Source organism: Homo sapiens, chromosome 3 (genome assembly GCF_000001405.40).
Source record: "Homo sapiens chromosome 3, GRCh38.p14 Primary Assembly".
Taxonomy (NCBI): Eukaryota; Metazoa; Chordata; class Mammalia; order Primates; family Hominidae; genus Homo; species Homo sapiens.
In genome coordinates this window covers 148,898,851-149,114,500 of record NC_000003.12, presented here as the reverse complement: position 1 = coordinate 149,114,500, position 215,650 = coordinate 148,898,851, and the positions used below count along the sequence as shown (strand labels likewise).

The following is a 215,650-nucleotide window of genomic DNA, read 5'->3' as shown; positions in this document are numbered from 1 at the left end:
TGAAGAAGCCCAATTGTGTAAGAGAGTGAAGCACCTTGTTTCAGTTTGGACCCTCTAGGGGGCTTTTTTGTAATTGTTGTGTGTGCATCCAGACTTGTTTGTAATTGTTGTGTATGTCACAATTGTTGTGTGAGTGTCTTTTGTGGATGTGAGACAGAGGGACTGGCTCCTCTTAATTTGAGAAATTCCAAAGGAATTTTTATTTGTAGGTTGACCAAACCCATCCTATTGAGAGAGGACACTGTTGGAGCTAGTTTGTGGCTGCAGCGGTTGGATTGTGTTTTGTTGATTCTTTTGTGTGTGTGTCAATATAGTCATGGGAAATTTGAATTTGATAAACTAATATACTTTTATAATATTGTTTGGCCCCAATATTGTTTGGAATCTGGAGTTTGCTGTTGAATGGGCAAGTGAAATGGAGTTCCATATATTCAGGTTTTTGTGCTGCTGTTCTAAGCCGGGTCTGGCCTGGTTAGTATGTGGTGTTGTCCTGTGGTGCTGCTGTTTGGCCTCAGTGTTCCTTGGAGTCTGGGAGGTTTGGCCTTTAAAAATCAAGCTGCCATGGAAACTGCTTTACCCAAAATTTTGGTTCACAGCGTTCACTGGATGACATGGCTTGGCTGTGTCCCCACCCAAATCTCATCTTGAATTTTACTCCCATAATTCCCACATGTTGTGTGAGGGACCCAGTGGGAGATAGTTTGAATCATGGGGGCAGTTTCCCCCATACTGTGCTCATGATAGTGAATAAGTCTCATGAGATCTGATGGTTTTATCGGGGCTTTCCGTTTCTGCATCTGCCTCATTTTCTCTTGCCACTGCCATGTAAGAAGTGCTTTTCGCCTCCTGCCGTGATTGTGAGGCCTCCCCAACCATATGAAACTGTAAGTCCAATTAAACCTGTTTTTCTTCCTATCCGAGACTTGGATGGGAAGAAAAAGAGGTTTAATTGGACTTACAGTTAAACCTTATCAGCAGCATGAAAACGGACTAATACACTGGATTACCTTTTGAGAGAAACAAAGCATAGCCATGTAAACTGGTGAGTTTGTATTGCTATTTCATGGCTAGAGTTCTGAGGTAAAAGCTATTGGATCTTTGCTTATGTGTGTGTATTCATGTCTAGATGTGTTTATGTATGTACATTTATTGTATGTTGTGTCTACTAAATTGGCTTATAAATAAAAGAGCACTTAATAAATTAAGCCCAAAGTATTTTTCAAGTTCATGTGACTTACGTAAACCTTTAATAAACAAGCTGGCTTTAAAATTATTGATAATATAAAAATAGAAATCCTTCAGAATTGTCAGCATACATTTATGTCTGGATTTTGTCTTTGTCTCTGCTAGATATTTTGAGGTATCAGGCTTTGGCATAGACGGTTATAAAACTATAAACCCAGGCAAAACAAAATGATCTTGGTTTGTATGCTTTGACAAATGAGACTAATGTTGTTAGCTGAATCTTCTGAGTTACTGGCAAAAATACCTATGTATTTAAAGTTCTTATGTGATTACCTGATGTTCACGGCTGTAAAAAGATAAAATAAAATAAAACAGGCCGTGTGCGGTGGCTCAAGCCTGTAATCCCTGCACTTTGGGAGGCTGAGGAGGATGGATTATCTGAGGTCAGGAGTTCGACACCAGCCTGGCCAACATGGTGAAACCCTGTCGCTACTAAAAATATAAAAATTAGCTGGGCATGGTGGTGCACACCTGTAATCCCAGCTACTCGGGAGGCTGAGGCAGGAGAATCACTTGAACCCAGGAGGCGGAGGTTGCAATGAGCTGCAATCATGCCACTGTACTCCAGCCTGGGTGACACAGCAAGACTCTGTCTCAAAATAAATAAATAAATAAAATAAAATAAAATAAAACAAAACAAAGGCTGACAAGGAAATACCTTTAAATGATGATTAGCTGCGACTAATATCTCAGTTTTCAGAAGTCATCTAAACTGTTAAAAATGGAAGAATTGAGTACTTGTAAATGGGATAAATGTTGTAGGTGAATTTTTTGTGTAATTTAAAATCTTAAAATGGTTTTTAATGCTCATTAGATATCATTTCCAATTAAAAGGTTATGATATGGAGAAACATATTTGTAAAAATTGTGGAATGGTTTTCATCTATAAAATGATCATATCTGATAGGCAGCTCAGGATTTTTTGCTTCCTAGGTTTTCGCTAAAATTTAAGGTCTAGGGATAAGAATTATGGTTAATATATTATTCTGTATATAAAATGTACCAAAAAGAGGTGTTCTTAGTGAGAAAAATAATAATTTTTATTTAATTCAGAAGTTATCTAAAGTTTAATTCAAAATATGGACTTGAAAAGGTTATTCGTGAAACAAAGTAGTAAGGAATCAGTAGGTAGGGGAGAGTGATGTGAAGAAAGTTACAGATATGGGCCGGGCGCGGTGGCTCACGCCTGTAATCCCAGCACTTTGGGAGGCCGAGGGGGGCAGATCACGAGGACAGGAGATCAAGACCATCCTGGCTAACACGGTGAAACCCCGTCTGTACTAAAAATACAAAAAATTAGCCAGGCATGGTGGCGGGTGCCTGGAGTCTCAGCTACTTGGGAGGCTGAGGCAGGAGAACAGCGTGAACCCGGGAGGCGGAGCTTGCAGTGAGCCGAGATCACGCCACTGCACTCCAGCCTGGGCTACAGAGTGAGACTCCCTCTCAAAAAAAAAAGAAAAAAAAGAAAGTTACAGATATGAAGATGTGTTTTTGGTAAGGAAGGGTATAAAGAAAAGAGAATACTTTCATATGAGAAAGGATGGTAAATTGTAAGGTAAATTTTTGTCCTAAAGTAAAATGACTGGTTATTTAAAAAAAAAAAGTTGAAAAAGCTTAGATAGTAAAATATTCTTTAAAAGCTGATAGAAAATTGGAGAAATTCAGTGAATTAACACTGTTCATAAAGTTCTTAATCTCGAAGAAAGTAAAATAAGAAAATATTGTAAAGAAATACATTGGCAGTTTGGCCATTCTTTTTTAATAAAGTTAAGCATGAAGCCAGATTTAGTTAGCATGGAGCCAAATTTCACATATATGCTTGCATTGCTTCACACTATTTTTGCTATTCTGCATAGACAGTTTCAGCACTAAAGTACTTACTGGTCATGTACCTAAAGTGAATTTCTCAATTGCAAAAAATACATAATGGTATTGGTGGACTTAAAGACATTAAATTGTGTACCAGGAACAAAATATTCATCATTTGTTTTTGTAGGCTCTGGGCAATACTATAGCCTCCTGGGTAAACCAAGTAAGAGAAAAATTGGGGAGTGGTTTCCTCTTTGTTTTTTTTTCTTCTAATTTTCATTTATTTGCTGTTTTTTCTCCTTTGCATTTTGCTTATATAAACACATAAAACACCATTGATTTTTTTTAGTTTCTAACGGAAGGCTTTTATTTGGTTCTATGAATAGTCATTTTGTTTCCTATGGATTTCCAAGAATTCACTATCTGCTCTATTTATCCAAAAATTCCTAAGCTACCATTATCAAGCCTCTAAAAATTGATAGAGGATACCAGGTATTTGAAATTTGATTGGTTTTGCTACTTCTGATGCTCCCAAGAGCTATGAGAGCTTTAGGGTTCCTGGTGAAAAAAATTACATAAAAGACTTTTATAAGTTCTAAGCAGAAATAGTACATTATATATCTTATTTGGAAAAGTAGATGAGAATAAGATTTTCTAAATGGTGTTTGTTTCCAAAGAAATTCAATTCACTTAATAATTTGAATTGATTTCAGATCTTTTCCTTTAGGTCATGAGGACAAACTGTGATATGGGTGCAAAGTTTTAATGTTCAGGAAAGATTAGCCTTGTTCTTTTTTTTTGGAGACGGAGTCTCACTCTGTCACCCAGGCTAGAGTGCAATGTCGTGATCTTGTGTCCGGAATTGGTGGGTTCTTGGTCTCACTGACTTCAAGAATGAAGCTGCAGACCCTCACAGTGAGCGTTACAGTTCTTAAAGGCGGCGTGTCTGGAGTTTGTTCTTTCTGATGGTCGGATGTGTTCGGAGTTTCTTCCTTCTGGTGGGTTCATGGTCTCGTCTCGCTGGCTGCAGGAGTGAACCTGCAGACCTTCACGGTGAGTGTTACAGCTCTTAAAGCGGCACATCTGGAGTTCTTCGTTCCTCCCAGTGGGTTCGTGGTCTCGCTGGCTTCAAAAGTGAAGCTGCAGACCTTGGCGGTGAGTGTTACAGCTCATAAAGGCAGTGTGGACCCAAAGAGCGAGCAGTAGCAAGATTTATTGAAAAGAGCGAAAGAACAAAGCTTCCATGGTGTGGAAGGGGTCCCAAGTGGGTTGCCGCTGCTAGCTCAAGCAGCCTGCTTTTATTCTCTTATCTGGCCCCACCCACATCCTGCTGATTGGTCCATTTTACAGCAAGCCGATTGGTCTGTTTTACAGAGAGCTGATTGGTCTGTTTTGAGAGGGTGCTGATTGGTGTGTTTACAATCCCTGAGCTAGGCACAAAAGTTCTCCACGTCCCCGCTAGATTAGCCAGATGCAGAGTGTCGATTGGTGCATTCACAAACCCTGAGCTAGACACAGGGTGCTGATTGGTGTGCTTACAAACCTTGAGCTAGATACAGAGTGCCGATTGGTGTATTTACAATCCCTTAGCTAGACATAAAAATTCTCCAAGTCCCCACCAGACTCAGGAGCCCAGCTGGCTTCACCCAGTGGATCCTGCACCCGGGCTGCAGGTGGAGCTGCCTGCCAGTCCCCTGCTGTGCACCTGCACTCCTCAGCCCTTGGGTGGTCGATGGGACCGGTGGCTGTGGAGCAGGGGACGGTGCTCGTTGGGGAGGCTCGGGCTGTGCAGGAGCCCACAGCAGGGGGTGAAGGGGGGAAGGCTCAGGCATGGTGGGCTGCAGGTCCTGAGCCCTGCCCCACGGGAAGGCAGCTGAGGCCCGGCGAGAAATTGAGTGCAGCAGCAGCTGCTGGCCCAGGTGCTAAGCCCCTCACTGCCCGGGGCTGGTGGGGCCGGCAGGCCACTCCGAGTGTGGGGCCCGCCGAGCCCACGCCCACCCAGAACTCGCACTGGCCTGCAAGCCCCGCTTGCGCAGCCCTGGTTCCCGCCCATGCCTCTCCTTCCACACCTCCCCGCAAGCTGAGGGAGCCAGCTCTGGCCTTGGCCAGCCCAGAAAGGGGCTCCCCACAGTGCAGCGGTGGGCTGAAGGGCTCCTCAAGCATGGCCAGAATGGGCGCCGAGGCTGAGGAGGCGCCAAGAGTGAGCAAGGGCTGCCAGCACGCTATCACCTCTCAATCTCGGCTCACTGCAACCTCCATCTCCCGGGTTCAAGTGATTCTCCTGCCTCAGCCTCCCAAGTAGCTGGGATTACAGGCATGCACCACCATGCCTGGCTAATTTTGTATTCTTAGTAGAGACAGGGTGTCACCATGTTGGTCAGGCTAGTCTTGAACTCCACATCTCAGGTGATCTGCCCGCCTCTGCCTCCCAAAGTGTTGGAATTACAGGCATGAGCCACTGTGCCCAGCCAGCCTTGTTCTTAAAGAATTCCATTGACCAGGATTTCTCTGTAATTGCTTTAGTTGCATTAACCATTATTAAAATTAAGTGACAGTCACTTCAATTAAGTAGTAATTTTTTTTTTAAGGGGAGACTTTCTAGTGATCTTTGATCCTAAGCTTTTTATCACTGTTAGGGCTTCATGTGTGTACTTGAAAATAAAATATGTACAAATGTTAAATTGGTTTGAAGATTTTAGTGGTGAAAGTTACCTAATCAGTTGTTAGTACTATATCTACAAACCAATCTTGGAAATGCATGATGATGCTCGTTGAAATAGCTGAAAATAAATTATTGTGTGCTTGTTCTTACTTTGTGCCTGTTTTGTAGTACAGAATTTAAGGGAAGGGAGATAATTTATCTTCATACTGAGTTTCCAGAACTGATATTTGCATTTGCTTTTTATTTTTATTTTTTATTTTTAATGATGGAGAGAAAGGTTAGCTGTTTTACTTTGGTGAGTTGGCATAGGACCTATCACTTTTTGATGCTTTTGGTCATAGATCTATCACAGAATGCTAGCAATTAGACACATGCCATGAGTAATCTAACTACTTTAATACGGTGGTTGGAAGTGGTGCAGGCAGTAACTCCTATACACCAAATTATAGTGTTTTAATTTGTAACATGTTAGAGAGAGTGATAGGAATTTCTGCAGTATAAATATCCTGTTAACTAATGCTTGTGCTGTTAAGGGCTTTGACTCCTGGATCTGAAGAAGGCACTTACCCCTTTAAATTTTGAGCATTGACACCAATTGAACTATCGTCTTCAGATGCAAGAGAAGGCAACAATCAAAATTAACTGCTTTCATGAGACACAGGGCTGGAAATTAAAACTAAGCAATCCCTCTAGGCCCAGGGACTATAGTGGAAGAGGTGGGCGCGTGAGATTGTAAGTGCTGATTTTGAATAATAAGATTAGAGTGTTTCTGTAAATTAAACATTAATATCAAAAGCATACTGATGCAAGCCAGCATCTGGGACTGTGTGTCAGAATAACAGGGTTTTCTTGGAGCATTAATCAGTTATTTAATAAAAAATTGTAAAAGGTTATAAAAAGTTTATGGAGGCCAGGCGCGGTGGCTCACGCCTGTAATCCCAGCACTTTGGAAGGCCAAGGCGGGCGGATCACGAGGTCAGGAGATCGAGACCCTGGTGAAACCCTGTCTCTACTAAAAATACAAAAAATTACCCAGGTGCTGTGGCGGGCGCCTGTAGTCCCAGCTACTTGGGAGGCTGAGGCAGGAGAATGGCATCAACCCGGGAGGCAGAGCTTGCAGTGAGCCGAGATTGCACCATTGCACTCCAGCCTGGGTGACAGAGCAAGACTCTGTCTCAAAAAAAAAAAAAAAGTTTATGGAAATCTTACTTTATGGTCAAACTGATTAAAATTAGATAGATTTGTTTATAAGGTTTTATTTAAATCAGCTTTAGTATTAATAATATACCATACAAATGTAAAATTTGGTTTTCTCTTTTAAACAACATTTTCACGTAAGAGATCTTAAGAGATTTGTGTTTACCTTTTAAGTAAACTGCAGGAAAAAAAATGGACGGGGGGAGACACATTTAGTTGGCTTCGTGTTGAGTTTATTAGGTGTTATTGTTTGGGAAACTGAGTCTGTCTATCAAAGAGTAAATATTTTTGTTTTATCATTTCAGCTAGATGAATGACTATTTCATAATGACCTATGATCCTATTTTGTGATATGAAGTGTCTTAAACCTTTGACAGACTCCAAGAGTGGAATTTCAGGTTTTAAATTCAATCTTTTTGACCTTAAACAAACTTTTTTGGATATTAGGTTCCCTGAAGTCACCTGTCTCTCTCCAAGAGAGATATATTAGGCTTATTTGTTCTGTTAGAATTATTCAGGAAGCATTGTCAAATCTGAGGTGATAGTTAGCTTCCTTTGGGTCATATTTCTAGATGTGTTGCCAATGTATTCCAGGATTGTATGAGACTCCTAAAATTCTGGTATGTCTTAATATATGTTGTCAGTAATAATTATGATTATTAAATTGTTGTACGCCATGGAAATAACCAAATTATCTTGTCAACTGTGTCTTTATGGCCATGCTAAGTTTTGCCATCTACAATTGTTGTTTTGCTTTGATCCTTCTCAAAAAGTGACTTATAATTAGCTACAGTCCAGGGCTTGCTTCTTTGGGGGAGTTCATGAAAGGACTCTGAGTGCAGGTTTCTGATAACTTTGGAGATTGTGCCATTACATTAGAAAGAAAACTTCCAGGGCACTAATTGAAAGGCTGGTATGTTCATAAAGATTGCTAACCCATTATGAAGCAGAGCAAGAGTTAACTGTATGGACTGAACTAATGGAGGACTGAAATAATTTTTATGGCTTTTTTTGTTTGAAATATTGCTGATTCTTTTTGTTTTTTTCAGAGTCTGGAGAAATTTTTTTGTTTTGAGCTATTTGTAGCCTAAATATACTGAGTAGAATATACTTTTGTAAACAGACTTTGAGGCATATTTCTCTTTCTGCCTAATTTCTCCAGAATTTGTAAACTGTTTGTGAATATTCTTAATTCATGGCAATGTGGTTGTTTGCATGTGGTTAATAAGAACCTGTTTTCTTTTCTAATGACACACAGGTGGAGGAACTTGTTATTTTCCCAGAATTTTGACTGAAATGGCCTTGTGAGAGGTTCCAGCAAAGCCAGTTTAGGAGGCCCTATATGGACAATGATTCTTGCTGTATTTGTGGGGGTAACCAGGCCAAGTATAGTAACAGAAGCTTATTTTGCAAGTAGGTTGGTATTGCTGTGACTTGTTTTTGGTGGAAGTGGGGAACTGGAGAGAGAAAGATTGTGTTTCAGAAAAAAACTATAGTATTAGATTAACCTTGGATTCCTAGCTGGCCATGTGGTCACCCAAGATATGGAGCCACAGTTCCCCTCCTCAGCAGCCAGAAAGATCAATGACCAGATTCCCCATAATAAAGGAACTGATAAATAGAATGCAGGGATTGAGACCAATCCAATAGCCCAATAGATTTTTTTTTTTGGATAAATGTAGAAACTGGTCCTTCTGGTCTTAAAGCTTGAAACATGTATTTGTTTTTCTCTGAGTTCCTTCCTCAGGAAGAAAGACCCCCAGATCTCTCAAAAAGTATCGAAGAACTGAAACCAGATCCCCACATGCAGACAGTGAGAAGCCAGACCCTTCATTTTGTATCTTTACCCCTTTCTAGTTTCTGTTTTCTAACACACTGTTACATTTATTTCCTGCTATATAAACTCCTAATTGTATTGGTAAGGGAGATGGATTTGAGACTGATCTCCCATCTCTTCCACTGCAGCACTGGATGAAAACTTTCTTCCTTGGCAATAATTGTTGTCTCAGTGATTGGCTTTCTGTGTGGTGAACAGCAGGACCTAGACTGAACCCATGGTGTTTTGGTAACAATATGATTCATTTTGTATGTATTCCAGTGAAGGAGACCTCCTCTAGGTTTGTAATTTTTATCAAGACAGTCAGATTTGTATGACTTTATTCTACTTAAAAGTAAACATGTTAGATGTATTCTGTGTAATTTACAGCAAAAGTTCTCACTGGAAACAGCAGTGATTTGGATAAAATGTCTAAAATATCTAAAATAAAATGTTGGATAAGAAATTGCTTTCTGAGAAGTTTTGGGGGATTATCAATTGTCTTTTTTCAATTACAGATTGAGCATCCCTAATCAGAAAATCCCTAATCAAAAAATCTGAATTCCAAAATGCTCCAAAATCCAAATCTTTTTGAGCTCCAACATGACAATGAAGATGACGTTGTTATACTGCAGAAAAACTGCCTATAGATAACATGGTGAAAATGTGTGATGGACTTATCAAAAGACTAGAGCAAGGCTGGGCATGGTGGCTTACGTCTGTAGTCCTAGCACTTTGGGAGGCAGAGGTGGGTGAATCATTTGAGGTCAGGAGTTCAAGACCAGCCTGGCCAACATGGTGAAACTCCGTCTCCACTAAAAATACAAAAATTATCTGGGCATGATGGCACACGCCTGTAATTCCAGTACTTGGGAGGCTAAGGCAGGAGAATCACTTAAACTTGGGAGACAGTGGTTGCAGTGAGCCAAACTCGCACCACTGCACTCCAGCCTGGGCAAGAGAGCAAGACTGTGTCTCAAAACAAACAACAACAAAACAAATAAACAAACAAAAAAGGACTAGAGTAGCATGCATTCATCACAGAACAATAATCATATCAGTTTATAAAATCAGAGACTTTTAAGACAAAAACTATTGTTAATGAGTCAGATGACTCCGGAGGAAGTATTTTAAAAAGTCATCCAGCAGAATGCCTTCTTATCCCTTGAGAACTCATTTCCTGGTCCCTCAGCAGTTTCTGATGTTTCTTCCCATCTAAAAATATAAAATACAGTGTACAGCAACCTTTTAATCAAAATAGAGTTGACTCTTGAGCAACGCAGGGGTTGGGGCACTGACCTCCTACACAATTAAAAAAAAAATCCACATATAACTGACTCCCCCAGAATTTATATACTAATAGCCTACCGTTGACTGGAACCACTGCCAATAACAAAAACAGTCGATTAACATATATTTTACATGTCATATGTATTATATGCTGTGTTCTTACAATAGAGTAAGCTAGAGCAAAGAAAATTTTATAAAGAAAATCATAAGGAAGAGAAAATATATTTACTACTTATTAAGTGAAAGTGGATCATCATTAAGGTCTTCATCCTTGTCATCTTCATATTAAGTGGGCAAAGAATGAGGAAGAGGAAGAGGAAAGATTGTTCTTGCTATCTCAGGGGTGGCATATATGGAAGAAAATCTGCATATAAGTGGACCCGCACAGTTTAAATCTGTGTTTTTTTTTCAAGGCTCACCTGTACAGCATTGTAAGTGGAGACTGAAAGCCTGCCATTGTTTGTTGATGTTGTTGTTTAATGGATGATATAGGCATTCTGGTGATGCTACTGTGCTGCTTACTTACCTCCAACACATTGTTTTTTTCAGTGTCTTTTTTTTTTTTTTGAGACGGAGTCTCACTCTCTCTCCCAGTCTGGAGTGCAATGGCGCGATCTCGGCTCACTGCAAGCTCCGCCTCCAGGATTCACACCATTCTCCTGCTTCAGCCTCCAGAAGCCTCCCGAGTAGCTGGGACTACAGGCACCTGCCACCACAGCCGGCTAATTTTTTTGTATTTTTTTTTTAGTAGAGATGGGGTTTCACTGTGTTAGCCAGGATGGTTTCGATCTCCTGACCTTGTGATCTGCCCACCTCGGCCTCCCAAAGTGCTGGAATTACAGGCGTGAGCCACCATACCCGGCCTTTTTCAGTATCTTAATGATATGTCCCTTTTTTTTTTTTTTTTTTTTTTTTACTGTTAAGTACTTACATGCAAATAAGTGTAAGAAAATGGTTGCTTATCAGTAGCATATAAATTCAGAATCAGGAATGACAGTGATGCCAATCAAAAACAGATTGTCCACATGGGTGACTGATAGAATGATATCTTTGCTTTCTGATAGTTTAGTGTACACAGATTTTGTTTCATGCACAAAATACTTTTAAATATTGTATGAAGTTACCTTCAAGCTATGTGTATCAAGTATATAAGAAACATAAATGTATTTCACATATAGACTTGGAGCCCATCCTCAAAATATATCATTATGTATATGCAAATATTCCTTTAAAAAAATAGAGACAGGGTCTCTTTCTGTCACCCAGGCTGGAGTACAGTAGAGTTGATCATAGTTCACTGCTGCCTCGAACTCCTAGGCTCAAGTGATCCTTCCACCTCAGCCTCCTGAGTAGCTGGAATTACAGGGTCTCACCATCTTGCCCAGGCTGGTATCAAACTCCTGGGCTCAAGCGATCCTCTCTCCTTGGCCTCCCCAAGTGGTGGGATTACAGGCGTGAACCACTGCACCTGGCCACAGATACACCAAAAAAAAAAAAAAAAAAAAAAATCCCAAACCTGAAACACTTCTTGTCCTAAGATTTTGGGTAAGGAATACTCAACTTCTATAATAACAGAAGAATCTACAGGAGAAAGCATGTTTCATGGTAGGATAGAATTTGATTTTTTAAGTTATTACTTTCCTAAATTATGCTTAGATGCAAGGAAAAGTGATTTACTTTATTTAATCAACAAATATTTAATATTTACTAGATCCTCTTCTAGGTGCTATAGGATCAGCTGTGAACAATATAAGTTCTTGCTTTGGTGGAGTTTATCTAGGAGAAGGAAACAGGTGGCTGGCAAGGTTGTAGAGAAAAAGGAATGCTTATACACTGCTGGTCGGAGTATAAATTAGTTCAATCATTGTGGAAGACTGTGGTGATTCCTCAAAGACCTAAAGACAGAAATACCATTTGATGCAGCAATCCCATTACTGGATATATAACCAAAGGAATATAAATCATTCTATCATAAAGACACATGCACGCATATGTTCATTGCAGCACTATTCACAATAGCAAAGACATGGAATCAACCTAATAGACTGGATAAAAAAAAATGTGGTACATATAAACCATAGAATACTATGCAACCATAAAAAAGAATGAGATCATGTCCTTTGCAGGGAAACAGATGGAGCTGGAGGCTGTTATCCTTAGCAAACTAACACAGGAACAAAAAACCAAATACGGCATGTCCTCCTAAGTGAGAGTTAAATGATGAGAATACATGGACACATAGAGGGGAACAGCATACACTGGGGCCTATTGGAGAGTGGAAGGTGGGAAGAGGCAGAGGATCAGGAACAACAGAACTAATGGATACTAGGCTTAATACCTGGGTGATGAAATAATCTGTACAATGAAACCCCATGACACATGTTTACCTATATAACAAATCTGCAAATCCTGCACATGTACCCCGAACTTAAAAGTTTAAAAAAAAAAGAAAAAAGAAAAAAGAAAAAAAAAAGTCAGGGTTGGAGAGATATATATTTGGGAGTGATCAGCATATAGATGGTATTTACAATCGAGTTAGGTTTGGAAGGTGGTGTTATTTTAAATAAAAAAGGAAGTCATGTGTGAGTGAGATCATGTAAGGCAGTGTTTCTTAATGGAGAGTGATTTTTCTCCCCTCTTACCGGGTCATCTGACAATGTCCAAAAACATTTTTGACTGTCAAGTGGTCAGGAGGAGTGCTACTAGTATCTAGCGTATAGAGGCCAGGGATACTGCTAAACCTTCAACAATGCACAGGACAGATATTTCCCCTTCACAACAAAGAATGATCCAGTCTAAAATTTCAATAGTGGCAGAGTGTTGTGGCTTATGCCTGTCCCAGCACTTTGGGAGGTCAAGGCAGGAGGATCGCTTGAGCTCAGGAGTTCGAGACCAGCCTGGGCAATGTGATGACGTTGTCTCTACATAATATTTTTAAAAATTAGCTGGGCATGGTGGTGTGCACCTATAGTCCCAGCTACTTGGGGGGCTGAGGTGGGAAGATCCCTCGAGCCTAGGAGTTTAAGGCTGCAGGAGTTGAGATGCGTGATTGCCCCACTGCACTCCTGCCTGGGTAACAAAGCAAGACCCTATCTCTAAAAAATAATAAATAAATAAATAAATAAATAAATAAATAAATAAATAAATAAAATTTCAACAGTGTCCAGTTTGGGAAATCCTGATGAAGGGTATGGATGTTTTATGTTAGAGAAACATGGACATGTACTGCTGAAGTTTCAGTGGGTTATATATTCCCTCCTCCATTTTCCCTAAAGATCATTGAACGGATGAGCTGATATACTGCAGTAAAACTTGCGAATTTTGACTGGATCTGGTGCTGGAAAAAATTGTACAAAGTTGTATCTTCTATATCTGTGCCATCCAATGTGGTAGTCACTAGCTACATGTGTTTAATTATATTTAAACTTAAATTTAAAAATCGGTTTCAGCTGGGTGTGGTGGCTCACGCCTGTAATCCCAGCGCTTGGCGGGGACCAAAATGGTCAGATTGCTTGAGGTCAGGAGTTTGAGACCAGCCTGGGCAACATGGTGAAGCCCCATCTCTACCAAAAGTACAACAAATTAGCTGGGTGTAGTGGTGTGCACCTGTGGTCCCAGCTACTTGGGAGGCTGAAGTGAGAGGATCACATGAGCCTGGGAGGCAGTGGTTGCAGTGAGCTGAAATCACACCACTGCACTCCAGCCTGAGCAACAGAGCTGGACTCTCAAAAAAAATTCATTCTATAGCTGCACTAACCACATTGCAAGAACTCAGCCACCACACATAGTTTGTGACTACCCTATTGAAAGCATAGATACAGAATATGTCTATAATTGTAGAAAGTTCTTTTGGACAATGCTGTTCTAGATATTTGGATAACAGTTGATGTGGAATTACATTTCTTTTGGTTTCTTGTATTTGTGTAGAAATTTAATTTGTTTTATATAACAGCATTAAGACTTTCAAATATGTTTGTATGAAGTTTTTCTGCATAATATCTCTTCTACATGGTAAATACTATCTAGCTTCTACTAATACACTTTTGCTTTTAAAAATGGTAGTTAAAATCTACAGAAGAAAATATAGAGACAAACCCATATTTGTCAGGTTTGGCTGTATAACAAAATACACTGGGTGGCTGAAACAACATAAATGTACTTTCTCACTATTCTGGAGGCTGGAAGTCTGAGATCAGGGTACCATGGTTGGGTTCTGTGAGGGTTCTCCTCCTGGTGTGCAGCTAGCTACCTTGCTGTGTGCTCACATAGACTTTCTGCTGTATGTGCAGAAGAGGAGAGAGAGAGAGAGAGAGAAAGTCTCTACTCCTGATTCTAATTTTGCATCTTTTCTGTTACTTTGATTCAGTAACATAGGCATTTTACCATAAAAAAACTTTTGCATTTCATCTTGTATACTCGTCAAAAGTTATGTTATTGAACATTAGGATTTGTAGAAGATCACTAGTTGTACCCCTAAATCTGTTCTCTCTTCCATGATAATAAACTTCTAGCTAGGCACATCACTACCTAGCCTCCCATGCTGCAGGAGTGGCTACTCCACTGACTAAACTTTTTTCAATGGAATATGAAACATCAGTGAGGTGTGCAACTTCCCTGTCATTTGCTTAAGATGATATCACTTGTCTTGGACTAATTTTTTATGACTGTTAATGGCACTAATTAGGGAGAAATTCAAACTGGTGTTGAGAAGTGTATCCAGAAGTTTCTGGGTATTGCAAGACAGAACTTATTTTCCTACCAAAAAATATTGCAGTTATCTTTCAGAAAACCAGAGCAAGGCATCCAAAAGGATATGTTGGCAATAAGGAATAAATTATAATGGAAAGATGCTCTGGTCAAGAAACATTTGATAAAACAAAGGCAGGTGCTGGACAACATCAACAGGGAGCACAAAAGCCTTCAGAAATTCCTCAAAAGAACTTGATGTACCTGGAAAAGGCTTCTGCTAATATCCCTGCACCTGTGAAGCAAGCATGAAGAAAAATACAAAGTGAATTGGCTTGAAAATTATGTTGTGTGTGATTCAGCCTAAGAAGAGAGTTTCATAAGACATTAATTTTTGCAGACAAAACATTTTGCAGGAAGACTCTACCAGTAAAGTGTGAGACAGTTTTAGTTTTCAGCACATTTTTACCCTATTTTTCGTTTGTTTGTTTTTTGAGACGGAGTCTCTATTGCCCAGGCTGGAGTGCAGTGGCACAATCTCAGCTCACTGCAACCTCTGGCTCCTGGGTTCAAGCGATTCTTCTGCCTCAGCCTCCTGAATAGCTGGGGTTACAGGCGCCCATCACCATGCCCATCTAATTTTTGTATTTTTAGTAGAGACAGGTTTTCACCATGTTGGCCAGGCTGGTCTCGAACTCCTAACCTCAGGTGATCCGCCCGCTTTGGACTCCCAAAGTGCTGGGATTACAGGTGTGACCCACCGCGCCCGGCCTTACCCTATTTTTATAAACTTAATTTATCAAGTACTTTCTAAAATACTATAGCTTTAGTTTTAAAAAAGCTAAGTGGCTGGGCGCGGTGGCTCACGCTTGTAATCCCAGCACTTTGGGAGGCCAAGGCGGGCAGATTATGAGATCAGGAGATTGAGACCATCCTGGCTAACACAGTGAAACCCTGTCTCTACTAAAAATACAAAAAAAATTAGCTGAGCCTGGTGGTGGGCACCTGTAGTCCTAGCTACTTGGGAGGCTGAGGCAGGAGAATAGCATGAATGTGGGAGGCGGAGCTTGCAGTGAGCCGAGATCCTGCTACTGCACTCCAGCCTGGGTGACAGAGCGAGACTCCGTCTCAAAAAAAAAAAAAGGTAAGTTTTGGATCTTTTATTAGTCTGTTAATATGGTGCCACTTACAGATTTTTTTGTGGAATTTTTTTTTTGCTTTTCATTTAACTTGTGATTTTTGTGTGACTTTTAATTTCTGTGTATATATTCAGTTGATAGATTAAATTGCATGATTGGAGGAAAAGCATTCTACTGGCCTCGGTGTGAGGAAATGAGGACTTTGGTGGTAGGCCTTTGGGGATAATTACTCTTCAGTGGTGGTGAGAGATGACAGCATGCTGGCAGTCCTCAAAGCCCTTGCTCGCTCTCGGCGCCTCCTCTGCCTGGGCTCCCACTTTGGCAGCACTTGAGGAGCCCTTCAGCCCGCCGCTGCACTGTGGGAGCCCCTTTCTGGGCTGGCCAAGGCCAGAGCCAGCTGCCTCAGCTTGTGAGGAGGGTGGAAGGAGAGGTGCAGGCGGGAACCGGGGCTGTGCGTGGTGCTTGCCGGCCGGCGGGAGTTCCGGGTGGGCGTGGGCTTGGCAGACCCCGCACTTGGAGCCGCTGGTTGGCCCCACCGACCCTGGGCAGTGAGGGGCTTAGCACCTGGGCCAGCAGCTGCTGTGCTCAATTTCTCGCCGGCCTTAGCTGCCTTCCCGTGGGGCAGGGCTCAGGACCTGCAGCCAGGCATGCATGAGCACCCCCCTACCCCCTCCCCTCCCCCTCCTCCCCCTCCCTCCCCCCACCTATCCCCTCCCCCTCCCCCTCCCCACCTCTCCCCCTCCCCTCCTCCCTCCCCCACCTCTCCCCTCCCCCACCTCTCCCCCTTCCCCAGCTCTCCCCCTCCCCCACCTCTCCCCCTCCCCCCATCTCTCCCCCCCACCCCCCCCCATCCTGTGCTGCCAGAGCCTCCCCAACGAGTGCTGCCCCCTGCTCCAGGGCACCCAGTCCCATCGACCACCCAAGGGCTGAGGAGTGCAGGTGCACGGCAGGGGACTGGCAGGCAGCTCCACCTGCAGCCCAGGTGCAGGATCCACTGGGTGAAGCCAGCTGGGCTCCTGAGTCTGGTGGGGACTTGGAGAACCTTTATGTCTAGCTCAGGGATTGTAAATACACCAATCGGCACTCTGTATCTAGCTCAAGGTTTGTAAACACACCAATCAGCACCCTGTGTCTAGCTCAGGGTTTGTGAATGCACCAATCGACACTCTGTATCTAGCTACTCTGGTGAGGACTTGGAGAACCTTTGTGTCCGCGCTCTGTATCTAGCTAATCTGGTGGGGATGTGGAGAACCTTTGTCTCTAGCTCAGGGATTGTAAACGCACCAATCAGCGCCCTGTCAAAACAGACCACTGGGCTCTACCAATCAGCAGGATGTGGGTGGGGCCAGATAAGAGAATAAAAGCAGGCTGCCGGAGCCAGCAGTGGCAACCTGCTCAGGTACCCTTCCATACTGTGGAAGCTTTGTTCTTTTGCTCTTTGCAATAAATCTCGCTGCTGCTCACTCTTTGGGTCCACACTGCCTTTATGAGCTGTAACACTCACCAGCGAAGGTCTGCAGCTTCACTCCTGAAGCCAGCGAGACCACGAACCCACCGGGAGGAACAAACAACTCCAGACGCGCCACCTTAAGAGCTGTAACACTCACCGTGAAGGTCCGCAGCTTCACTCCTGAGCCAGTGAGACCATGAACCCCACGAGAAGGAAGAAACTCTGAACACATCTGAACATCAGAAGGAACAAACTGTGGACAGGCCGCCTTTAAGAACTGTAACACTCACCGCAAGGGTCCGCGGCTTCATTCTTGAAGTCAGCGAGACCAAGAACCCACCAATTCCGGACACAGTGGTATAGAAAAATATGTTATTTTGCTGTGTTTATTTCGGGACTTTGAACTATCTCAAATATAGAAATCTAAAGCAGCAACTTTTATTTATTTATTTATTTTTGAGACAGAGTCTGGCTCTGTCTCCAGGCTGGAGTGCAGTGGCGTGATCTTGGCTCACTGCAACCTCCACCTCCCGGGTTCAGGCAATTCTCCTGTCTCAGCCTCCTGAGTAGCTGGGACTACAGGCGCGTGCCACCATGCCCAGCTAATTTTTGTATTTTTAGTAGAGGCAGGGTTTCACCATGTTGGCCAGGATGGTCTCAATCTCTTGAAGTCGTGATTCGCTCATCTCAGCTTGGGATTACAGGCATGAGCCACCACACCCGGCCCTAAAGCAGCAGTATTTGTAATGATTCCCTAGCTCTCCAAATGAGGATATTTTGTAAATAGGTAGAAGGAGGATAACAAGATCCTAATTATGTAGTAGTATTACAGTAGGATCCTTAGATTTATGTGGACCTTTATTTTATTCTTTTGGTGATGTTTAATGATTTGGGGGATGGTAAGAGAGGAAATATGTTGGGGACATAGGCCAATTATAAGGAGTTAAAGTTTGCTTTAACTCCTTATAGTCTCTCCATTTGTTTTGTTTTTGTTTAATTTTGTTTCTGAAATAAATTTTCATTAAGGAAGATTTTTGCTAATAGGCAATATTGATTCGAAGGGGCTGCTGGGGTGGGTGGTGGCCATCAGGACGGCCACTCAGCAAATTAACCACACGAAAAAGCATGTTAAGCCTTACTGCTTAGGAAAATATTTACCCTTTTTATTTTCATTAGCCACCTCAGATCCTATTCTGAATTGATATTGAGGAATACAAAACTGCACTGTTTCTGGGTTTAGTTGGATGGAGTTTTCATTTCACTGTTTTATATAGTTTCTCATTAGACGTCCTTCAACTCAAAACAAACACTCCATCCACCCATCATTTTTTCTGTGGGCTCTGTGACTTGGCTCTGAAGACCCATTTGCAACACAAGATTGAAATCCACTCATCATTCCTGGTTCCCCTTGGCTGTCACCTAGTCCTTGAAGCTCAGAATACCCAAGGCAAAGCCTTGTTCCCAGAGCACAATATTTTTTATCTTTATTACTGTACTTTGTTAATCTCCCTTGTAGTTTAGTAATTTTTGTCTCTTTCTGTTCCCCTTTCTGTTTTGTAAGCTCATGAAAGACAAGCATTACTTCCCTTTCTGTATTTAGGGACAATTCATTACTTACCATTTATTTATTTATTTATTTATCCAGCCTGTCGCCCAAGCTGGAGTGCAGTGGCACGAGTTTGGCTCACTGTAACCACCGTCTCCCAGGTTCAAGCGATTCTCCTGCCTCAGTCTCCCAAGTAACTGGAATTATAGGCGTGTGCCACCATGCCTGGCTAATTTTTGTATTTTTAGTAGAGATGGGATTTCACCATGTTGGCCAGGCTGGTCTGGATCTCCTGACCTCAAGGGATCCACTCAGCCTCCCAAATTGCTGGGATTACAGGCATGAGCCACCATGCTAGGCCTCATTACTTACCTTTTATACTTAATGGCCATGTATTTTTGTTTGTGTGTATATATAGCATCATCTGTAATTCCCAGCCTAAGGCCAGGAACCCCTGGCAAAATATTCATTACCTATTTTTGATGTTAAATATGATTAACTATACCTCATTAATTAGAATGTATAGGTTAAACAAAGCCTTTAAAATTGTTTTTACTCAAATTATTTCAAGTTTGTTAGTGCTAATTAGAAGCTTTGATTGGCTTTTAAAATTTCTTGATTAAAAACCGAACAAACTGATCAAATGATCTTTCTACAATAAAGGGGTACTTGGTGAAAAGATTGGGAACAATTATATTTGGTATCTAGTTAAAAAAATATATGTACCAGGGTTTGTTTTTTAGACAGGATCTTGCTCTGTTGCCCAGGCTGTAGTAAAATCGCATGATCACAGGTCACTGCAGCCTTGACCTGCCAGGCTCAAGCGATCTTCCCACCTCAGCCTCATGAGTTGCTGGGACTACACTATAGGTGCATGCCGCCACACCCAGCTAAATATTCTATTTTTTTATAGATACAGGGTTTGGCCATGTTGCCAAGGCGGTCTCAAGCTCCTGGGCTCAAGTGATCCTCCTGCCTCACCTCCCAAAGTGCTAGGATTTCAGGCATGAGCCATCACACCTGGCCTGTATCCCAATTTTGCCGTTTCTTTTCTAAATCCAAATTTTTGTTCAAATAAATAGCAAATTTTAAACAAGTGCATAGTCATTTCTTTTCTACCAGAAACATCTTGAAGAAGTCTTCTTAAAATATCAGGCTAGCTGTGTTTCTAATTCTTTTAAAAAATCGAAAGTTGGCTGGTCCGAAGTTAGTGAGTTATCTCAATTGATTGTTTACAGTCAGTTACAGATCGAACTCCTTGTTCTACTCTTTCCCTCCTTCTCACTGCAGCAATTAAAAAAATCTGAACTAATTTTATGAGTAAAAATATGTCTTGTCCTTTTTTGATTATCCTTCTTTTTCATAGATTGCTAATTTAGCCAACTATTGATGTTTCCTGATAAGCTGAATTTTCCGAATATTTACGGCCAGCTGTACAGACTTCAATACATTAACCTAGGTCATTGGTGCTTTAATGTTTCTCTTGGGGGGCATCCCACCTTATTCCACTTTAACCCAATGCCTTAGCTAAAAATGTTTGAGAAATGGAAATTTTATTTATTTATTTATTGGCAATAGAGCCTCTCCATTGCCCTGGCTGGAGTGCAGTGGTCATAGCTCCCTGCAGCCTTGAACTCCTGGCCTCAAGTGATTCTCCCACCTTAGCTTCCCAAAGTGCTAGGATTACAGGTATGAGCCACCACACCCGGCTAGAAATTTTACTTGTAAATGTTACAAAGTTAGCAATTCAATATTAATTGAGATAATTAACATGTATTTGCTAATTTAATATATATATTAATTATAGCATAGTATATCAATATAGTCTAACCCTAAAACTTCATTAGTTCATTAATTTGAGTCTCTTAGAATTTCTAATTCTATTGGATCAGATTAAGTTCCTCTAAAAATCTATTGGAATGCTTTATTTTTTTTATTTTTTGAGACAGGGCCTCACTCTGTTATCCAGGCTGAGTGCAGTGGCATAAACACAGTTCACTGCAGCCTCTACCTCCTGAGCTCAGGCCATCCTTTCTCCCTAGCCTCCCAAGTGGCTGGGATTTCAGGTGTGTGCCACCACGCCTGGCTAATTTTTGTGTTTTTTTTTTTTATAGAGATGGGGTCTTGCAGTGTTACACAGGCTGGTCTCAAACTCCTGGGCTCAAATGATCCTCCCACCTTGGCCTCCCAAAATGCTTGGATTACAAGTTTGAGCCACAGCACCCTACTTTTCTTCTTCAAATTTGAGAAATGTGTTTTTTTGTGAGGTTTTTTTCTTAACTTTCTAAAAGGCTATTTGAAATAGCAAGTTAGCAAGTTAAACCTTAATTTTAGGGTTAGCATAAGTATTGCCATACGATGCAATAGTTTGGTGAATTGTGATAATAATTTTAAAAAGTCATTTACAGCCAGGTGAGATGGCCCATGCCTGTAGTCCCAGCTCCTTGGGAGGCTGAGTTGGTAGGGCAGCCTGAGTTGAGTCTAGTTTGGGCAACATAGTGAAACCTATTTTCTAAGAAAAAAGAAAACCAGTGAATTACTACTACGATGTAATTGCTCACTTTCTAGGCTGGGTGCAGTGGCTCATGCCCGTAACCCCAGCACTTTGGGAAGCTGAGGCAGGCAGACTGTTTGAGCGCACGAGTTTGAGAACAGCCTGGGCAACATGGCAAAACCCCATCTCTACAAAAAACACAAAAGTTAGCCAGGCGTAGTGGCGTGCACCTGTAGTCCCAGCTACTCGGGAGGCTGAGGCACGAGAATTGCTTGAACCCAGGAGGCGGAGGTTGTAGTGAGCTAAACGCACCACTGCACTCCAGTCTGGGCAACAGAGCAAGACTCTTGTCAAAAAAAAAAAAAGGTAGTATTTCTTATATCAAAAGGGCATTTAGAGTTGAAGTTTTAATGTTCTAGCCATAAAGGAGGCAGAAAGCCTGGGCGTGTGGCTCATGCCTGTAATCCCAGCACTTTGGGAGGCCGAGGTAGGAGCGTAGGAGGATCACTTGAGCCCAGGAGTTCAAGACCAGCCTGGGCAACCTGTCTCTCCAAAAAAAAAACGAACAAACAAAATTAGCTGGGCATGGTGGTGTATGCCTGTAGGCCCAGCTACTTGGGAGACAGGTAGGAGGATCAATTGAGCCCAGAAGTTTGAGGCTGCAGTGAGCTTGTTTGTGCCACTGCACTCCAGCCTGGGCATCAGAGCAAGACCCTGTCTTAAAAGAGGAAAAAAAAAAAGGAGGCAGAAAAAATGTTTATTAATCCTTGCAGTTTTCATTAAAATAAAAAGATTACTTTGGTATGGCCATGACAGAAACCCTAAATCATTCCAGGGCCTAGAGTGGTACTTCCCTGAAGCTGGGGAAAGGACCCTGGGCAGAAAGCAAAGGAGGGGGCAGATCCCTGGCTGGCCTGATGCCTTGCAACCCTGGGCTTGAGCCACATAAGAGCATTTAGTGAGTCAAGGCCTAAAGGAGGAGGGAACAATTATCTCCTGGGAAAGGGCTATATAATCTGGAACACCACAGATTTCTCAGACGCGGAGTTGAGATTAGAGTGTCTCCTACCGCTTGATGAAACAATTCAGTCTACTTCAAGGACGTGCACCTGGAAAAATGACTGGCTTCTGGAAACAGTGTTATTCTGCTATTTAGGAACAACCCTGCTGATTGAGCCTCAATAAGGAAAATAGGCCTCAATCAACCATATTTCTTAAGTGCTAGAGGACTCGTTAGACAATAACTCTATTACAACAATAAGAGCACTTACTGAGTGCTTACTCCAGGGCAGCACTTCATATTCATTATATTATTTAATTAAGAAGATTTTTACTTGGCATTAATTTAATATCACTTTGGCCCTGTCAGCTGTGGTTTTACTCAGGATTTTGTCCAAAATCTAGAGAAACCTGATTATAAGAAAATTTAATAAGTCACAAAATATTATATTTTCTTTTCCACTGCATTGTCTTGGTTATTTAAAAAAATGGTTCAGAAATAGTATTGTACCAATGTTCATATCCTCATTTTGGTCATTGTACTATAGTTATGTACGGTATTAAAATAAGTGGCATAAAGGATATGAGGCAACAATTTGTACTAAATTTGTAATTTTCTGTAAGTCTACAATTAGATAAAAATAAAGCTGAATAATAGTTCATCATTTCTTTAATAAATTACTCATTTTATTTTATTATGGCAAAAAGAAATACATGTTTAATGTAGCAAATATTTTATATACATATAAGTAAAAAGAAGAAAATGAAAATTCCCTAATTTAACCAGCTAGAGGTATTTACTATAAATATCTAGGTATATCTTCATCAAGATGTGTGCATATGGACATATAGCATGTATGAATTTCAATCACTGACTATATTTGCAAATGTAAAACTTTATATTTCTTTATTGAACTTAATTTTTCTTAAACCTTCATTCTGCCTAATGGCAGGTAACCTAATTTAGTCACTTCTGAATAGTTCAGTCATTTTAAGATTTAAAGTCATTTAAATTCAGCTTTCAGATTTAGTTCCCTTCGTCTTACCCACCAGGGAGGTTATATTTGGACTCCATTCATCTAATGCAGTCACCCATTGCAGATGTAACTCATCTCACCTCACCGTTGGGGACCAGCATCCTGCTTTTGTTTGCTAGAACCATAATCCTGATGATGCCCTCCAGCCTTCACAGGGCTAGAGGCTCACAAGGCTACCCCGGGTCCCCTTAACAGAGCCACCTCAGTCACCTTTACTCCTTTATTGCCTTGGCACATTTCTAGTCTCTGAGGTTCTCTCTGAGATCTGCAGAATACTGAGGCCACTCTCTGGGAAATGTGGCATAGCTTCCTTTTCTTGTGTAATCTACAGAAACTTTGCTAGACTTTCTAGCATTCTCCCTTTGTGCAGATTGGCCCAGTGTGATGGTATTCTAGGTCTTCTCTCTAAGACCCACTTAAGGGATTTACTCTGCAAACCCTCCTGCCTGACATTCTTGAAAATTCTCCTCAATTGAACTTTTATCTCCTTTGGAGTGAAAGAAGCGAACAAACAAGCAAGCTCTTACATCATCCTACTTTCTTCAGTCTATGAGTTATGATATAAGCTTAAAAGTTTCTGTATTGAAGCCAGATTTCTAGATATTCAGATTCTTCTCTTAAAGCCCCTCCCTGCTGCCTGGTCCCTGCCCCCACACCAATGGCTTTAAAATTCTATTTTGCAAAGTGTAAAAAACATTTTTTTTTGAGAGGGAGTCTCGCTGTGTCACCCAGGCTGGAGTGCAGTGGAACGATCTCGGCTCGCTGCCATCTCCGCCTCTTGGGTTCAAGTGCTTCTCCTGCCTCAGCCTCCCAAGTAGCTGGGACTACAGGTATGGCACCATCACCCCCTGCTAATTTCTGTATTTGTAGTAGAGACAGGGTTTCACAATGTTGGCCAGGCTGGTCTTGAACTCCTGGCCTCAAGTGATCTGCCCACCTCGGCCTCCCAAAATACCAGGGTTACAGGCGTAAGCCACCACACCCAGCCTAGAAAAGGCCTAGAAAAAGTGGCTCACGCCTGTAATCCCAGCACTTTGGGAGGCCAAGGCGGGCAGATTGCTTGAGCTCAGGAGTTCGAGACCAGCCTGGCCAATGTGGCAAAACCCCCTGTCTACAAGAAATACAAAAATTAGCCTGGGGGTGGTGGTGCCATGCCTGTAATCGCAGCTACTTGGGGGCTGAGGCTGGAGAATCGCTTGAGCCCAGGAGGTCGAATCACGCCACTGCACTCCAGCCTGGGCTACTGGAGTGAGACCCTGTCTCAAGAAAAAAAAAAATTTTTTTTTTGAGACAATTGTGAACATTTGATTATGAACTAGTTATTAGAAGATACTAAGAAGTGATTTGTTATTAATTTTGCCAGGTCCATGGTTTTTAGAGAAATTAGTGAAGGCCATTATAGGCAGGGTGGGTTGGGAAGTGACCCGAGAAATGAAGCTACTGTGGGAGGAAGAGCCACATATGCCATTCTTGGATTTCAGGCTCACTGAATCAAACGGGAGTGACATGACATGATTAATTTGCATAAAGGTTCTGTGTGTGTGTGTGTGTGTGTGTGTGCACGGGCATGTGTGTGTGTGGCTAGGGGTGCAGATGAGAAGTGTGTTTGTGACTGGGAAGTGGCTGGCTGGAGAAATTTTGGATTCCTTTCCTTTCCATACCATTCCTACCTAAATTTATCAGTGAACATTTTGGTTCTCTTGGCTTCATCACCTTCCCTTTCCAAGCCACCACCATCTCTTATCTGAACACAATAATTTTCTATCAGTTGCTTCTATCCTTGTTTCCTGTAATTCTCCACAGAGCTGCCAGCATTTTTAAAAGCCTAAATCAAGTCGTTATCCTCCTGCTCGAAACATTCAATGGCTTTCCATTGCAGTTAAAACACAAATTTTACTGGAGACTCTTAAGTTCCTATGTAACCTGGCCCTTATCTTCCCCACCGTCCTTTTAGTGCCACTTTCCTTCTTACTCACCAGCCAAACCCCACAAGCCACCCTACAGTTCATTTTCCAGTTACAAGTGTTCATTTTTCATATCTACTTGTGATGCTGTTATCAGAATAAATCAAGAAAAAACCAAAAAAGTTAATTTTTCAGAAAACATTATTTAGTATAATAGTTTTGAAATTGTAATTGCTGTAACATTTTAATCAAACTAGTACAAATTGTACTTGATCTTTAAATATAAAACAAAGAATGATTAAGGGAAAGAATGTTTTACTCCTGGTTCTGGGATGTGAAATATTGATAACATAGAGAAAACATACTGTGGGAGGAAGAGCCACATATGCCATTCTTGGATTTCAGGCTCACTGAATCAAACAGGGGAGTGACATGACATGATTAATTTGCATAAAGGTTCTGTGTGTGTGTGTGTGTGTGTGTGTGTGTGCGCGCGCGCGGGCATGTGTGTGTGTGTGGCTGGGGGTGCAGATGAGAAGTGTGTTTGTGACTGGGAAGTGGCTGGATGGAGAAATTTTGGATTCCTTTCCTTTCCATACCATTCCTTTAAATAGCAAATTTTAGTTCATTCAAAGCACATTCTTTAACCATGGGACAGTCATTATTCATAGATCTTAAGTCTTTTTATTTTTTTGAGATGGAGTCTCGCTCTGTTGCTCAGGCTGGAGTGCAGTGGCTTGATCTCGGCTCACTGCAACCCATGTCTCCCTGGTTCAAGCGATTCTCCTGCCTCAGCCTCCCAAGTAGCTAGGACTACAGGTGCGTGCCACCACGTCTGCTTAATTTTTGTATTTTCTTAGTAGAGTCAGGCTTTCACCATGTTGGCCAGGCTGGTCTCGAACTCCTGACCTCAGGTGATCCACCCAACTCGGCCTCCCAAAGTGCTGGGATTATAGGTGTGAGCCATTGCGCCTGGCCAGTCTTAAGTCTGAAAGAGCTATGTTCTCATATTTGGAATTTTTTCTTTGTCTAGTGAGCATGACTTTCTTACTCTTACAAAACATCAATTTGAGCAATTTCTGGCATATTTTCCAAGAATTTATTTAAAATCTGGCATACTAAAAGCTGAACTGTATTGCCATTTGCCTCAACACACTTCAAGAAGAACATACAACAATTAAAATAATTTGAAATGCCATTGTCTTTATCTTCCTCATCAACTTTGGTCAAATGAAATAATACATTGTTTCAAATTCTATTGCTCATCCATGGTTCATGATTAGAGATCACTACAGTTTATTTACGATAATGAACAAATGTGTCTTGAAAAGCTGACTACCGGCCTGGCACGGTGGCTCATGCCTGTAATCCCAGCACTCTGGGAGGCCGAGGCGGGCGGATCACCTGAGGTCAGGAGTTCAAGACCAGCCTGGCCAATATGGTGAAACCCCGTCTCTACTAAAAATACAAAAATTAGCTGGGCGTGGTGGCGGGCTCCTGCAATCCCGGCTACTCCGGAGGCTGAGGCAGGAGAATCGCTTGAATCCGGGAGGCGGAGGTTGCAGTGAGCCAAGATCACCCCCATTGCACTCCAGCCTGGGGGACAGAGCAAGACTCCATCTCAATAAAAAAGAAAAAAAAACAAAAAAAAGAAAAAAGAAAAGCTGACCACCTAATATTATTGTGCTGACAGGCGTGTAACATGGACCTCTCTGTGACGCGCAAGTATTATCTGGCAGTTACATGGTGCCGCCTGTGCAGCTGGGCGCCACCACCAGCTTCCTGCCCTGTGCGATTAAAAGGCCAGCTTCGGGGACAGCAGCCTCCTCAACGCAAAGCGACCAGCCCTGCCAGGCGTCGGCTGCAGCTGGTCCAAGGTTGACGGTCCCAGGGCCGCATTCTCCTTCCGGTCACCTCAGACTCTGGAAAGAGAGCCATGGAGGGCCTCAGAGCGCCCCTCTGCAGTTCCTTGAGGAAAACAAGGGCCTCCCCCTCTTGGCTGGAGCAGCCAAGTGCCCACGGGGAAAATGGTCCCGTCCACCATTTCAGGCAAACGCCCCCATAGCTGTAATAAACATGTGATGGGTTTCCTGCACCAAGAAAGGAAAATTTTCCTTAAAAATAACAAAAAGAGGTGGGGAGGGGACTCTAAGTTCCATTTAAGATTTTCCAAACTCGTTGTGTCTCATGCATACGCTGAGGCTTAACATGAAAATTTGGAGCGAAAGTCCCCACGGTTCACCACAGGGAATGAAGTAAAGTATCTCGCCGGTAGCTCTAGGTCTCGTAAACCGTGGAGCTCCTTTAGTATAAGGCCCTATTATGTGCCACATTAGATGAGAAGAAAATAAGAGGAAGGATACGGTAGAGCCTTTAGAATGGGGTTCAGTCTTAGGACTCGTAGGATAAAGGAAGGTCGTTTCCCTCCGTTTGAGGCAGGGAATCAAACAAAACACCGGCACCGCAGGCACCGCAGTCGCACTCCTGGGGCCTCGTGGCTTTCCCGCGCGCCCGCCTTGGGGGCGGGGAAGAACCCGGATGGAACCACCCTTGCAGCCCGGACCCCCCGCCGTCTTTGAATGGCAGCGGGGCGGAGTTGCCCTCCCTTCTGTGCTCTGACTGGTTTGGCTCCGCACTCTCCTCTTCGTGATTGGGCTTTCCTAGTGCCAGTCACAGAGCGACGCTGGTCTCCCAGATTGTTGCAGAAGGAGACGGCGTCGACGTCTGACTGGACTCGCGGCGACTTACCTTTCAGTCGTGCGCTCCTGATCCGGCGCTCGGAATTTGTCCCCGGCTTCAGGGCTGCGGGGCCTGGAAGGAGGCGTATCGAGGCGGCTCGAAAACGATCCAGGGGAGCCGAGGCGCTCCTCTTGTCATCCCACTCAGCGCCATGTCCTGGATGTTCAAGAGGTGAAGGGGGCGGAGGGGGTGGGGCGCTCGGTCTAACGGCCTGGAGGCGTCCCCAAATGAACCTGACCTTCCCCGCGTTCCTCTGCGTTCCCTGGGCGATTTGTGCAGCTGTATTCGTTCTGTTGGTCGCATATGTGGCCGCCGGAGAAATAAATGCATTGTCTTCGCTGGCGAGTAGGGGCTCCTAGGGCGAGTCCCGTGTTAGGGACTTGGGAAATCTCTGTCACCGACTGTGGGGGGCCTGGGGCTTAAAGCATCTCGGCCAGTGCTTTATTTAACAAAACATCCATTAGATACCCACTGTGCGCCAGGCATTGTGCTCGGTGGAGGGCCGAGTAAGACAGTCCTTGTCCCCAAGTGGCTCACAGCTTATCTGTATGCACAGACGTGCAGATAAGTATTTGCAGAGGCGCTAGTAGAGATATGCGCCACTTGCAAGGAAAACGCATCGCAAATAAGCGACTGTTCTTAGGAGAATGGAAACTTTTTGCAATGCTCCAGTAGACTCCCCTTCACTTTTCATTGTCCAAATTGGTATTTATGGTCATTCCCGAAACAGTTACACCTAATGGGTTTGGGGTTATGCTTAAACCGGCGACGGAAGGCGGGTACGGGTGGCTTGGGGCCAATTTCCCACGGTGGCGTGGTTTGGATACCAGAATAGGTGTTCTGCTCGCAGGGAGTTACAGTGATGGATGCTGGATGTATTTTCTGGAAAATTATAAACAACTTCTGGTACATTAATAGTTGTATTTTTATAAGTCTTTTATATAGCTCAATCCCTATTGAAATTTTGGCATATGATTTCATTTTTTAAATTATTTTTTTGACATGGAGTCTCGCTCTGTCGTCCAGGCTGGAGTGCAGTGGCACAATCTCGGCTCGCTGCAACCTACGCCTCCCGGGTTCAAGTGATTCTCCTGCCTCAGCCTCCCGAGTAGCTGGGATTACATATGGGCGCCACCACGCCTGGCTAATTTTTGTATTTGTAGTAGACAGGGTTTCACAATGTTGGCCAGGTTGGTCTCAAATTCCTGACCTCAGGTGATCCACCTGCCTCTGCCTCCCAAAGTGCTGGGATTCCAGGCGTGAGCCACCGCATCCGGCCCATAATTGTAGTTACAGACATCATATACATATCAATTTAGATGATTTTCACTGGGAAAGAGGTTAGTGAACTCTGACTAGGCTTTTCATTTTGAATACCTAGGGGGCAGGTAGAAGAGCCAATATTGAAAACAGGTAGAGTTCCTAGAAGCCTTCTCCACTCACTGCAATTCCTGCTTTAACGAGAGTAACTATTAATCTTTACCGTGATTCCCATGTAAGATTTCATTTGCTGAAGTAAAGCATGAGAAAACTACTCATATGGTCTTTGGAAATACTTAAATATTATATTGTTTTTCTTTGCCTTTAAAAAAAAATAGGGATCCAGTTTGGAAGTACTTGCAGACTGTCCAGTATGGAGTTCATGGAAATTTTCCACGCCTCTCATATCCAACTTTCTTTCCACGTTTTGAATTCCAAGATGTTATCCCTCCAGATGACTTTCTAACTAGTGATGAAGAAGTAGATTCCGTTTTATTTGGAAGTTTGAGAGGTCATGTGGTTGGACTACGCTATTACACGGGAGTAGTGAGTATAATAGTAGATAATTAAATTTTGATTATATTTCTGGCGTTAACCTAGAAAATAAGAGAATTCGCAGGTGATGTGTGCGGTTAATCTTTATTTTACTTTAAGTTAGTTAAATATTTGTACGCAAAAAATAACAAATACCTTAAGTGACCCTCCCACCTCAGCCTCCCAGAGTGTTGGGATTACAGGAATGAGCCAATATGCTTGGCCTCAGTGCGTTATGTTTGGTTATTATGGGTAGCACCCCACCCCCACACCCCAGCGCCTTGTTCATGTCATCGATTTGTTGCAAAAAGGAGATCGTTTTGTGGAATCTTCTGGATTTTATTCTTTCATTTCTCCGTATGTTTCTTATGTTTAAGCTTCTCAATAGGGTGTCTGAAGCATGTTCGACAGGAGATTCCTTAGGAGTTTCATGTTCTGGATTTGTTTTTCTCCTGTATTTCCTTTACATTGGAACGTTTCAAATTGTTTTTTGATTGTCTGAAATGTGTTGTCTAGGAGATTCCTTAGGAAGAGACAATATTTCCTAAGTTTTTATATTTTCATACTTGTGGCATTTTATGAATGACAGTTTCATAAAATGAAAGTTATGAAGGACTTAATGACAGTTGGGCTGAATTTAAAATCTTTGTAATATATCTTTGTAATAAAATCTTTGTAATAAAATCTCCATATCCTAATGTTGCATAGAATTCTCAGGCCAGTGTGATTTTCTTTCACTTAAGTGAATTGGATTTTTTTTTTTTTCTTTTTTTTTGAGACCAAGTTTCGTTTTGTTGCCCAGGCTGGAGTGCAGTGGCCTGATCTGGCCTCACTGCAATCTCTGCCTCCCAGACTCAAGCAATTCTCCCAATTCAGCCTCCTGAGTAGCTGGGACTGCTGGCGTTCACCACCATACCCAGCTAATTTTTGTATTTTTTTTTTTTGTATTTTTTTTTAGGTTTTGGCATGTTGTCCAGGCTGATCTGGAACTCCTGGGCTCAAGTGATCCGTCCGCCTTGGCCTCTCCAAGTGCTGGGATGCTGCACCCGGCCTCTAATTTTTTCTAATAGATTCTTGAACTCTATCAGTTCTTATTTCACATCTATATATTCTCTGGCTCTCATATGCATTTCTGAGCTTTTCTGTTTCAGATTTGTGCTAATTTTTCAAAACTTACATTGCTTTCGATAATTATTTTATACCACCATGAAATACTAGATTATGGTAGTTATTGATCTTAGAACAATCAGTATTTTTGATCTGAGAATAATCTCTATGACTTCGGTAAACTCTAGTGTGTGTTGATAAAAAGTAATCATCAGTTTTCTTATTTTGCCAAATATATATACTTTAAATTTTATTTTTTTCCAGGAACACTATGTTGAGATATCATTTATTTTATAATTAATGCATGTTCTTTTATTTGTTTTTGTTTTTTTTTTGAAACGGAGTCTTGCTTGCATTGCCCAGGCTGGAGTGCAATGGTGCAATCTTGGCTCACTGCAACCTCCGCCTCCCAGGTTCAAGCGGTTCTCCTGCAACAGCCTCCTAAGTAGCTGGGATTACAGGCATGCGCCATCATGCCCAGCTAATTTTTTGTATTTAGGAGAGATGAGGTTTTGCCATGTTGGTCAGGCTGGTCTTGAACCCCTGACCTCAGGTGATCCACTCACCTCGGCCTTCCAAAGTGCTGGGATTACAGGCATGAGCCACCGCGCCCAGCCACGTTCATTATTTTTAAATGGCTAAAAAGGCATTAAATCTTCTGAAGTCTATCATCCAGAACCATAACTTATCTTCTACACTTGTTTCTGTGAGCATGTGCATGTAAATTGGAATCATATTATGTATTAATAAAAATGAGATCATATTATGCCTAATGTGATTAGGAATATCATCTATATTGGACTTATAATTTCCTTGTTGATGGACATTTTTGAGTTAATCACTATTATAAAAATAATAAAAATTGAGATACTATCTTTGCATACTTGTTATTTTAATTTTTTTTCTACTTTATTGAGATGTGGTTTACGTATGATAAAATGTACATATTTTAAATGTATGATCCTAGTGTTTTGACAAAGATGTATACCTGATAACTACTACCCCAATCAAGATACAGATTGTATCCGTCTCCCTCAAAGTATCTTGTATCCTATTGCATTCATTTTTCCCTGTTCCTGCCCTAGGCAGCCACGAGTCTCATTTCTTTTCTTTTTTTTTGTTTTTTTTGAGACGGAGTCTCGCTCTGTTTCTCAGGCTGGAGCGCAGTGGCGGGATCTCGGCTCATTGCAAGCTCCGCCTCCCAAGTTCATGCCATTCTCCTGCCTCAGCCTCCCAAGTAGCTGGGACTACAGGCGCCTGCCACCATGCCCGGCTAATTTTTTTGTATTTTTGGTAGAGACGGGGTTTCACCGTGTTAGCCAGGATGGTCTGTATCTCCTGACCTCGTGATCCGCCCGCCTCGGCCTCCCAAAGTGCTGGGATTACAGGTGTGAGCCACTGCGCCCGGCCACACAAGTCTTCTATCACTATAAATAAGTTTTGCCTATTCTAGAACTTCATATACATTGAATTCTACAGTATGTACTATTTTAAGTCTGGCGTTTTTCACTCAGCATAATTTAGGTACTTCTTTGGTCTATTTTGGTTAGTTACATTTTTGAAGAAAAGCATCCATTTTATTTAGATATTCAAACTTATTCCCATAGAATTGTGCATAGTAATCATTTATCCTTATAAAATTGTAACTGTAATTTTCTGGAATTGGGGTTTGGTGGTATGATGTGTTGCTCACAAGTGGCCAGAACTCCTATTCCTGAAGGATTTTGAATTGGAGGAACACATACTTAAACTCCCTTTTATGCCTTGGTTCTAGTTACTCTTTCCAAGTTGAATAACCATTTTTTTGGTTGTTTTAAGTTGGTGCTCTGAACCTTAAATTTCAGTACCCTTTACTCTGAATTGTCAAATTTTGATAAAATGTGCCATTTTTTTAATGTCTGCCAGAACATAATTTTATATGCCTTATTGGCTCCATTAAACTTTTTAAAAACTTTTTTAAAAAGGTGATTATATTCCTGTTTTTATTCTTTGTGTTACACATTCGTGTCTTTTTTATTGATTAGCTATGACATTATTTCTTTTCAAGGCAGGCTCTCTTGAATTTTTCTTAATGATTGTGTTTCTTGGCTTAATAATTACTCTTACATTCGGTTTTTCTACTTAGATTTATTTTCTTTTCATTTCTGTTGGACTTGCGATTTGAGCACTTAATTTGAGTCATTTAATCTTTTAATCTTTAAACGTGTTAAGTATTGCGTTGCCTTTAGCCACCACGTTTTGTTATGTAGTAGCATTCTTTATTTTTAACTCTGGTGTTTTCTTATTCTTATTTCATTTTTATTTTTTGTTTTTTTTTTTTTAGTGTGTTTTCAATAAGCATATGGTTAAGTTTATTTTTTGACCCATCAAAGGCTTTATTTTATAATGTGGTTTATTTCTTTTTCTATTTTAAAATACAGTTATGTGTTGCTTAACAATGAAGATACTTTCTGAGAAAAGTGTTAGGTGATTTCTTTGTGGAAACAGAGTGAACAAGATGTTACTTTACTGAATACTGTGGGCAATTGTAACACATTTGTGTATTTAAGCATATATAACATGAAAAAAGTACAGTAAAAATATTGTATAAAATATGAAAAATGGTACACTTCTATAGGGCAGCCCCATTATAATCTTGTGGAACAACTGTTGCATAATGCATGTGGTCTGTCATTGCTGAAATGTTGTTATGCGGGGTATGACTATACTGTTATGATTAATTCTCATTCCTTTTGTTATTCTTGTCTTTGTCTTTTTGTTTTTTTATATGTCCTGTTTTTTCTTGCTGCTGGGACCATGTTTTTGTTTTTATAGTCTCCAATATTTTGGCTCATATATATTTTATTTAAAATTCTAGTAATTACTTATTTGTAACGACAGTTAACTAATTGTAATTAATGATAGCTTATTATGATAAATTACAATTATGTAATACCTTGAGATGAAATGCTCAAAAATTGTTAGTTTTGTGCCCTGCTTTTTTATTTTGGTTATGTATTTTCTAGGATTTGCATAATCCGGTTTAAAAAAGATCATCCTGTAGGCAGTGGCAGAGGGGTGGCGACTGGGAGAGAACATAGCTCTGCCTCATAGATAATATCTCTAAAAGTCTAGAGATGAATATCTGTCTAATACTCTGTTTAGTTCTGGCTGTAATCTCTTGAGTCAGTAGACATGCTGGGAGAGGTTTGAAGCAGCTTTCTTGTATATTTTCAAGGAATTTTTTAAAATTGAGATACATTTATTATAAAATTTACCATTTTAAAGTGTACAGTTGAGTAGTTTTTAGAATACTCACAAGGTTGTGCAACCATCCCTACAATCTAGTTCCAAAACATTTTCATTACTCCAAAAAGAAACCTCATTCCCATTTGTAGTCACTCCCATTATCTCTACCCCTCAGTCCCTGGCAACCATGAATCAGTCTTCTTCCTGTGTATATGGATTTACCTCCTCTTGACATTTCACGTAAATGAAATGATACAATATGTGGCATTTGGGTCTGGCCTCCAATACTCATTTTTATGTTAAATAGATTTTTTTTTTTAGTGTACTATTTTAATTCCCTTGTTTCTTTTACTATATATTTTGAGTTACTTATGATTGCTTTAGGGATTACAATTAACAACTTAATTTATAAGAACCTAGTTTGGATTAGTGCCAACTTAACAGTATATAAAAAACTTTGTGGCTGGGCATGGGGCATGGTGGCTCACGCCTGTAATCCCAGCGCTTTGGGAGGCCAAGGTGAGTGGATCACGAGGTTAGGAGATTGAGACCATCCTGGCCAACATGGTGAAACCCCATCTCTACTAAAAATACAAAAATTAGCTGGGCATGGTGGCACCTGCCTGTAGTCCCAGCTACTTGGGAGGCTGAGGCAGGAGAATCGCATGAACTAGGGAGTCAGAGGTTGCAGTGAGCCGAGATTGTGCGACTGTACTCCAGCCTGGTGACAGCAAGACTCTGTCTCAAAAAAACAACAACAAAGAAAACCCCAAAAAAACCTTTGCTCACAGCTCCATCCTATTGCCTTCCTTTGTGCTGTTATCCAAGTTATATCTTTATATATGTAGTATACCTATCAACAAAGATTTATAATTATATACTTTTTAATGAGATAGGACAAAAATTACAAAAAATTATACTTAAAAATTTTTATTTTTTTAAATAATTTTTTTTTTTTTTTTTTTTTTTTTTTTTTTTTTTTTTTAGAAACTGTCGTTACCCTTTTGCCCAGGCTGGTCTCAAACTTCTTTTGACAGTTTGATTATGATGTGACCAGGTGTGGATCTCTTTGAGTTTATTTTAGTTGGAGTTGTTGAGCTTCTTATATGTGTAGAGTAGTGGTTTCCATCGAATTGGGAAGGTTTTGGCTGTTATTTCTTTAAATATTTTTTCTGCCCCTTTCTCTTTTCTCCTTATGGTACTCTTATGTATGTGTGTTGGTATGCTTGATATTACAAGTTTCTGAGGCTCTGTTGTGTGTCATTTTTTTGTTCCTTAGATTGTATAATCTCAATTGACCTATCTTCAGCTTCGCTGATTTTTCTTATGCCTGCTCAAATTTGCTGTTGAGTCTCTCTGGTGAATTTTTTCTTCAGTTATTGTACCTTTTGACTCTAGAATTGCTGTTTGGTGAGACATCGTCTCCATGCTTTTAGACATGCGTTTTCATGTCGAAAGAAATGATTTGCTTTAGGTCTTTGAACTTATTTTTTTTTTTTTTTGAGACGGAGTCTTGCTTTGTCGCCCAGGCTGGAGTGCAGTGGCACGATCTCGGCTCACTGCAAGCTCTGCCTCCCAGGTTCACATCATTCTCCTGTGTCAGCTTCCCGAGTAACTGGGACTACAGGCACCCGCCACCTCGCCCGGCTAATTTTTTGTATTTTTAGTAGAGACGGGGTTTCACTGTGTTAGCCAGGATGGTCTCGATCTCCTGACCTCGTGATCCGCCCACCTCGGCCTCCCAAAGTGCTGGGATTACAGGCGTGAGCCACTGTGCCCGGCCAGGTCTTTGAACTTTTTAATTTTTTAGAGATAGGTTCTTGCTCTATTACCCAGGCTGGAGTGCAGTGGCGTGATCATAGCTCACTGTAACCTTGAACTCCTGCATTCAAGCAGTCCTCCCACCTCAGACTCCTGAATAGCTGGGACTACAGGCATGTACCACCATACCTGGCTAATTTTTCTATTTTTATTTTGTAGAAATGGGGTCTTGCTATGTTTCCCAGGCTGGTCTCAAATTCCTGGCCTCAAGAGATCCTCACACTTCAGCCTCCTAAAGTGCTGGGATTACAAGTGTGAGCCACCATGCCCAGCCCCTTTGAACATATTTAAAATAACTGACTTAAATTCTTTTTCTACTATGTCAAACATCTATACTTTCTTGGGGACAGTTGACATTGATTGCTTTTTTTCCCTGTGTATAGACCATACTTTCTTATTTTTTTTGCATGTCTTGTACTTTTTTTCTTGAAAAATTGACATTTTAAATAATGTGGCAGCTCTGGAAATCAGGGTGGTTTGTTGTTGCTGAGTTTTGTAATTAGTGTGTGTTTGTTAGGCTTCTAGGGTGGTTTGTTGCTGAGTTTTGTAATTAGTGTGTGTTTGTTAGTGACTTTCCTGAATTAATTCTGTGATGTCTATCCTTTATCGTGTGTGGTCACTGAAGTCTGTACTTGGTTAGCTTAGCGGTCAGCTGATGATTGTGCTGGAACTAATAAATCGTACATTCTTTGCTGAGAACTTCTGTATGTTAGGGCATTCCTTCAACACTCTAAGGCCCCTGACAACTCTGCTTTAGCTTTCACTTCTGGCTTGTTTAAATGCTCAAGTTCAGGCAAAGGTGAGCGTTTAGGGCCTTCTCAGGTCTTTCTTGAGAATGTGCACAGCCCTGGTCATGCATACCAGCCCTGTGCTTGCTTACGGCCTTCTAGATATCCAGAAATACACTGGAGCTTTTCAAAGCCCTCACAGACATCTCATTCCCTAGCTCTTCTTTATAAGCCTTTTTGTTTTTTTGCTTCAGCTGTTATCCACTGCCTCAGGTAGCCATGAAGTTAAAACACTTTCCTGTAAAATTGTTTTGACAAACATCCGCCCAAGGGAGGTTTTTTTGTACTTGGTGAGCTCAGAGGTTAAATACAGTCAGCCTTGCAAGTGGGGTCTTCCGGGGAACTTCAGGAGAATAACAGTTCTTTGGGAATGAATCTCTGAAAGAACTGTAACTCCATTCTCTTTTTTTCTGGTGACTGCCAGGCTTTACCTAGGATCCCAACAAGCTATTATTTTTATTTATTTATTTATTTATTTATTTATTTATTTATTTATTTATTTTGAGATGAAGTCTCGCTCTGTCACCAGGCTGGAGTGCAGGGGCACTATCTTGGCTCACTGCAACCTCTGCCTGCCGGGTTCAAGTGGTTCTCCTGCCTCAGCCTCCCGAGTAGCTAGGACTACAGGCGCGTGCCACCACACCCAGCTAATTTTTGTATTTTTAGTAGAGACGGGGGTCTCACCATGTTGGCTAGGATGGTCTTGATCTCTTGACCTCGTGATCTTCCCACCTCGGCCTCCCAAAGTGCTGGGGGCGTGAGCTACTGTGCCTGGCCGTGAGCTATTTTTAAAGGCTACAGGATTGCTGGGGATGGGACTGAAGTACTGATATTCAGCTGTTTATTCTTTTTATTCTTGAATAAATGTTACCCAGATTTCTGCAAGCCTTTGATTTAGTTCTCAGTGTTCTGAAACATTTGATTCTGACAAATAATTTATCTAGTTTTTTTGTTGCCTTTATTGAGGAATTTTTGAAAGTCCTCATTCTACCATTCTTTATTGTGTTACCCTCCTTCAGTTTTTAAAAATATACATCATAATATTTAAGTTAAATCATACAGTTTTTAATAAAGTAGAATCAGAATGGCATGAGTTGAAGGCTGGATATATTTTTCTTACCTAGTTCCATCCTGACTTATAAATGCCTTATTCCCTGACTTTTATATTCTGGAGAATTGAGGCTCAGGAACCACCCTGTGTGGGTTCAGATCCTAGCTCTGCTACCTTTTAGCTTTGTGACCTTGGGCAAGTTACTTTTCTGTGCTTCAGTTTCTTCATTTGTAAAATGGGAATAATGATAGTACCTCCCAATAGAGCTGTGAGGATTTAAAAAGTCAGTCTGTGCAATGTACTTAGACCAATGCTTGGCACATAGTAAGCGCTCAATAAGGGTTGGCTATTTTTCAGAAGTTATGATGTTGAAAATTTTAGATAATTTGAATTTGCTAGTTTACATTTGACTATTTTTTAAGACATTAAGGATTTGTTAACTTCCTAATGAATATAGATTAGAAAAATAATATTAAGGAGTCATAATAATATATATTAATATTTCTGTAGTTTGTGTCTAGAAAATATATTTTTCTTATGTGCAGTGTTTAGCAGTAGCATTAAAAAATGAATGGAAATCCCAGATAAAGTATAACAAAGTTATTGTCTATTATTTATAATGTAATATTATCTGTTTATCATTTTTATTAGGTTAATAATAATGAAATGGTTGCATTACAACGAGATCCTAATAACCCTTATGATAAGAATGCAATTAAAGTAAACAATGTGAATGGAAATCAAGTTGGCCATTTAAAGAAAGAGCTTGCAGGTGCTTTGGCCTATATCATGGACAACAAATTGGCACAAATTGAAGGGTAATGTACTTTCAGAATTTAGTTTTAATAATTGTGAATTATAGTCATCTTTGAACTTGTTAGGGCTTCTTGTTAGAGCCTATAAAGGTATGCTAACAATTTCTATCACTGTACTTTTGGTACGTGTTAAATAAATGTTTTATTTCTCCTTTTACATACTTCTACTACCCCAGCCATCAAACAATTGTCCTCTCATTTTCCTATGGAATTATTACCATGGAGAAAATAGACCTTGGTTCAAATATTAGGAAGTACATTCCATTTCTCCAAACCTTTTGGTACCTAGGTTTAGGAATTTGGAAGTGTTTATTTGTTTATTTATTTATTTATTTATTTTGAGACGAAGTCTCACTCTGTTGCCCAGGCTGCAGTGCAGTTGTGTGATCTCGGCTGACTGCAACCTCCGCCTCCAGGGTTCAAGCAACTCTCCCTGCCTTAGCCTCCTGAGTAGCTACAGGTGCCTGCCACCATGCCCAATTAATTTTTGTATTTTTTAGTAGAGACAGAGATTTGCCATGTTGGCCAGGCTGTCTCGAACTCCTGACCTCAGGTGATCTGCCCGCCTCGGCCTCCCAAAATGCTGGGATTACAGGCGTGAGCCACCGTGCCCAGCCTGGAAGTGTTTGTTTATATCAGAGGTTATAAACTGGTATTCTGTGATATGATGTAGGTGAATTTCATTTTGCCCTGCAGTGTTTTAGACATTTTTTCGTTCAGTACTAATTATTGAAATAGCTAAGTCCGCATTTTATACATATTAATTTATTTTCTTAAATACAAAAAACTTATTTTTCTCTTGACAAGTGGGAAATCTGGCAATGCAGGATGAGTTGTCACTTCCATATGACAATAGTTGACTGGAACTCTCCCTTTAGCTAGGGCATATGCTCTCCCAGTTTTATCACCTGTTTCTTTTTTCTTTTTCTAAACTCTTTCAATCTTTCAGTTACCTTTTCTCTTTTAGGCATTTGTACTTGTGATCTCAATTTAAGTATCTGGAATATTTAGGATCTTGATATTCTAATTCTAATTTTTAGGATATTCATATAATCCTAGGTGAGTTTGAAGAGAAAATAAATGCTCATAATGTCTCACTTTGTTTTCTCCTTTTTCAGTTTATCAGGTTTTTCAGTTATTGAGAATAACTTAGTGAATCACAAGTTCTTGCATTTCCCATTTTCCAAGCAGAATGAGTTACTACCCTCAGTGGTTCCGTTAGCCAAACTCTACCCTTTGATTTAACTTATTTTACTTATATTACAATCTTGTTTACAGGCCATCCTTGCATTTTTAAAACTGCTTTATTCCATTTTCTCAATTTTTTCTGGCACTCTGTTTCTAAAAATCACCCTTCTGATTGTTTATGGTTCTATTTCTTTTCCTTTTTTTCTTTCAAGTCTGCCCAACTAGTTCCTTATTACTTTACTTCAATGTAAAATGTAAATGATACACTTAAAATATTGAACTAATTCTTAGTGGGGATAAAAAGTAATGCTTCTGATTTCCCTTTCTTTTTCTCCCAAATATAATAGGGTAGTTCCTTTTGGTGCAAACAATGCTTTTACCATGCCTCTGCATATGACTTTTTGGGGAAAAGAAGAAAATAGAAAAGCGGTTTCAGATCAGTTGAAGAAACATGGATTTAAATTGGGTCCTGCACCAAAAAGTAAGTTTAGGGTTTCACTTAATATTATTCTGATATTGTAAGATGCAGGGATTATGAAACATTTATTCTCTCTTGGAGTTTGTTGGCTAATTTGTGCTCAAGGCTCCAAGGTACAACTTTTTTTCAGGAGTCTTTTTGAGGAAATCTCTGATTTTTCCTTTTGCCTCTATTGAAATAGATTCACACATAAAAATATACACAGTAAGAGTGAGGGGATATTAAAAAAATTAAAGAAAAAGTATATATGCAATGAAGTCTCATATATACCCTCCCCTAATTTTCCCTAATGGTAACATCTGGAAACCCCTGACTTTAAACATTCTTTTTGATAAATTTTAGGCAAAAATAATCTTCTGATAGCGAATGAAAAGGATTGCTTGGCAAGAGTTTGTTCAAATAATGTGGAATTACTTGTTTTTTTAGTGATTTAGTATTTAGCTTTTAAAATACCTCTAAAATACAAGGCTTTTAATGCAGTTTGTTATGCACGTTTTATTTATTTATTTGTGTATATATTTTGAGACAGAGTCTTGCTCTGTCACCCAGGCTAGAGTACAGTGGCCACGATCAGTGGCTGAGTGCAACCTTGACCTCCTGGGCTCCAGCAGTCCTTCCACCTGAGCCTCCTGAGTAGCTGGGACTACAGGCGCACACCATCACGCTCTGCTAATTTTTGTATTTTTTGTAGAGACAGAATCTCACCATGTTGCCCAGGCTAGTCTCAAACTACTGGACTCAGGCAAACCACCTGCCTTGGCCTCCCAAAGTGCTTGGGTTACAGGCATGAGCCACAGCACCCAGCCCTGTTAATGCATATTTTAAAAGCTACTTAATAAAAGATAAAAACCTACTTTATTTGATGGCTTTATTCTTTTTATTTTGTAAATTATAGCTTTAGGATTCAATTTGGAAAGTGGTTGGGGCTCTGGAAGAGCTGGACCAAGCTATAGTATGCCAGTGCATGCTGCAGTACAGATGACAACTGAACAGGTGTGCTTCTCTTTTATTTTGTAATCTAAAAGTGAATTTTAAATGTTGCAGGTTTGTATTTAAAAGAACAGGATGAATATGTACGTGTGGGTATTTGTGGTCTTCAAATATATTAAGTTATAATGAAACATGTTATAGAATAAATAGAATATATATATGTTAACATTTTATATAAAAAGTACTGATAAGGAATAAATCCATACGTGAACATTTGTACCCAACATACAAAACACACACGTTCCTGTTTATGCACGGCATATTTTTGTATCTGAAATGTTTTAAATGTTCAAGTAGTAATTTTAAGAAAAAAATTGAAGCTGAGACTTAACTCCTTTCAGTAATTTTGCAAATGCAGTGCTAAAGATTTAACTCCAAATTCTTCACATTGTCTAATTTGTAATTTAGGATGAGTTATGCTGAATTTCTTTGAAAAAAAAGTATATAAAGTAATTAATGCAGATCAATTTAAAAATAACATTAAAACTTTTTTGATGTTTGTATCTACCAGTGTTAGTCCTTTTATCTACTAATTGTAGTTACCATATTTACCCTGCTTATTGTTAGAAGGACTTGAGCTTGTTTCTGGTAGATAAGCCCCCGGTTACTTCTGATTTTTTAGACCTGGCCTGATTTCTTCTGAGCTGCTGCTGTGTTCATGTGTTAATTTTCAAAAATATCTGTATCACATATATGTTGATATAAAATTGGACTAACCTAGTTTAAATAGTCAATTAAGTTAGCATAATAATAAAAGTATCCTATAGTGCATGGCAAGTTCCTTATTGCAGTAATAATAAATGGAATGTCATTGACCTGGTAGGACTGAGAAAATATTTTGAATACAACTGATAGCATCACAGAATTTTAATGGCAGAAGGAACCTTAGAGACAATCTAAATTTAGTTCATCCCTTTCATTTTATAGGAATAAGACATGGGGCCATAAAGGTCAAGTCTTGCTGAAACTTACATATAAGCTTATTTGTGATAAAACTGTGACTGAAACTCGGGACTTAAAATTCTTTTATATTCTTTTACCTCCTAACAACTAAAGCACCTGTTCATTCGCTCTTCAGTGAGTAGTGTAATTCTAGAGTTGATTTATGTGCCTTTTTGGCGTTTGACTAGTTTGTGGTTTTTAAATTTAATTTAATTTCAATTTCTTAATTTTTTGGGACAGGGTCTCACTTTCTTGCCCAGGCTGGAGTGCAGTGGCATAATCATGGTTCACTCTATCCTCTACCTACTAGGCTGAAGTGATCCTCCCATCTCAGCATCCCTAGGAGCCAGAACTACAGGCATGCACCCCCATGCCTGGCTAATTTTTTAAAAATTTTTTTGTAGAGATGGGATCTCTCACTATGTTATCCAGGCTGGTCTCAAACTCCTGAGCTCAAGTGATCCTCCCACCTTGGTCTCCCAAAGTGCTGAGATTATTGGCATGAGCCACCACTCCTGGCCCGTTTGACATTAACGCCAGTTAATTAAATGATTTCAAATCTGACTTAAATGCAAGTATTATTTTAATTAGTTTGTTTTACATTGTTTCTTGTTGCTGTTTATTGTAGCTTAAAACAGAATTTGACAAATTGTTTGAAGATTTAAAAGAAGATGATAAAACCCATGAAATGGAACCAGCTGAGGTATTGAACCAATATTTTTTATTTAAGACTACTCAGAATGTTTAAATATACTTAGAATCTACTTTTTGTTTAATCACAGGATCTGCATGTGAAAAAGGAATGGCTTAATGTATTTCGCTTTATGACTTTTTATTTATAGGCTATTGAAACACCACTGCTTCCACATCAAAAACAAGCTCTAGCTTGGATGGTGTCACGGGAAAATAGCAAAGAACTTCCACCATTCTGGGAACAGCGAAATGACTTATACTATAACACAATAACAAATTTTTCTGAGAAGGACCGACCAGAAAATGTCCATGGAGGAATTTTAGCTGATGATATGGGTTTGGTAATTATTTTTTTCTTTAGTTAATAAAATCTAATTTTGTGATTATGATTTTCTAGAAAGTAATTTTGAAGTAAAAAGAGATAGGAATATGTTGGTACCAGTTTGGGACTAGATCTTACTATCTTTGTAGAACACAGTTTTTCCTGTAGTTTTTAGTTAAAATAGTGGTATAAAGATGTGTTCCTCAGTTTTCTTTTTTTTTTTTTTGAGATGGAGTCTTGCTCTGTCACCCAGGCTGGAGTGCAGTGACGCGATCTTGGCTCACTGCAGCCTCCGCCTCCCAGGTTCAAGCAGTTCTCCTGTCTCAGACTTCCAAATAGCTGGGATTACAGGCATGTGCCACCATGCCCAGCTAATTTTTGTATTTTTAGTAGAGACAGGGTTTTACCACGTTGGCCAGGCTGGTTTTGAACTCCTGACTTCAAGTGATCCGCCCGCCTTGGCCTCCCAAAGTGCTGGGGTTACAGATGTGAGCCACCCTGCCTGGCCATGTTTCTCAATTTTCTTTGCTCTTTGAAATTCAGGGTGACCTGTCTTTCATAGGTTTTCTTTTAAAAAGTAAAGACAAAACAATGTTATGTGAAATTGTATTCCATCACAAATATTGTGTTATGCAGAGTATTAAATAGATACTTATGTGTCCTTACACTAGCAGTTTTTATATTTTTCAGTCTCAGTAACCCTTTCTACTCATAAAAATTACTGATTTCAAAGAGCTTTTGCTTTTGTGTGCTGTTATCAGTAGTTATAGTATTAGGCAGTGGTAGCTAAAGATAGCAGTACAAACTCATTGCTTGTTAACATAAATAGCATATTTTTAAAAGAAAAATAACTATGCCAAAACATTAACATTTTTGTTGCAACAACTGGCATTGTCACATTTTTGCACATCTCTGTGTTTGGCCGAATAGATGGCAGCTGAATTCTCACCTGCTTCTTCATTCAGTCTGTTCTGTTAGGTTGTTTTGGTTGAAGTATATGAAGAAAATTTGTCCTTACGACGGTATGTTGCTGTAAAGAGAGGAGTATTGTAATAGCTTTTTAGATAATTGCAGATTTCTTTGATATACTGCATCAAAATTCAATAAATATTAGTTTATTAAAGGTTAATTGTTGTAATATGGAACGCTAAATCATATCAGTGAGCTTTTTATACCCTGTTTTGTTAAAATCTATTTGTGTATCTTGCTCATTGAATGAATATTTTACCCATGTATGATTTTATAACACCAGGCATTGCTCATTTAGAAAATGTTGGTTCATTGAGTTGGGCAGACCTACTAAATGTTGATGTATTTCATATGCAATATCCAAAACTTACATTCATTAATATTACCACTGATGTTATTAGAAAATCATTTACATTTTGGGAAGGCACTATGTTCATAGTGTCACACACAACTTTTCCAACATTCTAATTTTCTATTGAAAACTCACATTTTATCATTGACAAGCTCAGTTGTTTCCTTTGTAGATGACAGCCTCACTTTGTTCATTTTCTAGAAAGTATCTTTCAGACACTCAGTCGTGATTGATAGTTGTCATTCAAGTAAAAATGGTGTCGCATGAAAAAAGTGACTAGTTGAGCTTATAACTCCCATCTTGAGTGATTTTTCTCTAGCTAACCCTCATAGTTTGATATGCAACAGAAGTAGTTAATATGTAGTTTCCATTTCACTACACAGAATATTAAAAAGATTTGTACTGAAGTAATGAGACTTAATAAAATTAATGTGTACTGCTTCGTCAAGAACATTCTTCTTCTTTTTTTTTTTTTTTCTTGAGATGGAGTTTCACTCTTGTTGCCCAGGCTGGAGTAATGGTTCAGTCTTGGCTCACTGCACCCTCCGCCTCCCAGGTTCAAGTGATTCTCCTTCCTTAGCCTCCCAAGTAGCTGGGATTACAGGCATGCACCACCACACCTAGCTAATTTTTTGTATTTAGTAGAGACGGGGTTTCACCGTGTTGGTCCAGGCTGGTCTTGAACTCCTACCTCAGGTGATCCACCTGCTTCGGCCTCCCAAAGTGCTGGGATTACAGGCCTGAGCCACTGTGCCCAGCCAAGAACATTCTTAAGGAAAACTTTTTTTTTTAACTGTATGTGGCAGTTAAGAATATGATGACTAGTACTAATATACCTTAGTGCCAACTGCTTTGTTTTATGCTGAGGCACTTTTTTGACCATTGCTATTTGGGCTTTTTGTAGGATTAGTGCAGATGTTAACAGAGTAAGGTCTGTCTTAGTAGTATTATAAAAACAGTTTTGACTTTGCATTTTCGTGAAGGGCTCCTGGGAAACCCTCCCCATCCCCAGTGGCCTGTGGACCACACTTTGAAAACTGCTGTTATTTACACTGCTTTAAAATTGCCAGAGATTTACTAATGTATTGCCAACTATGAATTAAGCTGCAGTAAATATTGAAAAATTACATACTTCCACTTAAGAAAAATGCATAAGAAATATATCTTTTATGCTTTATGGAGAAGTTATGACTTTTAAGCTTGGTATTATCTTTAAGTCAAATTTTAATAAAATGATTATATGCATACTGGAATTACTAATCACTTTAGCTCCGAACTTCATGGCAAATGAGTAGTTATAAATAGTTGCATGATAAAAATCAAGAGTTCAGGATTAAATGTAGAATTGTAGAATAGCAGTCATTCAATAAAATGACACTTCTCAGAGATACTTGTAGTATTTTATAGTGTAAATCATTTAATAATTCCCTAATAATGCAGTGGGGGAAAGCATTTTCTAACTAAATGAAATACTCATTTTTCATTAATATACAGTACACTTTTGTGACCTTGAATGATATTTGATATTCGATTACTTGATTTTAAAATGGGAACGTTTTTCTGGTGAACTGGGTTTCACAATCTGACCATTTATCTTTTTAAAACATTTTTAAGGGTAAAACTCTTACGGCCATTGCAGTAATCCTTACCAACTTCCATGATGGCAGACCTCTTCCTATTGAAAGAGTTAAAAAGAATCTACTGAAGAAGGTAAAGTAGTAGTAAGTGCGCTTTATGTGAAACCTCCAGTTTATTGTGAAATCTTTAAATTTCATCATTAAAAAAAACTACCAAGAAATTGTGTTTTCAGAAATGCGATGAATGGTCTCTCTGTCTTTTATGTGTTGCTGATAAGAATGAAAGTTCGTGTCACATTCTTTTTACGTTTTCAGACAAGGTGTGGCTCTGTTGCCCAGGCTGGAGTGCAGTGGCGCAATCTCAGCTCACTGTAACCTCTGCTTCCCAGGCTCAAGTCGTGGGATTTCGCCATGTTGTCCAGGCTGGTCTCGAACTCATGAGCTCAAGCCATCTACCTGCCTCAGCCTCCCAAAGTGCTGGGGCTATAGGTGTGAGCCACCAGCAGGTATCACATTCTTGAGAACAATTGATAATTTGTATCAGGAGTCTTAAAATTGTTTATAATCTTTGAACAATTTTGCCAGTCAATAATGCCATTTCTAAGAAACTATCTGAAAGGAGTTACCAGAAATTCATTTTTTCCAAAGAAAATACAGGTTTTTTTTTATTATTATTATTTTTTTTTCCCTCAACATTGTTTTAAAGGCTGGGCATAGTGACTGGCACCTGTAGTTCCACCTACTTGGGAGGCTGAAGCAGGAGGATTGCTGGAGCCCAGGAGTTTGAGCCTATGGTCAGCTATGATTGCACTATTGCACTCCACCTTCAGTGACACTGTGAGACCCTGTCTCTAAAACAAATAAAAATAAAATAAAGGTGGACAATTTGAAACATCTTTTGACAAGGGAACAGTTAAACGATATAGCCATAAAACTTACTATTATGTAACCATTAAGTATTATTTTTGATGAATAATCACTTTCATGATTCTTTTTAGTTAAAAAATGACAGGTACAAATCTTTGTGTGGAGTTTGGTTCCTCACTTTGTAAATAATATATTCATGTGTGTTTTAAGTCCATTCACTACACTATCTGTACCAAAATGTTAATAATAACTTATGTCCTAGTGATGAGAATAAGGGTGACTTTTCTTGAAAATTTGTGTGTGTGTGTGTATATATATACATATATATATGTATATAATATAAACATACATTTATATTTGGTTTCTAAGAATTAAAAATTAGTTTAGTGAGAAAAATAAATGTTACTAGAGAGGAACAGTTACTTCTTTTCTTACCTGAAAATTCAAGTAACTTAAATAGAAGGAAATAGCAAAAAGATGTATGCAATATACTTCTTTTCTGAACTCTTCTGAATTACCATTCTTCCTAGTTTTTAGTTTTCAGAGAAGGCAGTACATCAGTTTCCTGTCAGTGCTATTGAGATTTTATTTTATTAATGTCTGCACTTAGTTTTACTTCCTACTTTCTACTTTTATTGAGAGTTAAACCTGTTGAAGTCTCAGGTTCAATTCCTCACCCTGAGCAACCTAATGTTTTATGTCTTGTTCTTCCTACATTTGGTTATTGAAACTGAAGTTTTAGGTTACCAGATTTGATAGAAGCACATAAGACTACTTACTGCTTTAGTCTCAATTATTAATTGAGAAATTATCAATTAACAATAAGGATTTCTCTTATTTTTCCCCAAGATAAGTTATATATTTAAAGTGTGTTTTATAGTAGAAAGGTTTTAGAATATTTGGGTTGCTACATTAATTGAAATGGCAGCTGAAGATGTGATTTCCAGCCAGGGATTTATTAAAAAAAAAAAAAAAATTGTCACTCTTTCAAGTATGTTTAGATATTCCAAACATAAGTAGACTGAAATATTGATTTAAATTCCCCTAGATTCTAACATACTATTATTTCATCCAGCTTGGACTTGATAAAAAGTTTATCTTTGAACTTTATAGAGAAAAAGTTTGCTGAGCAAAATATTTTAATATAAAGAATAATGCAAAGCTGGGCATAGTGACTCATTCCTGTAATCCCAGCACTTTGGGAGGCTGAGGCGGGCAGATCACCTGAGGTTAGGAGTTCAAGACCAGTCTGACCAACATGATGAAGCCCTGTCTCTACTGAAAATACAAAATTAGCTGGGTGTGGTGGCGCATACCTGTAATCTCAGTTACTTGGGAGGCTGAGGCAGGAGAATCACTTGAACTCAGGAGGTAGAGGTTTCAATGAGCCGAGATTGTGCCGTTGCACTCCAGCCTGGGCAACAAGAGTGAAACTCTGTCTCAGAAAAAAAAAAAAGAAGATGAATGCAAAGGACATCCTTTATGTTTGAATAAACATTTAGTTTTTTTGCATACTGTTTAATATAAATGGTTATAGTAATTATTGTAGACTTGATAGGATGTTTGATGAAAAGCATTTTTACCATCTCTTTCTTGGAGCTAATGCTTAGACATTAACTGTCTAAAGTAACTCTTCTAGTTACGTATCTCTAAAAATATTGTATTTGGGATTTTAAATTAATTTAATTTTATTTTTTGAGACAGAGGGAGTGCAGTGGCGCAACCTTGGCTCACTACAACCTCCACCTCCTCAGTTCAAGCAATTCTCCTGCCTCAGCCTCCCAAGTAGCTGGGATTACAGGTGCCCGCCACCATGCCTGGCTAATCTGTGTCTATTTAGTAGAGACAGGGTTTTGCTGTGTTGGCCAGGCTAGTCTCGAGCTCCTGATCTTAGGTGATCCGCCCGCCTCGGTCTCCCAAAGTGCTGGCATGAGCCACTGCGCCCGGCAGATTTTTAGTTTTTTTTGATTGGTACCTTTAAAGAGGATGAACCTTTTCAACCACATTTTTAGTAAGACTTAACTCTAAGGGGGGATTTTTTAAGTGCTTACAATTCAAATTTTATAAAATTGTTTTCAATTCATGTACATTGGTGCCTTTGGAAACAAAGGTACATTGGAAAAGAAAAGAAAATGGGCTAGCAGGAAAATACCCCATGGAGTAAGAAGAGAGGACACTCTGGGACCTGTACTATTATATATTAGAGTTATTTGCCCTGCAAATTCTAGAGAAAGAGAGGATGACAATGGCAGCCTCATTAAAGATCTGAACATGGAACATTGGTTTGAAAAGTTTGAAGTCTGAGAATTCTTAATTATAAAGTAAATCCCAGTTCTTGAATTTTTCTCACAATAATGTGTCATTTATAATTGAGATTTGCTTTCGGTATTCCTTTCGAAAAGGTGAAGGCCAAGTAGTTTTATTTATTTTTTTTTTTTTGAGATAACCCGTGAAAAAATTTTAAATCAGTTTGTATATTTTCCTCTTCACTTATTCACCCTCCCCTTCAGTTGCTCCAGAATTGGGTAGCAATTTAAGTCGTTTTTATTATGCAAAGTAAAGCAATATAAAACAGGATGCATTTAAAGTTATTTAAAACTGATAGCAGTACTGTTTAAGAAATATGCCTATTTACCCAGGAATATAATGTTAACGATGACTCTATGAAACTTGGAGGAAACAATACCAGTGAAAAGGCAGATGGACTAAGCAAAGGTAAATGCTAATTTTGAAATGATCCAATATTTGATCTGGTAAACTTTAATTTGAATATGACCCAATATTTGATTTGCGTTTTTTCAGCCTAATATTGTAATTCTAGTTTTGGCTTTGTACTGTACAAAAATTTAGGATCTCTTTTTTAAAAGGTCTTCCCTGAGTACTGATAGGAAAGGTTTCATGAAGGAGATGATTGAATTGGGTAGTATAACATTTAGAGAACTGGGGAAGAGCATTTTGGGTTGTGAAAAAAAATCTCATGAAAGGGTACTTTAAAAAGAGCATGTTTTATTCTGGGACCTCAGTGAATTTTGTTGTATTTAAAATGTAATATGCATGGATAACAGCAGATAATGCTAGAAAGCTAGCTTTAGAGCCAAATTCTGAAGTCATAGGAGAAATGGAAAGAGATCTGTGGATTTTACTTAAATGACCCTCATAAAGCTTATTTCTAAAGATAGATTAGAGCAGACTGAAAATATTTTAAGAGTAGTAGGTGAAAAATTGTAAATAACAATTGGTGCTATTACTTAAGTTTGGAACAGGAAAGAAATAGAAAGGTGGCGAGTTAGGGTAAGATGAGGTTTTTTTTGTTTTTGATTTTGTTCTGTGGTCTAACTCATCTACCTAGATGAGTTAGGTAGATGAGTTAGCAGTAGAAGGAAAGAAGTAAGGTTGAAGGAAAGTATAGATAAATGAGTGGATTAAAAGATAGGAAAATTGAGATTTTTATGGAAGATACCTTCTCATTTTCTTTGTAAAGTGAAATAGGTCATCTTGGAATAAAAGGAGTTATAATCTAGGCAAAGGGGTCAATGTAGTATGGATCATTCTGGTATGGATCATTCTGATAAATGGGTAGGGGAGCCGAACAGTGTTTAGTAAAAAGAGTTACCAAGTGACACAAGGTGACATCTGAGATTTGAACATGTAAATTTATAACAGCACCTATTTGTGGTTCTGTTGATTTTTTTTTCCAATAGCTCTTAGCTGCCTTGGTACAGCAAGACATTCAGCTAGTGTGGGGATGGGCTGGATGAGTACAAAGAAAAGACTGGGTCATAAAAATTTGAAGGTACTTTCTAATTAGAAATGAGGAAATACTAGATTAGGAAAAAAGTAGAGAAAATAGAGTAATGAAAGGAATGAAGATCTTAAGAAAACTGAAAATCAGTAATTAGAAAACCAAGGTTTTAAGAGGGATAATACTAGTTTCTAAGACACCTTACTAATACTTTATATTTGCATTTTTCTTTGAAATAGACGCATCTAGATGTAGTGAACAACCCAGTATTTCAGATATCAAGGAGAAGAGTAAGTTTCGCATGTCAGAATTGTCTAGCTCCCGCCCCAAAAGGTAAACTATTATGGTTTGATTATGTCATATGTTTATTTAGACTCTGTTTTCTTATGTGTAAAAGAGATAGAGGCTGGGCACGGTGGCTCACACCTGTAATCCCAGCACTTTGGGAGGCCGAGGCGGGCGGATCATGAGGTCAGGAGATTGAGACCATCCTGGCTAACACAGTGAAACCCCGTCTCTACTAAAAATAGACAAAAATTAGCCAGGCGTGGTCGTGGGCGCCTGTAGTCCCAGTTACCCAGGAGGCTGAGGCAGGAGAATGGCGTGAACCCGGGAGGCAGAGCTTGCAGTGAGTTAAGATCGCACCACTGCACTGCAGCCTGGGTGACAGAGTGAGACTCCGTCTCAAAAAAAAAAGAAAAAGAGAGAGATAGAGATGACCATGACCCTTATATTTGTTAAGTAGTTCTTTCAAATACATTCTTTTATTTGAAACTACCAAGATCACTATGACTTAGGCAGATAGAGTATTCTCATTTTACAGATGAAGAAGAATGATACTGACCTATAAAAGAAATGAATTGGTAAATTTTAATAATCACTCATCTTTCTACTACTTTTTTTCTATTTTGTCAAGGAACTAAGATCTAGATCTTGGGATTTTTGCTTTTTTTTGAGATTTTAGAAGTTTTCTTTATGGATTTAAGGGGATGAAAACTGAAGAATATTTTATTAGATAACTTGACAAAAGCATTCTTGATCGTTTCAGTTCTTCACATGTAGTGGAAATAAGACATGATAAAGTTATTTGTGGACAGTATTATATTAACATAGACTAGAGGGAGAATTTGAATAAAAGATGTAATTCCCCTCTGATCTTGTCTTGAATCTGTTAACTTTACAAACTTCATTTATCTTCTGAAGTAGGTCTAAAAATTGGGCTTTTGTTGTATTGTCTACCATCAGTATCTACACAAGTCATCGCAAATTTGTCTCTGCTAGCTATTTCATCAACAAAGGTTTTGAAACTGGCTATGTTAATTGTTCTGTCATTAATAGCTGTCTGAACTAAGCACAAAGCCAGCACTCATCAGTGTTATCTAAATCTAATTGCTTCAGATTTAGATAAATGACAAATGTTACAACTTTGAACTTATCATAAACCTGGGTAACACAACACTGTTAATTGGACAAGATCAGATTAAAGGACATAGAAATAATAATGGTGAGGACATGAGAAAAACTTAACAACAGCTGACACACATGTTATAGCTAATAGTTATGTTATTGTGTAACAGGCACTCTTTTAGGGGCTTTTGCATGTAGTAACATTTTATTCTATGAGGATTATATTTTTATTTCTATTTTTCTTATGAGGAAACAGGCATTGAAGAATATTAGGTAATTTACTTAAAATCACATAACAAATTACTGGTGGAATGAGGATTTAAAGCTAGGCAGTCTGACTTCAGAATTTATTGCTCTTAGGCACTTAATCACTGTTAAACTTTCTACACAAAATTTATGAAATTTCCTATTGTGAAAGAATTACATTTTTGCCTTTTGGCTGCTTATTTCATTGTGTTAGAAGTATTTTCTTTGATAAGAGCCAATTCTTTTTTCTTTTCTTTTCTTTTTTTTTTTTTTTGAGACAGAGTTTTGCTCCTGTCGCCCAGGCTGGAGTGCAATGGCATGATCTCGGCTCACTGCAACCTCTGCCTCCCGGGTTCAAGCAATTCTCCTGCCTCAGCCTCCTGAGCAGCTAGAACTACAGGCACGCACCACCACACCTGGCTAGTTTTTGTATTTTTAGTAGAAACGGGGTTTCACCATGTTAGCCAGTCTGGTCTCAAACTCCTGACCTCAGGTGATCTGCCCACCTCCGCCTCCCAAAGTGCTGGGATTGCAGACATGAGCCACCGTGCCTGGCCACGAGCCAATTCTTTTTTGTTCCAGTTTTATATGCTTTAATTGAACTACCAAATATTAAACCTGGTATTGAAATTTTTAATTTTTTAGAATGACTTAGTTTTTCAAATTTATTTTATTTTATTTTATTTTATTTTATTTTTTTGAGATGGAGTGTCGCTCTGTCAGGCGGGCTGGTGTGCAGTGGCGCAATCTCCGCTCACTGGAAACTCCGTCTCCTGGCTTCACGTCATTCTCCTGCCTCAGCCTCCCGAGTAGCTGGGACTACAGGCACCCACCACCACGCCCGGCTATCAAATTTATTTTAATAATAGTGAAATTCGCTGGGTGTAGTGGCACGCACCTGTAGTCCTAGGTACTCCCGAGGCTAAGGCGGGATGATCACTTGAGCCCAGGAGTATGAGGTTGCAGTGACTTCTGATTGTGTCACTGTACTCCATCCTGGGCAAAAGAGTGAGACCCTGTCTCAAAAAACAATAACGGTGGTACTCCATTTTGTATAGTTAATGCATCTATCTGGTTATGAAAGCAGAATGCTTTTAGCAGATCTGACTTTCATTTGTCAAAATCTTTAAAAAATTTTTCAAAAAATAAATGAGTAGGACAAAAGTTTTTTATTGCATTTATTAAACATGTTTGTATATCTTATTTTGCTTTGGGTTGGTCCAAAAATTTCTTTGTGTATACTTAATTTTAGAAGAAAAACTGCTGTCCAGTACATAGAAAGCAGTGATTCAGAGGAAATTGAAACAAGTGAATTGCCGCAGAAAATGAAAGGTAACATGTAATAGATTTGATTTGATAATGTGTCCTATATTCTAATGTCCTGTTTTGCCCATTTTTATGTTTATTTTTGTTTTATTTTTAGGCAAACTGAAAAATGTACAGTCTGAAACTAAAGGCAGGGCGAAAGGTATGTGTATACTATATACCCATAATCTAGACTTCAAGATTATTAAAGTACAGCTCCATTGATTTGTATCTCGCTAGGTTGGAATGTTTTAGTAATAGCTCTTAAACTTGGCTGATGTTTACATTTGAACTCTTCATGGAGCTAACCATGGGTTTTAAATTAATTTTGTAAAGGAGGAAAAGTGAATAAATAGTTGCAAATTAAAATCTAAGGGATAATAATATTTAAACTATACTTAAAACAATTTTCTACTACCTATAAAATGACTTCAATAAAACCTATGTGTGTAGTATGAATAGTAATTACAAAATTAGGTTGAGAATGTCTTCCTGGCAATACTATTATTGTTTACATTATTATACAGATGTGAAAATAATCAAATTTTTTCTTTTTCTTTAAAATATGTTTTATTTTCCTGTAATTCACATCATACTATATTTCTCATTCGTTGAGAAATTGTATTGCATTTGGAAAATAACTGATCATCTTGACTGATCTGAAAATTTGGCAGCCTTATCATTAGGAATCAAACTGTTTGTTTCCTTGAAAAATTCTCCTTCCACCTGAGAGCCGAATTACTTTGCATATGACTGCTCCTACTTTCATTTCTTCTCCTCAAGTCTTACCATGAATGACTACATCGTTTCTCTGAGTTGAAAAGATATCCTTAGTGTCAGAGGTAGTAATTTTGGTTACCAAATATTTTAACTTAATAATATAAGCTCTTACAATAGAGGGTGAAAATGATATTCTATTTCTTACCCTTAGAAAGTACCTGTACTCTAGCACAGGAGATAATTTGAAAAAAATTTAAGATTCTTTGTTGTTTTATCAGCAGGATCTTCTAAGGTTATAGAAGATGTGGCATTTGCATGTGCATTAACTTCATCTGTTCCTACAACAAAAAAGAAAATGTTGAAAAAGGGTCAGTAAATATCCTTGTTTTCTAGTTTTTGGTTTTTTTTCTGTTTTTGAATGAAAAAATTTAAAATTTTAAGTTATAAAACCATATTACAAGAAGTTTAGAAAATAGAGACTATTTTTTAAAGTATATAACCCATTAAAAGAACAAAGCTACCTCATAATTTGTTTTCCTTTTGGTGCATTTTCCTACTGTATTTGTTTTAGTTAGGGCCAAAATGTGATGGGGGCCCTTACTCCTCTGAATAGCAGAGATATTTCTTCTAGTGATGGCACAAAGCAATTTGTGGCTGCTTTAAAGCTTAATTTAATTTTGGTTAATTTAAGTTAAAGGTTTAATTTTTTGGTATTAGAATTTGCTTTTCATTTTAAAATGTTAGTGATCTTTGTTATGATTTTATATTTTGTAATTCATAGGAAAACAACACTGCTTAAGAGACTAAATATTTGAGATGGGAAGAGATTGAACTAAGGTTGAGAAGATCTGAGACAAATTATATCTCTGCCCCTTGGTCTCCATTATTTTACATGTTGGGGATATAGCAGGCTATCTGTTTTCATATAGCATATGATGTAATGATGAGAGAAATATACAATAAGCAAGTCAATATAATTTTAAATAATGAGAAGTAATGTGAAGAAAAAGGAGGATAATGAAGTAAAGATTGACCTGAAGGGGCTTGTTTATGAAGCTAACATAGACTCATGAGAAAGAGCCGACTTTTGGTCCAAGAATCAGATAATTAGGAATAGAAAATATAGGCATGTTGGGTGGATTATTCTTTACCCTAATTTTAGAAATTTAAAGAAATGTGGAAATTTCGGTTGAGATAGAATTAAATTACACATTAGAAACCACTTTCAGTTGCAGATGCATAGCTGTGATACAAGAGAGAACATTTTCAAAGTCACAGCTGTGTGTCATTTTGGTTTTAACCAAACTAAGTATATCTTTGAAAGAGAAGCAGAATAGAAACAAAACTCTGTGAATGGAGACAGAAGCCATAATCCTGATTGTCCTTGTGGTAGATAGTGATCTCTTTAGTAAGACACAAAAGGTCATAAGGAAAAGATTGATTAAATGCCACTACATTTTAAATTTCCATGCATCAAAAGGTGCCATAAACAAAGTAAAAAATGATAAAACTGAAGAAGATAATGTGTATTAAGTGTAACTGACAAAAGGTTCAATTCTAGACTATGTAAGAACTTTCCAAACAATTGGAAAAAGACCACCCAATAGGAGAATAGTCAAAGGATGTACATATGGAGTCCATAGAAAGAAAACCCAAATAACCAGTTAACACTGGAAAAAATATGCTGATTCAGAATTATTGGGGAGATGCAAATTAAAGGAATAGTGGCAGCAGGCATGGTGGCACATGCCTGAAATTGCAGCACTTTGGGAGGCCGAGGCCCATGAGTTCAAGATCAGGGGTGGGCAACATGGCAAAATCCTGTTTCTACAAAAAAATACACAAAATTAGCCAGGCATGGTAGCACATGCCTGTAGTCCCAGCTACTTGAGCCTGGGAGGTCAAGGCTGCAGTGAGCCATAATAGCGCCACTGCATTCCAGCCTGGGTGACAGAGCGAGACCATGTCTCAAAAACATAAAATAAAGGAATAGGGGGATGCTCTTACCCTTCATATTTTCAGACATTAAAAAATCTCACAATGCCAAGTATTGACAAAGTTGTGCAGCAATAGGAATTCGTGCATTGTTGATGGGAGCGCCAATTACCAAGGAGAGCAACTGGACAAAAATATAATGAAGCTGAATATAGACCATCTGTAACTCTGTAAATATAAATAAGGAGACATGAAAAAATGGTTTTCATTGCAGCATTATTTTAATGGAATATTAGAAATAATGTACATGTTGTCCAGTAGGGGAATGGTAAATAAATTGTAATCTACTTTGCAGTATGATGCTATGAATTGGTTAAAATGAATACACTAGAGCTACAAATACTAATAAGTGTAAATCCCAAACACAGTTGTTCTTTATCTGCAGTTTCACGTTCTACAGTTTCAGTTCTAAAATATTATATACAATAAGGTATTTTGAGAGACAGAGAATGACCACATTCACATAAGTTTTATTACAGTACAGTCATCCCTCAGTATTTGTCAGGGATTTGGTTCCAGGGCCCCCTGTGTATACCAAAATGTGCGCATACTCAAGTCCCACAGTCTGCCCTGCAGGACGAGTATATATGAAAAGTTGGCCTTCCATATACATGAGTTTTGCAATCAGCAGATACTGTTTTTTTGTTTGTTTGTTTGTTTGTTTTGAGACGGAGTCTCACTCTGTCGCCCAGGCTAGAGTGCAGTGGTGCGATCACGGCGCACTGCAACCTCCACCTCATGGGTTCAAGCAATTCTCCTGTCTCAGCCTCCCAAGTAGCTGAGACTACAGGCGCCTGCCACCATGCCCGGCTAATTTTTTGTATTTTTAATAGAGACGGGTTTCACCATGTTAGCCAAGATGGTCTTGATCTCCTGACCTCATGATCCACCCGCCTCAGTCTTCCAAAGTGCTGGGATTACAGGCATGAGCCACCATGCCTGGCCCATTCTGTATTTTTTTTTTTTTTTTTTTTTTTTTTTTTGAGACGGAGTCTCGCTGTCGCCCAGGCTGGAGTGCAGTGGCGCAATCTCGGCTCACTGCAGGCTCCGCCCCCTGGGGTTCACGCCATTCTCCTGCCTCAGCCTCCCGAGTAGCTGGGACTACAGGCGCCCGCCACCTCCCCCGGCTAATTTTTTGTATTTTTAGTAGAGACGGGGTTTCACCGTGTTAGCCAGGATGGTCTCGAGCTCCTGACCTCGTGATCCGCCCGCCTCGGCCTCCCAAAGTGCTGGGATTACAGGCGTGAGCCACCGCGCCCGGCCCATTCTGTATTTTTAATCCACGTTTGGTTAACAAAAATTTGCATGTAAGTGCATCACATAGTTCAAACATATTGTTTAAGGGTCAACTGTATATTGTTATAATTGTTCTGTTTTATTCTTTGTTGTTACGAATCTCTTACTGCACCTACTTTATAAATTAAACTTTATTGTAGGTATATATAGGGAAAAAACATTATATATAGGGTTTGGTACTATTTATGGTTTTAAGTATCTATTGAGGGTCTTGGAACATACCCCCAGTGGATAAGGAGGGACTACTGTAGATAGCACTGAGAGAAAAAAGCAAGTTGTGAATGATACGTAGATACAGTATGATACTTTGCTCACCTTCCAGTTTAATTTTGAAATTAGTGTGAAAATACAATTTTTTAAAAACTCAGAAATTTGCATTTTAAGTTTACTGGAAGATACTCCATTGGTAAGGGATACCATCTCTAGAATTTATTTCAAGAATTTGTAAAAACACTTTATTATCACTATTTTTAAACATGCTCCACAGAAAAGTATTAAGAATTTTTGTTGTAATATATTAGTTACCTATTACTGTGTAACAAATTATCCTAAAACTTAGCCATTTAAAATCAGACATTTATTATCTCACACACTTTGACAGGGCTGGAAGTCGGAGTGGCTTAGCTGGATGGTTTAATGGCTTATGGTCTCTTACGAGGTTGCAGTCAAACTCTTCTTCAGGGGCCGCCGTCATCTGAACATTGGACTTAGGGAGGATCCATTTCCAAGTTCACTCACATAGTTGTCAGCAGACCTCATTACTTGCTGGCTAACTGTAGTCTTCAGATCCTCACTATGTGCATCCTTCCATAAGTTGCCTGAGTGGCCTCACATCGTGGCAGCTGGCTCCACCAGAGTGAAAGATTGGAGAGAGAGAATGAGTATGAGAGTGAGCTTGCACACCCAATACGGAAACTTCTTTTGTAATCTATCTCAGAAGTGACATACTATCTTCTCTGCTATATTCTGTTGGTCACACAGACCAGTCCTGGTGGAGTATGGGAGGAGATTACACAAGATTGTGAATATCAGGAAGTAGAGATCATTGAGGGCCATCTTGGCTGGCTACCAAATTAAATATAACACAAATTCAGAAAACTGCATAAAACAAATGTTCGTCTTAATGAATGACTATGACTATCAGAAAATATTAGAGACTTCCTCCTTGTGACCTACTCTCTGTCATAGTCCTTTGGTTCTTCTCATAATCACTATGTGGATTTTTAGTTTTTTTAAGTGATGAGGTAAAATTTATTCCCTGTTAAAAGTCCATCTGCTTCATTTTAATTGTTCCTAATTTATCTTTTCATGGAGGCACATTATTGCCATCTCCTTATTGACATATATATTTCAGAAAAACAGCTAAAGGTTCTATCAGTGGTTCATTTTTTTAGGAGCTTGTGCAGTGGAGGGGTCAAAGAAAACTGATGTTGAGGAGAGACCAAGAACAACACTGATCATCTGTCCGCTTTCTGTGTTAAGCAACTGGATTGTAAGTCTTTAAGCCCTTTAAAAATGTAACATAATTTATATTTTATCTACAAGGTAGAAAGTATTCTGTTAAAGAGTCATTCATTGGGGTAAATATACTTGGTCATCAGTTCGTATCTAAGTTCAAATAATCATCAGGTGAATTGGATTATGTTTGCTGAATTGAAGAAATTTTTCTTTGAAGATGTGTAGTAGAGAAGAAGGTAAAGGAACATAATCAATTGCTAACATAAGATTTGGTTTGTATTTCTGCCTTTGCTATTTTTGTCCCCCAAAGTGGGAAAGATGTATAGTTTGACTCCTCTACATTTACAGATTGACTGTTGGAACTGTCTTTTCTAAGAGCTATACCAACAATAACTTATTTTTATAACAATAACAACAGTTAGTGAACTCCTGTTTATTTGGTTTGTCCTTAACCTCTTTTAAGGATTTTTCTCATTTAATTCTCATAACTGTTACCCTGATTTTCCAGGTGCCCACATTGAAACACAGAGAGGTTAAGTTGCCTAAGGTCATCCAGCTAATAAATGATGGATCTTGTATATAGTCTCCAACATTTTGAATCTAGAGCCTGTCCTTTTAACACTACCCATCAGAAATTTTTTTTTTCCAGATTGCTTTTCTGTTCTGAAACATTGACATTGGAATGGAACCTCTTGATTAATTGTTTATTTGCAGCCTGGATATGTTTTCTTCCTAGTTTGAGCTTCAAACTTCTTGTTATGATGAAATAATGACTCTCTTGGAATCCCTGTGAATATAAGGACCACTCACCGTTCTTGCCACTTCCAAGTTATCTGTTTATCTCTCATCGCCATTCTTCTTATGTCAGAGGAGGAAGAGATCCTACTCTTTTTAAGACCAGTATTTAGTCTCTACATTGGATTCTCTCTTTTCCCACATTGCTCATCTGTTCTTTTTTCCCTTGTTTATTTAGTCTCTTCCCACTGGCTCTTCCTGATACATACTCAGGTTTTTTCATTTTAAAATACATTCTCTTGATATGCATCTTTAAAAGTTGCTACTCTTCTGCTTTCCTTCACTGTCATACTCTTGGAGGTTAATTTCTACTTTGTGCTTTTACTTACTAATTCCTTAATTCATTGTAATCTGGCTTGTACCATTAGTTCTCTAAATTGCATTGGAAAAGACTACTTGTGATAGTTTAATTGTCAAATTTAGTGGCCTCTTCTTGGCTTTATAGTCTTTTTTTCCGTGACATGAATTATCTTTTTTTATATAAGTTTTTGGTTTATTTATTTATTTTTTAAATTACACCTTGTCCTGATAAGTGTATCATTTTTCCTCTTAGGACCAGAAGAATGAATGTTAATGGTCTGTTGCTATTTTTTTATTCCAACGAAACTGTTCTTTCTTTAATTTGTTGTTTGTTATGGGAAGGATAGTACATGGGTACTTGAATGGCAGTTTTGGGATGAGGTTTAGAGTATTAATGGAGGTATAAACTATCTAACTGATTATTTGAGGGCTTGGGGTATAGAGATGTATTTTTAAAATGGGTAATCAGTATTTAATTATAATTTTATATTTAGGAAAGTTCAAGTAATGTAAAGTTCAGAAAGGAAAGTGTGGCAAAATCTTGCCAAGTGAGATCATGCACACTCTGTGAATTTAAAGGAATGAGAGGTGGTTTGGCATTTAGGGATTCATGGTTGTGTTAGTCCATTCTTGCATTGCTATAAAGAAATAACTGAGGCTGGATAATTTAAGAGTTTTAATTGGCTCATGATACTGCAGGCTTTACAGGAAGTATCGTGCTGGCATCTGCTTCTGGTGAGGCCACAGGAAGCTTACACAGCCTCAGGAAGCTTACACTCTTGGCAGAAGGTGATGGGGACCCAGCATCACATTGCCAGAGTGGGAGTAAGAGAGAGAGTGGAGAGGTGCTACAAACTTAGAAACAACCAGATCTCGTGTGGACTTAGAGTGAGAACTCACTCATCACCAAGGGGATAGCACTAAGCCACTCAGGAGGGATCCACCGCTATGAGCCATACACCTTCCACCTCCAGGCCCCTCATCCAACTCTGGAGATTACATTTCAACATGAGATTTGGAGGAGATGAACATCCAAACGATTTCAATGATCAAGAATTAAAATTTCACAATCTGAACAAGATACCGTCTTCCTGGCTCTCAAGTAAAGGATCTAGCATTCTACAGAGCAGGCTAGAACTGACTTATATTCCCTTTTTTGTCTTCAAATAATCCAGGTAAAGGAATAGAACCTGGGTACCAATCCTACTTCTACCACATATTTGTTCTGGATATTTAGACAAGTAATCTCATGAAATAACACCTATTTCGTTTTCTATTGAGAGGATGATACATACATACATATACAGTAGAGCCTAACACTGTCTAGAGATGGAGTAACTATAGTTCTCTCCCTTTATTCTCCAGAAAAGCTGATTTTCTTCTGTTCCAAGTGTAATCCCTTTACAAATAATGCACTGTCCCATTTCAAGGCCACCCATTGATTCAGTTTTCTCATATTGGATTCTTTGTCATGCTGGATTCTAATTTCCTTTTCTTCTTTACCAAATTTCTATAAGAAATTCTTTGCATTTTCAGCTTTACTTTTTCATGTTTTATCCTCTCTGCATTTTTGCCTTTATTTCATGTTTAATACTTTCTTCAGTCCTTGGTAGTCTGGTTTTTGCTTCCACTCACTACAGAAACTCCCTTTGCAGAGATCTTCAGACTTCAATATTGCCATGTACAATGAGCTCCCCTTTTCCTCTGCCTTGAATATGTTATTCATTTATTATTTGTTATGTCTTATTTTGTAAGCTATCTCTAAACCTTCTTGTAAAGAACTGGAATGAAGATAGATGACAAATTAAAAGTCCACCTTGGTTTTTTTTCTTGAAACTTTTATATTCTTTGGATCCCAGGCCTTTACCCTTTATATTTGTTGTCCTAACTTTTTCTCTGTCTTTGTTCTGGTTCCTATTAAATCTGTCTTTTCTGTATTTCCATACAACATATAATTTTTTAAAAAGAGTATTTTAAAAAATTTTAATGAGATCTCCATCTACTCATCAAGATTCAAAAATTACCAAAAGTCTGACACATGTGCTTTCCTTTTTTTCTTTGCTGGATTGATTTTTTTTTTTTTTTTTTTTTTTACAGTCTTGCTCTGTCGCCCAGGCTGGAGTGCAATGGCGCGATCTCAGCTCACTGCAACCTCCACCTCCCAGGTTCAAGTGATCCTGCTGCCTCAGCCTCTTGAGTAGGTGGAATTACAGGCACATGCCACCATGCCCGGCTAATTTTTGTTTTTTTAGTAGAGATGGGGTTTCACCATGTTGATCAGGCTGGTCTCGAACTCCTGACCTCGTTCCGCCCACCTCGGCCTCCCAGTGTTGGAATTAACAGGTGTGAGCCACTGCACCCGGCCTTTTTTAAAGAAAGAATCTCATTCCATCACCCAGGCTGGAGTGCAGTGGCACAGTCTCAGCTCACTGCAACCTCTGTCTCCTGGGTTCAAGTGATTCTCATGCCTTAGCCTCCCGAGTAGCTGGAATTATAGGTGCGCATCACCATCACCACCATGCCCAGCTAATTTTTGTATTTTTAGTAGAGGCAGGGTTTCGCCATGTTGGCTAGGCTGGTCTCGAACTCCTGACCTCAAGTGATCCACCCGCCTTGGCCTCCCAAAGTGCCGGGATTACAGGCATGAGCTACTGCACCTGGCCTGGAATATTTTTAATTATACCCCAGGCATCATGTGTTTTCTCCCAATAAAAACAAGTCTTCTCCTTACATACCGGTATTCTGTAGACTCTGTCCCTAACGTTTGCTCACTGTACATGCTCTCTTTAGGAAATTTCATTCATTCTTACAGCTGTAAATACTGTCTGTTGTTAACTTTAAAATTCATATCTACACCTCTCACTTCTATCTATAGGTAATTATTTACATTTTCCTAGTATACGTCTTCAGTTAGGTATTCTATAGTGACCAAAAATGATAAAGGTCTAAAATATTCATCTCTTTCTTACTTGGATGCCCACTTTTCCCTTCTTTTTTTTTTTTTTTAAACTTCCTTATATTTTTATCACACAATTCTAGGTAGTCATTCAAGTATCAGAGCATCTTAGTCTTATTATTATTATTCATATTTCATATTTCATTAGTCCCCAAGTCCTATCAGTCTTGTCTTAGTTTCTGTTTTTCACACCTGTCCTTTCCACCCTGTTCCTACTTCTACCTTGCTGGTTTAGGACTTCATCATCTCTCTCCTCATAGCTTCCCAGCTGTGTCTCCCTGGTATCTTCTCTTTTCAGTTTAATCAGACTATTTTTTTCTGCTGAAAATCTTCTAGGTCTGGTTTTTTTCATGATTAAAAAAATAATAATAAGTTTTTAAAACTGATCATGTCCTCAAGAAAGTCAGGGATGATTATTTGTTCTTCATTTTTAGTTACATCACTATTGTGGTTGATACCTGGCAAATAGTAGGCCAATAATAAATGAGTGAAAGAAAGTGGCTACAGTGCTTGAATCTCTGCCCACATCCTTGGAAATATTGGTTGTTGTTCTTTTACTGTTTAATTTTTATATTATTAAGTCTGCTAACTAATGCAGCATTAAAGGGCCTTCTAATTAAAATATTTTTATAAAACTCATTATTGTTTTCAATAACTTTGGTTTTTCCTCCTAAAAATGAAGCAGTTGCTGATTGGTAGGGCCAAGTAAATTTTAAATAATTTATTATTACTGTGTATGTGTCATTTTTCTTATTGTTATTATTTTGGTCTAGACTGAAGGAAACTTGATTTCATACAATTTTAGTAGTTGGATTTGTCACACTACTGCCAGGGCAGTTACTTTTTTATACATCTATTAAGTCTGACACAAATCTGCTCATTGTTAAAAATATTCCTAATTTTTCTTTAGGACCAGTTTGGACAACATATAAAATCAGATGTACACTTGAATTTTTATGTTTATTATGGTCCTGATCGTATTAGAGAACCGGCCTTACTTTCAAAACAGGATATTGTTTTGACTACGTATAATATTTTAACTCATGACTATGGAGTAAGTATTGTTGATACTTAACAGATCTTTTAAAGATTGAATGTAAGAAATATGCCACAGGTTTCTAGAGTGTTCCAAAATTCAGGCTTTATACTTTTTTTTTCTCTTTAGATACTTAACGATATATAGAAAAATAAATGGTTTTTTTTTTTGACTTTTTGCGTGAAAGGGTTGCATTTTATTTAGATGCTAATTTAGGAGTATTTTTCTTTTCTCCACTCCTCCCCTCCCCCTCCCTCTCGATGGAGTTTTGCTCTTGTTGCCCAGGCTGGAATATAATGGTGTGATCTCAGCTCACTGCAACCTCTGCCTCCTGGTTTCAGATGATTCTCCTGCCTCAGCCTCCCAAGTAGCTGGGATTACAGGCATGCATCACCACACTCAGCTAATTTTTGTTATTCAGCAGAGATGAGGTTTCACCATCTTGGTCAGGCTGGTCTTGAACTCCTGACCTCAGGTGATCCACCCACCTTGGCCTCCCAAAGTGCTGGGATTACAGGCGTGTGCCACCACACCCAGACAGGAATATTTTTCATTTAGAACATTTTAAGTTAAGATTTTAAATTTGGATTGTAAGTATATGAAGCAATTTGTAAATGAATTTTATTTTCTTTTTTAATATTCTGGAAAATTGTTTTCTATCACAATGATTTGATTAATATCTCAGTTTGAAGGTATGCTTTTTTTGTAGTTACAGTTCATAAGTTTTCCAGTTAGTCTAATTGTTTTTTACCTTTATAATTCCAATTGTTCAAAAGTTAAAACTTTTTGAAAAATACCTTGCTATCAAAATTTCAGTCTTCTAGTAAAAATATTACCTTTTATATAAAAGAAAGTAATGTTGAATTCAAGTAATTCTTACAACTGCCATTTTCTATATCATTGCTATGTTTTAATCCGAGGTAGAACAGTTCAGTGTATTGACCAGTGACTCAACAGAGAGCTAGACTGCTGCTTGGGTTTGAATGCTAGTTCTGCCACCTGTGGTGCTTTGGGTAACATACTTACTTAGCAGTTTGTGCTTCAGTTTTCTTATCTGTAAAATTAGGTGTGCTAATAAGTACTTATTTTATAAACTTGTGAGTATTCAATAATTAATGTAGTGCTTAAAGCAGTACCTAGCACATAGTAAATTTGATATTAAATAATGATAACAACTAGTTAGCAAATCATATTAAGTACTATTTTACTTTCCTGTGTTTTTTAATTCATATAAAACATTTATTTCAGACTAAAGGAGATAGTCCATTACATAGCATAAGGTGGCTAAGAGTGATCCTGGATGAAGGACATGCCATACGAAATCCAAATGCTCAGCAGACAAAAGCTGTACTTGACTTAGAATCAGAAAGAAGATGGGTTTTGACAGGTAATCATAGCATTAAACTTACTAAAACCTTAAATCTCTAAAATATATCATTATGTAAGTTAGTAAAGTAACTTTGTAAACTTAAAGTGGGTGTAAATTCTGCCCCAAAATTAATCATATAAATAATTTAATCAAATGTTTTGAGTTGTTCTTCATAATTGCCCGTGATATAACAACATTTGACTTATTGATAATTTATGGAACAGTCACTAGACTTATTCTTGAACCTTGGAAATGGAGTAGACACTCTAGTGGAAATGGAGTAGACACTCTAGTCATCCAGTCATAATCTTGATTTCTGTTTCCCATCCTCAAACCTGTTTGCCATTCACAGTACCTTTACTAGAAGGTAAGGAAAAGAATGTAAACTTAAACTAGTTGCTTTTTCCTTCTGCTAGTGCTGCTGCTTTAAAAACTAAATAAGCAGATGTACTTGATAAGGAGAAAGTTGAATTTTCCAGTCTTTTTCTTGGCTAGTGTGTCATGTGAGAGCTAAAAATTAGAGCAAAACTGTATCTTGAGATGTGTATATTTTTAATAAATGATTATAGTCAACACTTGATAGTTTAATTTAATTGATAATGATGAGCCTGGTACAGAGTGCCCATTTTCAATTGTTGTCTTCTCTGATTGGGCCAAATAGATACTCTTACTGGATACTCTGGTTAAAGAGTTATAACAGTTTCCTGTTATTTCTAGGTACTCCAATCCAGAATTCTTTAAAGGACTTGTGGTCTCTTCTTTCCTTTTTAAAACTTAAACCATTTATTGATAGAGAATGGTGGCATAGAACAATACAGCGTCCTGTCACAATGGGAGATGAAGGAGGACTTAGGTAAGTACTTTCAGACAGTGATTAATATTAGTTACAAATAACTGTTAGTAGCTTGAACCAGTTGGCACTTTCTTTACTATTTTAACTTGACTCTTAACTTTTCCTTCTAAAAAGTGTTTATGGCTCAGTACCTTTGTCTTTCAGAACCTAGTGATGCTTGTTTGGAAAGACAAAGATTTCTAATTGTCGATAACTACCCTTCCCCTGTTGTGGCTAAACTGAAAGGAAAGACATAACTGTTTTTTGTGTGTTGCTAAGCCCCAAAGCCCCAAAACCAGCATTAACAGATTTAGCAGGAAACATCGTATATCCTTTGAGGATCTAATATGCATTAAGTTTTCATATCTTATATAGCTTTATTTATTTATTTATGTATTTATTTATTTGAGATGGAGTCTTGCTCTGTCGTCCATGCTGGAGGGCAGTGGCGCGATCTTGGCTCACTGCAACCTCCGCCTCCTGGGTTCAAGCGATTCTCCTGTCTCAGCCTCCCAAGTAGCTGAGATTACAGGTCTGCGCCAGCATGCCCCGCTAATTTTTGTATTTTTAGTAGAGATGGGGTTTCGCCATGTTGGCCAGGCTAGTCTCAAACTTCTGACCTCAGGTTATCCTCTTGCCTCGACCTCCCAAAGTGCTGGGATTACAGGCATGAGCTACCACACCTGGCCTTACATAGCTTTATATAGTGAATGATGTGAGGTACCATGACCTTAGCAAAAGTTGTATAGGAAAGTTTTATGTGGTTGTTTCTGGTGGAGATAGATAAAAGTTGAGAACATAAATTAAAACTCAGTGATAGCCATTTTGCAAGATGTAATGTGGTTCAACTTTTTGGCTAAAGCACCGGTTTATAGACTGAAGATTTGAGAGCTATTAGTGGGATATAAAATCATTATAAAGGTGGTAGCCAGCATTTAAAAAGACAATGAAATAGAGAAGAGATTAGTAAATATCGGAGTGCATGATACATAGTAAGTATTATTTTGTGAAATATTTGTTTCTTTTGTATGTGTTTGTATATTTTTGCTGGATAGAATGTGTTTCTTACTGTGAGTTATAGTGAGAAAGCTTCAAGAGCCACTAACCTAGTTGGCAGTACTATCCACTTGATTCCTCAAAACCAACTATTTAAACTCCAGGAAATTGTATTTATATTTCAATGTTGGGAAAAAACAAGAATTGATACATCTCTTTTTTTCCAGTACTGAGAAAGAAATGTAAAGATTGTGGAACCTGTAAAGCATTTTTCTGTGTTCTGAATTACCATATTATCTTTTTATTTTGGGGGCACTCATTACTTTATACAATTACTTATTTATATACTTTTGATTTTAATATTACAGAATGTAGTATCTTACCCATATTTGTATTCTTACAACATTTAATTCAGTGCCTGGCACTTAATAGATACTTAGAATTTGAGTGTTGACTATTCGGTGATGGAGTTGACAGGACAGTTGAGAAGTAAAAGAGTTAGTGATTGGAACAAAAATGGGGAACAGAACTTACGAAAATAAGGACAGGATATAAAAAGATTAAACTATGTTAGGTATTGAGGGGAAATTTCCATACATTTGTTTTAATAATTTTATTTTTGTAGAATACTTCTGTGATTATCAGATTGGTTAAAATCCCAAATAAGGGATTTTAAAAACACTTTTACAGAAGCTATAAAACAGTAACAAATTAAAATGTTCTGTTTCGTTCTTCTTGGATCAATTTATGTAGAAATTAAAAGTTACATAATTATTTGTTTTATTCTGATTAGGCGTTTACAGTCCCTAATTAAAAATATTACACTTAGAAGAACAAAGACAAGCAAAATTAAAGGAAAACCTGTTTTGGAGTTACCAGAACGTAAAGTATTTATTCAGCACATTACACTTTCAGATGAAGAGAGAAAGATTTATCAGTCTGTGAAAAATGAAGGCAGAGCCACTATTGGAAGGTATGGAGAAAGAAAACCATGTTAAAAATTAGTTTTTGTTTACTTTGTTTCCCATTCACTGAATGACATTATTTAGATGTGTTAGCAATAGTTTGAAGTATACTGAAAGATAATTTGCTTCTATGAATTACAGTGTTTTTTACAAATCAATAAAGTGAATGAAATAATAGTATAATTCACCAGGTAAGTAATTTTTTAAGTTAGGAAATAATTTAAAGCTTACTTTAAATGACAAGTTCTCAATTGCTAGCCAGAAGATTTTGCTTGCTTCTATTTCCAAAATCGTATGGAAATCTGGAAATAGGAACTGATGAAATAGGTTTAACAAGAAGATTAAGGATTGGTAGAAGGTATGAAATTCTGGTCCAAGCAAGATCAGGTTTAATGTGAGCCCACAGGGAACAGAATGAATAAGAGACAAGTGAAAGCAGAATAGGACTGTGAAAGGGGAATCTTCAAAACATAAAAACTTCAGTGAGGTAGGTACAAAGCAGGTTTGATAGGAATTAGAGAGAGTGGGAAAGATTGTTCTAAGCAGCAGATTTCTGAGTTCAAAATCTTCTTTCTTTTCATATTCTTTCAACAAAAATTTATTAAGTGCCCACTGTGTGCCAGGCACTTATACCCATTGGGATACAGCAGAATAAAACAGACAAAAATGCCTGCACTCGAGGAATTTATATTTTAATGGGAAGAAACAGATAATTTAAAAACATGATTAAGTTTTAAGGAATAAAGCAACGAAAGGGGATGGGGAATGCCAAAGCTGTTTTAGTAGGGTATTAAGGAAGACCTCACTGAGAAGATGATATATAGGTAAAGATCTAAAGGAGATTGGGATTAAGGGGTGTTTCAGCCAGAAGGAAGAGCAAGTGTAGATGCTCCCAGTTGGGAACATGCCTGGTGAGCTTGAAGAATAACAGAGAAGCAAGTGTGGCTGGATAGTATGAACGAGAGAAAATAGTCATGATATCAGAGATTTATTGGAATGGGGGTATGTAACGCATATGTCAAGGACTTTGGCTTTTACTTTTTATGACAGGAAACCTTAAAGGGTTTTGAGCCAGGAGAGGGACGTAATCTGATTTATATTTTTAAAAGATCACTCTGGCTGCTGTGCTCAGATTTAGGTTATTTGAATAGGAATAAGGTCAGAAGTAGGGAGACCAGTGGCAGTCAAAGCAAGAGATGATGGTGGTTTTTACCATAGTAGTGATAAAGGGAGTGAGAAATGATTAGATTCTGTTAAATTGTGAACGTAGAACCAACAGAACTTGCTGGTTGATATGTTATGGCATGTGAAAGAGGAATCAAAGATAACTTCAAGCCTTTTTACCTGCATAAGTGGAAGGCTGGAATTGCTGTTTACCAAGACAGGTCTATGGGAAGAGCAGAGATTTTTTTAAGCTAAGATCAGAAGCTCAGTTTTGGACACATTGATCATAGGATGCCCGTGAATTTTCCAAGTAGAGATATCAAATAATTAGTTGGATAGGAGAGTCGAGTTCAAAGTCAGCTATGTGTGGATGGTAATTAAAGCCATGAGATCACCAAGGGAGTGAGTAAAGTGAAAGAGATCTAACTGTGAAGATAGCAATGGCTGGTGAAATAGGAGGAAGGAAGCTTCTAATATTTAGCACATGGTAGGCACTCAAAAGAGATCTCTTAAATTGAAATGCTGAGTATCAGTAAGATATGACCATGCCAGGGAATAATTAGTGTTAGTAAAGGTTATTCTATTTGAAAAAGTTGAAAAAGATTAACTTTATTGAAACTGTTCTCAGAAAATAAGTTATTTTTAAAGTATTCTTTTTAATAGGCTATATATTTACTAACATTTATTTAGCACTCACTAGGTGTTATACATTGATCTTAGTGCTTTAAATGTATTCACAGCAATCCTATTAGGTCAGTATAATTATCCACATCTTATAAGTGAGGAAACTGAGGCACAGAGCAGTTTAGGTGACTTACACTGTTGTCACACAGCTAGTGAGTGACAGGACAGATTAACTCTGGCACTTTGGTTTAGAGCTTGTAAGTTTAATCTTTGTATTATTTTGCCTATTCCTTGCATTCTTGAATATTCAGAAATGTTTGTTGCCATAATACTACCAGTACTAATACTAGCAACAGATTCATGTATAGCACTTAATATAGTCCAGGCACTATTTTAAATACTTTACATGTATTAAATTAAATAACAGTAGTTGTATGAGGTAGGTACTTTTACAATGCCACTGTTAGAACTGAGGAAGCTCAAGACATAGGTTAAGCAACCTGTCCAAGGTTACATAATTAAATTGGCACAGCCAGGTTTTGAATTCATGACCAGCTAGCTCTAAAAATTTGTACTCTTAGCCGTTAGGCTATATTTCTTCTGTTGCCTTAAAATACTTAAATATCAGATGGCCTGGTTATATAATTTTTGGATCACCCATTTCCTTAAGAATCTATGTTGTCATTGTACCACTGTATTTTGTATAGAATGTTTCTGTGGGGAAGCCTGGTTTTTTTTTTTTTTTTTTTTTTCCCTCTGAAGTTCAGCAACTTCTTTGTTGACTTTCCCCTGGGACATGTGATATTATTTAAATCTTTAGATTCCAGGCTTTTCCCCCCTTCTCTTTCCTGGAAAGCTTTCTTTAAATATTGTTTTCTGTTCCATTATTTTATTTCTCTCTGTGTATGTTAGATGTCTTTTATCTGTGTTCCATAGGTATCATTTTATTTCTGATCTTTTACATTTTTTTGTTTAATTTTGATTTTCTCAGTCCTGTTTCCTACATCCTTTTCTATGTTTTTATCAGTGACTAGTCTTTTTTTATATTGGCTTATATTGGTTTCAGTGTGACTTTCATTTCTCTGATGATTCACTGTTTTCTTTCACTTTCTTGAGCCATACCAGCTCATCTTTCATCTCTTCCTGTTCTCTTGCCATATTTTTTCAAAGCTCTTTGTCTTTGCTTTAAGATTTTTTTTTTTTGGAGGAATTGTTTTATTGAGTGGTGTTAAATTGTGACAGTATCCTTGGTCATAATTTTTATTTGCTCTGTGGCAACATTTTTCTGCTGAGTTTTCTTTCACTGCCATGTGTCCCCTACCTTTGCTCTCTGCTGATTATTACTTATATTTGAATATCTTGAGTTCTTCTTGGACTAGCTATTTGCTAGTCCAGATATACAAAAGGGAAAGGTCACAATCATGTCCCCGACCAGCAGGAAATAACCCAATTTACTTAAGACTCAGGGTTACATGTTGAGTTACTTTAGGTTTTATTAGTACACATAAACAGAGATCAGAAACTTTAGGGGTGCTTGGAGTGTAGAGTGCTGTGCCCATAGTCTTTTTTTGAAAATACAGTGCACCTGTATGTTTCTGTATTCAGTTTACCTTCCCTCTTTTTTTGATATAAATTTCTCCATGGAAGCTCAAGTCACCAAGCATGCACCCTGTTCCTGTTTCTGCACATGAGAGGTATTGATTTTCCCCTCAGGGCATGCCATCCATTTTAAAGAATTGTGTTTTGGCAGCTCTGTTTGAGATCTGCAGTCATCCCTCTCAGCATCTTCCTATCTGACTTAGACTGCAATTGGCAGCCATTTCTCATATATTGTGCCTTATTGTTATAGATCTCTCTTGGTTTTATTAGAGTTGCTTTTCTGCTTTTCATTCTTGTTTTGGAGTAATTTCTAGAGAAGAAAAGAAAAATGCCATTTTACTCTGCTGTTTTAGAATAGGAAGTTATTATTGTTTAGCGGACTTAATAATATTTGACATTTTAATCTCTAGGTATTTTAATGAAGGGACTGTCCTGGCACATTATGCAGATGTCCTGGGTCTTTTGCTTAGACTGCGGCAAATTTGTTGCCATACTTACCTTCTTACAAATGCAGTGTCTTCCAATGGCCCCTCAGGTAGGTAAATTTGATTGCTTCATATCATTGTATTTGTCAGAGATACTTAAATAAGAGTGATAAATTTTTTTTATGTGGCATACATTTAGTTTATTTTGTTCTGTCAAATGGAGATTGCTTTTAGTGTGAGACTCAGCTAGGAATACATCCAATAATTTTTTTACCAATGAAATGGAATTATAATGAGGTCTTTCCAGGAATTCCGGTGATAGATACCCTTTGATGAAAGATTCATATTGGATCTGCCTTTTATTGTGTGGTGGTATGTTATTGTCATGTTATAATGATGCTTCTCTATGAGGTATATTATGTGAGTTGGCTACTATTTTGGCTTCTGAATGTTTCTTAAATTTCAAATTTAAATTATGCTTTTTGCCTATGGCAGAAAATGATGAGAGACTTTCCCTACTGGCAAGCGAAACTTTTCCTTATAAGATAGATTAACTTGTCATATTACAAACCTTGCTCTGAAATTAATTTTTCAGCCTTTTCTCTAGGAAATGATACACCTGAAGAACTGAGAAAGAAGTTAATAAGGAAGATGAAGTTAATTCTGAGCTCAGGTTCAGATGAGGAATGTGCAATTTGCCTGGATTCTTTAACAGTTCCTGTGATAACACATTGTGCACATGTATTTTGTAAACCCTGTATTTGCCAAGTCATTCAGAATGAGCAGGTTAGTTTTTTGCTCAGTACAGGTTCAGTGTTTGATAGAGTAGTGTACCTGTCTTTAATATAATAAAAGATAGTATATGGAGTTTTGCACTTGGATTTAATAATATACCTTTGATAGTTAATTATTCCAGTATTTTAATAGGTGATATATTTCTTCTAATGCAACATTTGCAACATAAAAAGATGTTCACAGTCAATATCTTAATTCCGCTGTTTATATCATTGCTGTTCAATAAATGGATTGATAATGTGAGACACAAAGATAATTTTCAGTTTTCTAGTAGTCATACTCTTAAGTAAAAAGAAACATTAAGCTAATTTTAATACATTTGTATTTAACCCAATATATCTAAAATATAAAAAGTATTAATGTGCTTTTTACAAAAAACTAAATCTTCAGAATTTGGTGGTGGTGTATACTTACAGCACACCTCAATTTGGCTTAGCCACATTTCAAGGACGTAATTGCCCCATGTGATTATTGGCTATTGTGTTGGATAAGGTAGGTCTAGATTCTTTTGTGTGGTAGAATTTTTTTGAAGTTGACTAGTCTGTTAAGCAGTCATTCAGCTGGGGTAGAATTTTTTTAAACATTTTAAATTGATATATAACATATGTAGAAAAAATGTATAAATTCATAATTAAATAGCTCAGTCAATTATGAGGTAAACATATTCCTGTATCTGCTGCCTAGGTCCCCTTGTGGCCCCTCCCAACCATTTACCCTCTCCCTCTTCCCCAAAAGTAACCCCACTGTATTGACTTTTAAATAATTTTAGCTTCAGAATTATTTAATTGTAATGGTGTTTTATATATAGTTATTTAAGATATAATCTTATTTTATTAACAGGTTCAAACGGGTACAACAGATGTTGCTTTGGAATGAACTTGATAGGATTTAACAGATCCTAGTAGCTTTATAAGCTATTATAAGCTTTATAAGCTTAATAGCTTTATAAGCCATTAAGATGGATTTTTTTTTAAAGAATAGTACTAAATAGTGTAGCTGTATTGTATTTAGGTTCAATAAATTGTTATTCATAGATTTTTTTTTTAAACTTGCTTACAATGTTATAATTTTTGGTTTCTTGCTCTTGCTTCTAGCTAGTCCAGATCACATACTTTTGCTCCCTCCTTTATCCGTTCTACTTACCACATTATGTCTGGAGTTCAGCATGTTCAGATGTCTCTTAAATGGATGAAATCCATTAAAAGGTTTAATAAAATGTTAGCTATGAGAGATACAGATTTTAGCATACATTTAAAAATTTTTAGGCATATTTATATTTGTTCTTCTGTTAAGTGTTGCTCATACTTCGTTCTTTCTTATATAGCCACATGCTAAATGCCCTTTATGCAGAAATGATATACATGAAGATAATTTATTAGAATGTCCTCCAGAAGAATTAGCACGTGACAGTGAGAAAAAGTCTGATATGGAATGGACATCCAGTTCAAAGGTAAAGTACTCATGTGCAAATATTTGAGTATTTGTTTTACCTTTATATAAGGAAATATACACAGTATATCAAAATCGTAATTCTGCTTTCATTCCTGTCATTTTAGTGTTCTGTTGTTGACCACTGGCTTTTTATTTTTAGTGGTGAATTTGAGGGGAAATGGAATGGGTTCAGATTATTAGAGTGTTCTTTCAGTCTTAATTTTTTGTTTTAAATGAGTAGTCTTTTGCATTTTAGGGAAATAACATTTCAGGACCTTTTCTTTATGATAAAAACTTTTAGACTAATTTTACTGATTTAAAATGGAATCTAATGGACATCTTAATATTTTTTGCAGATTAATGCGCTAATGCACGCATTGACTGACTTAAGAAAGAAGAATCCCAACATAAAAAGTTTGGTTGTTTCTCAGTTTACAACATTCCTGTCTTTAATAGAAATACCACTTAAGTAAGTTCCACAGTGTTTTTCACTTTCAGTAAAAGGATTTTATATAATCATATTGATTTGGATAGCAAAAAAAAAAACTTAATTTGTTTTGCCAGTTTTAGTCATTTTATCTGAAAGATATTCAGAGTCACAATAGAGAATACTTCCTGGCAGCACAAGAATTTAAAGATTAAGTCCTGAATTTATCAGAAAATGACTGACTCAGTGCCTAGCATATTAATAAGTGTTCAATAAACATTTGTTAAAATAAATGAGTGAAAGAATTTATTGAAGAGATTTGTAGTTACTTAACTTTGTTTTATTTTTATAATAATAGTGTTTGTTACTTGTCTCTTTTCTTCCCCCCTTTAGAGCCTCTGGATTTGTGTTTACTCGTTTGGATGGTTCCATGGCCCAAAAGAAAAGAGTTGAATCAATTCAGTGTTTTCAAAACACTGAAGCAGGATCTCCAACTATAATGCTTCTGTCCTTAAAAGCAGGTGGAGTTGGTTTGAATCTGTCTGCAGCTTCTCGAGTGTTTTTAATGGATCCAGTAAGTAGTTCTGTAAATTTTTTCAGAATCTTAGTACTTCTTTCAAAAAAATAAGACAAAAAACTATTTGGTAAATACCTTCATAGTTATAATTAACTGTGAAAATTCTTAGGCAAACTTTAGAAATAAATAACAAAAACTTAGTAAATGTGGATTAAGAGCTTTCTCTTAAGCACTTTACTGAAATCCTCACAACATCCTTATGAGGTAGATACCATTATTAAATGCTCTGTTTTGGCCAGGTGCTGTGGCACATGCCTGTAATCCCAGCACTTTGGGAGGCCAAGGTGAATGGATTGCCTGAGCTCAGGAGTTTGAGAGCAGCCTAGGCAACATGGCAAAACCCCATCTCTACAAAAAAAAGTACCAGAAAAGTTACTCTGGTGTAGTGGTTTGTGCTTGTAGTCCCAGCTACTTGCAGGGCTAAGTCGGAAAGATTGATTGCTTGGGCCCAGGAGGTTGAAGTTTCAGTGAGCCATGCTCCTGTCACTGCACTCCAGCCTGGGTGACAGAGCAAGAACCCGTCTCTGAAAGAAAAAAAAGAAAAAAAATGCTCTGTTTTACTGAAGAGGCAACTGAAGCACAGAAAAGTAAATAATGTGCCCAGTATCATACAGTTAGTAATAGGCAAAACCAGAATCATAGTCCATGTAAATATTTAAGTACTATTATGCTATGCTATTCTACTTTTCTTCTATAATAAATATTAACTGTAATGCTTTTTAGGGTAGTGGTTCATTCAGCCAGCAAATAATGAGATCCTGCTTTGCGTCAGTTTTTATAGGCACTGGGAATCTAACTATAAACAAGATAGACAAAATGATTACCATCACGGTTCTAGTAGTCTTAAGCTTTAATGTGCATAAGAATTAGGTAAAATGCAATTTCCTTTGCATTCAACGTAGAGACTTAGGAGTTCTAGGATTAGACCCAGGAAGCTGCATTTTTAGCATATATCATAGGTGATTGAGGTACAGGTGGTCTAGGATCACAATTTGAGAAACAAATTATCATTAATGGAATGTTCTGAGTACGTTTTAATGCCTAATATAGTGCAGTCAGTTGTGGTTGTGTAGTACAGGCATGAAGGTAGAACAGAGGCTAAAATTCACTTTGAACTTTACTCACCAAGCTGTGTGACCTGGACGTGCATTCACATAGGAGCGTGTTTTTCTACGTGTACAAAGGGGCTGTTTGGCCTGAGAGGACCTTGGACTAATTCAGTTTCTAATTTGCACTGGGTACTATGTGGGCTAAAGGCAACCCTCTGCTGTTTCTGTGCATTCAGACTTAAGATTTGTGGTTGTAACTTGTTACCTGAAACTCAGAAGATTTTTAACATGTAGGAATTCTACTGAGATACATGTAGGAATACTACTGAGATATAAATTTTAGTTACTTGGGTGAGGCTACCTTGTTGATGCATATATGTTTACTCAGGCTTCCTTTTTCCTCCCTCAACTGACGGTATCCTTCTCAGTAAGATTATAACTAGGGTCATCATACTTAGGCCTTCATGGGTGAATATCATGGATATGGTATGGTCTGTTGTATTTTCTTTTTTCTTTTTTTTTTTTTTTTGAGACAGAGTCTTGCTCTGTCGCCCATGCTGGAGTGTGGTGGCACAATCTTGGCTCACTGCAACCTCCACCTCCTGGGTTCAAGCGGTTCACTGCCTCAGCCTCCTGAGTAGCTGGGATTACAGGCACCTGCCACCACGCGTGGCTAATTTTTGCATTTTTAGTAGAGACGGGGTTTTACCATGTTGGCCAGGCTGGTCTTGAACTCCTGACCTCATGATCCACCTGCCTCAGCCTCCCAAAGTGCTGGGATTACAGGCATGAGCCACCGCGCCCAGCCGGTCTGTTGTATTTTCTTGCCTTTGTACTGTGGATGAAGTTTGAAATCTTTGTTTGCAGTATTTTATGGCTACTATAAAAAATATTTGTAACTATAGATTGTTGAATATTAATTAATCCAGTGATAATTCTAGAAGCTGATTTTTAGAACAAATCCCAAATTTTATTTTTCTTGCTTATAATCTTAGTACCAAAGAGGTTAATACCAAAATAATTAGTATGAAAAAGTTGATCAGAGACTAAACGTGTTAACAGTTTTTAAAAATTTACAGAACGTTTTAGCAGTTTTATAGTAAGTTGAGTGTTCTTCATTGAACATATCAAGCTTTCCAATGTTGTTTCTAACTTAAAAGTCAGGTCCGAGAAACATAATGATTCAATAAAAAAATAAAAATTTGCTCATGAAAGTCTTTTACCATTAAATTTTTTTTTCTTTTTTTAAGAGACAGGGTCTTCCTCTTTTGCCCAGGCTGGTCTCAAACTCCTGAGCTCAAGCAATCCTCCCTCAGCCTCTTGAGTAGCTGGGATTACAGGCATATGGCACTGTGCCCAGCTTTCTTTTACCTTTTCATTGAACATTGTATAAGTATTGGGGTAATATGGCCTGGCGCGGAGGCTCATGCCTGTAATCCCAGCACTTTGTGGGAGGCCGAGGTGGGCGGATCATGAGGTCAAGAGATTGAGACCATCTTGGCCAACATGGTGAAACCCCGTCTCTACTAAAAATACAAAAATTAGCGGGGCATGGTGGCAAGCGCCTGTAATCCCAGCTACTTGGGAGGCTGAGGCAGGAGAATCGCTTGAACCCAGGAGGTGGAGGTTGCACTGAGCTGAGATCGTGCCACTGCACTCCAGCCTGGTGACAGAGCGAGACTCCATCTCAAAAAAAAAACCTCATAGTTTTAATTTAAAATTTAATGATCCTTATCCAAACAATTCATGATACTATTTAAAAACCACTTACCAGGGGTCTATATCTTTTTGGTTATTCTTCCCTTTTCATTGTTGCACCATTTTATTGCTGTTGTTGTGTTTTTTGTTTTTTGTTTTTTTTTGAGATGTAGTCTCGCTCTGTCGCCCAGGCTGGAGTGCAGTGGCGCGATCTCGGCTCACTGCCAGCTCCGCCTCCTGGGTTCACGCCATTCTCCTGCCTCAGCCTCCCGAGTAGCTGGGACTACAGGCGCCTGCCACCACGCCCGGCTAATTTTTTGTATTTTTAGTAGAGATGGGGTTTCACCGTGTTAGCCAGGATGGTCTCGATCTCCTGAACTCGTGATCTGCCTGCCTCGGCCTCCCAAAGTGCTGGGATTACAGGCGTGAGCCACTGTGCCGGACCCATCATTTTATTTTTTAGCTTAAAACAGTTCTCATGATCATGTCTGTGTTAATTAGCTAATGGTACTTTTTTTAGCTCAGCTTTAAAGTCAAACTAACGTCAAATACTGATACAGAAAATAGCATCAACAAAAAAATAATTTTTAGGACTTACTGACTCTTAAAACCCCCTTTTTTTTTTTTTTTTTTTTTTTTTTTGAGACGGAGTCTCGCTGTCGCCCAGTCTGGAGTGCAGTGGCGCGATCTCGGCTCACTGCAGGCTCCGCCTCCCGGGGTTCAGGCCATTCTCCTGCCTCAGCCTCCTGAGTAGCTGGGACTACAGGCGCCCGCCACCTCTCCCGGCTAATTTTTTCTATTTTTAGTAGAGACGGGGTTTCACTGTGTTAGCCAGGAGAAACCCTTTTTTTATACTTTTATTTCATGAACAGAGGAAAGTGAAAGAAAACCAGAAAAGGGGGAGAAAACTAAATAGGCCCAAGAATTGTGTCTTTTCTCATATAAATTAAGTCATTTAAGAGGATGTATAACCTTTTTCTGCTGTTAAGCACACATAGATTCTTTTAAAAATGAAAAAAAAAACCAAATTGATTAATCAACAAATACTTATTTTGGGTGCTGATACATATGTCGGGGCCTGTATTAGGTATTAGAAGTAGTAGTAGGGGGAGGATGCCTATCATCATAGTGATTGGGAGGGTGGATTTTTCCCCAGAGTATTTGTGATGTTAGTATCTGACTTCAGGCAGAAAACTTTCAGTCAGAAAAAGATGAATGAATACTAGTGAAATGAAAGGACAAATGCAAAACACTGAAAGATCAGGGCAGTAGTAAAGTAACTCATCCATGTTCTTGTTAGGCCTGGAATCCTGCTGCTGAAGATCAGTGCTTTGACAGATGCCATAGACTTGGTCAGAAGCAAGAAGTTATCATCACAAAAGTGAGTTTTTAAACAAACTATTTTAAGACTAGGTTGATACGATTTTTACAATTAAGCAAGTAATGCATGAATATATTATTATGATTGAGTGTAATTATGCAGAGCAAAATATAAGTCACCTTTTTCCTCCTTCATCAATAATTTAATATATGCTGTTTAAGGGGCCTTTCTCTGCACCTACATTTATAGTTATGTGTACATCTCCTTAAAAACATTCTTTTAAAGATAAATGGAATTATACTTTATTCTACAACATATTTGTTTCCCTTAAAACTATACATTGGAGACTACCTCATAAGTACATTTAGATGAACACTTTTTTTAAATAGTGGTAAAATACAAAATTTACCATTTTGAAGTATACAGTTTAGATGCATTAAGTACATTCATGTTGTTGTGCAACAGCCATCACAATCATCCATCTCCAGAACTTTTTCATCATCTTAAACTGAAACTGTGTATCCATTAAATAATAACTTCCCATTCCTCTCCCCCCAGCCCCTGGCAACTACCATTCTACTTTCTTTCTCTGAATTTGACTACTCTACAAAACCATATAGATATATCGTAATATATTTAACCCATTAAGTTTTTTGCTAATAAAAACAGTGCCATAATGAGCATTATTATATATAAATCTTTTCACATAGATGCAAGTAATTCTTTGGGATAAGTTAAGAAAACTAGAATTCTGGATTTAGAATTTTTATCAACTATCGAGTTGGTTTCAAAATAGGATTTATATGAAAATTGTTAATTTATGCTTCTGTGGCCAAAAAAGTGCTGTTCTAATTTGCATTTACCTAAAACCTTGAGTATATTTCACATATCTTGTTTATTAACATTTTTTCTGTGAATTATTTATATCTTCTGTCCAGTTCTCATAGTTATGGTACAAATAGTTTTATAGTATAAAGGACTCCCTGATACAGTCTGACTTGAAATCTTTTGTTTATGTATGTTGAAAATGGTTTATCCCATACTCTTCCTTGTCTTTAAACTGCATTTTTTTGGTCATGAAAAAGCTTTAAAATTTTTATGATTTAAAACGTCAGCCTTTTTTATACGTTCTAGGTTTTAAGGTCTTACCTAGGACAGAAGGCTTTATTTTCACATTTTTTCAACTATTCTGTATTTACTTCTGGTTCTTTTGGAAGATTTTATTTTTTGTTTTATGATTTGTGACATGAGTCTAAGCTTATTATTTTATCAGATGAAGAACGATTTGTTCTGTCACATCATTTTTTTTCTTTGAAAATTCCAACTTTTTCCCTACTAGTATGAAATGTCACTTTCATCATAAACTAATTTATATATATTACTTGGGTCTTTTTCTAGACTATTCTGTTCCATTGATCTCTTTTCCTTTTCTTAGGGCAGTATTACTCTTATAACAACTATGGTTTCCTAAAGTAAGTTTTGATACCTGATAGGGTAAAATGTTCTGATGACCCTTTTTGAAAATTGTATTGGTGGTTATTATTATTGCTCTTGAATTGAACTTTAGATTTTAGTTATAAAATCCCATTTAAGATATCTTGAGATTTATTGAATTTATTATTACTTTCGAGAACTATCTTTCTTTATAAGTAACGAATGTTTCCATACAGGAACATAGTATCCTTTCTCCATTTATGTAGATCTTATATGTATTTCAGTAAAATTTTATTATATAGCTTTAGTTATTGCAGTAATTGGGTCTTCTTAAACAATGTTAAATAGTAGCAGATAGTGACCATTCTTGACTTGTTTCTGTTTTGTTGTAGAATACTTTTATTGTTTCACATTAAATATGTAAGGTTGAGACATTCATTCCTAGTTGGGGTATTTTAAAATCAAGTTTTTATCAGGAATGAGATGATCACGTTTTATTTTTCTCTTTGTTAGTGTTGTGAATTATACTAAAGATTCATTCTTGAATTTCTGGGAATAGTTTTTTGTTTTTTTTTTTTTTTTTTTTGAGACGTCGCTCTGTCACCCAGGCTGGAGTGCAGTGGCGCAATGTCGGCTTACTGCAAGCTCCGCCTCCCGGGTTCACACCATTCTCCTGCCTCAGCCTCCCGAGTAGCTGGGACTACAGGCGCCCACCACCATGCCCGGCTAACTTTTTCTATTTTTTAGTAGAGATGGCATTTCACCGTGTTAGCCAGGATGGTCTCGATCTCCTGACCTCATGATCTGCCCGCCTCGGCCTCCCAAAGTGCTGGGATTACAGGTGTGAGCCACCGTGCCCGGCCAGAATGGCCTTTTTAATACAATGCTGAAGTCATTTTGCCAGAGTTGCCTATATAGTTTGCTTTTTTTTTCTTTATTGCTTTGCTTATCTTGTGATCTGTAACTTCTATTCGTACAGCCATATTCTTTATATAAGAAAACCATATTGGGTAAGGAAAGCAAAGTTCAGTTCTATTAAATAGTTATTATAGTTTGGTGCAAAAGTAATTGCGGTTTTTGCCATTAGGCAAATCTTTCATTTAGTTTTTTTAATAAAGATTTTAAATACTATGCCTTAAAAACTACTTAACTTTTTTTTTTCTTTTTAAAGTTCATTGTAAAGGACTCTGTTGAAGAAAATATGCTGAAAATACAAAACAAAAAGAGAGAACTTGCAGCAGGAGCCTTTGGAACTAAAAAACCAAATGCTGACGAAATGAAACAAGCCAAAATTAATGAAATCAGAACATTAATTGACTTATAATTTGTGGGATTTTAGTAAGGTCAGTTTGATTGGATACTTAAGTTTTAGAAATGAGAAAAATACAGAGTTTTAGAAATGAGATCTAGAGAACACGTCTTCTAAAAGGGGCATATTTTATATTAGTGAAGAGGTATTACTGACACAATTTCTTCTATATATGAACCTATTTTTAATGAAACTTCAAATAGCAATAAGTTCCGTTATATACTGTGGCCTGAAATAATTTGAGAAAAAAGGTTACTTTGTTATTCAGCTTTTCATAATATCTATGCTGAGTATTTTCACGTATCTTCCAAGTACTCAGCTTTTTCGTATTTCAAATAAGGTCAGACCTTTTATACTTTTGACCAAATAGTTATTTTCTATGTTGGACACTTAGTTATTTACCAAAGCCTCCGATTTGTGATGCAGTGTTTGTAGTCCTTGTAAACAATATATACAGACTATACAAGAATTAATTTTATTGGGCTTTCAAAAACCATATTTGCATTCCAGAACCAAATCTTAAATGAGACCAAAGTCCAGGTTAGCACAGGTTTTTATTTTTCCTACAGCTACATTGAGATATAGTTCACATAAATGACTTGGAGTTTTATGTTCATGAAAAAATTAGGGATTATGTTAAGAGTACTATTTTTTCCATTTTAGTTAAGTAGTACTACACTCATTGTTTAAATGTAACTTGCTGTGTCTGAGGTATAAATATAGTCTGTGGGAGTGAGAGGCAAACCAGTCCTACCCAATTTGATTTGAATATTTTAAATTATGGAACTGCTAAATAGATATTTCTATAAATAGATAATTTTTATTTATGTAGCTTTTTTTGGAAGTAACTTTATAAATTTTTATAATTCAGAAGACTACTATATGTGAGAGGCGTGATATCTGGATGGAAGTTGGGCTGGATGATCTCCAAAGTCGTTTCAACTCTTAAAGACATCTTAATCCTGAATGTAAACAATTGTTATGTGTTTAGAATCAGAATTTGATTTTGAACTTGAGTAATTCATCCTTACAGCTATCTGTAGAATTAGTCATCTTTTTTCTTTTCTTTTTTTTTTACTTTTTTGTTAATAAGCAAACTTATTTGCTGCAGAATTTGGGTTGACTCCTGAGCATATTTAAAACAAAGAAGCTAGAAATTTAGCAGTCAGATTAGGTAGGTGGTTTTATTTCAAAGGGAAACTTTAATCCAAAGAAAGATTAATTACTCTAACAAACAAGAGAAGCTTCATGTTTGATGATACAGATTTAAGAATACCTGAGACTTAAGAGTGTTGGAAGTCATTTGATAGAAAGATGAGATCGGAGACAATGTTGTGTTATAGGGCACACATTGAAGGTATATGCCAAATCTCTCACCAGATAAGTCCTTTTCTCCCTGTGCCGTTTTCTTGCTCAAAGGGAACAGTGAATTAGCCAGCTAGAATCTTCCTGGTCCCTTTTTGAGGCAGTAGCAGGTAAGGAAAGGGCTGATTTTCATCAAAACCAAGACCTTTCTGCAGGGATGATAGTGGAATAATAATGTGGGATTAGCCCGCTAGCATTAGGAGCAGTTGGGAAGTTACCTGGTAGATCAAGCATTACACACAAAAAATCAAGTTGATCAGAGTATGGGTTCTCCATATAGCAATACTTCAGTGAGATTAAGTATAAACAGTTTTTGGCAAAAAACAACACAGTCTACTCTTTCTGCTTACAAAGACAAAGCCTTACAAACTCACTATGAAGGTAAAGGGAGGACAGCTTGCTTCTTTGCCCAGACATTTACAAAGTTGTTTTTAAAACACACTCATAAGTAAGTTTGGCAAGTTGTTTAAAAAATGTCTCTTTGTTTTGTACAGTTCTGTTAGATGTTGTTATATTTTAAAAGTTTAATTTAAAAAATTTAATTTGTCCTTCCTAAGAAGGATAAATATATAAAAAAGCCACTGGAATGAAAACTTCCTATATGCTATGCTGTTGTCTTATTATTATATAGAAAAATAACTTTAGAAAAATATTGAAGACATTGTATTACCACTTGTGATTCAAACAATTTTGTGGTTAAAACTGGATTTTAAATTTAAAAATCAATAAAAATTTCAAATGTTTATTACCTTCCTCGGTGCCATAATTTTGACTTTATCTTCAAATAAAATCCTTCATTAATTGTGACATTTCTATGCAAGTGTTACATTTTTTTGAGAGTACATGAAGATTACTGTAACAGAATAATGTCCTCATATCCTAACTAACTTTATTTTGCTCAATTTAGCTGGTTGAAATTCTTGTTCAGAAATCAAGAGTGCTTATTTAAAATGCCTTGATCTAAAAACATTGGTCCCAATTAATTTCTTCATCTGGAAGAAAAAAAGGAGTTGTGATAATACCTATATATACACAGATAGCACTCTTAATCAATCATTGTACATTTTGTCCTTAAAATTACAGCTCTAGAATTGGAAATACAAACTAACCCTATGTAGTTTGTTACCAGTGAGTACTAATGATCTTCGGCAGTGTGTGCTTTGTTTTGGGGAATGGCAAAGACATTGCTGTATTTTTTTCTTGTTTTATTTATACTACTTGTCAAGGTTTATGCATTAGCATTTGGATGAGATTCATTAAAAATATAAGGGCACATTTGATGTTTGGCTCTTAACAAAAACTCAAATGTTTAACCTCAAGTTTTTAACACATTAACTTCAAAATATCTGCAAAATGTGTTATACAGCAGGACAATATGGGTATAAGGAGAATTAAGGTAAACAAACATTTACTTTATGCATAAACCATAGCTCCATCCACCATGGAGCTAATCTCCAAAGGCATGGATTTGACCTCTGTTGTGGGCAAGTTTGTCTTACAACCAAAGGTCATACCAGCCACTGCAAGGGGATAAGTATATATGGATCACCTCTGCAAATATAAATCTTGTAATTTGAATTACTGTTGCCTTTTTATACATTTTACTAAGTAACCCTTAGTATTCTGGACTCCCTAGAAAAGATTTTCCAATATTTGTATAGCTTTACATGGAAAAGTTAGTTAATACTTCACCTTAAGACATAGATCATAGAAGGAAAAGAATGTTTAGTTCAGTGATTTTCTAGCCAAATAACTTGACAGCATTATATGCTATGTCTTATGGTAAGCTTGTCATTCTTTCTGATTCCAAAAGTTAATAATAGCCTTCACTACTTATTTGAAATTTAAAAATTTGCTGGGTGCAGTGGCTCACGCCTGTAATCCCAGCACTTTGGGAGGCCAAGGCCGGTGGATCACGAGGTCAAGAGATTGAGACCATCCTGGCAACATGGTGAAACCTGTCTCTACTAAAAATACAAAATTTAGCTGGGCGTGGTGGTGCGTGCCTGTAGTCCCAGCTACTCAGGAGGCTGAGGTAGGAGAATCTCTTGAATCCAGGAGGCAGAGGTTGCAGTGAGCCGAGACTGCACCACTGCACTCCAGCCTGGTGACTGACTGACAGAGCAAGACTCTGCCTCAAGAAAAAAAAAAAAAAAAAAAAAAATTTAAAACTATGTCAGCTTTTCCACCTTAGAGCTTTGTTATGCTACTGTGTAAAAAATAGAGAATGAACGGTAGTAAATAGAAAAAATTAACGTTGAATGCAACTGAATGGCCACAAAAATAAGACATTTTATATCTGAAGACTGTGTTTCTGTTCATCTTAACCAGGGACTCGGAAGCCAGAAAGACCTCTGACTAGCTAAAATTTTGAGAAGTCCTTCTTTGTACCACAGCATCTGACACATGGAGGCACTTAAATAAATCTTTGGTAAATGCTTCATTGTACTTGAAGATCAATAGCGACTCATTCTTCACCAGTCCAAATAGCTAGTTTCAGAAGTCATTTATCATTTAATATTTTATAATTCTAGGTAAATCCTCAGGTTCTTATTGAGCTCCTATGGTAACAGCCTTCAAGGTGGCCCCAACCATTCTTGACTTAAGCTGTCTATATGCTTGTATATTAATTCACATCAATATGAATAAGGAGGGTGACTTTGAAGGCTAAGTCACAAAAGCTTTGCAGCTTTTGCCCAATCAAACCTCTAAAGTTTCTTCCTGTCATGGTTAACTGTCCTGTTTTCTTCCATAGAATCATTTCTGACCACTCATTTTAGTTTTAAAAGGTCATCTTGGATCCTACCCTTCTTTAGCTTGCCATCTCTTACAACCTAGAATGATCTATAAATTTAATAAATACGCTTTTCCATTCTATCATTTTAAATCATAGATAAAATACTAGTAGGGACTGGACCCAGTATTGATTCTGACAGTTAGGAATGACTTTAAGGTTAAAATATTCTAAATAGCTAAATACCCACTTAATAGAGAGGTGCAGTGTGGATGACACTATGTAAGTTTGATCTCGGTTTGTTCTGATCTGTCAGATCCATCACCATCACAGAAAAACAATTAGATTGAAATCATAGATACCAGTTTTTAAAGCATATATCCCAATGTCAAGCTTTACACTTTTTTAAAACTATGACAAATTCCAAAAATTGTGAAAAATTCCCTAATAGATTTGTTCAAGGGTGTATGGTGAAATTCCTTAATTTAATTAAACAACCAAGATACAGCAATAAGTCTTTTATTTTTTGTACAGGGTGCCACTGCAGGTAACCATCAGAGAACACACTGCTATTTTCAAATATACAGAACTGAACAAAAGCATTTTAGCATGCTGCCTTACTGTACACAGAAAACTGGTGAGCATCTTCAGACACTAAGGACAGGAAATAAAATGGGTTAATGCTATTGGTTGATATGTTTATGAATCACTCAGCAGTGTTGAGATAGCCTATCTTTACCTGAAAGGAGAATTACACTCACTCACTCTGGCAGCACTGGGCAATTCTAAAATTCAGGTCTCGTGAAAGGTACACAACCAACAAGCAAGCAAGGAACAGATGCCATGTCTGCTTCTGAAGGGAGTGACTGATTTTGAACCAGGCTCTGCAGATTTTAAGAACTGATACAGCCATCTTAATATCTTGAGTTTCCCTTACTTTGTATGTTGGCAGTCAACAAAAGTGAGAATTTCTGAAACAAGCTAAATAGGATTAAAAAGCAGAACACTGTCCATATAACAGAATTGCTGCTTCACAACTTTTGCCCAGTTCTCACCTCTTATCCTAAAAAAGCCTCTCATCTGATAAGTTTTAATGAAAACCTCTAGCAACTGTAACAGACTTTTCTCAACCCAGCTCTAGATACTAAGTATCAGAAACAAGGCTTGTGAAGTGGATGTGTTCACAGAAAAATGCAGTGTTTCTACTGGAGGTAAGTGTCAAGTTTCCTCTTGATGTTGTCAAAGGAATCTGCTCCCATATAATCAGCCTGGCCCTGTTCCCATCGTTCCTTCCGTTCTTCCGAGGATACAAACGGCTGTGCCATAGCTGGGATCTCCCCAAGGGACAGATGTGATATGGCTCCTGAGACATCTTCCTAGAAAGGAAAGCATAATTGACTCTATGAGAGCTGAAAATCAAACTGTTTTAAAGAATGCAATAAATTGAAGACAGAAAAGCCAGGATGAATCATCATGCAAAGTAGCAAAAACTGAAAAGTATTACATGAAACAAACAAAAAAGACACAAAAATATAGATTATATGATTTTTTCCTAACAAAATGAAGACTTCTTGACTCAGTGAAAACATTGGGAGAACAAAGTAATTAGGGTTAATCTTTAAGTTCTGCATACCTTTCTACAGAAGCCACAAGAGAAAGCCAGTGTATAGACCAAGTCTGAAAGCTGCAAACAGTTCATTAGAAAGTGTAAGATGGATGGGCAAGGGAACACAAGTCTCAAGATAAATTCTCAATCTGTGTGGGCTCTGAAAGGTTGAGAACTTAAACAAAATGATACCCAACAGGCTACATTTCAGAAAGAATCTAACTAGAGAGCCGCAACACATACTCAGTTATCACATTATAAGAAGGAAAGTTAAACTGGTTTGAGACTAGGTACCAAACTTCTCTGCTTGTTCAAGCTTTCATTTGGATTACCAAGTAGCATCTGTTCTTGTAGCTTCTGTTAATTTGCTTAGTTTTGAACAACTTTCAATTCCCATCTTCACCTTTCCTTGGTTCATAATTACGTATATACGTAAGCATATAGGTATGTATTTAAATACAGTGGAACTTTAAGATGTTTGGGTATAGGACTGCATTATAGCTGAGGCAACATAAGGAAGTCCTTCCATTGGATTAGTCCTGCCTTTGCCTTGCACTTGGCAACAGTAATGATACAGAGGCATTTCCAGAGTCCTCTCTGTTCACAATATGGGGGCTGTGAATTTACACCCTAAAAGAGAGGCCCCTGAGGTCAAGCCAAGTATACTGGACATAACTTAAAATAGTTTAGCATTTAAAGTGTAACTCTCCCTTCACCTGCCATAAAAGGTACTTTCTTAATTCTGGGCTGTAGATGGCTACTTTTAAGCATAGTCCATCTCAAATTTTCATAAGGATAAGTCTCTTCAGACCTGCGTTTGAGGCCCATTCTGCTGCTTGACTAGTCTATTACATAACTAAGACAAGTTATATAACTTCTTTAAGCCTCAGTTAATTTACCTATAAAAGGAGATATAATACTTAATATACTTAACAATACTTACTAATAGTACTTAATATAGTGGTTTTAAGGGTTAAATAAGAATAGCTAACTTTCATTAAGCATTTACTATGTGCCAGGTGGTTTCAAGTACTGTATGACAGGGGTCCCCAACCCCCAGGCCACGGACCAGCAGTAGTCCATGGCCTGTTAGGAACCAGGCCGCACAGCACAAGGTGAGTGGCAGGCGAGTAAGAATTACCACCTGAGCTCTGCCTCTTGTCAGATCAGAGGTGGTTAGATTCTCATAGAAGCGTGAACTCTATTGTAAACTGTGCATGCAACGGATCTAGGTTGTGTGCTCCTTATGAAAATCTAATGCCTGATGATCTGAGGTGGAACAGTTTTATCCTGAAACCATCCCCCATACTGGTCCATGGAAAAACTGTCTTCCACAAAACCAGTGTCTAGTGCCAAAAAGGTTGGGGACCACTGCTGTACAAATATTATGTCATGATCCATATAAAGAACTCAGAGTAAGAATGCAAGTGTTAGTTTTTCTCCCTTTCTCCTTTCTATATCTTAGTAAATGCTAGTAAGTGAAATTTCAGGCTAAAATCTATACCACAGGAAAGAGAATAATCTCTTATAATATTACAATCTCACAGCCAGGTGATTAGCTGATTATCTGATTATAATTCACCACCATTCTGTTCTCTTATTTATATCTGAATATGTAACAGTTTCGTTCCTCATCCTCTTCCAATTCTTTCATAAGAACAAACCTCAGAGAAGACCTTTAAAGTCAGAAAAGATGCTAAAGAGGGTTGTTATAAATGTTAACATGTCATCTGCCTCCTACAAAGATATTTCTTTTTCAAGATCCTATAGTAATCATAGGAGTACAAACATAGGAAATAAAAACAATCCTATAGAAGTATTTACTGTATGTTCATATTGTCATTTTCACTGAAAACACATTCTTCTAAGCAGATGGCAAATATAAAGTAGATACATCTAAATGTTTGCAGTTCCTAAAACATTCAATGGGGTGTTGTTTTTATAGACCACTACTTTAGGAATAATCTCAAAATCTTTTCAGAGGAGAATGGGCTAAGAATTCTAAAGTTAAAATATATGGGTATATACAGAAAATTCTAAATAACTGTGTTCTCAGATCCAAAGAAATCTGCCACACAGTTTATTTCTGCTACTTCTTGCTGGTAATGTTTCTCCTAAGATGGTTATTGTTTTCTTTCCACAAAATTTTATTTATCTCTTTGTTTAAAATGCTGCTAAATATTCCACATCTCTATTGATACAACAATTTTTTTAAAAAGCAGCATTAAATGATCTGAAGAAAAGAAACAGAACCTACCACATTTACATATGAGCAGGTGTCTTTGACAAGGCCAAATTGTTGAAGCAGAGGTAAAACGTTGGTGGTAAAGATGTTCCACCACAGGATGAGAAACTCTGGATGAGTCATGTTGGGATCATGGGCCTCACTTTTGACACTTTTTGTTTTGGGATCATAAGTATAATTCCATGGTTTGACTCGTCCCAGGAAATGCACAACTTTGGCACTTGCACCAAACCTGCCAAGTGAACGCAAGTTGAAACAGTTAGTGGATTCTGAGTACTGACAAAAAGATAAGCAGCACTTAGTAGCACTTTTCTATAGCTTTCTTTCTTAAGAGACAGTGTCTCACTCTGTCACCCAGGCTGGAGTGCAGTAGCATGACAGTTCACTACAGCCTCTAACTTCCCACCCTTAGCCTCCTGAGTAGCACAGGCCACCATGCCTAGCTAATGTTTAATATTTTTTTGTAGAGCCAGGGTCTTGCTATGTTGTCCAGCCTGGTCTTGAACTCCCGGCCCTGAAGTGATTTCTCCTGCCTTGGCCTCCCTATTCTGTGGCTTTAACAGTGTACTTTCCATCCTGCAGTAAGGGTTCAAAATCAAACTGAGTTCACTGTGACATTGTGAGACAGATACTTTTAAAAGTACTTATTCAGTTGTGTGTTAAATACATACAAAAAATGTAAATGTAGCATCGGTTCAGTGCAACACTGAAGCACCAATCCATTGTGGACAGAACAGGCACACCACTTGGAAAGTATTTGGTATTACCTAGTAAAGTTAAAAATGCTCATGCTGTACAATCCAGCAGCTCAGCTCCTAAGCATATACCCTAAAGAAATGCTTGTGTATGTGCAACAAGAGATATAATCAAAATGTTCACAGCAGCACCAGCACTATTTGAAATAGTCAAAAACTGGAAACAACCCAAATGTCTGTATTAGATTTCTGCTCAGCAAGTATACATTACTCCCAGCCTCCTCAGGGGGAGGACACTTTCCCACCTGATGTTGGACATGTCCTATGGCTTGGCTTGACTTGACTAATGCAATATGAGCAGAAGTGACATTGTGCCTTACAGAAGCATTGCTTATTTCTGTTCACCCTCTGAGAAGTTACAACTTCTGCCAGCAGAATATGCCCTGGGTGCTTGCTGTTTCCAGAAAAAAGAAACATGGAACAGATCTGGACCAAACCTGTAGCCTAGCTCCAAACCCTGCTGAGATCATCAGAGCTGTCCTAGCCAACCCACCAACATATATGTAAGAAATATTTGCTTATTGTTGAATATGACTGAGATTTTATAGTTATATAGCCATCTTTTTTAAAGGAAAAGTTCTGCTATATTCACAGCATGGAATACAATCTAAAATGAATGAACTATAGCTATACACATCATGCAGCAAAAAGATGAATTTTTAAAACATTTCTGTTGAAAAAGGCAACGGGTCAAACAATTACATATATATGATTCCACTTACATAAAGTCAAAACAGGCCGGGTACGGTGGCTTACACCTGTCATCCCAGCACTTTGCGAGGCTGAGGCAGGCAAATCACGAGGTCAGGAGATGGAGACCATCCTGGCCAACATGGTGAAACCCTGTCTCTACTAATAATACAAAAATTAGCTGGGTATGGTGGCACGTGCCTGTAATCACAGCTACTCAGGAGGCTGAGGCAGGAGAATCCCTTGAACCCGGGAGTCGGAGGTTGCAGTGAGCCGAGATTGCGCCACTGCACTCCAGCCTGGTGACAGTGAGACTCCATCTCAAAAAAAAAAAAAAAAAAGGCAAAACAAGAAAAAAGGTACTGTTTAAAGATCAGAAAACTATAATCAATATAAATTTCATGATGCTGGTTACCTCTGGGGGAAAGGCGAAGCTATGATTGGGAAGGGACAAAAAGAGGTTCTAAGGCACTGGTTGTGTTCTATGTCTTAACTTGGGTGGTATTTTTAAACAATGCACATTTTAAAATATGTATTCTTTTGTACATATGCTCCATTTCACAATAAAGAATATCTTTAAAAAAGTAGGAGTAAAGCGTAGTCCTGTTCTAGCTGGCAGGAAATCTATGTATATAAAAACAAAAACCAAACGTGAATGTAACAAGTGTCAAAGCAAAAATAGGAACAGTGGGTGCTCAGGAATTCACAGCAGGAAGGGCACTATCCAGCTTCAATGGGAGCAGAGGTGCTAAGATAGTGGGATGTGACTTCAAGCTTATACAGCAGATGTGATCTGGGTAGCTGATGATAATGTAGGGAATTCCAGACAGGCAATGGCAGGTATCAGGTGAGCACCTGTGTGCTAGACCAGGTATCCTCTGTTAGAGCCAGAGAGGAGGCTTTGAGTAGGGAAAGAAAAGTAAAATGGGACAGAACCTCAGGTACTGGGCTCAAGTGTTAGATTTCAGTAGATTTATATTACAGGCAACCAAGATATTTGAGCATGATATACCGTTCAAAATAATACAAACTCGTGTAACCTTTCCTATCCCCTAAAGTTTATTAAAAAAAAAAAAAGTTAGGAACTGGTTAAAAAGCTATCATCAGAGTTTACTATATTTGGAGACCAAATTCTTTAAGGACATGATGGGGAATAATAATATTTCTACAAGGTAAATTTTACTAATGTGATAATTGAGGCTGTGAGAGACTGAAGTGAGATGCCCAAGGTCACACAACTAAGTGGCAGAGATGGGGTTTGACATGGTTTTACCTCTAAGGCATGAGCACTTACCATCCTACCATGCTGCTGCTGCTCCAAAAAGCATGCAAGAAAAATACAGCCTATTTGTAAAGCTCTTTCCTCTTAAGGTTAATTGATCATTCCACGGTTTGTTTCTTCTGATAAATGAAGAGGATATTTGATATCCCCAAGCTTACTCTTTATTTTATACACGTAAGTATATGTAACACACACAACACTCTTGCTCTATTTAATCCTTAAAAGGATAAAAATCATAATGCCCAAATTTGTGCACAGATAAAGCTATCGATTAAATAACAACTATTATGCATATGGCACTATGCTCAGTGTGTGGCCCCAAAAGGCTTTTGTTCAAACAGTAAGATGGGTCATCTGCATAAAAATAAGCAAGGTGACAAGTTGGGGCTATCAGGGCAGTACTGACATTAAGGGCTACTGAAATTCCAAAGTAATGAATGCAGGTGGGATTTTCAGAGGTGGTTTTGTGCAGGAAGTGGGGGCAGGGACAATGCATGGGAAAGAGTCAGATGACTGCCTTCAACAAATGTTCTAATGAGGATGGGGGAACCCACCACAGAGATCTGACACCTGTGTTGCAGAGTGGAGGGAAGGCACTGCCCCATCCTAGCAATACAAACCCATAAGCCTAAAACCGAAACAGAGTACATAAGAATGAGATATTCCTTCCACCTCCTCGGACGCCCACCCCTCCTGACTCAACTTCCCGGCCTGGAGCCACAGCACCTACTTAGATCCTCTTGTATTAAACTGTTTGATCCTCTTGTTTTAACTGCTAAGCTTCCGCCCATGATTTGCCTAGACTTAATATAAATGTCATACATAGTCATAACATGATAGTAATACTAATTAAAATAAGTTAAAACATGAATATAGTGTAAACTATTCTTTTCTAACCTGCTCTCTTGACAGTTTACTAATGACTAAGCAGTAGTAATAATAAGAGCTCATAATAAGAATATAAAGTATTCATATGTCGCAGGCATTGGTTAGTGTTTGCTTGGTTTACTCAGTTAATCTCCAAAATGACAATGTGAGGAAACCAAGGCATGAAGAAGTTAAATAACTTCTCCAGGATCCCATGGCTGGTGAGTGACAAGGCTGGGATTCCATCCAGGCAGTCTGGCTGCAGAGCCAAGGCTCTTAGCCATGACTAGGCTGCTATTGTAAGACATTCCCAGAATTATAAGGGTATTGTCTGAGAGTGACGTTTGTTAATTTATGGATTAACTCCTGCCTATGGACAATTAATTTGAAAGTGAAAAAGGTATGCCTAAGAATCCTGGCAATCCCCCAAGTATAGTTAAGGTCCCAGCAACAGAAAGTAACCAATAGGAAAGCATATTATGAAGTAAGCAACTTAGCATTCAAGAAGACTGAAGAAAGACTTTTCAGAAGGATGCAGTTTGCAACAGAGGTTAAGGAAAAAATGGAATAACAACAAGAAATGGGTGGTGCTTAAGATCAGCAGGTGACCCACAAGTAGACTGTGCTGGACATTGTCTAAGGGCCTCCCCAGCTCCTGTCTCTGGATTTGGGTGTCAGAGCTCATGCAGAGGAAGGGCACAATGGTCCAATCCACCTGCACACAGACTGCCCTCTGCTGCAGGCAAGAATATACACCTGAGCCTCTGGCTCTGTCCGTATCCCAGCATGGCTCTGGACCGCCACACGACTGGTTCAAGAGGATTCTGCAGCCCTCCTGGATACCAGCTCCATGCCGGTTAAATACCTCTCCATATGGCCTGTGGCCTTCCTCTTGAATGTCAACAAGAACACCATTTGGAAACAATCCACACCCTGCATTTCACTGTGACTCAGGCACTGATCTCTACCTTCATGAATCCCTGAGTATCTCTTTAATTCTAAATCTGTTACTCCCTGTAGTCAGGGGAAGGATCCTCCTTCCTCAAATTACCTTCTTTACCTATTCTACCCTAACAAAGTGAAAAAACTGTATCCACTGGATAGTCCTTTCATAGACAGGGCAGTTTTCATTTTAAGAAATCCCTTGGTAAGGCTGTTTAAAGTAGAAACTGGGATCTTAAGGGGTCCTAAATGTGGGTGAGACTGCTTTTTCTGCCCTAAGGCAAGAAATCCCTTGGGTGCCAGCAAGACAGGGGGTGAGTGGGGAGAGATGGGAGAGGTGAGCAGGACTGTGGAGGGCAGTACTGCACAGTGATGTAGCCTCCCAACAGCTACCCACATTGCAATGAAACAAATCACAAAGTGTTAGGATGTAAGTAGGTTTCTTTACAAATTAGTTGGGGCCAGTTTACTGAGTGGCAAACTTGAAACAGACTCAGAAGTGTGAAGGCACAGAGAAGCATGAGCGAGGAGGTAAGAAAGATTCTGGGGCATACAGAAATCACGCAAAGGATTCAGATATCATAGGTATGCTCAGCCCTGTTTCTGTCCAGTAAGGAATGGAAATGCTTTTAGATGCATTAGGTATTGACATTACTTTCTCTTTTTTTTTTTTTTTTTTTAAGACAGTGTCTCACTCTCTCACTCAGGCTGGAGTCTAGTGGTACAATCTCAGCTCACTGCACTTCAACCTCTGAAGTGCAAGCAATTCTCCCACCTCAGCCTCCCAAGTAGCTGGGACTACAGGCACAGGCCACTATGACTGGCTAGTTTTCGTATTTTTATTTTATTTTTATTTTTTGTAGAGACGAGGTTTCACCATGTTGCCCAGGCTATTCAAGCGATCCACCTGCCTCTGCCTCCCAAAGTGCTGGGATTACAGGTGTGGGCCTGACATTACGGGCCCGGCCTGACACTACTTTAATCAAACTGTTACACACCTACTATCTATGGAAATGGATAGTGGTAGTGAATGGTCAGAGGTTTTAGAGGACCAGCTTTTTATGAGAAGAGCAGGCCTGGATAAGTCACTGAACACGGAAGGTTTAGACCAGCCCAAGAGCCCTTTGGGGGTGGGAAGAGGGCAGAAAAGTGAGAAATAAGGCAGCTGTTAAGTGGGGGAAAAATGGGGCTTGGATAGGAGGGTGAGAGAGAAGTGAAGCCAGATTTTGCAACTTTGTGTAAGGCAGTCATATCACAAGAATGTTCCTAGAACTCATCTAGGGCAGCACTTGGCTTGATATGAGGGATCTCTGCCTGGACCGAACAATGGCCACCTTATATGAAGGTTCAGGAGTCCTTTTAACTCCCATTATGCTCTAACTGTACAACTAAACAGTTATTTACACAGCAAAGGAACCTGAAGGGCTTGCTCTATAAGCTTTCATAAGACACATCATACACAAAAAGAATGAGCAACAGGTCTTGAACACTAGTCTGTTTTCATATCTAGAGTTTCAATCTAGATATTAATTTCAAGTAATTATTTTTATGTCTCAATTACGTTCTCTGAGAAATGTCTTTAAAAGATCATTTTCTATCATAATCAATTTACCCTTTAGTCATTTATGAAAATCGAGAATTACCATACCAAAATGAAGTAAGGGCAAACGTCATAAGTAAAAGGAGAAACTACTTCTTAAGTTAACCTAAATGCAAATTTAGGGGAACACTTAAAAGGCTAACCCAGAATATTTTTCTAGTGTTTTCTCTCTCCCACCAAATGCAACCAGCAGTTATTAGTCAGAATTTACATTGCATGGCTAAAAACAAAATAGAGGCTGGGCGTGGTGGCTCACACCTGTAATCCTAGCACTTTGGGAGGCCGAGGCGGGAGAATTGCCTGAGTTCAGGAGTGCGAGACCAGCGTGGGCAACACAGTGAAACCCTGTCTCTACTAAAATACAAAAAAAAAAAAAAACTAGCTGGGCATGGCGGTGTGTGCCTGTAGTCCCAGCTACTTGGGAGGCTGATGCAGGAGAATTACTTGAACCGAACCTGGGAGGAGGCGGAGGTTGCAGTGAGCCAAGATCACACCACTGCACTCCAGCATGGGTGACAGAGCGAGACTGTGTCTCCAAAAAAAAAAAAAAAAAAAAAAAAAAAAAACCTAAATAAAAGAAATAAATAAATAAAAGCAAAATACTTCACCAATGAATAAGAAGGGGAAATGTTGATGTCAGAAGATAGCGTTGAACTGACCTCAACCCAGAGTAAGGATAACCATAAGATTCACTGACTCACTCCCTGACTTACCACTAAACTACTAGCCAGGAATTAAAAAAAAAAAAAGGTTGAGTACATGTCACAATTGTCTCTACATTACTGAGAGCCATTCATTCTGACCCAGTAATGGGGATTTGTCTCAGCTTGCATACATCTCTTAAAATAAATGTTCTAATTTTAACTTGATAGAATCTCAAAAGGGTCGTCCAGATCACAAGACATAGTTTGAACACAAGCCAGCAATAATACTGCTTATGTGAGCCGTTAAAATTATCCCTGTGACCTGATGTTACCAAAAGATCAGATAGAATTTTCATGACTAGTTTAGTAGTTGAGAAACAGCCAGTAACATGTGGATGAGACTACAGAACTGTTTAGAACAGAAAAGGAACTGGTTTATGACAGCACACACAGGAGCAATTTTAGTCCTCACTAAGCTCTTTACGTGCATTGTTCAGTCAGATACCGAGAAAGACGGCACTGCTTGTGCGACACTTCTCTGGGAATCATGGCAGCAATGTCAAGCATCCTCTTGCCCACTTCTGTGGCTCATGTTCTCTATTATATTGCGACTCACTCATGCACCTTCTCAGACTCACTTGCCCACATGGGCAGAGCCACACACAAGCCCTTCTCCCACAACCAACTGCACACCTCTCCTCTCTCACGCACTCACAATCTAAGTTAGGAGTCACAAACCCAAGTAACCAAGGAGTGGGCCTGATCATGGAGAGGAGGAATGGACTTGCTGAGGTGGGGCCTGAGGAACACAAAGGGTGCATATCCCATCACTAGAAGATAGCTGCTACCCCCAGCAAACAACTGACCAGACACCCACCCAATTTCTTTGCCTTGCAAACTAATCCTCCCAATAATACCCTGGAAATCAGAACAATGTCAGCACTCGAACCCAGACTTTAATAACCTACACTAGGACCTAGTCAACAACATTATCTTCTAGGCTGGCCTCTCTTCACAGACCAGGTCAGGGAAGGACTTACAACACCAGGCCACTAGGGAGACTCTCCTGGAGGCAGCATGTCATTCTTAGCCTCTATTGGCTGATTGCTCATTCATTCATTCAGCCAAAACATAACACCTGCCTACAAGCATCTGTGCCCATACACTTTGCCTTCCTTCATGTTACCAAGGATAAACTGTCCTGGCTCTTTTTTTTTTTTCTTTTTTGTTTTTTTTTTTTTTTTGAGACGGAGTCTTGCTCTGTCACCCAGGCTGGAGAGCAGTGGCACGATCTCGGCTCACTGCAAGCTCCACCTCCTGGGTTCACGCCATTCTCCTGCCTCAGCCTCCTGAGTAGCTGGGACAACAGGCGCCCGCCACCACACCCAGCTAATTTTTTTGTATTTTTAGTAGAGACGGGGTTTCACTGTTAGCCAGGACGGTCTCGATCTCCTGACCTCGTGATCTGCCTGCCGCGGCCTCTCAAAGTGCTGGGATTACAGGCGTGAGCCACTGCGCCCGGCCTGTCCTGGCTCTTATCTGAAGCCAGTCTCTCCACTTGTGTTCTAGGTGCCATCCCCTTTCACCTATCCAAGGACATCACTCCAGCATCTCCCCACAGTTTTCTGCATTGTCCCCACCCCCAACATCATTCCTATCAATACAAAAACATGCTGTGGTGACATCTATCTTTACACAACAATCACCACCGCCCTCTCTCGAACCTACATTCCCATCCAGCTGCCACCCCATTAGAGCAGATGCCTCAGAAGAGCTGTCTACATTCACTGCCTCCAATTCTCCTCCTTCAGTCTCCTGGACCCACTTGTCAGGCTTTCTCCCCCACCACTCCACCAGACGTCCTCTTGCCAAAGTCACCAGGAACCTCCACATTCCACATCCAGTGCCAATTCTCAGTTGTCTTGTATCTGACCTCATATCTGTGAGCATCTGACACAGACACAGATCACTCCTTCCTCCTTGAAACATTTTCCTTGCTCGGCTTCTGCAATACCACACTTCCCTGAGTTCCCACTTGCCTTGCTGTCTCTTGTTCCTATTCTTCTATTCTCTTGTCCCTATTATCTTCCTGCCATTGGGTCAATCCTCAGGACTCTTCTACTGATAATCACTCCCTTGGCTACATCATCTTGTCTCGTGACTATAAGTATCATTTATATGCTGACAACTCTCATATGTTCCAGACTTCTCTCTGGAGCTCCTGACTTTTATCTCTACTTAGCTATTTCATACTTTCACTAGGATGCTAATATGCACCTCAGACTTCATACATCTAAAACCTAATACATTCCGTTCATTTCTGACCAATCCCTACCCCTACGAACTTGCTTCCCCCATGTTCTTTCCTATTTCAGGAAATGGCAACTCTATCATTCCAGTCACTTAGACCACAAACCTGTAACAGTCACATTTGACATATCCTACCAAATACCTGATTTTTCCAAAGAAATTGGAAACCTGGGTTTTATGTGAAATTCCCTAATTTTTAAAGCATTGACAATTAAGTTAAAAAAAATTCTGTGTAGCACAAACAAAACATACTTGTGTGATAAATACAGTCTGGGGCCCACAGATTTGAGACTTCTGAGGAAGTTATGCCTTTTTTTTTTTTTTTTTGAGACAGAGTCTTGCTCTGTCACCCAGGCTGGAGTGCAGTGGTGCAATCTCAGCTCACTCCAACCTCTGCCTCCCTGGTTCAAGCCATTCTTCTGCCTCAGCCTTCTGAGTAGCTGGGATTACAGGCATGCACCACTACGCCCAGCTAATTTTTATGTATTTATATATATGTATTTTTTTTTTTAGTAGTGTCAGGGTTTCAGCATGTTGGCCAGGCTGGTCTCAAACTCCTGGGCTCAAGAGATCCTCCCTCCTTGGCCTCCCAAAGAAGTTATGTCTTCTTGGGCTCAAGAGATCCACCCTCCTTGGCCTCCCAAAGAAGTTATGTCTTCTTGGGCTCAAGAGATCCACCCTCCTTGGCCTCCCAAAGAAGTTATGTCTTCTTCCACTCAATCCTCATGCCTTTAACCTCCCATGAGCTCCCTCTTCGACCGAGATGGCATTCCTCCCCCAGACTTCTGCCCATGCGATCTCACTCCTTGTGCCCTTTTTGCTATTGTCAGAGCAGCATCTAAAGGCTGGGTTGGGTCCGATATGGAAGCTTTTCTCTTGGTGATAAAGACTTAGGTAAGGCACCAGAATATGCAGCAGTGAGATCTGAGGACAGATCATCTGATAGAGATAAACACTTCGGATGAGGTCAGAATGACCAGATAGCCACTCTGTGAAATGGGGCCCCAAGAGGCATCACTATCACCGAGAAAGAGGGAACAAGACATCTGTGCAACCACTGCTTGATTCTTCTTCTTAACACTCAAACCATGACAGACTGTGCCATGTGCCATACAAGAAACTGTACACCTAAGCAGTGGCTAAGTGGATTAGACTCCAAGCTCCCTTATTCATCTCTGAGGCCTTGAGTGAGCAGAAAGTGTGGCACAAGGTACACGCTCCAGGTTTGCCAACTGAATGAACGATCAGCAGGCCAACAAATGGCTGGAAAAAAAGAGTGACCCAAACTCTTTCTGAGTCAGCCTCAGGGTTGAGTGAATATGTATGAGTGTGAAAAGAAATGAAAATAGACTACGGCTTCCAATAACAATAGTTACGTGGAGAGTTGGAGCCAAGGAGGTGTCTCAGGGAGCGAAGAAAAATAACCAAATCAGAACTACACAGGGACGATAGAATTCACAACACTGAAGGTTTAATTTCTTTGGGGAAAATACTGATAAATAGGTTTGATAAGGTCTTAGTGAATGAGTCTGATTCTTAAAAAAGAAAGAAATATTAATATCCTCAGAACTGTTTAAAAGAGTAGAATAAATGAAAAAATATTTAATTTTACTAGGCCAGGTCTCTAGTCATATCTAAACTCAAGTAAAGGGTAAAACAAAATATTTATATGGAAAGTATTGGGTGAATGAGGCTTTGTACTCAATTTGACCAATTAATTTATGTAGTGGTTTGAAGAAATACCAGAGAATTCTGTCTCTCTGCTTTAAGGTGTGTTTTATATAGCATGAGATTCCTAGAGAGCGTTTAGTCAGTGGATATAATAGAAAGCAAAAATGAAACTAAACGATTTTTAAAAGACTAATAAGATTTTTTTTGCAGTGCTATGCACAAACCATACTATATGCTATCTGGATGAAACAAAACCTTCAGTTAGAGAAAACTTAAAAAAACGTATTTATTAAAAGCCTAAGAAACCTAACTATATATCCCAAACATTATGCTAAGCACTTTCAAAAATATTATTAATAAATGCATTTATGGGCTGGGCACAGTGGCTCACGCCTGTAATCCCAGCACTTTGGGAGGCTGAAGTGGGAGGATCACTTGAACCTAGGAGTAAGACCAGTCTGGGCAACATGGCAAAACCGTGTCTCTATAAAACACACACACACACACACACACACACACACACACAAATTAACTGAGCATAGTGGCACATGCCTGTAGTCCCAGCTACTCATCAGGAGGCTGAGGCAGGAGGATCACTTGAGCCTCAGGAGGTCGAGGCTATAGTGAGTCGTGATTCTACCACTGCACTCTAGCCTAGGCAACAGAGCAAGATTCCGTCTCAAAAAAATAAAATGCATTTATGACTTGTTTTCTGATGCAATACTACAAACTAACTTAAAAATTACTAAACCAAGCATTTTAATTTTCAAATTATGCCGTGTTAAAGAGGATCTTCCCTTACAAAAAAAAAATACTAATTCTGTTTTTTTATATTTGAGTAGTCATTCGAAGTGATAAAACTATTAGTTTGTTTCCTTTATCTTTTGTTCTAACCAAATGATACAGAGAGAAAGGCACTAGATGTGCTATTTTGTGGCTTAAATTCATACTAAGTTTGCTTTATACCAGGGCATCCTTTAGCTGAAGCTTCATGTAAGACCAAAGGCCACAAAGTTCTAGATATCCAAAACTCTAAGATTCTGGGGTGTCTAAATACTGCTTTGGGGACATCCTAGTGCATGGTTATTTGGAGTTGGCAAGACAAACACTCCATTCTTCCTTCCATGAAGCCGAAGTTGCTCCAGACCACTCCATGGTCTCTAATTCCACCTGCCACCACCCATGCTGTCCTAGGGAAGGCCAGCATACTATAGGGCTACTTAGTCCTGGAGACCACCAAGGTTATTCTGAACCCAAGAGTGGGCCTTCAAATTCACAGGGATCTTTGGAGAGTAGCAATGATGACCGAAATGCTTGTAATGGGTTACTTTCATTTAAAAAACATTTGGACTACAATTTTATATTACCTTATAATAAAAAAGAAATGTAACTACCTGTACCTTTTCAGCCTTTCCCAAATATAAAAGAATATAAGGAAAAATGTCTCTGGATGGGTCTCCACAAGAAAAGCAAATATATTTTCTGGCAGAGGGAAGGGAAAATGAGTTCTGTGATCTGGTTTCAATATTCCTCAATAGGCAGCAATGGGCAAGACAAAGCATGGCTCTGAGCAGCCTTATCACAGAAACGTAGAGCTGACCCCCACAAGCTGCACTGAAGCAGCAGCATCTCCAGCCGGCCCTGGGCCAGCTGAAATCCGGCTAATGGACGGAGTTGTTCCCAACTTTCCCAGTGTGTCATATTCTCTATGGTTACAATAAACCCGGGGGATTTCCAAAATTAGCACTCATTCATTGAGCCAGGAAGAAGAAAACCATCCTGTTTCAGTAATTTAGATCTCTAACTGGTTTTTTGGGGGCAATTCATTTGGAGGATATAAAATCAACTGGGTTCTTGAGAGAAAGGGCCAAGGTTCTAGCAAATTAAGTCTGTCTTACCCCTCAAAACTTAACTCTGCTCCACCTGCTTCTTGTGTGTTAAAATAAAAGTACTGCAAGCAGTGTCTGCATAAACCAGGCTATCCCCGAAAGGTACAACGTGCTCAATGGTGCTAAGGTGGAAATCAGATGGAGTCAAACAGAACCACATGCTCACTGTGCAGGACTGAGTGGAATGGTCATACTATTCAAAAGTCTTTCTCCTCTGCACTGTCAACTTTTTGCTTGCTAAACTGAATTCAGTCAATTAAACTATAAGCAAATGTCCTATTATAGACAAATTCGGCTCTAGGGGTCACACTGTCATGGTTTGCAAGAACACTATTCAGACTAGCAGGGTTATAAGTAAGGATTAAAATGGATCAGGTTCACATTTCCATGTGAGACACGTTTGTATTTTACAAGGCCAAGGACTGAGAGGTGAAAATAATGCTTCTCCTATTCCTCCCTTGACAGTGAATCCTGTTGTCTGCTTTACTCAGAACACAGTTGGTGTGTTTAAGAGTCTGCTTGTTCCCATTGTACAAAGGGAAGAGAATGTAATATGTTGGAGACATATACCAAGGGAACAGTTAGGGAGGAAAGAACATGAGATGCTTCTAATCCTTATCTGGAGGATGTTGATAGAGTCTTCCCAGAAAAGAACAGAAAAGGAAACATTGCTGCTACAAAAAGCCAGACATGCTTATTACCGTGGTGTAAGACTTACGGAGAGGACTTTGGATAATGAAATATGAGGAGTGAAAGGCCCTTTGTTTTCCGCTAACTCAGGAATGTCCATATGGGACAGAGATTGGCCCAACTCAGTGAAGGGCTGTGCTGCTCACAACTGTCTCAGGATCGACCTGACAGCTAGTCCCCTGTTCAAGAAATCTAAATCATCTTCTTAGTTAAACACAAATGAGTCAGAGGCTAAATAATAGGATCCTGTCCCTAACAGTGAGATAAACAGTGCAGCAAGGCTGTATTAGTTGTAAGGTGTATCAGAACTGCACCAGGGGCCGGGAGCAGTGGCTCATGCCTGTAATCCTAGCACTTTGGGAAGGCAAGGTGGGCAGATCACCTGAGGTCAGGAGTTCAAGGCCAGCCTGGACAATGCGGTGAAACCCCATCTCCACTAAAAATACAAAAATTAGCCGTGTGTAGTGGCACGTGCCTGTAATCCCAGCTACTAGGGAGGCTGAGGCAGGAGAATCACTTGAACCAGGAGGTGGAGGTTGCAGTGAGCCAAGATCATGCCACTGCACTCCAGCCTGGGCAACAAAGTGAGACTTCGTCTCAAAAAAAAAAAAAAAAAAGAACTGCACCAGGGACTGTGCGTGCTAAACAAGCACGTTACCAAAAACAACAAATGTCCACTGAGCACTTTATATGTATTAATTTGTTTCATCCTCCTGACAACCCTATGAGGTAGGTACTATTTTCCTCCTCGTTTTACATATGGAGGAGCTGAGGCACCAAGTCTTAAGTCATGTAGCAGATAAATGACAGAGTGAGGACATATGCCCTGCCTTTCTGGTTTACGAATTACTCTGAACACTATATTGCTTCTCTCAAATAAAAATGACTAACAATCTAACGTGTACTGAGCAGTTGGGTAGACCAGGCCCTCTTCTAACCATGCTACATGATTACCTCCCTTACTACCCACAATAACCCTATGAAGACATGGAGGCAGAAAGAAGTTCAGTAAGTAGGCCAGGAAGTGGTCACTGCAGGATGTGAAGTGAGGTCATCCAGCTCCAGAGCCCTTATTCTTAGCCACAGCAGCACACTGCTGCCTGCATCTGGCTTAATCCCCACAACAATTATGAGGGAGCTTTTAACACCTTTTTGCAGGTGAAGGAAACCAAAGCTCAGCAGCCAGTATGGGGAAGACATTGAGTTAGGGCACAAACTCAGCTCCTCCAAGTTGTAAGTCTGCAGAGCTTAAGAGTCTGTGTTTTTGACCATGACATATTAATAACTTACCAGAGGGCCATGAACCCCAGAAACTGATGGGAACCTTGTCCCAAAGGCAACTAAGGACCCTAGGGTCAAGCATGAGGCAACCGATAACATCAAGGCCTCTCCCCATTGCAGCCACGGTTCTTACAAGAGAAACTTTCCTCAAAGTGTCTATCTGTTATTTCCCTCGGAATGACAATGAAGCAGCCCCAAAATTGTACACCCCAATTCTCTGCCCTCAACATCTCCAACAATAGTTAAACCATCTGCACTTACACTTTAAATGCCGGGAGGTAGGAGTATATAGAGATGCTGCTTAGGTTATAAATAAACGGCAGGTGTTTTCTGATATCTGTTGTTGCCCAGCTGCTAAAAAATGTGTTCAGTATGCCTTGGTCCCCACCTAAAAGAAAAAAATATATAAATTAGTTAACAGATCTCTAGACAGTTTAATAATTTTATAGGAGCACATAACTGGACCTTTAAAAATAGACACTAATTCCATTTTTTTTTTTTTTTTGAGACGGAGTCTCGCTCTGTCACCCAAGCTGGAGTGCAGTGGCACGATCTCAGCTCACTGCAACCTCTGCCTCCTGGGTTCAAGCAATTCTCCTGTCTAAGCCTCCCGAGTAGCTGGGACTACAGGTGCATGCCACCACGTCAGGCAATTTTTTGTTATTTTTAGTAGAGATGGGGTTTCACCGTGTTGGCCAGGCTGGACTCGAACCCCTGATCTCAAGTGATACACCTGCCTTGGCCTCCCAAAGTGCAAGGACTACCAACGTGAGCCATCACGCCCGGCCCTCATTTTTGAGTTAAGTTCCTTGACACACCAATTAAAAACATTTTAAGGAGTGGCCATTTCCCTGATTTAACTCATTAATTCGACAAATATCTATTGAGCAGCTACTATGTACCAGATACTGTACTAGGCATTGCAGAGTCAACAGTGCACAAAGAGATATGGTCACTGTCTTCACAAGGGTCAGGTGGGAGACACCAACAGCAGCAAATCAAATCAACAAACATCACACAGATGGAGATGAATGCAGTGAAGGAATGTACGTGGCACTACAGGCACACGTGGAAGTGGCTTGAGCTACATCTGATGGGCGAAGGAAGGCTTCCACAAGGAAGTTGTGTTTAAACCAATATCTGAGGGGTGCACAGGCATACCTGAAAAATGCCGATGGGGGAAAGACGGGGGACCGTGTCCCAGGCAGAACAAAAATAGTGCACACCACCGACCTGTGGCGGGCAGGAGCATGAGGCTATGGATAGAAGGCCTGGAAGGTGGCCTGAGTAAGTGGACTCGGCGGGAATGAGTTGCATGGCACCAGGTGAGTCTCAGAGAAGGCGGCAGGGACCAGACCACATAGGGATCAGGTTGTACACTTTATTTCCAGTTAAAGATTTCAGACTTTCCCCTGAGTATAACAGGACAAAAAGAATCAAAAAGTAAAAGAGAGCAAACTGGAACAATGGAATTGTTTTCCAGGGCCCACAACTGTTGGCTTATCAACAGAGGGCCCAGAAGGCCACATTACCCCTATGGTGCACTCTCCCACCACTGACCAAAAGTCTCTGGGCAGATCCTGCTCAGTCACCACTGTGGCCAGCGTCAGCTACAATGATACAGCAAAGTGTCTGCTCAGCCCTTGGGGCTCCTGGACTTCATATCTTCCTCAGAAAGCGGGGATCATGGCCATTCATTCAAAAGAAATAAAAACAATACAAGACACATTCTTCCATATATTTCATGTGCTTTCTATTTTAGACTCATGAGATTTCAGAAAACACACTCAGAACCAGAGTCTCCCAAGCAGCAGAACAGGAGTTCACGATGTGTGTGCATGTGCATGAGTGCATATGTGCGAGTGTGTATGGGGATGGCAGGCAGGCAGACACCTGCTCTAAGCATCAGGCAGGAATACTGCATAGTCACTCCTCTCCTCAGTCTCCTTTGCCAAAAAATCCAGGTCGTTTCTCAACATACAGCAAGTCCAGTCGGCTGTCGTTACTATTCAATTTTCCTTACTTTTCAAGGAGACTTTAAAAATCTAGAGATCTATTTAATTTTTGGAGTTAAGTAGTAAGATCAGGACTTTAGGTTTAAAGTCCAAGTGTACCTTATCCACCCTCTGCGTATTCTATCCTTTCCAAATACCTTCAATCAACTCTAAGAATCAAAGGCGTTCACTTATTGTCTTGAGGAAACCCCTCCTTAAACAGCACCCCTGACAGGTCTCTGTTCCTCAAAGGACGAACAACAGAAAATCAGTTTCACTCTTATAAGTTCTAAAGGACAATAAAGATGGCAACAGAATATGCTTCACTGTTATAAAAATGCAATGGACTCAATGTTTAGATACCCCAAAATTCCTACATTGAAATCCTAACCCCAAAGTTGATGGTATCTGGAGTGGGGTCTTTGGAAGGTGATTAGGTCATGAGGGCTCTGCCCTCATGCATAGGATTTGTGCTCTTATAAAAGAGGCCCAAGTGAGGTCCCTCACCTCTTCTGCCACATGCAGCAGTTATAACAAAAAAACAAAAATAAAAAAGCTGTCTATGACCCAGGAAGTGGGCCCTCTCCAGCCACTGAATCTGCTGGCACCTTAATCTTGGAATTCCCAGCCTCTAGAACTGTGAGAAATATATTTCTGTTGTTTATAAGCCATTTAATCTATGATATTTCATTATAGCAGCCTGAATAGGCTAAGACAAAGGACAGATATGAGAACCAAAGACAATTTTAGCTAATAGGCAAATTAATGTATTCTGAGGCACAAACTATCAAAGCCAAAACATCATGCCATTCATTAAAGGCTTATTTTGGATTCTACAAAGATACCCAAATGTGGGACTAGACACTAATGGCTGAGGTACAGAGGCCTGAAGTCTTAACTAATTTCCTTTTACACATAATCATCAAAATACTGCCAATCGGTTCCATGGGAACAGAAAAAAAGGCTAAGGAAATGTTCACAGCAGCTTTGTTCATAATGGTACAAACTGAAAACAGCTCAAATGTCACTCAGCAGGTATATGGATATGGTACATCCATGTGGGATATTTCTCAGCTATAAGACGGAACAAACTAGAGATACAATAACCTGGATGAATCTTAAATTAATTACACTCAGTGAAAAACTCCAATCTCACAAAGTTATATACTATGTAATTTCATTTATATAACATCAAATAATAAAAGTATAGAGATAGGAAGCAAATTAATGGTTGCCAGGGGAGAGGGAAAGAATGACAGATGTAGTTGTGGCTGTAAAAGAATATGATGGGCCAGGCGCAGTGGCTCACGCCTGTAATCCCAGCACTTTGGGAGGCCGAGGTGGGTGGATCACAAGGTCAGGAGTTCAAGACCAGCCTGACCAATATGGTGAAACCCCGTCTCTACTAAAAATACAAAAATTAGCCGGGCATGGTGGCACGCGCCTATAGTTCCAGCTACTTGGGAGGCTGAGGCAGAAGAACAGCTGGAACCCGGGAGGCAGAGGTTGCAGTGAGCTGAGATCACGCCACCGCACTCAAGGCAGGGTGACAGAGTGAGACTCGGTCTCAAAAAAAAAAAAAAAAAAAAGAATATGATGAAGGGTCCTTGTGATGGAACTACTCTGCATCTTGACTATGGTGGTAGTCACACCAATCTACCCATGTGATAAAGTTGCATAAAAACCAAAAGTGCATATACATATACACATACACACAGAAAAGGGAATACATATAAAACTGGTGAAATCTGAGTAAGGTTGGTGGATTGGTCCAATGTCAATCTCCTGGTTGGGGCAATACATTTTAGTTATGTAAGGTACTACCATTAGGGGAAAACAGATGAAGCATATGTGGGATCTGTCTGTATTATTTCTTACAACTGCATGGAAATTCTCTCAAAATGAACAGGTTTTTAAAAAACTCTTACAATTAATGTGCAAAATACAATCAGGAATTAGATGCTAAATTCCACAAGAACAGAGATTATGGCCTTTTGCTCACCATTATGATGCTAACATGTAGCAGAATGCCTTACACATAGGCAAATTATTTATGGAATGAATGCAAGAATCTTGAAGATATTCTGTAACAGCAGAAAAATTTAAACGACTTATATTCTACCATACAGGAATGGTTAGTATATTAATACTAACTACTCATGGAATATGATTCAGCAATTAAAACTAATGTCTATAAAGACAACTTCAGTACACTGTGTAATATATACAGCTACATACATTGTGATTATAACTAAGAACATAAACATTAATTAACATTTATATTACAAGAAAGTAAATAAAATAATAGTAATTGCATTAGGGGATTGGTGTAATAGATGTTCCTTCCCCCCTCTTTTTCCTATTATTCTTTTAATGCTAAAATATTAGTAATACAACTGGGGGCAAGAATGAGAACTGTGCTTAGATCTTTTCTTTCTAAATACTCTTTACTTTTAATTTTTATTATGAAGTATACTACCAAAAAAAAAATATATGTGTAGGTTATAAAGGATATTAATAATAAAACTCTACACATTTATCCAATTTGAGAACCTGGACATTATAACACCTTCTTTAACTGAAGCAATTCCACTTAAAATGACTAACAGCTACCCATAATGCAGTAAAGAAATCTAATTCCACAGAGGCCTAAATCGTAGTTGTAAAGTAGAACTTCCAAATCCGACCTGCATGAGCCTGGGAAACAGGAGTCAGAGCTGCTGATCCCTCAAAGTCCCTGGCTGGCTGCCTTTGGCCACAAAAGGCCGTTTCTGTTTACCCTCAGGTACCCTACAAACATCATCAGCCCATCAGCTGTGTGCCACAGGAAGGCTGGGAAGCACGGGGTGTACAGAAAACAAGCAAGGAAGAGAAAAGGCACTGAAGCAGAACTGGTGAATCAACAGTGCCTGTTAAATTGGCAAATCCTGAAACACTCAACAAGAACCTTGGCTCCAGAGGGGACAACACAGGTCATAAAACTTCCAGGGCCACTGACCTCATTATGTGACTACAAAGGTTTATCATTTAGTCCAAAATTGTGGATTAAAAATAAATTAAATGCCATGTAGAAGTCCGTAGCTGAATTTTTAAATTCAGCGGTCTAGAAATCTTAACCACCTTTTCCCAAATGCACAGTTCAACATTTTAAGGTCAGGCAAATGTTTTAACGTCATCAGAAAAATCTATGTATGGTGTTACCAATATCCTCTCTTTAGAAAAATCTTTAAATGATAGGACAGTTCAAAGCAGAATGCAAATCTAGGCACATCTGTATTAGAAAACATACAAGGATGCCCTAAAGACTGCTGATTTTCCATAACAAAAACCCTACAACTTTTGTCCGATACATTTTAGTCAGACTTCTAGAGGCAGCTTTATCTAATCTGACAGGTTAAGATAATTTTAATCTCACTCATCTCAGAGCCAACAAACATGATTAGCAGGCATCACTAGCAGCTGTGATCCGGTACACCAGGGTGTGGTAACACAGGTGAGAGACAGGGAGAAAGGAAATGGAACAAGGGGCACATCGCATCTGTTTTGCGAACAAAAGCAAGTATCTCATTCTGAATCATCCTTCCACCCGGCTGCCCAAATGCAAATGCTGTGTAATCACCTTGCAACTACAGACTTGGTACTTTCTAGGTCTTCTGAGCAGGGTCACATACCTGGTAACCATGGATGCATTTATCAGAAACTGGGCCTATTTGTTTCCTAAGACAGAAACAAGAGTTAAGTGGTGTCTTTTTAAATCTGTGCATTTGTTCAATGCTTGTGTACTTTGCGTGCTCTTCCACAGTTTGCTGGCAGCTGGCTTGTCTACTGTGGATAACAGGGCAGTGAGTTAATTCTGGTTTAGACATGAGCCCCAGCATCTCAGCCAAAGGAATGTTCCCCCTATAATAGTGCTCCTCAAACTGTGGCCCGGGTTCCAGCAGCATGGGCATCACCTGGGAGCTTGACAGAAATGCAAACTGTTGAGCCCCACCCCAGACCTACAGAATCAGAAGCCACATCTTAATCCCTAGGGAATTTGTCTGCATATTAAATTTGAGAAGTACTAGAGTCTTTTGAAGAACGACTTCTTTATTATAACAAAGGATAATAACTTTTAAAAATATCATTTCTATAAAAAATGTCTAACATTTTATAAATTTGGTATTCACATAATAGGAAGATTCAGATAGGTTCCAACTCTCAGATACTTCAAAATCCAAAAAGGGACAGATGGACAAAGTAAATAAAGTAAAAGTCCAGGCACGGTGACTCACACCTGTAATCCCAGCACTTTGGGAGGCCGAGGTGGGTGGATCACCTGAGCTCAGGAGTTCAAGACCAGCCTGGCCAACATGGTGAAACCCCATTTCTACTAAAAACACAAAAATTAGCTGCGCATGGTGGCAGGCACCTGTAATCCCAGCTACTCAGGAGGCTGAGGCAGGAGAATCACTTGAACCCAGGAGGCAGAGGTTGCAGTGAGCCGAGATTGCACCATTGCACTCCAGCCTGGGCAACAACAGTGAAACTCCATCTCAAAAAAAAAAAAAAAAAATTATAGTAAAATATGCTTTATATTGTAATTGAGCTAGAGACAAGGACTGACATGAACATGTGACTCACTTCTATCTATCTATCTATTATTTATTTACAGAGACAGAGTCTTGCTCTGTCACCCAGGCTGGAGTGCAGTGGCGTACCTCAGCTCATTGCCTCTGCTTCCAGGGTTCAAGTGATTCTCCCACCTCAGCCTCCCAAGAAGCTGGGACTACAGGCATGTGCCACCACACCCGGCTAATTTTTGCATTTTTAGTAGAGATGGGGTTTAACCATTTTGGCCAGGCTGGTCTGGAACTCCTGACCTCAAGTGATCCACCTGCCTTGGCCTTCCGAAGTGTTGGAATTACAGGTGTGAGCCACTGCGCCTGGACACTTCTTTTTAAAACTAACTTCCTACAAAATGCTTGGTGGATATAATCATTACTGCCTATAGTGAGCATGCTAAGGATTAATAAATTACAGCTTATGAAAGCCCAGCTCTTGGGGATATTTTTATGAGATTTACTGAGGATCATTAGATTAACCCAAGGTGGCTTATGGAAATCCAGGCACTTGGAGCTTGGGCCCCAGCATCACGGCATCTCACTGGCCTCAACCCATTTAAGCCAAGAATAACTGATTTATTTTACTACTTCATGTTATAGCTTTTGTTTTTCACTACTTTGTTAAAAGATTATTAAGTATCAAGCTATTAATTATTACATACTTGCAAGGAAACATTTATTCTTGGCTTAAATGTCAGTTTCTCAGTCTAAGGCAGGTCCTCCTAGTCTGGACTCTTAGTACTCTGAACTTACTAGAATCATGATTACATAACTGTGTATTAGTTGTTAGATGTCTGTAAGGTCTCAGAATATAAACTTTATAGAGGCAGGAATAAAATCTGTATTATTTACCAGTCTATTTTTGCCCCTTCAATTTAGGATTTTGCCCAGATTAGAAATTAAAATTATGTTTGAAATAATGAATGGACCTACTACAGAAATATAGGTGAGAGGAACCCTTCCAAGAATACATCTAGACTCCATAAAACACTGCAAGACGATGAACTGTGCTGCTGATTTTAAACGACAAAGTATTTTTAGGTATTTTGGATCAGAGGGGAGGAACAGTAGCAATAGAGATAGAAGACTTGAGCCTCCATTCCTTCATTTGTAAAATGAGGAATATACCAGCTGCTCTGTCTACTCAGAGAAATTACTTAATTCATCTGTCATAAAGCCAAGGTAATAGGGATCTTCCTCCATCCCGTATTATTCTCAGGATACATACTCAAGAATGCTGCCATATGAGAGAATTGGGAATGGAAAAACCACCCACCACCACCACCCACCCCACCACAACACATAACCCAACCAGAGTTGAGAAGGACCCTGGTTCAGACCTGACTTTGCCTAGCTCAGAGACATCAGGCAAGCTGCTGCCCTGAACTGTACCAATGGCAGGTCCCCAGTGCTAGCTAGATAGCAGGCTCTCAATTAATATTTGTTATATGAATGGATGTATGAATGCCTACCTCACAGGACTGTTGAGAAATAAGTGAAAAAGTAGGTAAAATGACCAGCATACAAGCCTGCATACATATAACACATTAGTCCCTTCCTCCTCCTCTATTTCTCACAGGGTTCATGATCTCTGACAGTTACAAAGCTGGAGACAGGTGGCTAAGTTAAAAAAGTATATTCACGGGTACAGTGACATAACAATAGCTCTTAAAAAAACTTACGTGTGCTCATTAATTTTGCCATTACATGATATGGCTTTTGCTTTTCCTCAAGATACTTATTATCCAAACTATCAATAAAATGACACAAATGCAAGAGAACACAGTCATTTCCAAAACAACTGATAAATTACTAGAACAGGCAGCCTAGTGCTTGGGTGGCTGGGGGAAGTCACCATGGGAAGATAACTGTCCGGGCTGACCTATCAAGTCAGGGAACCAAGTGAAGCACACCAAAATCTCTCAGCTCATTTGGTTTGGACAAGTACCATCTTGAAATATCTCAGTCCTTCATTCTTTTTTTGGGCAGGTCCAACATGAAGCCTAATTAACTACAAAGATTTTAAAATCTAGCTCTGGGGTCAATTTTACACTTTAATACAATGTAGCACCAAATCATTTCTGTTAAACATTATTTTAAAACATTACTGTACTCTGCTTATGGGACTCAATGACCACTTAGAATTTGGAACACACAAATATAGTGACCTCAAAGCGGATCCTGGACTCTACTTAAATAAATCATACCTAATATTCTGCTACTAATTTATTCTCTCCTATGTTTTCTTCTTTCTAGAAATTCAACTACAGACCAAAATTCCAGTACACCAATCAAAAGCTTAGGATATTTACACTGCAGTAATCAAAATGAGTATAAGATGTTTTTTAAGGATATTCCAAATTACAAAATATGAATTCCTCTGACTTAGGTTTTTGAAACTAACACATACAGACAAAATAGACAATTTTTAAGCACTTAACTCTTCAACTATACAAGCACTCTTAAGATATATTAGTCACAGGGGAAAAGAAAATAAACCTCAACTTGCATTCAGGTTGATTTCTTCAGAGTCAAGTTCATCAGCCTCATTTCACCGATGTGGCAGAAGCAAAACTGCTGATTAGAACCTACAATATAATGAGCTCTCTCTTCCCCTCTTAGTGCTAACATGCCCAGAAGCTAACCTTATCTTGTCACATCCTATACAATACTAGTGTAGAACTATTTCACAACAGCTATTGTTCAACTTTTCGGGAAATATGTAATTACAGTGATGAAGTAAGTGCCAAGACAGTTTGAAAATACAACAGTATAGAAGTTTGACTCTTCATTATGGAAAATTAGACACCAGCCATGAATTCGGTTATGTAGTCACCAGTTCTAAAATCTAACATTATAGAATTTTAGGAAGAAAGAGAAGTCCAGGTACCTCGTATGGTTTGCCATATTAGGATTATTCTCTTGGCCAGAGTCACAGAATAGAGAGGTGGAGAGGCTGTGAATAGAGGGCTGGTGATTAGAAGAATGACAGCCACATTCTTTTGCATGAGAAGGGTTGCAAAAGCAGCTGCAAATGCTCAGCCATCAACAGCCTGTGTGGCTTGTCAGTGGACATCAGGCCCCACCAGTTTCTGATGAACACAGGAAAGAGGTTAAAAACATGACCTGCGAGATATTCACACTGAGATACAGTCATCTGTAAAACTGGTCTGAGCTGAAAATTCCGGGACTTAAAACTGACTATGGGGGTGGTGGAGGGAGAAACTATGGTTGTGAGAAAATGTGGGTAACTGTGAAAGGAACACCTGAAAATGTTCATCAGTGCCTACAGCACAACACCTAACCAAAATTATTTTTATATAATTCTTAATTTTTATATTTAAGACTATTTACTTTTACTATATTTATAATTTTTATATAATAACATATTGAAAACCAGAGGCAAAGGTTACTGCCATTAGACAAAGTCATTGTCCATAAAGAAATATTTTATTGCTATCAAGCATAAGTCCAACACATCTTTATGTCACACAGTTCACACATTGATTCAAGTGGATAGTAAACCCCTCCAGAGAGAAGCAGCCTCCCAAGGTATAGAGTGAGCTTTCTTTGCTAAGTAAAGCTTAACACATATTTCAAGTGAACACAACCTTTGATTCGAGAACTGCTAATTCATTCTTCTGCTGAATTTAAACAACATATTGAGAACCATAAGTTCTCAGCTGCATAGATGACTTTTTACCTCTTTCAATTTCTATTAACAGAGAAGATTCAGTCCTTCACCACCAATGAGCCAGTAAATGGAATACCTCAGAGGATGGCCAGCACCTGGAAACCTGCTGCTGAATAATGAAATGTGCTAGAGGCACAGACAGAATCTCACGGTGGTTTCAGATTCTGGCTGAAAAAGCAGGAAGTGCTTCCTAGTCGAGCACTCTGCACGCATCCAAGCTTCTTAACAAAGAATAGGTTAGTTAGTTTCATATTCTCAAATTATAACCTAGATAATTTACCACGGCACACTACTGTTTGGTAATCAAAGTCTTACCTCTCAATAACATCTAATCGTTTTCTAGGTTAGAAATTGGATTCTCTTTACATGATTAAAATCATGTGGATTTCAGGCAGTTGGCAGGCCACAAGATATACTTTAGAATGTGATTCACTTACTAAAGCTGAAAAGAGTTACACCGAATTTCTGGCAGGATTACACTTACTTCCTTCAAATTAGGAGAGGAGGTGAAGAAAGCTACACTCTGACGAGAAGGTTAAGACAAACAGTGGACTTCTGCTAAAAACACTCTCCTCTTTTATGCAAAGGTAACTTTCAGTATAAGCAGTAGAAATAAGGAATACATCTTTTGAACTTAAAGGCTAATACAGCTTTCATTCCTTCTATGAAAGGAAAATAGCAGGAGCTAAAAACATGTCAGTAAAGCGAAGAAGTTTCATTCGGCCTTGACCACGGTGAACATTTAACACATTATTATTTTCTTATTTTAAGGTTGCTTAAAACAAGACTTCACTTCTTGTTAGATGCTGCCATACATTATGGTTCAGATACTCCTGCTCTGTTTTAGAGCATGTAGAGAGCAGAGTTTCGCAACCTCAGCACTACTGACATGCTGGGCTAGGTAATTCTTTGTTGGAAGAAATCGTCTTGTGCATTGTAGGATGTTTAGCATCCTGGACCTCCACTCATCAGATGCCCTTTGCACCCTCCCCCTTCAGTTGTAACAACCAAAAATGTCTCCAGACATTGCCAAATGTCCTTTGGGGGACATAATCACCCTTGTTTTGAGAACTATTAGCTTACAGCATAAACAAGCTAAATAGTGAAATAAAACTGAGACTTAAACTTCCCTATTATTTTCAATTACATTTCATATATAGCCACAATTCCCAAATCCTCAGCCAAATAACTAAAAATAATTCAATTTCTGTGAATAGCAACAATGAAAACCCAATCTCAGCTTTATGTATAATTTGAAATGTTTTAACTTCCAGTATCTTCACCTCAGCAATCTAACAAACTTATAGGTCTAATGTTTTCATTTTTAAAGTTTAATATTTTTTTAACTTTCTAACCAATTAATAAAAATGAATTCTCATATCTGCACCCAGGACTGAATCTTTTGTCAAATGAGAAAGGCTGTTTCTGCTATTTCCAAAAGATCTACTTACTGCAAATCTCAGATCTACTCTTGGAAAGGGGAGAGGAGGAAAGAAGTCCCCGCTGTGTCTCCAGCAGAGCTTGGGCCTCTGGCCCAACCCCATGTGAATAGCACACAGCACTGTGCCCTGCTACAATGTCACATATCTGATAGTGAGGCACTGCTGGGAGGGCTTCTAAGAGAATGTCCTCCTTCTTCTCTATTCTGGGTCTTTATTCAAAAGAACCATCAAAAATAATTTTTCAAAGAACTCCTTCTGCATATTAACTATTGGTTTTGTCCTGTGTGTTTTTGTTTTTAAAAACATGGCTTGTTATTTCAGAAATTGGCCTGAAACGAAAGCACACTTACTAATTCATTTGATCAACTTCTCCAAAAGATGTGAGGCCCTATATCACAGACAGAACCATTATATAAATATAACTATAAATACATTTATATGTTATAGAAAATGGATGCTGACTTTGCCAATGTTCTACTTTTTGGCCCTGCAGATACTACTCTGACAGCCTTATAGAGAATGAGAGTTTGGAAGCAAAGATTATTCACACAAACTTTCTTCTTTTTTATGCCGCCTGAGAGAATGAGACCCAAATTATCAGGCTTATTCCTCAAGTTTCCATAGTGACAATGCTTGATCCTCCTGGAATGGCTGTCAAACTCTCTTGAGCTTACGTTTACTTAGGTTTAAAGACAGATGTTAAAGTTTTTCAGTCTTTTGAATTTTTGAATAATCACAGTACATTTATCATACTCTAGATACAGGAAGACAACTTAAAGACAATCCTATAAAATTGCCTATCATAGTTTAGGTTAATCTTTCACATCTATAGAAAAAGATGCATTTACACACACACACACACACACACACACACAATATTTCCCAGAAGAGCACAACTTAAAATGCTTGCTCCATCTCTTATATCTTCCAGGCAGAATAAACCACAGCAATTATATTCCTGAGAAGAGCAGCCCCTAGAAATTACTATTAACAGCTTATCAGACATGAAGATAGCAAATACATACCATCAAAACTACCTTGCTCAGAAGCAAGATGCAACAGCTGATTGTATGTTTCAACTGAAGGCTGATAAACGAAGACTCCGGAATTGAAGCAGTCAGGCCACCCTGGGTCTGGTGCTGCTGACAATTCTTCTCTGTCAAAAAGATCATCAATATTTGCTAGGACCTGATCAAAGGGGAGAAAGAGCATTACAGAAATGTTTTTGCTGCAGAATACCCTTCTTGAGTTCTTCCTATGTCATCCAACACAAAAGATGGTGACAGCTGTAAGGCAGCCTGGGCCTCCTCTCCTTCATCCCCTGACATATTTCATGACAGTGGTTCTATCTGAACTTTACCGTCAAGTCTTGACAGCATTCCTCAAATGCCTACAGGTCTCCATCACCATATATATATATGTCTTTCTTTTCTACCCTCAAAGCCACACTCACCAGAGTATCTGCATCCATGAATACACATTTTGAATACTGTGTAAGCGACCAGCAGTGGAGCTTTGTCAGCGTGACACCCAACTCTGGCCTCTTCATTAAGGTTAGATGAGCAGAATCGCCACTGTCCAAGACATCTACCATGATGACTTCATCAAAGACTGTCTCTAAAACTTTTCTGTCAAAATAAAATCCAGAATACCACACTTAGCATCTTTTCAGAACAAGTGACCCATCTGCTGTAAGACTGATGCTTTATTACCTTCTCCATCAATTACTAGAACAATGTATTGCTTTGGTAGAATATGTACCCTTAAATCTGTTCTAATTTTACTCCAGGACAAACTGTGTTTATTTGCATGTCCAGTTAACGTCACTAAAGTAGTAAGAACTGCTTATGGTGAGGATGAAATGCTCATCTTAAAACGTTATTATAGAAGACATTTTCTGGGTTTTTGTATTTTATTGTATCACTGAATAGCAGGCAGGTTGTGGAAATAGCTTGCAAAAATGTGTAAGGGCTCTGTTCATCAGGTTGCCATTTTGTAGAATCCAATATAACCAGCATTTATTACATGCTGAGCACGCTGTTTAAGTATAATGAGATTCACGTTGGTTTGTGAGGTACAACACTTCTCTATGCCCCAGATTAACTAAGGCTTTATTTTAGAAAGCTCTTTATGGTGGATCGGTAGGGTAGACTTGGGTAAGACACTAAACTGAGCACGGGTAAAAACGTATCATACTGAAAGTTTATAACATCAGAGATGCAGAACAAAACTGGTATTGTATTCTGTCTCCAAAGCTGTACAAAAATATGGTACAGTTCACACAGTAAACTTGACGTTTTTGAAGAGAAATGGTTAGGAGAATCACTGACCAAAGTCAACTGATGGTGGTTACAGGAAATGCAAGACTAGATCTGGTTTCTTAGACATATCCTAATAGACTACAAATTAGGGCACACACATTAGGAGACAGCCTTTTTGGCATCTTCCTAAATTACCATTTAGGAACAAAGGTATTAGTGTGAAAGATATACGTATGTATACAGAACGTCTACTTTTTAGAGACCCTTGGCCTGTGCTTATACTTTTTGGGAAAAAAATAAAAAGTCACAAAAAGGGCATTTTCAATTTCTTAGAGGGCCAGGAGACCAGAAAAATAAACACATCACAAAGTTACTAGTGTGCCCGGATATTTTTTAAGTTACTACTAGAGACTAGGTAGCTCATTCAGATACTTCGATTTTCTGTTGTTGTTGTTTTTTAAGACAGAGTCTCACTCTGTTGCCCTGGCTGGAGTGCAGTGGCACAATCTCGGCTTACTGCAACCTCTGCCTCCCGGGTTCAAGCGATTCTCCTGCCTCAGCCCCCAACCCCAAGTAGCTGGGATCACAGGCACGCGCCACCATGCCTAGCTAATTTTTGTATTTTTAGTAGAGATGAGGTTTTGTATTTTTAGTAGAGACGGGTTTCGCCATGTTGGCCAGGCTGGTCTGGAACTCTTGACCTCAGGTGATCCAACTGCCTTGGCCTCCCACAGTGCTGAGATTACAGGCATGAGCCATCACACCTGGCCCAAATACTTCAAAACTTAATTCCATCGGATCAAAGTGAACTAACCAATCATGAAGCAGTTTATACCCTTTAGTGTGTTTCCCCTAGTAAAACCTAGTTTGGAAAGCCCTTTGGTAAAGATTCTAGTGTATTATATTGTAAATAAAGATATTTAGCTTACAAATATCAACTGGCAATGGATAAAATAACTACTTTTCTAAGTCACCTGAGAGTTTCCCTAGTTTGCAACATGAAACAATGTAGCCCCTGCTGCATCCTGGGAAAGGAATGTCCATGAATTGTGACTGTGTAAAGGTGTATGTAAGCAGGGAATGCCTGACACACTCCTTCAGATCACCCAGAGGGGATGGAGTGAAGGAAGACGACTCCTTCTTTCCCCTCCTAGTTGGAACCAGAAAGTGTGGGCCAGCATAACACCTTCCAGAAAAGAATTGAGTTGGAATATCTCCCAAAAGCTAGGAGGAGGTTTCAAATACAGCAATCCTGCACTCAGCATCTCTCATTTTTCTCTACCCGGTGCTCAATTCCTGAAAAGAGCATGGCCTCAATGTCCAATGATGTCAGCAACAGGGAGAAGGATGTCAGAGCCCCTTGGATGCTGGGGTGGCAGCGAGGTCCTCACCTCATGGAGTCTGAGACCTGAGGGGTGGCGAGCACGACCAGCCTCCTGGTGGTCCTGTGCTGTTTCAGAGATGATCCCAGGACCAGGGCACCTTTGGCGTAGGCATCGTTTGTGGTTAGTGTCACAAAGGCCTGATCTTAATACAAAGAAAAAAAAAACACTCATTACAGTATCTTATCTGGAGAAAGCCTTTTCCCCAGGAACCCATTCAAACAGTAATTCAGCAAAACCAGTTCCTCTAACATCAACTTTCTCTATGAATCAAGCTGTAGCCCTTTGGGGAGAAAACCCCAAGTGCCCACTTCAAGAATGGTTCAAGATCATAGCAGGCACATATGGCAACCTTCAACAGGTTGATTAAGCTATAGAAATTAAATCCGACACGCTAAATTCTCAGACAAAACAATAGCTTAATACCAAGAGTTTGAACTCCAGGCAACTAACAGATGGTAATGAAGAGATCAAGTAGTACATTTGCTGTTTCTTCTACAAGGTACTGTAGACAGTGTTTTCAGACAAGCACAAAACCAACCGTCAAACTCAATTCAGTCAGTCTGAAAGCAGAGTCCATATTCTTCATTCTGGTGCTTACGTTTATGCCATGCCTCAGGAATGTATGTATGTATGTATTTTTTAAGACAGGGTCTCACTCGGCCACCCAGGCTGGAGTGGAGTGGTGTGATCATAGCTCACTGCAGCCTCGAACTCCAGGCATCTTATACATAACTGTTTCCTCAACGTGGAGCAAAAGCTCCCCTGCCCCAATATCCCTGAAAAATAACATTGAGTCTCTCCTCAAGTATCAGCTCCTCAAAGAGGCTTTCCCTCCTTGATGCTTCTATCTAAATAGTTATCAATCACTGATAAATAGATTTGGAGATCACCCAAGAAGCCCTAAACAACTGCCTGCTTTTCTTTGGAGAAGAAGGTGCAGGTCCATCCTGCACCCTCCCCCTCCCCCCGCCCAAACCAACAGACACGCACCCCAATCTCCAATAATCACTTAGTTGCCAGAAGAGAAGGTAAATACATGGATTTTTCCTCCTGCTGAACAGTCCCCACCCTCCCAAGACCCCTAGCACAGGCTTCAAGATTTCTCCAGTCATTCCCTGGGACAATTCTGGGCCATGTTCCATCTCCAAGAAACATTAGCAAGTTGGTGGGCATCCAAATGCATAGGACACTTCGGATCAAGTTCTGGTAGGAGTCAGTTGCTTAACCAGCGAGTTGGGACATTTTGTCATGAAGTCCTTCTCTTTCTGACCTGGCTTTCCCTCATTCTCCCTTGCCCGTTTTCCAAGGTGGAGGCTGGAAGCAGTAGAAATTCCACCGAGACATGAGAGGAAGTTGTGGGTTGCCTAGTGGGCCAGCGCATCCCTCGGCTGCTGACCTGAGAGCCATCTTCACACATTTTATTAGGCCCTCTCCCACGGCAGGCCAACTACTAAGTTGTAGGAAGACCAGTTCCCCACCCCCGAAGGGCCACCAGCTTCCCAGTCACTCACACTCTAGGAAAGCTCTGAACAGTGGCACCTGTCCCTTGACAGGCCCATCAACATCCGCCTGTACTTGCTTCTATTATCTTCAGCCCATTATAACATGGGTAACATCGCTGTCAATCTGTACCAAAAATACTTAAGCTAGGCAAAATGAATGATCATCTAACTCAAATGAAGTCCAGGTTCCAGGCGATCATGGAGAAAAATGTAATAAGGTGAGCAGGATTCAAGGATTTCTGGAAGCAAGGATATGGATGATTTCCAAGATTAAATAAGGGATAGAACACAGGTTAGAACACCAGACTAGCCAACATTACAAATGACCAAGAAAGACCAATGACAGCTGGGTAGGAGTTTAATCTTCCTAAAGACGGCTGAACTCTGGGTTACACCTGCAATCTTTGTGGCAGTTCAACTGCTGTAATAACCCTGGCTATTAGCCTCAATGACACGGAAGGACCAGCTAACTCGGAGCTTCCCAGTGCTGGGGCTAACTCGTGGAGTGGCCCGGACGCCTCGCAACAAGTGAAGCCAAAGCCGGCGCCCTCCCACCAGACGGGGCTCGCGCCCGGGGACGCTAGTCCGACTCCCGGCTTCCCGCAACCCGGCCCCAAAGGCCTAAAAATAGGCTCAGCGTGGCGGCCGGGGCCGGGGCGGGCGGCGGAGGAGCCGGGCGGAGGCCGCAGTATCCCCGCCTCGGAGCCCCTGCTTCCTGGGGTTCCGGGCCGCCAGAGGCCGGGGCAGCTCCCCACGATGCCGCTGCGCCCCGGACTCCCGCCTGGAACCCCCAGGGGAACCGGCTCCCCACCCCCACACGGCCCCGCCGCAGCTGCTCCGCCCGCCGGCCCTTCGCCGTGAGAGCAAGAGGAAGGACGAGGAGACGGAAGCAGGAACGAGAGCTCCGGCCGAGGGCCCGGGCTCTGCCCGGCTGCCCCATCCCTGCACTCTGGGGGGCGGCGGGGCGGCAGCTGACGCAGGCAGAAACACGCCCGGCTGCGGCCAGCCAGCAACTTTGCGGCGGTTTCGTCCTGCCGGGAACACTCCGGGGCTGAGGGCGGAGGAGAAGGGAGGCGGCGGCTGGGCAGGAAGCCGGGGTCCCGGGGCTGGCGGCGGCGGGCTGCGCGGCGGTACCTGTCATGGTGCTGCCGGGTGCGCAGGCGGCCGGGGCAGCCTCAGGTTGGTGACTCAGAGAAGCCGGCACCGGGAGGGAGCGCGGCCAGCGAGGAGGCACGGCGGGGAACCGAGCGTCTGCCCCGTGCGCTCTTATAGCGGCCGTCACGTGGCCGCGCACGCTCTCGCTGCCGTCCGCATCCTCCCAGCTGCGCGGCCGGCAGGGGCGGTGGCCCGCGGGGCTCCGGGTCCCGCGTCTCCCTCGGCTCCTCCTCCCTCCCTCGGGGCTAGGCTGCCGCTGCGGCTGCGGCTCACCGGCGCCCCTGCTCCTACTTCCCCGGGGCGCCTGCCCTTGTCAACCGCGCGCCCCCTGTCGCCGCTAAACCTGGGAGTTAAGGGGGACTTTGGGGCTGAGTGCGGCATCAAACTCCCCAAGAAGCCAAGGGTTAGGGAACCTTAAAAAACAAGCAAACAAACCCCAGATTACTCTAGTTAAAATCGTGAGTCTGAACTGCTTGAATGAAACGTAAAATTTACGCTTTTTTTGCAGAATTTCGATCAGCCTCTATAATCATTCCTTAGTGTACTCACAATGGTTTTGTACCCTTAACCTAAAAAATATAGTGAATATTTCGTAAATGTTAAATTCTTGGAGCCATCTGCATCAATTAGGCATTTAAGTGCTTCATTTAATCCTTGTACGAACTCAGTGAGGTGTTACATATTCATTTTACAGACGAGGAGGAAACTGAGCTCAGAAAAGTTAAATTAACTTTTCTTTTCTTTTTTTTCTTGTATTTTTAGTAGAGACAGAGTTTCACCATGTTGGCCAGCCTGGTCTGGAACTCCTGGCCTCAAGTGATCTGCCAGCCTTAGCCTCCCAAAGTGCTAACTTTTCTATAGTCATATAATATAAATGGAGAAAGTAGGATTTAAACCCTGGCAGTTTGGTTACAGAATCAACCTTCCCACCCAGAAAGTCTTGGTGCCTCTTGTACACAGGGGCTCCAAAAAGGTTAGTAAATTATTGTAACTGTGGTTAGCCAATGCTAACCTGTTTCACAAATCTTGAAATGGTCAATTTGTCATTTTTCTAGGAAGTTGAGAAATAGCTTTAATGTGATCACATCCTTCTCTGCTCCCCATCCCCAGTCCAAACACAGAACAAGCCTCGGGTAGTTCAGTTCTCTGCAAACTGAAAACTGAAATTGCTCGGTAAATGTTGAATGAGTACTGCAAAGCCATTTGGAAACCAATCAGGAAGTTGACATCAGTTCAAAAAGCAAAACAGATGCTTAAGAATAAGTGATTTATTTGCAAAGGTGGTACTGCTGTCCTCAAACCAGTTATATCACTGTTTCCTCGTGTGTGGGTGTGGATCTCCTACATCAGAATCACTTGGGGGCACTGGTTAAAGCGTAGATTTTTGGGCCTAAGCCCAGACCTCCTGAATCAGAATCTTAAGGGTAGGTTTATTTTGGTGCAAAATAATTTTGAAATCCATGCATTTTTTTTTTATAATATGTATATTCTATGGACTTTTTGAAGTCGCGTCATATACTCTTGAGGTAATGAAATACTCTGTAGGCATAATCATTATATATTTTTAATATAAAAAGCTGTTCAAAATATATTATTTGAAGAAAAACAGGTTACAAAACAAAAAGAATCTTAAGGGTAGAACCTTAAAATCAGTATTTTAAATATCACCTTCCAGGAGCCTCTCTTGAGTCCTTCCTAGTCTTGACCATGGCCTAGAGACCGCTGATCACATGGGAGGCCCTCCCAGTTACTTGGCATTATGTGCTTCCGTTGTAGGAAACAGAAAAGTGGAAAGGGCAATAGATGGGTTTCCACTTATTCAAAAGATATAGACATAGAAGAGTTGGAGCTCTTTAAGGAACACAAAGGCTACACTTTTGTATCTTAAGTGGGGAGAGGGAAAACAAAGAGAGGTACTTCTCAGTCTGATTGCTCTTTTGCAGACTGAGAGGTGAACTTGGAAGAGTGAGATTTCCATCTTTCACCCAGAACCCTCCTGCCATCAGCTGACCCTTAACCATCTACTTCTTGCAGCCTACTATCTCAGGCTGGACTTAGCCAGGGATGTGGTGATGGGGCTGAAAGGGCAAAGCCAGGAGGTAGAACTGGGGACAACTGGGAAAAACAGAAAAGCTTCCCTTAGAACAAGCTCCTCTCTGCTGCAACTCCCAGGACGTTTAAGTAAAAGGAACGGTTACCACAGCTTCCCTTCCTGAGCTTCATGTATATTTACACAAATAGAAAGTTTACAGCTTTTACCACTTTGAATCAAATAGGGACATTTTGAGGTTGCTACAATCTGTTCTTCTTCATTGTCTTAATATAGATCATAATGACCCCACTGCCTACTTTTCCTGAGGCTGCCCTGCAGTGAGCTTCAGTCTGGTGTGAGAGCAAGACCTCTCAAACTTTAATGCGCACACAGATTGCCCAAGGATCTTATTAAAATGCGGATTCTGACTCAGTAGTTTGGGGGTGGGTCTCCCAGGTGATCCCCAGGCTATGGACCCACACTTTGAATAGTGAGGTGTTCAAACATTTTGGATTGTAAGGCCTTAGAGGTAGTGGATAAACATGGTATAGTGAGGCAAATGTTTCAGATTTTAGCTTGTTATTTTTTTTCTTGTGAAACTTGAACTAGTAAAATTACAGAATCCTAAAAGAAAGATTTAAGTTAAAAAAGATAAGTTATACCCTACATCAGTAGGCATGACTATTAACCATTTAAACCTATGCTGAATTCATATATTCGGAATGGTCCAAAATTCATTTTAAATTGGCTTTGTAATGCATTATGTAATTTTTTTGGCAGGATACTTACCTTCCTAATTAAGTTTTGTTTAAGATAATGCTGAAATCAGTTTGCATTCTTTTGAGCACACACACTAATTGATGGTGGGGGCAACTGACCTGGAAATATATTCCGGAGCAGAGGGCAACCTACTCGCCTGAGAATCAAATGGTTCCCACGGAAAGTTTGTGAAATACATATACCACATCTGGCCAGACACAGGAACTAACTAGTCAACTAACTTAAAATTTTGCCCTTAATTGATAACATACACAATCTGTACCTGGGATTGTTGTCGGTAATCACAATATCAAGCAAAAGTTTGGTTTCAAGAAATAATATCCTTGGAGGCCCAAAGTAGTCCGTTCTTCACTTGAAAGCTAGAGTCCCAAACTCCAAAAGTTGCAGTAGCCTGATGGCTGGTTACATAGCTTTTTTTTTTAATCCTTATTGTTACATAACTCACATTGTGTAAAATTCAGCCACTTGTGCTGAATTAAAGTGTATACCTAAATGGTTTTTAGTGTATTCACAGAGTTGTACAACTATTACCACAATCTAAGTTTAGAACAATTTCATCAACCCAAAAGAAATCTGTACCCATTAGCAGTCACTCCTTACTCTCTTCTTCTTTCCCTCAGTCCTGGGCAACTACTAATCTACTTTCTGTCTAAACATTTGTCTATTGAGATTTACCTATATGTTGTCTTGTGTAACTGGTTTCTTTCATTTAGCATAATGTTTTCAAAGTTCTTCCATGTTGTGAAACGTATCAATATTTCATTTCTTGGCCAGGTGCAGTGGCTCACGTCTCTATTGCAGCACTTTGGGAGGCTGAGGCAGGCAGATCACCTGAGGTCAGGAGTTCAAGACCAGCCTGGCTAACATGGCGAAACACCATCTCTACTAAAAATACAAAAATTAGCCGGGCATAGTGGCACACACCTATAATCCCAGTTACTCAGGAGGCTGAAGCAGGAGAATCGCTTGAACACGGGAGGGGTTGCAGTGAGGCAAGATTGCGCCACTGCTCTCCAGCCTGGGTGACAGGGTGAGACTTTGTCTCAAAAAAAAGAAAAAAAATGGCAGAAGCCGAGCCGGGCCGGCCGGGCGAGCGGGGAGGAGGAGGAGCCGGGCGGGCTGGCGGGCGGCCGGGTGGCGGCGGCGGCATGGCGGAGCCGAGCGGGGCCGAGACGAGGCCCCCCATTCGGGTCACCGTCAAGACCCCCAAGGACAAGGAGGAAATTGTGATCTGCGATCGAGCCTCGGTCAAGGAGTTCAAAGAGGAAATCTCCCGGAGGTTTAAGGCTCAGCAGGATCAGCTGGTCCTGATCTTGTCAGGCAAGATCCTCAAGGATGGGGACACACTGAACCAGCACGGAATCAAGGACGGGCTCACTGTCCATCTGGTCATCAAGACCCCTCAGAAGGCTCAAGATCCAGCTGCTGCCACTGCTTCTTCCCCCTCCACACCTGACCCTGCCTCAGCACCCTCCACCACGCCTGCTTCACCCACCACCCCTACCCAGCCCTCCACCTCTGACAGTGCCTCTTCGGATGCTGGCAGTGGAAGCCGGAGGAGCAGTGGTGGGGGGCCCTCTCCAGGGACTGGGGAGGGATCCCCCAGTGCTACTGCGTCCATACTCTCTGGCTTTGGGGGCATCCTGGGGCTGGGCAGCCTGGGCCTGGGCTCTGCCAACTTCATGGAGCTGCAGCAGCAGATGCAGAGGCAGCTGATGTCCAATCCTGAGATGCTGTTGCAGATCATGGAGAACCCCCTGGTCCAGGATATGATGTCTAACCCTGACCTGATGCGTCACATGATTATTGCCAAACCCCAGATGCAGCAGTTGATGGAGCGGAACCCTGAGATCAGCCACATGCTCAATAACCCTGAACTCATGAGGCAGACAATGGAGCTTGCTCGGAATCCAGCCGTGATGCAAGAGATGATGCGGAACCAGGACCGGGCCCTGAGCAACCTTGAGAGCATCCCTGGAGGGTATAATGCCCTCCGCCGCATGTACACGGACATCCAGGAGCCCATGTTCAGTGCTGCCCGGGAACAGTTTGGCAACAATCCCTTCTCTTCCCTGGCCGGGAACTCCGACAGCTCATCCTCCCAGCCTCTGCGGACTGAGAATCGAGAGCCCCTCCCTAACCCCTGGAGCCCCTCGCCCCCCACCTCCCAGGCCCCCGGGTCCGGTGGGGAGGGCACCGGAGGATCGGGGACCAGCCAGGTGCACCCGACAGTCTTGAACCCCTTTGGGATCAATGCGGCTAGCCTGAGGTCAGGGATGTTCAATAGCCCAGAAATGCAAGCCCTCCTCCAGCAGATCTCTGAGAACCCCCAGCTGATGCAGAATGTGATCTCAGCACCCTACATGCGCAGCATGATGCAGACGCTTGCCCAGAACCCCGACTTCGCTGCTCAGATGATGGTGAATGTGCCGCTCTTCGCGGGGAACCCCCAACTGCAGGAGCAGCTCCGCCTGCAGCTCCCAGTCTTCCTGCAGCAGATGCAGAACCCAGAGTCACTCTCCATCCTTACCAATCCCCGAGCCATGCAGGCATTGCTGCAGATCCAGCAGGGACTACAGACCTTGCAGACCGAGGCCCCTGGGCTGGTACCCAGCCTTGTCTCCTTCGGGATGTCCCGGACCCCAGCACCCTCAGCAGGCAGCAACGCAGGGTCTACGCCCGAGGCCCCCACTTCCTCACCAGCCACGCCAGCCACATCTTCTCCAACAGGGGCTTCCAGCACCCAGCAGCAACTCATGCAGCAGATGATCCAGCTTTTGGCTGGAAGTGGAAACTCACAGGTGCAGACGTCAGAAGTGAGATTTCAGCAGCAGCTGGAGCAGCTCAACTCCATGGGCTTCATCAATCGTGAGGCCAACCTGCAGGCCCTGATTGCCACAGGAGGGGACATCAACGCAGCTATCGAGAGACTGCTGGGCTCCCAGCTCTCCTAATCCCTCGTCCCATGCCTCCTGCCTCTCCCCTCCCTCGATGTCAGCATTCGGTTCTTCTGTCAATCCTTACCCTCTGCAGCTTGTCATCCCTTCCGTCTTCTCCCTCATCCTTTCCAAACAGCAGGGTGACTTTAGAGACATGGGCTCCAACCCCTTAGCTCTGTCTGAGAATTATGGTTTTACTGCTACGTCTCTAACAGAATCTTCTCTCCTGGTCTCCTTGAGCAGTGCTACTTAAACAGTTTTCACAGTTTCATTGATTGACTCTACCTCCTTGCCCCACACCACTTTTGCAATCTTTAAACTTTCAGTGGCTGTGCAGAGTCGAGGGAGGAACCAGCTCTCTGGTTTACTGGAACATAGTCTTCCATCTATACCACTAGGGTTTTGTCTTATGTTTACTTTTGGTAACTCTCTTCCTTCTTTTTCTCCCTACCCCCCAACCCCTAGCCCAACCAATGCTAGAATTTCTCGCTCTGAAGGAGGAGCAGGTGAAACAGGTGGTAATTTTCCTCCTCGGCCCCTATTCTGGTTCATTCAGCACTTTTTGGTGGGAACTGTTGGAAATTCCAGGGTAAGGAGGAAGACGCCTGTTCTCCCTGTCTGAAGAGGGAGATGAGAGAGCTCTCTGGACAGGAATTAACAAACCCTGGAGCAGCTCAGAGGAAATTGATGTGAAAGAGGAGGGAATGAGATTATTCGGAGGAGGGGAATGGGGGAGACAGCCTGAGTAAAAGGCTTGGAAGTTGGAATTAACAGTGGGGAGCAGAAGCACTCGTAGCTCTTTTAGGCAGAAGAATCCAGGCCCAAGCTGGCAGAAGAGACTTAGAGATGCTAATGGAATTTAAACTGAAGAAAGGAGCTCAATGAAGCTAAGCGCCACGCCCCACAAGGGGTCATATTGGCTTTAGTTCCTCAAGCACATGTGCTTATATGCACACACACACACATTTCCATGGACCCAGGTCTTGCTTGTGTCCCCAGGCACCAGTAATTTGAGCCCCCCTCAAAAGACATGAAGGGGGTTGGGGTCTGTGTGAGTAGTGGGGAGGTGCATGTGTATCCACATGTGTGCATACACTCTTAAGTTGGGTGGGAAGTGGATTCCTTGTTGGTTTCTGGTTCAGAGTGCTCTCCCACCACCAGAGACAAGTGGGTAAAAAGGTCAGTCCATTGCAGGAATATATATCTGGGAGAGCTAGGTCCCTTGGAGCTCTGGATGCTGGGTAACCCAGAGGTAATGTGGGTACCCTTTCTGAAGCTGTCAGGGCTGTGACTAGCACCCTTATCACCCCTCACTGCCTTGTGGGAATAGTAGAGGGTTTTTTTCCTCCAGAGCCCCTGGCCTTTCAGTTCTTAACTATTTCCCTCCAGGCCAGAAAGTTTTCTTTGAGGAAGGAGAGGAGAGGGTGGCAATGATGCCTTTGATCTGGAATTGGACATTGCTCTGTCAGAGCACAGAGGAGGCTCATATCACCTCTTCCCTCTCCTACTTGGCCCAGCTGCTTGGAGGACCGACCCCATGGCTGAGAATATGACGGCAAGAGGAACAGAGTTTGCTCCAAGTGGGAAAGGGTCCCAAGCAGTCCAGAGAAGATGTCTGTGTGGCTTTCCCTCCCTGCCTCCCCCAGCTCCCACACTGGCCTTTGTAAATAAATGGCGTGGTCTTTGTTGTGAAAAAAAAAATTCATTTCTTTTTTATTGCCAAATAATATTTCATTATGGGTATACCACATTTTGTTTATCCATTCATTATGGATGAACATGTTGGTGGACATTTGGGTAGTTTCCACTCTGGCTGGTATGAATAATGCTGCTGTGAACATTTGTGTTCAAATTTTTGCATTGACATATTTTTTTTCCTAAATATATACAAAGAGTAGAATTGCTAGATCATGTGGTAATTCTATGTTTAACATTTTAGGAACTGCCAGACTGTTTTCCAGAACATCTGTATCATTTTTCATTTCCACCAGCAATGTATGATGGTTCAAATTTCTTCGTTTCTTAGCCAACATTTGTTGTTGTCTGAAGTGATATCTCGTTGTGATTCTTATTTGCATTTCTCTAGTGACTTTTGATATTGATTATCTTTTCATGTGCTTACTAACCATGTGTACAACTTCTTTGGAGAAATGTCTATTCAAACCCTTTGCTCACTTTTTAATTGGGTTTACTTTGTTATTGAGTTGTAAAATTTCTTTGTCTAGACGCAAATCTTTTATCAGCTATATGATTTGCAAATATATTCTCTCATTCTGCGAGTTAACTTTTCATATTCTTGGTAGTATTGTTTGTAGCATAGAAGTTTTAAATTTTGATATAGTCCAATTTATTTTTCTTCTGTTGCTTCTGTTTTTGGTGTCATACCTAGGAAACTATTGCCTAACCAAAAGTCATGAAGATTTACTCCTATGTTTTCTTCAGGAGTTTTGTAGTTTTAGCTTTTAAAATTATGTCCATAGTCCATTTTGAGTTAATTTTTGTTAAGTTTTTTATGTTGTGAAGTAGGAGTTCAGGTTTTTTCTTTTGTGTGTGAACATTGAGTTGTTCCAATACCATCTGTTGAAAAGACTATTCTTTTCCCACTGAATTGTCTTGGCACGATTATGAAAAATCAATTGATCATAAATGTGACTAAATTCAATTTCTGGAATCAATTCTATTTCATTGATTTATATGTCAATCCTAATGTTAGTTCCACACCATCTTGATTTCTGTAGCTTTCTAGTAACTTTGAAATTTGGAAATGTGAACGAATTTTGTTCTTCTGAGGGCCGGGCACCGTGGTTCACACCTGTAATCCTAGCATTTTGGGAGGCTGAGATGGGTGGATAACCTGAGGTCAGGAGTTTGAGACCAGCCTGCCAAAATGGCGAAACACCGTCGCTACTAAAAATATAAAAATTAGCCGGGTGTGGTGGCTACTCTGGAGGCTGAGGCAAGAAGAGAATCACTGAACCCAGGAGGCAGAGGTTGCAGTGAGCCGAGATCGTGCCACTGCACTCCAGCCTGGGTGACAGAGCAAGACCCCATTTCAAAAAAAATTTTTTTAAATAAATAAATAAAAATAAAATCTTAAAAAATTTTTTCTTCTTTTTCAAGATTGTTTTGGCTATTCTGGGTAATTTGCATTTCCATATGAATTTTAGGGTCAGTTTATAAGTTTCTGAAACAAAGAAAGCTGGGCTTTTGATAAGGATTTCATTGAATTTGTAGATCAGTTTGGGGAGTATTGCCAACTTAACAGCTTAAACCTGCTTTTTTTTTTTTTTGAGACAGAGTCTTGTTCTGTCACCCAGGCTAGAGTGCAGTGGCGCGATCTTGGCCCACTGCAACCTCTGCCTCCCAGGTTCAGGTAATTCTCCCTGCCTCAGCTTCCCAAGTAGCTGGGATTACAGGCACCTGGCACCATGCCCAGCTAATTTTTGTATTTTTAGTAGAGACAGGGTTTCACCATGCTGGCCAGGCTGGTCTTGAACTCCTGACCTCAGGTGATCCACCTGCCTTGAACTCTCAAAGTGCTGGGATTACAGGCATGAGCCACCGTGCCCAGCCTTACAGCTTATGCCTTCTAATCCATGAACATGGGATGTCTTTTTATTTACCGAGATAGTCTTCAGTTTCTTCCAATAATGCTTTGTAGTGCATTGCCTTTTTTTTTTTGAGATGGAGTCTCACTCTGTCGCCAGGCTGGAGTGCAGTGGCATGATCTCAGCTCACTGCAACCTCCGCCTCCTGGGTTCAAGTGATTTTCCTGCCACAGACTCCCGAGTAGCTGAGACCACAGGCGTGTGCCACCACACCCGGCTAATTTTTTATATTTTTAGTAGAGACGGGGTTTCTCTGTTAGCCAGGATGGTCTCGATCTCCTGACCTTGTGATCCACCCGCCCTGGCTTCCCAGAGTGCTGGGATTACAGGCGTGAGCCACTGTGCCCAGCCTGTGCATTGCCTTTTAAAACAGGTAACAAAACCCAAAATTGGGTCTGTTCGCTATATAAACCCCATGGGCATGACAACTGATTTTCATGTGTGTCAGATATTCTAAATTTATGCTGGTATCTAAAATCTGATTATCATGGAGCTTTATACATAGAGTAACATTGCTTTGGTCCTTCATAAGACAACTTTTACAAAACTGTACTTTGGCATTATCATTAGTAATAACTACCACTTAACCTGATACTAAGGTTCTTTTACATATTAACACATTTAACCTTTCCAGTGATCGAATGAGGCAGATATTCTGCAATCCCCACTTCAGAGATAAGGCACAGAGCTTGCCCACTATACTGTAACTGGTAGTTTGTACAGCTGTGATTTGAACCAGGGAGCCTGCTTCCCCAGTCTGTACAATTAAGCACTGTTTGGTAATATGTATGGGGTGTCCACTGCTCAAAAGCTGCAAAAGGGTATGTGTACAATGAAGTAACTCTTATCTGCCACCTTTGTCCTCCAGCCACCAGGTTCTCTTTCCTAGAGTGGCATTCTGTTCTTGGCTTTCTCTGTGGCTCTAAGGGTGCCTCAGAAATCTCACTATCATGGCTTTTCCAATGTGCCATTGAAGACATTCACTATGTTATGCAATTTCCTCTATTGAAAGATCCATGGGAAAATTGTCACACTGGTCATCATATCAAAAATAAATGTTGCATTTCCTTAACACTTAGATTTTTCTTTATTTCATAGAAACTTTGATGTTTATAAGTATATCAAACACATAGAATACATGTTTTCCTCTTTTGGGAGGCCAATTAGAAACTTGGAGCAAAATTTGTAGCCACTTCTAGTCATTATTTAGGCTCTCTACCCTGCATTTATTTATCTATGCTTTAACTTTTTTCCCATTATTATACTTGCCTCACTTATTTATGAAGTTGTTTGAGATCCTTTGGAAGTAGGAGGGAATGGGGAGTTAATTAGTAAATAATTAAATGATAAGAGGGTTTCTAGTGGGAGTAGAACGGAAAGATGAAATTCAGCTCAATTTCGGTGACTTTGGAGGTTTTTCTAGTGATTTGTTAGTAAAATGAATATTTCATAAATTAAAGAGGCATAGTTATTGATCCAGACACGGGAATAATTTTCTGTAATTAGTTAAAATCCTGGGCTGGGCCCAGGGGCCCACGCCTGTGATCCCAGCACTGTGGGAGACTGAGGCAGGAGGATTGCTTGAAACCAGCCTGGGTGACACTGCGAGACCCAGTCTCTACAAAAAATAAAAAATTAGCTGGGTGTGATAGGGTGTGATGGTGGGTGCCTATAATTCCTAGGGAGAGGTTTAGTTGGGAAGATTTTTTTTGAGCCCAGGAGCTTGAGATTATAGTGAGCTATGATAGTGCCATTGTCCTCCAGCTTGGGCAACAGAGCAAAAACCTTGTCTCTAAAAAAATAAAAAGAAAAATACAGTGAATGCTTGATCTTTTCATCTTACTTTTATTACGTGTTCTGCCGGTAATGTAATAACAACATGATAGTGGTCAAAAAGAAGGATAAGATTGTCCAGGATCTCTAACTCTCAGTCCTTCAAATATATTTCACCTTTCAAACTTTGGTTACCATATTTGTGATCTTTTAGTTCATGGGTTAAATCATTTGGCAGTTACTTTTTCTTTAAAATCAACTTTATTGAAATAAAATCTATATACAATAAAAGTCACTTTTTAAAAGTAAAAAATTCAATGAGCTGTGATAGATATAAACTATCACCACAGGTATAACCATCTCCACAATCATTCACAAAACTTCCCTCTCTGCCTTTATGGTTAATCCCATTCCCTGTCCCCTGGCAAATGTAGCTCTGATTTCTGTCCATATAGATTTGCCTTTTCAAGAATTTAATACAAATGTAATAAAAGAGTATGTAGTCTTTTGTGTCTGTTTTTTTTTCTCAGTGTAATGCTTTTGAGATTTATTCATGTTGTTGAACGTATCATTGGTTCATTCCTTTGTATTGCTGAGCAGAATTATTTTGTGTGCATATATCACAGTGTATTTATTCACTTGCCAGAAGATGGACATTTGCAGCACTGTTTGTGCCAATATAAGATATGCAAACAACCTAAATAACCGTTAATAGGGGTCAGGTTAAATAAACTATAATATATCCATGCAATAAAATACTATGCTATGCATCTGTAGAAAGCAATAATAATAATGACTGCTCTTAATGTCTATGATAGAATGTTCTCCAAACTATATTGTAAAAGAAAAAAATAAGGTACCTGCGACAGACTAGGAATAGAGGGGAACTTCCTCAACTCAATAAAAAACATCTACAAAAAACCTACAGCTAACATCATACTTAATGGTGACAAATTGGAAGCTTTGCTCCTATGATTAGGAACAAGGCAAGGCTGTTCTCTCTCAATGCTGCCTTTCAACATTGTGCTGAAAGTCCTAGCAACAAGAGGAGAAAATAAAATCAAAAGTATGCAGATTGGGAAGGAATAAGTAAAACTGGTTTTGTTAAAAAATGACATGATTATACAGAAAATTCAAAAGAGTAGACAAAATGACTCCTAGAACTAATAAGCAATTATAGCAAGGTTGTAGGATACAAGGCTAATATATAAAAATCAATCACTTTCCTATATATCAGTAATGAACAAGTAGAATTTGAAATTAAAAACATAATGCCATTTACATTAACACCTTCAAAAATAAAATACTTGGGTTGAAATCTAAGAAAGTATGTACAAGATCTATATGAGGAAAACTTGATGAAAGATATCAAAGAATAATTAAATAAATGGAGAGATAGTCCATGTTCATGAATAGTATCTCAGTCTGTGCTGCTATAACAAAATATGATAAGCTGAGTAGCTTAAAAACAACAGAAATGTATTTCTCACAGTTCTGGAGGCTGGGAAGTTGAAGATTAAAGAATTAGCAGAGATAGTGTTTGGTGACGGCTTGTCTCCTGGTCCATAGATGTTGCCTTCTTGCTGTCTTCTTCCATGGTGGAAGGGATGAATGAGCTCTCTAGGAACTATCTTATAATAAAGGGCACTAATCCCTCATGGCCTAATATCCTCCCAAAAGGTCCCATCTCCTAATACAATCACTTTGGGGGTTAAGATTTGAACTCTTGAATTCTGTGGCAACACAAACATTCAACTATAGAGGATAAGAAGACTCAATATTATCAAGATGTCAGTTTTTCTGAACTTGATGTATAAATTCAATGGAACCCCAATAAAAATCTCACTAAGTTATTTTCTATCAACAAACTGATTCTAAAGTTTATAGAGACAGGCAAAAGACCCAAAATAGCCAACTCAATATGAAGGAGAATAAAGTTGGAGGACTGACTTCAAGACTTACTATTAAATCAAGACAGTGTGGTATTGGCAAAAAACAAACAAACAAAAACAGACACATAGATCAATGAAACAGAATAGAGCGCTCAAAAATATACCCACGTAAATATAGTCAACTGATCTTTGACAAAGGGGCAAAGGCAATAGAGAAAAGATACTGTTTTCAGGAAATGCTGCTGGAACAACTGGACATTCATACATGAAAAGAAAAAGAATCCAGACATAGACCTTACACCCTTCCCAAAAATTAATTCAAAATGGATCACAGACAAATGAAAAATGTAAAATGCAAAACTATAGAACTCCTAGAAAAATAACATGGGAGAAAATCTAGATGACCTTGGGTTTGATGATAACTTTTTGGATACAACACCAAAGGCGCAATCCATGAAAGGAAGAATTGATAAGCTAGATCCCATTAAAATAAAAACTTTCTGGTCTTCAGAGAACGCTGTCAAGAAAATGAAAAGACAAACCACAGACTGGGAAATATTTGTGAGAGACATAACTAATAAACGACTGTATGAAAAATGTACAAAGAACTCTTACAGCCCAACAATGAGAAAACAAGCAACCTAATTGAAGAAATAGGCCAAACATCTTAACAGATGCCTCACCAAAGAAGATATACAGATAGCAAATAAACATATGAAAAGTTGCTCTACATCATATGTCATCAGAGAAATGCAAATTAAAACAACAACAAGATACCACTATATACCTATTAGAATGGCTAAAATCTGGAGCACTGACAACACCAGATGCTGATGAGGATGTGGAAAAATAGGGACTCTCCTTTATTGCTGGTGGAAATGTAAAATGATATAGCCACATTGGAAGACAATTTGGTAGTTTCTTACTCTTAACATATGATCTAGCAGTCATGCTCTTTGGTATTTACTCAAAGAAGTTGAAAATTTATGTCCGTACAAAAACCTGCACATAAGTGTTTATACCAGCTGTATTAGTCCATTTTCACACTGCTGATAAAGACATACCCGAGACTGGGAAATTTACAAAAGAAAGAGGTTTATTGGACTTACACTTCCACATGGCTGGGCAGGCCTCACAATGATGGCAAAAGGTGAAAGGCACATCTCACATGGTGGCAGTCGAGAAGAGAGTTTTTGTAGGGAGGCTCCAGTTTTTAAAACCATCAGATCTTGTAAGACTTATTCACAATCATGAGAACAGCATGGGAAAAACCTGTCCCCATGACTCAATTACCTCCCACCAGGTCCCTCCCACAACACATGAGAATTCAAGATGAGATTTGGGTGGGGACACAGCCAAACCGTATCACCAGCCTTTTTTCATAATTGCCAAAACTTGGAAGTAACTGAGATGTCCTTCCAACTGAATGGGTGAATGGATATATCAACTGTGGTACATCTGGACTATAGAATATTATTCAGCACTAAAAAGAAATGAGCTATCAAGTCACGAGAAGACATGGAGGAAACTTAAATTCATATTACTACATGAAAGAAGCCAATCTGAAAAGGGTACATACTGGATGATTTCAACTATACGACATTCTGGAAAGGGCAAACTATGGAGACAGCAAAAAGATCAGTAATTGCTAGGGTTAGGGGGAAAGAGGAATGAATAGGCAGAACACAAAGATTTTTAGGATGATAAAACTATTCTGCATGATATTATAATGGTGAATATATGTCATGATACATGTCAAAACTCACAGAATGTACAACATCAAGAGTGAAACCTGACGTGATCTATAGACTTTGGGTGATAACGATGTGCCAATCAGTGTAGGTTCGTCAACTAAAACAAATGTACCAGTCTGGTGAGGGAAGCTGATAGTGGGAGAGGCTATGTTTAAGTGGGAACACAAGGTATAATGGGAACTATAAAGTATTATAAAGTATAATACTTTGCATTTAGCTTTGCTGTGAACCTAAAAGTGCTCCAAAAAATAAAGTTTATCAGTAAAAAAGCAAAGTATCACATAACAAGATGTATAGGACGTTGTGATTTGCATGAAAAAAGAGGGGTAAAGGGATTTTATGTGTACATTTTTCTTATGCATGAAATTATTACTTGTGAGGAGTAGGACAAGGGTGGGAGGAAGATTTTTTCACCATAGACCTTTTTATACTTATTCTTAATTGATTAAAATATTATCTATTCAAGAATTAAATAATTCAAAAGTACATCAAAATGGCCTGTCCCATCCCTTTCTTATAGTCCGTTATAAAGCCCATTTCTCTACTGAAATACTGCCCCAAATAACTCTTTTCATATTTTTTTAAAACTAAGACAATCACACAATAGTTTATCGATTTTAACCCTGAAAGTTTGGATCCAATTTTCCATCTTCTAGAAACCAATAAAAGTATAAGGAAAATGTTCTAAAACCTCCAAAGAAGAAAAATCAAATCCTAAAAGGCTATAGATTCGTATGCTAACCTCTGTCTTCCAGTTTTGTCCTTATTTAAAACTTCACCTTAAACGTCATTCATCAGTCTTGATTAATTCTCTGATTCTCTTGATTATTTAACTTTTAATCCTCCCATCCAGAAGATTCTGCAGGCAGGGAACACATCGTGCTGTCTGTATCGGGTGTGTCAGAAACAGCCAGCGCACATACAGCTGTCCTTACCAGCTGAGCAGAGTCTCTGGAAACTACTAGCAGCAAGGCCTCTGGCTCTCTGAAGTATTTTTCTCCTGACCTCAAAAAGCAGCCAAACACCTTTTCGAGACAAATGCTGTTTCTTTCCAAAATCAATTTGTCCAGGTGGTCTGTTAGATAGATTGTCAGAAGTGCTATCTTTGATAAAAGGGGGTGCTTCCGTATGTCCCAAGGATGTTAAGTACCTTTCTTATAGATATTCCCTGTGAGTTTCACATACAGTGGTCTCACAGTTTCTTGGTGAATCCAATGCTAGGCTAACATACCAGACGTTTAAATGAGTACCATTTCAGGGCCCATGGCCGGGAAGTTCTGTCTCACTCCCTGTGGTAGAACTCACTTGCTTCCAGAAAGTGCTGCCCTCGGCTGACACCAACAGAACTTGCCAAAGAGTTCACATGCTGATTTTTTGATAGGCCCAATAAGGTTAGATACTGTCACTGCTCCTAAGCTTTTGGCCAGGCCGAAAGCTAGGTAGTGCTTAACAGTGGCCAAGCTGTTTTGGCTGCAGCGCCCCGTTTGGCAATAGAATGGTGTAGTATCAAATTCTGGTGACAGCTTTCAGCTCTGTAGTATTCAAGGAAGATCCTGAGCTGCAGAAGGGGTTTTCCTGATGCAAACTGGCAGGAAAAAATCTTTGGCTCAAGGTTAGCCTATGCTATATAGAGTTAGTCTGTTCACAAGCTCTGAAACTTTTGATTGCAAATCTGTTTCTAGAATATAGATATTAACAGACCGTGATTCCTAAATACTTGCCGATGGAGATTAACATGGTGAATACTTCAGTAACTTTTTAAATCTGTTTAAACCCAAATACAAAATTATCTCGATAATTTGACAGAAAGAAACATGAAATATTTTTGGAACTGAGCATATATCTTACTATCACAAGAAACTCCAAAAGTAAAGAACTTGCCAGTTCATCAGAACCAAAAGTGAAAGCAATCAGAAGCATGTATCAAGTAACACAAAGCAGAAGTGAGGAAATATTTTACAACTCAAAGACCATATTGATCTGTGTGTAATAATAAAAAGGCACTTGTTCTCACCTTACTTTTATTTTATTTCATATTTTATTTATTTATTTTTTTGAGACTGAGTCTCCCTCTATTGCCCAGGCTGGAGTGCAGTGGCGTGATCTCAGCTCACTGCAACCTCCGCCTCCCTGGTCCAAGTGATTGTCGTGCCTCGGCCTTCCGAGTAGCTGGGATTACAGGCGCCCGCCACCACGCCTGGCTATTTTTTTAATTTTTAGTAGAGACGGAGTTTCACCATGTTGGCCAGGTGGTCTCGAACTCCTGACCTCAAGTGATCCGCCCACCTCGGCCTCCCAAAGTGCTGGGACTATCACCTTATTTTTAAAAAAATGCTCTCTCTCTCTCTCTCTGTCCCTCTCTCTCTCTCTCTCTCTCTCTCTCTCTCTCTCTCTCTCTCTCTCTCTCTATATATATATATATATATATATATATATATATATATATATAAACTTTAAATACCCCTTTAAAAGTTAAGAACAAGCACTGAGTAAATTTCCACTTCTACATTAACACCTCTTCAATTTATGAATGGCCACAACAGCACTAGCTATTCATGGTTCCAAGAATTCGGTGTTACTATAATAGCTCTGTGCACAAAATAGTGAGGCCTCAATCAATGTGTTTTCTAAAAACATGTTGCTTTATTAAGAAGTTTGTTCTCAAAAATCTTCAGTAATCATTTCAAGCAAAACTATGTGTACTTATATATTATGGAAATAACTCTGGACATGGAGTCTATTTACTGGCTCATAAAAGACATATTCACATGGAAAGTAAAGTTTCTTAACCTCTCAGTTTCAACATATTTGTGTGCAAAATGAAGCTAATAATATCTCCTGCACAGGACTGTTGGAAAGATTAAATGAAACTATACATGTAATACCTATTCTTTACTGTGCCTGATACTAATTAGCTCTCAAAATTAATATCTCTTCTCTTTCAACCAGAACTTATTTTTCTCTTTAATTGTAGGGGAAATTTTTTTATTCTTTGTAAAAGGAATTTCAGGTAGATGAAGATATTTCAGGAGTTTAGGATATTCCAATAAATCATTAAGCCTTTATTCAGATGACCCTTTCCTGGTACCAAGAGTAAGTAGTAGAATCTATTCCGGGAGCTGCTTGAGAATTACTGGGAGTGAAGCAACACATTTCCTTTGAGAATGACTTTTCAGGACCTTGGAGCCTTTGCTGTTTGTCCTTCCACCCTCACTCTTTCTCTGCCTGCCCATGGGCTGGAGCCTCTCTCAGGCTTCCTCTATGCACGCGTCTATCTTCTATATGGGGCAATATCCAATGTCCCATTCGTTTTGCCATTTCCTGTATATCAAACAGAGAAGCAGAGGGTGGGAGCTTATTGACATACTGACTGCTTACACTGGCAATGAGTATCTCTGAGGTTCCAAACTCTGGATTTTTCTGCATGACACTCAAATTTCCATGAAGCAGCTGAGTTTAAGAAGACTTGGACACACCACTCTCTAGTGAAATGACCTTGAGAAATGTTCTAACTTCTCTTAGTCTCAGTCTTATCATCTTTAATATGGGGCAGTAATCCTGGATGCACTAAAGAAAGTCCTTTTCACCCCAAGGAAAAGAAAAACAAAACACTTTTTTGTTTGTTTGTTTCCAAACATTGTATACAATAGCCATCCCTCAACCTCAGCCTCACCCTCACCTTCACCTTGAAGTTTCAGGGCTGGGTTATTCTGAGGGTCAAATGAGTCAATCCACAGGAGAGTGCTTTTCCTATTGTTGTGACCTAGAGGTTTGGCAACAATAACATTTTCTCTATCCATGTTTTTGGCTCTTCAGGCAAAACCCCTGCAGTCAACAGAATCACTAAATCTGGATTGTAATGAACCTTGGGATCATCTTTTCTAATCCCTCTTAAATGAGGCCCTGAAAGTACATGTGCTGGATACAAGCAGAAGCCGATGTCACTGGCATACTAAAGGAAAGTAATTCTTCAGTAATACACATGGAGACTTATGTCCCCTTCTCCCTCAATATACTGTGAATGAATAGCAGATCATCTTAGGCCATGAATAGATTTTTAAATAAAAACAATAACTTCCACATACATAGATCATTTTGCATGTGTGCAAATTTCTAAAAGTTGAAATGGTAAGTAAAAGCGTATGTGCACTTGTTACTTTGATTACTAAATTACTCCCCTTAGGACTTATACAAATTTACACTCATGAGAGTAACATATGAAATACCTGAAAAGTGTTATCTCAGTGAAATTTTGATTTACATTTCTTCTATCAGTGAGGTTTAGTGTATCTTCTACCTCTTTTTATATTTGAGTCATTTATATTTCTTTTTCTTTTCATATCCTTTGCTCATTTTTCTATTGGACTCAGAATTTTTGTTCATGAGGTGTAGTAGCTCTTTACATATTATAGAGATATCTATTTGTCTAATATGAATTACAATTGTGTGTATAACTAGACTATTTTTAACACAGAATAAATTATTTGCCCCAGAGGTATTCAAACATATGATTACTTACTAGGGGTATAGTAGGGAGCATTTACGGGTCAGATGTCTGGGCAACATGACTTTTGAAATAAGTTTTCATTTTAGCTTTTATGATTTATTGAATAGTGTTTCATTAATTAAGACCAGAAAACCTAGGCCTGTTCAACTATGCAAACTCTTCATATGAAGCAACCTGCTTTAACATGGTTTACTTACCATCTTCTTAGAAGGCAGAGCCTGAATGTTTGGTAGTCACAAATTTGTTGAGTATCCAGTATCCTGCACCTTTTTCCCTAGGAAGAAAGGAGGCAGCTGTGGCCTATCACCATTGAGTATTTTGGCAAGCAGCCTGGCATCTTGGGAATTTGTCCAGCATGTTTTTCAGAGGCATTTAGACCTTTCTAGAAGAAAGTAAAGGAAGCCAAGGATATTAAAGATTTATACCTCTTGTGTAATTTGGCTGCAAGAAACAAAGTCAGTTTCTGCTCAGCACTTCATGTAAGATGAACTGAAAAATGTAAGGAAACATGTTTAAACATAATTAATAAATATGTATAACTTTTTAACCAAATTGCTGGCATCACACATTTTACAGGCAGCTTGAAAACAATTTGCACAGTAGAATGATGAAGCATTTAATATTTGTTTCCTGGAGGTAGAGGGACAGGGAGAGGCTTGGATTCCTGAAGCCCCCAGAAGATGGTTCTGCATATATTGCACATAGTTACCAACTGCTCAGAATCAGCAAGACCTCATTAGGGACTCTGGACATGTCAAGAAACAGTATGTGGCTGATTGAAGTGAATGGCTTAGAAACACAGGGCAGTAAGAGGTCAACAATTGCTGGGGATTTTTGTTCAAGTGTTTTTTTTTTCTTTTCAATTTTAAGAACAAGTCTTCACCAACTTAGAATATCTAAAGTCGGAAATTTTCTAAAAGGAATAAAGTTAGTTTAGGTCATACCGAACAGTCTGTCGTGTCAATTTTATTTTTTTGGAACAATTTTCCTTCTCTTAACTCTTTCCTAATTAGCTTTCTGACCTCTGTAACTCTATCTCTCATTTTCCCCCTTCAAATTTTATTCTTTCCTATCTTCAGCAGCTGTAATCAAAGGAATATGAGGAATATATACTCTACTTTTTTTTTCTGTCTTCTTTCTTTTAGGGCACACATCTTATGTTTATGGACTACCTGATGTTGTTCCAGAAAGATGAGTTCATGATCTTACAAAGGTGCCAGATACAAAAAATTACACAATTCTTATCACAACCCTTGATTTGGAGGTGGTATCAGGGCGGCCAGGAATAAACTCAGTTACTTTGGGAATTTTCACATGGCTGATCTGGAGCCATGATGAGGTTATAGATAGAAGCGGATGCTTTGGGAAAATGTGAGCATGCCAGGCCCTGCTTGGATTCATGCAAGTCAAATAATTGTTGGGCCTACTGTATTTGGTCAGCCATGGAGAACACCCCAAGACATCCCACCTGTTAAGCACAAGGCAGAGACAGTCAATCTTCTCTGTCAGTTAAAAAATAAGGGGGAGGGGACAAAGGAAGGAGAGAGAGAGAGAGAGAGAGAGAGAGAGAAATTGATTAAAAATCCCCCCAAAGAAGAAGCATTTCTTTTCTCACCAAGTTATAAGACCACCAGGTTGAATTCAGTAATGATAGGGAGGAGAAAGTTCAAATGGATATCCCATACACGGCATTAAAAACGGAGCTTGAGCATATGCAAACAGCATGTCGACTGGGGCTCTGAGTGATGGTGAAGCGCAGGCTCTGGGGTGAGAAATAGGCTTGTGCTGAGAAACCATCTGGGAAAACTCTTAGACTAATTTGAATTGAACCAAGCTGAGACCTTAAGCATTTCGTTCCAATGAGATCCAAGCTGAACAATGACACAATCTGAAGGCTGATGTTCAGTTGTGGAGATACCCATGTGTCCTCGCCTAACAGCTGTCACAGTAAGTCCATGCTGCTCCTGAAAGCTAGATAATTAACTGTCATTTGCTTTGAAGTCCATGGAAAGCTGTTTCCTACTGTGGTACATTTACAACTTCTACAACTGCCACGTCAAATGTTCTGAGCTTTGACCTAATCAGTCCCACTAACTCCTTTAGATGTTCAGGTTTCTCAAAGGTATTCAAATCCCTGAAGCTGCCATTTGAGGTCTTTCAAGACAGGTGTTAAAAAATATATGACTTCTTTTTTTAATCATTAGGTTATTAAATAAGTTTACCAAAATATTGCTATAAGTCCATGTTTTTGTTGCTTTTTTTTTAATTGAGGGGGGCTGTTAGTAGCTTTTTTTATTTTTTTTTATTGAGGAGAGAGGAGCTATTTTCAAAGGGATCAAATTTGGGTGGAGTGAATGTAGAGTTGTTAGATCTATAGAATTGTCCAGATAGTGGCATCTACTAAGAAACATGAATAAGAATATGTTAGTTTCTTTTCTAAAATCTTAATAAGGGGGCCAATGTTACTTCTCTCTACTTCAGAAGTTTCAAAATAGGCCTTGGAAAAAATGTATTTATAAAAAGATTCAGATTTAAGGTTCAGAACAAACATAAGCTTAAACTAGTATATGTATGTGTTGAAGGTAACAATCAATAAAGCACAAATGAATGAACAATTTGATTTATTTGTGTTCCGTATATGTCTCTCTGTGGCAATATGACAGTCGAATCTCTGTAAAGGACTTTGGTTTCTAGATCTTAATCATTCAAGGCAAAATGAATATAATTTTACTTTGAGACTTCTATAAAGGGAAAAGGATTAACATGATATTTTAAAAGAAAATGTTTTACCGCATAATTTTGCAATGGATTTCTAAGACTCTTTGTGAAATTATGTGTTAATTCTATATATATTACATTGTAGCTAGAGGAATGCCAATGTCTTCATGCTGAGATTATTTGGTAGGGTTTGGGCTTATCTTTGTAGTAAAAATCAAATGTGGACTGTATTGAGACAGAAATTTGAGACTTAACCTGTTCTACAGAAATCATTTGCACTTACTAAATCTTCGTAGTTATTTTTCTCTTAAATTTATGTTGTTTTGCCTTTAGGGAGTTGATGGAAAGGCATTGTGAGTGTTTTGTGGATACAGTTAAAATTGTTTCATTAAATGTTAATGGACTTAATAGTCCAGTTAAAAAAAGCCAATATATTAGCCTGTATTAACCACTCAGTGCTGACATGGCTTATGTTCAGGAATTGCATTTGGGCCCATAGAACTGAATATCATATATGAGCATAGGTTAGGAATGGGTTTTGTTCTTTTGCTATAAGGAAATAACCATTTGGTTTATAAATGACTCCAAATTTTAACAAAACAGCTATTTCAGATGCAACCAATAGGTTTATTTTGGCCCAAAGAAAGATTCAGACATCTATGTGAACATTAGGAATGCAGCATGGCTCACTGGACTCAATAACAGACTAGAACTTGAGTTACATAAAATTCTGTAATATGCCTCTTTCTTTAGCACCTTTGCTATTAACGGGCTGTCAATGCTATTGGGAGGAATTAGTAATTTTACAATATTTTGCAAATGCACGAGGGATATTTGCTGATTTTTTTTTGGAATGGGAACTGTAAATAGGAAATATGTCTCTTGAAAAATGCATTTGTTCTTAGCTGATGTAAGAGATTTAAAATTATGCCATTTCCTCTTGATTAGATGAGAATAAGTGTTTTGTTTTTTGTTTCTTTGCAGTTTGGAGCAGTTAAAAGTACACTGTGTAGAAACAGCAAGGAAAGTAGGCTCAGCTTAGCCAGAGATTCCATATGGCCTCCCTTATTCTTGTCTTCAGGAATCACCAAATCATGTGTCTTTAGATACATTTTCATCAAGTCTTTTGAAATCAAACAACACTCATTTTAAAATAATCTTTTAAACATTTAGAAATATGAATATGTCATGCCTTCTCAACACATCAACCATATGTGGTTATGAACCATTTGGATTATATGTACAGCAAGAACATGATAATAGAAGAGAGTCTCCATTTCCTCCTTCTACTTTATAAAACGATGAGGAATTCAACAATGAGATCACAGAGGGTACAAAATAAATGCTTAGGCTGGGTGCAGTGGCTCAAGCCTGCAACCCTAGCACTTTGGGAGGCCAAGGTGGGCAGATTGCTTGAGCTTAGGAGTTGAAGACCAGCCTGGGCAACATAGCGAGACCCCCATATCTTAAAAAAAAAAAAAATTAGCCGAGGGGTGGTGGCATGGTGGTGTGGTGACACACTCCACACTCCTCTAGTCTCAGCTATTTGAGGATTGGTTGATCCCAGGAGGTTGAGGCTGCAGTGAACTGTGTTTGCACCACTGCATTCCAGCCTGGGTGGGAATGTAAGACCCTGTCTTAAAAAAAGAAAAAAGGACAGAAAAGCTTAAAGAATTTTCATTCATTCAACAAGTACTTTTTTATTTGTTTTGTTTTTGTTTTTTGAGACGGAGTTTTGCTCTTGTTGCCCAGGCTGGAGTGCAATGGCGCGATCTCAGCTCACCGCAACCTCCGCCTCCTGGGTTCAAGCAATTCTGCTGCCTCAGCCCCCAGCCCCGAGTAGCTGGGATTACAGGCGCCCACCACCACACCCAGCTAATTTTGTATTTTTAGTAGAGACGGGGTTTCTCCATGTTGGTCAGGCTGGTCTCGAACTCCCAACCTCAGGTGATCCACCCACCTTGGCCTCCCGAAGTGCTGGAATTATAGGCGTGAGCCACCATGCCTGGCTCAACAAGTACTTTTTCGACCACTGTTTTGTTTTTCCACCAAAAGAAATTTAAAATCTGCACAAAAGTCTCTAACCATCTTTAGCTGTAACAATTCTAGCATGAAAGATATAGATTTGATTTAAAGAACTCAGTATAAACAATATTAAAAAAAAATGATAACAGAAATGGCTGGGGTAGCCACAGAGGAAAACAGGAGACTAATCTACGTGACCTTGAGGAAACAACTGAATTTTCTCGGCCTTAGTGTCTTCAGCCAATAAGAATGAATGGAGAGGCTCTTCCGCCTTGCAATTCTGTGGATCATAACAGATCATTAGTGATAATTATTCTAGTACAATAGGGAAGATTGACACTCTGGGGCCTCCCAGTGTCATGAAGTTTTCTAACATTCTCTCTTGTCTTTGGATGCTTTGAGTGTGTTATCTCATTATATAATGTTTGAGCTTTGAAAGCTGCTAGGCACTTTATTGATGAATGCAAAGCATATTTATTGAAAGAGCACATTTCTTTAGAATCCCTGGAACAAGTTTTGTTTGTTTGTTTGAGGTAGAGTCTCACTCTGTCACCCAGGCTGGAGTGCAATGGTGCAATGCAACCTCAGCTCACTGCAACCTCCGCCTCCTGGATTCAAGCGATTTTCCCACCTTCGCCTCCTGAGTAGATGGGACTATAGGTGCATGCCACCACGCTGGGCTTATTTTTGTATTTTTAGTAGAGATGGGCTTTGCCATGTTGGCTGGGCTGGTCTTGAATTCCTGACCTCAAGTGATCCACCCACCTCAGCCTCCCAACTCCTGACCTCAAGTGATCCGCCTGCCTCAGCCTGCCAAAGTGCTGGGATTACAGGCGTGAGCCACCGCCCCCCGCCCCCTGGACAAGGTTTTATGCTCAAGTCTTCACTTTGAATTTCTTTTATAGACAAATGGGGGCACTCAGGAAGCTAACAGGAAGAATGTAAGATACAACTAAAAGCTAGCTGAGGCAAGCCTGCATGGACTTTCATCCGTCTGTTGAATTTTGTGCAACTAGGTTATCTTTGGGAAATCACAATGAAGTTATTGCCTTCAAGACCTCAGAAGGGTCAGCTCTTCAAGAGTACTTATGTGTTAACTCAATAATTTTATCAATATCCAAAACCATAAAGTCAATCAGTCGTGGGGAAACTACAGAACACAGAAATAGCTAACATCTATTTTCTACTATTTCTAGGTACCATTGTAAGCATTTTACATGTATTAACTCATTTAATCATCATAGCAATTCTCAAGTAGGTACTATTATCATTCTTGTTTCATGGTTGTGGAAATCAAGCCACAGAGAAGTTAAATGATTTGCCTAAAGTCACTTAAATTATAAATGGCAGAACTGGGATTTGAACTTTTGCAGTCTGACTTCAGCCCATGCTATGTCCACAATATTACGGTTACCTCCCAACATGGCGAGTGATTTGCCATATTTACAGTGAAAAACATCAGCTGCTAAGTAATGAGAGCTTTCATCCAGTGTTGAAGCCAAGCACCACCCAGCTGGAGGTAGGGCCAGCTTTAGCCTTTAGGCTCAATAGGCCAGGATCTAAGGCCCATGATATTTTCAGGGACCTAAGAAAATATCTTTTAAAATCATAAGGAAAAAATGAATATGATCTAGCCTGAATAGTATTTGTCTTTATACCAGCATAGCCATAAAATATTTTATATATTTAGGGAGGAAGTCACCCGTGAAGGCAAAAGTGCCTAGGACCCATGAAAGTCATAACGGGGGCCTGATGGGAGGGTAGAATAGAAGTAGATGGGATAGGGACAAAGTTGTTGCTTGGAGGTCTTTCCAGAGGATCGCTGTGTGGTTGGTCCCTTCCTCCACTCTCCATGCTGGGGTAAAGGCAAGCTGCTGCAGAGCTCATCTTTGGCAAAGCTGCTTAACTCACTATTGGACCTTTGGCTTCTTCCTAGAGCCTCCCACCCCCACCTTCCTTCCTTTGCCACCAAGTGGGTGCTAGCTTTTCTCCTCTTCTTTCATGCCTTGGCTGTGCTGAGGAAGGTTGCAAACATGTTTTGCTGCTAGCCTGAAGGTGGGTTTGGTTTGATCTGTACAGCATCATAGAAAATCAGTCAGTTGTCATCATTTAAAAAAAAATTGGGTGATTTCACACAAATATCTGGATTTCTGGCTTCTCTTAAAGTCAGAAGGCATTGGGCTCATGTTACATGAATCCTTTTGGCTGGAGGTGAGTTAGGCTGTTTAGTCCCCTCCTCCTATCTAGCCCTGTAAACACTAGGATTTTAACCTTTGCATTAAGATATAATTTACAGCTTAAAGTATTATCCTTTCCCCAAATTCTTGCAATTTCACAGAGAAGGAAGGAAGCTGCAGAGATTGCACTCATAATGGTATTCTAGGCTTCAGCCATTAGGAGGTCCTGTAGGATATCAGGGTTTCTGCGTATAATGTCAAGTAAGGCCTGTGCCTTCTTTTGCTATGAGCAAGGCTTGTACTGAGGCTTCATGTGAATAGCAACAGGGCAGTCTGAATTTCCAGGATAAAGGTGGGTGGAAAGCGAGAGGAGAGATGCACCGCCTTCCCTTCAAGTGCTTCATCCTGCTGAAAGCAAGTGAATATGAATGGAATACAGAATTCCTGCATCCATTATTTTTAACTGTATTGTGGTTATTATTGTGAAAGACAGGACTTTAAAGAAGCTGGCAGGTGCTAACTTGAAAGCACCCACATAAAACACTGTCCAGACAGTTCAACTCTGTTGGGCAAATCTGTGCAAGGCCATCAGGCATCCAAAGCTGAAAAGAAATTTTACATTAGCCTCTTGTTGAAAACCTTTCTATTTAAGAATGCAATTTTTATATTTTCTCCATAACAAAGCAGGATTTATGAACCTTGCTCTGTTTTTATTGTACCCATGTGAACCTTCTGTGTGTGGACAAAATATTGCTATTGCCTAGCTTTTAACAGTGGTTTGGAGGATTGAAGAAATATATCTTGTTCTCACTTTTATAAGGCTTTTCAGATCTTTTAGCCTTACGTATTAGAGGCCCATGTAGGTGCCCACATTTCCACATTTGGTTCTACCATGTTGATAATATTCCCTAGAGAGTTTATAGTTACATATGCTCAGTGATTGAAATAAATATGTTAGATAGCTGGCTAACTAGCTACTGAGCATAGGGGATGAGCTAAATAAGATTTTTATGACCATGTTTCTGACCTTACTATTGCTCCCATTAAGAGGAAAATGATCTTGCACTAAACAGTGCCTTTTCCCTGCAAAAAAGAAAGGGCTTTAAGGACACAATATGGTCATTTTATTTCATTTTTTCTTACCCAGTTCAATGCCTGACAACCCAGAAGTCTTTGTTTGTTAATATTTATCATCCACATATTATATAGATTATGGCATATACATATATGGACTCAAATGATGTACAGGATGTTTAAGACATGGCTCCCGGTTGCAATGAATTTGGTCCAATTGGTGAGCCAGGACTAAAGAAGGAAGCAATATATCTGCTGTATATTAAACAGTACATTTTGTGTGTGTGTGTGTGTGTGTGTGTGTGTGTGTGTGTGTGTGTGTGACTTAGTGCTCCAACTGTTAAAGAAAGGGGATAGTCTGTTTCTGGCTGGGTCACACAGTGTAGGCTAACATGTGTCTTAGTCTGGGCTTCAAGGTTGAGAGTGATTACACAGAGTATGGCACAATGCGGGGAGGCCACTGGAGTTGGAAAGGTGGGAATGGATCATAGGGTGATGAGATTTGGTCCAGATTGAGGCGGGGGTGGGCTAAAGAGCTTCTGCTTTATCCTACAGCTAATGCTAAGCCATTTTTATGCAGGGAAAGAAAAGATGTGATAAAAGCAATGCTCTAGGAAGATTAATCTGGAAGCTTAGTAAAGTAATTGGAGCAGTTGAAGATGCAAGAGGCTGGAAAGCCAGTTAGGAGGCTCATGAATAATCTGGATATAAAGTGACTGGAGGCTGATTTAAGTTGAGAGAGGAAGGGGAAGTAGGGAAGGGATGATTTTAGAGAATCATTGTTTAGAAAAGATAAGCAAATGTAGCTGGATGAAAGAAAGGTGGAAGGAGTAAAAGATACTGTAGTTTACCTGCAGTTTCCAACCTGGAGGGGAATAAGAACTGGGAGACATGCCTTGCCTCCCATCCCACCTTGCTCACTTTTCTCCAGCCACACAGGTCTCCTTGCTATTCCTTAAGCAAAGCAAGCATCACCCCTACTCAAGGCCTTTGCACCTGTCAATTCCTCTGTTCTGAACATTCTTCCTCCAGAGACCCACCTCCCTTGCTTCTTCACTTTCAGCCCCTACCTGGCCCTCTCCACTCATTTATGCCTGTAAAAATGGGCATTTTCAATTAATACACTATATTTCAAAATGTTACTTTTCCTAAAAATTCTTGCAGGTTCATAGAGATAGGGAGCTTAAGCTATAGAGATGGCTAAAATGTACCCTGGTTAGAAAGACTTCCCTGACTATATCCTTCCTGACGATATATCATATATTAAGTCATTTTTTTCTGACTAGCATGTAAGGGTGTATGGACAAGACTTTGTCCTTTTTAATGGCTTTATCCTCAGCACCTAATACAGTGCCTGGCACATAGTAAATTATCAATAAATATGTGTTAGTTAAATTAGTGAAACAGGCAAATTCAAAAAAGAGGCTAATTTGGGAATTGAGGGGGAAGATTATGAGTTAGCTTTAAATTCACATCATCCTAAAAGACAACATTTTTTGATATTGGCAAGAGGTCAAGGCTAGGAGTGCAGCTTTGTGCCTTCACAGGTCTAACTTCTTTATGAGCATCAGCACAGCCTCTTGTGGACAGCGCCCCTCCCTGGGGGTTATCTCAGTGTTTTTCCTCTTGCATTAGGAGTCCTTTTCTTTCCCTGTGTGACTCATCTCCTCCTGGGTAGAGGAGGGGAGGACAGCCTTGGGATAAGGGGAAGTATCAAGAAGCTGCTGAGCCTATGAGAGGACAACCCAGAAACCACATTTCCTCTCTTAAGCTCCCCATCATATAACTAGTCAATGCTTTCTAGACACTCCAGATATAATTATTGGGATGATACACTACAAACTTTTCAAAATGTATTTGACATAGCCTGTAATAATCCAAATGAGAACAGAGACAACAAGAAGGCACACCTGTAGCTCATTTGTTTCCGCTGTTTCAATTGCTCTAATTCCCCTTTTCCAGTAGCCCATTAGGATCACCTGCCAAATTGACTTATTTAATGAAATTTCTGATGTACATTCATGTGTTTTCTAAAATAATCTCTTTAAGAAAGCACATTTTTCCTTCTCAAATGCAGTTCTGCCTTTTCTTGATAGGAACCCCATTCTAACATCACTACTGACTGTATTGAAATGAATGAATACATTATAAAGCACTTTATCTTTATTGCTGCCTGAAGTGGAGAATATAATTGCCAGCTGTGTATCCCAGGCACATAATTCCATTACTAGGTTCTTACGGAGCCATCAGTCCCATGGATGGTCCTTTGCTTGACAAACCAGCCCATCAAATTCCAAATCTGCCTTAATGGCAAATGCCACCTCTCGATCAGGTCACTGCTCCAGCCTGAATTCAGCAAATGTTACCAGAATACTTACCCTGGGGTACCCACGCTGCTCTTAGTTACGGGGTGCCTATCTTGCTCTTAGTTCTGCTCAAAAAAGCTTGTCATGCTTGAGGTCACAGCTTTTGGTCAAGGGTCCTTCCAGGATGAAGCTGATCTACGTTTTCTTGGACTGTCCACAAACATCCTTAACAGGTGCTAACTCTATTTTTAAATACTCTAGCAATATTTGTATGGGGAGCAGGGGCCAGCCACTATTCGGAAGTGGGCTGGTGAGGATTTTGATAGTGTTTTGGCTTTTTTGTGTTGGCTGGGTGGTGACACAGTTTCTTCAGATATCTTTAAATATATCATAGTCTACCAAATAAAGATTAGTTGAGGTGTGTGGGTTGGGGAGAAAGTGGTTAAGAAAACTTTTCTGCCAGCATACAAACTACCCTGGCTTCATACTTTGCTCTAAATTTCTGTGTAATCCCAGGGTTTTAGAGGTAAACCTGTACGGATCTCCTATCTTACACAAGAGGGATGAGCACTCACATTTACTGAGGCCACATGAGGGCTTGGCGCAGTTGGGAGCTTTTCATTTACTCTCTCAGTTGGCTGATGAGGAAACTGCTGGTACTTTTGTCCTAGCACACAAAGAATATAACCATCCTGAAGGAAAGAGAGTTTTGATTAAAGAGGGGAGGGTGAGAGAAGGAGTAACACTGGGGCAGGGCAGAGGATGGTATGCATGGATGGGTTTGCTGGAAGGAGAGGAGGACTCAGGAGACCCGGTGGTAGGAGGGTGATATGAAGAGGAGGGTGGCCCAGGATACACTGAGCACACTTTTGCACGTTAGTGGAAGACACTGGAAGTACAATGTCTGATACAATTTCTGGGCTGCCTTTGCCACAATATTCCAGGTTGCTGATATCTGCTTTCAAGGTAAGTTTGTCTGATTAGAATCTAGAGAAGTGTTTGAGAAAGCAAAGAGGGGTGAAAATGTTATTACTATTATTTTAGTGGTGGTAATCATTACCACCTGCTGAAAGCTTAATATGTGCTACAAACTGCTATGTGTATGATGTATCTTACATAAGTTAATTTTTACGAAAAACTTGGAGGTTGGTGTTCTTATGCTTATTTTAGAGGTGGATGAACTTTCTTGGCCAGATTCTCACAGCAAATGGGAGATCTGGGATTTGAATGCAGATTTGTCTAGCTCCCAAATTTATGTGATGGAATATCAAATAAATAACTTAATCTCTACTCATAAAACATGGATTCCATATCCCTTTTAGAACCATTTTTATGTGATTCAAGCCAATCCAGAGCATAACAACACTAGAAGATATAATAGCAGTAAGATAAACTGCCTCTTTAGCTATTTCCAAATTCATGGTCTCAATTAAGCCTTTTTCACATGTGCTGGCCCTTGTAATTCCTGATGTACTTTTCCTAATTCCAAATGTCTGGTAACAATTTATGATGTATAATTAAATGGGCTACCCTCCTTTTATCACGCCTTCTAGATATAGTCCCATCACATGAAACAAAGCGAAGCAAAACACTTCTTTGATTTAATGTTGACAGTCTCACATTCTCATTCTTATTAAGCTAATAACATTTAAAGATGATACTGAGGCTCTTTAATAATCCAGCAAGAAGAAAAATACAATTAGGCAATGATATGGTTTGGCTGTGCCCCCATTCAAATCTTGTCTTGAATTCCCAAGTGGGAAGGGAACCTGTGGAACTTGTGGGAGGGACCTGGTGAGAGGTAATTGAATCATGGGGGCAAGTCTTTCCTGTGCTGTTTTCGTGATACTGAATAAGTCTCACGAGATCTGATGGATTTAAAAAGAGGAGTTCCCCTGCATAAGCTCTCTTTGCCTGCTGCCATCCATGTAAGACATGACTTGTTCTTCCTTGCCTTCCACCATAATTGTGAGGCTTCCCCAGCCATGTGGAACTGTAAGTCCAATTAAACCTCTTTCTTTTGTAAATTGCCCAGTCTTGGGTATGTCTTTATCAGCAGTGTGAAAACAGACTAATACAGGCAATATCAGGGCAAATAAATACATCTTGGGAAGTGGTAGAAAGGGGAGGAGAAAAGAGATCAGGATTGAGTAAATGCCATGACTAACTAGGTGGGGCAGATTTTACCCGCATGAAGAGAGGTGCAAGGGCCCATGTTTATCTGAAACCCACCTGCTCAGTGGAAACCCTCCAAAATTTATTCCCATGTAACAATGGGCATTCTTAACAAGAGGCATAAGGCTATATCATGTTGGTTAGAAATCCTAAAGAAGAGTGATGCTGTGAGGAAGTAGGGTAACAAGCTGGTTTCTGGGTCTGGTCAGCCTTCTCTGTGAGGGGCCCTGAGGATATTGGTGGACGTGTTCAGGAATAAGAGGGTTCTGGGGCTGAGAGAAGAAAGGGAGCACAAAGGAAACAGCTAAGACTTTATTTCCGTGGGCTTTCTTGAAGGTCAGTCTGGGTAGAGTTCCAGAGATAAGCTCACTTTTGCTCTACCTTCAACTTAGAAAATTAAGAAAATGCCAGTCACCATGGAGGCCTCTGGGAAATGCCATGCTTCCCTATGAAGGCAGCTTACCTCTGCCCTGGAGGACTCTACTTCTATAGTTTTTCTTTTTTCTTTTTTTTTTTGAGACTGAGTCTCGCTCCATCACGCAGGCTGGAGTGCAGTGGCAGTGTCGGCTCACTGCAACCTCTGCCTCCCGCCTCCCGGGTTCAAGCAATTCTCCTGCCTCAGCCTCCCAAGTAGCTGGGATTACAGGAGCGTGCCACCATGCCCAGCTAATTTTTGTATTTTTAGTAGACACAGGGTTTTGCCATGTTGTCCACTCTCGAACTCCTGACCTCAGGTGATCTGCTCACCTTGGCATCCCAAAGTTCTGGGATTACAGGCATGAGCCACTGTGCCCAGCCTGCTTCTACACTTCTTAAGGAAGAGGTTGCTTGTTTGTTTATGTATATCTATTTATGTATTGATATCTTCTACACTCCTTATTTACTAGGAAAAACTCAGTTTTCTTGGTATGTAACTGGAAAGTGTGCAACGGGGAAAATGTGGCTGTTTATAGCCCTCTGACCTTGAACATGTTACCAAAGCAATTTGTGTTTCAGCTGCTTCCTGTATGAAGTGGATCTCATAGGCAAATATAGAAATGATACATTCTTCATTGAGAAACATCACATCACTGTCCTCTTATGTAGATGAAAGTATTTTTACCATATGGCTCCTCCTTTCATTGTTAACAACCTGCTCCATCAGGAGAGAGATAATGAATGCAAAGAAAAAATACTTTTTCCACTCTAAAAGTCCATTCAGATTCAAAAGTCCTTACAAATACCTGTGTTAGAGGAAGAAACATCCACATCCCCATGCTGCATTTGGAGTGTGTTTTCTGTTTGTTCTGTTCTCAGTAGGGAGAACCGCTTATTACTGTCCTAGGCATGAGCCTTTTATATACTTGAAAACCGTCGCTAGCTCACCCTGTAACCTTCTCTCCTCCAAAGGGAATCACCTTGGTTCATTTAACCTCTCCTGATCTTTATTTTTCAGATCTCTAATCACTTTGTGGCTTGCTTCTCAACTGACCCCAGTTTCTCTCTCTCCCATTAATTGCAGACCTCAGAACTAGACCCAGGGTCTGCCCAGGTTTGTGTGGCTGGGCAGGGGAGATGGGAATGGAGAGGCGGACAGTGACAGCAGTTACTTGTTAGTAGACCTATAAGGTGGGAGAGATGGGAGGAGTAGGCAGTCTTTGTATAACAGTTAGAAGTCAGGATTTTTTTTTTCCACTTCATTTTATTTCAGAGTTTCTGAAACAGTGGCACGTACATCGATAGACAATTTCCTGCCGAAGCATTGAGCAAGACTTTGCCATGGGCCCAGTACTACTGCTGGAGTTCAAAAACTACCAACTCTTGGTCCCCAGGCTGAATCCTGCCTGTGGACAGGGCTTGTTTTGCTCACACTGTTAAAAATAATGTTTTAATTAGTTACTGACTCTCATTTCAAAATGAGAAATTTGATTTAGGAATCATCCAGAGTTCCAGCTTCTGTGAAACTGGCGGTTTAGGAATAGTGGGCTTGCATGTCAGGCCTGGAACCATGTGCTGGAGCTGAGCAGCAGCTCCCCCTATGGATGGGGGACTCCCCTCCAGTTCCTTTGAGTCCTGCCTTGCCTATTGTTGAGGACTGAGTTGTGTCCTCACTTCCTGTCATTCACATGTTGAACCCCTAACCTCCATAGTGACTGATTTGAATGAAGATAGGGCCTTCAAGGAAGCAATTAAGGTTAAATGAGGTCACGAGGGTAAGGGGAAGAGACACTAGAGAGCTCTCTCTCTGCATGCATTCAGGGGAAAGACCTTGTAGGGAACAGTGAAAAGGTAGCTACAAGCTAGGAAGGGAGGCCCCACTAGAAACTCACCTTGATGGAACCTTGAACTTGGACTTCCAGCCTCCAGAACTGTGAGAAAATAAGTTTGTGTTGTTTAAGCTACTCAGTCCGTGCCATTTTGTTATGGCAGCCTGAGCTGATGAAGCCAGCCATGCACCTCACTTACTTTGTGCCTAGCTTCTGAGGTTATCTGTGTCGAGGCCCCTGCTCTATGTGTGGAAGTTAAAAGAGCGAATTATCCTGTTCCTCTACTTTGTCTACTGGCAGAGAAAGTTAGAGAGAGAAATAATTTGTAACAGAGGGCATCATACAAGTGATGTACAAACTGGCATTGGAGGACAGAAGAACTGTCTGTGGCTGGGATGGGAGGGACAATGCCTCTTCATTGTGAGGAGTGAGCGTGTCAGATGGGTGTTCAGAGATTAGGAGGATTTCAGCAAGTGGTGAGGGAATGAAGGGCAGGAGCAAAGGCATCCAGGCATGAAAGTGGATGGTAATCCAGGTTTGACTGGAGTTCCAGGGTACGTTGCAGGTGGAGGGTGTGCAATCGGAGACAGGGCCAGAAAGGGAGGACAGGGTCTGATCAGAGCCCTGAATGCCACGCCATAGGATTTAGTTTAATTCTGGAGTGAATGAGGAGTACCTGAGAAGCTGGAAGAGGGAACCCAGGGGCTGAAAGATATATTTTAATTGATTAATTCTCTGTTTACTGAGAACATCCGTTGTGTCGAGGCACGGCAGATCCAATTGTGGACAAATAGAAGTCAGTCTCTGCCTTTGCGGAGTTGACAGAAATAGATGATTAGATTTATAACAACGTTAGGCAGTGAGGAGTGCTATGAAGAAAATACAGCAGTGTCGGGATAGAGTGTAATACTGTGGGTGCTAGTGTAGATGTGCGTGCTCAGGGAAGGCATGACATTCGGGCATAACCCTGAATGAAAGCGAGAGGGTGAACCATGTGGTATCTGAGAGAATATAATTCTAGATAGAGGGACAATCAAAGTGCAAAGGCCCTGAGGCAAGAACACAATTGTGTTCAAAGAACAACATAGAGGCCGGTCTGGCTAGAGTAAGCAATGAGAAGAATTGTGGGCAAGGAAGTTGAAGTAGTCTCCTAGTCATACACAGGCTAGGAGAAGGGCACATTTTGGACCAGTACACAAATGAAGTCCTCAAACAGAGCTGACTGCGGAAGACAGGGCTTTAGGGACAGGATGAGATGGATTACCCATCTCCCAATCTCTGGATCAATTGTGTGCGGTGGCAGCCCTCAGTGGAGAGGGATAACCGAAGTCCTGTCTCTCCCAAAGTTCAGACCGTCAGCCTATAACTGTCCCCAAAGAAGGGTGAAGGCAGGGACAGGGTTTATCTGCTTCCCTAGCTCAGAAGCCCAGGCGGTTCCACAGGGGATCCGGGAGAATACAAGTGCTCCTCCTCTAACAAGCACCACACTGCCGCTTAATGTTACAGGCCTCTGACAGATGAAATCAAACCTGTTTTGGCCCTAGAGTGAAATGATTTATTCCAGCAAGTGGAAATAGGAAGAGTTGAAAGGCAGTACAGGCCAGAATGTGGGTTGGCTTCGTAGACTGAGTAATGTGGGTTGGCTTGGTGTAATTCGTTTTTGGAATACATTTTTTTTTAAGGTTTAGTGAGGAGGAGGTAAACAATCCTTTGAGAACCATATAAAGCTCTGCCTCCAGCGTGTGATGGTCAGAGAGCACGGTCATTGCCTTTGGCATTCTCTGCTAAGTTTTCACCCTTGGTGTTTTGCCTTTTCCTTCTTGCTTGGCTGGGAGAGTTATGAGCTCCTTAGGAAAGAATGTCCTGCTTTCTCTGTTGGCCCTGCTGAGGGGCAAACATTAAAAAAAAAAAAAAAAAAAAACCATTAGCTGTAAATCTCTGTGGTAAGAGTGCCCTCTTCTGGTTCGGCTTCTTTGTCTTGAGCTGCCAGTTCCCTAACAATGCTGTTTTTAGGCTTCCGATCTTTTTGATGAAATAAACTAGCAAAGAAAAAAAGCAAAAAAATACCATTGAGGATACATTCATTTCACCCAGTGTTTCTAGAACCCCTTCCACAGTTCTAATTCTTACTTGGCCATATTTTCTGAAATTTCGGACCCAGACTTTCTTTGGGATTTACACTTAGCCTTTTGCGAATCCAGAAAAACAGGTAAAAATAGTAGCATTTCAGAGCTTGGAACGGGTGTTGCAATGGGTTCGTCTGGTCACTTTTATGCTTCTGTTTCTATGCCATTTATTAAGTGCCTACTCAATTTATTGAATATTTGAGGGCCAAGCATTCTCCTAGGCCCTCCAAGATCATAAATGAGATACAGCCCTTGCCTTTGCTAAGAATGTCGTGGGAAATATAGATGAGTAACAGAAAATTACAACATCAGCTGACAAATAACTGAGATGTGAACAGGTGGTTATAGGGGGACATGAAGGAATTTCTTTGGTTATTCAAGCCCAAATGTGAGAAAAATCAATGCCTCCTCAACTCGAATTGTTCCTGTAACAGTCACATCTCTTTATGTACTAGATCCAGGGCTCTATGATGAGCAAATCGTGATGGGTTTAATATATTTCTTCTACTAAACCCCAAAAATAATTTTAGATCTAAAAGGGACATGAAAATATGTCAGTTTTCTCCATTTTTTTTTCTATGTCAAGGGAAAAATTTTCTTTTACAAGGAACATTTTGAGAGGCTCTATATATCTAGCTTCAAGTAATTAAAATTGGTTTTAATTGTGGAATACCAATGCACAATTCTGTGTGGGGTTTGCTAGAAATCATAGATTCAATAGAAACAATTTTCCTCCATATAAAGGGAGAGTTATATTTCATGAGACTCTCCAGAAATCATTCTTCCATTCTGGTCTCTTGTGACTTTTCTCTGTGGGCTCTAACCCATAATCTTGCATATATACAGCTCAGGATGTTACTTAGTGTCCCAATGGCCTTTAAGGTTGTATTTTGTTTTATTTTAGAAAATTTGTTAATGAAATTTTCTGTTTTCTTCTATGTCCTGGATCTTTTGCATAAGAAAAGCTTTAATACAAAGTAGGAGAAGGAGATGGGAGGCAGAGAGGAAAGAGAGAATTCATTTGTGAGCTACAGCAGTCTTCCTGTGTCCATCTCTTGGCTATAAATTCAGATAAAACATGTCAGTGATATTTTAGGGGATGCTTCTCATCAGGTATATATGGTGTTGCTTATTTTACTTTATTTAAAATATTTATTTTATTTTTAACTGCCTATGCAAATTTATCTGCATAAATCTGGTCGCTTTTTTCATTTCTTTTTCCAGTATTGGTTTTAACTCTCAATCATGTACTAAAGAAAGGACTTCTAACTTTTAAATTAGAACTGATAAGCTTTCTTTCTCATAGGACATCTATTTCTAGGTTCCAGCTTTGGTTCACTATACCTTGTCCAAAAATATCTTCTAAACTCAAGAATTCCTAAGGGGGCTTTGGAGCGAGAGGTATCCACAAAATTCTTAGATTACACCCTGAGAAACACTGATGTAGGCACTGTTTTTCTGATTTGAAATTAAAAATCTCAAATGGACTTGGAGGAACAGAGGCTTAATGTAGCTCTGAGCCTGCTCAGTTCTGAGCTAGTCTCAGTAACCAACTGTGGCTGGAGACACAAGGGCTGTACATATACACAGATGGCAGGCAATTGAGCTTTTCAATTCTGCTTCCGTTTTTTTTTTTTTGGTAGGAGCAGAGTTGCTAGATCAAGGATATCAGTTAAACATAATGCTCAAAATGGCAGTGAGGAGCAACCAGTGAGGGAAGCGGCAAGACTGACGGGACAGGGTGAAGGCTCCTGAGTTCCATTGGCTCTGTCATTCATGGGTGATGTTCCAGAATGAGCAATGTATGTGTTCTGAGCTTCAGTTTCTCTATCTCTAAAGTAATTAATAGTGTGCTCCTTGGAGGTGCCTCATGGAGAATGAGCAGCGAGGGGGCAAGGGATCCTCACCTCTGTTTCAACTTACCCTTTCAGTTTTTAATTCTATTTTATATATTTGACTTCATCATAAGCTCTTGTCTGAAGAAAGGGTTACCAGCAAAACAAAACATAACAAAAAAACTTTTAAAAATTATTAGACTAAATGATTTCTAAACTTCCTGCTAGCTCTAGAACTATATGGGAGCCAGAATAGTGGTATTTGTTGCTTTTCTGCCTAGTGTCTATAGTGACTTTCTTCTGATTCTCCTGCAGCCATTTTTGTGACTCAGCTTGGCATTGCCAGAGGCCATCACAGAGAGCTTAGGCATTGAGCTAGTCCAAAGGCAGCCAAACAGAGGTGGGCCCTGGTGGTGGCAGCCTTTAATTTCAGAATGAAGCCTCACCTGTGGCTACCCTGTCTCACAGGGTTTTCAGTTACATGAATCAATATGAATCAATGAATTCCTTTTTTTTTTTTTTTTTTGCTTAAGCCATTTAGAGTTGGGTTTTCTGTCACTTGAAACCAGAAGATTTCTAATTGAATTAGTTGGTATTTAAAAGATAATCAACAAACATTTATTGAGATGTCGTAGAGTATAAAATAGAGTATTAAATGCTTGATATAAAAATCAAGGCACTATTTCTATCAATAAAAAATCTAACTTTGCTGTCCTTTGTGTATAGAAATGACAGTCCTGATTTACTATGTATAGGATATTCTCTTTGTTTATATAACTACTGATAAAAACTCCTACTGAAGCTATTAAACTTACAGTCTTGGTCTCACTAACATGTTGGGCTATCTGAACTCATGTGGAGATAGGCAAATCTGCCAAATATGAAACCAATAAAAAGAGATCACAAAACTACAAAGCACAATGAAGGAAACAGGGCTAAAGTTACTTTCCTGTACTGCTTGGTGAGGGCATAGATCGTGCCAACTTTTCCAGGGCAATTTGATGTTATTACCAAAAGCCTTCAAACTGTGGTCTCACTTTGACCTATCAATCTCACCTCTAGAAATTTATCCTAAGGAAATAACTATGGATGTACACAAAATCATAGATACAGAGATGTTCACATTGTTATGGGCTGAACTGGGTCTCCCGAAATTCATATATTGAAGTCCTGACTCCCAGTAGTGGAGAATGTGACTGTATTTGGAGATAGGACTTCTAAAGAGGAAATTGAGGTAAAATGAAGTCCAATGGGTGGGTCCTAATTCAGTATGACAGGTAACCTTATAAGAAGAGGCAATTAGGACATAGACATACGCAGAAGAAAGACCATGTGAAGACACTGGAGGAAGAAAGCCATCTACAAGTCAAGGAGAGAGGCCTCAGAATGAAATCAATCCTGCTGACATTTTGATTTGGGACTTCTGGCCTCTAGAATTGTGAGAAAAGAAATTTCTCTTATTTAAGCCATGCAGTCTGTGGTATTTTGTTACAGCAGCCTTAGCAAACTAATACACACACACACACACACACACACGCACACATACACACACAAAGGAAAACATGTTAAATGTTGAGCAATGGGGGATTAATGAAACACGTTTTGGCTCATCTGCATGATGGAGCTCCATTCCTACATTTAAAGTGATGCTGATGAACACTGTCATGGAAAGCTACTGATGCTATGTCATTATATAAAGCATATTATCCAATAGTATGTATAGCATAATATTTTATTTGTATGTGTGTGTATATATATAAAGTAAATATTAGTTTGGTCTGAGTGGTGATACATTCCTTTATTTGTTTAGGAAAGTAAAAATTTGTGCTGCTGGCTGCTGGATCATGACGTTCCCAAGTGAACACTAACAATGCTTACAGAATATAAACAATGTTCAGACAAGGCCACTCTGTGACTATGTTTGGAACAAGATAAAGATGAGGCCACTCTATAACCATAAAAATGACTAGATACATTCTTCTTTTAACAGAAGTGACTGCTATTTTCTTTCTTTTTAAATGAATGACAACTCTTACCCACTTTAGATTTTTTCCTTGCTAAGATAAAAATTTTTTCCTTGCTAAGATAAAAATTGTACCTTCATTTTGACAGAATCTCATCCAGATTTGATCCCTACTTTCCTAATTTCTCCTTAAATTTATCCATTAAATTCCCAGATCTTATAAGAAGCCCTCTCAACTCCCTCTTATCAAGAGGCTCCAGAAATCTGGTGGTTTAGGTCAATGGGCCTTAACAATTCCAAATTAGATCAATTTGTCCCCTCCCACCGACCACAACTAGCAGGACATTCCATCTCAGTTGAGTTTTAGGAGGCTCTTCTTGATTTATAAAGCTGTTGAGGATTTTAGGATGTTCATTGCCCTTTTTAAGAGGGCAGCTTCCTTTCCTCTACCAAGCTGGGCACGGGAATTTTTTGTTGTGTGCCAAGGCCAAAAACCTGGGGTTCAGTCCAGGTCACTGCTTGAGGACTGTTTGGGAGTGGGGCATAGATCTTCACCATTTCTTGAACCCAATGCCACTGGTCTCCTCCTTGGCAAAACTTCTGTCCTCCTGGCTTAGGCCTCCACTCTCAGGACTAGTCTCTTTCTGGGTGGATAGAGTGTTAGCTTTCTAGCACCTCCTGGCTTCTGGTTTGTAGCTCTGCAACTATACTTATTAACAAGTGGCTGAGGCTAGGAAGCTCAGACTTAGAACACGAAATTTGCTTGGGAGTGAGGGAGGAAAAAGCATCTCTCCTTCTTTTACAGTGGTGCATTCAGCACATACCATTTTCTAAATAACACTCTGACTCATATTCTAGAAAGGGTTTTGATATATGTCCTGCAGTGTTAAAAGTGGTATTATGGGCCTTTAAAGTGTTTACTTTTGTTACTTATTTTTACTTTCTAAATTTTCTTTCGTTGAACATTTGCTTCCAAAATCAGAAAAGTCATTTATTTTAGCTAATAAAATAACGAAACAGAATAAGAAGAAAGGAAGAATGAAATAAGTAAAACAAGCCTGTCAGTAGTGGATGTATAGACATATTGATGTAGTATGAATTTAGGACAGCCTGAAAATTGGCTTTCTCTCAGTGCATAAAGGCTGGCCCTATGGAAGTGGTAGGAGGAATGAGGTTCATTGTTGAGGAGAAATGTCTTTTGAAAGGGAAATGACATAATGGCTTTTACCCCTAGCTCATATTAGAATTACTCGATACCCAGGCCCCACCCCCAGTGATTTATGTGATTACTGTTTAAAGGAAGGAGAACATGGATGAGGAATGAGGCCCTCAATACAAAACTTCCCTATTTACATTTTTCCTTAGAGCCATCTTTGGAGGAAAGGTGGGATCAGATTATTCCCTTTTATTAGTGTTTTCTCAGATATTGTAAGGCTACCCCATTGATGTAAAAACTATGTTTACTGTTACAGGGAAGAACATTTGAAAGCAATTTTTACTTGTACATTTTATTGTATTGTATGTTAGAAAAATATGGCCGGGCAAGGTGGCTCAAGCCTGTAATCCCAACACTTTGGGAGGCCGAGGCGGGCGGATCACGAGGTCAGGAAATTGAGACCATCCTGGCTAACATGGTGAAACCCCATCTGTACTAAAAATACAAAAAAATTAGTTGTGTGTGGTGGCGGGCACCTGTAGTCCCAGCTACTTGGGAGGCTGAGGCAGGAAAATGGCGTGAACCCAGGAGGCGGAGCTTGCAGTGAGCCGAGATCGCACCACTGCACCACTGCACTCCAGCCTGGGCAACAGAGTGGGACTCCGTCTCAAAATAAATAAATAAATAAATAAAAAATATATATATACACCAAAGTCGTGATTTCATGGCAATGATATAGTTTTTAAACAACTAAGTTCATTTATGCAAAAATATAAGCCAACTGGCATACACATATTAGGTAAATTACAGTAGAGGTGGTACACAGATATGACAAGAATCAAGACGGTATGCAAGACTTTAGGCTGGTAAACACTGGTAGAAGTTGTTTTATCAAATCTTTCTGAAAGAGGTGAGAAATTCAGAGCAATTCTGAGATGAGAAAGAGGTGCAATTCAGAGCAGTGCTTTCAAACACTGGACTGAAAAATATGTGGGGCTGGCTGAGAGCTTGTGGAAAATAGAGATTCTAGGTTCCTGCCTAGAGACTTCAGCTCAGGAGATCTATGAAAGATATCCGGTCACTCTGTTGCAATCAGGTGTGGGAACCTTGCAGATGGGAGTCATACTTCCTTGGGCTCGAAGACCAGTAGTTCTTGGTAATTAAACTTATTTTAAATATTTGCTGTCTGTGAAGTCTTTTAACTGTTGTTGATTGTTGCAGTATGGCTTTGAAAACTTCTAATTTTTAAACTGGGCCTCTGGGTCTCAAAACTGGGTTCATGTGTGTAAATTAAAATACACACAAGTGAGCACACTATATCCCGGCCAAATACACATTTTAATTTGATTTAACCAATAAAACAAACGGGAATGAATTATACCATTAGGCTCAACAGGGCTGCCAGAGCAAACCAACAGCGTGATGCAGACCAGGCATGGGAGTCATAAAGTGCACGCTTCTAGTGGAATGGAAGATGCTCGAGTGGGAGCTGTTTCATGGCAAATTAATGTTTACTCGGTGAGTTTCAGAGGAATCATTGTGAGACAGCTGGAAGAAAGGCCCTGTATGGGAGGACTCTGAGATGGAAACCCTGTGTTGGGGCCTCAAGAATCCTGTGAGAAGGTGACTTAGAGACTTAGAGGGGAGTGGGTGAGAAGGAGGTGAGAAACCAGAAAGCTGAAATCATGGATAAAAGAGAAATAGGAAACTGTTAGCACCTGATAAAATCCTTTTCCTGAATGACAGCAAATGGTTATTCCTGAGGGGGGAAAAAAAAGCAAAATATTATCCCAGAGGGAATTAGAAAGCAGAATAAGTTCTTGATGGAAAGCAAAAAGGTCAAATATAGGCTGGGTGCCCCAGTGGTTCATGCCTGTAATCTCAGCACTTTGGGAGGCCAGGGCGGGTGGATCACCTGAGGTCAGGAGTTTGAGGCCAGCTGGACCAATATGGTGAAACACCATTTCTACAAAAATACAAAAATTAGCCAGGTGTGCTGGTGGGTGCCTGTAGTCCCAGCTACTCGGGAGGCTGAGACAGGGAATTGCTTGAACCTGTGAGGCGGAGGTTGCAGTGAGCTGAGATCACGCCACTGCACTCTAGCCTGGGCGACAGAGTGGGAATCCTCTAAAAAAAAAAAAAAAAAAAACTCAAGTACAGATCTATATAGTTACAGGTTAATATCTTAAATTTTTGGAGGCAGGCCTTACTTAGTTCAATGACTGTTTTATAGTCTGACTTGGTAGGTGTTAGGTTATATGCCCTGATTTGAGAGTCAGAAAAAAATGGTGATAGCATCTGGGGTGTGAAGCCCAAGGTGGCCCCCAGATAGTCCTGGTTGGTGTAACATGGCATGTGAATTGCAGAACTTCAGAATTGCAGGGCAAGGGTTGTGGGATCCAGGGATCCCACAAGGCAAAGGGGACAACTGCCCCAGGCCAGGCTGCTCAGCAGGGCTTCCGGCAGCACTAGCCACTGTTTTTCACCTGCTTTCAGTTAAAAAGTCCTTGCCACAGATTCCTAGTCAAATCCTAATTGTCCTCTCTCCCTCTGATGGAAAATTTTCACCATGTTGAGGAAGGTTGGGACAAAGCTTAGTTTTCTCTCTTTTTTCTTTTCTTTTCTTTCTTTTTTCTTTTCTTTTTTTTTTTGAGACTGAGTCTCACTCTGTCACCCAGACTGGAGTGCAGTGGCAAGATCTTGGCTCACGGCAACCTCGGCCTCCCAGATTCAAGAGATCCTCCTTCCTCAGCCTCCTGAGTAGCTGAGATTACAGGTGCAAGCCACAACGCCTGGCTAATTTTTGTATTTTTAGTAGAGACAGGGTTTCAGTTTAACTCTGTTTCCTTTCCTTCTCTGTTTCTTCATAGGCGTATATATTTTTCTGGCTTGTTTAAATCTAGTTTCAGTGTGTCAGTCCCCTTTTTCTGTTGTTCCTATGGAGATTGAAGTCACAGGATTTTGGGTGCAATTGTAAAAGACATTGGTTTTATGATACCTTGGTTATATGTGGGATAATTTTACAAACTAATTTGAATTTTTTGACAGAAAATAAGAGTTTAGCACAGTCTCCCCACTAGGTGTCACCCTTGATCCAATGAAACCTGGCTAGTGACATAAGAAGCACATCTATAAAATATACCTTTATTACCTTGGTTCTATAAACATGAATAACAAAATATCCCCACTTCTGTGTTCTTAAGTCCTTTCCTGGTGATATCTGTCATAAAAGGCGACCATAGATCAGTTCTCTGGAGGACTAATTTCTATCACAGAAGGTGACATGCCACTCCTTCAACGACGCAGGCCAGCGGCCAGAGGAGAAGCCTCCTCAATTCACCGATTGCTTTTTATGACACAGGACCCCGCCCCTTCGGAGATCACATTGGACTCTCCTGTGATTAGAGCCAGTGTTTACAAAACGCCCTATTTCTGCTTGCTGCTTTCTGAAGTGCTGTGTCCTAGTCTTTCCAGGCAGCACTTTTCCCGCCTCCACCTGTCTGCGCTCCTGGGCATGCGCCGCGGGCAGAGCTGCCACTTCCCACCTTATGGAGCAGCGGGCCCACGGGTGACGTTCAGGAAACTCGCAGCCCGGGAGGCTGCCCCGTCGCCCATAGAGCAGCGCCGGGGCGATGCAGGCCAAATCGCAGCTAGCTATTATTAATATTTCGAATTTCAGAATTTGGAATTATTTAGATCGGCTACAAGTATTGGCTAAGTTCTATTTGTTTCCCTTTGCACTGCCTTTAGAGATAAAAATGGACATACAATTTTGAGTTAACAGGAAAGCAACTGATTTGATCAATCTGATTCAGAAATATTGTCTGGGGTTCTAAATAAAAATATATTTTATTACTGTTTTAAAATTTTTCTTTCTTCAAAATATAAGGAATTCACTTTCAGAAAAGAAATGGGGCACTAATAATAAGTGTTTATATAGCACTTTCCAGTTCAGGAGGTTGCTCAAATCCATTATCTCCTGTTATTTTCAGCACAGCTGTGGGAGATGGGTATTATTGCTACCATGCCACTGACTGGGCCTAGACCTGTACCATCCCATGCCCGTCCAGCTGAAATTTTAATCAAGACCTCATGACCCCAGAAGCTGTAATAGCCATTAAGCCAGTGATTCTTAACCAGGGTGTGCGTCAGTATTTCCTGGTGACCTTTTCAACATATGTACGGCCAGATCTACCCTGGACCTCCTTTGTCAGAATCTCCTGGCTGATACTGGATTCTTTCAATAAAGAAACACATAGCCTAGCATCAAGACAAGGTAAATACTTAAGGTGATGGATATCCCAATTCCCCTGATGTGATTATATGACTATAAAGTTACCACATGTACCATGAAAAGGTACAGCTATTATGTATCAATACAAATTAGAAAATAGAGATGCCCCTTTAGGTATAAATATCACGTCAGGTATGGGGACAAATAAATGTTTTAGGAAGAAACAAAGCAGAGTGAGGGGGTGGAGAGTGACAGGTGGTGCTGTTTTAGAAAGCGCCTGTTAAGGAAGGCTACACTCTCTGCGAAGGGACATTTGGACTCAGACCATAGTGAAGAGGAGCAGTAAATATCGTGGATGTGGGTGGGAAGGGGGTTCCAGCAGAGGTAACAGCAGATGCAAAGTCCCTGAGGCAGGAGCGTGCTTGGTGTGTGGAGGAACAGCGAGGAGACCAGTGTGGCTAGAGTGGGGCTGGTGAAGGGGAAGTACTAGAGACAGGTCAGGAGGGCAGCCTGGAGCCAGATATTAGTCCTTCACCTGGTGCTGTACAACCTTTAAAACAGGCGCAGGTACTCCTTTAAAACAGGGGCAGTGCTTTTTTCCCCCCTCTACCTTGCTAAACAATGAGCAAGAAAAACATGGAAGATAAAAGCACAGCTAAAATACAGTCTTGATGAGCTGCCACCATTGCAATCACCATGAAGCTGTAGTTCAGGGCTGTTAGGGAGACTGAGAAGAGTGAAAATGGTTAGTGGTGAATGAGTAGCTGCTAATTTGATAATCACCGTGAATCCGAGTGAAACAGATTTGTTCCCCTCACTGTCTACAATTTACTTTTATTTGTGATTGAATTGTAATTTCCATTTAAAATCATTATAAGGAAACAATACGTTCCCATCACACTCACTTAAGTACCATCCTGGAGGTTTTAGTTTTGCTTTAACATTAAATCTGGCCATGCTGTCTTTCATTCCTACCATCAGGGCTTTCCCTTAAGCAGATGCTGTTCTTTTTCTTGTGTGTATAACATGGGAACAAACCACACATGCCTGGAGAAATGATGATCCTGTTTCATTTTTAGATAACTGCAGATTGGTTAGTTTTGAAATTTTCTCTCAAGAGAGATAAATGTCTTTCCTAATTTTTTAGGAAAAATGCCCCTTCCATATAGATATAACTTTAAAAATATTTATTAAGGCAGGAATAGAGTGCCATATCCACAAAGTTTAAATCCAGTACTGTAGTGGATCGTAAACAATTAAACAACTTACCATGATGAGTATAGTTGCATTACACAGTGTAATTTATTTTCCAGATTGATTATTTTAACTACGATATGGGAAATAAAATGTGCTATGATTGGTCACTTGTTTGTCAGCTGGAATAGTCAGATTAAAGAGGGCCCCAAAAGAGAAATGCAGGTAACTTTGTCTGTCATAGCACAGTCACAGAGCTCACACTCTGAGTGGTTGAAACATAAAGGTAGGTAATGACTTCAGAAAACAGGTATCTTCTCAGGCCTCAGCATACTGTTGTAAGAAGCAGAGGGTGAAATGAGATGCAAAGTGTGATATATAAATGTGCACAATGTGATATAAAATTTAAAAAAAATGTATATTTAGACAGGGTCTCATTCTGTCACCAAGGCTGGAGTGCAGTGATGTGATCTCGGCTCACTGCAGCCTTCATCTCCCAGGCTCAAGTGGTCCTCCCTCCACAGCCTCCCGAGTAGCTGGGACTATGGGCATGCACAACCACGCCTGGCTAATTTTTGCATTTTTTTGTAGAGACGGGGTTTCACCATGTTGCCCAGGCTTGTCTCGATCTCCTGGGGTCAAGCAATCCACCTGCCTTGGCCTCCCAAAATTCTGGGACCACAGGTGTGACCCACTGTGCCCAGCCAGACCTTACGTTTGTTGAAACAAAATCATCTGTTTACCTACGCATTATATAATATATAGAATGATATACTTGCAATATTGCCAGTAGTATTTCTTTAATAGAGGATGGTTGAATTTTTATTTGGTCACTTATCTATACTTTTTAAGATAAACACATACTTATATAATTTTAAAAATGTGTACCATAGAGTTTATATACTTTTATAATGAAGAAAAAGCACCAATAAAAGTTTTTTTTTTTTTTTTAAATGGCATGTTTGTTGCATTGTATAAAAATCTCATTCTGGCTTCTTCCCAGCCTCATTTTTTTTCCATATTCCACCAGTGAATCATTGATTCCTGTCTCTTTTACTTCAACGCAAACTTAGTTTTCCATAATAAAAAACCTGTAGCTTGACTCTTCTGTAATTTGTCATGTTTTTTGCTATATCACTCCAACCACAGAGGTAGGGATGACATTTGTCATGTTTTTGTTATATGACATTTGTTATATGACATGTTTTTGTTACATGACATTTGTCATGTTCTTGTTATATCATTCCAACACTCCAACCACAGAGGTAGGGACGATTTTTCTGTGTGACAGTTAATATTTTATGGAGGTTGGTCTGGATTCTGGACCACACTGTTGGCTATATGTATTCTTTTCCAGTAGAGGGCAGCAGATGACAGAATGATGAGTCATTAAGATGAACTGTGTTGACAGCTTTCTGGGAGACATGTGAGAAATGGTAGAGGCATAGTTGGCTGGGTGTCATAGTGACTCAGTCATTCAGAAAGCCATATGGTTTATTTGTATTTGTGCAAATTAACAACAGAATGTTTCCCTTTCCTCCAAACTATGGGGATGCAGAAAATTAACTTCTGCCCCATTGTTAGGAATTTCCAAAGATTCCAGTGACACAAATGTAAACACTTAGGAATAGAACTTGTACCAAATAAGAGTTATTTTATAAGACTTGTATACTTTGCACTATATTTCCTTGGAGGTTCTGATTAACTAAATTTGAGGTAGGGCCTCAAGTAAAGTCGACATATCAAACATAGATAAACCATTCTTGCCTTAAAATACATAAAATATGAAAGTCAGATAAAAGGGTACAAATTGTATATACAATTAAAGGGTTGTAAAGGAGCGGTGATTAGTAAAGAAAATACTCAGGAAACAAATTTGACTTTGAGAAAGGATTTAAAGAAAGAAATGCCAGCAGTTTAGAGGAGGGACCTGACAAGATTGAAAACTGGTGCCCACTGAATCCAAGTGAATCCAGGCTGCACAAGGATTCTTTTTTTTTTTTTTTTTCTGGAGACAGGCTGTCACTCTGTCACTCAGGCTGTAGTGCAGTGGCTCATTCATAGCTCAATGCAGCCTGAAACTCCTGGGCTCAAGCAGCCCTCCTGAGTAGCTACTCAAGGCTCAATCTACTGAGTAGCTAGGACTACAGTTGTGTGCCACCATGCCCAGCTAATTTTTTTATTTTCTAATTTTGTAGAGACAGGGTCTCATTATGTTGGCCAGGCTGGTCTCAAACTCCTGGCCTCAAGCTATCTTGCTGCCCTGTCCTCTCAAAGTGCTCGGATTACAGATGTGAGCCACTGCATCCAGTTCTGTACAAGTATTCTATTTGGTCAGCAGAATGCTTTATATTTTTTAAAATTTGTATTTCTGTAGATGGGGCATGCACCTTCTAGTTTGCTACCCTCCTCACCATTCCCTATCATCATACACCTGGCACTTTACACATTTCTCTTTATCTTCCTAGCTCCTGAAGCCATTTGTGACTACAACTTCTGGCTTAGAGGAACTAAGGAGGTGGGTACCAGAGGGAGGAGGCAGTCATCTAGGAGCAGGTAAATCACCTGTAGAGGGTGTGTGGGGTTTATATAAACTGGATTACTCAGCCCAAGGGGCCATGTTGGAAAATAGGTAATAAGGAATTGAAGAAGTAGACAGTGGTGGTGATTTGAAGAGTAGTTTAAACCTTGTACTGCCACACTCCAGGATGAGAAAACCAGAAAGTCCTAGAAGAAAATGAAAGAACTCACCCAGAAAAAGTGCTAGAAAATCTGTTTCTGTTTAATATGTGCTTTCTCTATGGGTTTTGATGACTAGAATTGCTCTGCTGAAAAGTAACAGCAAGTGCCAGAGTCAAACATGATTGACATGTGTGAGTGCTGCCCCTCACTGTCACTCCAGAGCTCCCCACTTACCTGTGTGTCCCAGAAAAGTTAAAGGCTTGAGAGAATCAGCTCCCCACATCCATGACATGGGTCTCTCCTTGTACAATATTTAAAAATATATATTATGTATATATATGTTTTAAAAGTTTGATTTTGCTCTGTCACCCAGGCTATAGTGCGTTACAGCGGTCACAGCTCACTGTAGCCTTGAACTACTGGGCTCAAGGGATCTTTCTGCCTCAGCTTCCTGAGTAGCTAAGACTACAGGTGTGCACCACCATGCTTTAAAACTTTTTAGGAAAAAGGGTTGCCCAGGCTAGTTTTAAACTCCTGGCCTCAAGGGATCCTCCTGCCTCAGCCTCCCCAGTTGCTAGGATTATAGGTGTGAGGCACATGCCTGGCCCTTGCACAACTTTGAGAGCACTATGAAGTGCTAGCATACTGCCCCAGAGTCAGTGGTGGTCCTGGTGCCGACATTGACTCAATGGCTCACTAGAGCCACAGCCATTTAATCTATTGCTCCTTAGTTTTCTCATCATAATTTAGAGGATTGCACAAAGCTGTGTGAGAAGACCCCTTTAGCATTAGCTGCCTATGATTCAAACTCAGAAAAGAAAGGCCAAGGCCCAAGCTGTGAATCAAGCATGTGTGCTCTTGAGAAGAGTATTAGGCACATTGCATATGGGAGGAAAAAATGAGGAGGGGTGAACAGGGGCAAAGAGTGTGAAGTCTAAGAACATTAGACATAGGCTCCAATTCTAATTCCAGCTTTTCCTAGCTGAGTGACCATATAACTTCTCTGAGCCTCAATTTCTTTTGCAAAATGGAGACATTGGTATGTGTCTGGCTGGACTCTTTGGAAAATTAAATGAGATAGTGTTTTTAAGTGTCTGGCACATCTTCACTGCTATCCTCGTCCTCAACCTCACCACATGTAGAAGTTAGTCTTGTGAATATCCCAAACTTCTGTCTGGAAGAGGCCCTCTAAATGAGAAGTCTCAAGGACACAGCATCGAGATTTCATCTCTAGGAGAACCATGGACAGCATCTGTGCTGACAGTTCTTTGATTAACTCAGTTAAAACTTGGAATGGCTAATCTGCTGTTTTCAGGCAGTTTTGATTGCCACAGCATTTTGCTGTTGCACCGTCATCAAAAGAATCAAAGGAAGAATTGTGTTTAGGATCCAGAGGCTGCTTCTGGAGAATGTGGGGAAAATGCTGACAGCTCACTGTGATGATTTGCTGGGGACCGAAGAAGAAAGACGTTCAGACCAAGAAATGGCTCTGCCTACCTGCCTCTGAGGCCTGCAGCTCTTCACTGGAACCTTGTTGCTTTGACATGAGGCATCTTGTCCTCCCCAGAGTCCTTTTTCCATCTCCAGCAGAAGCCGTGTTTTTCCGCACACCTGAGGGATAAGACATGTCTCCCTAAGAGAGGCCTGGTATAGAGCAGTTGCCTGTAGGGAAGGAAGAAAGTTGAGTGGGAAAAGGGATGGTTCTGGGTGACTGAAGAAAACCCCAGGAGGTGTCTCTGTGACATTATCTTTTCCTCTAGAAAACCATTTTCTGAATCTAACCTAATAATAAAGTAATCCAATCAATAACTAAGTAGAAAGGCACATCATGTTAGACTTTCCGTCATCCTTAAGTACAAATCTGTTTTGGAAAGAACTTCGGAGATTTATTTTTAGGGAATGAGATCACTAAAGGTGGTTTCATAGTTTCACAGGATAACACAAAATTTCTTTTATTGATTTTTTTTTTTTTTTGACATGGAGCCTCACTGTGTCATCCAGGCTGGAGTACAGTGATGCGATCACAGTTCACTACAGCCTTGAACTCCCTGGCTCAGGTGATCCTCCTCCTTCAACCTTTTGAGTAGCCAGAACCACAGGCGTGCACCACTATGTCTGACTAACTTTTTGTGAAGATGGGGTTTCGCTATGTTGCCTAGGCTGGTCTTGAACTCGGGCTCAAGCGATCCGCCTGCCTTGGCCTCCCAAAGTACTGGGACTACAAGGTGTGAGCCACTGTGCCTGGCAACTTTTTTTTTTTTTGAATCAAAACGAGGCCCAGGAATTACTGATTAACTTCTAAAATTCTTGGTGGCTTGCTTAAAACTCAGCCATAGATGCCTAAGGACAAAAGAGGCTTGATTGTGGGAGGTGAGAATAAGGCTTGGGATAAAGTGGGCAGTGGTTAAGGAGTTGGAGATTCAGAAGGGAAAGGAGACGCTGCAACTGGTTTTTAGCTGGAAGTGAGAGAAAGAGCACAGATTCCTGCAAGGGCAGAGGAGCACTTGTGGGACTGGGTGGCAGGGCCCAGATTAGGGTGAGGCAAGTGAGACACCCAGGTGCTAAATTCAAGGAGGCACCCACAGTCAGGGCGCGTGAGTGCAGGGGTGGCACCTGAGAGTGAGTGCCTCCTTCAGTGTGGCATCACAGATGCTCGAGTTGTTCATCCTAGTCCAGGCTCTGAGAGTACAGTAAGATGGAGCAACATTTTGTTTTTCCAAGACAGTTTCAAACTTTCCTCCTATTTTGGTTACCCAGAGGTTCTGATAAAAATCGAAATAGCACAACTTTGGGAAAGAAATTCTCCTATGAGTATAGGGCTTATTCTATAGTAAAAATATGGCTCACGACTTACCAAGATGTACACATTTGTGGTTTAAGGTAAAAAAGTGAAAAAAAAATCATCCTCCAAATTAGTGTCTGTTTATATCCCGGTGTGTGGATGGAGAACTAAGATTTTTTCCTCTTTCTCTCTTTTCCTCTACCTTTCTTCTTTTCTCTTTCAACTCTTTCCTTCTATTCTGTCTCCCCTTCTCCTTCCGGCCCAGTTTGACACCACTGAAGTGCCTGCCCTTCTCTTTTTCTTCCTCCTTCCTTTGCTTCCGTTGCTTATAACAGATTCGGAGGGGGAAAAAAAGAATCAAATATCTGTTTCACAGCCATTTCATAAACAATACTGGCTCTTTTCTTTTGGTACCACTAGGCAATGAAAAGCACTGTAGGAGGACATTTGTGACAGTATAGTGATGAATTCATGACGAGTCGGCAGCGTCGACTTGAAACAGGTCCACTGTGTTTCTCTACATTTAGCCAAGACCAAACCAGAATGAATGCCTATGGGTGCTCAGCTGGATGCATGAAACAAAGAGGTTTTCTATTTTGTGATGAAAGGAAAATAATTTGAGGGGGAAAAAAAAAACCCTCTACTCAAACCAGAAGTTTAGTTTGTGTTTGTTTCAGCCAAACTACTTCAAGCCCTGTCATATTTCTGCGGACCTCAATTGTTGCAGAAATGTTTTCAAAGCCTTTCAGGTTTTGTTAAATCTCTCCAGAAGTTAATTGAAAAATGGAGTTACTAACACAGCTTTTCCAACATTGGATCGTAGTCAATCTTTTTCAACAACTTTTCAACAGCTTGAATTTTTGAGCTAATTTCCTTTTTTCAAAATTATGTTTTGAAGTAGATACATCTCATGTGAAATACATTTTCAGAAATCTATTTGAAAAATTGATAAGCATTAAAAATTTCTAGCCTGCCACAATAGGAGGAAAGATGAACATGGCTTATGTTATTCTCCTGTTTCTTGTTTAAACATTTCATGATAAAGAATATGTAACATATTGCATAAAGATAGGAAAACAAACTTCAGCCAGAACTGAGGGCTGGTGTGTGGTTTTGTGGGATGTACACTGCACAACACTGGGAACTGTTCCATATTAGCGCCAGTGTATATTTGTATATTTATTAAAATAATTTCTTGGTGAGTGGCTTGGAAATGTCTTGGAGAAGGGGCTTTCCCACCCCACCCCACCCCGTTAATTTGCAGAAAGGCATCATTTGGGAAGGCAGTGGCTCTGAATCTGAGTTAATATTTATAAGTTTTATTTTTGCTCCTGTACTCCTAGGTTTGGATTGGTTGTATCCTGTTGTGCTTGGGACCTTTCTCCCAATTTGCCGATCATTCCAAATGAAACAACAAACAAACAAATCAAAAAACAAAACATGGAACGAACGATTTTGCATTCTTCAGTTCCTCTGATTTCCATTTTCTTTGTCCTGAGCCTAATGTTTCTTGCTGGGTTCCTTTTCCTAGTTCTTTCTTTATGCCAGATGCTGCTCGAAGTGTGTATGTGTGCCAACTCATTAAGTCCTATGTTCTTAGCCATTTTTTAAGGATGAGGATACTAAGGCTCAGAGAGGGCTGCTTACATAGCTGGTCTGTGATGGAATCAGGATTCCAATCCAGGTAATGCAGCACCAAAGTTCCTAATTTGGGTCAATTCCTCAAGCCCTTGTCCCCTCCAATCTCAACTTTCTCTCACTTTCTCCTGACCACAGCAGAGGTCCCGCATGCCTTCTGGTGGACCCTACTCTCCTTGTGACAGATGAGGACAGGAGGGGGCAATTGCCGTTGCGGGTTGTGTGACTCCAGGGCCATGGCATGCTGCTGAAGCCAGAGGTTCTTTCTTTCCTCCCCCATCCACTTTCTCAAACCTTCAGCCTCACTTTGGCAGGCTCCTCCCTTTCAAGAAACTTATCTTTATATCTTCGGGATTTTACGTGCTAGCCCAATATTTGTGGTACATAGATGGGATTTCTTTATGTTTACTCATTCTCTGCTATGTTCCAGAAATAATGTAAAAGGGGGTCTCATGTATAAGCAAAATAAATTCAAAATGATGAGACAAAATAAGTGGATGAAGAGGGCAGGGCAGAAGGAAAATGAATTTGAAAAGGTCAGACGAAATCATGTACAAGTTTGGTCAACACTACATGTGCCCAGCACATTTGCTGGTGACAGGGAGGGATCTGGGTGGGTGGAGTGGGGTGGGGCCATGTGGAGGGAGAGAGTAGGAAAAATAATGTAACCCAGGAGCACTACTCATGGCTGGATTGACTGGGGGATAGATTTTAGAATATCTAATGTGGTATTTTCCAAAGAATATCTAATGTTGTGTTTTCCAAACCATGTTCTAAGTATTACCAGTTCTATGGAACTTAATAGAAAATAAGAGAACAGTGGGGTGATGGTCATGGTTTGTGGTTTGATGTTTCTTTACTGAGAGATTAAAAAAAAAAACTCATGTACATTGTAAGCCTCTAGGAAGGGGATGGGGCTACAATTATTTCTAGACATTTTGACCATGAGGATCTTTCTTTTGGAAACTTAGAGGACTACTGTATTCGGAAGAGACATTGGGGAAAGGAGTATAGGTGGATAAGAAATGCTTGTCTAAAGAAGTTATCCTAAAAGGGAAGATCAGTAATTTTAAGTATATAAAGGGTAAAAATGTATACACAGAAAAAATATTATAGAAAAAATCAAGGAGAAATGACTGAGAAAGGATGACAGATAAAAGGCTAATTTTTAATATAGAAAAAGTTCTTACAAATCAATTTTTAACATCACCAACCCACCAGAAAAATGGACAAAGGACATGAACAGGTAAAAACAAATACAAATAGTTTATAGACATGTGGAAAATATTTATGCTCACTCACAAATGGAAAAATACAAATTAAGTTTAAAAATGAGGCACTGCTTTTTTACCTACCAGAGCAGCAAAGCCTCAGGAGTTTCATAATATGCTGCATCGGCCAGGGTGTGGGTAAGCAGGAAGCCTCCATGTCTGGTGGGAAGATAAATTGGTGTAACCCCTTTGGGGGCACTTTGGCAACCTCTATCACATACATTCAAAATACGGTACAGCTAGACTCTGACCATATTTTTGCACCTCTTCCACTGCCTTCCAGGTCTGAGCCAAGACCTCTCTCACCTGGATTGCTACCCTGGTCTCCTCTCCTGTCTCCCTCCTATCACCTTTGTCCCCAACATCTACTCTCAACACACAGTCACAGAAAGTGTGTTAAAAGCTAGATCATGTTTCATGTTTTGCTCAAATTCTTCCATTGGCTTCCCATCTCACTGAGAGCAAGAGCCAAAATTCCTATATTGGGCTGCAAGGCCCTACCTAACTTGGCCCCAGCACCAATTTGATCTTATCTCTTATTCTGTTCTGGTTCCTTCTGCTCCAGCCACAGTGGCCCCCTTGCTTTTCTTTGAATTTGTCAGCGATCCTTCCATCTTAGAGCCTTTGGACTCAATGTTCCCTCTGCCTAAAACAGGCTTTCCTAGTTATCTGTAGGGCCACATTCCTCACCTCCTCCAGGTCTTTGCTGAAATGTTGCTTTCTCAGTGCAGCCTTTCCTGATCACTCAATTTAAAATCACAACTTCCTGCTTCCATTCCCTCTTACTCTTCTCATTCATCTCTACAGCTATTATCATCTTCTCACGTACTATATGACTGACTTATTTATTGTGTTTTTATCTGTTCCTTACCATGAGAATATAAGCTCCACAAGGGTAGATATTTATTTTTTTGTTTTGTTCATTGATGCACCACTGAACAGTGTCTGGCAAGCTGTCAAATATTTATTTATAAATATGTTTCTCAATATTTATTGACTTTTTATTGAATGGAATTGACCCAGAAATTCCACTTCTAGGAATTTACTTGATGATACACTTATGCATGTGTACAAAGTGACATGAATATTGTTTATTGTGGCAAAACACTGAGCAGTTATCTCAAGATATTGAGCATTACCTGAGGGTACAAATTAAATGAAGACATTGGATAAAGTTTCAAACCAGATAGGACTAAAAGTTGATTTGTGTCCCACTATTTAGAAGGTAGGGGCTGAAGTTGAAGACTAAATCAGTTATAGTCCAAACAAACTACATTTTCTTTTCACCTCTGATTAAAAAATGTGAAATATATACTTGTGTGTGAAGTTGGACTTTTCCTATTGCCTTCGAATTGGTGACCAAGACTCAAGGTTGAGAACAAAGAGGTATTCAGTCCCCACATGCTGAAAGATCCTTTCGATTGCCTTTCAGGTGTCTGACAATTAAGGTCAGACACTTCCGTTTGGGCTTACCAAGAGCAACCATCACCTCTGCTCCCACTTGCTTATATAAAAAGATTAGAGAATAGGTCCAGTCATCAAGGCTCTGTCTTCCAAGAAATACAGAAGGGGCTTCAGAAGACTCACTTGTGGTGATTGGGCCTCCTGTAAGAAGTGGGGTGAGTCTGGCATTTTTCTCTCCTGGCTAGATGGCATTTCTATCTGAAGGCTCACTATGGTATTGCCAAATTGGACTGAAGTTTACCTCTTGGGAATGGTTAACAGGCGTTCCAGGGATTGGAGGCAATCTGAACCCAGGGATTACTTCTTATGTAGAGATTCTTGCAAGCAGGAGGCCTGAAGGAGTCATTTATTGCAGAGAAGTAAGAAGGGATGTGGGGGTAACTTGTATGGGAAAAGGAATAGAACAACCCCATCTGCAGCTCCTCATGTCCTTTGGAAAAACGGAAGATTCATTTACAGGGTATTGGATCTAAATGTAAAAGAGCATGAGGGAGAGTTCTGAGTACACGGAATGAGATTGTCCAAGCAGCCTCTTGTCCTAGCGGGTATATAGGGGCTGGGGAATATACTAGTTAGCTAGAGCTGCCATAACAAACTACCGCAGACTGGGTAACTTAAACAAAATACATTTATTTTCTCACAGCTATGGAGGCTACAAGTCCAAGACCAAGGTGTCAGCATGTTGGTTTCTTCAGAGGCCTGTCTCCTTGGCTTGCTGATGGCTCCCTTCTTGCTGTGTCCTCACATGGTCTTTCCTCTGGGTTCCTACAGCCTTCATGTCTTTGTGTGTCCAGATTTTCTCTTTGGAAAGGATCAGTCAGGCCAGTCAGATTGGATTGAGGCCCACCCTAACTCACTGAATCACCTACATAAAAGTCCTATCTCCAAATATAGTCACATTCTGAGATACTAGATTTCAGGGGTTCAACACAGGAATTTTGGGAGGACACAGTTCAGCCCATAACAGGCTCCTAGTCTTTTAGTGAGTCTGCCACTTTCTGAGCTGCCTTCTAACAGCAAGAGGAAGGCATGGTGGAGTTGAGCACCATTCCAAGCAAATCATCCCACATATGAAGAGACCTCTCCATTAGCAGAGGCTACCAGTAGCAGGTAGAACAAGATTGAGCCAGAGGAATACTAGAGGAGCCTCCCAAGCACCCACTGGTTACCAATGACCCAAGAGCATCTCTTCTTCTCCTATTTCTCCTGCATCCCCAGCTCTCAATCTGAAATGCCTGATCCAGAAAACAAACAAACAAACAAACAAACAAACAACCCAGACTCTCTCCTTCTTCCTCTACCCAATGAATGAGATCAGCCTCTTCCTAACTCCAAGTCATGTGAGGCAATCCCAGGAAAGATCCACTGGGAAGAAGAGAGGAGATGAAATTTAAACTGGATATGAGGTGGGAGTTCTAAATCAAAATAAGGTGAATTTAACTGAAAGTGCCAAAGAAGTTATAGGATCTGCCTAAGAAGTTACGTAGAAAAGTTTTTTTTTTCAGAGCTCAGATGAATATAGGGATTGAAAAAATAAAGCTATGTCAATTTAAACTTCACCAAATTGATATTTCTCAATAAATTGAATATCTGTTTCTTTCTATGGATATGGAACCATATCTTGGAAAACACCACAAGCTGTTTTTAGGAATTATCTCTAGGGAAGGGGAAGTTATGGACCAGAATTGGTGTAAGAAGAAAATGTGCTTTCATTTTAAACCCTTTGAACTTAAAAAAAAATTACCATGTAGATGTATTACTTTAAAAATACTCAAGCAGTTTAAAACTAAAGTAATTAAAACAGTATGATACTAATGGAGAATGCTGTTAAGAAGCAACCCTGAAAAACGTCAACTCTAAGTTGAAGGAGTTTCTTACCAGTGGGAAAAATAATTGTTGTAGGTTGAACCAGGGAAACACGTAATAGGAAGAAGCTAGAATTTCCTGGGTTTGAGATGGAAACCTGTTCTATAAATGTAGAGGAAGACCTGTAAAAGGAGTGGGAGAAACCAGAGACTTGGAATGTAAGAAACCATTGTGAGCCGCTGATGCTGTTGCTTGAAGGGAGATAAATGTTGTGACAGATGTCTGCAAAGCTTTTGGCAAGGAATGGGGTTCCATTTGGTATGGTGCATTTCAAGGTTAAGCTCTTCTGTGTCATGTAGATGTGGCAGGTTTTTGGCTTAGTGCTGAACCATGGGGTTTGGGATTTATATAATTGTAGAAAGCATTAAGTCAAGAGGCAATGCAGAATAGTTTGGCTAGTGACATTTTATGTAATTCCTCATGCATATGTTTAGGCCGTAGAAATCACCCCTAAAATACCAGGAAAGGATTCAAGAAAAATGGGAAGAAGAGTAAGAGGTCATTATAGTCTATGCATGTGTTAAATTTATGTATGGGTTGTTCATTTCCCCGTACATGATTAATTCTATTCTTGAGAGTGTTGAGTAAATTAAAATAATAAAACCATCACAAAGGGATTCTCTGTGTGCAGACAGTGACTTGAGAGGGAGTTATAACTCTATCATCTTCCTGGAACTGAATTAGACTAGGAAGAAAGGAGTTCTGATGAAATGAAGTGTAAAACAGGACAGCAGCCTGGATGCAATGAAGGTGGCTAATGCACACTAATACCTGCCACAGTTGTTTTCTCTAATATTTGAAAAGATGAAGGGGGAAAGTTATAAAATGCTAATAAAATCAGTCAAAAATGCAGTCTTTGCCTAATTTTAAAAGGAGTCTTTGCTGTTGAGGAGTACACTCCAAGAAATCTACCAGAGCTAAGAAGTGTCACTGTTGGCTTTATCCTGATGCTTTTCACTCATTTGAGCCTCTGGTTCTGAGATCAGGCCAGTGATGTTGCAAAAAGGGCATTTCTGCAAGGAAGGACTCACATATCAGCTCCCTTTGGCCCATACAGACTCCATTTCCATTGGATTTTAACATTTTAAGGTTAAAGGAATACCTGATGCTTTTTTGTTGTTTTTTAAAGCCTAGATGGTGTGACATGTCAAGAAGCTATTTTGTTACACTTAACAATGTTTTGGCTGTTTGGTAAGACTTACAGTTCTGGAAAGTTTTTGTTTTTGGAGAATCATCCCCAAAAATGCTAGAGCACCCGCTATGGGAAGCTGGAGAAGAGGCTGCTGTAAAAGAGGAAAGAAACAAGGTCTCCAGCTTGCCCTCTCATGTTGTAGGCTTATTTGACAATTCCGAGGTCAAGAATCCTGAGGAGCATTTTAAAGACAATAGAAAAGGATGTTAGATTTAGTAGATATTGGTTTTCTTTTGCTTACCCGCCATACTTTCTCTCATTTTGAGGAGCCTCCCTCCTCTAATAATCAAGTTGCTTTGGCTGAGGCTGCCTCACCCTCTGTTCTGGGAGAAGACACTTGACATAGGTCTGAGTCAGTTAATAAACTCTACCTGGTCACATTGGTTGCTTCTGGCTTCAAGTGAATCCTTGTTTCTTGGGTAGGACTGACCCGGAAGGAGAAGTGCCTCTCTCTTTTGAGGAACTTGAATGAGAAAGGAGGTAGTAGGTTGGAACTCTGCCGCCCTGTTGGTAGTGCTGGTGAGCCTCTCTAGAATGCGGCATTACAGAGGAAGCATGGAGAGAACGGGATCCTGATGAGTTTTCAAAACTTTTAATTCAGCCATGTCTAAAACCAAGCCTACAAGATGACATTTTCAGTAATGTGAGTTAATATATTCTACCCCTCTAACCCTTTATTTTGTTCAGCCGTTTTGAGTGAGGGCTGTCTTCATGGAAGTGTTCCTACTTGTTACTGTAAAGTATTATGAGGCGATTACAACAAAAATTTGAGATGCAGAATAAATTAAAAGGGAAAATATCTAAACATGATGATTAAATCTCAATAAAGACAAATGATTGGGCACTAAAATTATAGATAAAATAAGTAATTTGAAATAAAGATACAAAGAATCATAAGTTAAAAATATAATAGTAAGAGAGATAAAAGATTAACATAAAAGACTAAAATCCATGATATAAAAGTTGAAAACACAAAAGTAGAGAGAATTAAGGACTAAGAAAAGGAATTGAAAACAATAAAGGTAAAACAATATTAAAAAGTTCAGAAGAATAAAATGGATTTGGAGAAATATCTTAAAAAGAAAATGAAAACAAAATCTTAAAAATTAGAAAAAGAGGTAAAAGAAAACCAGTACAAAGTGAGTCAGTCAGAATCCACACAAAGTTCAAGGGATGATTAAAAAAATTCCGTTGATGGGATGTCATTTGGTGGGGCTAAGAGCCAAGAATACAGAAGGCCCTTAGCTTGAGCAGTTACCTATAAATATGCAGGGTATGTCTGTTTAATACTGACACACAGTGGAACAGTAGGGGGAAAGAAAACCAACCTTCTCATCCTTGGGAAACTTGAAAGCAAGTGTCAGTCATCTCCCTCTTGCCAGCACACACAATAGGGGCTCGTACAATTCTTTATTGACTGGTCTGCAAATTTGGCGTATTATACACAGAGCTAATAGAGCATAGTTACAGTCAATTAGATCATTGGCAGGAAAAGCAGGGTGTCACTGGATACATTTTTTTTCAAACTATTTTCTTTATAAAGAAGAAATATGTGGGGCATATACCAGCAATAAAGTAACCCAGCTATAACTGCCAAACATCAATACAACTATTTAGGATTCCATCTGAGTTTTTGTGATCATAGGATGTCAGGTTTTAGCTTGTGTTCAACAGCCATTCAGTTCTTGAAATACTAGAACAAGAAAAAGATTATATATTCAACAGAAATAAAAAATTGGTATGGTATTGTTACATAGTCAATATTTTCCCCTTGAGATTCAGATATAAAAAGAATGTAGTTCAAACTGAAAAAAGTATATTAGGAAAAGTACTAGTATGAATGACCTTTCTAACCTCCTAGCAAGGTTACAGATGGTGAAAGTCAATTATCATGACACTGCGAACTCTATGTTGGGTTGACAGACAGTGTGAGATGTAAAATTTTGTCATTTTCTTCTGTTTTGTATTTAATCTAGAAATATCAGAAAACCTGTTCATTTGCAATAACTATTTTTAACTTGAATATACTACAGAATTTATCCTGTTATATTTGATGCTAATTTTTAATTTTTTTTCTTGCTGGAAGTGTTTCCTGAAGTATTTTACTAGATATATATATATATATATATATTTTTTTTTTTTTTTTTAGATGGAGTTTTGCTTTTGTTGCCCAGGCTGGAATGCAATGGCGCGACCTTGGCTCACTGCATCTGCCTCCTGGGTTCAAGCAATTCTTCTGCCTCAGCCTTCCTAGTAGCTGAGATTACAGGCGCCCACCACCACGCCCAGCTAATTTTTTGTATTTTTAGTAGAGATGGAGTTTCACTACATTGGCCAGACTGGTCTTGAACTCCTGACCTCAGGCGATCCACCCACTTCAGCCTCCCAAAGTGCTGGGATTACAGGTGTAAGCCACTGCACCTGGCTTAGTTTCATATATTTTAAGAAATTCATTCAGAAATAGATCAGAATATCTGTGATAGTCAATTTTATGTGTCAATTTGTCTAGGCTACTGTACTTAGATATTTGATCAAACATGTCTGGATGTTGCTGTGAAGATATTTCTTAGGTGAGGTTAATATTTAAAGCAGTAGACTTTGCGTAAACAAATTACTCTCCATAATGTGGGTGAGCCTCATCCAATCAGTTGATTGTCTTAAGAAAAAAGGCTTTTTGAAGGTCTTAAGAAAAAAGACTGATCTATCCTGAAGAGGGTATTTAACCAGCACATTGCCTGTGGAGTTGTGTTGTAACCTTAATTCTTTCCTGGGGGTGTGGACTGTTGGCCTACCCTGCAGGTTCTGGACTTGTCAGCCTCCACAGTTGTGTGAGCCAATTCCTTAAATCTCTCTCTATATACACACCTACTATTGGCTCTGTTTCTCTAGACAACCCTGACTAATTCAATATTCAAATCTTTTCAGTGACAGAGAATTGAAGGAAATTCATTTTATTTTATCTTGCACTTGGCTCAGAAAAATAAAGATCAATTCTGATCAATGGTGCAATATCAAAGTGCTATCTATAGCACCTCAGAGGAACATAGGTAGCTTATCTTTTTTCTTCCATTAAAGAAGCCTTTAATAAAAAACACTAGACTGACAATTTGAAAGATTATGCCTTCTTCATAGGTTACTAATCTTTGGGATTCAAAAAATTGAAGTCACATTTGCTATTCCCAACCCAGCAGCCCCATGTACCCTACCAAGAACTTCAAGTTGAAGGAATACCTGATGGTTTCCAGATAACTTAAGACATTTGTTTAATAACACAAGCTATTATTTTAATATTTTCTTGTAAAGCATTAATTTGCCAGCATTCTTTATATTGCTGATTTTAAAAAGATAATTGTATAGAAGAAATTTTTTATTTTTTTCCTGTAAATATTAAAAAGCCTTTTGAAATGCATTTAAGATCCTCTGTTAGAGTCCTTCATCTTAGGGGAAATGGAGTTCAAACTAATACTTGTTGGATTAATTAAGGACCAAATGTTCTTTGTTCTTCGTTGTCTGAGTGAACATGAGACTGTGTCTAATCTTAGGTTTCTTATTGCTTAATATTTACCAAAAGCAAATTTGGCCACTTAGTGATAGTTAATTTCAGAAATAAACCCATGATTTTCGACATTCTTATCACTATTGAGCCATTAGAAGATAGAATCACAAAAATGGTATACTGTAAAACTCATAAATGTATTTAATTTTAGAATTTGGAGGTCTTAGGATGAAGTATAAACCAAATATCTAGATACAATAGTTAAAAAAATTATTAGTGTGTTGTGGATTAAGAACTTCTGTACATTCAAGACTTTTTTTTTCATTTTTAATTTGTATGACTGCCATGGAAAACACAATGTTAATGAAGGCTACTTTTGTTACCAATAATGATGCCCCTTCTCATGACTGAATATTTGCAAAACAGCTCTTTGATATATAGGATTTAAGATAATAATATCATTCCCTTTTGGTAATTAATTTTTCCTTATCATTTTTTCTTAGTGTTTATACTATTTTTGTGGAAAATGTTGAACATACTAAAAAACAGAAGAGGGACAATTATAATAATCTGTTATTTGATCACATCTCTCATGCCAATTCCATCTTTTAGATGATTTTCTTCTGTAACTTTATTCATGAATTTTGGTGCAATAAACAGGAGCATGTCCAGTGGAGGGGGATGAGGTCATGTATTCGCAGCCTTCAGAAAAATTGGTTAAAGCAACTGCAGTTACTTATGCTCAAAAATGAAAAAAAAATCTTTGGGTATGGGTAGAGGTATAATAGCCACACCAAAATACTTGAAGTTTTCATTTGTAACTATTTCTAGCTCTAGAGGACAGGATTAAACAATTTGTTATATAGTATCAAAATTTAGTTTATTTATAAGAAAGGAGTTTAATAATGGAAGCTCCTCAAGAGTGGAAAGTGCTGTCTTTAAAAAGAGAAGGGTCAGATAATTTCTATTATACACAACTTCTTCCACAGAACAGGAAAAGAGGAAGAGCTATCAAGACATATTATGAGGCTATTATATATACCTTTGATACAAAACTAGTCCAAAATCAATGTGAAAGAAGACTGCATAAGGGCACCAAGAGCAGAAGGCACATTTCATTGGAGGGCTATCTTAAAAGACTAGCTACCATAATATCATTCAACACAGGAAAATAAGTGCGTAAGAACAGTGCAAGACTTTTTAAAGAAGAAAATTAAAAAGCCAGATGAAAGGTTATAAGAAAATATCTAAATCAGTGACAAGACAAATAGTAATTTTCAGATAGGAAAACAAACTTATAAAACATGCATTCCGTATTAGGGTTCTCCAGAGAAACAGAACCAACAGGACTTGGATGGATGGATGGATGGATGGATGGATGGATGGATGGATAAATAGATAGACAGACAGATATACAAGAGGAGAGCTATTTTGGACACTGGTTCGCGTAATTATGGAGGCTGAGAAGTCCCATGATATGCTGTCTGCAAGCTGGAGAACCAGAATCATTGCTGTAATTCAGTGTGAGTCTGAAGGCCTGAGAATTGAGGGACTGTTGGTGTTAGACACAATCTGAGTCTACCAGACTGAGAACCAGGAACTCCGATGTCTGACGGCTGGAGAACATGGATATCTCAGCTCAAGCAGAGAAAGCAAATTCACCCTTCCTCTGTCTTTTTGTTTTATTCAGTTCCTCCATCGGTTGAAAGATGCCCACCCACACTGAGGACAGTCATCTGCTCTGCTGAGTTCAGCAATTCAAATAGTGATCTCTTCTGGAAATATCCTCACAAACACACTCAGAGATAAATGCTTTTTCCAGCTGTCTGGATATCCCTTATCCCAGTCAAGTGGATATATAAAATTAGCCACCATAGAAGCCTATCCTATGGATCCTTTTGCAACTTATTTTTTCATTTGACACTATACTTTTTACATTTATTCACATCGATACTTATAACTCTTGGTCTTTATAATTGCATGAACCAATTGCTATAATAAATCTTCAGAACTGCTTGTCTGTCTTTCTGTCTATGTCCTATTGGTTCTGTTTCTCTGGAGAACTCTGACTAACACAGCTCACATTTAGGTAAATTTTTAAAATACACTCCACACTATTATATATTACTTTAGGGCAAGCACATATGTAGTAAAAGTATGAAAACATGAAAAAATGGGCACCATATTCAGAACAGGGTAATAAGGACAGATGAAGAATTTGGGAAGATTACAAAGGGGGTTCCAAATATATCTGTATCTATGTATTTTTTGAGACAGGATCTCTCTTCGTCACCCAGGCTCGAGTGCAGAGGTGTGATCTTGGCTCACTGCAAACTCCCATGCTAAAGCGATCCTCCCACATCAGCCTCCTGAATTGCTGGGACTACAGGCAGGCGCAACCATGCCTGGCTAATTTTTGTATTTTTTTGTAGAGACGGGATTTCACCAGGTTACCCAGACCGGTCTCGAACTCCTGAGCCCGAGCGATCTGCCTGCCTCAGCCTCCCAAGCGTGTAATTTTTTTTTAACTAGAAAAATTCTGGCGAGAATGGGATAGAGGTGGAAGGGGAGGTAACAGAACTGGTTAAAAGCAGCTTTGAAAGCAGCACTGTAGGAGTAGAGGAATGGCTGCTCCATTTTTTGGTTGGCAGTGTCTTTGCATTTCTGAGCCAGAGCAGACAGTTGGGAGGGGCAAAGCATCTTTCTACCTTCTTTTCAGCCATCAGGTTTGCTGCAACCCAGTGCCAACACGTTCATGGATCACCAGTTGTATTTCTCAATCTAATTCTAAGGACTTTGCAATAGTGGCTATTTCTCCCAGATTTGGGCAATTCATCAGACATTCTAGTCTTTGCTATTTTGAGTTTCCATCATTTTTTGGGGGGGATCTTTTTGGCATCTATATTAGGGCAGGCTAGATTATTCTGTAATAATAAATAAAAACTCAAATCACAGTGGCTTAATTCAATGAAATTTCTTCTTAGCTCCTGCAGAATTCAATACAGATATTCCCGGTCAGAAGGCTTTCCTGAGTGGCTCTCCTCCAGGCAGTAAATTCATTTATCTACGCTTCCTCTATTGTACAGCTCTACCACTTTTTAGCCATGGGAATGAAGGAGGAATATGGTGGCAGATTGTAAAGGATGTTTTATGGGCAGTACTGAAGTCATGTACTTCACTTTTGGCCAATACCATCAGCCAGAACTGAGTTACACAGTCCCATCTGGATGCACAGGAATATAGGAAATGTAGATTTTCCTTGTGCCTGAGACGAAAATAAAACAGTTTGCTGAATGCATACATAGCATTGTCTAGCCACAATATTTTATTTAGAATATAAGACACTGAGACAAAATGTAAAACCAGTGTCTTGTATTTTAACTTTTGCTTTGAATTATTTACTTAGTTATCAATAATATAATAAGCACCTGTAAACTTAGCACCCAAAATAAGAGGACAATAACCTACGTCTAACTACATGGTCTTCTCTTCCTTCATTTCCCTGACTTCCTCTGCACAAGAGGACCATCTTCCTGAGAGCAGCATTGATCATTCTATTGCTTTCCTTTGTTTTTTAAAGTTTTTATTTCGAGTTTACTCTAGATTCACATACAATTGTAAAAATACACAGAGAGATCCCTTGTACCCTTTATTCAGATTCTTCCAATGGCAACGTCTTGAAAAGCTACAGTATAACATCACGACCAGGATATTAAAACTGATAGAGTCAAGATGCAGAACATTTCCATCACCACAAGGATCAGTTATGCTGACCTTTCATAGTCACAACTTTATTCTGCCCTCCGCCTTAGCTCTTGATAACCATTAGATTATTCTCCATTTCTGTAATTTTGTCATTTCAAGCATGTTATATAAATGGAATCAAACAGTAAACAATCTTTAGTATTTTTTTTTCACTCAGCATAATTCTCTGATGACTCATCCAGATTGTCGTGTTCACTAATAGTCCAACCCTTTTTATTGCTGAGTTTCCATGGTATGGATGTGCTACAGTTTGTTAACTATTTCCCCACTTAATGACATCTGGGTTGTTTTCAGTTTTGGGCTATTACAAATAAAGCTTCTATAAATATTCACGTACAGTTTTTTTTTGTGAATATGTCCTCATTTCTCTAGGATAAATGTCTAGAACTGCAACTGGTGAATCATATTATATATTTTTTATTGTGGTAAGAATGCTCAACATGACATCTATCCTCTTAAAACATTTTAAGTGTACAGTACAGTATTGTTAATTATAGGCACAATGTTGTGCCTTAATCATCTTGGATAATGGAAACTTCACACCTGTTGATTAGCAACTCCCCATTTCCCCCTTTCCCTGGCCCCGGCAACCACCATTTTACTCTGCTTCTATGTGTTTGACTGTTTTATATACCTCATATAAGTGGTATCATGTAGTATTTGTCTTTCTGTAACTGTCTTCTTTCAGTTAGCATAATTTCCTCTTATATGGCAGGATTTCCTTATTTTTAAAGGCTGAGTAATATTCCATTTTATGTATATACAACATTTTCTTTATTCATTCATATATTGAGGTACATTTAGATTATTTCTGCATTGTACTTATTGTAAATCATGCTGCAATGAACATGGAAGTGCGATTATCCCTAGGAGATCCTGATTTCAATTATTTTGGATAAATACCCAGAAGTGGGATTGCTGAATCAAATGGCATTTCTATTTTTAAATATTTGAGGAACCTCTACGCTATTTTCCATAGTGGCTGTACCATTTTATATTCCCACCAACAATGCACAAGAGTTCCAATTTCTCCACATCCTCTCCAATATGTACCTTTTATGTTTTTCATAATAGCCATTCCAACAGGTGTGAGGCAATGTCTCATTGTGGTTTTGATTTGCATTTCTCTATAAAAACAAAAACAAACTATTTTTATTTCTATGCTTACACAGAACACATCTGATACCAAATGTGTGGGGTGGTTTTCCCCCATAACAACCAAGTCTCCAATTCACAGTGGATAACAATTGGGTGTCCCACAATTGAATTCAATTCTGACATTATGTACCTGGAATTAGCATCAGATGTAAAGAGTAAAGGCTCAATCCCACAAGACCCCAACTTTAGATGCCAATCACAAGTCCACATTATTACTCGTGCTATAAATCAAAGGTTCCTGTAATCTTCTCCTCATGTTCAATAATTTGCTAGGATAGCTCACAGAACTCAGGAAAACAGTTACTAGATTACTGTGAGGTAGGAGGTGGGACTTGACTACAGAGGCAAGGCTCTGGCACCGAATTAAATTGAGGACTAGCTAAAACAGAAACAGGGTGGAAGCAGCTTTCCATAAGACGTGCCCACCAGTGCACCGTGTCAGTTTACCGTTGCCATAGCAGCACAAGGACGTTATCCCTGCTTTCCATGACAACGACCTGATGATCTGGAAATTACCACCCCTTTCCTAGAAATTTCTACATAATACACTTCTTAATTCGCATATAATTAAAAGCAGGTATAAATATGACTGTGGAAGTGCCTCTGAGTTGCTACTCTGGGTACACTGCCTGTGGGGTAGCCCTGCTCTGCAAGGAGCGGTGCCTCTGCTGCTGCTGTACGCTGCCACTTCAATTAAAGTTGCTGTCTAACACAACTGGCTTGCCCTTGAATTCTTTCCTGGTTGAAGCCAAATACCGCCCTGGGGTTTCCCCGATTTTGGGGATCACCTGCCCTGCGTCAACTGACTTATTATAAAAGGATATAATTCAGGAACAGCCAGAAGAGATGCACGGGGCAAGGTATGGGGGAGAGGCACAGAGCTTCCATGCCCTCTCTGGTCATGCCATTTCCCAGTATCACCATGTGCTCACCAACCCAGAAGCTCTCTGAACTCCATCCTTTTGTTTTTTTCTATGGAAGCTTCATTATGTAGCCATAATTGATTAAATCATTGACCACTGGTGTTTAGGCCAATCTCCAGTCTCTCTCCCCTCCCCAAAGGTTGGGGAAGTGGGGCTGAAAGTTCCAACTCTCTAATCATATGGTTGGTTTCCCTGGCAATCAGCCCCATTCTTAGGGGCTTTCCAAAAGTTATCTCATTAATATAAACTCAGATGTGGTTGAAAGTGGCTTGTAATGAACAACAAAAGATGCTCCTTCCACTTTTACCACTCTGGAGCTATTTTAAAAACTGGGGACAAAAACCAAATTTATGACAAAATATGCTACTTTTGTTCTTGTCATTTAGGAAATTATAAGCGTTTTAGAAGTTCTGTTCAGGAGCCAGGAATAAAGACCAAAATCTATTTTTTTTTATTTTATCATAGTATTACACCTGATGATTGGTGATGTTAAACATCTTTTCATATTATACCTATTGGCCATTTGGATGTCTTCTTTGGGGAAATGTCTATGCAAGTCCTTTGTCCATTTTTACATTGGGTTATTTGTTTTTTGTTTTTTGCTATTGTGTTCAAGGAGTTCCTTATATATTTTGGATATTAACCCTTTATCAGATATATGGTTTGCAAATATTTTCTCTCATTCTGTAGGTTGCCTTTAACTCAGTTAATTGTTTTTTTTTGTACAGTTTTTCACTTTGATACAATCCCACTTGATTATTTTTGCTTTTGTTGACTGTGCTTTTGGTGTCATATCCAAGAAATCATTGTTAAGACCAGTGTTATGAAGTTTTCCTTCTATATATATTCTTAGGAGTGTTATAGCTTCAGGTTTTATGTTTGAGTCTTTAATCAATTTTGAGTTGACTTTTGTGTATGGTATAAAGGTCAAATTTCATTTTTTTTTCATGTCACTATCCTGTTTTTCTGACACCATTTGTTGAAGAGACTATTCTTTCTTTGTTGTTTATTCTTGGCATCCATTTTTAAGATCAGTTGTTTATATATGTGTGGATTGATTTCTGGGTTCTTTATTCTGTTCCTTGGTTTGTATGTCCGTCTTTACAACAGTAACACACTCTTTTAATTACTGTAGTTCTGTAATATGTTTTGAAAACAAGAAATGTTGTGCCTCCAGCTTTGTTCTTCTTTCTCAAGATTGTTTTGGCTATTTGGGGTCTTTTGTGGTTCCATATGAATTTTAGTATTTTTTTTCCTATTTTTATAAAAATGTCATTGGAATTTTGATAGCGATTGCAATGAATCTGTAAATCTCTTTGGATAGCATAGATATTTTAACATTATTAAGTCTTCCAATCCATAAACATGGATATCTTTCCATTTGTTTGTGTCTTTTAAAATTTCTTTTGTGAATGTTTTATAGATTTCAATGAAGAAGTAATTCACCTTACTAGTTAAGTCCATTCCTACATATTTTCTTTTTTGGTGCTATTGCAAATAAGATTGCTTTGCTAATAACCTTTTCAGATAGTTTGTTCTTAGTGTATAGAAACACAACTAATTTTTGTGTGTTAATTTTGTATTCTGCAACTTTACCAAATTTATTTGTAAGTTCTAAGGCTTTTTGTCATGTGAAATCTTTAAGGCTTTTATATATAACATCATGCAAACAGGCCAGGTGCAGTGGCTCATGCCTGTAATCCCAGCACTTTGGGAGATTGAGGTAGGCAGATCACCTGAGGTCAGGAGTTCGAGACCAGCCTTGCTAACATGGCGAAACCCTGTCTCTACTAAAAATGCAAAAATTAGCTGGGTGTGGTGGCAGGCGCCTGCAGTCCCAGCTACTCAGGAGGCTGAGGCAGGAGAATCACTTGAACTGGGGAGTTGGGCGTTGCAGTGAGCCGAGATTGTGTCATTGCACTCCGGCCTGGGTGACAGAGCAGGACTCTGTCTCAAGACAAAAAAAGAAAAAAAAATCATGCAAACAGATAATTTTACTTCTTCCTTTTCCATTTGGATCACTTTTATTCTTTTTTCTTGCCTAATTGCTCTGGCTAGGACTTCCAGTACTATGTTGAATGGAAGTGGTAAGAGTGGGCATCCTTGAATTATTCCTTAGAGGACAAGTTTTCACTTTTCACTGCCAAGTATGATATTAGCTATAGGCTTTTCACACATAGCCTTTATCAGTCTTCAGGGACTAGTCTGATACAGAAGACTCTGACCAATCAGCCCAGCCAGAAGTACTGCGGGTCTCTAAAACCTTCATTCTAAATAGTTTAAATCATTATCTTTTCTCCCAATGGCCCCCAGGCATCTAGAGTTTGCTGTGTCCATTCAGTAGCCTGAGACAGAAGGCAGTGCCTTGGGTAGCCTACAGAAAAATAAGAACATTGAATGTATGTTTAGTTATTTCCTTCCCTCTCCAGGGAGAAGCTGGAAGCTGAGTTTTTTTTTACCTGCTTGCTTTGCACTGAGTCAGAGAGTGGGGCTGCAGCATGTGCTAGTTTGCTAATTCAAGCTGCAGTCTTTTTTCCCAGTGGCCTCCAGTGACTAGAGAATGCTGGTTCCTGTCAGTATTCTGAGACAGGTAAAATAGAAGTTAGTGCTTTGGGTAGCTCCCAGAAGGATCAGAATATTTTTCTTTCCCCAGGAAGAAGTTAGGAGCTGAGGGTTTTCTCCCAGTCATATGGTGCTATGCCAGCGGTAGGGCTACAGCTAGACAGTATCTTGACTATTCCTATTGGCTTCTGTGTGGCTGGTTTCATGCTTGCCCAGGATGCAGGAGTCTCTCAACCAATTTCTGGATTTCTCACAAAGGGATTGTTCTGTGAATTGTTATTGAATTGGTGTGTTATGGAGGAAAGGAGGATCCAGTGCTTTCTATTCTGCAATCTTGCTGACAATCACCTCTAAACTGTTATGTTTTAGCTATTCTGGTTCCCGAGCACTTACATATAAACTTTAGAATAATCCTGCCTACATCCATAAAAATTATTGCTTGGATTTTGATAGAAATTGTATTAAACTTGTATGTCAATTTGGGGAGAACTGATAGTTTTACTAAGTTGATTCTTTCAATCCATAAACATGTCTCTCCATTTATTTAGGTTTATTTATTTATTTCATTGTATTTTGTAGTTTTCAGCATACAAGTAGTGTACATGTTTTGTTAGATTTAGCACCTAAGTATTTTAATTTTTTGTGTAATAGTAAATATTATACTTTTTAATTTCAGTGTCCACAAGTGTTCATTGGTGGTATATAAATATAACTCATATTTGTAAATTTCTCTTATATTCTGCAACCTTACTGAATTTACTCTTTATTTGTAAATTTTTTTTCTTTGAAATTCCTTGGGATTTTCTATGTAGACAATCATGTCATCTGTAATAGGGACATTTTTGTACCTTCTTTTCTGATTTGCATGCTTTTATTTCTTTTTCTTGCATTATTGCACTGGCTAGACCTTCCAGCACTATGTAGAATAAGAGTGGTGAGAGCAGACATCCTTGCCTTGTTCCCAGTCTTCAGGGAAAAACATTCAGCCTTTCACCATTAAGTATAATGTTAGCTGTAAGGATTTTCTTGGTAATAGATACTCTTTACTAAGCTGAAGAAGTTTCTCTCTAGTACTATTTTGCTAAGAGTTTTTGTCACGAATGAGCGTTGAATTTTGTCAAATGATTTTTCTGCATCTATTCATACAATAATGGAAGTTTTCTTTCGTAGTTTGTTAAAGTCCAACTTGTTCATGATACATCATTCTTTTTTTATATATTGTTGAATTCTATTTGCTAATATTTTGTTGAGGATTTTTACATCTATATTCATAAGGGATTTTGGTCCATCAGTTTCATTTTGTACTGTCTGGTTTGGTAAGGGGATTCCTATTAGGGGTGGAAATCTAGACTTCCTCACTCAGCCTTTGCTGGCATGGGGCAAGCCATAGTTTTTCTGTGGTGTTTTGCTAAAGTAGAGTAATTATTGCCTACAGGTTTTCTGTCTTGCTAGGCTGTCTCCTGTTTTTTTGTTATTGGCTAGGGAGAGTATTCTTTTGTTAGGGTGTTTTTTTTTTTTTTTTTTTCCTCTGTGCCCATTGGTGTTTCTGTGTTTCTGGCTTCTTCAGTTTTACGTCTGGTAGAAAAAAACGTTCATGGTACCCACCACTTGTTTTCCTTGAGCCCAACGTTCCAAGGAAGTCTCCTTTAGTTTCTCTCCCTTTCAGTCTTTTGATATTTGTTTTATATGTTATATCCAGGGTTTTTAATTGTGCTTGGTGAGAGGGATGAGGAAAAGTACATATACTTTATCTTCCTGGAAGTGGAAGCTGCTTTTTTAAAAATATAGATTAATTACATTTTTATTTGTTCCTATATTGCTTTATTTTACTTATTTTTATCATTACAAAAATAGTATCATGCTGGAAGTATTCTTTGGGGGAATTTCTTTTATTGCATTAATATCATATTGCTAGAATTCATCCATAGGCAGCATGTCTCTTTATAATTTATTAGTTTTGACTGCTGTAGATATATAACATGGTTTATTCATCTACTCTGCTGTGGGTGGAGATTTGTGATGTTTCCATGTTTTTGCTATTGTGAACAATCTTGTACATGTATCAAGTTGTATATGTTAAAGAGTTTCTCTTGATATATACCTAGGAGTGGAATTGCTAGACTACAAGATACATATGTCTTCAACTATACAATATAGTGCTAAATTATTTTCCACAGTGTTGCACTCATTTACATTCCCACTAGTAATGTGATCGAGATACTACAGATCCTGCCTAAGCTGCAGCCTGAAAACTCTCTACAGACAGTACGCTGAGGTAACTGTGAGACTTCCCTCATTTGTTCCTCCTTTCTCAGGAGGAATCACTGTCAATTATGCCTGATGATCAATATCTGAAAACTACTGTTTCATATATTGTGACTTCTTTTTTTTTGGTTGTTTCTGGTAGGAGGGTCAATCTGGGCCTTGATTCTTCAGTTTGTTTGAAAGCAGAACTCATTTTATAACTTCTAACTTTTCAGTAGTAATTTTTTTCTGTTTTTTAAAATTTCTGAAATCATTTGAGCCTTCTCTGTTTTTGTTGTGTAATTTTGTCAAAGTTTGTTCATTTTGTTAAGTTTTCAAATAGCTAATTTTTTGGCTTCGTTAGTCTTCTCTATTTTATCGTTGTTTTATTTTACCTCATTCCTTCTTGTATTTTCTTTAGTTTTATCCTATTGTTCTTTTTCTAAATTCCTTTTTTTTTTTTTTTTTTTTTTTTGAGACAGGATCTTGTTCTGTTGCCCAGACTGGGGTGCAGTGGTATGATCACTGCTCACTGCAGCCTTGATCAAGCGATTCTCCTACCTCAGCCCCCGGAGGAGCTGGGACTATAGGCACATGCCACCATGCCTGGCTCATTTTTAAACTGTAGAGACAGGAGTCTCACTATATTTCCTAGGCTGGTCTCAAATTCCTGGACTCAAGTGGTCCTCCTGCTTTAGCGTCCTAAGGTGCTGGAATTACAGGTGTGTGACACCAGGCCTGGCCTCTAAACTCTGATGATGGGAAATCAATTCATTAATTTTGAGACTTTGTTTTTTCCCCCATAATATTTATGTTTAAAGCTACAAATTTCCCTTATGTCACTGCTTTTGCTTCATCACATAAATTTTGATACGTAGTTAAAAAAATTTTAAGCCAGTTTTAGATGTTTTAACATTTCCATTATGACTTCATTTTTAACTTGAGTAGTTTATCAAGATGTTTAAAATTTTTTTAAATAAGTAGGAATTAAAAAAATTATATTTGTATAATTGTCCAACTTCATTGCATGCTTGTTTTTATAAAATTGTTGTGGATTTCTTTATGGCCTAAATCATAATAAATTTTTATAAATATTCATATATACTTGAAAAAATATGTATTATTTTAGTTTTTGGATATATAATTCAATATATGTTCTTTAGGTTAATTTTTTAATTGTGTTGTTCAGATCTTGTATATCTTTGCTTTTTTTCCTATTTAAATTGTCAATAGATGAGAGAGGTGTGCTGAAATCTCCCATTACAATGATGAATTTATTACTCTGTTCCTGAAGTTTCAATAAAATTTACTTCATATAGTTTAAGGCAATTTTATTAGGTAACTACACATTTAAAATTACTTTTTTTCTTCTTGGAGAATTGAATTAGATAGTAAATTGAATTCTCTGTCCTCTAATAATATTTTACTTTAACATTTTTTTTATGTTATTAATATAGCTGCAACAGCTTCTTTTTTTTTTTTTTTTTTTTTTTTTTTGAAACAGGGTCTCGCTTTGTCGCAGTGACATGATCTTGGCTCACTGCAACCTCCACCTCCCAGGCTCAAGGGATCCTCCCACCTCAGCTTCCTAAGTAGCTGGGACTGTAAGTGTGTGCCACCATGCCTGGCAAATTTTTCTGTTTTTTGTAGAGATAGGGTTTTACCATGTCGCCAAGGCTGGCCTAAAAACCCTGAGTTCAAGTGATCCACCTGCCTCGGCCTCTCAAAGTATTGGGACTACAGGCATGAGACACCATGCCTGGCCAACAACTTTCTTTTGGTTGTATCTGTTTCATATTTCATTTTCTATCCTTCTACTTTTAACCTTTGTGTTTTCATATGCTTTTGGTAAGTCTTTTATAAACAGCTTAGTTTAGATTTTTATAAGACCCAAAATGTGAATTTTATCTTTAGTTTATATTCATTTATGCTAATTCCTATATATGGAACAGTTTTAAATAGCTTATTATTTCTGTTTCATTTCTGTTTTTTCCTCCTCTTTTTATTTTTTTTTTTTGAGACGGAGTCTCGCTCTGTTGCCCAGGCTGGAGTGCAATGGCACAGTCTCGGCTCACTGCAACCTCCACCTCCCGGGTTCAAGCAATTCTCCTGCCTCAGCCTCCTGAGTAGCTGGGACCACAGGCGTGTGCTACCATACCTGGCTAATTTTTTTTTGTATTTTTTAGTAGAGACGGGGTTTCACTTTGTTGGCCAGGCTGGTCTCGAACTTCTGACCTCGTGATCCTCCTGCCTTGGCCTCCCAAAGTGCTGGGATTACAGGCGTGAGCCACCGCATCTGGCCTTTTCTCTTCTGTTTCTACTTCTTTTTACCCACTTCACCTCCCTCCCGCTTTAAATTGCTATTGTATCTGCCCAAAATGCTGATTAGGGAATTATCTGTTATTGATTCACAATGAGATAAGCACTTTATACCAGAATGTATATCAAAGCATTGCTCCCTTCATTGAGAAAGTCTCTACATGAAAATCCTGTCAACTGAACTAAGCAGTGTGCTTAGTAACAAGTTAATGTGCATTCTGGTGCAAGATCTTTCTCTTGTCAAGAACTGATGAAAAAAGTTCACAGGCCAGCCTGGTGGACTACAGTCTGAGAAATATTGTGTTATCATGTTCTCACATCTCTTGTGAGAGCTCAACCTTCAACATACTGACAGTACCTAAACTTTTTTTTAATATAAATATATTTTTCATTTTTATTTATTTATTTTTTCCTTGTCCTTTGGCTCTCTTAATTAGGAGTTATTATAAATATGATTCCTCTGTTACTTTTGTAACAGCTTGCTTTCTCTTTCTAAGATAGCAAACAAGTACACAAAGGTATTTGATCTCTTTTATTTATATATCACTTGCCACCTCTCTTGTGTTTCTTTGTTCCTCTATTTGAGAATTTTATCCGCACAATGTTTTCAACATAGGTCATTGCATAACAAATATTCTGAGGTCTTACATGCCTCAGAAGATTTCATCAAGCCCTTAGATTTGACTGATATTTGGGGTGGATACAAAATTCTAAATTCTAAGTTCTTTTTTTCCCAGTAGTTTGGACATTGTGCTTCCATAGTCTTCTTGAAGTCAGTTTTGCTTTTAAATAATTTAATTCTTATTCCTGTGGTAAAATGTAATCAAGAATTAAACAATTTAATTCTTATACCACAGAAAAAAGAATTAAATTATTAAATTATTTCATATAGTATGCTTTTCTTTTTGTTAGCTTTTAGAATTTTATTTTTATCTTTGTCTCTTAAGACAATATTTATGTTTAAATTTTAGTATAATGTGATGTGGATTTTTCTTTCTTTCTCTTTTTTGGCACTCTATAGACTCAGTTTTGGGCCTGTTATCTTTTTAAAAATCTGGGACATCTATCTACATTGTTTCTTCAAATATTTACTTTTCTTTTTTTTTCTTTTTTTTTTTTTTTTGAGATGGAGTCTGGCTCTGTTGCCCAGACTGGAGTGCAGTGGTGTGATCTCGGTTCACTGCAACCCCTGCCTCCTGGGTTCAAGTGATTCTTGTGCCTCAGCCTCCCGAGTAGCTGGGATTACAGGCACCAGCCACCACACCTGGCTAAGTTTTGTATTTTTAGTAGAGACAGGGTTTCGCCATGTTGCCCAGGCTGGTCTCGAATTCCTGACCTCAAATGATCTGCTTGCCTTGGCCTCCCAATGTGCTGGGATTACAGGCAGGAGCCACTGCACCCTGCCCAAATATTTACTTTTATAAATTTTCCTCTCTTTTGTGATTCTTATTATTTGAATTATAACACGTGGGGTCCTATTCTTATACCTATTTACGTTTTTTTTTTAATGTTCTTCCTTCATCAATGGTGTGCTTTTATTAATGTATCTTATCTTTGTGTTCTTTAACTATTATAAACTTCTCTTTAAAATACCTTCTTTTCTCTGTTTGTGCATCTCTAAAAATCATATTAATACATTCTTTCCTTTTAAAAATTTTGTTAAAGCGATTTAAAATTATTGATTTAAATATTTTTGCTTAGGATACAATCTTAAATTCAGATAGTTGCGCTCCTCAATTATCTTATCCTTGGGTTTGTGGGGGCTTGTCTTTCCTGGGGATATTTTCAACTCTGTCAAGCAATGATACAAAGAAAGGCTGGATCTCTGCATCTGTCACCACAGTTAGGTCAGGGGAAGCGGGTGGGGTGCAGGCATGAGCCCTAATGTGGAGAGGTCCAGGCAGTGAAGAACCGGAGTCAATTATTCCTCAATCTAAAAAACAACTAAAGAAAGCTCTTTGATCTTTGCCTCCTTAGGAAAAAGTACTTAAGTGGGGATCTTCCTTAAGCATAGCAACTTCCCAAAGTCATTACTTCGTTTTTCACAGAGTGGCTTCTGTCAGTGATTTTCCTTTATTTTTGGGATCACTTGGATGAGAGACCTGAGTTGCTACAGGTGTGGGGTGTGTACCGTTTGTCACAATAGCATCTTTTCTATTTTATCCTCTCTATATTCTACTGATCTGTCTCTTGTGCTAGACAAATCCATTCCTTCCCTCCCACGTCAGTTAAAAAAAAAACCCTCTGCCTTTATCGCAGGAATTTCTCATACCTTTCTTTCTCTCTTTGGTTGATGCTGGGAGTGAGCACCAATAATAGTGCCTGTTCACCTTCCTAGTAGGATCTAGAAATGGATCTACCCACACCTTTGCTACTATTTTTAGGAGCCAATATATATTTTTTTCAATACAAAGTAACATACAGTTTTGTGTGATGGCTTTATTTTTATAAAACGTGTTTAGAATATAAATATACATGTAAAATATAAAATATTACATCCAGGCTCTTTGTGTTCTATTTCCAGTCTTTAAGCACATGCAGTCACATTTTTTTTTACTGTTTTCAGTAAAAAACTGCAATCATATTTTTTACTGTTTTTTTCACTCTATATTACTTTGACTGTACTTCTTTTGGTTTGTCCTGTTTGTTTATTTTTATAGTTCTCAGTGTGTGTTTTTAGACATATTTTTAGACATGGATTTTTTTAGAATGCATAAAATTCTAAAAAATTTATATACCCAAACCTACTGAAACTCTTATTGTAGAAAAATTATTTTTACTTTTTATAACTAGAGATGAGTATAACATCTTTATACATATATTCTTTTTCTTTTGATTTATTGGTTTAGATTTATTCCTAAGAATGAGATTTCAAGGTCTATGGATGTAAACACTTTATGGCTCTTGATAAGTATTGCCAAATTACCCTTCAAAGAATGATGTTACTCTTTGAATGGTTTTCTATACACTTATTCTGATGTATACTTAATTGCATCTGCACATATGTCACTTAAGACAAATCTTCTTCTGTCTTTTTACACTACTCTGATTACAATTTTAAAGGATACATTAAATTAAAATGGTGATAGACCATCTCCTTTTTTTAAAAGCACTATTACTTCCAAATAGCCCTGTAAAATCCTCTTAATTCTAATTCTAATTTAAGTAATTAGGAATATAAATATAAATTAAGACAACGGGTGACATTTACTCCTTCAGATTCTGACAATATAGAGAACACGTAGTAATCATATATTTTGAAATATTAGGTGTCCCAGAAAGGTACAATTTTTTTTTTGAAATTTGTGTTATTTCCATAAGTTGTCTGAAAGTGTGGAACTTATGGAAGTTATTTCCGTAAGTTGTCGAAAGTCTGGCCCTTCCCCTCTGTCTGGAGCCATTCAAGTCCCTGGGTTTCTATCATGCAAGAGAGCAACAGGGATGAAAAAAGGACAGTTATTAGACTTCTTGCAACCCTAATGCTTGGCACTGAAACTAGATTTAATTTGATTCAGAAAAATTTAAAAAGGCAACTTTAACATATTAAAGGTCACGCAGCACTTCATGTCTGCTATTGTCTTTAAACAAAGACTGAATGTGTTACATTTTTATAGTATGATATAATTTATAAGATTCTTGAAAAAATTATGATTAATATGTGTGAAGCACTCTTTTAAATATTGTACATTTAATCCTTGTATTAATTTTTCTGGGTCTGTGGTTGTCTGGGGGCTCCGCTGGGCTCCAGGATTGGCTGGCCTTGGCTCCAGGCTGTGAGGTGGGTTTTCATCTGCTTTACCAGTGCCATGAGCCACCTGGGGCCATGCTCTTCTAATGGAAGATTACGGATGTGCAAACAGGGAAGCCAAACCACACAGGCATGTTTAAAACCTCTGCTTGCCTCATATTTGCTAACATTCTGTTGGCCCAAGCAAGTCACCTGACCAAGCCCAACAGCAGTGGGCTGGGATATATGCTCCACCCACAGTGGGAGGCACTGCAAAATCACATGGGAAAGACTGTGAGTGTCCAGCTATCAAGGAGTGAGTAAAGAATTGAGAACAATAATCCCAGACATCAGCATCCTCAAAGCCACTGTGCAGATTGTCTACTGTTAACGCACTATCACCCCCATCCCCTATTTTATATAAAAGGGGCTGACAGTATTACATTTTAGGAGAGACGCCTAGGAACAACATTTCCCAGAATCTCTTGCCAATGGAATTCTGGTTCAGATTCTGTTAATGAGAAACACTTACTTGGGATATTGAAAGTGGAAAATTAGGAGAAGGTATTACTCTCTGACAGCAGGTGGGCAGGTAAATGGCAAATGGTAGTCATGAGGTTTACTTTGACTCCTGGGCATTCCTTTGTGAATCATTTGCTTTGGTGCTGCAGGGAGCTGACATCATCAGCGGTGGTTTGCTGTGATTCCTTCAGCCTTCTGACCTCTGAAAGCCAGACCTTTGCTCCCACAGATCAACCCATAATTTTGTAAGTATTTGTATTATTTTACTGCATTTAAGATGCCATCAATTCTGTCAAGAAAGAATAAAATGCTACCAATAAGATTACAATTTTTTATCTTTAAGATTTTAATTCTATACTTAAAAGGCTCTTTTAGACCTACTTAGACAAGTTTTCAAAAGTAAATATCACAATTTTACATGCATATAAATGCAAATATGAGCACAATACATGTGTTATTTCACATGTAGAATTTTGCTCTTGTGAATCTTTTTTTTTTCCAGTTAGAGACATCAGTATCTATATTTTCCCACTCTTCAGGAGGCACCAGGAGCATTGGTGAAGGATTATTTCTTTAAAGAGTGCTCCACCATTAACTCTTGCCTTTTCTTCCAAGCTGCTAACAGCTATTCTGAAAGTTTTGCTGGTGTTATCTTGATTTTATCCGTCTTCAAAGAATTCTTAAATGGTTTGTTGATTCAAAATGTGAGAATTTGCAATGGTTTAGATAAACCAATGGGAATGATTCTGTACTTCTCAATGAACTTGTTCTTTCCCCATCTTAATACATGTTCCTGTAAAGCACCAAGAACGAACCTGATTAGTGGTTGTGTAGGGCTCCTGGATATCTATTCTGGAAGATTTTCTGTCAGCTCAGTGGCAATCCATCTGTCAGTTTTGAGCATATCTTTGGGGAAAGATCTCATTTTTGGGTATCATTTTGTAAATACCTGAAATTAAATATAAAATGCATAGAATGTACAACACCCAGAGTGAAGCTAATCTAAATTGTGGGTGATAGTGATGTGTCAATGTTGGTTTATTGATTGTCATAATGACACTACTGGTGCAGGATATTGTTGATGGATAAGATTGTGTGTTGTGGGGGAAGGGAGCTCTGCTTTGTGTTCAGTTTTGCTGTGAACCTAAAATTGCTCTAGAAGATAAAGTCTATTAAAAATTAAATATAACAACACTGTTATTGTCAATTATGCATAGCGTTGTATGTATAGGCTGGTTTTATTTATTTATTTATTTATTTTGACGGAGTCTCGCTCTGTCGCCCTGGCTGGAGTGCAGTGGAATGATCTCGGCTCACTGCAAGCTCCACCTCCTGGGTTCACACCATTCTCCTGCCTCAGCCTCCCGAGTAGCTGCGACTACAGGCACCTGCCATCATGCCAGCTAATTTTTTTGTATTTTTAGTAGAGACCAGGTTTCACCATGTTAGCCAGGATGATCTCCATCTCCTGACTTTGTGATCCGCCTGCCTTGGTCTCCCAAAGTGCTGGGATTACAAGAGTAAGCCACTGCGCCCGGCTGTATAGACTGTTTTTTGTAATCTGTGTCATGATCTTGATCTCTTCAGCATTGGTAGTATAAGCACTGGGGTTTCTTTAGCATCCTATATTTGACCAAACAAACTGCTGTATTATTTTTCTTAGTTGAATCATATGTTGCTGCAAATTAACTAACTTCTGTTTATGGTGAGTAAAAAGTTTCTGACAAATTGATACTTAGGGCCTGGATGACAGCATGAATTAATCACACAAGCTTCTTTTTCATCTCTTCTGGTTAATTTGATAATTTTCCCTGCCTTCATTTCCCTCCTTAATTCAACTGAAAGCACAGTCTGAGACAAAGATGTGAATACGTATTTAGGACGTGATCACTGGAAGCAGTGACCCTCTAGGGGGATTAACTTCATCCCTGGGGGCATTTACTGTCCCCCACCCACCACTTCTAGGCTCTTTGAGGTAGAAAAGCAAAGCAAAGATGACCTTAGTTTTTGAGTACAAAGAACAGTGATGAAGAGAAAAAGATGGCACTGGAAAGCACTATGCTGGTATTGTTCTTTTTCCATGTTACTTGCCAGATCAAAATGTATAAAGTTGAGACAGCATGATTTTACAGCGTATGCTTTCCCATCCCATATGCATTTGTGCCTCTTTAACAACTGCTTGGGTTGAATGCTTTCTGTCTATCTTAAATGTATCTACTCTACATTCTCTGATTCACTCCAAACCCCTACCAGCCCATAGTAAGCTATTTTTTATTTTTTTTGAGACCGAGTCTCGCTCTGTCATCTAGGCTGGAGTGCAGTGGTGTGATCTTGGCTCACTGTAACCTCTGCCTTCCAGGTTCCAGCACTTCTCCTGGCTCAGCCTCCCAAGTAGCTGGGATTACAGGCCAGCACCAGCATGCTCGGCTAATTTTTGTATTTTTAGTAGAGACAGGGTTTCACCATGTTGGTCAGGCTTGTCTCAAACTCTTGACCTCAAGTGATCCGCCCTCCTCGGCCTCCCAAAGTGCTGAGATTACAGGTGTGAGCCACCACACCTGGCCAGCCTATAGTAAGTTATTAATAATTTGGCAGTCTCATGTGGAAGTCAGCCCCTAGTGAGTCTGGTTAACATGCACTTATTTGGAAGAGACTGTTACTCCAGATGACATTTCTGCACATCAGTTCTGGACTGTGGTCACTCCACCTAGGTGTTGCCATCCCAGGAGGCCCTGCTGAAGCAGTCTGCCAGAATCAGCCCTATTCTTACTATGTCCAAGATGTGTTAGGTGCTATGGGGAATTAAAAAAAGTCTGCGTGATAATGACCAGTTTCCAGGAGTTTAGAAGCATGCTTGGGAATAAATCTGCATGAGGCAGTTTACTAAAGACAGCAACTCAAACTCTGGGAGCAATTGAGAGAGAGGAGAGCATAGGCAGACCGGAACCTTTTGGAAAAGTCCCACGAAGAGGCCAGGTCTGAGCATGCCCTGAAGAATGGATAGAATTTGAATTAAGCGAGTCGTGTTGATAAGACACTTTTTGGAGGCTGAGACTTTCAAGAAAATGTCATTTTAAAATATGATATTATTCCTTTTTGATAACGAAACTGTCCAGTAAGTTTGTTGAAACCTGTAGGTACCAATGCTATGTTTGCTTAGTAAGAGGGTGACTGACATTTAGCAATGTCCTTGGACAGGCTTGGTGGGGTATTTGGACATGGGGAGCTCAATTTCTGAATGCTTGGCTGAATGCTTCGGATAAAGTCTCCAGATACAGAGGACTCTATAAAGGAGAAAAACCTGGTGGCTCACTCCCTGGGGCAGCTGGATGTACTATGGTCTATGCATTCTGGTCCAAGCCATTGTGTCGCGTGTTTGGGAACTTGTTTCGGAAATTGCTGTCCTTGCCCTGTTGGATAAGGCTGACCAGCTTTCTTGGGTGGACCTGCACTCAGTGGAGCCATGACCCCTCTTCTTCATCATTAAGAGAGAGCTGTAACCGTTTTTTTTTGTTTTTTTGTTTTTCCTTGGGCTATGGTGGATGGAGTTAAGGGTCTAACGGTGTTTGGGAGGGGCATTAAAACTTCTCTTTGTTTACTTATCCCTTGTGAGTCTATGTTGTCTGTAATTTCCTACTTGTTAGAGGGAAAACAGTTTACTATTTTCTTTTTTTTTTTTTTCCTTTGAGACGGAGTCTCACTCTGTCGCCCAGGCTGGAGTGCAGTGGCGCGATCTCGGCTCACTGCAAGCTCTGTCTCCCGGGTTCACGCCATTCTCCTGCCTCAGCCTCCCAAGTAGCTGGGACTACAGGCACCCGCCAACACGCCCGGCTAATTTTTTTGTATTTTTAGTAGAGATGGGGTTTCACCCTGTTAGCCAGGATGGTCTCGATCTCCTGACCTCGTGATCTGCCCGCCTCGGCCTCCCAAAGTGCTGGGATTACAGGCTTGAGCCACTGTGCCCGGCAACAGTTTACTATTTTCAACCCCAGGGGCCTTGAATGACTCATAGTGCTTGGAAGGCATTGTGCTTGGGTCTCAGACCTGGGTTCAAATCCTAATGTTGCCACCAGGTGAACTCACCAGTGCTTCTCTTCGATTCTTATGGACTCTTGGTTTCCTTCTTTATCAGTTGTGGCTGATTATATCTGTCTCATAACGTTGTTGGGAGATTAAATAAAATCCTGATGTAAAGCCTCTGGCATGAAACTTTAGAAACATCAGTTCTCTTCTAATATAGCTTAGGATGTCAGTTGTGATTCCTGATACTAAAACCTTAAAAATTCAATTTAAATTTAATGAAAAATAAGATATTTATGCACTATTTTAAAAAAGAAAAACCATGAGAAAAAATTTTTAGATTTAGCCGAGGAATTTTGAAGATAGAATTATAGTCTTATTTCCCAAATGCAGTTGTTTTCAGTGACTATTTTATTCACATTGTATAGAAAAAATATGTCACATAGAAGAGGTAGCCTTTGTATAAAGGCATCTGATGAAATGCAGCTAATTAAGCACATAATTTGGTGCAGACTGTGTACCCAACATATTTTGGCACATAAAATATTTACTCTGATAGACTGAAGCTGTTACTCTGAACTGGGTCTGAGTTGTTATTGAGACGGAGTGTTTTTAATCTAGCAAACGATAATGACTTCATCACTTCTGACTTTGTATGTCTGGTTTCAGTGCTGAATGAGATTTTATTGCTGTGCTTTCAGCTTTTGGTAAGAGTGCTTGATAGATTATTGCTACTAAGATCTTGCTTTTGAAAAGAACATTAAATACTTGTTAATTTATATTTATCTTTAAAACTCTAAATTCATGCTAACCATAAGCAAGTCTCCTAATTATGAATTTTCCTCATATTTTCAGTTTTATGTCAAAGCTATGAACTTGAACAGCACAAAAAGTGGATCATCTCAAAGTTTCTTTTCAAAATGCTTTAATGTTTTGGTCTCTTTCTCTCCCTGCTTCCTGATGCATTGGCTTAGGAAAAAGGTACAGTTTTGGTCATGTGTTAAGCAGGTATATTTTGAAGGAAAACAACAGCCACCACCCTGTGCTTTCCACTCTTTGGGTTTGTTTCAGTTCCAGGTTTTCTTAGTGTGTTTAAGTCTACTTTGTGGTCCAAGCTCTGGCTAGATTTTCAGAGAGGTGAGTTTTACTTTAGTTCAACTTTAGTTTCCTTCATTAAGTTTTTGTGTGGTTTTTAGAGGTTCTGGGCATTAGATTTGTGACCTCAAATCAGGGGCATGAAACGGGACTTTGCTAATGTTCTCTGTAGCTCAAGATGCTAAATTATTTCCAACTGTAAAAGTCCCAGGTGATGTAGCGTTGTGTTTCAGCATGGGTGCTGCTTCAGTTAGTCTTGGGTGGGTGTGGTGATGAGAGTCTGCATTTCCAGCAGGCTCCAGGTGATGCTAAGTTTGTTGGTCTGAATAAAGAGTTTAGTGCACACAATTTTAAACTTGACTGCTTGGGCTTGAATTTCTGTTTTACTGTGCATTACCTGTGTGACTTTGAGGAGGACATTTAGCTGCTCTATGCCTCCACATTGGCATTTGTCACAATAGGAGTGATTAAAGTGGTATTTAGCTCATAGGGCTTATTTAAAGAATAATTGATATAATTTGTGTAAAGTATTTAATACATGATAGAAAAGCAATGGCTGCTAATCAGTATAGTTTATATAATTTTTTCTGATGAAAATAGCTTCTAGAAAATTAGAAGGGGAGAAAAAGGAGTCCTAATATTGATTTATTTTTACTTGAGAAACATTTCACTGCTGCTTGGTGACTAACCATTCCAGTTTGCCTGGAACTGCTTTGGTTTAGTGCTGAAAGTCTTGCATCCTGGGAAATCCTTCATTTCTGAGCAAACTGGGACAATTCGTTATCCATATGTTTTATATACTTCTTTTGTAATCTTCATAATAATCTCTAGATATAGGTTCCATTATTTGAATTTCACAGATAGGTTGATGGGCCGTGGTTAGTAAGTGGTGAAGCCTGTATTCAAACCTGCCTTTGGGTGTCTACAAAGTCTTTGTATGCAACATCTATTGTACATTCAACAGTCATTCCTTTATTCTTATTTAGTCTTTCAAAATTTATATCAGAGGCTGGGCATGGTGGCTCACGCTTATAATACCAGCACTTTGGGAGGCTGAGGCGGGCGGATCACTTGAGGTCAGGAGTTCATGACCAGCCCGGCTGACATGGTGAAACCCCATCTCTGCAAAACAATATAAAAATTAGCCGGGCATGGTGGTGGGTGCCTGTAATCCCAGGTACTCGGGAGGCTGAGGCAGGAGAATCACTTGAATCCGGGAGGCGGAGGTTGCAATGAGCCGAGATCATGCCATTGCAGTCCAGCCTGGGCAACAAGAGCGAAACTCCATCTCAAAAACAAAACAAAAAACAAAAAACAACAACAAAAACCAAAATGTATACCAGAAACGTATTTGGTTTAGAATAAGATAAAGGAATAAAAGATCTTTAACTCTTATGAAGTTATTTTATTAAAAAATTAATACTTAAATAGGAAATACACTGGACATGCCAAATCGTGAGGCTGCCCTAATCCAAGGTTGCCCTAATCCAAGGCCTGAGGAAAGGCGATTCATCTCAGACGTGCTCTCTATGGACCAAATACAATGAACAGTTGGGTTGCAATGAGGCTGGGAAGCAGACTATTTAGATGATTTTGGGAGAAAGTGGAAATTTGGGAAGGGGGCTAGGGAGAATAGGATTGTATTACGTTAATCTTCTTTTTTTTTTTTTTGGAGATGGAGTCTCACTCCGTCGCCCAGGCTGGAGTGCAGTGGCGCTATCCCGGCTTACTGCAACCTTTGCCTCCCAGGTTCAAGCGATTCTCCTGCCTCAGTCTCCCAAGTAGCTGGGATTACAGGCATGTACCACCACACCCAGCTAATTTTGTGTATTTAGTAGAGACGGAGTTTCACCATGTTAGTCAGGCTGATCTCGAACTGCCAACCTCAGGTGCTTCTCCCACCTCAGTCTCCCAAAGTGCTGGGATTACAGGCTTGAGCCACCGCGCCCGGCCCCTGTATTAAGTTTTTCTTCCCAATTCTTCTCTTTCCAGTCTTCTGCCAAAAAGCCTAGACTTGTTTCTTACAGTTTCTTCATTTCTCGGTCTTTGTAAAAGATTAATTGGAGCAGACACAATTGAGCTTTGTCAAGTGGCAATATCAGGGGATGCCTGCACCTAAGAAAGTCCTCAGATTATCCCATTACCCTGTTTCTATGACAGCCAAAGAATCAAATCAGTTGGAATCTTTCCTTACTCTTCATGAAACAAATGCTATTAACTCCAAAAATACTTCTGCAAATATTTCTCACAGAATTTTCCCAGTTTTACTATTAAGAAAGTGACTGCTCACCACCAAAGGAATTTTTATAATGATTTTGAAGCCAGAGTTTTCTCAGTTGGATGTAGCCATAATGAACCCACCCCTGGGCAGAAGTTACATTTTTTTATGTTCCCAAAGTGGATTTGGATATGACATTTAACATAAAACTTAAAACATTTTAAAATTCAATAAATTAATACATAAAATGTAAAATATGAATATGAATAATAAAATTGTCAGTTATAAAATCTGTAGAATCAATATTTCAGAGCAAGGACTATTTATTATATTTAATTATTTCTGTATATTTCTAAACTGTTTTAATGTGTAATGGGTTTAAAATATGTAAACCTGTGTTCCCACACCTGGTTTTGTTTCTTACAAACATTTTAATAGAAGATAGGAATTGAAATGGAACTGTTATCCTAATTTCTTCTCTTATTTGATTTGTCTGTAATTTTAATTAAAGATAAAACCTATGAGTAAATTTTTTTGCCAATAAACTGCAATAAATAAATAAAGATCGCCAAAATTATTGAAGAAATAATAGTTGAAAAAATAGAAAATTTTAAAATTATTCTGCATCAGTGGTTCTCAAAGTGTGGTTCTTGGACTAGGAGTATCAGCATTACCTGGGAACTCATTAAAAATGCAGGTTTATGTGCCCCATCCAGGACATATTGTTTTATGAAACTCCGTGAGTAAGGCTCAGCAGTCTGCTTTAGTGAGCCTCCCAATGCATACTCAAGTGTGAGAATCCCTAGTTCAGAAGAGTGTCTGATGGGTCATTATGACGATGTACCTTTAGCCTGTCTTGACAATTAGAATTTAAACTGATGACTCATAAATTAGACAATCTTGCTTTCTCTGCCTTATAGAGAAATGATGACCATTGGACAGTGTAGTGTAATGGAAAGAATTTAAATTTTAAAGTGGGAAGATCTAGTTTTCAAGTTGCAACTTTATATATGTGAGTCACTGAAGTACTTTGAGTCATAAGTTTCTAATATATAAAAGGGGATAATATAACCTTCCCCCAACTTAGTCTCATAGACTTGTGATCAGATGCAGATGTGCATGCAAAGGCAATTAAAACATTACCAGTACTATGCAAATGTTACTTTTCATAAGCACATTACTGCCAGTATGATTGCAATTCTCAAAACTTGCCTTTCTCACCTCCCCACTCTTTGCCCTGTGAAAATTTAATTATCTCTCTAAGTTTTGCAAAGTAGAGATTAAAAAAAAAAGAAATTAGAGGTTTTTTGAATAAGAAAAAAAAATCAGAGTTCTCGCAAATTGTTTTATATATGAAATGGTACATATGGATCTTTTTTTTTTGTTTCATGAGTAGTCTTTTAAGCTTTTAATCCACCACGTAAAATGAAGCAATAGCACACTTCAGTGATACCATGGCAATAATAATGCATTTGGAATGTTAAGTGTCAAATTTCCCTCACATATTTCAAAAATTGTTTTACATTTTTCTGGTTTAACCTCTCTTGACACCAGTGAACTTGAGGCTTGTAATTGAAGGATAAGTGAGCAAAAAAGCAGTTTAAGTGATAATATATCCATTTCAATTCCTGTTTTCTGGACGGAGACCTTTTATGCTAAGTTCATGTGAGAGTAAATTTTTATGACAAAATTATAACCCTCAGATAGATATTACTCAGGCAGGCTGAGATCTGTCCTGGTATAATGGATCTTGTGACAATGAAATGCAAGAGAGTCTCCCAAAAGCTTTGCCTAAGAAAATTCTGACAGTAGCCTATATATATGCTGACGAAATTTTCAAGATGCTATTATGACTCATTATAGAAAAATGGCTTGGCATTTTAATCATGAAATACAATTGTGTTAAAAAGGAGTAGAAAGAAGTGTAAAGCCATAATCTTTGAAATATTGCCATGTATTCATATTAGCCTAACTATTTAGAAAATGTAGCTTTCAAAGTGGTTTTATGCAATAAAATCTTCTAGTTTGGAAGGGGCCATGTATTTCTTTCCCTTAATTTGAGTTCCACGCATAATTTTCTGTATGTCACCAATTGAATGAAAAGGAGGCATCTTATGCAACCAGAGGTAATCTGAACTTTACATAATTCTCCATGAGTTTGTTCTTCCCTAATAATAGAACACTGCTTTTCCCATTTCGGTGGGTTAATGTTTTTTGAGGGAAACATGTAAGGATCCCTCAAAATATCATAGCATGCCCAGTTAAAAATATTACATCATTTGTAAGGACCACAATATTATTACAAATAAGTTGGCAGAATTTAATCATTTCGTACAATTTTGAGATATTTAATTTTCCTGGTTTTGTTCAGTAAAACTGTTTTATATTTTCCAGCCATCTAAGGGAAATTTTATATTCTTTTCAAAAGATCATCATAAAACAAAGAAAAAATCAATAGTAAGAAACAAAAATAAAAAGGGGGCAAATGACTATACAAACAAAAATTCCAGAGTTAAAATTAATTTTTACTTTAATGTGTGAAAACGTGATTTCAAATTATGTTTGGTTTTGTATTCAATTATGCTTAAACTTTTGAGGGTCCATAACTCCCATATTGTAAGAATCTGATGAAAATTTTGCACACAGGAAAATGTACACATGCACATGCACACATTACTTTATACCCCATCGTAGTGGAACTTGGTGAAGAACCACACTTGAGAGCAGCAATTGCACCTGTTGTTTTGATACTGTCCAACACTTACCTCAAGTAGGAACCACCTGAGCCAACTCCTTTTAAGACAAGTGTACTTTGTCCCAAATACAAAGTGGAAATTAGTGGGTTAACTTGGTGAGTATCTATTATCTCAAATTTTAATAAAAAGCTATGAGATAAGCAGGGCAGGTAAAAGGTGACAGTGTCTTGCTAGATATCATTCAGTAACAGAGTCAGGATTCAAGCCCAAACCTCCTGATTTCTCGCTCTGTGATTTTGCATAACACTACATTATCCTCCAAGGATTTCCATCTGTGACACATCTGGAACTGTTATACCTGTTGTTTCTGGCTTGCTACATCAGTTAGGATTAGGCTTGATTGTAAAGAATAATAATCCAAATTAACAGTGGTTTCACTAAAGAGGACCTTCATTTCTTTTTCATGTTCAAATCCTAAGGTAGGTGGTCCAAGCCTTGATTAGCATCCCTGCTTGGTGAAGTCCTGAAAGGCCCAGGCTCCTTTTGTCATTTTCTTTGCTTCAGTTTTCAAGATCATCTGTGGTCCAAGATGACTGCTCAGCGTCAGCCATCACAATTATATTGCAGCCAAAAAGAAGAGAGAGAAAAAAGAGCCAAAGTGTTCCAGAGGTCTTTGAAGTGAGCTTTCTGGACTTTGCAATATGATGCTGCTTCTTACAACTCATAGACCAGAATAGTCCAATTATTGAATATTGTCCTGTGTGCATCCATTATTTAGTTTATAAAAGGTACAAAAGCTTTACACCATTTTACTTGAGTTAGTATGCAGTTTAATATTTCTGTTTTTCTCTTTCTTTCTTTTTTTTTTAGACAGAGTCTCGCTCTGTCGCCCAGGCTGGAGTGCAGTGGTGCGCTCTCGGCTCACTGCAAGCTCCACCTCCCGGGTTCACACCATTCTCCTGCCTCAGCCTCCCGAGTAGCTGGGACTACAGGCGCCCGCCACCATGCCCGGCTAATTTTTTGTATTTTTAGTAGAGACGGGGTTTCACCGTGTTAGCCAGGATGGTCTCAATCTCCTGAACTCGTGATCCACCCGCCTCGGCCTCCCAAAGTGCTGGGATTACAGACGTGAGCCACCGCGCCCAGCCTAATATTTCTTTTTACAATCAGAGAGAAAACATTACCTGAGTAACTAAAAATAAAAAATCCTAACAAGACCATTCCTCATTCTAACTGAATAGTTTGTGAATGGCATCCCAGAGTATTTTCCTTCTTTGACTTCATATGAATTGTGAAAATGAATATGTGAAGACTAATATCTATATTAAAGTTAAAACACTAAAACTTTATTTTACTTATGAGAAAATTTGAGTAGTCAATCCTATGATTCTATTTGCAAGGAGTTTGGAAATAGAACCTTTATTTGTATGGCCATGTGCCTGCTTCAAAACTGCCTGCTTCAAACCTATTATAAGGGAGAATAGAATGAAGAAAGAGGGCAAGGAAAAGAGGAGAGATTTTAGAGAACACTATGCAGTCTCTGAGGGTCAATGGTCAGGAACAGTTTCTAGACTCCATTGCGTCTTTTAGATGCTCAAATAAATGAGTATTTAAGTAAGGTTCCTTGCTGCTGCTGCTTTGTATGATTTATATCCTGGGAAATTTAACATTAACTTAATACTGCAATACTTCACTGTAGATTTGGGGGACCAATGCATATTCTCTTTTAGAAAACCTCCCATTTCCATTTTCTATATTAAAGATAAAAGGTTAGTTTATGCACTGGGAACCACATGGTGGGGCCAAGAAGAGTTCTCTGTCCTTGACCTTTTCCCGTGTCCAGAAAAGCACAACATCCGTCCCTTTGGAAAGGTCAAAATAATTTAAACTTTTTTTTTTTTTTTTTTTTTTTTTTTTTTTTTTTTGAGATAAGGAGGCTAGGAGAGAACATGAGGACAGAGAAAATTTGTGTCTTTGCAGTGACATGTTCTAAGTTTCTTTGGGGGTTACTTCTTTATTTTTTCATCTAAAGAAAATCAGGCATAGATGTTTGTGTTAAATGAGAAACAGATACTCTTGTCAGTAAGCCTAATGTTCACTTAGCCAATGAGCACTTCTGTGGTCAAAGAACATATCCAATGTGTCAAATGTGGGGAAGGGACCTCTGATATGACATTTAAAGATCAGTTTGGAGTCATAAGACTTACTGGAAACATTTATTTGCATAAGTAAAAATAAGATGTTTCATTTTTTCATAATAGAGATGTACATCTCAGATGTGCACCTCAACAATTAGATATTGCTATAAAAGAACACATTTTCAAAATATGAAACAATGCCTCTTGAGTGAGTTTTATAGCAAGAAAATTGGAAAATGAATGATGATATATATATATTTACATATGTATTTTGTATATATGTATATACACATATATATTTTGTGTATCTATGTACATACACATATGTATGTGTGTGTGTATGTGTGCATATGTATATTTGAGTCAGAGTTTTGCTCTGTCATCCAAGTTGGAGTGCAGTGGTGTGATCTTGGCTCGCTGCAGCCTCGACCTCCTGGGCTCAAGCAATCCTTTTGCTTCAACTTCCCAAGTAGCTGGGACCACA

At 39.3% G+C, this 215,650-nt stretch overlaps 2 protein-coding genes, 2 long non-coding RNA genes and 2 pseudogenes across 16 annotated transcripts, besides 11 other annotated features; 3 read left to right on the top strand and 3 right to left on the bottom strand.

The window, feature by feature from the left end:
* Window positions 1-11,677: 11,677 nt before the first annotated feature.
* On the bottom strand, window positions 11,678-28,169 carry HLTF-AS1 (HLTF antisense RNA 1). Its single transcript, NR_046648.1, has 3 exons — window positions 28,023-28,169; window positions 14,970-15,000; window positions 11,678-11,914 (listed from the first exon to the last, which is right to left on the bottom strand). It is a non-coding gene; the product is annotated as an HLTF antisense RNA 1 (long non-coding RNA).
* On the top strand, window positions 14,686-15,002 carry MED28P2 (mediator complex subunit 28 pseudogene 2; annotated as a pseudogene).
* Window positions 27,606-28,123: an enhancer, noted in NCBI's record as "OCT4-NANOG-H3K27ac hESC enhancer chr3:148804165-148804682 (GRCh37/hg19 assembly coordinates)". NCBI's record gives its function as "activates a minimal SCP1, AML or CMV promoter by ChIP-STARR-seq in naive H9 embryonic stem cells {active_cell/tissue: H9 hESC(naive)}" and the evidence as "EXISTENCE:reporter gene assay evidence [ECO:0000049][PMID:30033119]".
* Window positions 27,606-28,641: a biological region, named in NCBI's record as "OCT4-NANOG-H3K27ac hESC enhancers GRCh37_chr3:148803647-148804164 and GRCh37_chr3:148804165-148804682".
* On the top strand, window positions 27,968-84,438 carry HLTF (helicase like transcription factor). Of its 9 annotated transcripts, none has more exons than NM_001318935.2 (26): window positions 27,968-28,184; window positions 29,612-29,819; window positions 38,454-38,620; window positions 40,153-40,286; window positions 41,179-41,276; window positions 42,844-42,918; window positions 43,058-43,249; window positions 46,166-46,261; window positions 49,635-49,710; window positions 50,977-51,070; window positions 53,643-53,722; window positions 53,814-53,858; window positions 54,694-54,783; window positions 59,101-59,198; window positions 64,126-64,269; window positions 65,500-65,638; window positions 66,338-66,473; window positions 68,242-68,421; window positions 72,211-72,335; window positions 72,833-73,011; window positions 74,345-74,470; window positions 74,808-74,920; window positions 75,272-75,452; window positions 79,503-79,583; window positions 82,129-82,300; window positions 83,141-84,438. In NM_001318935.2, the coding sequence occupies exons 1-25, from the start codon at window positions 28,165-28,167 to the stop codon at window positions 82,279-82,281; spliced, it is 3,030 nt and encodes a 1,009-aa protein (NP_001305864.1). In that variant the 5' UTR covers window positions 27,968-28,164; the 3' UTR covers window positions 82,282-82,300; window positions 83,141-84,438. The 9 variants fall into 9 exon arrangements, with proteins under 9 accessions (NP_001305864.1, XP_016862568.1, XP_016862567.1 ...); XM_017007079.3 differs by having other exon boundaries at window positions 54,697-54,783; window positions 83,138-84,374; XM_017007078.2 differs by having other exon boundaries at window positions 54,697-54,783; window positions 72,821-73,011; window positions 83,138-84,374.
* Window positions 28,009-28,218: an enhancer, noted in NCBI's record as "active region_20678". NCBI's record gives its function as "activates an Ori minimal core promoter by ATAC-STARR-seq in GM12878 lymphoblastoid cells {active_cell/tissue: GM12878}" and the evidence as "EXISTENCE:reporter gene assay evidence [ECO:0000049][PMID:35858748]".
* Window positions 28,124-28,641: an enhancer, noted in NCBI's record as "OCT4-NANOG-H3K27ac hESC enhancer chr3:148803647-148804164 (GRCh37/hg19 assembly coordinates)". NCBI's record gives its function as "activates a minimal SCP1, AML or CMV promoter by ChIP-STARR-seq in naive H9 embryonic stem cells {active_cell/tissue: H9 hESC(naive)}" and the evidence as "EXISTENCE:reporter gene assay evidence [ECO:0000049][PMID:30033119]".
* GYG1 (glycogenin 1) lies at window positions 82,726-122,961 on the bottom strand. 5 transcript variants are annotated; one of them, NM_004130.4, is made up of 8 exons: window positions 122,854-122,961; window positions 120,224-120,359; window positions 118,025-118,199; window positions 117,597-117,759; window positions 105,099-105,225; window positions 90,229-90,448; window positions 87,999-88,049; window positions 82,726-87,741 (listed from the first exon to the last, which is right to left on the bottom strand). In NM_004130.4, the coding sequence occupies exons 1-8, from the start codon at window positions 122,858-122,860 to the stop codon at window positions 87,568-87,570; spliced, it is 1,053 nt and encodes a 350-aa protein (NP_004121.2). In that variant the 5' UTR covers window positions 122,861-122,961; the 3' UTR covers window positions 82,726-87,567. The 5 variants fall into 5 exon arrangements, with proteins under 5 accessions (NP_004121.2, NP_001171649.1, NP_001171650.1 ...); NM_001184720.2 differs by lacking the exon at window positions 87,999-88,049; NM_001184721.2 differs by lacking the exons at window positions 87,999-88,049; window positions 90,229-90,448.
* Window positions 93,054-93,704: an enhancer, noted in NCBI's record as "OCT4-NANOG hESC enhancer chr3:148738584-148739234 (GRCh37/hg19 assembly coordinates)". NCBI's record gives its function as "activates a minimal SCP1, AML or CMV promoter by ChIP-STARR-seq in naive H9 embryonic stem cells {active_cell/tissue: H9 hESC(naive)}" and the evidence as "EXISTENCE:reporter gene assay evidence [ECO:0000049][PMID:30033119]".
* Window positions 97,948-98,575: an enhancer, noted in NCBI's record as "H3K27ac-H3K4me1 hESC enhancer chr3:148733713-148734340 (GRCh37/hg19 assembly coordinates)". NCBI's record gives its function as "activates a minimal SCP1, AML or CMV promoter by ChIP-STARR-seq in primed H9 embryonic stem cells {active_cell/tissue: H9 hESC(primed)}" and the evidence as "EXISTENCE:reporter gene assay evidence [ECO:0000049][PMID:30033119]".
* Window positions 98,576-99,205: an enhancer, noted in NCBI's record as "H3K27ac-H3K4me1 hESC enhancer chr3:148733083-148733712 (GRCh37/hg19 assembly coordinates)". NCBI's record gives its function as "activates a minimal SCP1, AML or CMV promoter by ChIP-STARR-seq in primed H9 embryonic stem cells {active_cell/tissue: H9 hESC(primed)}" and the evidence as "EXISTENCE:reporter gene assay evidence [ECO:0000049][PMID:30033119]".
* Window positions 105,593-106,093: an enhancer, noted in NCBI's record as "H3K27ac hESC enhancer chr3:148726195-148726695 (GRCh37/hg19 assembly coordinates)". NCBI's record gives its function as "activates a minimal SCP1, AML or CMV promoter by ChIP-STARR-seq in primed H9 embryonic stem cells {active_cell/tissue: H9 hESC(primed)}" and the evidence as "EXISTENCE:reporter gene assay evidence [ECO:0000049][PMID:30033119]".
* Window positions 121,945-122,239: a silencer, noted in NCBI's record as "tiled region #13788; HepG2 Repressive non-DNase unmatched - State 1:Tss, and K562 Repressive DNase unmatched - State 2:TssF". NCBI's record gives its function as "represses a minimal TATA promoter and a strong SV40 promoter by Sharpr-MPRA in HepG2 and K562 cells {active_cell/tissue: HepG2 | K562}" and the evidence as "EXISTENCE:reporter gene assay evidence [ECO:0000049][PMID:27701403]".
* Window positions 122,273-123,322: a silencer, noted in NCBI's record as "silent region_14802". NCBI's record gives its function as "represses an Ori minimal core promoter by ATAC-STARR-seq in GM12878 lymphoblastoid cells {active_cell/tissue: GM12878}" and the evidence as "EXISTENCE:reporter gene assay evidence [ECO:0000049][PMID:35858748]".
* UBQLN4P1 (ubiquilin 4 pseudogene 1) lies at window positions 126,751-130,317 on the top strand (annotated as a pseudogene).
* Window positions 156,489-156,990: an enhancer, noted in NCBI's record as "NANOG hESC enhancer chr3:148675298-148675799 (GRCh37/hg19 assembly coordinates)". NCBI's record gives its function as "activates a minimal SCP1, AML or CMV promoter by ChIP-STARR-seq in naive H9 embryonic stem cells {active_cell/tissue: H9 hESC(naive)}" and the evidence as "EXISTENCE:reporter gene assay evidence [ECO:0000049][PMID:30033119]".
* Window positions 158,413-177,922, bottom strand: LOC107986045 (uncharacterized). The gene is made up of 3 exons (XR_001740565.2): window positions 177,846-177,922; window positions 173,568-173,681; window positions 158,413-158,919 (listed from the first exon to the last, which is right to left on the bottom strand). It is a non-coding gene; the product is annotated as an uncharacterized LOC107986045 (long non-coding RNA).
* Window positions 177,923-215,650: the final 37,728 nt, after the last annotated feature.

What these genes read in the sequence shown, in the direction of transcription:
- HLTF (XM_011513092.3), top strand. Translation starts at nt 28,165, where the DNA reads ATGTCCTGGATGTTCAAGAG. An exon ending in ATTGGGTCCTGCACCAAAAA is followed by an intron (nt 40,287 to 41,178) that starts GTAAGTTTAGGG and finishes TGTAAATTATAG; the next exon opens with CTTTAGGATTCAATTTGGAA. An exon ending in TCTAGCTCCCGCCCCAAAAG is followed by an intron (nt 51,071 to 53,642) that starts GTAAACTATTAT and finishes ACTTAATTTTAG; the next exon opens with AAGAAAAACTGCTGTCCAGT.
- GYG1 (NM_004130.4), bottom strand. An exon ending in CAGGTCTCAGACTCCATGAG is followed by an intron (nt 118,200 to 120,223) that starts GTGAGGACCTCG and finishes TTATTTTGACAG; the next exon opens with AAAAGTTTTAGAGACAGTCT. An exon ending in CCTGCTCATATGTAAATGTG is followed by an intron (nt 88,050 to 90,228) that starts GTAGGTTCTGTT and finishes AACTGTTTGCAG; the next exon opens with CTTTCAGACTTGGTCTATAC.